This window comes from Moschus berezovskii, chromosome 27 (assembly GCF_049115385.1).
Source record: "Moschus berezovskii isolate FMDL1 chromosome 27, NW_MosBer_1.0, whole genome shotgun sequence".
In the NCBI taxonomy this organism is placed as follows: Eukaryota; Metazoa; Chordata; class Mammalia; order Artiodactyla; family Moschidae; genus Moschus; species Moschus berezovskii.
Window position 1 is genome coordinate 34,700,629 of NC_142486.1, and position 287,462 is coordinate 34,988,090.

Consider the following 287,462-nt stretch of genomic DNA (forward strand, 5'->3'; position numbering starts at 1 on the left):
GGCAGTCCACCCCTACCCCATCATAAACAGGCACATTTAACTCAGTACCCAAATCAGATCTGATGGGCTTAGCGCTTGCAGGGCGCCAGCCTGGGACAAGTTGCCCCAATAACTAGGAGCTTGCCCTTGGCTGCTTTAAGAATTCAGGACTCATGAGTCCTAAATGGAAAGCCACAGGGTCCTGTGAAACAGGGGCAGAATCCCAAATTTTATGGCCTTGCTTTGATTGTGCAGCATTCATTCAACTGTAAATTCTTGCCTGATGAGGGTTAATCAGGCAGGACCAATACCATCTGGCCGTGTCTGTACCAACCCTAGAGACAAAGCATCCATTTTACCGGTTAACTGTTACCCTGGGATCTGGTGGGACTTATCTCCTTGTTGGGAAGTAGATTTTATACTTAGAGCTATGTGTGAACTCCATGCTTGGAGATCAAGTGGCCAAAGGAACCAGCATGTATTCAGCACCTATTACGTGTCAGGCGATGAGTGAGTGCTTTTCTTGAATGCCCCCAGCAACGGCTGGAGTTGGAGAGCCGGAAGTTGCACAAGTATGGAAAGCACCATGTTTGGAAGCAAGACTTATAGCTGGTTGGAACCCCAGCCCTGTCACTCCTGGGCTGTGAGTTTGGGCCAGTCATAATCACTTTCTGTGCCTTGGTTTCTTCCTTTGTGAATTGATGACACTAAAAGCACCCACCGAACGTGGTTGAAGGGACTGGCTTCCTACAGGAAAAGCACTCAAAATAGCGCTTGGTCCAGGAAAGCCCTGAATAAGTGTCAGCTGCATCACCATGATCAGTCTCACTGCCGGTGATGCTCAGAGTAGTGAAGGGACTTGCTCAAGGTCGCCCGGCTAGAAAGCAGCTGATCATTCTCCTGCTTTGTCCTGCCTGCTCCTGGGGGCATGCGGGAAGGACAGAAAAATGGAAACAGTAACTTTTTAACAGAAGTCCTGGCACCTTCCACCTACCTGCCTTAGGGATACACATTCAGGAGCTTACACTCATGCTGGCCAGTTCAAGTCCACTTCCTTAGGCCAGTGGCCAGAATGGCAGAAGTGTCCTGAGTGGTCGCTTCTCAAGCAACCCCATGCTGATGGAGTGTGTGCACACACACCTCCCCCCGTGTCTCAAACCCCTGCTTCCAGGCTGTATGATGCCGGGCAGGGTCTCCAACCTCTCTCGAGCACCAGGCTTCTCCTTTTACAAACAGGTCGCCACATGTATAGGCATGTTGTGACAATCACAAAGCCCCAGCAGAATATGGGCTTCCCTGGTAGCTCAGATGGTACCTCAGAATCTGCCTGCCATGCAGGAGACCTGGGTTCCATCCCTGGGTAGGGAAGATCGCCTGGAGAAGGGAATGGCAACCCACTCCAGTATTCTTGCCTGGAGAATCCCATAGACAGAGGAGCCTGGAGGTCTATAGCCCATGGGGTCGCAAAGAGTCGGAAATAACTTCTTGACTCACACTTTCCCTTTCACCAGAATATGCTTACGTGTAGCAGATGCTCAAACAAATGATAAATATTATCATTACCTGTGATTATTCTTAAAAGCACATTTAATGGTAGATATTACTTTCCAAGTGCAATTATTTCATAGATGTGTTGGGTGTCCCAGCCAGAAGGAACATTGGAAATCCTGTGATCCAAACCATACATTTTCCACGTGAGAAAAATAAGGACTGTGTAGGGGTACGGGGACAGCTGGGCACAGAAGCGAGTCAGGAGCCCACAACCCCTGCCTGGTTCCAGGTCAGGACACCAGGAGGACCGAAGAGGCGGACTGGTTTTTTTTTTCCTCCCCACAGGTGCTGACTCAGCGTCTCTTCCCTACTTTCCCATGCTGCACCTGCCCGCGGGCTGATTCCAGCTGGTCCTCAGCTCACCACCTCAAGCGGTGGCAGAAAGAATGCGGTTGGATTGGTTTGGGGTGGGGTACAAGTATTAGGAGTTTTAGAGCTCTTTAGGGCAACTCCAAAATGCATCCAGTGTTGGGATTTCCCAGTGGCTAAGACTCCACACTCCCAAGGCAGGGGGCCTGGGTTCGATCCCTGGTCAGGGAAATAGATCCCATACGGCACAACTGAAAAAAAAAAAGATCTCATGTGCTGCAACTGAGACCTGGTGCAGCCAAATAAATTAAAAAATAGTAAAAAACGAAGCAACACAAGGTGTCTAGTGTGGACTGTCAGCGTCCTGGACTCTGTGGGTTCTGTGCACGTCCTCTCCCCATCCAGCCCTTCACTGCTGTCCTGGTCGGGCCGCCCGGTCATCTCGAGGTCACAGATTCCTACCTGGTGGTCCAGGCTCTATGTTGTTCACAGTGGACACTCAGGACATTCTTTTGAGAATGTATGTTGATTACCCCCTTCCCCCAGACCTTCGGTGGCTCCACCACTGTGTGGAAGGCCCAGCCTGGCTCGGAAGGCCCTCTGGATCCACGGCCTGGCTTTTTCTTTGGCCTGGTGTCCAGGCTCTTCCTGTCTCCCTGTCTTTGTGATATAGTCGTGCTAAATTCCACAGACCTGCCGGCCTCACCCAGCCTTCAGCTAGCTGTTCTCTTGGTCTGGAATGCCTTTTACCCCTCCTCTGAGTCACTGGAGCAGTTCTCAACCGTGAAGTTGAAATTCAGCAGCCTAGCTTCCACCCTGCCTTGGGCCTGTCCTTTGTTCACAAACAGCGTCCTCCTGTATCCTGGTCCTGAACACGGGCCCATGGCAGGTGAGCCGAGGACCATGCCTTGTCCACCCCCAACACGTGGTATACCGTGGATGAACTCTGATGAACTGAATGGCCTCAGCAGGCTTCCTGAGCCCAAGGCAGACTTAATGCAGGCACAGAATTCCCCCAAGACATCCGAAGAGTTATGATTGAGCACTTATCATACGTGCTTAATAAGAACCCATCAAATGTGTCCTTACCAAAACCATTTCTAACCAAAAGGACCACTTACATGCAGATGTTTCCATTATAAACATTTTGCTTTTAATTTAAGAATACTGATTAACACAGGAAACAGACTGAATTCATGGAATTGGGCATAGGGTCATCCGTTACACTGTCACATGTTAATTTCTTTATCATTTATTGGCACTGTCAACAGAATACTGTAAACAAGATCACTTTGTATGCAGGTAAGTCGGCGAGGTTCCCTAGCTATGGTTTTCTACCATGAGCTGATAGATAGATAGATATAGACACGCATAGATATAGAGACAGATGAATGTGCACAACTCTGCATGATTACTGAGTGTCAGTAAAAATTATAAAAAAAACACCCATTTATAATAAAAGTGAGGATGTGCTAAGATTTGCTATTACTGGACCTCGTTTTTCTGTAAAAGAGATGAGATTTCCTAGCGACACGTACTAAACTCCATGGCACTAATGTGGGATGGATTCATTTCCAGACCATAGGTCACAAAAACTCTTCTGCACTACTGTGGGATGGATTCATTTCCGGACCATAGGTCACAAAAACTCTTCTGCACCTGTCTTCTGCTCTCCCTGTGTTCCACTAACCTCTGACAAGTTTCTTGAACACTGCTGAGAACCTTTACCTTGAAATTCTTCCAGCCTAGACACCCCCCACCCCCAAAAGAGGATGTCTCAGGAACTCAGTCAGCCCTGAGTCAATGAGAACTGGCTGATAAATGGCTTTAAAAGTTTCCTAAGAAGTAACTTCCCTTGGTAAGGAGTGAATAAATCTGGTCATGACTCTCCAGATTAAAGAAAAAAAAGATTTCATTTCTCTGTCTGTGCCCTCTGGGGAGAGAACAAAATATTGGAGCCACTCTCTCCACCAAAGAGAGCCATGTTTCTGGTTATACACTGGCTTAAAAACCTTCTGGACTCCAGGAATCTCACTGTATGTTTGGATCTGATGCTAAGGTTCTCCAGAGAAAGCATATGTGAAGTATGGTTTGGTTTGCATTTTGCTTGTTTGTTAAATAAGGCCTTGAATCTTGGGATATTGCCTGTGGAATCTGGATCCCCTGTGAAAAGTGTGAGGCTGTGAACAGACGTGTCTTTGCATATGCTGTTCCCTTTCTGCAACACTTCCTTGCCTTGTCTGCTAGGTGAACTCTTACGCATCCTGCAAAACCCTGCTCAAATGTCACTTTCTCCTTGGACCCTCCTCTGACCCTTAGGTGGCTCAGGTCACTCCCTCTGATTTCCTGATGTTCCCACACATACTGCTGTTATGGCACTTGCCATTCTGCATTGATTGTTGGTTAAGAGTCTGTTGTTCCCAATGGGAGGGTGAGTCCCTTGAGAGCAGGGACTAGGTTTTATTTCACCTTTGGATTTCTAGTGCTTAGCACTGGGCCTGGGACAGAGCAGGTATTTAATGCAAGTTTCATGAATGAATGACGGGATAAATAAATGAATCTACAAGTGAGTGAAAGTTGTAGAGAGAGGGAACTCCATTTAGCTGGCAGTGCACATGCCCTCAGACACAGCCAAGCTCCTTAAAAGCAACAGATGAGCACTAGAGTGCAGGATGTGGGGTGAACCAGCATTCATGGGTCTGTCCGTGTTCTTATTAAACATGTGAGTTTGCCTTTCACTCTCAGCAAAGATAGGTTGATGACCAAATCTGCTGAACAGTGGAAGCGGGAAGAAAGAACCAAAGCACTCTCAGATCTTTGGATGATTAGTTATTAAAAGAGAAAAGTACTGAATTGAGATTCTTGATCTGCCCAGCTCCGCAAAACAGTCAACCAAGGCGTGGGGAGACCCAAGTGACTTCCTTTTGGACAGACTTCCTTCATCTACCCACTAAACCAAACTTCTTTGATCTAGGATGAAGTCAAATCAGTTGCAAAATTGTCTCACCTCCAGGAGAGACCTCGTGAACCTTAGCCATCATCCAGTGAAGCCTCTAAGCATCACCTGCCTGGTCCCCTCACACTCACGCATGGCGGGAAAATCTCTGACTCAGAGCAATAACGACAAGGGAATTGCCGTGCCCTGACAGGCTGTGCTGCATTTTCCTGCCTGGAGCTCTGGGCGTTTAATGCGTGAGGCCTCCCACAAGAAGAAACCTGGTCCTGTAACCAATTCCCTCTGATGGAGTGGCAAAGCCTTTCCTGGGGCGCTGCTCACATGTGGAGCAGAGGTGGATGAGCAGAAGCTAGAGAAACGGTTCCCCCTGGACCAGGGGTCCAAAGTCAGACCCCAGATGCTGGGGGAACAGGAAGAGGGGAGTCTCTGCTGTCCCCAGCCTGGGCTGACAGTCCCGGGAGTGTGTCCCAGGGTGATGGGCTACAGCTTTCCTTCCTAGGAGGGAGGTCTGGGCTGATGCCTAACAGGAGGGAGGGGACTTGGGGGATGAGTGTGGTGACTAAGACCTGTTGGTGATGCTGCCCAGAGATTCTCCCAGGACGAGGCCCCATCAAGGAGAGAATTCACAGTTTGGAGAGAAATCCCCAGATGCATCGGGGGAGTGGCTATAAGACCCTCTTCCCACAGCCCGAAGCTCAGTCCCATGTCCCTGCCATCCTGCCTTCCTATGCTCTGTCCTGCCCATCACTGCACTGCCCACGGGACATGCTCAGAGCGGGGAGGAGGGGGACACGAGTCTGTTTGCATAGGATGGGGGAGGGAGAACCAACATCCTCTACTCTCTGAATGTGTCACTCGAGTGGAATGGAACCCAGGAGTCCCAGCCGCCAGCCCCAGCAGCAGGTGTCATTCTCTTGACTGGCTTCCAAAGGTATTGTGGGGGTCCCCAGAGGGCAGTTACGTGGCCAGAACCCCCGGGGACCATCCTAAGACTAAGTCCAGGGCTCAAGCAGAATCTCTGAGCTGAAAACCAATGCACGCCACCGGCTCCGCGGAGACCCCAACCAGCCCCTCCCTGCCCCCAAGCCACCAGAGACATCCCTCTTCACGAATAACCCTCCAGTTTATGCCTTCACCTCTGAAACTGAGTGAAAACATGAATTAGGCGAACTAATCAGTTGAACAACGGTTGAGGTCAGGCCGTCCTCAGAGTGTGGAGGAGAGGGCTTCTTTACTTGAAGTCAGCCAGGATGTCACTAAAGATGTTGAGGAACAGGTGGGCATGGTGGTCTCGGAAGACCAGAGTGGGACGGAAGCGGATGGACTTGTCGCCGCAGCCCCCCAGCATCAGGCCTGGAAGGAGAGGCAAGGGGTGGCTGGGTTAGGGGCTTGGGCTCAGAGTCACCTGCTGGGGGTTCCCCAGGGGGGCTGTCACACAGGGGTGCTACCATCCATCTGGACTGTTTCATCCTTCCCCTAGCCACCCATCCAGCCTTCCTTCTCATTCTCGCCCATCGCCCAGCTCACCCAGCCTTCTCTCTTCCCTCCCTCCCTTCCAACTGCGAATGTCAGCTCTGTTGCCCCAAACTAGCCCTGCTGATGGAGAAACCCTGAGACTGAGTCCCTGCCTTCCAGGAACTCGTGGTGCGGCAGGGAGAGAAAATAAGTAAAGAACTAAATTACAGCGCTTCCGTGGTGGTCCAGTGGTTAAGAATCGGCCTGCCAGTGCAGCGGACACGGGTTTGATCCCTGGTCCTGGAAGATCCCACGTGCCACGGAGCAGCTAAGCCTGTGTGCCACACGTGCTCTAGAGCCCGTGCTCTGCCACAAGAGAAGTCACCACAATGGGAAGTCTGAGCGCGTCTAGAGAGTAGCCCCTGCTCCCTGCAACTAGAGAAAGCCTGAGTGCAGCCAAAAGTAACTGAATAAATACAATTATGAAAAAAAGAAGTAAATTACAAAAGTGTGGGCAGGTCAGCAGCATGTCCAAGAGACGGAATCTGCTTATTATTATTATTTTTTAGCATATGGGATCTTAGTTCTCCAACCAGGGACAGAACCTGTGGTTCCAGCAGTGAAAGTGCTGAGTCTTAACCACTGGACCTCCAGGGAGTTCCTGGAATTTATTTTTTAAATCTATTTATTTATGGCCTGTGGGAATCTTAGCTCCCCGGACCAGGGTTTGAATTCGTGCCCCATTCAGTGGAAGCGCAGAGTCTTAACCACTGGACCACCAGGGAATTCCTGGAATATGCTTATTTTATTTAAAAAATCTATTTATTTATGGCCTGCGGGAATCTTAGTGTCCTGGACCAGGGACAGAACCTGTGCCCACTGCAGGGGAAGTGCAGAGTCTTAACCACTGGACCATCAGGGAGTCCCCAGACTGTGCTTATTTTAAAGGGGGACTTCACCTTTGACTAGATTGGATTCCTTGCCTGGGTCACACAGTGTCTCTGAGACTTGTATTTTTTTTTTTTTTTTCCATTCTCAAGAGGAGATGAATTACCCTGCACTTCAGGGTTGCTGCTGGGATCCTCTAAGATGCTCCACGTGAAAGACACCCAGCAGGCACTCTGATCTCCCCCACTTAAAACTTCCAGGGCCCCCATAGCTCTCAGGAGAAAGTCTGGAATCTTGAACCTTATCCACCTGAGCCTGATGCACCCGCCACTGCCTCTGTCCCTTGTCACACTCTAAGCCCCGACTCACCCGGCTAAAGGAACACCTTCCTCCCTCTGCCCAAAATGCTCCTTCTCACCTTCTTCACCTGGTCAACTGCTATTCATCCAGTAAAATGCCTCTTCCTCCAGGAAGCCTTCCCTAATTTCCTGGACATTTCCCCCAGCTATTTGCTCTCTAGCTCCTTTTCCTCCATCCTAGGACTTAAAACTGTAATAGATCATTTCTGAAATATTCTCTTTGATGTCACCCCTTCCTGCTAGACTGAAAACTCCTTGAAGGAAGGTTTCCTGATCCTTTCCAGCGTAGGCACCACTTGGGGAATATTGCCACATGAATCAACATACAAATAAAGCTCCCTGGTAACTTTCTCTTCTTTTAAAAAAGGAGATTCAGACTATTTTTAGTCCTGTGAAGGGTCACCTTCTGTGCCCCTACTGGACCCCCCACCAGAAACTGTGGTCACTCCCCCCACCCCCTGCCCCCCAGGTGCCTTACCTTTGTTTCTGGCTATTGAAATGAGTTTATTCCGCACGGATTCGTCTGGAGTGTCGAAGGAGCAGAAGGTGCCTCTCCCTCTGACTCTGCTGATGAGCTGGGGGAACCGGGCCTGCAGTTGGGAGACAAGGCTGGCATCCATGCAAAGGAAGGCAAGACTTCCCTGGTGTTCCAGGGGTTAAGAATCCGCCTGCCAGTGCAGGGGATGCGGGATCCATCCCTGGTCCGGGAAGATCCCACGTCATGCGGGGCAGCTGAGCCCCGTGCACCACAATGCCCGCATCCTAGAGCCCGTGCTCCGCAGCAAGAGAAGTCAGCGCAATAAGAAGCCTGCACTCCTCAACCAGAGGTTAGCCCCTGCTCGCTGCAACTAGAGAAAAGCCCACGCGGCAACGAAGACCCAGTGCAGTAAAAAAGAAAAAAGCCAAGGCAGCCATCGGCCCACGTGGACTTCATGGCCACTCGGCTCAGGGCAGGGACAGCCTCAGAACAACAGGATCCTTGCAGAGCCCGGCCGGCCCTGGCGTGTCCACGCTCCAGCACCGACAACTGCAATTGGGGCCCAGCTGTCCCCCCAGGGGACATAGAAGTGTCCGACATTTCCCCTGCCACCCTGGCAATGGGGGAAGGAACGGGCAGCAGGAGGGATGGTCCTTCTGCTTCCATCCTTCCCAGAGGCTTTTTCTAGCACCTGCTCCCACCCAGCCTCAGTCTAAATGCAAATCCAGTTCAAGAAAAAAGAAATCCCCCTTCGAGCTACATGCAGCACAGTTGGAGGGGCTCTCAGCTGTCTCAGCAGCCACACTTAACCCCTTCAGCGTCTGCCATCAGGCAGCCCTGGGTTTAAAACTCCCCACTGCCATCCAGAAAATGAGAATTATATTTTTCTAACTTCAACTTGTTCTGGCTTAGGGGTGCCAGAGAAAAATAGAGGACACCCAGATAAATTTCAGATAAGCAACGTCTTTTCTTTTTTAACTTTTCTTTATTTTTGGCTGTGCTGGGTCTTCCTTGCTATGCGAGCTCTTCTCTAGTTTCGGTGCGTGGAAGGCTATTCTCTACTCGTGGTGCACGGTTTCCTCATTGTGGTGGCCTCTCTTGCTGTGCAGTATTGTAGGGAACATGCTATGCACAGGCCTGTGCTATAATTGACAGAGCTTCTTCGAAAAATAAGAATGACTTTCTCATCACCCCCAGGAAAAGGGCTGGGAGCAGTAACAAGTACATCGTGGAAAAACATCTTGAAAGCAAGATGTTGAAGTACTGATGTGACTGATGGAAAACCATTAGTGACTGTTCCCAGAGCCTTGAGGGAGTTGCTGAGAAAGGGCGTCACTAGCTGAAGGGCTACACAGAGTCATGGAAGGCCTGAAGGTTTGACACTGAGGACTGTGCATTGTATATCTCTATCCCCGATCTGAGATTGTAAAGAACAGATATCTCCAGAGCACGTACCAGGAAGGGAAAAAGGAAAGTGAAGTTGCTCAGCTGTGTCTGACTCTTTGCACCCCAAGGACTTGTAGCCTACCAGGCTCCTCCGTCCATGGGATTTTCCAGGCAAGGGTACTAGAATGGGTTGCCATTTCCTTCATTGGAAGGACTGATGCTGAAGCTGAAACTCCAATACTTTGGCCACCTGATGCGAAGAACTGACTCATTGGAAAAGACCCTGATGCTGGGAAAGATTGAAGGCAGGAGGAGAAGGGGACGACAGAGGATGAGATGGTTGGATGGAATCACCGACTCGATGGACATGAGTTTGAGCAAGCTCCAGGAGATGGTGAAGGACTGGGAAACCTGGTGTGCTGCAGTCCATGGGGTCGCAAAGAGCTGGACATGACTGAACAACAAGAGCTTGCAATCTGTCCCCCTGGAGAGCAGTGCTATGGAGTGATCAGGGTGCAGAAGATGGTCCAGGGGAGGGAACAGGCGGCACACGGGTGGGAAGGAGAGAGGGGTGTTGGGGAGGTTTCTCAAAGGAGGGATGTGTGAACTCAGAGGAAGATGTTAGCGGAAAACTAGGAGCTCAGGAACCGGGAACAAAATTGGAAATGAGGGGTAGGAAGGCGCTCCCTACAGAAATGGTGCAGCCCATCCAGAATCTCTGGGGCAGTGGGTGCGATGCCACCCTGAAGGCCTCAGTTGTTGCCCCAGGGGCCGTGGGGAGCCATGGTTGGGGGTCTCGGAGGGTTGGAATGGGGCCGGGGTGGCGGGGTACCTGGAGGTCGAGCAGTCCCGTGAGCAGGACCTTCCCAGCATGGGCTGCGTTGTTCAGCAGGTCCTCTCGCTTGATGACGTTGATGACCTCGGCCAGCAGCAGGTTCTTGGACGGGTCTCCCAGCCACGTGTTGAAGATCCGGTAAGGCTGGAATCAGAATCAGATATCACGGGGTATCAGAAAGGTTCCAGACATACCCTCAGACACACTTCTCCCCATTTAAGAGGAGAGAGATCAACTCGGCGAGCAGCTGCTAAGGGCTGGGAAGATAACACATGGTCTCACCAAGTTCTCTGCATCACAGCAACTTTGTAGGTCTTACGTGTGTGTGCTAAAGTCGCTTCAGCAGTGTTCGACTCTTTGCGACCCTATGGACTGTAACCTTTCAGTCACCTCTGTCCACGGGATTCTCCAGGCTAGAATACTGGAGTGGGTTGCCATGCCCTCCTCCAGGGGATCTTCCCGACCCAGGGATTGAGCCTGCGTCTCCTGTACTGCAGGCGGATTCTTTACAGCCGAGCCACTGGGGAAGCCCTGTGGGTCTTATAGTTACTACTATTAGGGACACCAACTCATCCAGGTCCTGGAAAATCCCTCAGTCCTGGGGAAACTGAGACAGTTAGCTCCTCATCACCACAATTCTTATTTAATAAAGGATGAGCTGGGGTTCTGAAAGGTTAAGTGATGTGTCTGTGAAAATACAGCACTTTGGTGGAGTCAGGAGTGACTGACAGCAGTCTGACCCTTAAAGACCACTTGCTTTACTCCTCTTTCAGGTATCAGGGCAGCCCAACTGAAACACACCATCCAGCCTCTCTTGCAATTAAGAGTGGCCATGTGGACAGATCTTAGGCAAAAGTGGTAGAAACGCTGTGGGTTTTCTGGGAAGGCTGCTAAAGATGCGAAGTGGGCCACTTTGTCCTTGCCTCCTTTTTCCTTCCTACTGCCTTGAATTGAAATTTGAGGGCTGGAGCCCAAGTAGCCATTTTGGATCATGAGGTGACCTTGAGGGTAGAAGCTATATATGAAGGAGGATGATGGAAGGAGGGACCCTGTGCCCTTAATGACTCTGTGTGTGTGAGAGAGAGAGAGAGAAAGAGAGAATCTGTATGGACATATGGCAGTCCAGTAAAGTGGTTAAGAGCATGAGCTCTGGGTTTATATCTTGACTTTGTCACTTAACCGGCTGTGGGACCTTAAGCAACTTACTTAATGTCTCTGTGCCTGATTCCTCATTAGCAAAATGGGAGAGAAAAATAACATTTGCTTGGTTAGATGCAAATGTAAGGATTAAAAGTACAAGCAGAGTATTTAGAACTGGGTCAGAGACAAAGGCACTGTTCATGGCAGCAGCTGGTGACATATTTTTGCTTGTGCACAGAGAGAAAAATTAGAAGCCTGAAGACAGACTGCTACAAAGTCAACCCTGCAGAGAGAGCTGGGGTGATTGTAACCATTGCCTTTCAATTAGGTTGATAAGAAATAAGGCTTTGGAAACTTCTGTGAGACATTCAGGTTTTTTACTGAGTGCCTTGTTGGTGAGAAAGAAGCAGTTAAGAGAAAGCAACGCCCCTGCCCTGGAAAGCAGAGGTGGGGGGGCAGGCAGGCGGGGTCCCCACTCACAGCATTGGGCCGCAACTCCTCCTTGTGGAAGAAGCCCCCAGTCATCATCTTCTTGCTGAAGGTCATCACGTCCGCCGGGTCATCCAAGCCCCAGTGCTCGTGGGCCCAGAACTTGCCGGTGCAGCCTCCTCCAGTCTGGACCTCGTCCACCAAGAAGGCACAGCCGTGCTGGCGGAGGCGGGGTGAGGGAGAGATGAACACCGCGCACACCTCGCCCACCTTGGACCCGCCCACCTCAGACCTCGAATCCCCGAATCCAGACCAAAGCCACTGCTTTCTGATCCTCACACCCAGCCTGTGTTCTCAGGCTGTGCAAAAACCAAACGAAGGCTTAGGAGGGCAGTTCCTGTCTGTGCATGGCCTCCCACTGCCCAACTGGAACAAAATCGGAACATCAAAGGCTCCTTGAACCACTGGCTTTGGTCCCTGAGCAGGCCAATGTGCTCAGAAGAAAGTGTGCCCTGATGGTAAGGTGGCCCCATTTCCCAAACTTCAGGTGTTGTGTTTGCCAGCTCTGCTCAGCACCCAGACTATTATTATTATTATTGGTTTTAATTTTTTTGGTTTTTAAATTTTGGCCACACCGTGCTGTAGGCAGGATCTTAGTTCCCAGAGCAGGGATTGAACCCCTGCCCCTTCTCCTTCAGTGGTATCACAGAGTCCTAACCGGTAGACCACAAGGGAAGTCTGCCCGGACTATTATTTACTTAGCATCTGTGTTTAAATCAATTTATATCACCTTTATCTGTGAACTGACTGCTTGGATGGGCCAGCTATACATGCAAGACACATTAAAACAGATATGCAGGCATGCTAAATGCTTCAGTAGTGTCTGACTCTTTGAAACCCTGTGAACTGTATCCCGCCAGAATCCTCTGTTCATGGGATTCTCCAGGCACGAAGGGGGTTGTCATTCCCTTCTCCAAGGGATCTTCCCGACCTAGGGATCGAACACACATCTCTTATGTCTCCTGCATTGGCAGGCGGGTTCTTTACCACTAGAGTCATCTGAAAGTGAAAGTGAAATTCGCTTAGTCGTGTACGACTCTTTGAGACCCCATGGACTATACAGTCCATGGAATTCTCCAGGCCAGAATACTGGAGTGGGTAGCCTTTCCCTTCTCCAGGGGATCCTCCCAACCCAGGGATCGAACCCAGGTCTCCCGCATTGCAGGTGGATTCTTTACCAGCTGAGCCACAAGGGAAGCCCACAGGGTCATCTGGGAAGCCCAAAATAGACATGATATTAAAATAAAGTTTGTTCATTTGGTTTCTGTGGAGAGTGAACCACAGTGGGCTGAAAGATGAGGTGGGATCCCTTCAAAGAAAAGGGACGAGGGGGCTGAGGCTTTCCCTGGGATGTTCTCTTGTTTGAGAATGTTCCGAAGATGGAACCTGCCTGCAAAGCGGGAGACCCGGGTTTGACCTCTGGGTTGGGAAGATCCCCTGGAGGAAGAAATGGCAACCCACTCCTATTCATGCCTGGAGAATCCCATGGACAGAGGAGCTTGGCAGGCTATAGTCCATGGGATCGCAAGGAGTTGGACACGACTTAGCGACTAAACCACCACCACCACCTAAGACGGCAGGTTGGAGGCTAACTTTGGAAGAAGATTTTAGGGAAGAAACCCCTCTCCTGCCGTCAGCCCCAAGTTTTCTATCCACGAGGCCCACAGGTAGCCTCTGAAACATCTGGACGTTTACAAGGAGTCCAGGCTCACCCTTTGCTCTGGAAAACCAACTAAATGGCCCTGGGCACTGACCTTCCTGGAGATGTCTCGCAGCTTCCGGAAGAAGTCGTCCGACGCGTGGTTGTCTCCGCCCTCAGACTGGATGGGTTCCACAATGATGCCGGCCACCGTCCTCTTCTTCTTCCGGTATTTCACGATCAGGTCCTCCACCTAGATTCCAAAGGGGGATGGGACAAGGGCTCGTGGGGGCTCTTGGGTAGCCCCCGAGGAGGATGGGCATGGGGGGTGCTGTGGACTCCTGGAAGTTATGTTGGTGATGTCATGGTGTCTTATCATTAGAATATACAGTGGAGAAAAGACAGTTTTTCTTTAGCAAGTGGTGCTGGGAAACCTGGACAGCTGCATGGCAGTCAATGAAGTTGGAACACACCCTCATGCCATACACAAAGTAAACTCAAAATGGCTTAAAGGCTTAGATGTAGACACGACACCACAAAACTCCTAGGACAGAACATAGGCAGAACATTTACCAACATTTTCTTAGGTCAGTCTCCCAGGCAATAGAAATAAAAGCGAAAATAAATAAATGGAACCTAATCAAACCTCATGTGAAGAGTTGACTCACTGGAAAAAACTGATGCTGGGAGGGATTGGGGGCGGGAGGAGAAGGGGACGACAGAGAATGAGATGGCTGGATGGCATCACCGACTCGATGGACGTGAGTTTGAGTGAACTCTGGGAGTTGGTGATGGACAGGGAGGCCTGGCATGCTGTGATTCGTGGGGTCGCAAAAAGTCGGACACGACTGAGCGACTGAACTGAACTGAACCAAATCTATAAGCTTTTGCATAGTGAAAGAAACCATAGGCAAAACAAAAAGACAACCAATGAACTGGGAGAAAATACTTGCAAATGATGTGACAGACAAGGGCTTAATTTCTAAAATATACAAACAGCTCATATAACTCAGTAACAAAAAACCAAATGACCCAATCAAAAAATGGTCAGGAGGCCTAAATAGACATTTCTCCAAAGGCATACAGGTGGCCCACAGGCACATAAACAGATTCTCCACATCACTCATTACTAGAGAAATGCAAATCAAAAGTACAGTAAGTTACAACCTCACACCAGTCAGAATGGCCACCATCAAAAGTGTACAAATAATAAATGCTGGAGAGGATGTGGAGAAATGGGCACCCTTCTACATTAAAATCATTAAAAAAACGTTGAAGGATAGTTAATTTACAGTGTTGTGTTAGTTGCTGTGTAAAGCAAACTAAGTTACACACACACACATACACACACACACACTCTCTTTTTCAGATTCTCCTTCCCTATAAGTCATTACAAGAAAAAAAAGTCTTTAACTGTTAACAAAAGTCTTTAACTGTGGAGTAGTAAGAAAAACATCTGATTTTCCTCAAGTGGTTATATTTCTTGGAGTCTTGTTCTAAAACAGGCATCATCTTATAAATAATTAAGGAATAGTGATACTTCATTAATAATTTAATAATTATACTTCATTAAAAAACACCCAAACCACATACCCAGATAGAGTAACAAGTGCAATCTTTCTCTGTCATGCAGAATTAAAGAAAAGTCATCTATGTGAATGATGTAATTTTGGACTCTGCCTCGCCAATAGCCCCAAGGAAGCTGTCAGGCGCTTTTTTTTTGCTTTGAGTGTCATTTGCAATTTGTCATTGCATGGCTATTTTTTCATTTATTTGTCCAGCGCTGTGTTTCTGACTAGTCTGCACTTTCTGATAGGATGCAGAAGAGACACATGTCTATCCAGCACTTGAAATGCAGCTGGTCCAAACTGAAATGTGCTTTATGTCTAAAATACACCCAGCAGTTCGAAGGTTTAACACAAAAAAAGCATATAAAAATATCTCATCAATAATTTAAAAATATTAATGACATGTTGGCACAGTAATATTTTGGGATACACTGAGTTCAATAAAATGTTATTAAAATTATTCAGCCGGGTCTTTTTACTTTTTAAAAATATGATGACTATAAAAGCTGTGGTGACATGTGGCTGGCCTTATTTTGCCTGGTCTCCATCATCTTGCTTCTTTTATGTACCACTAACTAGTCAGGTGGGGCTTCCCTGGTGGCTCAGAGGTTAAAGCGTCTGCCTCCAATGCGGGAGACCCGGGTTCGATCCCTGGGTCGGGAAGATCCCCTGGAGAAGGAAACGGTAACCCACTCCAGTATTCTTGCCTGGAGAATCCCATGGACGGAGAAGCCTGGTAGGCTACAGTCCATGGGGTCGCAAAGAGTCGGACACGACTGAGCGACGGAACGGAACGGAACTAGTCAGGTGGCTCAGCGGTAAGGAATTTGCCTACAATGCAGAAGATGTGGGTTCGACCCCTGGATTGGGAAGATCTCCTGAGGCAGGAAATGACAACCCACTCCGACATTCTTGCCTGGGAAATCCCACAGACAGAGGAGCCAGGCAGGCTACAGTCCACAGGGTCGCAAAAGAGTCGGATACAACTTAGTGACTAAACCAGGACAACAACGAAATACCTAGCACCTAGGTTCACACCTAGTAGGTGAAACCTATTAATTCAAAAGAAACACGTGGGTAAGAGGCAAACCAGACTTATTTGGGCCCAAATCCAAATCTGAAGAGTGATAGCCACTCCCCACCTGCCCCCTCAAACAACAGAATCCTTTCAACGTCTTACATGGAACCCTAATATCTGGGACAGATCAAGGCGGGGCTGCTGGTTGAAGTGAAGGCGTGGTGACCAGGGTTGCCCATCCTCAGTCCCTCCCCGACTCCCTGCAACCTCCAGGGCTCCCCCAAAAGCCCCAGGATTCTGGAGAAGACTGACACACAGTGGACCAGAGGATCCCCTGGGATCAGTCTGCCTATGAGCTGTCCCATATTCTTTCCATCAGTTCATTTTCTCTTATTCTGGAGTCAGTGAAGCTTGTCCCCAAAGAAACTTAAATGATACAGAAGTTGGTACCAGAAGCTGGGTGATGGAGGCTGGGTGGCAAAATCAGTGACTCGTTACCTTTCTGAACATGGAACATCGGGACACGTGGCTCCCTGTCCCTGAGTCCCACCCAGGGAGTGCCACATGGATCCTCAGACACTCTGCGTGTATTCCTCTTCTCTGGACTAATTCTCAGGGTGCTGAGGGTCGGGACGGGGTGTTGAGGGGAGGGCCAGGAGGGCCGGGTGTTACCTCTTCTAGACAGCGGGCCTCTTCTTGTAGGTTCTCTGTCACAAACTCTTCCAGAGGGTATTTCAGCCGTGGGAACGGTGCAATGGGCCAGTCGAAGGATGGGATGTCAATCTTGTGAATGGCTTTGGAGTGCGTGGTTGCTAAGCAACCTAAGCCCAGCAGAACAGAAGAGCAGAGGTTGGCTCGGGGAAGGAAGGTGGACCATTTTTTTTTTTTAGAATTTCAAAGTTTGTGAATTTATTAAATTTTATGTTTTGGATCACAGAAAATGGAGATTGGATTTCTCATAAACAGAATTAACACCTCTATCCATTACATAATTACATCATCAACTCATTACATCATTATATGACTGACTCAATGGACATGAATTTGAGCAAACTCTGGGAGGTAGTGAAGCCTGGTGTGCGGAAGTCCATGGGGTTGCAAAGAGTTGGACATTACTTAGTGACTGAACAGCAACAACAACAACAAATCCATTACATGGTCTCTCTAAATTTTCATGAATGGTTTTAATCACAGTAGTTATAAAAACTTTCCGGCAGGTCAAGATATACTCTTAATTCCCAAAGTCTTTATCTAATTATTAGATTTTTTTTGAAGGCAAAGATTGTACTTTTTTCATTTCAGAACTACTGTGCGTTCAGTGAATGGTACCTTCAATAAAATAGGACCATAGCAAACATTTTTATTTATTTTTAAATTTACTTTTTAGTTGGAGTAAAATTGCTTTACAATATTGTGTTGGTTTCTGCCAGACTGTTTTTGAGAATGATATGTGGCAGCCTGGGGAGACCCGGCGCCTGCAGAACCCCAGTTCTGGGAACATCTGGAGGCTGAAGGGGCACGCTTGTGTCTTTGTGTGTGTGTACATGTCGTTGCTTTCTGAGTTATCACAGACTAACTCTCTGAAGATGAACCTCCAATACTTTGGCCACCTCATGTGACGAGTTGACTCACTGGAAAAGAGTCTGATGCTAGGAGCAATTGGGGGTAGGAGGAGACGGGGACGGCAGAGAATGAGATGGCTGGATGGCATCACCGACTCGATGGACATGAGTTTGAGTGAACTCCGGGAGCTGGTGATGGACAGGGAGGCCTGGCGAGCTGTGGTTCATGGGGTCGCAAAGAGTTGGACACGACTGAGCGACTGAACTGAACTGAACTCTTTGAAAGCAGAGAGGCCAGGGTTTAAATCCTAGCTCTGCCACTGAATGGCCTTGAATGTTCCTTCCCTTGCTGAGCCTCAGTTTCCACATCTGCAAAGTGGGAACAGCCACCCCTAGTCTGTAGGGAGTGGTGTGCAATCAAGGAGACCGTAAGTGGAAGCTGCTATGCCCGATCAGAGGCAGCGATCACTCTGTTGTTATTGTCACTCTACCTGCCACCTCCGGATCCCACGGCCCTCCTTACCCATGGTCCTCCCGTGGAAAGCACCCATGAAGGAGAGGATGCTGTAGTCGGGGCACCCGGGGGCCTGGAACCAGGAAACAACCATCGGTCAGGATTGTGAACTAGGGACCTAGATGGCTGCCCGCATGAACCTCGAGGAGTGTGAAGTCTCAGAAGAACCAGGGGTCCCTTCACAGGTAGAAGGTACAAACTGGACACCAGAGGTCAATATTCAGCCTGTGGGTTTGTTTTTTGTTTTTTTTAAATCAAGAGGTTTCATGAGATACATTTCTGAACCTCTGTCTTCTCACAAGTTCTGCATCACAGGCGCCCATCTTTCCGCCTGAAGGTGGGTGGACATGCTGGCCCGGGGCCCCCGCCACCCCTTTTCTCCTTTCCATCACCACCCTGGCCGACGATGGGCTCTTCAAACTCCTCCCAGCTCCCCTTCCCTTCCCTGCTTCGGTTGCTCTGGCTCCCACAGCCCGCAGGTGGGCCAGGTATGGGATAGTATCTGCCTCCCATGACCTGATGCTGAGCTGGTCCCCTCACAGGACACGCCCAGGCTTTGGACCAGCAGGAGGGGAGGAACACCAGCTTTTCCTGGCCCTCCAGGGCTGCCCCTGGGTGCAGGAGGAATTCACGAACCCCCAGACCTCTCCTGGCCCTAAGTGAACGGCACAGCAGCACTGCCTTCTGACCCTCCACCAGGCAAGGAAATCAGACCTGCCTCCAGGCGACTCAGGAAGAACTGCTGGGGACATTGCAGAGGCCACCCTGGGGGCCCCTGAGTCTCTGGGAGGTTGACCTGGCTCAACTCCATTGAATCCCTGAGACTCCCAAGAAAAACTCCAGCACCTTCTCCCACAAACTCCAGAATACCCTCTGGTCATTTTCCTTTGTTCATCTCCAAATGTGATACGAGATGCAGCTTGTTTTATTGCACTTCACAGATGTTTTTTTTCTTTTTACAAACTGAGACACCCTCCAACTTGAGGAGGACAGGACCCCACGCACCCCAGGCCCCAGGACCTGGGCGGAGGGGGTGCTGGGCTCACCTGGTTGACCATGCACGTCTCCAGCTCCTCTTTGGAGAAACTCGACTGGCCCCTTTCCTTGCTCTGACAAAATGAAACATAAAAGATTCTCAGAAATGCTCTAGGGCAGGGAGAGCTGCTGCTTTGGACCCACATCTAGGCAATGAGGGGGTGCTTTCTCAAGAGCTGCTCACACATGTCAATGTTACATGTATGGACGGAGGCACGAGACCGTTCATAATGCTTGCGATGAAATAGATGGACGGATAAGGCTCATCCCTGTTCTACTGGTGACAGTGAAGATCTGTGAGATGGTACGTTATTCCAGGTAAAATAGCCCACCACACGGGGGAGGTTTTGTACCATTCTCTGCTGGGATATTTAGAAAGGCTTGACTAGCCAGTGGCCCTCCCTGGATTTTGGACATGGTCACTGATGTCCAATATTTCGGCCAACCAGGGTGAATAATTGGACAAGGGCCGAGTGTGCGGTTGGGGGCTGAGGAGCCTCTGTGTCTGTGTGTGTGTGTGTGTGCACACGCATGCATGCCCCAAACCTCACCCGGTACCACATGAAGATGGTCTTGAAGGCGTTCTCATTGGAGCAGGAGCCGCAGGCCATCGTGATGAGCTGGGACATCCCTTTGGGAGCCACCTGTGGGGAGGGAAACAGTCGTGGACTCCCCACTCCCTCCTCCCTCCAGCTGGGCCACTACATGCGGGCAGGGAAGCAGGTATGGAGTCCTGGATGCAGTCAGACTGGGAGGGTGAGCGAGAAGCCCAGAAAGGCCTGGGGGCTGGAGACCAGAGAGGAGAAAAGGTGAATAAAGCCCATAATGGCCCTCCCCACCACCGCCTATACATTTTACAGGTGGGAAGTCAGGATTCCGAAGGACACTGATCGTTGTGGCCACTGAAACCCAAAGTCGGGGAGGAATGAGGGACACAGGCAAAGCTCCAGTTGTGGGATCCGTGCTAATTTAAATTCCCCTGGATTCCCTTTCCCCCTACCTCACCCCCCAGCACACGAGGGATCCCAGCTTTTCTTGCAAGGAAAAATTTAAAAAGACTAATCCTGAAAGAAACAGCAGGAAGAGTGAGACTAACGTAGAAGCACTCCATCCTTAATTGCTGCGGAGTCAACCCTTTCCTCCTCAGCTACTCCGGCTTCCTGGAGATCAGAGCCAAGGGCCAGCGGTGGGGCGGGCGGAGGTGGGACCTCATGCTGCAGTCTGTCCCCAGGGAGTCACTCACCGAGAGCAGGGACTCCCGGAGCTTCTCCACAAAGTTTTCCGGAGGAAGGATTCCAAGGGCAGGTCTGTTGATGAACGTGCTCTGCAAAAAAAGTCAGGATGCCAGCAATGATTTCTTGCCTGATCCAGGTCCCACCCACCGGCAATGCTTTTCAGAGTGGATGAGTTTCAGACTTCCAGGAATGACAGATTTTCCTGCACTTTTAGAGAAATCTACTAGGATGGCTCTGGGTTGAAAACTAAGTGTCAGTTTCTTGGCTGGGGTATTGCACTATCACTATAAAGAAAGAATTGATGCTGAAGGATTGATACTTTTGAACTGTGGTGCTGGAGAAGACTCTTAAGAATCCCACGGACAGCAAAGAAATCAAACCAGTCAATCCTAAACAAAATCAACCCTGAATATTCACTGGAAGGACTGATGCTGCAGCTGAAGCTTCAATACTTTGGCCACCTGATGAGAAGAGCCAACTCACTGGAAAAGACCCTGATGCTGGGAAAGACTGAAGGCGGGAGGAGAAGGGGGCAGCAGAGGATGAGATGGTTGGATGGCATCACTGACTCAATGGACATGAATTTGAGCAAACTCTGGGAGATAGTGAAGGACGGGGAAGCCTGGCATACTAGTCCATGGGGTCGCTAAGAGTAGGACACGACTTGGCGACTGAACAACACCAAAATGTTTTATTTAAGAAGGACGCCTTGGGAAGTGCGCTCGGCGGCCCCGTGGATCTGTCTCTTGCTTCAACAGTGCTTGGACGGAACAGACTCAGGGACGCCCCTTGCTCCAGCCTCCGACCACCCTCCAAACTTTTTTCCAGTCGCAACCTCCGGAATCAGCCATTCAGCTGTCCGCGATCACCGGGACCAGCCACCATTTTTTTAACTCCTTATTACCGACCAATCATGAGCTCCCAGATTCGTTAGAATTAGTTTACCGAGGTGGAGGCCGCCGCCAACCATCTGGTTAACATACAACTCAGGGCCTCCTACACCTACCTCTCTCTGGGCTTCTATTTCAACCGCGATGATGTGGCCCTGGAGGGTATGGGTCACTTTTTTCGCGAATTGGCCAAGGAGAAGCGCGAGGGCGCGGAGCGTCTCTTGAAACTGAAAAACCAGCGTGGCGGCCGCGCCCTCTTCCTGGACGTGCCGAAGCCATCTCAAGATGAGTGGGGTAAAACCCAGGACTCCATGGAAGCCGCCCTTCTCGTAGAGAAGAACCTGAATCAAGCCCTGTTGGATCTGCATGGCCTGGCTTCTGCCCGCGGAGACCCCCACATCTGTGACTTCCTGGAGAACCACTTTCGAGATGAGGAAGTGAAGCTCATCAAGAAGATCCTGACCACCCTCCGCAGGCTGGTTGGTCCCCAGGCTGGGTTGGGTGAGTATCTCTTGGAAAGGCTCACTGTCAAGCATGACTAGGAGCTTCTGGAGACCAGTGGCCTTTGAAGAACCCACCTAAGGTCAGGGCTGCCTGAAGCCCTTCTCTGAAGCCACTAGGCAGCTTTTTAACACCCTGGAGCCCTCTCTGGAACCTTGGACCAAATGGAAACAATAAAGCTTTTTGCAGCAAAAAAAAAAAAAAAAAAAGAAGGACGCCTTGAAGGCAGTTTTACATTGACAAACTGCCTGCCTGCTTTTCCAAAGATTCCCAGCACACCTTAGAGCCTGTGCTCTGCAACAGAAGCTACGATAATGAGAAGCCTGTACACTGCAACGACAGAGTTGCCCCTGCTCCCTGCAACCAGAGAAAAGCCTGAACAGCAATGGAGACCCAGCACAGCAAAAACATAAATAAATAAATAAAATTATTTTAAAAATTATCAAATAAATTTGAAAAAAAAAATTAAGTTTTGTTTATTTTTTTGGCCCCGCTAGGTGGCTTGTAGGATCTTAGTTCCTTGACCAGGGATCAAACCCATGCCCCTGCCATGGAACCATGCTGGACCACCAGGGAATTCCCAGTTTATGCGTTTGCTGAAACCCAGAGAATTGTATATGGTAAAGGATGGATCTGACCTCATGTGAATTATACTTTTAAAAAAAATGGGGAAAGAGGTCTCAGTAACTGTAAGTTTTAAAGAGAGTGAGGCGTAGGAGAGCAATCTGATGAAGAAGCTGGCTAATGAAAGAGCTGCCTATGAAGAGAAGTAGTGTTAGAAAACTTCCTTTTTTTGATAGATGTAGGTCTAGAGATGCTGAAGCTGAAACTCCAATACTTTGGCTACCTCATGTGAAGAGTTGACTCACTGGAAAAGACTCTGATGCTGGGAAAGGTTGGGGGCTGGAGGAGAAGGGGACGACAGAGAATGAGATGGCTGGATGGCATCACCGACTCGATGGACGTGAGTTTGAGTGAACTCCGGGAGTTGGTGATTGACAGGGAGGCCTGGCATGCTGTGATTCATGGGGTTGCAAAGAGCGACTGAACTGCACTGAACTGAGGTCTAGAGGATTCCCTCTGGAAGGAAATCAACAGTGCACACCTGACGCTACACAGACACGCGCTTCTGAAACCCAGGAAACGAGGAAGCGTCACTTATAACAAAAAGGAGAACCACTCTAAATGCCAAAATTAGGTTAAGCAAACGGAGGTACGTTAACTGATGATAATGGTATATTGCTGGTAAAATGGCATGCGCAAAGGTCACAGTTGTATGTTAGGGCTCACTGAGTGGTGTACCTTCTGTGGATGTTGATAAATGTATCAACATGTGTCCACCGTTATGGAAAAGATGCAAGTGGAAATGCAAATGGGGATAAGAACAGAGCTGATCTGTCTCTCCAGGTTCAGCCAGTGCCCCCTGAAGGGCCAGTAAGAGTCTGAGTGGGGTCTGCATAGCAGATAAGCAATGAGGTCATCAAGAAGAGGATTGGAGGATTTTCCCTGACGGTCCAGTGGTTAAGACTCCATGGTTTCAAAGCAAGTGAAAGTGTTAATTGCTCAGTCATGTCTGACTGTTTGCAAACCCATGGGCTATAGTCCACTAGGCTCCTCTGTCCATGGAATTCTGCAGGCAAGAATACTGGAGAGGGTTGCCATTCCCTCCTTCAGGGGATCTTCCTGACCCAGGGATCGAACCCACATCTCCTGCATTGCAAGCAGATTATCTGTCATCTGAGCTACCAGGGAAGCCCTTCAATGCAAGGGGCCCAGGTTCAACACTTGGTCCAGGAACTAAGATCCTAGAGTCAAGTTAAAAAGTAAGGAAGAATTGACTGAGCCTGGAAATTCTCAGGCACCTCACTCTCTCAGACTCAGCTGTGTAAATAAACTCAGTGCAAATCCAAACAGGAGGAAACTCAAGGACAGGCGGGCCCCAGCACCCATCCTCCCATGGTATTGCGATTCGGTGTGGCCCGCTAGACTTCGTGGTATCCTCGTGTCTCTCTTGCTTTTTCTTCTTTGTGACTAGCTGGCTAGGTCTAATAAGCAATGGGGGCAGTTAACCCTTTTCATTGTAGAGCCGGGTAAATAGAGGATCAGAGAGGTCAAGCAACCTGCCTCAAGTCACACAGACAGAAAGAGGCAGAACCATGAGTCAAACCCAGGTTGGCTGAGTTCCGATCCCAGTCTCTGCCGGCACTGCAGGCAGCCTCCACCTGAAACTACAGATGCTTGGCAGAGACGGGAGACCTTGGGTGGCCTGTGGGAGCCACTGACCAGTCTTTTGTTTTGGCTTCAAGACATTCATTGTGTCCCCTGGGGAAGGAAATGGCAACCCACTCCAGTATTCTTGCCTGGAGGATCCCATGGACAGAGGAGCCTGGCTGTAGGGTCGCAAAGAGTCAGACACGATTGAGCAACTAAGCACACACGCACACAGTCAATGTGCCTCTGAGGAAATCAAACACATCATGAGCTCAGGGTGGAGCTGAATTTCCAGCACAGGTAGTAGGGAAGCGGCTCACAGAGAAGATGGCCAGGATGACTGCCTCTCTGGGCCCAGGCAAGATGTGGGGGTGGTGTTCTTGTTCGGCAAAGCGTGACATTCATTAAGAACAGAAGGTATCTGGGACTCTGGGTGGCAGAATCAATTGAGGACAGGTTTCTAGAATCCTCGCCATCAGACCCAGCAGCTGTAAAGTGCAGAAGGAGGAGAATGGGCTTTGGTTTAAATGGCTGTGCAACCTGGTGCAAGTCACTTAACCTCTCTGGTCCTTATTTGAGAAAATGAGGATTCCTTCCCAGGTGCTTGTCAGGAGCCAGTGAGAGGACACAGCCTACGGATGAGGTAGGAGCTGGTCCTGAAGGACAGAATCACGCAGGTGGAAAGGCCTGGAGGTCACACTGATGTCTTAGCTGACACGGTCAGCTGCCCTATGGCCAGCCCAGCCAAGGTACCACGGATGTCAGTGGGCACTCATCATTCATTGCAGTGACCAGGCATATGTGATGACCAGTAATTATTGGATAACCCGTGAGCAGTGTGATGAGGCTGCCCCGGGGACATAAGAAGTTCTAACTGCAACCGGTTAGATCCAGGTGACCCGGCACATGAATTATAGATGATGTGGCTGGGGTATGAAAGGGTTGATAAGCACCATCTCAGGACTTCAATGACTTGGCAGTAGCCAGCTCAGGACAGGGAGAACATCATGACCACCACCTGAGTGCATCTCTCGCTAAGAGTTTGGAAGACGTCAATCAAGGTCGTCCTGTCTGATGCCTCAGATGTACTCTGCTGAGCTTGCAGCGGTCAATGGTCACTTCTCTAAGGCTTTGCCAGTCTCCCTGCCCCACACCCAGCCCTGTGCAAGAATGACATCAGCTCAGACTGTGATCTAGACCTTGATCCAGACTATGGTCTAGGTGGCAATCTAGGCAGATCTGATCCGTGGTCCAGACACTGGTCCAGACTATTTTGGACTGTAACCTAGTGATTGGGTCACCAAGGTCAGGACCAAGGACAGTGCCCAGCACACAGTAGGTATTCCATCCATCATTAAGTGAACAGATGTTAAGAAGTGAGGCTGGGACTTCCCTGGTGGTACAATAGATGGGAATCCGCCTGCCAATGCAGGGGACACAGATTCAATTGCTGCTCCGGGAAGATTCCACATGACAGGACCAACTAAGTCCACGCGCCACAACTACAGAAGCCTTTGTGCCTACAGCCTGTGCTCTGCAACAAGAGAAGCCACCGCAGTGAGAAGCCTGCGCATCACAAGGAAAAGTGGCCCCCGATCGCTGCAACTAGAGAAGGTCTGCTTGCGGCAATGAAGACCCAGTGCAACAACAAAAAAATAAAAATAAATTAATTAAAAAAAAAAGAAAGACATGAGGCTGAAGAAGCAGGAGCCAGATCACAAAGGGCTTTGCACATGAAGAGGAGGAGCTGGGAGGCATCCTGAAGGCAGTGGGTACCAGGAGAGGGTTCCAGGCACAGAGCAGTTTGGAGGATGGTTTGGAGGAGGTGAGAATGGACGTGGAGGTGGGAGGGAGCGATGGAGAGGGGCTGATGGGAAACTCCAAGTGGAAGAAGGGGAGCTAGGACTGGTCCCCGCCTGTGTGGGGGAAGGGAGGATGAGGGGTGGTGTCCAGGTTCTTGGCAGGGATAGGTGGACGCAGGGCATTCCCCACCCCCCTGCCCCCACAAATCAGAATCCCTGGGCCTGGAAATCACGTGCTGTTGGGGCCACTCTGCCTCCGGAGGCAGCTGACACGGCAAATGTGTCTGGCATGTTTGTTGACACAGTTTTTTAGCACCAACTGCTGAGGCATCTGGGATCTGCAGAACGTTTCGAAACAAAGCTGAGCTCTGAATGTAAACACACGCTCGGAGACACCGACAGGCCTCGCCAGACACCCTGGGTTTTGGGGTGGGGGACGAGGCTTCTGCCAGAGCAGCCCCTGAACTTATCAACCCATCGGAGGTGAGAAGCATCCCCAGGTCCCTCCCAGGCAGGTACACCGGCCCACAGGTAAAGAGGAGCTGGGTTCTTTCTTGTTATCTTCTGCTGCTTCTTTATGGCTGGAAAGGGGACCTCCCTGCTGGTCCAGTGGTTAAGAATCCTCCTTGCAGTGCAGGGACATGGGTTCGATTCCTCGCTGGATAGCTAAGATCCCACATGACACGGAGCTTTGCCCCCGCCACCGAGCCTGCGCACTGAACTAGAGTGTGCGCGCATGCTCAGTCGCTTCAGTCGCGTCCGCCCCTTTGTGACCCCACGGACTGGATGGAGTCCGCTAGGCTCCTCTGTCCGTGGGATTCTCCTGGCAAGATCGCTGGGGTGGGTTGCCATGCCCTCCTCCAGGGGATCTTCCCATCCCAGGGATCAAACCCGCAACTCCTGTGACTCCTGCATTGGCAGGTGGATTCTTTACCCACTGAGCCACGGGGGCGGGGAGGAAGCCCAGGGAGTCCGTGCACTGCGACCAAAGATCCTGCATGACACACACAAAGATCCACGTGCTGCAACCGAGACCCAAGGCAGTCAAATATACAAATACTATACAAAAATAAGAGCTGGTTCGTGCCGGGGTCAGGCTTTCAGTTCTCCTGTCTTTCTTTGATTTCTTTTTGGGAATCACACCCCTTATGTGTGGACATGATGTCACACTCTGAGAAAAATGGAAGCCCTAATGACACGTGGCGCCCAGAGTGGGGGAGGGGTGGGTTGGGGAGTGGCCAGAGGGAAACCTGTCCGGGGATCTGGGGATCTGCTGAGGCTGACCATGTGTGCACACTGCTGCAGAGATGGACTGGCTGTGTCTACACCTTGTATCGTGGGACGCATGACTGTGTCACCAACAGACACACTGGAAGGTCCACAGCAGTGGCCTTTGTGGGAAGCGACTCAGATGCTCATCCGAGGTAGGAAGGATGCTAATTACAGTGCGTTCACACAATGGAACAATTAAAGCCGGGAGGATGGATGCCCTTTGGCTACCAAGGACACACATCCAGATGGATTATCAGTGAGATAAGCCAGACGGGATAGAGAGCACACATAGCACGAGTCTGTCCATGCTCTGTTAGAAGTAAGGGGAAGCTTCCATGGTGGCTCAGCAGTAAAGAATCTGCTGCAATGCAGGAGATGCAGGCTCCATCCCGGGGTCAGGAAGATCCCCTGGAGAGGGAAATGGCAAGCCACTTCAGTATTCTTGCCTGGAGAATTCCATGGACAGTGGAGCCTGTCGGGCTACAGTCCATGGGGTCGCAAAGAGTCAGACACAACTGAGTGACTAATGCTTCACACTTCTTCATAGGTATATGCATACCATGTATCATAGGTGTGTTGTGGGCACCACTGTGGCTTCCAAGAAGATACCCTACTCTTATCCCATCCCCACAACTGTGAATATGTTACACAGCAGAGGGGGCTGGGCAGATGTTATTAAGCTTCTTATTCAGCTCAGAAAGGAGACAGTCCTGGATTTTCTGGGTGGGTTAACTGCAACCACACGAGCCCTTTGCTCAGGGCAGAGGTGGAGAAGGGATACAAACAGGGCTGGATCATACATTGCTGGCTTGATGGTGGAGGGACCATGTGAAACGAACTCTGCTAACAACCCAAATGAGCCCCAAAGCAGATCCTCCCCCGGAGCCTCTAGCTAAGAGCTGACCTCAGCTTTGTGATCTGCTAGGCAGAGCATTCAGCTTGGCTCACCGGATTCTAGACCCACAAGATCTGTGAGACCATAAACGGCTGTTGTCTTAAATCCCTAGGCTGGTGGTAGTTTGTGATGCCAGTAACAGGAAACTGAAACAGGGTGGTATTAAAGTTTCATGGTTGGGGAGGACAATTAAGAAAAATAATGTCTAAAAAGCCTCTTGAGAGACTTTCCTGGTGGTCCAGTGATTTAGACTCTGCACTTCTACTACAGGGGGTGTGGGTTCAATTCCTGGTTGGGGAACTAAGATCCCACATGCAGAATGGTGCGGCCAAAAAACAAGGCCCCTTAAGCGAGTGACAATGGGAAGAAAAAGTTGAGAAACACTGGGTTTCAGTGGAAAATTCATTCGGTAGTACGCTTCCCTGGTGGTTCAGATGGTAAAGAATTTGTCTGCAAACTCAGGGAGACCCAGGTTCCATCCCTGGGTCGGGAAGATCCCCTGGAAGAGGGCATGGCAACCCACTCCTGGAGAATCCTGTGGACAGAGGAGCACATCTCCATGTGTGTTACAGCCAGTGTCATCAATCAACGGCCCCGCCACCGAGAAGAATCCAGCCCCAGATGGTCGCAACGCGGTGGATGAGAAATTGCCCCCGGCTCCTGCCTGCCACCCCAGTCACACTTGGACCCTTCCTGGCTCTTCTGATCTGGCTGCCCTGCCCTCTTTTGCTCCTGAAGCTCCTTGTACCTCTCCCTCCCACCCTCCACTCCCTACAGGGACCACTCTTCCCCAACCCCCAGCCCGTCCATCCCTAAAAAGCCCAGCTCCCTTGGGCTTTTTATTTCCAGCACCTCTTCTGGATGTGTGACTTTGGACAAATACCTAACCTCTCTGTGCTCAGTTCCCTCATCTGTAAAGCAGGGATAACAACAGTAGCCACCTCAGAGACTTGGCAATATTCAATCCGTGCCAGCCACAGTGTTTATACATATTATGCTCTTAATTATTGTTCGTTATTATCATGATCATTGTCTTGTGCCCACACAGAACTGACTGCCTCGCTCGGTAGCGCTTCATATGGCTGCGATTCTCTGCTTATGTGTGTGGTTAACTGGCTGCCTCCGTGGGAGCAAGGCATTCCAAGGGCTTAGCATATAGTATGGACTCAACAAATATTTCAGGGAGGACTCAATGGATGGACCATTTCCAAAGACTGCCCCAGTCACCCTCTGAATCTCCATGAACCAACCCCGGGGACTCACCATATTTTGAGGCTGTTGGACGAGTTTCATGAGAGCAGGATGGTTGTAACCTGGGGAGAAGAAGATATAGTTAGAGACCAGTGTCGCATCCGGGGGTCCGCTGCCCCTCACCCCATTGTCTGCCCCCTCGCTTCCCTTCCAACCCTGCAGCCCTTTTCACACACAAAAGCCCATTCCTGGGGCCCTGCCTAGGAAAAGCCCTGTGGCTTCACTCTGTTGGATGCAGGGGGTGTGGACTGGGGCAGTGGTGTGAGGACCGGGGGAGAGCGTGATTAACACTCTTCCTTCATCTCTCCACCGCCCACCCCACGCCCAGGGGTGCCGGGACCAAACCTGGGAATTGCTTGTTCCCCAAGGAAAGAACACCATGGGGGGTTTTCCAACTGACCTGTGGCCAGAGGTCTTTCGGCTCTGACTCTTACCACGCTACCTGGATGTTGATGACTTTTCTGCCTCAGTAGATAAAGGCAGTGTCAGAGAATCACATTAAGCCACAGATGTAGCTTTTCTTACTGGCTTCAGAAAGAAAGATGAAAGCAGAGCTAGCCCCTCTGATCAGGAAATCCTATGCCTGGACTTTTTTTTTTTTTACCCACACTGAGCAGCACGTGGAATCTTAGTTCTGGACCAGGGACTGAACCTGTGCCCCCTGCAATGGAAGCGCAGAGTCTTAACCACTGGACCCTCAGGGAAGTCCCTGAACACCTGGGTCTTTGATGTCGTGGGCACCCCTACACTGCAGGGCAGGGGCAGCTGTCTGGAGGCTGCTGTTATAGAAGTAAGCTTAGGAGGCAGAGTCATTGATACAAAACTTCAGCCTCCTTGGATGGCTGGGGGAACCCTGAAACGCCTTGAAACCTGACTCCCTGTTGATGAGCCTGAGATGATATTAAAAGATCTGACATTATAGGATGGTTGTAGGGATTAAAGAAGAGAACACGGAAGACATTATGCCTGTGGGCTAGGTCACTTCAGCAGGCTCTTTGCGACCCCATAGACTATAGCCTCCCAGGCTCCTCTGTCCATGGGAGTCTCCAGGCACACATACTGGAGGGGGCTGCCATTCCCCTCTCCAGGGGATATTCTCGACCCAGGGATCCAACCCGAGTCTCTTACATCTCCTGCACAGGCAGACAGGTTCTTTGCCACTAGGGCCACTTGGGAAGCCCTTGGAAGACACTATGCCAGACACAGGAAACAGGAAATTTCCAATAATTGTTAGTTAAAAAAATTATTTCAGTGATTACAGATGTAGGAATAAAGGTGGGCAGAGACAGAATTTTTAGAACTTCTGGCCTTTAAAAAATGTATTTATTTACTTATTTCTTTTGGGTTGCTCTGGGTTTTCGTGGCTGTGTGGGCTTTTCTCTAGTTTTGGAGAGCTGGGGCTACTCTCCAGTTGTGATGTGCGGGCTTCTCATTGCGGTGGCTTCCCTTGTCGCGGAGCACAGGCTCTAGAGCTCGGGTTCACAAGTTGGGGCACACGGGCTTAGTTGCTCCATGGCGTGTGGGATCTTCCTGGATCAGGGTTCAAACCCATGTTTCCTGTATTGGCAGGCAGATTCTTCACCACTGAGCCCCCGGGGAAGCCCTAGAACTTCTGGTCTTTTAACAACTTCTGCCAGTCTGATCAGCCCAATTCCCCCAGCCCCACAGAGATGCCAGCTGGCTGGGGATTTGAGCTGAAGGAGCCCTGGGTGGTGGTGGGGAGGATGTAGGGGTTAGCCAGGAGGAGACAGGCTCACGGTTCCAGGATAATGTGAGATCTTACCCCTTTCACTCTGGCGGGACGTCGAGAGAGAAATTTGTAAATCTCAGACTCCAAGTCGCCTTCAGAGGCCAAGGCATCTCTGAATGGTGAACTTACCAGAAACAATGAGTCATCTATCTGCCTGCTGTTGGATCTTATCTTCATGGGAAATAAATAGGTTTGAGGAACCCAACTTGGCGAAAGCAGAGGAGGTCTGGAAACCTAATGGAGGGGCGGATCTCTGTGGTAAGATGCTAAGTGGGTGAGTGGAGGGGGCTGGAGCGGGGTGGGGAGCTGTGAATGCTCCAGGATTATCCACGAAAGGACAGGCTTCACAGACACTCAGCCTGCAGACCGGTGGATGCTGTGAGGCCTCCATCGACCAAAGAAACATGGACCAACCAAGCTACAAACAGCGTGTGCCCATCAGCCCTGCCTCTCCCTCCTGCAGTAGGACAGTCTTGCTCTGGATGGCCGGGAGGTGAGCCTGCTGAGAGAGATGCTTTCTTGGGCCAGCCACCCCTCTCCCAGCTGCTCTGTGTGCATGTATACCGGGGGAGGGGGACACTGACAGTAGCTCTAGCCGCCTCCTCTGGCAAATTGCCCTGATGAATGGAAGTCTCATTGCCCGAAAGATGACACATCTGGCAGCAAATGTGCAATGACCCCACTGGCCCAGGGGGACCAAAAGATCCGACTCTTCGCATTGGTCTGGGATTGACTCTGGGGTGCAGTTCACATTGCAGAGCCCCCACCCCCTCCGCCCGGTGGAATCAGGCTGCGGCTGGCCTCTGGCCGAGACCTCATCCTTCTTAACCTCCCCTCTGCTCTCTGCTGTTTCGCTCCCTCTCCTTTCCCCCCTCCCCGCCCCCAGCTCTCCCTTAATTAACCACTGTCACTGAACCCCACCTCTGATCTTCTGCCAGGAGTCCTAAGACTGCTGACGCTGGGCATGGGTTCACATCCTCCCTGTGCTTCCTCTCCAAGCTCTGCTTATCTACCTACAAAACGGGTATATTGACCCAGATCCATACTCGTCGGGTTTTGGGGGAGGGGTAAATGAGAAAAGACATGTAAAGTTCCTTTTCTAATATACCCTCTGCGAATGACTTGTTCTTTTCTTCTGCCCTTGAGGGAAGTGTCTGGCCACACACACAAGGATGTGTCTCTTGGAAGGAGCGACTGAAGTCCGGATAACCATAATTAACACACAGAGAGAAGCCCCATCCATTATTTTCCAGCTCTTACCTATAGGGACAGAGGAGATCTGGGAATAAAGATCCAACATCCTGTTGCCGTCCACATCCACCAGGTAGTTGCCTCGACTCTCTTCGTAATTGCAGAAAAAGTGCACAGCCTCTGCATTCTTGGGGAAAGAAGAGACTGGATCAGGCTCACTGAAATTCCCTAGACCCTCAGTCTTTCAGGACTAAGCTTGAACTGCTGAAGTAAAGCGCCTCCCTGATGGCTCAGACAGTAAAGAATCTGCCTGCAATGCAGGGGTATGCATGCTAAGATGCTTCAGTTGTGTCCGACTCTTTGTGACCCCATGGACTGTAGCCCACCAGGCTCCTCTGTCCATGGAATTTTCCAGGCAAGAATAATGGAGTGGGTTATCATACCCTTCTCCAGAGGATCTTCCTGACCCAGGGATCAAACCCATGTCTCTTATGTCTCCCTCATTGGCAGGCGGGTTCTTTACCAATAGCGTCACCTGGGAAGCCCCTGCAGTGCAGGAGACCTGGGTTCAAACCACGTCCTGACCATTGAAAGATATGTGGGTGGTGTCTGTGGTTGTTGACCATGTAGGGTTTTTCGCTCTGCGGGTAATTATCAATTCATAGGTGATTTGTTTTATAATCGTTTATGATGCTGTGGATTTGTATGTGATGATTTTTTTTTTTTCTGTATGTGTGTTACTTATCCCAACAAAAAAGATTGAAAAATAAATCTGAAGAAAATTCTGGAAAGTTAAGATGTATATGGTAAGTCTTAAGGCCTAAGAAAACTAAAAAACTATAGTGATTATATATTGATAATATTTATATTATATAGTGAAAGAAATGAAAATGGTACACTAGAAGATTTTCACATTATGTACCAAAAAATCAAGGTGAGGAACAAAAAAGAAAAAAAATAAAACTGGGGACTTCCCTGGTGGTTCAGTGGCTGACTCCTTGCTCCCCCTGCAAGGGGCCTGGGCTCAATCCCTGGTCAGGGAACTAGATCCCACATGCCACTGACCCAGTGCAGCCAAATAAACGAATGTATAAATTAAAAAAACCAGAAAGTAAAACTGAACCTGTAAATACATCAATAGTAACATTAGCTGTGCATGGATTAAGCAAGTCAATAAAAAAAAATCAGAAACGATCTGACTGGATTAAAAGATTCAGTGATATGCCATCTACATGAGATATATTTTAGATTCTAGAATACAAATTAGGTTGAGAGTAAAAAATAGGAAAAGATACATCACTCTCATAGTAATCATAAGGAAGCTGAATATTTTATATTAATATCAGATAAAACTGTTAAACAAACAAAATGTTCCTGGAGGTAAAGAGAGGCATTTTATGATGACAGAAGGGTCCATCCACAAAGAAGACCATAAACATGTAAGCAGCTGATGTTGTTTAGTTGCTCAGTCATGACTGACTCTTTTGTGACCCCATGGACTGCAGCCCACCAGGCTCCTCTGTCCATGGGATTCTCCAGGCAAGAAGACTGGAGTGGGTTGCTATGCCCTCCTCCAGGAGTCTTCCTGACCCAGGGATCGAACCTATGTCTCTGGCATTGCAGGCGGATTCTTTACCACTGAGCCACCTGGGAAACCTGATATACAGCCCCAAATACATGAAGCAAAACCTGACAGAACGGAAGGGAAACAATAATTCCATAAGACTAGTTGGACACTTCAGTTCCTGGCTTTCAATTATGGATAGGACAACTAGGCAGAGGATTAATGAGGAAAGAGATGTGAACAACACTCAAAATCAGTAGATCTCACAAACACGTGTGGAACACCCCACCCAACAACAGCAGGGTATACGTCCCTCTCAAGTGCATACAGAACATTTTCTAGAATAGACCACATGCTAGGCCATAAAAAAGGGTCAATAAATTTCCAAGGATTGAAATCATTCAAAATAAGTTTTCCAACCCCAGTTGAAGGAGACTAGAAATCTCAGAAGTTTGGGAAGTCCACCGAAATGTGGGAATTACACGATATAAATAACCGGAGGGACACCCCTCATTGGTGGTCCAGTGGCTGACTCCGTGTTCCCAATGCAGGGGGGTCAGATTCAATCCCTAGTCAGGGAACTAGATCCCACATGCCACAACTAAAGATCCCACATGCTGCAAAGATCCAAGATCCTGTGTACTGAAACTAAGACCCAGCTTAGCAAAATAAATAACTTAATAAATATTAAAAAAAAATACCCAATGAGTCAAAGAAGAAATAACAGATGAAATTAGGGGAAAAAAAAGGTTTAGAACAAAAGCATGTTTTATAAAAAGAATCAGCAAGATTAAGTTGTAACCAAGAAGCAAAGATAGGATGGCTATTTCATCCTCACTCACCTGAATTATATTCAGCTGTTTCATTAGCTCCTGTAGGAGAGAAGAAAAAGAGCATCATAGCAAGGACACATACTTGCTTAAAATCCTTCATCTTTTCCCAAGTCTTGGGGCTTTTTCCCCTTCACGTCAATAACTTAATAGTTAGTCAACAATATTATACATACTTTTTCAAATCCTTAAGAGAAATAGTTGGTGGGAAATGATTCTTGCCAGTTCAACTACCAGTACAACAGACAGGTTGGAGGGTCGGACACTTCAAAGATAACAATCAAGTAAACTAAAATATTTAACCGAGAAAAAATTGAGCTGAAGATATTTATCTAACGTCCAGAAGAGCATGGGTTCTTTTTTCACTTAGGGAAAAAAAAAAACAACTCTAACACACCATTAGGAAAATAGAAATCTGCACCATTTATAATTATAATCTGAACATTCCATAAACCACTTGTACAATTATACATAGCAACTGGGAATTATAAACTAGGGGTTTTACTATTACAAGGATTTCATCTCTGAAAAGAAGTCACAGAAAGTAAACTTTAGCAATTAGTGTCATAAAATCATATATTTCCATGTAAAAATACAAAATAATATTCATGATAAGAATATGAAATTTATTCCAGCTATTTTACTATTATTAAATTAAAATTCACCCTTCACCAATAGAAATATGCATGAAAAAAAGTCTTCTTTTGTTAGCAAGGGACCATGCAAAATAGTTACAATCATTTACATCAGCACAAAGATTTCTGGCTTATTAAATAGTTTCAGTGTCAAAAGAAACATCTTTTGACTTTCAAAAAACAAAGACAGTGTGTGGATAAAACCTGCAAAATATGCAGAGAAAAAATAAATTTGTATTACAAAGGTTTACACTGTTATTTTTTAGATGCAAACATTAGAAACAGTATTGTACATCACAACACAGAATCAAGGCTAACCAGACTTGCAAAGCGTGGTGTATGCAGATTTTGTAGCTTCTCTGGGGAGAAGCCGCAACACCCCTCGCCACATTTATCTGTGTCTCTAACATCTATTCCAGGGATTCTGAGCTGCCCCAAATCTCTCGCACACCATGCACTGTCACCCTGCAGGCTTGTCACCATTCCCTTACCTAGAACAGAATGCACTCCTGCCAGTTCCTCCTTGTGGCCCTTCAAGATCAAGCTCAGGGAGGCATCTGTCATACACGCCCTGTGCCACATCACACAGTCAGGTTCTTTCACTGTTGGTGGGATGCTCTGCCCCAGCCCCTGACTCTGGACTCAGAAACAAGCCATGTAACTTGCTTTGGCCAACAGAATGAGCTGGAAGTAATGGTGAGTCAGTGGGGAGCCTGGCTCAAGAGACATATAGCAAGCACTCCTTTCCATCACCATGAGAACAAGCCCAGGCTGGCTGGCTGGAACATGAGAGACCCATGAAGAGAGTCACATTACCACAGGGACCAAGACAAGCCTAACGTAGATCAGCTGGTGGCCAGTCATCCCTCAGGGACATAGATGAGCCCAACACAGCTGCCTATCCAACTGCCAGTTAACCATGGATGCATGAGCAACTTGTATGCTGTTGAGGTTTTGGGACTGTTTGTTATGCAGCACTATTACAGCAATTGATAACTGATACATATCCTCTAAGAAGACTTCTTTGATGTCTTATGGAAGGATGGCCTGGTTTAAAGTTCTGGATCTCTAACGGTGAACTCTCTGAAAGCAGCTAAGGATACAGGGCCCTCAGCATGGCTGTGTTCTTGCCCCATCGGCCCTTTTTGCTCTTTCCTGAAACACACCATTCACGTGTGCTCAACTCACCTGAGATCTAGGCCCTGGGACTTCTGTCTTCATCAAAGGTCCATCGTAGTCAAATTCAACGTCGACTTTGGCTGCAGCCTGACTGATGTGTCTGGATCCTGCAGTAAACAGAGGTGGTGAGAAAGCCCTGAGCATAGAGGATACGAGAATCCTGCCCTTACAACACTGGGAGTCCCCAACAGAGGCAGTGCCAGGGCCTGAGAACCATGCCAGCCTGACGATCCCAGAACTCTGAGTGTGGTCAGGCACGGGTACCACAGGCACGCTGAGGATTTCAAGAAATGGGAAAGCCTGGTGCCAGTGATGCTGCAGGCAAGCAGGAATGCTCACATCCCACTGTCGTGAGGCTAAGGTGATGCTGACTTCCTAGTCTTTTCGACTGAGCAATTTCAGTTTTCAGGATTCATCTGGAAAATAATTGGACCAGTGCAAAAAGATGTAGATTAAAAATATTCATCATAGCATTGTTTCTAACAACAACAGAGAGGAAACAACCTAAATGTCCAACAAAGGAGGATCACTAAATAGAATGTGCCATGTCCGACCATTTTCATGGACAGCAGAATATTGGGAATATTATGTATCCATAATAAAAATTATCCAAATTTTGTAAAAACAATTAATCTATATCCATATGTATTGTGTGTGCATGCTCAGTCATGTCTGACTCTTGTGACACGATGGACTGTAGCCTGCCAGGCTCCTCTGTCCATGGAATTTTCCAGGCAAGAATACTGGAGTGAGTTGCTGTTTCCTTTTCCAGGGGATCTTCCCAACCCAGGGATCAAACCCGTGTCTCCTCCATATGTATATATAGACTCAAATTTCTCAGCCCTGGAACTGCTGACATTGTGGGCTTGATGGTTCTTTGCTGTGGGAGGTTGCCCTGGGTGCTATAGGATGTTTAGCTGCATCCCTGGCCTCCAGCCACTAGAGGTCAGGGGCATCTCCTTGAGTTGTGTCCCAAGTTGTGTCGATTAAAAATCATCCAAGAGATGAGAATTCCCTGGCAGTCCAGTGGTTAGGATTTTGATGATTTCCCTGCGCTGGCCAGGGTTCAATCCCTGGTTGGGGAGCTAAGATCCTGAAAGTGGTGTGGCATGTCTACCTGTATTCTTGCCTGGAGAATCCCATGGACAGAGGAGGCTACAGTCCATAGGGTCAGAAAGAGTCGGACATGACTTAGTGACTAAACAATAAGATGTTTCATATAAATCATGTTTGTGACCTTCACCCGTCAGAATGGCTGCCATTAAAAAGTCTACAAACAATAAATGCTGGAGAGGGTGTGGAGAAAAGGGAACCATCTTACACTGTTGGTGGGAATGCAAACTAGTACAGCCACTATGGAGAACAGTGAGGAGACTCCTTACAAAACTGGAAATAGAACTGCCATATGACCCAGCAATCCCACTGCTGGGCATACACACCAAGGAAACCAGAATTGAAAGAGACACGTGTAGCCCAGTGTTCATCACAGCACTGTTTATAACAGTCGGGACATGGAAGCAACAAAGATATCCATCAGCAGACGAATGGGTAAGAAAGCTATGGTACATATACACAATGGAATATCACTGAGCTATAAAAAAGAATGCATTTGAGTCAGTTTTAATGAGGTGGGTGAAACTGGAGCCTATTATATAGAGTGAACTAAGTCAGAAAGAGAAACACCAATACAGTATATTAATGCATATAAATGGAATTTAGAAAGATGGTAACGATGACCCTATATGCTAGACAGCAAAAGAGACACAGATGTAAAGAATAGACTTTTGGACTCTGTGGGAGAAGGCGAGGGTGGGATGACCTGAGAGAATAGCATTGAAATATGTATATTTCACATATGTGAAATAGATGACCAGTGCAAGTTCAATGCATGAAGCAGGGCACTCAAAGCTGGTGCTCTGGGACAACCCAGAAGGATGGGGTGGGGAGGGAGGTGGGAGGTGGGTTCAGGATGGACAGACACATGTACACCGTGGCTGATTCATGTTGATGTATGGCAAAAACCACCACAATATTGTAATTAGCCTCTAATTAAAATAAATAAATTAATTTTTTTAAAAAAAGAAAAACAAATCAAGTATGTGATCTGATTTCATCTTTCCACAACCCTGAGGGGTAGTTGTTATTTACTGCATTACACAGGAGAGGACACAAATACTAAAATATGCTAGTGTCTCTCTGTCACACACACACAACCTGCCAGACTATAAAAAGCCATGATATTAGAAAACATAAATCCTTAATTTTCTGCAATTGCTTAGAATATCAAAGAAGGTTTCTGAATTAATCATGCAATAAAGTGGAGCCCTTTGAACATGAAATCCAGCTAAACTCCAATACCACCCTTATTTTCAGGCATGAAGATACCAGCTTTTATTATCTTTTATTTGATCTTACAATGAAAAAGGAATTCCTAAAGCTCTTATTCCAACAGCAGAGAGTTAAAACTCATGGACCATACTGATGACTACAAACGAACAAACAATGCACACACACTCAACTGTTTCTCTCTTCCTTGGCCTGAATTCAGCATTACTGGTCAAGACTGATTCCAACAAGACCTGCATTCAACAGGTCTATCTGGATAAATAGGGCTCTTAGCATGTTGTTCGTCCCTTGTTTCCAGAAAAGGAGGGAAGTGAAAAATCTATAAGCAGGAAGTTGCCCTCTCTTCCTTTCTCCAGAAAGTGTCTTGACATCCCATTGCAGCAGTCAGATTTCTTGGGGCTTGGAAAGCAGGAATACCAGGGGTGGAGGCAGTTGGCAGTGGGACCTGCAGCTGAAAGGACCTCGAGGCGGAGCGTGTGAGGTCCTGGGGAGCTGTGGTTACGAGGATGCTGGGACCAGGAGTAAACAGGGCTGGGAGACGGGTCCAGGGTAGGACCTGGGAGACACAGCGGAGATGGATGGGGCATGAGATGGGGATGACAAGGCCAGGTACGAGGTAGGTGCATCTGGGTCAGGAACTGCACTAGTCCCTACCGTGTTCCAAGGCTTTCTGGGTGTGGATGGGAGAGGGACAGAAATGCTGGGCAGAAATCCTGGAAATCAGAATCTGCTGAGTTGTTTTTTTTTTTTGCAAATGTGCTATCGGAAAAAGGAAGATGGAGAAGCTCACATATATTCAGGCAAATGCTCACCTATTATTTTATTCATTTTTTTTTTATGTGGACCACTTTTAAAGTTTTTATTGAGTTTGTTACAATATTGCTTCTGTTTTATGTTTTGGTGTTTCTGGCCCCTAGGCCTGTGGGATCTTAGCTAGCTCCCTGACCAAGAATCGAACTGGTACCCCCCTTGCATTGGAAGTAACCGCTGGAACGCCAGGGAAGCCCCTCACCTATTGTTTTAATTAATCCACAACCTTCTTGTGAGAAGATATTGTCCCCACTTCACAGATGTGGGTCAGAGAGGTTAAGCAAGTTTCCTGAGGTCATACAGCTAGTGAGTTTGCAAGGCCAGAATTTCAGTCCAGAAAACTTGTGCTTTTCCTACTATATCTCAATTTTGACTTTTTGTAGAGGAAAATGACCCAATGCCAATACAACACTTAATGATGACATGTAATGCCACAAACCACAAGAAAAAAGAACAAGATTTGAATGATCAAGAGAGCCTTTTCCAGGATCTCTTCTGTCAAGCTGTGTGAGCAGATGTCCGTTTATTGAGCATTCACGGTGAACATGTTGGACATTACTCTGAGTTATTTCCATGGATTACCTCGCATAATCCTCACAACCCCATCGGAGGTAAATGTTATTATGAGTCTTATGTTAAAGGAGACACTACGCTCAGAAAGGTCAGTTACTTTGCCCGGAGTCACACAGATGGAAAGTGGTGAAGCTGGCAGTCTGTCCACTGGACCTCTCCTTTCCCAGATGCTGTGAGCATCATGCATGTATAGTCCATCGCATCTAGTGTGGGTTTTTGAAATGAAACATTCGCAGCAAAACAACTCACTTCCACCAAAGGCAAATTACTACCAAAAGGAGGAAGAAGTTTGAATCAACACTGAATGATCCAACATCTTCATTCATGAATCCCATAGCACACCCAGAGGGCAGGGGTGTGCCCTGACAGGCAAGACCAGGCAGGGTGGGTAAATTCAACCCAATCCTCTGGGTCTGATAATGATGCTCACTACCCTCTGTGACTGTGGCAATCCACAGAGTCAGTTTTTAACTCCAAACTGTAAAAGCTGCCATCCGATGTTTTTAATGTCCAGCAGCAGATCTTCCCAAACAGCAAGGGTTCTCTATGTGAGCCTAGCTAAAGTCAAGATCAAGTTCAACTGGAGTTATTTGCTCTGCTTTTAAAACAAAACACCTGGGACTCCTCTGCTGGCCCGGTGGTTAAGAATCTGCCATCCATAGTGGGGAATGCAGGTTCAGTCCCTGGTCAGGGGAACTAAGATCCCACAAGCCGTGGAGCAACTAAGCCTGTGCTAGGTAGGTAGTGCATGAGCTGTAGCTAAGACCTGATGAATCTTCCGTGCTAATGACTCCCTTCCACTTGGAACACAACAGACCTGCATCTTTGGGGTTTATTTGTTACATAATTAGGGGTAAGCATTAATATGCTTATCTTCTAATTAAATGAAACAAACCCTCAAAACCCACTAATAACTTCTCAAGGCTATCAAGGTTAAAAAAAAAAAAAAGGAAAAACTGAGAAACTCATAGACCAAAGGAGACAATGAAACTGGATTGGACCCTGGAGCAGAAAGAGGACCTGAGAAAAAGCTGCTGAAATTCACACACTTGTCTAGAGTTTGGTTCAGGTCAAAGTACTAAGGTCAGTTCCTCAGCAATGACAAATGCATCCTGGTGATGTAAGATGATAAGACTGGGGAAAACTGGGTGAAGAGCATGTGGGATCTCTTTGTCTTGGCAATTTCTCTGCACATCTAAAATATTCCAAGATAAATGTTTATTTGAAAATAAAGCCTGTGGGAGAGGAGAGAACACTTGTACTTTTAATCACAGTCAAGATAGAAACGCCTGCAACATTCAACAAGGAGACCAAGGGCTCCACTGACAATTTGTCTTCAGAAGGCAGATGGGACACACAATAAGAAGGAGACATCGTGATGACAAGCATCGAGCTCTGAGAACTGGGGGCAACCTGGAGGGTCAGGCATCCGAAGCAGGCTACCACAAGCTTCCTTCTCCCAGAGCTGCTGGAGGCAAGCTGCATGCATGCTCAGTCGCTAAGTCATGTCCAACTCTGCAACCTCATGGACTGCAGCCCGCCAAGCTCCATAGGAGTCTCCAGGCAAGAATACTGGAGTGGGTTGCCATTTCCTTCTCCAGGGGATCTTTCCCACCCAGGGATCAAACACACATCTCCTGCATTTGCAGGCAGGTTCTTTACCACGGAGCCACCAGAGAAGCCCAGGAAGCACATTGAGGGGATGGATAATAATCCAGTGGTTGGAGCTGGAGTGACGTAAGAAAAACTTAAAGTGGTCCATTTTTAAGGACAACTAGCCTAGAGGGACAGCTTGCTGATGTAATAGCCGTTAGGATACTTGCGTGGGAAAATCCAGACAAAGGGGGAGTAACAAATCCAGGTGACTTTCTCCGGAAGGTTGTTAAGCCCATAGTCCACAACCAATGAGGGACTGGGGGAGGGACCTGGGTGCCGAGAGGATAAAAACCCCACTGTAACTTGCCCACCAGACGCCTGATCTTGCAACATCGTCATCAAAGCCTTGCTTCTCGCTGCACCTTGTGTCTCCAAGCCCATTCCTTGGGTTTGGGTCGGTGGGCTCTATTTCCCACATCTGATTTGCGTTCAAGGGGCTGTGTGACTTGGCTTTTCTGAGCCTCAGTTTTCTCATCTGTAAACTGGGATTCACCCTTTCCTTCCTTGTGGGACCTATGGAGGGAGGTCTCCTGAGATCATACAGGCAGGGTGCTCACTGGGCTATGCTGCCTGAACTCAGTGAGGCAGAGAGAAATGGAAGCATCTGAGAGGGACTGCATATAAAAACAGGGACAATACTTTACTGACAAAGGTCCGTCTAGTCAAGGTCCAGTAGTCAGGTATGGATGTGAGAGTTGGACCATAAAGAAAGTTGAGCACCGAAGAATTGATGCTTTTGAACTGTGGTGTTGGAGAAGACTCTTGAGAGTCCCTTGGACTACAAGGAGATCAAACCAGTCAATCCTAAAAGAAATCAGTCCTGAATACTCATTGGAAGGACTGATGCTGAAATTCCAATACTTTGGCCACCTGATGCAAGAATCGTTTCCTGATTCATTGGAAAAGACCCTGATGCTTGGAAAGATTGAAGGTAGGAGGAGAAGGGGACGACAGAGGATGAGATGGTTGGATGGCATTACCGACTCGATGGACATGAGTTTGAGCAAACTCCGGGAGATGGTGATGGACAGGGAAGCCTGGTGTGCTGTAGTCCATGGGGTTGCAAAGAGCTGGACACGACTGAGCAACTGAACTGAACTGAGAGGGGCTGCGGTAACAGCATGAGCTATTGGCCATTTGGGTGCGGGGTGAGTGGAGGTAAGGGAGAGCAGGGGGCAGGGCAGCCATTCCTTGGATAGGGCCCACTCTCTAGTGTCCTTGAAGCTTTTAGGTGAATTACAAGGGTTTTTGTAGTTTCCTTGTTTCTTGGCAGCAAACCTAGCTCTGTGTTTCCCCCAGTGGTCCCCGTGGGGATGGCTTGGGCCCTTCTGGCCTCGATGGCAAGCAGAGCAGCTCCAGGGCAGATCAGCTCCCTGCCCATTGCTGAGCTGTCCTCCCGGGCACAGGAACACATGCCGGAGATGGGAGGGGCGGCCAAGGGGACAGTTTCATGGGAATGGGTGGGACAGCAGGTCCCTTTGTCCCCAAGAACTCTTCCGGACCCCTAAGTCTCTAGTCTGGATTGCATCTTCCATTAGGACCAGTCTTGCCAAGATCCCTCAGGGCTTACCTGGCACCAACAGGCGGTAGTTGTGCTGGAAGCTGCAGACCAGCCGCTGGGTGAGCAACATGGAGGCCATGGTCCCCTCCGCTGGGAACAGAGACCCCAGTCACACGCTCTGGCCCTGAAAGAAACCAGAAACTCAGAGTCAGGCCAACAGAGGCCACGCCCTTGCTGGCCAAGTATCCCACTCCCCACCACTTCCCCATATGGTGGAGAAGGTTCTGCTAATATCAGATCCTTTGCTTTCATGCAGAAGGTACAGTCTATTTTTTATGATTTTAAAAAAATCATAATTTATTTTTTGAGCTTTGCTGGATCTTCCCTGCTGTGCAACTAAAGGGCTTTCTCTAGTGGCGGCCATCGGGGCTACTTTCCAGTTGCGGTGGGCAGGCTTCTCACTGCAGCGGCTTCCCTTGTTGAAGAGCACAGGCTTGAGGAGTTGTGGCACTCGGGCCCAGTCGCTCCCCAGCACGTGGGATCTTCCCAGACCAGGGATCGAACCAGTATCCCTTGCATTGGCAGGCAGATTCTTAACCACTGGACCATCAGTCCTACACTTTATTAAAAAAAAAATTTTTGACTGAGTGGTTTGGTGATCTTAGTTCCCCAACCAGGGATTGAACCCAGGCCATGGCAGTGAATGCGCAGAATTCTAACCACTGGATCGCCAGGGAGGTCCCCAGAGTATATACACTTTAAATCAAAGCCTGTTCACCTTATGTTTGTTTGTTTTTATTATTTTCTTAGTTTATTTGGCTGCACTATTAGTTGCAGCATGCGGGATCTTTAGTTGCAGTGTGCGAACTTAGCTGTGACATGTGGGATCTAGTTCCCTGACTAGGGATCCAACCTGAGCCCCCTGCATTGGGAGCTGGAGTCTTAGCCATTGGATCACTAGGGAAGTACCCCATGTTGTGTTTTTCTTGACCTTGCATCTAGGTAGGATTATTACACCCACTTTCCAAATGGAAAAACAAAGAGAGAGGACAGAGTTGACTAGAAGACAGAGTTGGCTGGAGGACCCTCTGTGGGCAAGCTGGCGAGAGGGTCTCGTCCACCTGGATAAGCAAAGCAGCCTGCGTCCTACATGATAGAAAAACTCAGATGGAGGAAACTCTAGAGCAGACATCCTGGTGCCCGCTTAGTGGGGGAGGCCAGGAGGCCCCCCACCCTTTGCACACACAGAATGTTGGTGGCTGGGTCGCTGGGAACCCTGCAGATCCAGAGCAGTACCCGGAGGCCACTTTGAGGGGTGGACTTCTCCAGCACAACCAACCATCCTGAGTGTGTTCTGGACCAAGAGGGTTGGTTCCAGAATGTGGAATTTTCAGGTTTTGCTTTTTTTTTTTTAATAGAATTTTTACTCACAAAAATAGCAATCACATGAACAAGGGATGCCTTCATTTATTTTATTATTTTTCTGATTCTCATTGTATATGTATTCATTTATTCATTTTTATTGGAGTATAGTTGTTTTACAATGTTGCGTTGGTTTCTGCTGTGGTGTGGCATGTATGTGATTAGTCGTGTCTGACTCTTTGTGGCCCCATTGACTGTAGTCCACCAGGCTCCTCTGTGCATGGGATTTTCCAGGCAAGAATACTGGAGAGGGTAGCCATTCCCTTCTCCAGGGGATCTTCCCGACCCAGGGATTGAACCTGGGGCTTCTGCACGGTAGATGGATTCTTTACTGTCTGAGCCACCAGAATCATCCAGGATGGAAGTGACTGTTCTTTTTTTTTTTTTAATGTTGTAACAGAAGGCTTTTATGAAAAAATATATCTTGCATGCGGACAAAGATTAGAAGGGAACACATAGACACACAGTGGAAACCACTATTATCTGGAAGCTTAGAATAGGAGTGATTTTGAAATTTTCCATCTTTTGCTGAAATGTTATTATTTCCCTTTGCCACCAAAAAAAAAAAGTCAAAAGTGATAGGGTGGGAAATATTAGCAGCTCTAGGTGTGGTAAAGAAATGACTGAGACCAGAGAAGCCCCAGGGCAGCGCTTCTCAAACCAATTGATCATCAGTTCAGTCTTCAGTTCAGTTCAGCTCAGTCGCTCAGTCGTGTCCGACTCTCCGCGACCCCATGAATCATACATGCCAGGCCTCCCTGTCCATCACCAACTCCCGGAGTTCACGCAAACTCATGTCCATCGAGTCGGTGATGCCATCCAGCCATCTCATTCTCTGTCGTTCCTTTCTCCTCCCGCCCCCAGTCCCTCCAGCATCAGAGTCTTTTCCAGTGAGTCAACTCTTTGCATGAGGTGGCCAAAGTATTGGAGTTTCAGTTTTAGCATCGCTCTCTAAAAACATATTGATGTGTTTAATTAATGTATGTGCATGCTCAGTCACATCCGACTCTTTGAGACTCCCATGGACTGTAGCCTGCGAGCTTCCTCTGTCCATGGGATTCTCCAGGCAAGAATACTGGAGTGGGTTGCCATTTCCTCCTCCAAGAAGTGACTGTTTTGAAGGGTATTTGATCCCCCTCAATCTGCTCAACCATCCAGGGAGTAGGGTATCTCCCCATTTTTGATATGAGGAGACAGAAGTTCAGAGAGATCATGGTATTTGGCCTTGATCATAGGATTGCTTGGGACTGCCTAACCCCAAACCCTTGCTCATTCAGTGACTAACAAAACACCTAACTATAGAAGCAAGGGGCTTGATGAATACAAATGATCCTGTTAAGAGAGGAAATGTTGCTGCTTTTCACCTGAGAAAATATTATTGAGGAAAGCACGGTCTTGGAAAGTGTGACCATAAATTAACTGAGAAACCAGACTCTTTCTGTGATAACTCAATGGATTTTTTGATCTATTCCAGAACAGCCAACTCAATGCTATTAATTTAGCAGCCTGGTAACTAGGTAGTGTTAGTGGTAAAGGACTGCCTGCTAACGCAGGAGATGCAAGACACTCAGGTTCAATCCCTGAGTTGGGAAGATTCCCTGGAGAAGGAAATGGCAACCCACTCCAGTATTCTTGCCTGGAGAATCCCATGGAGCCTGGCAGGCTGCAGGCCATGGGGTTGCAGATAGTCAGACACGACTGAGCGACTAAGCCCAACAACACAGCAAGTAGGCAGAAAGAGCGATTGCTATCTCTCTTTGAAGACTATTCGCCTCAAATGGGAGCACTAAGGACTCCACACAATTCAATTTCCATTAGATGTGTGTTTGAAAATGAGAGAATGTCGGAGAACTCGAATATTAACACTTGAATGCTCTGCAAAAGTGAAAGTCACACCCGTACACTTTCAATTACAAAATGTCACATTGGGAAATATATCTCAGTGACATTTCAGTGGCCCGCAGTTGAAACTGACCTTATAACGAAACCTGATCTCTATCAGACGTTAGTTCTCAGCACAATATATTTCCAACAATCAGAAGAGTTGATGTCATTCATTCACTTTCTCTGGCCCCCTAATCCAATCAACAAAATTAATAAGGTACCCGTTTCACGAAAGGCACTGCATTATCTAGATACAGGAGAAAACGAAGATGAATAAAATGCTGCTCTCTTTCTAAAGCTCATAATTTAGTGTCAGAGGAATGAGGGGGAGAAAACAGGAGAATTTAATGTAGTAACTGCTTTACCCATCATGTCAATAAATCCTTAAAACAACCTGGCAGGATATGTAGATGAAGATATGCCCAGTTCACTGTCAACAGCTAATTCTGCATAAGACAGAATGGAATCTTTACCTTTGCTGGTATAAACAAGCTGCCAGGAGAATAGAGAAATTAATTCTAGCTGTGTGTGTGTGGGTGCTGCCCCTTGAAAAGCTGCAAGGTTTCGGAAGCCATAGAAAGAAAGGGGAAGTAATGAATGCTAAATTGCTTCCGTCGTGTCCGGCTCTTTGTGATTCTGTGGACCGTATCGTACCAGGTTCCTCTGTCCATGGGATTCTCCAGGCAAGAATACTGGAGTGAGTTGCCATGCCCTCCTCCAGGGGATCTTCCTGACCCAGAGGTCGAACCTGCATCGCTTATGTCTCCTGCATTGGCAGGCGGGTTCTTTACCACTAGGGCCACCTGGGAAGCTGAGCTAATGCTCAAAGGCATGAAAAGATGTGGAATGCCCATGGACTTGTTAGGGGAAGCACACTGATTGAAACTGCCCACCCCGGCCAGGCACCATAGTAACCATTTGCATGAGTTGTTTTATGACAGGAGATTCTGATAAGGAATACAGGACTAATAAGCCACCACCAACTGGAAGAGTTTGGGAAAGGTCGAAAGGAGACACCGGGTGTCCGTCCACTTCCCAGAATCCCTCTCACTAGCATCCATCTTGGCTGAGCGATGTGGGCGCCACCAGGAAAGACTCTGTATTAGAATGATTGGCCAAAGACCACCTGGAAACTAATCCCATCACCATAAAACACGAGACTGCCAGCCACGCGGCAGAGCTGTTCTCCTGGGTTCCCTCACCCTCCTGTTCTCCACCCGTGTGCCCTTCCCAATAAAATCTCTTGCTTTGTCAGCACGGGTGTCTCCTCCGACAATTCCTTTCCGAGTGTTAGACAAGGGCCCAGTTTCGGGCCCTGGAAGGGGTCCCCTTTCCTGCAACAGACTCAAGCATGATATCTCAGAACGGTGAAATGGAAGATGCACAGAATTAGTGTAAGGTCGGACCTCAGTGGCCATTGTTGGACTTCTCCTCCCCCTCTTCCCTTTCCCTCCTGCGGACTATTGTGCTCTATTCTCTCATTCCCTTCCCCACTGCTGGAGTGTCCTTGAGGTGTCGGTTCATGGTAGAGATCAACCCTCTCCTAACCTCCCCCTCCTAACCTCCTGTCCAGAAACAGCAAGAACTGTTCCGCTGTGTCAGCACAACCTTGAGCACACCCAGGCAACCAACCCAGTCTTGCCCCCCCCGCCCCCCCCCCCACCGGCTAACTGACCTATGAGAGACCACCACTCCAAATCTTGCCTAAAGTTAGTAAGTTGCCTCTTGCCTTTGTTCCTCGCGGACTTCCCTGACCTCGCTCTGTTAGGTCCGGGAATCCCGCCCAGGGGCGCCTAGCCATTGAAGCCTGTTACATTATCTATTTGGAATCTGGGTTCTTTTATTTAACATCATTGGGCCGTTTAGACCTTACAATTAGGTCACGGGGACTTCCCCAGTGGTGAAGTGCATGAAGTGACTCCATGCTCACAATGTAGGGGGCCCGGGTTCCATCCCTGGTCAGGGAACTAGCCCTGGAAGTGGCAACTATAACATCCCACATGCTTCAACAGAGATTAAAGATTCCGCATGCTACAACAGACCCAGCGCAGCCAAGTAGACAAATATTAAAAAAAAAAATCTTCTAATTGCCAGATGGAACCCACTAGAGAACCTCTGAAGGAAGGAAGGTGCCAGTTGCTCTTGTCTTATCCAGAAGGAACCTCTTCAGCCAAGTCCCAGAGGGCAAGGAGGGACTAGGTACTCGGTATGTTAATGAGAGGCTGGGGTCACCGATGAGCTGGGGAGGGGGACTTGCTGGGATGAGCTGAGTGGAGAACATCAAGTGGGGTGGGAGTTGATGGCGAGGAAGAAGCCAGGGACCAGCTCCTAAACCCCCAGCCTTAGAGCTGGCGGTTTGAGAATTACGGGTCCCTCAAAATGTTAAGCACAGAATTACCATATGGTCCAGCAATTCCACTTCTAAATATACACCCCAAAGAACTGAAGATAGCAACTTGAGGGAAAACATGAACACGCGTGTTCACGGTAGCTACACCATTCACAACCACCAATAGGGGGAAACAACCCCGTGTGTGGCGATGGACGAGCAGAGGAACACCATGTGGTTTGTCTATGCCATGGACTGTTATTCACCTTAAAAAGGAAAGAAAGAAGCACTGATACAGCATGGATGCGCCTTAAAGACACTATAAGTGCAGGAATCCAGACATAAAGGGCCACCTACTGTCATATTCTCTTTATGTCTGACACTTCGAGAATAGGTAAATCCAGGGATGTCCCTGGTGGTCCAATAGTTTAAGAACCTCTTGCCAATGCTGGGGACACGAGTTCGATCCCCGATCCGGGAAGATCCTACAGAGCAACTGAGGAGCAACTAAGCCCTCGAGCCACAACTACTGAACCCATGCTCCGCAACAAGAGAAGTTGCTGAAATGAGAAGCCTCCGCACGGCAACTAGAGAGTAGTCCCCACACTCCGCGACTAGAGAAAAAGCTGGTGCAATGAAGGCCCTGCTCAGCCAAAAACAAAAATAATAATCAAAAAAATAAATAAAATTAGTGAGCAGGTCTGAAATTCGTGTTAAAATGGCAATTTAATAATAGTACTCCCCTCCCCCAACTCTAAGAGCTTCCCGGGTGGCTCAGATGGTAAAGCGTCTGCCTCCAATGCGGGAGACCCGGGTTCGATCCCTGGCTTGGGAGGATCTCCTGGAGAAGGAAACGGCAACCCACTCCAGTACTCTTGCCTGGAGAATCCCACGGACGGAGGAGCCTGGTAGGCTACAGTCCGTGGGGTCGCAAAGAGTCGGACACGACTGAGCGACTTCACTATTCCCCCAACTCTGAAGTCACTGAGTCACTGCCTGTCTACCACAGCCCTTGCTTGTTTGGCTCTGGAATCGAAGACACATCCCACTTCTGGCCTTGGTTTCCTTGTGTGTAAAATGTAGGTGTTGGATAATGTTGTTTCTAAGGCCCCTTCTGACTCCTAGAAGCATCTGGGGCGCAGTTTACGGAGAATTCCTTGCAGCACTGCTCCCAGCCCCCACTCCTACCCCAGGAGTGGTACCAACCTCCCCTCCACCGGGGCCCCCCGTCTGCAATCTGCTGCACATCTGGAAAAGGGATGGGGTGGACTGAGGGATCCTGGGCTGGAGGGGGAGCTTTCTGAGCACCAGCCCACCCTGAGGCTTGGGACCAAGGCGGGACTGGAGAAATCCTGACTCTGAATGGAAAACAGGCTGCTTGCCAGGCACCCCTGGTCCCTGAAATCCTTGTCTTTTTGGCCCCACCATGTGGCATGTGGGATCTCAGCTTCCTGACCAGGGATTGAACCCGTGCTCTGTGAAGTGGAAACACAGAGTCTTAACCTCTTGGCTGCCAGGGAAGTCTCCACTTAATGTACTTCTTGAGGTCAACTTGTTTTTTAAACTTTCCTATTTAAAATTACTTTCCTACAGCTGGTGGTGGAGAAGACTCTCGAGAGTCTCTTGGACTGCAAGGAGATCAAACATTCAATCCTAAAGGAAATCAACCCTGAATATTCATTGGAAGGATTGATGCTGAAGCTCCAATAGTTTGGCTGTCTATGCCAAGAGCTGACTCATTGGAAAAGACCCTGATGCTGGGAAAGATAAAGGTCAGGAGAAGAGGGTGACAGAGGATGGGATGGCTGGATGGCATCACCGACTCAATAGACATGAGTCTGAGCAAACTCTGGGAGACAATGAAGGACCGGGAAGCCTGGCAAGCTGCAGTCCATGGGGTCGCAGAGAGTCGGACAGAACTGAATGACTGATCATTAGCCCCTACTAATCACTCCCCAGCATCCTTCCTTCAAAGTTTCATTTGCTGCAAATAAAAGAGATCAGGGAAAGAATGTAATAAAATCAAGGCAGGTTGTCAAATTAAAAGCTGGATATGGTTGACTGCCCAAGGTTTCCAGCCTCTGCTGGGCCCCATCTTCTGCAGAGGGTCCCATCTTTTTGCTAGGATGGAGACAAGCAGCTCTCAGACAGGTGTTAAAAGCAGGCTAGCATCAGACAGGAACTTTTCTCCTTGCCATGATGAGAACCAAAAGAGAAATTTCAATCAGTCAACAAACTAAAGAGAATAGGAACCACCAGAGCACACGGTAGGTGGGGGGTGACCTTTGTTTCAGACACGTGGAGCCCCTACAAAGAACCTGTTTCTCAGTGTGCATTTCAGTCAAAACAAGTGGAAACCCTGGTCTCACCAGATACTGGAGTCCTTGGGTTTCCACCCACTGCTCCCTATCCCTGGTTTCTTTAATTAAAATGCTAATTAGTTCTCTCTGCTGCCTCTTATCTTCCTGGTGCATTTGGAGGGTGGGCTGGGCAGAAGCAATGTTTAAATCAATAAGGCGAGAGGAATTCAGGTGAAAGAGCAAAAAAAAAAAATCTGATTTTTTTCTATGAATAAAAAGTCATAGAGAATAAAAAGAGACACAGATGCTGGGAAAGATTGAGGGCAGGAGGAGAAGGTGGGGGGGAGGGGGACAGAGGATGAGATGGGTGGATGGCATCATCGAGTCCACGGACGTGAGTTTGAGCCAACTCCGGGAGATAGTGAAGGTCAGGGAAGACAGGTATGCTGCATGGGGTTGCAGAGTTCGACTTAGCAGCCGAACAACAACAATCACAGTATTGCTTGCTGCTTATGGCTCACCTATTGTTGTGTGCTCTGTACCTTCTGTGTGACATTTTGTGTCCGCCTCGGGTGACAGGCTCAGAGGTAAATGACTCCCCACGGTCTTGGAGGTCAAAAGCCAGTGATTCTTGCCCTTGCTGCTAATCAGGGGACCTCTCCGTCTGTGACGCCCCTCCCTCCGGGGACACCCATGAGTGAGACCTGGGATTGGCGACGCTCCCGAGGCAGGGTTACATCCACCTTCCTAAGGGATAGATGGTGGGCCCTGCACTTGACCCAGGTCTGCACTGCCCCCAAGACCTTGGAAATGGCTTTGAAAGTTAAACATTCCAAAGATGAAAAAGAAGAGAAAAAAATGAAGACCAAGGTGGCCCTCTGGGGAGCTGGAGTGCTTGATGTGAAACCAGCCTCTTTGGCCTGCTGTGTGACCTTGAGCACCTTAAGTAACCTCTCTGGGTTTCAGCTTCCTCCTCTGTAAAATGGGGACAATTCCAATTGCACCTAACTCACGGACCAGCTGAGGGTGAACTGAGACCTGGGTCCCTGCTATCCCCAGCCCCAGTGCCGCGCTGCAAACAGTCACTGAAAACATGCTAAACGCTCCAAAACCATCCGATGAAGACGGACTCATCTCTCTACCATTTGCATGTGTCACTGGCTGGAGATGGAACCCCTGGACTTCTCTGAGGCCCCCAGATACTCTTTTTCATTCTTCTATCTGCTCTTGGAACAGAGACAGAAACGCTGGCAGAGGCTGGGGACATTCCTTTCCCTGTCTGCAGCCCCAACTGTCGGCTTTTCTGCAGACTCAGTAGGACACAATGACGGGCTCAAGCTAAGTGGGCCTCCATTGTCAAGGCCAGGGGTAGCCATGGCAACCAATAAAGCCAGAGGCCTGGCCTTTGCAGATGGCTAACAGGGCCCCATTCAAGGGCCTGTGATGATGGCCTTGGGACAGAAGGTTTAATCTCGGACCTGGCTTCCCTCCTCCAGCCCCCTCTCCACCCCAGCTTCCTCTGCAAAACTGATCCGGCCCTTCCTCCCTGCGTTCACGAATTCATGATTCCCTATAACCTGCTGGTGGAACACCATACAATCATCACTGACTTGTATAAGGGGAGAAGAATACTAGTCTTAGAAACGGGCAAGTGTTGACTCCTAAGAGAGACTGAGGGTGCTGTTGAGAAAGTAACGAAAGAAAGAAACAGCCCAAATGTACCATCTAGGAGCTCGATGACAGGGCAAGTTGCTCAGGTCAGTAATTCCTCAGTGGTCCAGCACTCTCCCTGCCGAGGGCCCAGGTGAGGGCCCAGATTCAATCCCTGCTTGGGGAACTTAAGATTCCACAAGCTGTATGGCATGGCCAAAAAAAAAAAAAAAAAAAGGTGCTCAGATCACCAGGGCCTCAGTTTCCTCATCTGTGAAATGGGAAGAATTAAACCTACCCATGCGGTCACGAGGCACAGGATTTGGCCAACTGAAGACTGCACACAGGATGTACAAGAGACTGCTCCTCGCAGGCCATGTTCTCAGTTTCCAAAGAAACCTCCACCTTGTAGGGAAGGCATTTCTTGTACAGTCTATGTCCTGGGAGGGACCATTTGTGCATGCAAATCTCTGGCTCTGCTCGAGCCTGAAGATCTAGCTTCCATGAGACAGAAGCTGGTCTGCCCCAATCTCTCCATCCTTAGGTTTCTGTCTCCCAGTTCACCTGCCTACACTGCCCCAGCCCCCTAGGCTCTATCAGGAAGGATGTGTGCGTGCGTGCTCAGTCACAAAGTCTTGTCCAGTTCTTTGCGACCACACAGACTGTAGCCCGCTAGGCTCCTCTGTCCATGGAATTTTCTGGGTAAGCATACTGGAGTGGGTTGCCATGCCCTCCAGGGGATCTTCCCAATCCAGGGATCGAACCTGTGTCTTCTGCACTGGCAGGCAGATTCTTCACCATGGAGCTTCCTGGGAAGCCCCGTCAGGAAGAATAGGTGAACTTAAATCCCGCACGCAGGCAGCATGGACATGGCGTCTCTAGAATAGAGTGAAGGGAGAACAGAACAGACAAGGCTTCGAGTTCAAGTCTTGAATGGGAGAGGCTGAGGCTTCCTTCTGGAGGCAGGTCATAAGCGGAAAGACATGCCCTGGAAGTGCTGGGTGAGTTTCGGATTTCTGACCCCACAAGGGATCGGGAGTGAGAGAATCTGGGCTGGGAAAGATGCTGTGCCAACGCTGAACAAGCTGACCTGGGCCAGCGGACTAGAGTCTGTTTGCTCAGTTTCATGAATGTTTACCAGGTGACGGTCCAGTGAGCACATGCTCTGCTCTGCCCTGGGGACCCAGCGTTCCTGCGAGAGCTGGGGGTGCTGGGAGGGGCAGGAAAAAACAGCAGATAAGGTCCGCGTGATGAGAGGAAACACGTTTCCTATTCAGAGAAACTAAATCATTTTAAGGACTCCAGGAACTGCTGAGGGTGCAAATACCACAGCTTGTTACAAACGAGTCATTGATTTTCTCCCTAGTCTGCACAGAGGGCGACTTGGAAACACTCTTTTGGTGATCGGAGTTACCACCTATGCCTGACAGTACTCCTACAATCCCTTGGAAATGCCTTAGCTTCAGAAATTCAAAGGATCTGATGGAGGGTCTGCTACGATTCAGCGAACAAATGCCTGTTGTGCCAAGCGTGACCCACACCATCTCATCTACTCCCCAAATGCAAATTCTACTCTTCCTATTTTTCAGGTGAGGGGACAGGCTCAGAGAGGTTCAGACACTTGCAGAGGGACACACAGCCAGAGATCGTGGAGCTGGGTTGGAACCAGGGCCCTCTGGACTTGAAGACCAAGATCCGGCAATATTACCGGTTTGGTGGTTGTGATCCTTATCCAGAAACCTCATCAGCCAACTGAGACCAACAAACACTTCCTTTACGGGACAAAAAAACCTTAACAGCTGTCACTGTTTGTACTCTTCCTGAAGATCTTCATCTTTTTTTGTTTGTTTGCAGCGTGTGGACATTTAGTTCCCTGACCAGGGATCGAATGTCCCTGGCATTGGAAGCGTGGAGTCTTAACCACTGTACTGAAAGGGAAGTCCCAAGAAAGTCTTCATCTTTTGGCCTCGCGCTCATTTCCAAACTCAGCCCACACTTGGCACTTCCCCTACATCCCAATTCTTATCCCATCTTCCCTTTCAGGGTGTTCAGTTCAGTTCAGTTCAGTTCAGTCGCTCAGTCGTGTCCGACTCTCCGCGACCCCATGAATCACAGCACGCCAGGCCTCCCTGTCCATCACCAACTCCCGGAGTACACTCAAACTCATGTCCACAGAGTCGGTGATGCCATCCAGCCATCTCATTCTCTGTCGTCCCCTTCTCCTCCCGCCCCCAACCTTTCCCAGCATCAGAGTCTTTTCCAGTGAGTCAACTCGTCTCATGAGGTGGCCAAAGTATTGGAGTTTCAGCTTTAGCATCAGTCCCTCCAATGAACATCCAGGATTGATCTCCTTTAGAATGGACTGGTTGGATCTCCTTGCAGTATAAGGGACTCTCAAGAGTCTTCTCCAACACCACAGTTCAAAAGCATCGATTCTTCGGCGATCAGCTTTCTTCACAGTCCAACTCTCACATCCATACGTGACCACGGGAAAAACCATTGCCTTGACTAGACGGACCTTGGTCGGCAAAGTAATGTCTCTGCTTTTTAATATACTATCAAGGTTGGTCATAACTTTCCTTCCAAGGAGCAAGCGTCTTTTAATTTCATGGCTGCAATCAGCATCTGCAGTGATTTTGGAGCCCAAAAAAACAAAGTCTGACACTGTTTCCACTGTTTTTCCATCTATTTCCCATGAAGTGATGGGACCAGATGCCATGATCTTTGTTTTCTGAATGTTGAGCTTCAAGCCAACCTTTTCACTCTCCTCTTTCACTTTCATCAAGAGGCTTTTGAGTTCCTCTTCACTTTCTGCCATAAGGGTAGTGTCATCTGCATATCTGAGGTTATTGATATTTCTCCCAGCAATCTTGATTCCAGCTTGTGCTTCTTCCAGCCCAGCGTTCCTCATGATGCACTCTGCATATAAGTTAAATAAGCAAGGTGACAATATACAACCTTGACGCACTCCTTTTCCTATTTGGAACCAGTCTGTTGTTCCATGACCGGTTCTAACTGTTGCTTCCTGACCTGCATACAGGTTTCTCAAGAGGCAGGTCAGGTGGTCTGGGATTCCCATCTCTTTCAGAATTTTCCACAGTTTATTGTGATCCACACAGTCAAAGGCTTTGGCATAGTCAATGAAGCAGAAATAGATGTTTTTCTGAAACTCTCTTGCTTTCTCCATGATCCAGCGGATGTTGGCAATTTGATTTCTGGTGCCTCTGCCTTTTCTAAAACCTGCTTGAACATCTGGGAGTTCACGGTTTACATACTGCTGAAGCCTGGCTTGGAGAATTTTGAGCATGACTTTACTAGCTAGCTGATCTAATCACATGGACCACAGCCGAATGTGGTCCCCTGGAGAAGGGAATGGCAAACCACTTCAGTATACTTGCCTTGAGAACCCCGTGAACAGTAACAAAGGGCAAAATGATAGGATACTGAATGAGGAATTCCCCAGGTCGGTAGGTGCCCAGTATGCTACTGGAGCTCAGTGGAGAAATAACTATAGAAGGAATAAAGGGATGGAGCAAAAGCAAAACCAATACCCAGTTGTGGATGTGACCAATGATAGAAACAAGGTCTGGTGCTGTAAAGAGCAATATTGCATAGGAACCTGGAATGTTAGGTCCATGAATCAAGGCAAATTGGAAGTGGTCAAACAGGAGATGGCAAGAGTGAATGTCGACATTCTAGGAATCAGTGAACTAAAATGGACTGGAATGGGTGAATTTAGCTCGGATGACCATTATATCTACTACTGTGGGCAGGAATCCCTTAGAAGAAATGGAGTAGCCATCATGGTCAACAAAAGAGTCCGAAATGCAGTACTTGGATGCAATCTTAAAAATGACAGGATGATTTCTGTTCGTTTCCAAGGCAAACCATTCAATATTACAGTAATCCAGGCCTATGCCCCAACCAGTAATGCTGAAGAAGCCGAAGTTAATCGGTTCTATGAAGACCTACAAGACCTTTTAGAACTAACACCCAAAAAAGATGTCCTCTTCATTATAGGGGACTGGAATGCAAAAGTAGGAAGTCAAGAAACACCTGGAGTAACTGGCAAATTTGGCCTTGGAGCACGGAATGAAGCAGGGCAAAGGTTAATAGAGTTTTGTCAAGAGAATGCACTGGTCATAGCAAACACCCTCTTCCAACAACACAAGAGAAGACTCTACACATGGACATCACCAGATGGTCAACACCGAAATCAGATTGATTATATTCTTTGCAACCAAAGATGGAGAAGCTGTATACAGTTAGCGAAAACAAGACCAGGAGCTGACTGTGGCTCAGATCATGAACTCCTTATTGCGAAGTTCAGACTTAAATTGAAGAAAGTAGGGAAAACCACTAGACCATTCAGATATGACCTCAATCAAATCCCTTATGATTATGCAGTGGAAGTGAGAAATAGATTTAAGGGACTAGATCTGATTGATAGAGTGCCTGATGAACTCTGGACGGAGGTTCGTGACATTGTACAGGAGACAGGGACCAAGACCATCCCCATGGAAAAGAAATGCAAAAGAGCGAAATGGCTGTCTGAGGAGGCCTTACAAATAGCTGTAAAAAGAAGAGAGGCGAAAAGCAAAGGAGAAAAGGAAAGATATAAGCATCTGAATGCAGAGTTCCAAAGAATAGCAAGGAGAGATAAGAAAGCCTTCCTCAGTGATCAATGCAAAGAAATAGAGGAAAACAACAGAATAGGAAAAACAAGAGACCTCTTCAAGAAAATTAGAGATTCCAAGGGAACTTTTCATGCAAAGATGGGCTCGATAAAGGACAGAAATGGTATGGACCTAACAGAAGCAGAAGATATTAAGAAGAGGTGGCAGGAATACACAGAAGAACTCTACAAAAAAGATCTTCACGACCAAGATAGTCACGATAACGTGATCACTGACCTAGAGCCAGACATCTTGGAATGTGAAGTCAAGTGGGCCTTAGAAAGCATTACTACGAACAAAGCTAGTGGTGGTGATGGAATTCCAGTTGAGCTATTTCAAGTCTTGAAAGATGATGCTGTGAAAGTGCTGCACTCAATATGCCAGCAGATTTGGAAAACTCAGCAGTGGCCACAGGACTGGAAGAGGTCAGTCTTCATTCCAATCCCAAAGAAAGGCAATGCCAAAGAATGCTCAAACTACCGCACAATTGCACTCATCTCACACGCTAGTAAAGTCATGCTTTCAGGGTGTAGAGGTCTGAATTCCACGAGGCACTTGATCCTACCCTAAGGCACGTAAGGTCCTTGGTGTGCAAGAAGCAACATCTCTGTGACTCTACAGCACTCAGGACAGCTCCAGGTAACAGAGAATGCTGCCTGCACATTTCAAACATCAGTCTATGAGGGATTTCCCTGGTGGTCCAATGGTTAAGACTTCGCATTGCCAATGCAGGGGGCGTGGGTTCGATCCCTGGTCTGGGGACTAAGATCCCATATACCATGTGGAATGGTCAAAAGATAAAATTAAAAAAAAAATCAATATATGACCAAGAGTTTGCCTACCTTTACTTGCTTCCTAATTCTTCTAGCCTATGCTTTCAAAATTTTGGTGCAGGAGAAACAGCGAAGAGGAGGGGAGATCCAGGACAGAGTCATGAAAAAGCCTCTGATGCATCGTCTTCTGAACCAATCAAGCTGTTGACTGGCACAATGGCCATCAATCACGTGACCCTGGCCAAAACCTGGGGCCTTCTGGATGACACATGTCAACAGATTTCCAAGATCCTCATGCCAGTCTTATCCACCTCCCCCCACGCCCCCTGCTGTCTGGCAGCATCTGAGACATCAAATGTAGCCGGTCTGTTTAGGGAGGCTTCCCAAGGTACCAGAGGGCAGATGGCTGAAGCTCTTAACCCTACAGCTTGCAATGCCTTGTTTAGGTTGTTTATTGAAAGGAGGGGGGCCCAGAGGACAAAATAGAAAGAAGAAAGGGCTGGGACCTGAACCTGAGGAGGAAGGCTGATCCCAGCTGCTGGTGATTATCAGTGTGCAAACTAGAGTGTCAAGCAAGTGCAAAACATCAATCGCCTCTCCTGTTTTTTGTCCACGTAGAGCCAGATGTTCAGAGTAAATAAAACTGGGATGGGGACTTCCTTAGCGGTCCATTGGTTAAGACTGTGAGCGTCCACTGCAGGGGGCCTGGGTTCTATCCCTGGCTGGGGAACTAAGATACCGTATGCTGCATGCGTGCATGCTCAGTCGTGTCTGACTCTGTGACCCCAGGGACTGTAGCCCACCAGGCTCTTCTGTCCATGGAATTCTCTAAGCAAAAATACTGGAGTGGGTTGCCATGCCCTCCTCTAGGGGACCTTTCTGACCCAGGGATTGAACCCGAGTCTCCTACAACTCCTGCCTTGCAGGTGGATTCTTTACTGCTGAGCCACCGAGGTAGCCTTGTATACCTTGTGGCACAGCTCCCCCCAACCCTCAACCAAAACAACAACAACAACAACAACAAAAAACCTGGGATGGAATTTATCCTGGTTGGCATGCTCCCTGGAAGAGAAACCCACCCAGGTGTCCAAACCTCCTTTGGTTTCTGTCATCAGCAGTCATTCTCTACCTCAATTCTACCTTACCTCCCGTTGAGAAAAATGCCTCCATTTTATGCCTTTAGACAATTTTAGGAAAACAAACTTGCTACGTGAAAAAGCGCGTCTCTAAAATGGTACTCCTTGCTTCTGTTCGGTCACTCGGTCGTGTCCCACTCTTTCGCCATCCCATGGAGAGCCTGCCAGGCTCCTCTGTCCTGGGGTTCTCTTTTCAGCAAGAATACTGGAGTGGGGTGCCATTTCCTCCTCCTCCAGGGGATCTTCCCAACCCAGGGATCGAACCCAAGTCTCTGGCATCTTCTGAATTGGCAGGTGGGTTCTTTACTACTGAACTACTGGGGAAGGATACTCTTTGAGACATGTACAAAACCCCCAGCCATCCTCCAGGCAAAAAGGTAAGGGTTGTAGGAAGGAATTAGAAGCTTTCTATTGAAACTATCTTAGTTTACACGGGTGCCCCAACATTCCTTGGCTCCCTGCTACCCCCAGGATGAAGCCCAGCTGCTTATCTGGGTACCCCCGCCACCAGCCTGCAACCTGTATGTCCCGCCCCTCCCCCGTCCTCTGGGCGCTGACTCATACATGCTGCCCTTTGCTGCTTCTGGGTCATCTCTCACGGGATCCTGTCTGCTGGATCGTCCTCTGTGCCCCTCCCGCTGTGGGTATTCCCTGAATCTTGGGTGCTTTTTCAGAGTGGCCACTTCTGGCCGCCAGCTCCAAGAAGCCTTCCTGACACTCAGCTCAGGGTTAGACACCACTCACCTGTATTTCTCTAGCAATCATGCTTTTTTTTGGCCGCACTTTGAGGCATGTGGAATTTTGTTCCTCAGTTGGTGATGGAACCCATGCCCCCTGCTTCCCACTGGAGCACCAGGAAAATCTCAGCAATCATTCTTTTCTTTTTTTTAATAAAAAATTTCAGGGGAATTCCCTGGAGGTCTAGTGGTTAGGACTCTGAGCTTCCACGGGAGGGGGCCTAGGTTCAATCCCTGGTTGGGGAACAAAGATTCTGCAAGCTGAATGGTGTGGGGCTCCCCGTGCAAGAAAAAAAGCAAACACAGAAGACGAACTTAGCTCTACCTATCACTGTGGTCCAACTGTCAATATGTGTAATGATTAGATTAGCCACAGATTTATACACATATTCTTAGGCATGTTCGCCTGTACTGTGACAGTCTGTTCACAACCCCTGTCTCTGCCTTCAGCCCGTGAAATGCATGTATTCACTCAATCATTCACTCACAGGTCTGCCATCGGGCTCTGCTATTTCCTGACCGCCTGTCACCTAAAGACACAACAGTGAATCCCGAGGACCCAGGTGGGAGTGGTGGGGTCAGACAGCAGAGTCCTTGCCCTCTGTTCCAGCCAAAGAGACAGACAATAAATAAAGAAGATAATTTCCCACTGTGATGACAGTCATCGGCACCCCTTGACAGAGAGCGGCCCGTTCATTCGTCCCATCACCTCCAGCACCGAGCAGCGCGTTATGTGCTGGACGCTCCGAGCACAGGGTCCCGCCGAGGCAGCCTGGGTTCTCTGGTCACTATGGTAACAGTCCTTTCTTTTCCCACCCCTCGAAAGGGGGACGTGGAGGGGGACCAGGGTGACTGAGGATCCACTCCAGCTGCTCAGGACTGAGACACGATCCCCCACCCACCCCCAGCCCCCACAGTCCACTCCTAGGATGACTTTTCAAGTGTGCGAACATCTGCTCACAAAACTGAAAGGCCACGAGGGAACAGATAAACACTCCCGATCGAGATTCTTTCTCAATCACCCTGAGGAGTTGCCCCTGAAACGTCAAGCGGTAAAAGCGACACCAACAGATAAAACACAGGCGCCTGCTTCCAGCCTTTGGGGATGGACTTTGAAGGCTCTGGTGGACTCATGGGCTTGCGAGCTCTGACTAAACTGGTGTGTACTTCCCTGGAGGTCTTTACAGCATGCCTGAGAAACTGGTTTGCAGGTGAGTTGTGGAGGGCAGTTCTGCTGGGAAGAGGGGGGATAAGATGGCCTCTTACCACACCCCCTCACCCCAGCCTCAAATCTCTGCAGAGACTGCCAGGGTCTAGAAAGCAAGCCAGGCCTGGGTGTGGAAGAGAAAGACCCCTCTAGGATGATCCATCACTGGCTGAGGCAAGGACGCTGGCTTTACAAGAGTAATAGGAATAGCAACAACAATATTTAGTGATCACTTGTGTGTGTGTGTGTGTGTGAGTGTGTTAGTTGCTCAGTCGTGTCTGACTCTTTGTGACCCCATGGAAAGTAATGGCCAGGCCCCTCTGTCCATGGGACTCTCCAGGCAAGAATACTGGAGTGGGTTGCTATTCTATTCTCCTGGGGATCTTCTTGACCCAGGGATCAAACTTGGATCTCCTGCACTGCAGGCAGATTCTTTACCATCTGAGCCACCAGGGATCACTTGCTTTGGGTTAAATCCTCTTTCAAGCTTTTACATATACTAGGGCTTTTAATTTTTAGAATGGGCCTCTGAAGCAGTCACAGTTATCATCCTTTCTTACCAAAAAAGAAATGGAAGTACAGAGAGGTTAAGTGACTTGCCCCCAAACACAGAAACACTAAGTAGATGAGCCAGGCTACAAGCCCAGGCGGCTCTTGATCCAGTGCTCTTAACCTCTACACCAGAGTGAAGATGTGAAGTCACTCAGATTCAGACTGGAAGTGGGCAAGACTGTTACCCTTTGTAATTTCCCTTGAAGGGAGGCGGGAGAGCAGTGGCATTGCGTGGATTTTGGTTGGGGCTGGAATCTGGCTCTGCCTCTGTTTTCTCAACTGGAAAATGGGTATGACAGAGCTCCCCCATCCCGAGGCTGCTCTGAGCATTACATAAGGCAGTCCACGGACAGAGCTAGGCAGACTGTCCAGCACATGGTGGGGCTTCAAGCCGTCTCAAACCTACAGAAAAGTTGCAAGTCGCTCAACAACCGCCTGTAATCGCAGAATCACCAGCCGCTGACACTGAGTCACATATGTACCTATCCCATCTATCAATCAATGTACTGATTATCTCTCTTCTGAATTCTTTGAGAGGTACTTGCAGACTCTGTGATATTTCATCCCTAAATCCTCCAGCTTGTACATTCTGAAAATGAGACTTTGTCTTATAGAACTTCAGTACAAATGATCTAAGATACAAGATATGTCACCTTCAGGAAATTCACCATTGACATAATTTCTTGCTGTTTAGTTGCTAAGTTGTGTCCGATTCTTTTGCAACCCCATGGACTGCAGTCCACCAGGCTCCTCTGTCCATGGGATTTCCCAGGCAAGAATACTGGAGCGGGTTGTCATTTCCTTCTCCAGGGGACCTTCCCCATCCAGGGATAGAACCTGTGTCTCCTGAACTGGCAGGCGGATTCTTTACATAACAGTATCAAATATTTCCTGTATTCAAATTTCCCCATTTGTCCCCAAAGCCTCTCTGGTGGCCCTTTCTGGTTTTCAAACTTCCCCTGGGAATCACTCATCACTGCACTCGTGGGCAAGGCTCTTTCCTCTCTCTCTCTCTCTCATTTTTTTCTTTCTTTTCATCTCTTTTTAACCCGGGACCATTTCTCAGCCATTTTGCCTTTCATGCCACTGATATTTTAAGAGTCAAGGCTGGCCACTTTGAATGTCTTCATATTTTTCTGACTCCTTGTAAAATTAACTGTAGCTCATGGGTAAATGCAGAAAGCGGTCTACAGGGGGATGCCAGAGGTGCAGGGGACTTGGGGGCCTGCAGAGGAGGACGTGAGGGCATCAGGCCTACCTGGGTCTAAGAGGTTCCCAGAAGCAGTGACGGAGAATGTTTAAAGGTGATCAAAGCTTTGGCAGGTGGGCCAGGGTGGCGGGGCCTCTGCAGACAGAGGCTGTGGTGTAGGGGAATGAGGGCAGTGATTTAGAATCACAAATAGTAGCGAGGTCTCGAGGGCAAGGTGCTGAATAAGCAGGGTCCGTGCCTACGTGAACTGGAACCTTCCTGAGGCTGGTCCTTGTCTTCGGATCTGTTCTTTCCTTCAAGATGCCAAGGGCACAGCTCAGCCCACCAGCAGCATTCACCCACAGATAACTGGCCGTCAAGCCTCCCAAACATTCAGGAACGGAGAAGCACAAAGAATTCCCTTCCAAGGGGTACGTGGCCGCCTGTCCTCAAGCACCAACCACTCAATCTTAAACAGCAAGTTGCCAGGGTTCCCACATCTTGCCCTGCAAATCAAATCTCCGTTTCTCAACCTGCTTGCCTCTTGAGGCCTGGGCTGCTTCGGTCAAAAAATACAAAAGGAACTTCTAATCGACCGCAGAAATAAACACTGTAAGCATTTTGCCAGCCAAAGTTTCCTACATCTCCTCGTCATAGGCCCCCGTCCGTCAAGCAAATCCCTCTGTCTTGTGGAGGGAGAAAGCGAAATGTGCCCTGAAGGGGCCCCTGAGCCTTCGAGGTTCAAAGAGGAAGTTGTGTGTGTGTACGTGCGCGCGCGCGCGCGTGTGTGCTGTTTTAGCCCTTATGACAAAAGGCAAGGATCTCTTTGGGGGGGCTTGAGCAAAAATGCCCTTTCAAGGTGACCCTCACTTCTTTTCCTAGGGCCAGAAGGCAGATGCATTCAGAAGTGGTTCTGCCAACCTACTGATGCAAATTCAATTCCTTACTTAGCATTTTAACATCCATCTTTGTTTATCTTGTTAGCATTTGAAAGGGGCTCATACATCAAAAAAAAAAAAAAGTCAACTATACTTCAATAAAAAATTAAAATAGGAGGGCTCATCCTGCCATGTTCTCGTCACAAAATATCCTTGAAAAATCTGTCATGCAGGTTTGTGTGTCCTTCAGATAGAAAGTCACACACAGGCAGGCACACTTGCACACGTGCTGGGTACACACTCACACACCCGCTATCACAGATAACAGTGACACACCTCCGTATGTCAGCAGATGCATGCAATACATGCAAATACATGCGCACGCACACACACACAGACACGCGTCTGCACTCACAGTGCCCGGTTGTCAGGGTCCTGCAGCAAGCCCAGCTCTTGCCGGTTTACAATGCCTCCTCTATGCCATCCTGCAGAGTTTCAGGGACACGGCCAGCTGGTTCATCCTAAGAGGCGCCTCCAGGTACCTGTTCCCCCCTTGGGAGGATGCTCTAGACTCCCAGGCTGTCCCCAGAACATTGGCTCAGGTACTGGAGGGAGAACAGGGCTCCTCCGAAGCAAAGCAGATTTGGAAAAGGATGCGCTCGGCTGGCTCCTAGCAAGCACTCAGAGGAGAGGGATGGGGAGAAGGTGAGGAGGAGGGAAGCGAGAGAGCGCGAGAGGTGGAAAGATGGATTCAGAGAGAGAGAGACAGAAAAATATTCCCGGACAGAAGCAGAAAGAAAAAGATCCACACAAACCACCTACTCTGGGACTTTCTGAAATAGGCTGTTTTTGTCCCCTTGATCCCTTCCAGGAGCCTCTCTCTTGATTTTTCTCTAGCCAGCTCAGGAATTCCTGAAGCTACAAAGCACAGACCCAAGGCTGCGGAAGACTAAATGGCTTCCCCTGTACGGTGGTGGCAGAACCAGCCTGTGTCACAGCCCTGAGGCTCTGAGGGGCGCAGGTCATCTCCAAGACCTCTGGGGCCAGGGGGAGGGGCGGCTGCCCTGGTCCTTACAGTCCATCTGACCCCCTTCTCTGGGGGGGGGTCTGGGGGATTACTCTAGCCTCCCCATTACAGCCCAAGCTGGGGTCAGTGCCTGTCCATACGGGGGCCCAGAAGAGGGCGTGGCAATGCTCACAAGATGGGGAGGTTGAGTGGGGGGAGACCAGAGCTTTCCATCACATGCTGCTTAATCAGTTGCCATGACGACGGCAAGGAGGTGGGGTCGCCCAGACCGGAGGCTGCAAGAGAGACGGGTTGGTTCTAAATCACCGTGACAGCGCTTCAGTTGAGCTATTACGCCGTTGCCGTGGCAACCAATGCGATCAAATCGCAGAGGAAATCTATAATTATTACAAGCCAGATACCGGCGAACTTGGGGCGGTAATCAGCACGTTGGGGCAATTCAACTTGAACTTTGGGGGTGGCGTGGGGGACAATGACCTCCACAGCCCCCAATTCTGGGAAGAATAAGGCCAGAGGAGTCTCAGCAAGGCAGATCTGTTGATGACACAGAAAGGAAACCCGGAAGGATCTTTTGGCGAAATGAGGAGTAAACACTCGGTGAAACCACACGAAAATGTCAACATTAGACCATTGGAAAACATTTCCCCTGAATTTATTATGGAAATTCCCAACATACACCAAAGATGAATTTGACGTTGAATACCTGTCCACCCACAGCCTGGCTTCTGCTGTTAACGTTTTTACCACAATCACTTCATCACAGCATCTACCCCTGTCTCCATCCATTAACCCTCCTGATTTGTTGATGCATTTCAGAGTAAATTGAAGACATCAGTACCCTTCCCCCTCAAGTGCTTCAGCCTGCAAAAAATTAAATATTTGATCATTTTTAACAACCAAAACAGCAATTCCACCTGATTCAATCTAAATAGAATAAAATCTAGATTTCTGTCTGTCATCTAGCTGTCCATCCATCCATCCACCTACCTATCTTTTCTTCCAGCCATCCACCCACCCAGTCTCCCACTCATCCTTCTATCCATCCATCCACTCATTTACCCATCCATCCTCCCATCCATCCACCCATCTATTCACCTATATATCTGTTCATCCATCCATCCAGCATCTAACTCATCCATCCATCCATCCATCCACTCGGTCTCCCACTCATCCTTCTATCCATCCACTCACTTATCCATCCATCCATCCATCCTCCCACCCATCCATCCATCTATTCACCCATCTATCTTTTTAAAAAAGGTTTCACAGTTTTATTGAGAAATAACTGACATGTATCACTAAGTTTAAGGTATACAGCATGATGGTTTGATTTACATATATTGTAAAAAAATCACTGTAGTAAGTTTAGTTATCATCTATCTTCTCAAGCGACTGAACTGAACTGATCTTCTCACATAGATAACAATAAAAATTTTCCTTAGGATGAGAACTCTTGGGGTCTGCTATCTGAACAACTTTCCTGTATATTATACAACAGTGTAAACTATCATCATCCTTATACATTTCATCCCTAGTATTTATTTATCTTATAACTGGAAGTTTATAACTTTCAGCTGCCTTCTTTCAATTTTCCCTTCCTGTAGCCCATACCTCTAGCAACCAAAAGTCTGACCTTTTTTCCTATGAGCTTGGTGGGTACTTTTGTTTTAGATTCCACATATAAGTGAGATCATACAGTATTTGTGTTTCTCTCTCTATTTGACTTATTTGCTTAGCAACATGCCTTTGAGGTCCATCTAGAAGAAAAATGTTTGTATAATACATAATTAATAAGTTTCACATGAAAAGGAAATAGAAAGACAATGTTCAGATTTGGATATATATGAGCCTCAACTCAAAACTAGTATCAGAGTATTGATATTGAAAAAAAAATTCCAATTATATCAGAAATTTTCAAAGACCATTACAGAAATCAGCTTTCCTATAATTCCAGTTGCCTTCACCCATCTACCTTTTCTTCATCCATCCACCCACTCAGTCTCCCACTCGTCCACCCATCCATCCATCCATCCATGCATCCCTGGGAGTGTTCATGTGCCCTCATGATTTCCACACATGATTCCCAATCCCCGAATCTTCCTCCTTGTTCCAACCGGAGTCCTGCACATTAAGCTCGATACATTTCCAGTCAAACACCATCATTTTTTCCCCTTCACCGCTTCTATTCCATTCCCTGTGTTCAGCGTCTCCCCAAGTAGAACCACTGTCTACCCAGTAATTCAAGCTGGAAACCCGAGACACCGCCTTGATCTTTCCCTAACTCCCTTCACTCAGTACTGCGCCCTCCACACCAGCTCCAGCCTCCGCCCTCTCCTCTTCCTCCTGCCCCAGCTGTGGTCCCCATCGTGTCTTAGGCGGACGGCTGCCCCAGCCTCCTGACTGGCCTCCCGGCTGCCATCTCCCTCTCCCTCTGCTTTCTCCACGCTGATTGATCATCATGAACTACCTGATCATGCTGGAGGGGGCACACATTTCTACAAATGCCTGGCAGAGCAACTGATCAAAATCTAAGCCAAAGAAGTTGCAAAGGAGCAGTATAGGACAATGTCCCCTGAGTCCCCAGCAGCTCTTAGACTTGGGTATCATATTGGTTTGAGACTTAAATGGACCAGTGGGTCTGGGGAACATGGCTTTATGAGCAGTCACAAGTGTCAACACTAGCTCTTCATGAGAAATGCCTCCCTGCTTTGTGAGCCTCCGCAGAAAACACATAGGACCCCCACTGCACCCTCAGGGAAGGTCAGCTCTGCAGGGGCTGGTTGGTACTAGATGATGGTCTTCTTCCCTGTTTCAGGATGATAGCAGAGTGTGTGTTAGTTGCTCAGTTGTGCCCGACCCTTTGTGACCCCATGGACTGTAGCCCACCAGGCTCCTCTGTCCATAGGATTCTCCAGGCAAGACTACTGGAGTGGGTTGTCATTTCTTTATCTCTTGAGTCTCCTGCATTGACAGGCGGGTTCTTTCACCACTAGCGCCATACATAACCAGAGGGTGAAGCAAAAACTGGAACACACTTTGGAGGTGTGGCAAGTTTCAAGGGAGCACAATGGGATTTACAGGAAGACACCTGGCCTGAGATCACGTTCTGACCTGGCAGGGCTCCTGTGCCTTAGTCGCCCCAGCTCTGCAAGGGGCTGACTATACCTTGCAGGGTGTTTCTCAAGATCAAAGGTGGTGATGGAGGTGAAAACAGCATGCTGAAGCCCTCTTGCTACAGCCAGGGAGTTACGTTCAGATCTACTCTGCTCACTTCTATTATTTTTAGTTGTTTTAAAATTATTTATTTACTTTTGGTTGTGTTGGGTCTTTGTTGCTGCATGGGCTTTTCTCTAGTTGTGGCGTTTGGGGGGCTACTCTCTAGTTGCAGTGTGTGGGTTTCTCATTGCAGTGGCTTCTTTTTTTCGAAGCATGGGCTCTAGGGTGTGTGGGCTTCAGTAGCTGTGGCTCCCGGGCTCTAGAGCAACGGCTCAGTAACTGTGGTGCCGGGACTTAGCTGCCTTGCAGCATGTGGGATCTTCCCAAACCAGGGATGGAACCCCTGTCTCCTGCATTGGCAGGTGGATTCTTTACCACTGAGCCACCAGGGAAGCCCCAGCCCACTTCTTTTTCAATTATAATTGATTTACAACGTTGTGTTAATTTCTGCCGAAGAGTAAAGTGATTCAATTACACCTATATGCGGGTGTATATGTATATTCTTTTAAAATATTCTTTTCCATTATAGTTTATCACAGGATACTGAATATAGTCCCCTGTGCTGTACAGTAGGAGCTTATTGTTTATTCATCCTATAAATAACAGTACATCTGCTGATCCTAAACTCCCAGTCCTTGCCTCCTCCACGTTCCTCCTCCCTGGCAACCCCAAGTCTGTTCTCTATGTGTGTGAGTCTCTTTCTGTATCACAGATACATTTCTTTGGGTTGCATTTTAGATTCCACATGTAAGGGGTATTATACGGTATTTGTCTTTCTCTTTCTGACTTACTTTGCTTAGCATGATAATTTCTAGCTCCATGCATGTTGTTACAAATGGCATTATTTCATTCTTCCTCATGGCTGAGTAGTATTCCATTGTGTCCATGTACCACATCTTGATCCATTTACCTGTTGATGGACATTCAGGCTGTTTCCCTGTCTTGGCTATTGTAAACAGTGCGGCTGCGAACAATGGGATGCATAGGAGTGGGACTGCTGGATCACGTGGTAACTCTAGTTTTAGGGGTTTTTTGTTCAGTTCAGTTGCTCAGTCATGTCCGACTCTTTGTGACCCCATGGATTGCAGCCAGGCCTCCCTGTCCATCACCAACTCCCAGAGTCTACTCAAACTCTTGTCAGTTGAGTCGGTGATGGCATCCAACCATCTCATCCTCTGTCATCCCCTTCCCCTCCTGCCTTCAATCTTTCCCAGTATCAGGGTCTTTTCAAATGAGGCAGTTCTTCACATCAGGTGGCCAAAGTATTGGAGTTTCAGCTTCAGCCTCAGTCCTTCCAATGAATATTCGGGACTGATTCCCTTTAGGATGGACTGGTTGGATCTCCTTGCAGTCCAAGGGACTCTCAAGAGTCTTTTCCAAAACCACATTTCAAAAGAATCAATTATTTGGCACTCAGCTTTCTTTATAGTCCAAGTCTCACATCCATACATGACTACTGGAAAAACGATAGCTTTGACTAGATGGACCTTTGTTGGCAAAGTAATGTCTCTGGTTTGTAATATGCTGTCTAGGTTGGTCACAGCTTTTCTTCCAAGGAGCAAGCATCTTTTAATTTCATGGCTGCAGTCACCATCTGCAGTGATTTTGGAGCCCCCCAAAAATAACGTCTCTCACTGTTTCCATTGTTTCCCCATCTATTTGCCATGAGTGATGGGACTGGATGCTGTGATCTTAGTTTTCTGAATGGTAAGTTTTTTTTAAGGAACCTTCATACTGTTCTCCACAGTGTGCTCAGCCCACTTTTGAATGCCAAACACCCCTAAGCACCTGGAAGAAAAGCTGTACCTGTTGCTTTTGTCTGAGCAACTATTTTGTGTCTAGGACTGAGGTAAGCACTTTTCCTATATAATCTCTTTTAAGCCTCAAAACAACTCCTTTCTGTTAGGAATTTTTCCTTCTATTTTGCAGACGTGAAAGAGGCACAGAGAGGTAAACAATCTTCCCTGATAACATACAGAGGGGTGCTACCCGGGTACCCCCGAATCCTTCTGGCTGCCGAGTCCACAATTTTCTCATTCTTTAATCATTCCTGCTTCTTAAATCAGAGCTTTGTGTGTGTGTATGCTCAGTCACTTAGTCATGTCTGACTCTTTGCTACCCCAGGGACTGTAGCCCACCAAACTCTTCTGTCCATGGGATTCTCCAGGCACGAATACTGGAGCAGGTTGTCATTTCCTCCTCCAGAGGATCTTCCCGACCCAGGGATCGAACCTGCATCTCTTGCGTCTTCTGTATTGAAGGTGGACTCTCTACCACTGTGCTACCTGGGGGGCTCCCTTTAGATCAGTGCAGTTAAAAATGTACACCTGACCCTCGAACAACAGAGGGGTCATGGTCACCGACCCCCACAGTCCAAAATCTGCGTAGCACTCTCTCTGCCTCAAAAACAAAAGAACTGATAAATGACTCAGCCAAGGGCAGGAAGCTGACTTATGTGGATAGAATCAGGATTCAAACCCTAGATTTTTGTATTCCACATACTGTGAGCTCTAATCCTGCACAAACTCTCCACCACGCTTAGTTAATTCAAAGACCTGTAAAGTGAAAATATAGGTACTGTATTTTTTAAAAGATATTTTTGATGTGCATCATAAAGTCATTGTTGAATTTGTTACAATATTGCTTCTGTTTTATATTTTGATTTTTTGGCTGCAAGGCATGTGGGATCTTAACTCCCCCACAAGGGATTGAATCACATCCCCTGCACTGGAAGGCAAAGTCTTTAAGCACTGTACTGCCAGGGAAGTCTCTAGGTTCTATATTTATTGAAAACAATCTGTGCAGTTCAATCTGTGTCAGTCAAGGGTCAATTCTAAATGTGAGTCAGGTATGTAATTGAAAATTTTCTATTAAATCAACTTTAATTTAATAAAGTTTTGAAAATAAATAAAATGGATATAAATCATTGGAAAATTCATAGATCACCTAACATCTAAAATAGGACACGACAAAGACCAGAGCTGATATATGTATAACTGATTAACGTAGCTATTGTAAATCAACTGTTCAGTTCAGTTCAGTTCAGTTCAGTCGCTCAGTCGTGTCCGACTCTTTGCGACCCCATGAATCACAGCACGCCAGGCCTCCCTGTCCATCACCAACTCCTGGAGTTCACTCAAACTCATGTCCATCGAGTCGGTGATGCCATCCAGCCATCTCATTCTCTGTCGTCCCCATATCCTCCCGCCCCCAATCCCTCCCAGCATCAGAGTCTTTTCCAGTGAGTCAACTCGTCGCATGAGGTGGCCAAAGTATTGGAGTTTCAGCTTTAGCACCAGTCCTTCCAATGAACACCCAGGATTGATCTCCTTTAGAATGGACTGATTGGATCTCCTTGCAGTCCAAGGGACTCTCAAGAGTCTTCTCCAGCACCACAGTTCAAAAGCATCAATTCTTCGGCGATCAGCTTTCTTCCCAGTCCAACTCTCACATCCATACATGACCACGGGAAAAACCATAGCCTTGACTAGACGGACCTTTGTTGGCAAAGTAATATCTCTGCTTTTTAATATGCTATCTAGGTTGGTGATAACTTTCCTTCCAAGGAGTAAGCGTCTTTTAATTTCCTGGCTGCAATCAGCATCTGCAGTGATTTTGGAGCCCCCCAAAATAAAGTCTGACACTGTTTCCACTGTTTCCCCATCTATTTCCCATGAAGTGATGGGACCAGATGCCATGATCTTCGTTTTCTGAATGTTGAGCTTCAAGCCAAACTTTTCTCTCTCCTCTTTCACTTTCATCAAGAGGCCTTTGAGTTCCTCTTCACTTTCTGCCATGAGGGTGGTGTCGTCTGCATATCTGAGGTTATTGATATTTCTTTCGGCAATCTTGATTCCAGCTTGTGCTTCTTCCAGCCCAGTGTTCCTCATGATGTACTCTGCATATAAATTAAATAAGCAGGGTGACAATATACAACCTTGACGTACTCCTTTTCCTATTTGGAACCAGTCTGTTGTTCCATGTACAGTTCTAACTGTTGCTTCCTGACCTGCATACAGGTTTCTCAAGAGGCAGGTCAGGTGGTCTGGGATTCCCATCTCTTTCAGAATGTTCCACAGTTTATTGTGATCCACACAGTCACAGGCTTTGGCATAGTCAATGAAGCAGAAATAGATGTTTTTCTGGAACTCTCTTGCTTTCTCCATGATCCAGCGGATGTTGGCAATTTGATTTCTGGTGCCTCTGCCTTTTCTAAAACCTGCTTGAACATCTGGAAGTTCACGGTTCACATATTGCTGAAGCCTGGCTTGGAGAATTTTGAACATGACTTTACTAGCATGTGAGATGAGTGCAATTGTGCGGCAGTTTGAGCATTCTTTGGCATTGCCTTTCTTTGGGATTGGAATGAAGAGTGACCTTTTCCAGTCCTGTGACCACTGCTGAGTTTTCCAAATTTGCTGGCATATTGAGTGCAGCACTTTCACAGCATCATCTTTCAGGATTTGAAATAGCTCAACTGGAACTCCATCACCTCCACTAGCTTTGTTCATAGTGATGCTCTCTAAGGCCCACTTGACTTCACATTCCAAGATGTCTGGTTCCAGGTGAGTGATCACGCCATAGTGATTATCTTCGTCATGAAGATCTTTTTTGTACAGTTCTTCTGTGTATTCTTGCCACCTCTTCTTAATATCTTCTGCTTCTGTTAGGTCCATACCATTTCTGTCCTTTATCGAGCCCATCTTTGCATGAAATGTTCCCTTGATATCTCTAATTTTCTTGAAAAGATCTCTTATATTTCCTATTCTGTTGTTTTGCTCTATTTCTTTGCATTGATTGCTGAGGAAGGCTTTCTTATCTCTGTTAATATCCCTGTTAAAACGTTTTTTTTCCTACTGAACATGTTACCAAAAAAGGGAAAGAGATGAAATTTTAAAGTTAGTTGTATGTCTTATTTGGGGCTTCCCTGGTGGCTCAGACTGTAAAGAATCTGTCAGCAATTCAGGGGACACAGGTTCCATCCCTGGGTTAGGAAGATCCTCTGTAGAAGGAAATGGCAACCCACTCAGTATTCTTTTTTTTTTGGTTTCCTCTTTCATAGTCTTTAATGACAATGAGGTACACCCAGTTGCTTTTAGGGGAATTTCAGTATGGAAGGATATATATGAAAAGTGGTATGATGACAGCATCATGTTCTTTAGAGAGTTTATACAATGATTCCAATTTTTTTAAGGTTATATATAAAGTTGCTTTTGTTTAGTTGCTAAGTTGAGTCTGACCCTTTTGCAACCCCGTGGACTACAGCCCACCAGGCTCCTCTGTCCATAGGGTTATCCCAGACAAGAATACTGGAGTGGGTTGCCATTTCCTTCTCTACAACTCCAGTATTCTGGCCTGGGATAACCCTATGGACAGAGGAGACTGGTGGGCTGTAGTCCAAGGGGTCGCAAATAGTTGGACACATTTGAGCTCTCTCTCACACACACACACAAACACACAGGTCTCCAACATCAGATGTTATCTCCTCAGAGAAGCTTGCTTCTTTTTTAAACCTCATGGAAATATGCTTATACTGCTGGAATTTCTCATAGCTCCCTGTGTTATTATTCCTTCACATTTATCACAGATTATTCACGTTTATCACAATCATCTACATTTATTTGTGTATCTTCCTTTTTAAAAAATTTTATTGTTTATGTGTTTTGGGCTGTGCTGGATCTTTGCTGCTGTGCACGGGCTTCCCATTGTGGTGGCCTCTCTTGTTGTGGAACGTGGGCTCTGGAGAGCGTGGGCTTCAGCAATTGTGCTGAATGGGTTTAGTTGCCGTGTGGCATTTGGAATCGTCCCAGATCAGGGATCGAACCAGTGTCCCCTGCACTGGCAGCTGGAATCTTAACCACTAGACCATTGGGGAAGCCCTGTGTATTTTCTCCATCTGTGTCTTCCAGGCCATTCCCCATTCCCCAGAGAAGGGGTGGGTCCCCAGCCCAGTGCACGGCACATGATTCAGTGGATTCTTACTATTCCCATTTTATAGGTGAGAGCTCAGGACTTGGAAGAAAACAAACTTCTCCAAAATGACACAACTATATTATAAAATGATTGATATCCATCATATGATATCACTTACATATGTACCTAAAAAAAATGATACTAACAAACTTTACAAAACAGAAAGAGGCCCACAGACATAGAACACAAATTTATGGTTACGAAAGTGCAAAAGGAGGCAGGGAGGGATAAATGAGGAGTTTGCAATTAGCAGATACAAACTACTTTATATAAAATAGATAAACAACAAGGTCTTACTGTATAGCACAGGGAACTATATTCAACATCTTATAGTCAACTAAAAGGGAAAGGGAAAAAAAAATGAATGACATCCTCTTGTGTGCAAAGTCCTAACCCAAAGGGTCTAGAAGTTCTAGAAGTGTGGCCAATTTGCTAGCACACAGTTAAACTCAAGAAATAACACCTGTGAAATTAAGGGTGCGTGTTAACTATGGAGTCAATTCCCTCTCTTTGAAATGAGACCCAGAAGGTAGGACCAAGCAAGCAAGCAAGCACCTGGGAGTTACGTTACTTGCATTTCCTATCTGAGAGTCAGAACATCATGCCTGTTCTCTCTCCAAACAGATTGTGATGTACAGTATCTGGGTTCAACACTTTTATAAAACAATGGGGCCCCAAAGAGTCAAGAGATATTAAATATTTGAATCCCAAATAATTTCACCCCAGAAACGTAGCTAATGCAATCAATCTTAAATAAAGTAATAGTTCTGAGCTCTGTTGTTCAGAACAGTGTATTTTAGAAGAGTGGACCACTAAAAACAATGTAAACAAGCAACAGCAAAGGACTGCTCAAATAAGTTGTGATAGGACAATTGTTTACTGAAAACCATGTAAAAAGGCAGGGGAATGATTTTTGAAGTGATGTAAATGAGAGCGAAAAGACCATAAAATTTTATATGCAGTCTGGCTAGAATTTCATACAGACGCAAAAACAAGCCCATAAACCAATATACAAAAAAGGAAGGCTGGAAAGAAATGAAATTGCTGTTCAACACCGTTTTGCCTTGGATATGGGGCTATGGAGAAGCCTACTTTTTTCCACCTCTTGGTATTTTCTGAACCATCGCTAATGACCTGAAAGCAGCCTCTCTTTCTCTAATAATACACAGAAAGAAACTATAACACAGACCTAGGGCAGCCTCAGTTGATGGCAGCCGAATGTGTCTAGACATTTAATCACAGGAAAATAAGTACTGGATAACCTGACATTATTGGCATTCACAGAGAGCCTCACAGGCACTGGGACATTGATCTGTGTTCAGTTTGGTTTCCGAAGGTGTGGGAAGAGATGAGCTCTCAGATGGACTCCAAAGAGGACACTTTGTTCTCTGGCACTGAACCAGGTCCAACTGGATTCTGATCCCTGGTGTAAAATACTTGAAAGCTGAAAGTAGGTCAGCAGGGTCAGGGAGCCCTGGGCACATCTTGTCACCACCACTCGAAACTTCTAGACTCATCCCAAGACACAGAAGGAAAGGGGAGCTTGGGAAAAGAAACCTGGGATTCCTGGAAGGGCAGGCAAGAGCACGTGCTGAGGCCTGGTGGCCCGGGGATTCAAACTCTAGGCTATGAGTCTGCACACTGTGGATTTTTGCAAATGAAAACTCATCTCTGCTTGTTCGTTTCTGTGGCTGAGACAGAAAGCACATAGCCGCACTGCGGAAAACACTGGCCATCTGGCCCTTCCAGAAAAAGTTAGCCGACACTGATCTAAGCTTTCCAAGCTTTGAAACCACAGATCAATCCTATTTTCCTTAGGACACAGCGGTGGCGCACGCGTATCCAGGTTCACAGTTCAGGCTGTAGAGAAAGCGCGCATGCGCGGGTTTGGCGGGCCATCAGCTGCAGCACACATGGGCTCTTTTTCCTGCTAACACACCAGCAGCCCTGGAGGTGTGTGTTTCTCCGGAGCCAGCATTTGCTGTCTGCCCCATTTTTCTGTCCTTACCAACATTTACAAGACTCCCCCATACCCACCTTAACATGATCTTGCTTTTTTTGTTTCCCTAGTTTTTGGCTGCTCCGCGTGGCCTGTGGGATCTTGGTTCCCTGATCAGGGACCTAACCGGAGTCCCCTGCAATGGAAGTGTGACGTCTTAACCGCTGGACCGCCAAGGATATCCCTATCTTGCTTTTTAAAAAAGAATTGTTTATTTTTGGCTGTGCTGGGTCTTCATTGCCGTGCAGGCTTTTTCTCTAGTTGCGGCAAGGTGGGCCTGCTCTCAAGTTGTGCTGAGAGGGCTTCTCATGGCGGTGGCTTCTCTTGTTACTGAGCCTAGGCTCTAGGGTCCTCAGGCGTCCACAGCTGTAGCTCACAGGCTCTGGAGCACAGGTTCAGTAGTTGTGGCGCATCGGCTTAGCTGCTCCGTGGCTTGTGGGATCTTCCTGGACCAGGGATCGAACCCATGTCTCCTGCATTGGCAGGTGGATTCCTTACCACTGAGCCACCAGGGAAGCCCCCCATCTTGCTTTTTGACCAGAAAAAATTTTAAGTGAGAACCTGTACATCACTCCTGTGTCTGGAAAGTGGTATCATTTGCTGTAAACACTGTAGGTCACTGTAGAGCAGCGGTTCCCAACCTCTCCGGCACCAGGGGCCAGTTTTGTAGTGAGGGCTGAAACCAGACAGACTGCTTTAAAGTGAAGCAGATCATGTCACTCCCTGGTTAATAACCTACAAACGGTGTCTGATTGCAAAGAGGATAAAACCCAACCTTCTCACTATAACCTCCAAGTCCTTGGACTGGGTCCTGTGTGCACCTGCTGTGCAGAGCCTAGCCCCCAACCTGGGAACATGCTTCCCCGCCTCTGAACGACTGGCACCTTTCACAGCTCAGAAACCACCCCATCAGAGAGGCCTTTCTTTCTTTCTTCAGTTGCTCAGTCATGTCTGACTCTTTGCCACCCCATGGACTGCAGGACGCCAGGCTTCCCTGTCCTTCACTATCTCCCGGAGTTTGCTCAAACTCATGGCCATTGAGCCAGGGATGCGATCCAGTCGTCTCATCCTCTGTCACCCCCTTCTCCTCTTGCGCTCAGTCTTTCCCAGAATCAGGGTCTTTTCCAGTGAGTTGGCAGGGTTGAGTCGCATCAGGTGGCCAAAGTATTGGAGCTTCAACTTCAGCATCAATCCTTCCAATGAGTATGCAGGTTGATTTCCTTTAGGATTGACAGGTTTGAGTTCCTTATTGTCCAAGGGACTCTCAAGAGTCTTCTCTAGCGCAGCACTTTGAAAGGATCCGTTCTTTGGTGCTCAGCCTTCTTTATGGTCCAACTCTCACATGGCCTTGCTGACATGACTCCCACTAATTCAAGTCACGGAATTTGATTTTCACTGAGGCCCTTCGCCATTTCCCATTTGTTCACGGATACATCTGTCTCCCTGCCCCAGAATGCAAGCTCCCCTTCACCTCTCTCTTATTGTCGATGCGAAATATAATTTATGTGTTGAGTGTTGCTCAGTCCTTGGGATGTGGACACGTCTGGGGCTGGGGCAGCATGCTCAGTGGTTAAGAATCCGCCTGCCAATGCAGGGGACATGGGTTCCATCCCTGGTCTGGGAAGGCCCCATATGCTTCAGGGCAACTAAGCCCGAGTGCCAAAACTACTGAGCCCTAGAGCCTGTGCTCTGCGACAAGAGAAGCCACCGCAATGAGAGGCACATGCACCGCAGCTAGAGTAGCCCCCGCTGGCCACAACTAGAGAAAGCCAGTGCACAGCAACGAGGACCCAGCACAGAAAACAAAATGCTCCACAACAAGGAAGACTTCTTCCCATTGAGTAGATGAGAAAGCCAAGGCAAAGAAAGCTGAAGTGCCCCTTGGTGGGTCAGACTTTATCTGCATTCTCTGACCACGGATGTCCATAAACATCCTGTGAGGCAAAGGCAGAGCTTTTCTGCAGATGGGGACACTGAGACCCACAGGAGGTTAAGTAAGTCTCAACCCCCACTCCTTGTATGGAATAAGTGACAATCGGGCCAGCTTTTCTGCAGAATCACGAGCACGGTGCTATGGAGTGACTCTGTACTCGTGGAGAAACATAATCTCTACCATCATTTGGCTCCTGCAGAAAATGAGAAGTACAGCAAGTCACTGGCCTCTTATCACAGCCACTAGGAACCATCCGCTTCTCATTCCTGTCTTTCCACAGAAGTCTCCGAGGAGTTCTCTCTCCCAACGCCAGCTCAAGTGTGGCGATGCCTTGCAGACTCAGCAACTTTCCCCGATCACCATGTGGCATTGGCATGCCACTTCTTTCCAAAGGGTGTCCCCAAGCAAACCTGGGACTCTTCATTTCACAGAGTTGAAGAGATGTGGGGGAAACGTTCTCCTGGATATGAACTTGGGGTAGACACAGGTGGATGCCAGCATTCCCAGTACAGCTCAGTGGCTCCCAGAGCACAGTCTGAGGAGGGAGGCGGGCAGGAGGTCGGGGATGTGTGCTGTGTGGGTGGAGAATGGGGCACAGAACTGTGTGAACTCACCCCCTGAGGGCCCCCAGTTGGAGCTCAGGGGTTAGGATGCGGTGGCCTCCAGAGTTTCTTTCTCCTTCTCTGTCCGTGAGCACCAGCCCGGATGTGGCCCAAGGCCCGCTTGCTTTCTTAATTAATTTTTACTGGAGTCTAGTTGCTATATTTCTCTTTGAGATGACCTTGCCTGGTGGCTCAGTAGTAAAGAATCTGCCTGCAATGAGGGAGATGTGGGTTTGATCCCTGGGTCAGGAAGATCCCCTGGCGAAGGGAACTCCAGTGTCCTTGCCTGGAGAATCCCATGGACAGAGGAGCCTGGTGGGCTGCAGTCCACGGGGTCGCAAAGAGTAGGACATGACTTAGCGATTAAACGACAACCATAAGGAGAGGGTAACTGCAGCACCCAGCACACTGCCGTGCAGAGTAGGTGCTAAGAAAACAGAAGTGGGAGCCAGTATGGGAAGCACGGTTTGCAAATGGAGGGACTAATGGAAATCTGTAGTCTGGCAGGGTAGTCATCTCCACCCACCACGCATCCAACTGCGGAGGGGGAAGTGGTTCCTTATTCCAAAACTACACCATCTCTCCAGACTCTAAAGTTCCAGCTTCTTTGTCCTCTCGCCAGCAAATTCCTGCAATAAGAACCCAAACGGAACACAGCAGATGCCCAGTTGCATGAAAACATCATCAATCTTGTGAGCTCTGTCTGGATTTCCCATCCCCAAACAGTGCGTATTACGTCACTTCAGTCATGTCTGACTCTCTGCAACCCTGTGGACTGTAGCCCACCAGGCTCCTCTGTCCATGGGATTCTCCAAGCAAGAGTGCTGGAGTGGGTTGCCATTTCCTCCTCCAGGGGATCTTCCCGACCCAGGGATCAAACTCAAGTCTCTTACACCTCCTACGCTGTTCTTTACCACTAGTGCCACCAGGGAAGCCCTCCCCAAACAGGGATGGATCCATTTAATGAGATTTTAAGTGCTGGCATAGATAGAGCTCTCTCCCCCCTCCTCCAGTTCTGTAAAAAAACCCAGCAGACATGTATCTTGACACACTAAAATCTTCTTAATTATTCTACGCAGTGCAGACAGAAACAAGACGCCATGCTGGGTACAAAATTGAAAAAGCAGTGCCAAGGGCAGAATGAGGGGTCTTAGGCAGAGATTTGGGGATATTTTAGAATCCAGACTCAAAACAAAGTTGGAACTCTTCAGGTGAAATTCCCGAAGAAGCGGGTCCACCATTTGGAAGAGGAAAAAAAATTAAAAAGTACTATTCAAATTTAGAAACTAAAATTTGTAGCGAGCTGAAAACTGTCATGGACTTCGCTGGTGGCACAGTGGATCGGAATCTGCGTTCCAATGCAGGGGACTCGGGTTCGATCCCTGGTCCAGGAGGATCCCACATGCCACGGAGCAGCTAAGCTCGAGCACCACAGCTATGGAGTCTGTGATCTAGAGCCGCAGCTACTGAAGCCCGCGAGCCTAGAGACTGTGCTCCGCAGCAGGAGAAGCCACCGCAGTGACGAGCCCGCACGGCTCAGCTAGAGAGTAGCCCCACGCACCACAGCTAAAGAAATCCTGTGCAAAGCAGCAAAGACCCAGCATGACCAAAAATAAAATAGGAAATAAATAAAATTTTAAAAAAGAAAGAAACCCGTCACGTTTGCCCCTTGGAAGCTGTGTGGTCTTAGGCCAGTGGCTTGAGCGCTCTGGGCTGCTGTCTGCTCATCTGTGGGGTGATGGGCAGAGATGATGATGGATGAAGAACACTGGCTCAAGTCTGTGGCGCAGGGCCAGCATAAGGCACGCCCCGCAAATGCCCAGCAGGTGGGACGTGCTCGCTGGCAGGGACAGAAGGGTTCCAGACCTGATGCTGAGCCTGGCAGATGCTATCGCCAGCAGAACCCGGGCTGCCTGCGAGGAAAAACTGTCGCTTCCACTGCCAGCAAAACCAAGACACTCAGAGCCAGAAACTGTGGGATGAGGCCAGAGGACCCATGTGTTACTACAGAGGTAACAGATTCCCCAGCATAGAAACAACCCTAGGACTTCCCTGGTGGCCCAGGGGATAAGAATCCACCTGCCCATGAAGGGGACATGGGTTCAATCCCTGGGCTGGGAAGATCCCATGTGCCTCAGAGCAACTAAGCCCGTTCACCGCAACTACTGAGCCTGCACCTTAGAGTTTGTGTTCTGTAGCGAGAGAAGCCACCGAAATGAAGAGTAGAGAAAACCTGTGAACATCCGCGAAGACCCAGCACAGCCAAAGATAAATAATTAATTAAAGAGTCCGTGATATTGGCTCAGTGGGATTATTCATATGGAAAGAAAAATTTGTCATGATCTTACCTCATTCAATACTTAAAAGTCAACCCCAGGCAGAGGATAGAGATAAATATGAAAAACTAAATGTGAAAGCTTCTAGAAAATAGAGGGGCAACATGAATGACTTTAAATTTCTGAGCTAGCACACAAAACCACACAAAAAGATGAATATGAGCTATGTAAAAATTAAAGTCCCAATAACTCAAAGTCACCATTGAAAAGTAAGTTCATGCCACAGAGTAGAAGACCCATAACACATAACTGGCAGAGGGATCTTTATCCAGAAAGATTAAGAAAACTCTGACAAATCTATAAGAAAAAGAAAAATAGACAAATGCAAAGAAAAATGGACAAGCAATCTTAAAAGGACTTCATAAAACAGGAATTCCAGGTAGTCAACATACATAATATAGAAAAGGTGATGAATTCAGTTAGTAGAGAAATGGTTAAAAAAAATACACAACCCCTGGAATGGCTGAAATATAATAGCAAGCTGAGGTGCTGGAGCTGGAGAGGGTATGGAGGACGGGGAATCCTCATACACACAATTGGCAGAGTCTAAATGGGGCAACCGATTTGTTCTAGAATGTTCATGACAACACTATAATAGTCTAGCTATGGACCGAATTATGCTTCATGTGTCCAGTTTCTGACCCTTCTTGCCTCTGTGACCTTGGCCAAGAAACTTAAAATTCTCTGATTCTGTTTCCATGTCCACAAAGAAGGTCATTCCCACCTGGATTATTGAAAGCTTTAAATGAGATACTCCAAATACTCCCAGTGCCTGGGAGGTAGAAAGCGTCCGACCACTCACTCTTATCATCTAATCTGTGTGTGTGTGTGCGCTCAGTCGCTCAGTTTGTTTGACTCTTTTGGGATCCCATAAACTATAGCCTGCCAAGCTCCTCTGTCCATGGGATTATCCAGGCAAGAATACTGGAGTGGGTTGCCATTTCTTTCTCCAAGGGATCTTCCCAGACCAGGAATTGAACCCGAGTTTCCTACATTGGCAGGCAAATTCTTTACCACTGAGCCACCAGTGAAGCCCTAGTAGCCACCAATATGCTATTTCAAAAGGCAGTATTGCTGCCATTTTACAGAGGAGGAAACTGAGACCCAGAAGTCACAACCTCCAAGGAGCTCAGGAGGCCAGCTACACAGCTGCTTTCCAAACATAGGACTTCTTCCTTGTCCCCAAAGGGACATCTAAGCAACAGACTCCAACCAAAGTCCAGAGCAGGATGTCAAGGGGCTGGCACAGGGTTGAATCTGATCAATTACTGCAAATGATCCGAGTTGTTGGCTGCCTCTGGAAGTGCTTTGAACTTTGAACCCACTCACCACTAGCTTTATTCAGCATTTTGGACTTTCAAACACTGCTTTCTCATTTGCCAACGCAGCTGGTCTTCGCAAATTCTGTTGTGATCATCAAAGGATAAGACAAGATTATTTCCATTGATGGGTGAGTAAACTGAGGCCAGAGAGAGCAGCGGCATCCATGTGGCTTAGTATTAGCAGAGGTCCAGGTCTGTAAGCCTAGGTTTCTCTCTACACTTGATGTTTTTACTATGAGAGCCTGAAGTCAATCATCTATTCTGAGCCTGTATTTCCCACCTCTGAAACCTGATCAGTCTTTCCTCTTTAGGTTGTTATGAGCAATGAGATGAGCAAATACACATGAAACCCTCAGAACAGCCCTAGCACCCGCTGAATACTCAGCAAATATGAGCTGCCAGTGTTTATGGGCCATTGCAATAGGATGGACAGAGCCTAAGTTGAAAGTCTGTCCAGGGTCCTCTGAATGTTTCCTCTTGTCCCTGAAGCTTATCATTACCCTGGCAGCCCAGCCCTGGCAGCCCAGCCCTGGATCCATCTGGGACACTGACCCTAGGTCGTGACATCCATGCTCTTCTGTGGTGGCTCTTCTTTGAGTCCCGTTTTCAGCCCCTGGGAGGACTATGCACTTAGGGCTGGGGCAGAATGCCAGCCATGCAAATCTGCAAGCAGGCAGCAATTTGCACAAATGCTCCTCGGTGTGCTCATTTCCAGCCGGTCCCCAGAACGGCGCTCGGCTTGCAAAGCCAGCAGAGAGCTATTTACAGCTCTGGGCAAGGAGAAGGCAGGCAGGCTCTGATCTCGCATGGGAATGGCCCTGCTGAGGTGGTGGTGGCTTGCTCTTTTGGCTGCTTTAAGAGGCTGTTCAGCCAGTCTTGCCGTGAAGGAGCTTCGAGGTCCTGAAAGCTTTTGCAGAAAGGCCAGGGATCTGCCCCCGGGATTGTCTGATTCCCTCAGGGAACCCACATGCAAAGTCAGGGGACTTGTGTCCCTGGGCTCCCACTAATAGCTGCTGAGCCATCAGGGAAGCCTGACCAATAGCTGCCGGTAGATTCTAAACATCTAGAGAAAGGGATACAGGAGGCCTGTCAAGACCATGGACAGCTCTCACTGCTCTAGGTCAAGGATTGACAGACTGGTTGGGAGGTGGGAGACATCCGCCCCCCCCAGCCTGTTTGTGTACATAAAGTTTTATTAGCATACAAACACATCCATTCATTTACATTTCTCAGTACAGTCCAGTGGTTGCGCCTATAGCTGCGTGGCCCACAAAGCCTCAAATATTTACTATCTGCCCTTTAAAAAAAAATCTGCTGAGCCCTGCTCTACGTGAAGCCCCCACCATCTCATCTTCTAACAAACAGACTCCTCCTACAGTCAGTCCACTCTCCTTGAAGCTTCCCGAAGAGTATTTCTCAAGTGCTAATCAAATCAGGTCACCTCCTTACTTAAAACCCTTCCAGGTTCCCCAGGGGTCTCTGGGTCAAGTCTAAACTCAGCATCAAGGGTCACCAGGCTGTTTATGCTCTGGCCTTCTCATAGCTTCCCTTTTCTTAGCCATCCACCCTGGGGAGCCTCTGCCAAACACCTCCCCCATCCTCTGCACATTGGTTTTGTATTAAAAAAGGCATCTCAATGGAAAACTATGCATTGTTTACATACCACACAAACTTCTAAGATATCTGATTCTGGCCTTGTTCATTACATTATCTTCAGCTATTTTTTTTTTCAACTCTTTCTAAGTTGTAAGAATCTGATGTGTGTGTGCCTGTTCAGACGTGTCCAACTCTTTGCGACCCCATGGACTGTAGCCTGCCAGCCTCTTCTGTCCATGGGATTTTCCAGGCAAGAATATTGGAATGGGTTGCCATTTCCTCCTCCAGGGGAATCTTCCCAACCCAGGGGTCGAACCCATGTCTCTTGCATTGGCAGGCAGATTCTTTACCAGTGAGTCACCTGGGAAGCCCAGGAATCTCATAGAGGAGCCAATTCTATTTTGTCCAGTCATTTTTTTTGCCTCCATTTGCAATGCATTTCACCATTCCCTTACTCCATAGACAACTGTGCTTTGACTTTTCCTTTGAACCTCTTCCAACATCTGCTTGGTTCTTTCATTGGATGAGCTTTACAGAATCATTAAGTGTTCATCTTTGCATCTGTAAGGGAGTCATGGTTTTATTACCCCTCCCCCTTTATTTTTTCCTGAAGATTTTCTTTTAAGAGTTTTCCATGAAGTCTATGAGCCCTGATCATGTCCTATTTGTTGAGAATATCTTTCCTGTCTTTTCTGCCTTTTCCTCCAGAAATTTCTTTCCCAGCATGCCCAGGTACAGAGACAGAGAACCTCTTCCGTCTCTGAGCTCCTCTCTCTATGTACTCCCGACCTGCCTGGTACTCTTCTCTCTGACTGGTTGTTTATGGGCCTATTCCCTGACAGCTGGGCTTCCCAGGTGGCACTTGTGGGAAAGAACCAGTCTGCCAATGCAGGAGACATAAGAGGCTCTGGTTCAATCCCTGGGTTGGGAAGATCCCCTGAAGAAGGGAATGGCAACCTACTCCAGTATTCTTGCCTGGAGAATCCCATGGACAGAGGGGCCTGGCGGCCTATGGTCCATAGCGTCGCAAAGAGTCGGACACGACTGAAGCAACTTAGTGCACACAGCACATCCTGACAGCAGCCTAGAAGATCCTCTGGTGTGGAAGCTGGGTGTTTGTCGCTTCGTACCTTGCACACACACACCCCCACTACCATTAGTGTATAAGACAAGTGGGAGTTGTACAACAAACAGGCACACTCACTCAGGAATGAATGAATGCAAATTGCTAGACTGCCCACCTAGACAGAGCCACTAAGAGGGAGACCTTGTTTTCCTTAATACCATACACGGGATGCCAATGCCTGACATCTACAAAGTCCTCAACAAACTCTGGCTGCATAAGTGAAAAAAAATATCATTTCAGGACTTCCCTGGTGGTCCAGTGGTTAAGAACCTGTCTGCCAATGCAGGGGACATGGGTTAGATCCCTGGTCCAGTAGGACTCCGCATGCCACAGGGCAACTAAGCCCGTGAGCCACAGCCCCTGAGCCTGTGAGCCCAGTCTCAGAGCCACAAGTCCTGAGCCCACATGCTCCCTGGAGCCTGTGCTCTGCAACAAGAGAAGCCACCGCAGAAACGCCCGCGCAGCGCAGCTAGAGGGAACCCGCACAGCAACGTAGACCCAGCACAGCCAAAAACAAAAGAATTAATAAAAATACCATCTCAGCTCCTGTTCTTGGCCCACTTTTAAGTCACCTCCCAGCTCTCCACATGTGAAGAGCACCCAGTGGCCTCCGATTGCTACCCTCCCACCCTGTATTTTCATGTGTCGCCACCGTGGCGTTTCAACTGCTCCCTTCTAGGGAGCGGATGGCCATCTCTCTGTTCTGTTTATGGTCATCGCGTGACCTTGAGCAAGACGCTGCCCCTCTGGCTTTCCAATGGGTGAAGCAAGGTCAGTTCAGGCATTCCAAGAGATAAAATACATCAGGCAGAGATACGGATGGCCAGTAACACCCTAATGATGTTCCGGCTCAGGCACCATTTACAGTATAACAGATGCTGTCAAGAGAACACATCAGCGAAGCGACAGGGGTTAGCTCTGAGTTGTGAGGTTACAGAAATGGCCAAGGACAGGCTTCCCAAACTATCTGAAGGTACACATGACCCCCCTCGTCCCACCAGGATAGTGTTAAATCGCAGACTGAATTTTGTAGGAGGCTGGGCGGGGCCCAAGCGCCTGCAATCTCCCCCCAGTTGCCCAGCGATGTCATGCCACTGGGCACTGAACCACACTTCAAGTAACAAGATGCCAGGACACAGTGGGTCCCAGTTTTGCAGGAATTCTCCGAGCAGTGGCTGAAAGACAGATAACCAGTACATGGCTGATGTGTGCTCAGTCACTTCAGTCGTGTCCGACTCTTTGTGACTCCACGGACCGTACCCTGCCAGGCTCCTTTATCCATGGGGTTTTCCCTGCAAGATTACTGGCATGGGTTGCCATTCTCTCCTGCAGGGAATCTTCCTGACCCAGAGATCGAACCCACGTCTCCTGTATCTCGTGCATTGCAGGCAGATTCTTTACCTCTGAGCCACTGGGGAAGCCCTGGTTGCTGATCGTTCAAAGCAATAAATGTTAGTGCCCAGGTGGGAGAGGCTGACAGTTAAGACTATGAGACTCCGAGGATGGACAGGTTGGCGAGCAGGGGTAGTTGGGTGCAGGGTTCCCAAGGGACATGGAAACAAGGTTGGGAGCATTCTGCCAGGCCAGTGACTCAACAAAGTGATAATTCTGATGGTGGCACCTGTTGATCTCTGTTTTAACACATCCTCCAGGGGATTCTGATGTGCAAGTCTGAGAACCACTGTGCTGGGCAGAAAGGGGTAGAATATTCCAGTTGCAAGAACAGTGTTTTGTTTCACATAGTCGGTTTCAGGTACGTGTCCAGACCCTGTAAATTGCATTCATTATTTCATCTATCTATCCATCCACCCACCCATCCAACATCCACCAGAGAAGTTGTGAATACCCACTAGGCATCTTGTTAGGCACAAGAAGTTGTAGACAGACATGCCTGTCTAAGCTTCTAAACCAGTGATTCTCAGCCAGGGGATATCTAGCAATGTCTGGGGACATTATCGCTTGTCACAACTTGGAGGTAAGTGTGCAACCCAGAAATGCTGCTGAAGATCCCATAGTACACAGGGCACCCCGCCCCAGCCGTGGCAATAGTGCTGTAAAAAAACTTTGTTCTGGGAATTCCCTGGTGGTTGAGTTGTTAGGACTTGGTGTTTTCAATGCTGGAACCTGGGTTCAACTTCTGGTTGGGGAACTAAGATTCTGAAAGTTGCAAAGTGTGGCAAAAAAAAAAAGAAAAAGAAACTTTGCTCTAAACTAGGAACCCCTTGAGGGCAGGAACTGTACTGTAGTCACTTTGACATCCCAAAGTCACAAGACAGGGCCTGACCCCCAGGAGCTACGCAAATGTTTAAATGCAAGAGGAAATAGCAAGACCAAGATATACTAAGGTATATAAAGAATTCTTACAAGAACAACAAAAAGACAAATATCCTAATTCAAAAATGGGCAAAGGACTTAAATGGACCTTTCCCCAAAGAAGATACAAAAAAGGTCAATTAGCACATGAAAAGATGTTCAACATCACTGATCATTCAGTTCAGTTCAGTCACTCGCTCAGTTGTGTCCAACTCTTTGTGACCCCATGAATCACAGCACGCCAGGCCTCCCTGTCCATCACCAACTCCCGGAGTTCACTCAAACTCATGTCCATCGAGTCGGTGATGCCATCCAGCCATCTCATCCTCTGTCGTCCCCTTCTCCTGCCGCCCCCAATCCTTCCTAGCATCAGAGTCTTTTCCAGTGAGTCAGCTCATCTCATGAGGTGGCCAAAGTATTGGAGCTTCAGCTTTAGCATCAGTCCTTCCAATGAACACCCAGGATTGATCTCCCTTAGAATGGACTGGTTGGATCTCCTTGCAGTCCAAGGGACTCTCAAGAGTCTTCTCCAGCACCACAGTTCAAAAGCATCAATTCTTCGGCGATCAGCTTTCTTCACAGTCCAACTCTCACATCCATACATGACCACTGGAAAAACCATAGCCTTGACTAGACAGACCTTTGTTGGCAAAGTAATGTCTCTGCTTTTTAATATACTATCATTAGCTTAGCTTAGCTTAGCTTAAGTTGCTCAGTCGTGTCCGACTCTTTGCGACCCCATGGACTGTAGCCTACCAGGCTCCTCCGTCCGTGGGATTCTCCAGGCAAGAGTACTGGAGTGGGTTGCCATTTCCTTCTCCAGGAGATCTTCCCAACCCAGGGATCGAACCCGGGTCTCCCGCATTGTAGACAGACGCTTTACTATCTGAGCCACCAGGGAAACGTAAATCAAAACCACAGTGAGAAAAAGAAAAAAAGATTAACACCCCCCCACAGTCAGATACTGCTTCATATCCACTAGAATAAGGTAATATATTTTAATACTAGTAATCGGAAAATAACAAGTGGAAAAAATTGGAACCCTCACACATTGTTGGTGGGCTTGTAAATTGGTGGAGTCAGGCATGGTGGTTCCTCAAAAGGTTAAGCAAAGAGCTACCATGGGACCCAGCAGTGTCTACTCCCCAAAGAATGGAAAGCAGATCTTCAAGCTGCAATTTGTACATACATGTCCACAGCTGCATCATTCACAGCTGTCGGAAACCCAAATGTCCCTCAACTGACAGATGGATAAACCAACTGGCGTATAAGTCATGTGATAGAATATTATTTAGCCATGAAAAGGAGCAAAGTACTGATACATGCTACCGCAGAGAAGTCAGACCAATACACCACATGTTGGATGATGCCATTTATATGAAATAGTCAGACCAGGCAAATCTATCGAATCAGAAAGCAGATGAATGGTTGGCAGGGGCTGGGGGAAGGGAGGGTGACTGCTTCATGGGGACAAGGTTTCCTTTCGGTATGATAAAAGAGTTCTGGAAGTAGAGAGAGGTGACGGTCACGACATTGTGAAAGTACTTAATGTCACTGAATTGTACCTTTTAAAATTATTAAATGGTTAAGATTCTCCATTCCTAATTCAGGAGACATGCGTTTGATCCCTGGTTAGGGAACTAAGATCCCATATGCATTTTTTTAATCACCTGGGGCTTCCCAGGTGGCGCAGTGATAAAGAATTTACCTGCCAATGGGGGAGATGCAAGAGACGCTGGCTTAAACCCTGGGTCGGGAAGGCCCCCTGGAGAAGGAAATGGCAACCCACTCCAGTATTCTTGCCTGGAGAATCCCATGGACAGGGGAGCCTGGTGGGCTACAGTCCCTGGGGGTGCAAAGAGCTGGACACGAAGAAAATAAGCACACAAGCACTCTCTTGCACACACTGTGCAGTAAATGCTCATCCAGTCTCTACTGTGTGCCAGAAACGGTGCTCTGCATTCAGGATGGAAGTGAAAGAGGCTCGAAGGTATGTCAACTCCCCAGGGATACAGATGGGGAGGAAACCCAGCCAACAGTCACAGACCCAAGGAAGCCTCGGAGGTTTAAGCGCTCCGTTCTGAGGATAAACGGATCCTCGCTGGGGGGAGGCAGGAGGCGGGAAAGGTCAGAGAGACAGTTTTTGAAGGCAGAGGGCAATTTGCCCTTGGGAAGTCGACCCCAACACAGACAGAATGTGTGATTAGAGGCTGTATCAGGCGATGCCATTCCTGGGATGGCTAAGACAGTTTAAAATGCCTGGTGCCGCTAGGAAAGCGGGGCTTGTCAGACATGGGGGAGACAAAGGAGGACACACCCGGCTCAGAACCACCTCCTGGACCTTCTGCAGGGATGCAGTGGGGAGCGGGTGGTGATTCAGCCAGCCGGGCGTTCTGGAAGGCCTCAGGCTCCCCAGCTGTCACCCATAATGGTTTTGTCCCCAGCTTCCTGGCAAGGAGGGCAGGCAAGGAGAGAGACAGGGAGAGCAGGGCTCACACTACTGGAGAGGGAGCACCAGGGGTTTGGGCAAGGGCTCCAGCCAGTCCTCACAGTAGCCCAGAGCTGCGTTCTGCCATGCACCTCCGTCTATCTTTCCCCCCTCTTTCTCCCTTTCTTCCTTTTTCTTTCGTTTCTTTATTCCTTCCTTCTTTCCTTTCTTTCAACTACCATTGCCTTTCTAAAGATGGGAAAAATGTGACGCTAACAAACAAAATGGCCGTGGCCTAGGCGGTCATGCTGCGAGGAAAAAAGTGAAGTGAAAGTGTTAGTGGCTCAGTCGTGTCTGACTCCTTATGATCCTATAGAGTGTAGCCCGCCAGGCTCCTCTGTCCCTGGAATTCTCCAGGCAAGAATACTGGAGTGGGTAACCACTCCCTTCTCCGGGGGATCTTCCCCACCCAGGGACTGAACCCAGGTCTCTCACATTGCAGGCGGATTCTTTACCATCTGAGCCACCAGGGAAGCCCCCCTCATGCTGGTAGAAGCCTAGTTCAGCTCTGATCAGTGTGACCTCAGGCCCCACCAGGATGCTGGTGACAAGAATCCCCTGTGGGCAGGGAGGAGGCTCAGCCTGTGGACATTAGGCCTCAGATCTCTGTCTCCTGGCCCCAGAACTCTTAGGAAGCTCAAAGGCCTGAGTTTCAGTCACTGGCAGCTTCTGGCATGACCACTTCCCAGGAAAGAGGGACTGGGTGTGCAGGAATGTCCAGTCCTCAGACCCTGCCTGCCTCTATTTCCTGGGGGCCAGGCAGCTGAAAGAGCCCCAGCCCGGTGTGCAGAACTCAGGATGCAGTCATCCCTTGCCATCTTTGTGGCTAAAGGACTCTGAGCAAGTCTCAACCTCTGGGGGCTGTGCCTGGCTTGCCTTTAATGCACAGTAAGCTGGCTAAAGGATCCTGTTTCCTCTTCCTCCCCCACGGATAGACACACACACACACACACACAGAGGCCCCTTTTATGTTTCTTGCTTCCCTATATGTATGTACATATACTTACTAAAATACCTACATATCGATCCTGTGACTTTATCATTTTCACTAAATGATGTCTTCGAGATCTCTCCAGGTCAGGAACATAGTTCCACCCAACTCTCCTAAAAAGACGGCTCATTTTCCCACATGATAGAACCCCTTCCCATCTTGGATTGCCAAGCCCTTGGGTGAACATTCCTGCATTGGCCTACCATTTCTACAGGAGATTCTTTCTTGGCCATGGGATGGCTGGGCCCCAGAGCATGCAGTTAAAATTCTGAGGTTGCTAAAGGAACTGAGAAGCCTCCAGAACTAGGTTATTTCTAAAACGGTCTTTGACTTCCAGCAGGGACAGTTGCTTTGACTTCTAGCAGGGATGGGGGTAAAGCAGAGTCCTTTAACTTCCGTGGGCCTCAGTTTGCTCACCTCTAAAATGGAAAACCTACACTAACACAAATGGAGGTGCTTTGGATTTTCATGTTGAAATGTGAGGGGTTAATACTACCCTCAACATTGGGAGGTTCAGCAGTTGACATACCACCTCTATGATGCACAAAGCAGAACGAGGAGCCTGGGTAAGAAGGATGCTCTCCTAACGTCAATCATTCACTATGAGTGGAGAATCTACATTAGACCAGCAGTTCTCAATGTGGGGAGGGGGATTTTGCCCCTCAGAGGACATGCTTGGAGATGGTTTTAGTTATCATCACTAGAAGCAGTTGCGACTGGCTTTAATGGGTAGAGGGTAAGGATGCCGCTCCACACCCTACAATGCACGGGGCAGCCCCCCACCCTCGCAACACAGAATGATCCGGCCCCAAATGGCAACACTGTTGATTAAAAAAAAGCAAAACCTGCTCTACACCTATCTCTTATCTGATGCCTAGCCCCTCCCCCCACCAACACGCCCAATTCAGGCGAGGAAACTGAGGCTCAGAGAGGCGGATGACCTGCCCAAGGTTGCCCAGCCAGCGGTAACGGAAATAGATCCCTGGCTCCATCTGACTCTAGGGTCTGGGGTGCATTCCACATTCCTGTACAATCTCTCTGGGAAGACACCATCCTAGTCTCCAAGCAAGAGCTGACTGTTTGCTGCCTGACAGATGATCTACATTGTGAGTCATAAGTCTTACCTAAAAGTATAAGCTCCCTACCCAGGTTTGGAAGTTTTATGACTTGTCATAATCACTGCTTTCCCTCACTTGCCATATGCTATGTACTTTACCAAGACGAACTCATTTTATTTTACCCTAAAAAGGACACTAAGGGAATTAGTTGCAGAGAGGTTAATTCCACCAAGACACATACTAAGTAGCAAATCTGGGCTCTGACCCTGAATAGAGGGGCCAGAGATGGATCCTTCAACCCCCATTGCACTTCGCTTCTCCCTCATACTGTGAACTTTCACCTTGGCACCTTGAACTTGGATCCCTGCTTCAACTTGGAGCACTGTAAAGCCCTCAGCTGGAGGCAGGGGGGAGTCCCCACCTCAAGACTCTCCCATCTGTAGGGACCCGATTGCTGCTGCTCCGTGAGGGTTCAATGCCTCAGGAAAAGAAGCAGGCTCTGAGCTAGGATGGGAGATGGCAGCAGAGAACTTGGGGTCATAGGGAAAAGGCAGGGATGGAGAGGGAGGGGGCCCTGGAGGGAGAGGCTGTGATTTCCATTGCAGGGGTGGGAGTGGGGGTGGGGGTGTGCTGTCCAAAGAGCCTGGAGCAAGCCTCGCCTGCAACAGATACTCTGGCAGCAGCATCGGCTCCAGACTAATACAACTGATCTCATTTGCCGTCCTGAGTCCATCTGGATTCTGGCAAGCCTAGATTTGGCAGTTGGCTCAATAAAAAGATGCCACGGGCTGAGCAGGGAAGTGCAGGGGCCCGGGAATGGATTCTATACAGTGGCCTGCTGGGGGACGGCACTGAGTTCCAGCTGTGTCCCCTCCTAGCTGCGTGACATTGGCAGAGCCTCTGCACCACCTCTGACAAGTGGGGAGCCTGGTGCCCAACCACCTAGGTTCTAAATGTGAGGATGGGCAGTAGTATTCCGGACCCTGCCGGCCACGAGTCCCAGAGGGGCTGTGACCAGCTTTGTCACCCACTGGCTGGGTGACCTTGAGCAAGTCTCTTCCCGTCTTGGTGCCTCTGCTTGCTCAACTGTCAAATAAAGGAGCAAGATCTTTGGTCTTGAGTCCCTGGGAGATATAAGGGCTCCAAGGAGCACCATTTCTCTCTTTTGGGGCTGACCTCTTTGGGTGTCTGGGACACATACTTCTCCTTTCTCTACCGCACAGCTGCAGCTCCAAAGCAAAGCTCCTTGCTTTTTCTCCTCTGTCGCCACCCCATACTCTGACCAGCTGGATCAAAGCGGTTCCCTGCCCCGGTCAGGTCACCACCAACCTGTCCCTCAGTCCAGCTTCATCGAAGCCAGTCCGATGGATGTTTCCTGCAGCATCTCTCTTGGCTAAGGGCCTAGGGAATTCCACTGGGCAATGCCCACAGGAGGTAGGAAGGGGGAGCCCCAGGAGGCAAATGGGGGCCCTTCTCTCTGCATGGACACCCTCTTCTCCAGGAGAGGGGTTGGTCTGTCTCAGGGGAGGATACTTGGAACACAGTCCTTTGTGTGTGTGTGTGTGTGTGTGTGGGGTCCTCACTGGTCCTGCTGCTTCAGAGGCCATCTCTGCTGGCAATTTGAAGGCTCCAGGAATGATATCTAGGCTGAGGAGCTCAGCTCTATGGGTTTCAGTCTTCTAAACCTTCTTACTAAACCTCAACCTCTGCTCTTATCTCTGGCAATAAGAGGAGAGAGGAAAGGAGAGGATGGGATTAGGTGGAGTAGAGAGGTGGGAGGGATGGAACAGGGTACGGGGGTGGTTAATGGGATGGGATTTGTGCAAAAGGGTTAGAGGGGTGGGGTGAGGTGTGTGGCTTGGTCCAGACGGGTGACCGGACCCTTGCCCTGTTTCTGCATGCGAAAACCCCTCCTCTTACATCTTGAGAAAGAGGAGTAATCTCCCAAATGCCTTAAGTGTAAAGGTGTTCCAGGCAATCAACCTCTCTCTGATGGATGAAAGGGGGTTGGGTGGGGGGAGACAGGGAATTGAGTCCAGTTTCTGAGTTGGGGGGGTTACAAGGAGGTCTGTATTGCACTTGAGGGTTACATGCAGAGTCTCTGGACAGCGATATCCTTCTTTTAGGGAGGGGCTTTTTTCCCTCCTGGAGGAAGCACCCCGTTACCTCCGAGCTGAGAAGGGAGGGTGGGGAGAAGAATCCAAACTTAGTTTTTTAGGGACGGGGGAGAGGCATGCGTCTCCGAAGAAATGATGGGCCCTAGAAACCGGGGGCGGCTGGAACCCACTTTGGGGGCGGAGGGAAGCACGTTCCATTCCAAGGGGGAATGTGGGGAGAGCAATCTTATTTCTAGAGCCGGGGGGCCAGGAAGGAAAGGCCCATTTCCGAAGGAAAAAGGAAACTATTTTGCTCTCTGGACGGTGGACGGCTCTCTCTTTTCGGGGGAGAGGGACCTGCGTCTCGGAAAGATGAGGGCTCGGTCTCTCAAGAGAAGATGCCCCGTTTTTGCTCCCTGGGGGGCAGGGCCGAAGGATTCCATCTCAGCTAGCGCGCAAGGGCTCGCCTCACGCGACCCGGCGCCAGGTCCTTACCTCCAGGCCTCTGCTCCAACGTGGGGACTCCGATTCGCCGGGCTATGACTTGAGCGATCTGCGCCCTGCGCTCTGGCGGCGCCGGGTGTCTGCCCGGCTTCCCCCAGCGACTCGCCGGGCTCCTGGGCTCCGCCGAGCCGCGCTGGCCAATCAGCGCTGCGGGTCCCGGTCCTCGCGCTCGCCACCGCCAATGAGCGCGCCCGTCACGGGCCACCGCCCCCGGGTGGGCGGGGGAAGGCGGGCCGGGGGCAGAGTCCGGCCTCCCGAGGGCGGAGGAGGCGGGGGCCCGGAGGAGGGACCGCGAGGGCCGGGATGCAGGAGCGGGGTTGTGACCGCGGCGGCGAGAAGCCCCAGCTGGAGCCCGTCTCTGACATGGGGGGTGGGGGGGGGGTGTGCGAGGGGGAAGCTGTATAGGCTGGTTTAACCTAGACCTTAATTGCCCCCTGCCCCTTTTCTGGATACTAGGGGCTGCGGGCGTGTGTAGCTGCCCCCTCTGCACCATGGGCCTTGGATCTCGGGCTCTGGGAAAGCTAGACTCAGAGTTAGACAAGGTTCCGTAAGAAAGGGAGGGCGAAAGAACACAGGGTCCCCCTCCATCCACCGCCCCCCGCCCCGCCCACGCACACCCTCCCTCCGTGCAAGTGCTGAGGGCCTTCTCGCACTCAGCTCTCTGAGCTGCCATTCATTTAACACCTCCCAGCTAGTGCATCCTTGGGACAGTGCAAAGATCACTGGACTAGGAGTCCATGGCTCCTGCTGCATGTTCTCGGACAGGTCACTCTGCCTCTCTGATCCTCAACAGTAAGTGGAGACAGCAGTGATAACACCTCCTTCATGAGTACAAGTGAGAGGGTAGATGTGATGAAGCTGCCTTTACAAAAATTAAAGTGCTGTATGAAGACTAGCTAATACTAAAGTGTGAATGACTGCCAGCCCAGTAGCTCTCTAAAGGTATCTGGAAAGAGGATGCATTCGTTCAATGGTAAAATCAAAGACACAGGAAACTACCCATCAGAACAACAAGAGCTCACCAAGTGCTCATGATGAATAGCTGTTCCAGAATTCAAAATGCCAGGAAAGAATACAGCTTGGGTTTCCCCACTCAGCCTGATCAGGTAACTATTTCCTTTGTTTGCATCTTGCAAAACCCTGAGGTCCTTCCTTCTTGCCTTCCATGAATCCAGGCTGCCCTATCTCCCAATAGGTGAGCAGGACTACAGTCCTGGGAATTAAGATAAATATAAAGCAAAAAAAAATAGTGTGTGCGTGGGTTCCCAGGTGGCTCAGTGGGTAAAGAATTCTCCTGTAATGTAGGAGACACAGAAGACTCAGGTTTGATCCTTGGGTTGGGGAGATCCTCTGGAAAGAGGGCATGCAACCCACTCCAGTATTCTTGCCTGGATAATCCCATGGACGAAAGAGCCTGGCGGGCTACAGTCCATGGGGTGGTAGAGTTGGACTCAACTAAAGCAACTGAACGCGCCAAAGTGAATGACTACATTCTAAAACTGCCGAACAAACCACCTGCCCTCCAGTGTGGTCTGTGACTACAGGGACCAAAAGAAACAATAAATAAGAATAGTACAAAGGAGGCCTTCCCTGGTGGTCCAGTGGTTAAGAATCTGCCTGCCAGTGCAGGGGACATGGCTTTAATCCCTGTTCTGGGAAGATTTCACATGCCAAGAGGCGACCAATACCGTGGGCTACCAACTACTGAAGCCTGTGAGATCCAGGGCCTGTGCTCCAGAATTAGAGAAGCTGCTGCAATGAGAAGCCGGTGCACCACTGCTAGAGAGTAGCCCCACTCACTGCAGCTAGAGAAAACCTGAGTGCAGCAACGAAGACCCAGTGCAGCCAAAAAGAAGAAGAATACAAAGGAATAGATAGAAAATATCACTGAACCACAGTTCTGCTAAAACTGAGAGCTTTGCCAGTCTCTTTGGTATGTTCATGCTGTCACCTTGCAGAACTTTATGAGGCCTGGGTTATAAATTTTTCCTTAAAACTCAAGCCATGCAGATAATCCCTTTTACTGTCCAAAGAAATAAAATGGTCAGTAAATATGGAAGGAAGGAAGGTTTGCCAAAGAAAGACAAGTTAAAGAGATGGAAAATTTCATCTACCAAAATGGCCTCGTTTTTCTTATTATAATTAGCATTATTTGTGGAGGTTTCAAGGAAGTGGACAATTTCATAAATTGCTGTAGGGAATATTAATGTTCAAAGCTTTTCTGGGAAGAAACTGAGTATTCCTATTCAAAAAATCTGAGAAATAAGCTTACCCTTTGACCTAGCAGTTAAACCTCTATGAATTTATCCTAAAACAGTGAAAGATGCTAAAGTTTAGTGATAAAGTGGTTTACTGTCATTTTGTTTCTTGTAGCAAAAATCTAGAAACAACTTATAAGTACTTATAAGTTGAGTACAACAGGGACTCAGAAAGGACATCTGTTGCATTAAATTAGATGCCTCCAATAAAGCATAGATGTTGAATATTGAATGGTATGGAATTAAATAAAGCATAGGTATTGAATATTGAATGGTTTACTCAAAATATTAAGTGAGTAAAAGATAATGCCAAAAAAGGTTTATTTGGCGTTCTATTTTTGGTAAATCTAGATAAACATATCGATAAATCAATGCTGTCTAATAGGACTTTCCATGATGGTGGAAATGTGCTGTTCAATATGGTAGCCACCAGCCACAGGTAGGTATGGAACACTTGACATGTCATTAGTTGATTGTGAAATGGAATTTTAAAATATTATCTAACTTTTGTTTTAAGTTAAATAGTCACACATTGGTGGTGGTGGTGATTTAGTCCTTAAATTGTGTCCAACTCTCATGACCCCATGGACGTAGCCCACCAGGCTCCTCTGTCCATGGGATTTCCCAGGCAAGAATACTGGAGTGGGTTGCCATTTCCTCCTCCAGGGGATCTTCCCTACCCAGGGATCGAGCCCATGTTTCCCTCTTTGCAGGTGGATTCTTTTACCGCTGAGCCACCAGGGAAGCTCCTGTCTATCATACTGGAGATCACCAATATAGATGATACATAGATCGATAGACTGAAAAAAATAAATGCCCACGAGGAGAAGTAGTTATCTCTGAATGTTAAAATCATGGATGACTGTAATTTTATCTGCATGTTGCTAATGTCTAATTATATATATATAGATACACACACACACATTGCTTTTGTGCTAAGAACAGATAGTTAACATGAAAAACAAAAAGCAAAATTGTAAGTCAAATGCAACCCACCATCAGTTTACATGACCTGCAATCTGGCCTATAAAATGGGGTTTACGCTGTAAATGGGAGAAAAAAAAATCAAAAGAAAAATATTTTGTATCGCAAGAAAATCGCATAAAATTCACATTTCATTGTGCGCAAAGTTCTACTGGAACATAGCCGCACCACCCACTTCTGGATGTCTGTGGCTGTCTTTGTGCTACCCCGGCAGAGCCAAGGAGCAGTTGCGACAGAGACCATACAGCCTGCAAAGCCAAAGCTATCTACCATCTGGCGTTTTCAGGAGAAGTTTGCCAAGCCCTGGTCTAAGGCAACTGGGGGAGACAGAGTGGGCGGCGGCGTGTTCATTCATGGGTTCATTCATTCATCTACTGTGGGGCATCACTGCGGGTTAGGGCCTGGCCGGGACATTCAGGAGGCGCTGCATTGTTTCTGCTTCGGGGAGCCTGTGAGAAGGATTTTTAGAGCCAGGTGCTTCACAAGCTGGTTCTCAAATAGCTTCATTGTGACACTTGTGAAGAAAACTGTTGGCAAGTGGAGAAAGCCCTGCTCCCCTTAGCTTTGCTTGCATTTCCCAGAGCCCCACCATTTTCCCGTGGGGCCTCTTGGGGCTCCAGGCGTCTTCCAGAGGCTGACTGAGACCCAGGATTTGTTGTTCAGTCACCAAGTCATGCCCAACTCTTTGCGACCCCATGGGCTGCAGCACACCAGGCTTCCCTGTCCATCACCAACTCCCGGAGTGTGCTCAAACTCATGTCCATTGAATCGGTGATGCCATCCAACCATCTCATCCTCTGTCACCCCCTTCCCCTCCCTTCAATCTTTCCCAGCATCTTTTCCAATAAGTCAGCTCTTCCCTTCAGGTGGCCAAAGTATTGAAGCTTCAGCTTTAGCATCAGTCCTTCCAGTGAATATTCAGGGTTGATTTCCTTTAGGATGGACTGGTTTGATCTCCTTACCGTCCAAGGGACTCTCAAGAGTCTTCGCCAACACCACAGTTTCAAAGAATCAATTCTTCGGTGCTCAGACATCTTTATAATCCAACTGTCACATCTGTACATGGCGAATGGAAAAACCATAGCTTTGACTAGATGGACCTTTGTCAACAAAGTGATGACTCTGCTTTTTAATACATTGTCTACGTTGTCACAGCTATTCTTCCAAGGAGCAGGTGTCTTTTGAGACCCAGGATGGGAACTCCTTAATACCTATTTTTTTCTTCAAGATATGTATTTATTTGGCTGCACTGGGTCTCTGGGTTGTGGCAGGAGGGATCTTCGATCTTTGTTGCAGCATGTAACGTTGAAATATCCTCCACTCTCCTCTGCAGCCACGGGCAGGTGACAGCACACCCCCCCCACGCTATGGTCCTATGTGTCACCAAGGGCCCGACGTCTACCACGCTGGGTCCTGAGCGGAATGCCTGTGACCCTCGCCTGCCTCAGCCCATCCTCCAATCTGTGATACTGCATAGCAAGTGGAGCTGGGTGGTTCCATGTGAACCAATGTGAGCTTTGAGGTCTGGAGCCCTTAGAGGCTACAGTGGAGACCACTCACTGGGTGCCCACCCAGCCCTGCCACTCACAGGCCCAGGGCCTCCCAGGAGCTGTTCCTCCTCTCTGACTCTCAGTTTTGCTGTTGTTTTTGTTTGGTTGCTCAGTCATGTCTGACTCTTTGTGACCCCATGGACTGTATAGCCTGCCAGGCTCCTCTGTCCATGGAATTCTCCAGGCAAGAGTACTGGAGTGGGTTGCCATTTCCTTCTCAAGGGGATCCTCCCAACCCAGGGATCGAACCCATGTCTCCGGCATTGGCAGGCGGATTCCTTCCTGCCGAGACACCTGGGAAACCCTGACCTTCCGTTTCCTTGCCCATAAGAAGAAGCAAGAAGAGTGTAAGATGTGTCTGCCCAGCAAGGAGGTTAGATGGTTGAGTTTCCCCTTGATTTTCCATGTCTGTCTGCTGGCTCAGGCACTGGGCTCACCCCCAGTTCCCAGGATCCTCACTGTTAAAAGACTTCAAAGTCACATGATCGCATGGGATCCCAGGAGGCAGGTCCTCTGACAGAGCTTTACCGATGGAGTGTGCCCTACACATGCACGGAAAGACTATTAACCTAGCCCAGGGTCAGCAACTGGGATGCCTGGCTCTGTCTGGAGCTGGTTTGGATTGTCATGAGCAGGGGAGGAGGGAGATGCTGCTGGAACCTGGTGCAAAGAGGCCTGAGATGCTGCTCAGTATCCCTAGTGCCCAGGATGGGCCGCAACAAAGAGCTATCTGGCCCCAAACGGCAAGTCTTTCGTGTGTGCGTGTGTTTTCTTTTTTGGCTGTGCTGGGTCTTCGTTGCTATGAGGGTCTTCGTTGCTATGAGGGCATTTCTCTAGTGGTGGTGAGCAGGGGCTGCTCTCTCGTTACAGGGCTTGGGCTTCTCACCGCAGTGGCTTCTCTGGAGGAACACAGGCTCTGGGTACTCGGGCTTCAGTCGTTGCAGCTTCTGGGCTCTAGAGCACAGGCTCAGTTGGGTTTAGTTGTTCTGTGGCACGTGGGATCTTCCTGAATCAGGGATAAACTTATGTCTCCCGCATCGGCAGGGGGATTCTTCACCATCGAGCTACCAGGGAAACACTATTTATTTATTTATATATATTTATATATTTTGCCACACACATCTTAATTCCCAAACCACGGATCGAACTGTGTCCCTTGCAGTGGAATCTCGGAGTCCTAACGGCCAGACCACCAGGAAAGCACCCACTGGGCAAGTTTTAATCTCTCTGAGTTGCAGTTTCTTCATCTGGAAAAATGTAATAGTGCTTAGTGCTAAAGGTCCTGATGAGTTGTAAAAGAGAGAATCTGTGAAAAGCGTCCTGCTGTACAAACGCAGCCAGAAAAACAGGCGGAGTAGGGGGGACCCCTCCCCAGCTCTTGATTTTCGCTCTCGCTCTTCCCCGATGTGGCTGCCTTCCCCCTGGAACATCCAGGGGTGCGTTGTCGTGGAAACCTTTCAGGGATGGTGCACTCAAGAGCTCAAATGATTTTTTTTTCCTCCCCAAAATAACCCATCCTGTCAGTCAAACAACACTTAGGCAAAATGGTTTGACAAGTGAGACGGTTTTACATCATTAGCTGCTTGGGGGAGTTTCCCACCCCCACTGAGACGGGCAGTTAATAGAAATGCGACAGTGGACGCTTGATAAGAGTGATGATGGTGATGGTGATGGCAGCGGTGCTGAAGGTGAAATTGATGACTGCCGGCTCTGCGCCTCTCCTGAATCAGGTGGTGTGCCACATGCTTTACACGCATTATCAAGTGCCGTCTTTAAGAGACACAAGTATCGAGGCTCAGAGAAACGAGTGTTGGGCTGCCTTGAGTCCAGTTCAGACGCCAGGCGCCATGCTCTAGCCACCAATCTTTATTGCCTTTCAGGAGCCGCCAGCGGAGGGCAGGGGGAGGAAGGCTCAGTTCCTTTTGTCCCTGACCCCTGCATCCAAACCATCAGCCCCAGGCTCTCTATGTGGTAAGTTGGAAGCTGGAAACGCCTCGATCTGCCCACAGGACCCATTTCTGAGCTTGATTCCTTGGTCCAGACACTCTGGCCCCAGAGGAATGGTCCTGTGTGGCTCCCATGTCTACTGCTTCCTAAGGCCTGAGGCAGAATCATGTCTCAGTCCTGGCCTATCAGACCCTTGGCTCTATCCCAGCACAACGTCATAACATAGTCTCTGATCCACAGGATTCCTGCTTGCCTTCAGACAAACAGTCCCCATCTTGGGCAAGAGGGTAGTTGGAAGAATACTGGCTATAGAGCCAGGCAGACCTGGGCTTAGATCGCACTCCTATTACTTCAGAGTCGTGTGACCTCAGCCTGTGTGTGCTCTTTGAGCCTCAGCTTACCTACCTCTAAAATGGGTTCAGTGTTGGTGGGCTGATAAATGAGAGCCCTGGTGTGTTAGTCGTTCAGTTGTGTCTGAGTCTTTGCGACCCCAAAGACTGTAGCTTGTCAGGCTCATCTGTCCATGGGATTTTGCAGGCAAGAAGACGAGGGGTAGTCATTCCTTTCTCCAGAGGGGATCTTCCTGACTCGGGGATCGAACCTGGGTCTCCCACATTGTAAGTGAATTCTTTATCATCTGAGCCACCAGGAAGCCAGGCTTGCTCTGAATTAGGGTATGGGCTTAGCTGGGTTCTGGCCGCTCTCGGAACTAATGCGTCATCGGATAATGTAGCGTGGGTTGGGTAGAGAGTCTCCCTGTGACACTTGGGGTCCGCTTGGGAGAGGCTGCCAGTGGCCAAGGGGACAGACGACTGTGTCCTGGATTCCTAACCGCAGTTCCTGCTGTCGACTCATAAGGCTGGGGCGCCACCTCGCGGCGAAAGGCCTTCAGGGGCCAGCTTGGAGGCGAGGTGGGAGGAGAAAAGGAGCTTTCAGAACTCCTTTGTCACCCCAGGATGGGGCTGAGCAGGGAGGCCCTGGAGCCCTGGTTCCCAAGCGGTTCATTCATTCATCCGAATCTTCCAGAGGAGCAGTCTACTCAGGTCTTTTTTTTTTTTTTTAATATTGGAGCATAGTTTATTAACAATATGTGTTGTTGTTGGTCAGTCGCTCAGTTGCATCTGACTGTTTGCAACCCCGTGAACTGCAGCACACCAGGCTTCCCCTTCACTATCTCCCGGGGTTTGCTCAAACTCAGGTCTGTGGAATCGATGGTGCCATCCAACCATCTCATCTTCTTAACAATATGTGTTAATGACTTTTAAAAGTTTATTAAAAAAACAATGTTGTATTGGTTTCAGGTGTGCAGCAAAGTGATTCAGTTACACATATATGTACATCTATTATTTTTCAAATTCTTTTTCCCATTTAGGTTGTTACAGAATATTGAGCAGCTTTCTCTGTGCTATATAGTAGGTCCTTGTCATCTATTATAAATACAACAGTGTGTACATGTCCATCCTAAACTCCTGATCTATCTAAAGCATGTTTTTTTTAAAAACAATCTTAACTTTTTTTTTAACTTAAAGGGTTCTCTTTATTTATTTTGGCTGCACCTTGCAGCATGTGGGATCTTAATTCCCCTACCAGGGCTTGAACCCGTGCCCCCTGCATTGGAAGGGGGAGTCTTCACCACTGGACCACCAGGGAAGTCCTGTCTCAGGCTTTCTCATGCTCTGAGGTCACCATCTTTTTAGGTGGCTCCTCACTGCCCAGATGTTTAGGGACTTATGCGCTATGATCTTTTTTCAAGTCCCCATATTATGCTTAACTCCCAGTGGCTTGAGCCTTGGAAGTGATGGGGAAGCAAGTTTAGTGGGTTGAGTTCTGATTAATTAAGGTTTTACAACATGGGGCAGGCTTCCCTGGTGGCTCAGATTGTAAAGAATCTGCCTGCAATGTGGGAGACCTGGGTTCCATCTCTGGGTCGGGAAGATCCCCTGGAGAAGGGAATGGCAACCCACTCCAGTATTCTTGCTGGGAGAATTTCCTGGACAGAGGAGCCTGGTGGGCTACAGTCCATGGGGGTCTCGAAGAGTCAGACAAGACTGAGTGACCAACACACACGCACACACATAATACAGAGAGCAGCTTAAGAATAAAGTCGGATTTTAATCATTGTAACTCTGCTGTTTAAAATCAGCAAGCTTTCCCTACGGGAAACAAACTCAAGACCTATGTGGAGCAGGCATCTATCAACCAGTAGAGCCTGATTTTTTCCCATTCATTCATTTGTCCGCTGCACGTCATGGTTTATTCCTATGGGTATCATCATCAATGGTGGGATTGTTTCTTTCTCTGATTCCTATGCTCTTTCCAATCATCCGTCAACATTTTCTGATCAGCACAGAAGTCACGGTCACCGGGTGCCAGACTGCTTTGATGAGAAGAGTGCTGGTGCGGGGACAGAGGCCTGAGCATTTAGGGCTTCTCCCGTCACCCAAGCACACGGGTCTCTTTTTGGTCTGAGGGGCTGAACTTGCCCTGTGTGGTATATTTTATTTGGCTGTGCTGGGTCTTTTTTGCAGCATGCTAGATCTTTAGTTATGGCATGCAGACCCTTAGTTGCGGCATGTGGGATCTAGCTCCCTGACCAGGGATTAAACCTGACCCCCCATCCCACTCCCCCGGCATTGGGAGTTCAAAGTCTTAGCCACTGGGCCACCAGGGAAATCTGTGGTTTTAACAGAGGGTTAAAATGCACAAAGCCATCAGGTTGATTTCTCAGTCTGCTGGTAGAGAGACCTTGTGTGTATGCATGCTTAGTTGTTCAGTTGTGTCTGACTCTTTGCAGCCCTTTGGACTGTATGTAGCCCACCAGGCTCCTCTGTCCATGGGATTCTCCAGGCCAGAAGTCTGGAGTGGGTTGCTATGCCCTCTTCCAGGTGATCTTCCCGACCCAGGAATTGAACCTGTGTCTCCTGCATTGCAGGTGGATTCTTTACTGCTGAGCCACCAGGGAAGCCAGAGAGAGAGACGGAGACCACAACATCATTTCAAAGTTCGCAGATTTCAAAACCATCCAGTGTTTGGGGGCAGAATCACTAATCAAGGTCAGATCCGCAAGTCCTGACAGATACTGCCTTTCGGGCACTGTACCACTATGCCAGATGGGAAATGGCTCTGAATGAGGGGTCTCTCCCAGGTTCTTGCTGGGACCAGGGGTGAACTGCTGCCTTCTTCCCTCATCCGTGGGGTGACCGCCTGCTCAGCACCTGAGCCCGTGCGCTGGTCTAGTGGCTGAGGTGGTTTTGACCCTGTAGTCACACTCCTGAGATCTAATACCACCCTTGTGTAGCTTTCTAGAGGGCTGTGGGGCAGGGAACACAGCATGCGCAGCGCCGTCATCCCCTCGGGAGACCAGTGCCGGGGTGCCCCGGACAGCTGCTGCAGTTGAGCGCCCAGATGCCTAAGGGTCACCTTGACATAGAGACCAGCGAGCTGGGGCTCCTGTAAGGAGCTTTATGCCAGAGTCACAGAGGGCCAGGATCGGCTTGCCAGTGCATGGTCAGCCCCACACACGAGGGTCTCACCACAGCTGGGCAGACACGACATCCCACTTCAGCTCCACAATGTATGACAGGGGTCCCCGACCTCCGGGATCTAATGCCTGATGATCTCAGGGGGAGCTGATGTAATCATAACAGAAATATAAAGTGCACAACAAATGTCATGTACTTGATTCACCCCCAAACCATCTAAGCCCCCACCCCTTGCCCACTGCCTGTCTGTGGAAAAATTTTGTTCCATGGAACCTGTCCCTGGTGCCAAAAAGGCTGGGGGCCACTGCTGCTATATGAGATACCTGGACCCCAAGGTCGTTTCCCCAGGAAGCGGGTTCCCCTACCAGTGGGGTCGAGGGTGACTTGCCTGTCCCTCCTCTAAAGGCCACCCAAGTCCTCCAAAGTGACTTTGGTGGATAACATGGAGCCTGGGATTTTAGGCAGGTCTATATAATGTGACTCTTCAGACTTGCTCTCTGTCCAGCTATTGTGTCTGGATTTTTTTTTTTCTTCTGGCCGCACAGTTCGTTTTTCAGGATCTTAGTTCTCCCACCAGGGACCGAACCCGGGTCACGGCAGTGAAAGCACGGAGTCTTAGCCACTGGGATGGCAGGGAATTCCCAGGACCCCTTTTACTGACACAGATAGGAAGAGACGGCTCTTGGTGATTCCATCCAGCAGGAGAGGATGACAATCAGACTAAATCATGCAGGCCACAGTGTACAAACTGAAAATGCTCCCACCCCAACAAGTCTGCATTGGGCCAATACCTGCCATCTAGTGAAAACTTCTCCGGTTCATCTTTTTTAAAAAATTAAAAATATATATATTTAATTATTTATTCAAGTGTGTCAGGTCTCAGTTTTGGCATGTGGAATTGTATCATATGGGAACAACTCTAGCTGTGGCGCTCAGGCTCAGCAGTTGTGGCATTTGGGCTTAGTTGGTCCAGGACATGCGGGATCTTAGTTTCCTGATCAGGGATCGAATGTGTGTCCCCTGCACTGCAAGGCGAATTCTCAGCCACTGGACCACCGGGGAAGTCTTCTGGTGCATCTTCCTCGGCTTACCTAATAGCACCTTTGCAGTAACTCCATGAAGACGGGGAGTCTTACCATTTTACAGATGAGGAAGCTGAGGCTCAGAGAGACGAGGTCGTTTGTCCAAGGTCACCTGGCTGGTCCATGGCAGAGCTAGGACTGAACCCAGTTCCAGGGATGATCTGTGGTCCCTTGACCAGAAGCACCAGCATCACCTGAGGGCCTGTTAAATTGCAGCATGGAGCCCCACTCCGGACTGAGAAGCTGTGTCTGTTAAAACCCTGGTTGATTTGCATACATAGAATTTGAGAAGTGCTGGGCCCATATCATTCCTGTTTGTTGATTTTACCAAATATTTCCCAGGCAGGCTTGAACCATCAAGTCCCCTCCCTGGGCTGTATATCTTCTGAAAATTTTAGAATATGTGAAAAAAAATTGAGTCCAATGGCCTGGATTAATTCCCTACCCTAGACAACATCTCGATGGTCTGATGACTCTGAAATATCACTGCCAAATAGGCACTTCCAGAAGCTCAAGCAAAGCTGTAAAACATGGTGATAAGGGTGCATTTTGACTCTGAGGAGTGAAAATCTGATGATGCTTTGAATTATAGTGAATCAAGATTAATTCCAGGCTCTACTTAGAGGAAGCTTTCAGGCCGAGTGGTTGCACATAAAAGCATGTCCCCTGATGCAGCAGGTGAAAGGCATGACAACTCTATCGCTTGGTGTCAATTACCTTGATAGGTTTGTCCCCAGGAGTACTGGGAAAGTCACCGGTGGGACTCTGTTTTGAACACTTATTATTAATAAATCCTGTCTTTCTTTTCCCTTTTTTAAATGATGAAAATCATTGTTCTGTCGCCAAGTTGTGTCCAACTCTTTGCGACCCCATGGACTGCAGCACGTCGGGCCTCCTGATCCCTCACCATCTCCCCAGGTTTGCCAAAGTTAATGTCTATTGAATCAGTGATGCCATCCAACCATCTCATCCTCTGTCGTCCCCTTCTTCTCCCACCTTCAATCTTTCCCAGCAGCAGGGTCTTTTCCAGTGAAATCAGCTCTTCACATCAGGTGGCCAAAGGATTGGAGCTTCAGCCTCAGCAATGGTCCTTCCAATGAATAGTCAGGGTTGATTTCCTTTAGGATTGACTGGTTGGATCTCTTTGCAGTCCAAGGGACTTTCAAGAGTCTTCTCCAACACCACAATTCAAAAGCATCAATTCTTTGGTGCTCTGCCTTCTTTGTGGTCCAACTGTCACATCCATACATGACTACCGTAAAGACCATAGTTTTGACTAGATGGACTTTTGTCAGCAAAGTGATGTCTTTGCTTTTTAGGTTTGCCATAGCTTTCCTTTCAAGAAGCAGTCGTCTTCGGATTTCATGGCTGCAGTCACCATCCACAGTGATTTTAGAGCCTATGAAGAGGAAGTCTGTTACTGCTTCCACCTTTTCCCCTTCTATTCGCCATGAAGTGATAGGACTGGATGCCATGATCTTAGTTTTTTAAAGACTGAGTTTTAAGCTGGCCTTTTCACTCTCCTCTTTCACTTTCATCAAGAGGTTATTTCCCCTTCAAGTTACATATAGCTCCACTATATATTACAATTATTTAAGCAGATAAATTACAGAGAAGGCAATGGCAAGCCACTCCAGTACTCTTGCCTAGAAAATCCCATGGATGGAGGAGCCTGGTAGGCTGCAGTCCATGGGGTCGCTAAGGGTTGGACACGACTGAGCGACTTCACTTTCACTTTTCACTTTCACACATTGGAGAAGGAAATGGCAGCCCACTCCAGTGTTATTGCCTGGAGAATCCCAGGGACGGGGGAGCCTGGTGGGCTTCCGTCTGTGGGGTCACACAGAGTCGGACACGACTGAAGTGACTTAGCAGCAGCAGTAGCAAGCAGATAAATTAAGATTTTTAGTTGGAGTTTCAGTATCAAACTCTCAAAAATTATTAGAATAGACAGAAAAGTAGGATACAGTAGACCTGAAAATCACCGTGAACCAATTCAACATAATCAACATTTATACAATTTTCACACAACAGTAAGATACAAATTCTATTCAAGTTCCCATAGACTGTAAACCAGGAGACACTGGAACATATCCAGGGACATAAAACAAGGTGCAAAAACTTCATGGTCTAAAGGTATTGAAATTATACAGAGTCTGTTCTCTTATCACTGTGGAATTACATCAGAAATCCATATCAAAATATAAATGAATCCTGTCTTGACCTGCTGTTCTGCTTGATTATGGCAAGTCAATCAGGGAAGTTGTTGGCTTTTTTTTTTTTTACAATTTTAATTTTTTTAATACTCAAAAAGCATTTTATATTGGGGTATAACCGATTAACAATCAGGGAAGTTTTTTTGTATATAGGAACCTTGGAAAAGGGGAAGATCTCAAAGGCTAGGCTTCTCAAACCCCTGTGTTCATACATCACCCGGGGTCTTGTCAGAATGCAGGGCTGACTTGGGTCTGGGCTGGGCTTGCTGCTCCATGTCTAACAGGCTCCCAGGAGATGGCACTGCCAGGGCTGCTGGTCTGGGGACCACACTGGGGATGAGGGGCGAGCACAGGCCTGGGCTGGGAGCAGGACTCTGCCACACGGTAGCTGTGTGGTGGTGGGCACGTCGCTTAACCTCTCTGAACTTCAGATTTCTCACATTTAAAATAGGGATCCTTCTGTCTCTCAAGGTCTTTGTAAGATTTAAAGATGGTGTGTGTACATCTCCTTCCACTCCCCATGGGAAGGGCTGAGACTCATTCTTCCGCATCACCTTCATGGCAGGTTCAACCGAGGCCCATTTTTCTTTCCTAAAGTAGCTGATCCTCTTCTTCCAGGTCACGGTTTCTCCGCCTCGGCACCACTACCATTTTTGGGCTAGATTGCTCTTTGCTGTGGGGGCTGTCCTGTGGTATGGGATGTTTAGCAGCCTCCTTGGCCGGGGGCACCCATCTCCCCAAGATGTGACAACCCAAAATGTTTCCAAACTTAGCCAAATGCCCCTAGAAGCAGGAGCACCCACGATTGAAAAACACCATTCTAAGCAATAATTCCTCTGAACAATTAATTCCATAAAAGGTACTGAGCCCCTGCTCTGGGCCAGGGTCAGACGGCAGGAATGTATTGGTGAGTAAGACAAACAGGTCTCTGACTTCACAAAGACTTTTCCCCTTCAACAGCCTTAGTCTTCTTAACCATTAAATGGGTTGGTCTAACCAGGCTGCTGACTTAACTAGAGTGGTTGGGAAAATGAAATGAATCCAGACCTGAGAAGCCTGGCCCACCGCGTCAGGATAGAAATGGGACCTGTGCTTGGGGGGCAGTGACGTGGGCAGGGGTGGCTGGGCTGGAGCTGGAGGGGCATCAGGGGCCGGGCCGTGCTCACCCAGGGAGGGTGGTGGTAAGTGTGCAGTAGCATCAAGGGGGTGGGGAGAGAGGACCACAGGGAGGAAAGGTGGGACTCAAACTGGAAAGCAGGAGAGAGAAGGAGGGAGAGAGGTGGTGGGAGGAGCGGAGATGACAAGGTGGGGGGGAGATGCAGCAGAGGCCCAGGGAAGCAGGTTAAAGCCCAGACAGACAGACACCTGTGCAGCTGCCGCACAGTGGAGAGAAGAGGGGAGGGGGTCCAGCCCAGGCTGAGGAAGGGAAACGCCCAGGAGGCAGATGGCTATGGGGCCCGGACCCTGGGCAGCCAGGGGGCGGCTTTTACGTCTGCTCAGAACACCCCTGATTTTGGTTATGAAGAGTTAAAACAGTGTTGGGTCATAGAAGATCCATTTACCATATTTTTTAAATGATAAAAAAATCAATGATAAAATTCTCAAGCACAAGACTTTGTGAGTTTTCAATTTTATTAGAAATGTCACGAGAATGGTTGAGAAGCTGTGTCTACAGACATGATGGGGTCCGTTACTGGTTCCACAAAGATCTTCCAGAGTTCCTGCAGCAAATGGAGGGACAGATTCCCAGGTGAGCAAACGAGACTTTAGTTTCACAAAGGGATGTAAACTGGCAAAAGAGAAGCCCCAACAAGAGGCGAACACTGGGCAGGGTGGAAGCTACTGGGAGAGCAGGCGCCCCCTCTGGTGGCTCTGGGATCTTCCGTGGAGGAGCTGCGTGCTGAGTCCTGGCTCAGCTCTGAGGCTGAGGCTGCCCCGTGCTCTAAGGGCCAGGACGGCAGCAGGTCTCACAGCTCCTGCTTCTGGGAGCAGCGCGCCCAGCGGTGTGCTTGCTGGCGGGGACAGACCGAGGGGGAGCCGGGCAGGACCCTCCTCCTGGGAGCTAGGCCTGGTCTTCGCAGGCCCAGAGAAAGGGCGGCTGCAGACAAGGGGCCAAGGGAACGAAAGCCCTTGGGACTTCTATGAATTCAGCTCCTGGGCATTTTAAGGGATTTTTAAGGGGATTTTAGACTTTCCAAATTTTTCCCCAGTGCTGGTTTTAAAACTGTCCTAAGAAGCAATGTGTCTGTAGGGTTAACCCTGGCTTCCCTGGTAAAGAATCTGCCTGCAATGCGGGAGACCTGGGTTCGATCGCTGGGTCAGGATCTGAAGGAGAAGGGAAAGGCTACCATCTGCAGTACTCTTACCTGAAGAATCCCAAGGTCAGAGGAGCCTGGTGGGCTACAGTTCATGGGGTCACACAGAGGCAGACACGACTAAGGGACTGAGCACACACAGCTGCCATTTCCCGAGGGAACTCACCTTGCCTGGGCCGGGGGCAGCCAGCACCTGGCGCCTGTCATCAGGGTGACTGCTCAGAAGCCCATGTGAGGACCCTGCCTGCCACAGTTAAACGGGCCCTGGGCCGTCAGACCCATCCCCCTAGCCAGCGAGGCCACATACTTTCACAGTGAAGACGTTGCCAACCAAGTGCCCCCTCCTCCGCCTGCTGGCTTCCCCTGGAGTCTGCCCACGGGGAAAGGACGTGCCCTAACGCTGGGTGACCATTCCCAGCGGGCCCTGCAGACCTGGAGGGCCCAGCGCAGCGATCAGTGGGGAGAGCTCACGCTGGGCCCAACCCGGACGCTGGCTCATCACCTCCTGCGCCCCCGGCCCGTGGCCTTGCCCAGACCCGGAGCTGCCACATGCACCTACCAGCTGCTGGATGCGCTCGTACACCAGGAGCTGCGGGAACGAGGCGTCCACGGGCTCCACCGCGAAGCGCAGGCGCCCACCCGCCAGCCCCTCCAGCCGCCGCAGCCACCCACGGAAGTGGTCATAGGCCTCGCACGTGACATCCAGGTGCCTCAGCGTGAAGTTCAGCCTGTGCACAAGCAGAGCACGCTGCTGTCACCCCCAGCGCTTTCGGTCCCTCCCATCCCACAGGATTTTAAGCGAGTGCCTCGGCGTGCTGAGCAGGAAGCCCGGGAGGAGGGTCAATGGCCACCTCCACTTACCCCTGCAGGACGGGGCTCAGAGGGGAGGGGCAGGTGTTAAGTTCAAATCAAGTGATCGGGTCCATGAGGTGCCACAGGTCACGGGGACCAAGCAAGCAGGCGTTTTGGGCCTCGTGTAAAAGCTGCTGGAGCAGCCGTGCCTGACTGGATGGCTCTGCGTCTGGCTGTGATCACTGACACAGGGCCAGTTCTAGAAGCTGAACTGCTGGGTCAGTCAGTCTGCTCGGTTTTGATTTTTGCTATTGATTCTAAACTGTCTTCAGGAGAGCTGTAGGCTAGCTTATGAATTAGAGGAAAATGTGTGTAGAGGGACCCGCGCTGCCTCCACCCTGAGGGTCACTCCCGCAATGGGAGCTCTAGCATGTCAGGACGCCCTGGGGGAAATGCCCTAGAGGGGCTGTGAATGCAGCCGGTGAAGACGGGGGCCCGGGGGCACAGACGGGCAGCACCGTGGCGAGCGCAGTGGCCACACATCCGGGCTCTGGGACGCCCACTGCCCGGTGGGGTCTGGACGGGTCCCCAGAGCTCTCAGCCTCCTCCCTGTGGCTGTGTGATGGGGGCGGCGCCTGCAACGCTGCTGAGTGGGGGTCACATGGGGCTGCGTGTGTCAGGGACACCAGGTGCTGGATGAGGAAGGGACGCGGACGACACGGACAGATGCATCTAGGAGGCGAGGGTGGCCTGGCCCGTGCGGAGCTCACCTCTTCTCCACCGAAAGGATGGCGGTGCAGGCATTCTTGAGCTTGTGGGCCAGTCGGGAGAGGGTTTTAAACACAGCATCAGTTAGGTCGTCGTCGTAAAACACTGAGGGGAAGAAAACAGGCAAATGTCAGGGAGAAGGATCCCTTAGCGGATCCCAAGGCCCCCTGGACGGAATCTGTATGGACCTAACAGTCGCAGCTCAGAAGGGAAGCGGCAGGAGCCGTGGTGGGAGGCCACCCCTGAGGACCACCCCCCGAGGACCACGTGCGGTGAGGCGGAGGCGCCCTCACCTTCAGCCGCCAGCAGGATGGTGGTGTGGCCGTACAGGTGGGAGATGTCCTCCTCGGACCAGCTGAAGGGGACCTCGGGGTCTGTGAAAGTGGAAGGACACCGTGGGCTCAGCCCTTGCTCTGTGGGCCGCCAGTTCTCACCGAGATGGACTGCAGTAAGCTTTAGGAGAAGAAACCGGGGTGGGTGAGGCTGGGTGCAGTGGGCACCGCCCCGAATCCCAGCAGGAGGTTCTGCCGGACCTGCCTCAGCCACCAGGGGCTGGACCTGCTGCCTCGGCCAGCAGCCTGAACAGAACAGGGGCTGCCCCTCCGTCCACGGCACTCTTGGCCCCGCGGACTCGCTGTGTGAGGTGCTTCACCGCTCTGGTCTGCAGTGTGCACGCTAGGATGGGCCTGACAAGGCTTCCCTCACAGGACCATCAGGGAGACCGAGGGACCTCAAATGCACTGGGTGCACTCAACAACAACGGTTTTCCTCACCCCACGTCTGGCAGGAAAAGTTCTTGTACAAAGAAAAAGAGCAAGGGCGTGAGTGTGAATTAGTCTGTACAAGAAACTTAAAAAGCAAAATTTAGCAATCTCCCCCGCCCAGCGGACCCTGAACCTCCACAAGCTGACTCCTGCAGGCAAATGGTCTCAGCCTTGGAGTCCCACAGACTTGGGTTCACACCCTGCCCGGCCGGTCCCTGTGACCCCGGGCAGGCACCGAACCTGAGCACCCGTCTTCCCCTGTGACCCAGGGACTACAGGACAGACGGGACGGTGATGCTGTGAGTCCGAATGACAGAACAAGTGTGGGGCGCCTGACATGCGGCAGCAAGGTGGACAGCTGTCACTCATCGGCCAGTGGACACAGGACCCTGCTGGTCAGTCAAGGCCACAGGGCAGATGGCCTCGAGTTGGCACGAGGAGAAACGAGCGAACGGGGACCCGAGTGAGGCGGCCACACACCCGTGCAGAGGTCGTCTCTCAGCCAGTCCAGTTCCTTGACCTTAACCACACCGCCTGCAAAACAAAACGCAAGTGGAATCCCCCAAACTCTGAGCACAGTTAGGGAAGATGAACCTCACACTTCACCTCACGACCCACCCGTCCCACATTTTTTTGGTCACGCTGTGTGGCTTGCGGGATTTTGGTTTCCTGACTGAGGACTGAACTTGGGGCCCCAGCAGTGGAAGTGTGTAGTAGTAACCACTGGACCATCAGGGAAGTCCCCCATCCTGTGCTTTTCATGTTAAGCGTCAGGCCTGGTGCCGGCCCAGGGAGCAGTCTCATGAGGCACGTCCCTGTCCCAGGAGACTGGCAGGTGGCAGACACTGATATGAAAAGGACGTGCCAGGCGCATGGGAGGAGGGGCTCTCGTGTGCATGGGGTGTCAGGGAGGGCTTCCAGAAGGAGGTGTTTTATACATGCTCCTCCCTTCCGGGCCTGCTCTGCCCTGGGCGCTCAACAAACATGACACAGAGGGTCCACCACAGATGGGGCCCTCAGGACTGCGTGCTCTAGTGGAACGGCAGATGCCTATCAACTAGTCACACGAACAGATGTCCAAACACAATGGCTCAGGGTGAAAAGGGGAGTCTGGAGGGGACTGTGACCTTGCCTGGAGGCCTGAGCCCGATTAGGAACTGAGGCAGAGGGAAGGGAAACAGACAGGAGGAAAGAGCCAAACAAAGGCCGTGAGGGCACCAAGTCTCTAGCCAGGCCAGGATGTCTGGAGTGGAGGTAGGGTAGGGACTGCCAATGGGCAGGGACCAGACCCCACAGGATCCAGATGAGCGAAGGAGCTGGGTCTCTGCTCCAAGAGCAACGGGAGATCTCTGAAGGGTCTGAACCCTGTGGGACTGGCTGACCCTGTCCGAGTCTGGAAATCCCCCCGGCTGTGTGAGGAAGGGGTGTGTATAGGCGGCACTTCCTCTTTCGGGTGGTCAGGCCGATGGGGCAAGAGGGCACCCCGGGCAACAGGAAGGGCATGTGGGGTGAGTCTGTGGCTTACTGGCCGCAGGGCTGGATGGTGCGGCTGTCAGGAGAGGGGGCAGGAGCTGGTTGGGCCAGAGCAGGGGGTCTGGAGCCAGAGGAGCTCAGACTTTGCCCCTGGAAGATGCTCAGCAGGAAGGGAAGCTGTCAGACAAGGAGCTGGGGAGACTCGGTGGGGGCCCCGTAGCCTGCGGGGAGGAGAGGGCAGAGGTGGACCTCAGCAGAGGCGTGGGCAGACAGGAGGAGGACAGAGCCATTGCGCACCTGCAGGGACACGAGGCCAGGGCACCCGCTCCCTCCACTGTCTGGGGCGTCCACGGGTGCAGGCAGGACCCCGCCTCATGGTGCTCTGGTTCTGGGTATCTGTCCCACCTGCCAGACAGAGAAGGCCCCCTCCCGGGCGGGGACCCACCAGGCCTCACCTCCAGAGGCGAGCAGGTGGCTGTTGAGCGTGATGTTTCGCTGGCACATGGCCAAGAGGTCTGCACCGACATCTGGGGAGACAGAGGGCAGCCATGAAGCGCCGGCCATGACGGCCCTTCACCTCCGTGCTCCTGCCTGCAGAGAGCTCCTGTCCACGGCCCGGCGACAGAGACATGCAAAATGGAAACCAATGTTCCTCCTGTGTTTTATGCCAAAATGAAGTATGTTCACCTTAAGGCTCCTTCTCATGATCTCTTCCTTAGAGAAGAAGATTGTCCTCGTGGGGCAGACTCTGCATTCCAGAGAGGAGGGATGAGAGCTCCCAGCATCTTCAGAGCTCATGAAACATGCACACCCTTCCCGAGTCCACCCTTGACCTTTCTAATGACCCTGAGCTGGCATCACGGTCCCGTCACAGACCAAGTGGCCGGGGCAGAGTCATATGGTTGGGTGGAGCCGGGGCTGGGAGTAGAACCCAGTACCTCTAGAGCACGGGCTCAGCAGCTGTGGTGCCTGGGGCTTAGCTGCTCTGCAGCACGTAGGATCTTCCCAGACCAGGGATCGAACCCATGTCCCCTGCACTGGCAGGATCCTTAGCGGATCCTTAGACCATCAGAAAGTCTGCACCCAAGCGTCTCTGACTCCAAATCGAGGCTCGCTCTTTGATGCCCCAGAAGATGGATGAGCCAGGAAGGCGTCTGGATGTGACTGGTGGGGACAGAGCAGCATCAGGCAGGCTGACGGCCACGCCCCAGGGCCCAACTCACTGTCGCCACCATCGCGTTTCCTCACCTGCCTGCTGCTCTGACCAGGCAGGGGTTCCTGCCACTTGAGCAGAACTGAGTTGTAGCTCAGTGAGCCCTGGAGGGGGGCCAGGAAAGTGCTTTGCCAAAATTAACTTTCAATCAGGAGAGCAAGCATGTGGAGGGCACAGGAAGCCTGGTGACTGTTTTTCCTTGGCTCCCTGAAGCCATGGAGTACCCGCTGCCGTCCCCCACCCCAGACCTCCCTGGGACTGGACCACTATCTCTACCCAGGGACCATGCAGAGCGCGAGGTGATGGGGGTGGGGGTCACGGAAAGCCCTGTCCCTCCTCCTGGGGCTCTGGGAACAGAGAACACTGAGGGATGTGCCTGGCAGTACAGGACCGGGTCAGCAGTTTTTAAGCCTTTATGGTACTTTTGTCAAAACATCTCATGTGGGATTCTAACGTGCCAAGCAGATTCGAGAGCAGTGCTGACTGAATGGGGGTGGCAGACCCAGAGCCCTGGGGCTGCCTCCACCCTCCACCCCTTGGTTGGCCCTGAGGGGGCTCCCCGGGTGACCGTGGGCCAGCCACCTGACCTCAGCCCCTCCCGTGTGGAAAGAGGGGATGGTGACAGGCCGCCTGGGGTCGCTGTGAGCTTGCAGGTGCTGGCGCTCACAAAGAGGCCTTACTGACTGTAATACGTTGCCTGTATGCATGCCCTCTCAAGGGGAAGATAATCACTAAGGGATGGGATGCTGCTATCAGGCTCCAGGCATGAGCACAGCCCTCGGGTGCTGCCTGGTGGCTTGACTGTGAAGTTCACTGGCCATTTACACCTAACTAGCCACAGAGTGGCCTCGCTGCAGACTCCTGACCAGTGGCTGACGCAGGGTATCTGAGCAGGACGCCTGCCTCCCAGGCTTCCCCTTCCTCAGCCCGGACGCAAAAGATGGGGGCCACGGGAGCATAAACTAAGAATCTGATGAAACACAACGCGTGTCAGCAGACACCACTTTCTGCCTAGCGGCTATTAAAGATTTAAAAAATAATAACATTAACAATAATCGCCTGCTGAGATCTTACTTTCTTACAAACTGGTAGACTGTCCCTGAGAAAGCACCCTGGCCAAGTCTGGAGCGTAGCTGGTAGTAGTGCCCTGGGTCAGTTTGTGGGTGTGATCCCTGATGTTATCATGGTGGGAGCTGGGCGGAGGGTGCATGGCACTTTCTGTGCTGTTCTAGCAACTTTTGTGTGAATCTAGTATTATTTCAAAATAGAACTTTTAAAAAGCAATCATTAAGTACATTAACAGTAAGTACAGGCTTCCCTGGTGGCTCAGACGGTAAAGAATCTGCCTGCAATGCAGGAGACCAGGTTTGATCCCTGGGTTGGGAAGATCCCCTGGAAGAGGGCATGGCAACCCACTCCAGTATTCTTGTCTGGAGAATCCCATGGACAGAGGAGCCTGGAATAGGAGCCTATAGTCCATGGGGTGGCAGAGTCAGATATGACTGAGTGACTAACACACTTACATCAAAAGCTTAAGAAAGGTCCCACTCACTGTCAGGAATCTGGTTTAAGGATTATCAACCGAAGATGCACAAAGGTACTGGTTGCAGTGCAAAAGAAAAGCAAAAAAAAAAAAACAAACCAAAAAACCATACCAAATGAAAACAGCCAAAATGTCCAGCAATAGGAGAATGGTTAAAAAAAAAAAGAGAGAAAAGGGATGAAATATTGCTTGATCATTAAAAGTTAATTTTTAGAAATTAATTTATTTTAATTGGAGGCTAATTTCTTTACAATATTGTAGTGGTTTTGGCCATACATTGACATGAGTCAGCCATTAAAAGTTATTTATAAGTAACTTTTAATGACAATGGGAAATATGCTTTCTACTTTCTGACATTTTTGACAGGATAAGGCACTGAATATATATAGTGTGATCTAAGTTTTCGGAGCATGTACACACAAAGGAAAAGATTGTAAAAAATAATTTACACGGTTAAAAAATAAGACTCCGAAGCTTCCTGCACACAGTGATTGCTCTGCTCATTCACCAAGGTCTCCCATGTCTGGTGTGCAGTGGCCTGCACGCTGACGACACTATCTGGGGACTGTGAAATTAGGAGGAAATTTATTTGCTGTTCTACAAATTTTCCAAAGAGAGCAGGCAAGATTTCCATAATCAGGAAAAAAAATAATCAACTGTCTTTAAGCCTGTGGTGTTGCAGGAGACTCTTGAGAGTCCGCTGGACTGCAAGGAGATCCAACCAGTCCATCTTAAAGGAGATCAGTCCTGAGTGTTCACTGGAAGGACTGATGCTAAAGCTGAAACTCCAATACTTCGGCCACTTGATGCGAAGAGCTGACTCATTTGAAAAGACCCTGATGCTGGGAAAGATTGAGGGTGGGAGAAGGGGATGACAGAGGATGAACTGGTTGGATGGCATCACCGACTCAATGGACATGAGTTTGGGTAAGCTCCAGCAGTTGGTGATGGACAGGGAGGCCTGGTATGCTGCGGTTCATGGGGTCACAAAGAATCGGACACAACTGAGCGACTGAACTGAACTGAAGTCTTGCACTGTCACTTCAGTCATATTCAACTCTGCACCTGTAGCCCACCAGACTCCTCTGTCCATGGGGATTCTCTAGGCAAGAATACTGGAGTGGGTTGCCGGTCTCTCCTCCAGGGGATCTTCCTGACCCAGGGATTGAACCTGTCTTTCTCATGTCTCCTGCGTTGGCAGGTGGGTTCTTTACCACTAGTGCCACCTAGGAAGCCCATCTTTAAGCCTTAGTAGAGGCACATTGTTCCTGATTTCTGAGATGTTTACTCTCTTGAGGAGGTGTGAACTGAGGTACCAGCCAAGCTGCTGGTCCTGAACCTGCTGGAGTTGCTGGGAAAACAACGGAGAGTGGAGAAAACCAGCCTGGGAGAAGGGCAGAATCAAGAGCTGTCAAGGTTGGATTCCCAGTCTCCTTCCCTCCGTTTTTTTAATCCAGTCAGCATACCCTTTGTGAAGAGAACGCTCCCCCCAGCCTGGGATGGCGGGGCATTACCTGTACAATACACGGTCTGCGCCATGGTGGCCGCGATGATGCTGGCCAGTCCGGTGCCCGCCCCAAGCTCCAGCACTGTGCGACCCTGGAAGAGGTCTCGCTGGAACAGGATGTAGTCTGCCAGGAGCAGGGCACCCCGCCACACCTGGAGGGGAGAGGGGGCAGGGACGGCGGGTGACCGGAGAAAATCAAGAGACCCTGCAGGGCCACGGGGAGTGGACGGGACCTACCCACCTGCTTGCCAACATCCTCCAGGGGGGTGGCCATGGTGTGCTCTGGAGGGGCCGGAAACCAAGAGAGAAAGGGCCACCGTGAAAACAGGGATGGACAGAACACAGACGGGGTGCGGGGAGGTGACCGACATGGTGGGACGGGGGCTGGAGGTGGGCGTTGTAAACAGCAGCAGAAACACAGGCCACGCAGTCATCCGCTAGCCTCCAGGGCGGGATGAGCATTCCTCTCCTTCAGATCACTGAAGCCTGGACACACCAGTCACAAGAGGACTTGGCCCAACTTAACCACAAAAACATACCCCACACTCTACTTGAAGTATTCTCAAACACAGAACACAATCTAGTACCAGTTACTGGGGTTGGGATGGAGCACAGAACTATGAGATCAAGAAGAGTGACAGCAAACATTTTTCCTGTTAGAGAAGAACTGGCTCTTGCATCTTGAAGCGAGACGGTGACGGCCAGCAAATCAAATACCAGAACACATGCACAGCAGGGCAGCTTGACTCACATCAAACCAGGAACAGGGAGCAGGGTGGGAGCAGACACAGCAAGGCTGCAGGGGTGAGTGTGTGTTTGAGTGAGTGTATGTGAGAAGAGGCCTTCCCGGGGGGCTCTCTTCTCCAGCTGCCTTGGACCTTCAGTCCAAAGACCCCACCCCACCTCCTCCCCAGTCTCTGCAGCCCCTGCACTGTCCCTGGCCCACTGTCCCTGCCATGACTCAGGTCCCCCCGCAGAGGGGTCTCATCCCATCTTTCTTAGCCTCCTTCCAGTCTGCCTGGCCAATCCAGGCGCACCCTCCCACGGGGATCTCGGTAGTCTGAGCCTGGTCTTTTCTCCCAGAGGTCCCGTGGACTTAAGTTTTGCCTCCGGCTGCATTTAAGGAGTGCTTGGCTTCCCTTCAGCAGCAACGTGGACTGAGCTCACAGACCCAAGGGTGACCCAGGCTCGGTCACGGATCTGGCTGGTGGTATGAGCCATCGACCTTCTCAGCACCAGAGCCGTGGTTTGCTCCTTCACAAGATGCAGAAATAACATCACCTCATTTGTGGGCTCAAAGGCCTCCCTAACCAGGGTCAAGGGTGGGGACCTCCTGCTTCATGGGAAAGCCAGTTTATACTTAAACAATCCCAGTGGCCTCATAAGAGCATAAAAGCCTAGCCTGAGAACCTTTCATGCGTGCTCAGTCGCTCAGTTGTACCCAAATCTTTGTGACCCCATGGACTGTTGCCCGCCAGGCTCCTCTGTCCATGGGATTTTCCAGGCAAGAATACTGAAATGGGTTGCCATTTCCTCCTCCAGGGCATCTTCCTGATCCAGGGATCGAACCTGAGTCTCCTGCATTGGCAGGCAGATTCTTTACCACTGAGCCACCTGGGAAGCCCCAGGAGAAACCCCAGGGTTAGCAAAGGGGGTGAGGCAAATAGTCTCAGTGTCTGAGGGGTACCCGGCCCGTCAGGACGGTCTCCAGACCTGTGGGAACCCAGACTCTCCTCCTCAGCCATCTCCCTTCTCCGCACTCAGCTTGGTCCCCAGGAATGAAAACCAATGGCAGCTCATGTTTATTGAGCGCCTACTATGAGCCAGGCACTGTGCTAAGAGCTCTATGTGGGCCAGCTCCCTCTGTTCCTTACAACCAGGGGAGATTACACCCATTTCACAGAAGAAGAAACTGAGCTCTGAGGTTAAAGTACTTGCCTGAGTCACAGGACAATGGAAAAGGCAAGTGACTCGAGATCCGACAGTCCATGTTCCAGCCCTGCCTCTTCTACGTTCTCTTTGGGTTCCAGTTCTTTATCTATAAAATGGGGGAAATGCTCATAATTTACTTGGAACCTTGTGTCTGTGAATTCCTAGCTGGTCCACAAATAAATGTTGGATTTTTGACAACAGAACTTTCCAATGTTCCGATCACACGACGTGGGTAGGGAACATGGGTGGTGGTGTCGGACACACCCAGTGCGAGTCAAGGTTCACACTGACGAGGTTCCTCAACCTCTCTGAGCCTCAGTTCCCTCCTCTGTAAAATGGGATTACTCATCCCTGGGAAGGCCATAGGGACTAGAGACAAGCCACAGAAAACAGAGAAGGGTCCCCACCAGGTGATCTAGAACCAGCCGGCCGGGAACCTGCAGGCATTCGGTCACTGTCTGCTGGACCGCTGACCGGGCTGCTATCAATCAGAGTGGCTGTTCTATTAGGGTTTTTGAGAGAGTCCAGTGGACCCCACGCCCCTGACCTGGGCCAGTATCGAGGGAGGCCTTCACCTGGGACCTCAGGTACCATCTGGACTCTGGATCTCAATGAACAGATTCAAATCAGAGCTCCTCCCTGCAGACGAGCAGGGCTGGGGTGGCCGGAGCCCTGGCCGTGGAGATGGCCCACATGGGTTCAGAACCTCCCTTACTGGCCCCAAACTGCACGGCCTTGAACCTGTCACTTCCTCATCTGAAACACGTCCTAGAGGGGCTGTGAAGACCACATGAGGTGATGAAGGTGGACATCAAAACACAACAGGTGCCTCATCACTACTGGCTTACTCCCTGTCCTGCCACTTTCCACTCCTGGCATTTCCAGAGATCAAAATCCCTGCTCCGCCATTGCCCTCTGCCCTGACCCGGGGCAGGTGTGGATGCTCTGGGCCCTGCCTGAGGGCCCGCTGAGACCCCCTTCTGTCCCACCTCTCCTGCTGTTGCATCCGCACTGCCCCCCAGCTTCTAGCTCTTACCCCCGGGGCCATCTGATCGGCCACCCGCTCCCCCAGGTTGACTATGGACCTACTTTCCTCTTTGTCTTCCTCTGCCCTGATCTAGCTCTGGAATCTGCCAGGGCTCCCTGCTTCCCAAGTCATCCACTGACAACCCTGACCCACAGCCGGGCAGCTGCGTGGGCTCAGAATGCTGGTGCAGGTGGCAGCAGGCTTCTGGAGCAACTGACTGCCGAGCTGGGACTCGGGCTACGACAACCGGGAGCGTGTCGGCCAGGGGAGCAGGGGCGGGGCAGGCCCTCAGGGATGGCGGTGAGGAAGCGCGAGGAAGGTGAGAGGGTGGGCGGTGGTGGGAACTGAGGCCGGGGAGGTGGGCAGAGCTAAGCTGAGCACACAGACTGTGTCTGGAGGGCAATGGGAGCCACTGAGGAGCCTGGAGCAGGAGGGGGATCAGACCACGTTTTGGCACGTTCCCTGGCGGGCTCCAGTGTCCGTGCTCGGGTCCCGCTGCCCTGGCCCGCCCTGCGATGCCTGGACTGGTGCACGCTCAGGGGGTCGTGTGCCCTGACCCACTGTGGCGCTGCCCTGGCGGCAGGTGAACGGTCCTTTATTTACCTATTTTGATGACGCTGTAGGGGCTGCTCTCTGGGGCTTCGTCTCCCAGGACGTCGTCCTCCTCCTGCGTTAGAATCGTGGGATGTACCTTGTCTCTCAGAGGCCCCGGGGGCTCGGAGGCGGAGGCAGCCCTAGGTCTTCTCACAACATCCAAGTCCCCGTCCTCGTCCAGCTGGGCTGCCAACCCCTCTGGGGTGGTGGTGCCGGGCCCCGCCTGGAGGGAGGCCCCCACGTGGCTGCAGACGGCGCCGGCGAGAGGGGTCCCCTCTGTGTGATCGCCACCCTCGGCCCCTGAGTCAGTCTGAGGGTCTCGGTCCCACAGAAGCTTGAACTGGGACAGGAAGACTGAAAGCGAAACAAAGTAGAGTATTTCTACACTGTCTCCTTCTGTATTTCCTTTCCTCAGTTTCCACCTGGAAAGAGTTTCAAAGGCTGGGTGGGTGGGGGAGACAAACGACAAGGTCCTACCACACACTGCATGGCAGAGGGAACTACGTTCACGGTCACATAATAAACCACGGTGGAAAAGAAAAGGGCCAGCTGGATGCCGGGTCCCTCTCCACCTGGGGCCCAGAGAATCACCGGGACAGCTATCAGTAAGAGTATGGTGTCAGGCTGGAGATAGGGGGTGCCAGGACTTGAGTGGGCAGTCCTGGGCCAGAGTCCTCCCCGCCCCTGCTGTCTGACCCCCAGGGCAAGTAGCTCATCTGTCCTGAGCCAGTTTCATGAATCCTAGAATCCAAACCGGGACACGAGGGAAAGGGAGAGTGACTAATTGTGACAGAGCAATAAACAAATACAGGGTGACAGGAGCTGGGGAGGGTGGCCAGAGAGGTCTTGGGAGGGGAGAATGTTCTGGGCAGAGTGAAGAGCAGGTGCAAAGGGACTCAGAGAGGAAGGTGTGTGCCTGGTATGAGGGACAGAAAGGACCTGGAAGTGGCTGCTGGGCATTGATGGTGGGAGAGAGGCGGGAGAGAGAGGTGTGGACACTTGGGCTGGGGCCCGGCCGGGCCTCAAAGGTGAAGGTGAGGACTCTGGTTTCATTCTGAGAGCATGCGAAGCCACCGGAGGGTCTGAATCTGGGCGATGGTGTGATCTGTATTTTTCAAAAGATCCCCTGGGGCACTTCCTTCGTGATCCAGCGGCTAAGATTCTGCACTCTGAGTGCAGAGGGTCCCGGTTCGATCCCTGGTCAGGGAACTAGGTCCCTCATGTGGCAAAGAAGAGCAAAGATCCTGTGTGCTACAACTTAGACTTGGCATAGCCAAATAATTAAATAAAAGTAAATATTAAAAAGAAAGAAAGAAAAGATCCCTTGGGCTAGAGGAGTGGGGGAGGGTGTGTGGGAAGAAAAGCAGGGAGCCCTGGTGGGAGAAGTCAGCCTGGTAGAGGGCCACGTCTCCCCAACTGGTCCGTGGGCTCCCGAGGGCAGAGTTTAGCCCATTCCTTCCACTTTCCCAGCATTGCATCAGGCCTGGCACACGGCAGGTGCTTGGGAAAGCTGGGGGGCTTGCTCTGTGAGACAGGGGCTCCTAAAAAGTGGTGCGAGGGTAAGTCAGACAAGCCAGTCCTCCCCGTCCTTTCTGTGAGGACGCAGAAAACACAGTGGGCTCGGGGGCCGTGGGCACCTTACCTGGCTGCCCCATGCCGTTCAGCCGCACCATGAGGTGCCGCTGGTTCGGGGTGTACAGGTGGACGTCTGACAGCACGGTGTCGCTTCTGAAGGTGATCTCGTCCATGGCGGGTGCGGGAGCCGGTGACCATGGCCCGGGCTCCACAGTGACCATGGACGGCAGCACCTGAGGGGTGAGAGCAAGTCCTCAGACAGCAGCTCCCAGGGGGGAGCGGTGTGAACGACCCAACCAGGGGGCAGAGCGCTCCCGGCCACCCTGGGAGAAAGACTTCTTTTTTCAATCCTCTCGTAATCCTGCAGGAGAGTCTCAGAGCCCTGGCAAGATAATAAACAGAACTGTTACTCTGTTTTGCACTGTGTTGACTTTCATAGTAACCTTTTATTTATGGCAAGGGATCCAAATTTCCATTTATACTGAAAACAGTTTTCCTACCCGTTTTATTTTTTCCAACCTTTTCATTATGAAGAATTTAAAATACTAGCAAGTTGAGGGCACAGTGTAATAAACAGCCATATATCCACTGCTTAGATTCAATGATCATTCACACTGTCATGTGTGATCAATCAATCTAGGTGTTTTTTTTCTCCCCTGAACTTAGCACCTTCCAGACATCATGACATTCTTCAGCATGTCTGTCTCGTAAGAACATGCTCCTACATAACCAAAAGACCATTAGCAGACCTAAGATAACTAAGAATTCCTTTATATCATTTAAAACCCAGTTCACGGTCAGTTTTCTCCATTAGTCACCCAATCGTCTCTGGCAGCTAGTTTTCCCTAAAGCAGTATTTAATCACAATTTACACGTCTGACATAGCAGTTTTTTTCCCTATAATTCCTAGAAATTGACTCCAGCTGCCCATGTATCATTTGTTTTAAAATCTTCTTTTTAAACTTTAAAAATCTTAGTGGATTTAAAGCAAAATCAACTAAAGGAATCATTGTACAGGTGATATATAGGTTTTGAAAAATTATCAAGGTGACCCAGCAATAACTGAAATTTGGAAAATCATGCTGGAGGCAAAGTGGTTAAAAACAAGAAGGCTTGGACTATGGAAGACAGTTTGGAGATTCCTTAAAAAACTAGAAATAAAACCACACGACCCAGCAATCCCATTCCTAGGCATATACCCTGAGGAAACCAAAACTGAAAAAGACACATGTACCCCGATGTTCACTGCAGCGCTATTTACAATAGCTAGAACATGGAAGCAATCTAGATGGCCAGTGACAGATGAGTGGATAAAGAAGTTGTGGTACATATAGCCAATGGAATACTACTCAGCCATAAAAATAAACACATTTGAGTCAGTTCTAAGGAGGTGGATGAACCTAGAGCCTATTATATAGTGAAGTCAGAAAAAAAAATCATATACTAATGCATATGCATGGAATCTAGAAAGACGGTGCTGATGAAATTATTTGCAGGGCAGCAGTGGAGACAAAGACAGAGAGCACAGACTTACGGACACGGCAGGGCGGTGGGGGGAGTGTCGGGGGGAGGAGGGAAAGGGTGACACTGCCATATGTAAAACAGATAGCTGATGGGCATTGCTGTATGACTCAGGGAACTCAAACTGGGGCTCTGTAACAACCTAGAGGGGTGGGATGAGGCGGGAGGTGGAGGGAGCTTCAAGAGGGAGGGGACATAAGTATACCGATGGCTTATCCATGTTGATGTTTGGCAGAAACCAACATACACACACACAAATAAACTTTTCTAAAATGTGGGAAAAACAAAACAAAACAGGAAGGCTTGGGACTTCTCTGGCAGTCCAGAGGTAAGACTCTGCACTTCTAATGCAGGGGGTGAGTTTGATTCCTGGTCAGGGAACTAAGATCCCACATGCCATTAGGCGTGGCCAAAAAAAAAGAAACAAAAAGAGGAAGGCTCTTCCTCCACCCAAATGTTCCACCTCATCAAAGAGTGTCAAACAGCAGCAACACGTGGACAGAGCCTAGGGCTGTGATGCTGGGCGGAGCAGGTGCTAAATCTGGTTTCCAACCTCCTCACTGTGTGACCCTGAGAAAATTACTTCACCTCTCTGGACCAGTTTCTTCAGCTATATTCTCAGCTCGCAGGGCTGGGTGGCAGCAGGATGTGGAGGGTGTGTGTCAAGCACTTGGTGCACAGCAATTGTTAATAAACCCCCCAATTTTCTTGTCATGAGGTTGGTTTCAGGTGTTTGACACAAACCTGCCACAATCCCTGACCCCCTACAGGAACCACTCCTACCTGGGTATATGTGTCCACTAGCGGTGTGCCCCACAAATGTCATGAAACCTCTTGAGCCTCCATTCCTTCAATTGAAAAATGGGATCGTCATAAGCCACAGTCTATAATCTGAGTCCACATAACTGGAGTTCCTACATTTAAGCACTTGCCACAGGGAAGCAAAAGTACCAACACAAACGTTTTCTATAAAAGAGTCACTCCACGCTGGCTTTTCTATCTGATACGATAAGCCAGCACAAAGTAAGTGGGTTGTGAGGTGAAGCTGTGAATCTGATAAATGGATGCAAGATTTCATGGTGTCAATGAAAGTGATAGGGGAGAAATGCTGGGGGGTGGGTGGGTAGGGAGGGTTGTTGCCTCACAGGCAAAAGCCCTCAAACAATGAGGACTGGAAAAATTAGGATGGATCCACGAAGAGGATCCAGTCTAAACACAGTGTAGGCCAACCATGACCAATTGTTTTAAAGGCAGATTTCGTTCCCTGAGGACTGAAAGATATAACACTGCAGTTATACACCAATACTTTTAAATATACACAAAAAAATGTTTGTATTCTTAAAACTGCAGTTGAAATTTCTCCCATCCAAGTGCTAACCAGGCCCGACCCTGCTTAGCTTCAGGTGGTATGAGCGTAGACTCATTGAAATTTCTAGTTTGAAATCCAGCCTGCCCCGGCCTTCCAGGAAACACTCTGCAATGGAGTACTAGGTAAAGGGAATTCCCTTTAAGGGGCTTTTCCTAGAACCAGATCTCTGGGAATTACAGGGCCACCTTGGACTCGTGACTGGGTCTATGTGAGCATTAAATGAGACAACGATCACTTTCAGGGTTCAATATATAGTAAGTGCCCAACTTCCCCGGTGCCTCAGCTGGTGAAGAACCTGCCTGCTGTGCAGGAGAGAGAAGAGACCAGGGTTTGATCCCTGGGTCGGGAAGATCCCCTGAAGGGAGTGGCTACCCACTGCAGTATTCTTCCCTGGAGAAATCTATGGACAGAGGAACCCATGGGGTTGCAGAGTCAGACACGACTGAGTGACTCACACTTTCACTTTCATCATTATAGCATTGATAAGAGTAATTATTAAAGGATGTGCTGGAAGATGGGAAAAGGCAATAACCAGTTTCTCTACTTAGGAACAGCTGACTCACAGTCGGTCTGGGAATTTTGGGGCTGGATAGGCTTCAGTCCCTTCTCCTGACTGGGGAGGAGGGAAAGGACACCCCAACTGCAGATGGGACCTCCGCTCCCTCCTTCGTGCTGCAGATTCATCTCACAGGAGTTGTTGACAAGTGTTCTTGGTTCTCCTAGGCTACGGGGGCCAGATGCCGAGGCTGTCATCCTAACCCTATCAGGGCTGCCCGGTAAAAGCAGTTTGCCGGGATCTGCGGGGTTTGAACCACCCGCCTGCCTCCCAGGCTCTCTCTCTCTCTGCCAGGTGTGACAGGGGCATCAATGACCGGGAACTGGGCGTGATTCCGGAGCCGAGGCCCAGGGCTGGGGGCCTGAGACTTGGCGCCGGCCACGGCGCGGGGCAGAGTCGGGGGCTCCAGGGTCCTCGGTCCTTGGGGCTCTTGGCTCCCTCTGTCATGCCGTCTCTGAGGGCTCCAGTCGACGGGCTAACCATGTCCTCTCAATCAGCAGTCACAGCTCCAGCATCGTCGTCCCTTCCTAATCCGAAACCCAGGGGGCTGCTTGGACCCCAGACGGGAACCCACAAGCAGGCATGGACTCCTCCCCTCAACATCCTGGCTTAGGGAAACTGAGGCTGACTGGGGACCCAGGCTTCAAGTCCGTGGGGGAACCCACGCTTCAAGGCCAGGTTCGGTGCCAAGAGGTCCCCTGCATCCTTTCCCGTGTCGCCGCTCCTCCAAAGGGCTTACCCGCCGCCAGCCGCAGCCCGAAGTTACACCCGCGCCTCTCACCACGGCGCTCAGGAGGCCGCCATGGCGGGGCGGTCTGCGCAGGCGCGGCCCCACCCCCCGCGCGCCCGTCGTCCTCGCGTCGCGGCCACGCCCACCTGCCGAATCGCGCGTGCGCGCCAGCGTTGCCGTCAGGAGCAGTCCGGAAGAAGGTCGTTTCTCACCTGCGCAGGTTTGCTCTCACCTGCCCGGGTTTGGCGGGACGGTGGCTGGCCTGGGTGGGATGGACCTGCGAGTGCGGGAGCCGTTACATAACTCGCTCAAGGTCTCCCAGCTAAGTGGAGAGGCTTGGATTCGAACTGGCTAATACGGATCTCAAGAGGCAGATCAGGTGGTCTGGTATTCCCATCTCTTTCAGAATTTTCCACAGTTTATTGTGATCCATACAGTCAAAGGCTCTGATGCTGGGAGGGATTGTGGGCGGGAGGAGAAGGGGACGACAGAGAATGAGATGGCTGGATGGCATCACCGACTCGATGGACATGAGTTTGAGTGAACTCCGGGAGTTGGTGATGGACAGGGAGGCCTGGCGTGCTGTGATTCATGGGGTCACAAAGAGTCGGACACGACTGAGCGACTGAACTGAACTGAACTGAATACGGCTCTAGAGCCTGCGCTGTGCTAGGTATTTGTTAATTATTGTTATCCTTGCAGTTCAGTTCAGTTCAGTCGCACAGTCGTGTCCGACTCTTTGCGACCCCATGGACTGCAGCACGCCAGGTCTCCCTATCTATCACCAACTCCCGGAGTTTACTCAAACTCATGTCTGTTGAGTCGGTGATGCCATCCAACCATCTCATCCTCTGTCATCCCCCCTTCTCCTCCCGCCTTCGATCTTTGCCAGCATCAGGGTCTTTTCCAATGAGTCAGTTCTTTACATCAGGTGGCCAAAGTACTGGAGCTTCAGCTTCAGCATCAGTCCTTCCAATGAACACCCAGGACTGATCTCCTTTAGGATGGACTGGTTAGATATCCTTGCAGTCCAAGGGACTCTCAAGAGTTTTCTCCAGCACTGCAGTTCAAAAACATCAATTCTTCAGCGCTCAGCTTTCTTTATAGTCCAACTCTCACATCCATACATGACCACTGGAAAAACCATAGCCTTGACTAGACAGGCCTTTGTTGGCAAAGTAATGTCTCTACTTTTTAATATGCTTTGGTCATAACTTTTCTTCCAAGGAGCAAGCGTCTTTTAGTTTCATGGCTGCAGTCATCATCTGCAGTGATTTTGGAGCCCCCCAAAATTGCTTGTCACTGTTTCCCTATCTATTTTCCATGAAGTGATGGAACCGGATGCCATGATCTTAGTTTTCTGAATGTTGAGTTTTAAGCCAACTTTTTCACTCTCCTCTTTCACTTTCATCAAGAGGCTCTTTAGTTCTTCTTCACTTTCTGCTGTAAGTGTGGTGTCATCTTGCTCTTAGTACTCATTAATAAAATAGCTGGTACTCGTTTCATTCATTCATCCACTCATCAAGTCTCCAACATCAGGTGAATGAAGAACCTCTGTGTTAATTGGCATCTAGTAGGAAGTGAAACGGAGAAGGCAATGGCAAACCACACCAGTACTCTTGCCTAGAAAATCCCATGGACGGAGGAGCCTGGTAGGCTGCAGTCCATGGGGTCGCTATGAGTCAGACATGACTGAGCGACTTCACTTTCACTTTTCACTTTCACACATTGGAGAAGGAAATGGCAACCCACTCCAGTGATCTTGCCTGGAGAATCCCAGGGACGGGGGAGCCTGGTGGGCTGCCGTCTATGGGGTCACACAGAGTCGGACACGACTGAAGTGACTTAGCAGCAGCAGGAAATGAAATCTGATACAGCTGTTGCACATTGAGTAAATTTCCAAGCACATAGGACCACAGATGTAAAGAGTGCACGCGTGTGTAATTCTTGGGCTTCCCCTGTGTCTCAGATGGTAAAGAATCTGCCTGCAATGCAGGAGACCCGGGTTCCATCCCTGAGTGGGGAAGATCTCCTGAAAAAGGGCATGGCAACCCACCCCAGTATTCTTGCTTGGGAAATCCCATGAAGAGAGGAGTCTGGTGGGCTACAGTCCATGGGGTTGCAAAGAGTCGGACACGACTGAGTGACTCACTTTTACTTCACTTATGGAGCATTAACATAAGTTTTATGGATAAAACTGGCACGGCAGTAATAGGGTGACCAAGCAACATAAATATTCTCAAAGGAAGCAGATTGTTTCCTGAACTCCCTGGGACAGTACACGGACAGTTGTCTGTGCATCTTGAGACCCCGTTCTAGTCTTGATTGGGTTGTTCTCAGGGAACGTCTGGGTGGAAGGCACTCAGGCGCTCCTGACACATTGCTGCTGCTGCTGCTGCTGCTAAGTCACTTCAGTCGTGTCTGACTCTGTGTGACCCCACAGACGGCAGCCCACCAGGCTCCCCCATCCCTGGGATTCTCCAGGCAAGGACACTGGAGTGGGTTGCCATTTCCTTCTCCAATGTGTGAAAGTGAAAGTGAAGTTGCTCAGTCATGTCTGACTCTTCACGACCCCATGGACTGTAGCCTACCAGGCTCCTCCGTCCATGGGATTTTCTAGGCAAGAGTACTGGAGTGGCTTGCCGTTGCCTTCTCTGTCCTGGCACATTGGAGCTGCTCAAAAAATTCAATTTGCTGAATTAAAGAGGGAAGGTCACTGAGGAAGATGGCATAGACACCTCTGGAGTTGTTGTTTTGTTTAAAAACTTGGGAGAATAGAGCATGCAGAAAGTGGATGTGTTAGCCACTCAGTCGTGTTCCACTCTGTGTGACCCATAGAATGTGTAGCCCACCCGACTCCTCTGTCCATGGGGATTCTCCAGGCAAGAAACCTGGAGTGGGTTGCTATTCTCTTCTTCAGGGGATCTTCCCGACCGAGGGATCAAACCCGGGTCTCCCTCATTATAGGTGGATTCTTTACTGCCTGAGTCACCGGGAAGCCCCCAAAGCAGGCAGCGTCAACTTCTAAAAACAAAAGTCAGGTCACATCTGTCCTCTGTTTAAACCCCTGGAGGCCCCTACCTTGGGCAGAAAGGGAGGCCAGGATTCTCGAAGTCATCCATTTCCCATCTCACACCCAACTCTGCTCCCTTCCAGCCACCCTGATCAGTTGTGTTCCCCTTCCCCTTTGCACTGACTGTTCTGCTCTCTGAGGGTATATCTCCCCAGGACACCCATCTACCCTGCCCCATTCCCTCACCTCCTTTGGGCTTGTGATCAGGCATCCTCTTTTCAGCGAGATCTTCCCTGACCGTCCTATTTAAAATAACCATCTCTCCCCACCCAGGCACTCCTGACACATTGCAACTGCTCAGAAAGTTCAATTTGTTGAATGAAAGAGGGAAAGAAAAAGGGATGGGAAGTGTTAGGGAGCTGGAGAGCCGCTGGGGGTCTGGGTCCCTCACTGTGATGTTGAAGGAATTCCCGTCATTGCAGGATTCCTAACGATCCTCAGGGTCAAGTTCAAACTCTTCTATCTGTACCCTGTTAACCTTTGTGCCCCGAGGCATGGACAGTATCCATTCTCATCTTTTCCCATAGTTGTATAATATTTTGCTGGGCACATGCCTCTCCCTCAGTTTTTTTTTTTTTTGTTATTTTTTTCTTCTCATCCAATTTTTTTTTGCCACTCCAGGCCGTATGTGGGACCTTAGTCCCTCAACCAGGGATTGAACCTGTGCCCCCTGCAGTGGAAGCATGGAGTCTTAACCACTAGCACCACTAGGAAAGTCCTCTAAATTAAAAACTATTTCCCAGCCTCCCTTGCAGTAGAGTGAAATCATGGGGTTAAACCAATGGGATTAAGGCAGTGGAATGTAAGGGGAAGTGCTTTAGAGCAGTTTCTGAGACCCTTTCTTAAGCAGGAAGCTGGGGAGTCCTTGGTCCCTGATACTTTGTCCCTTCCTCATTCATGAAGCCCCAAACAGATCTGCCCTGAGGGTCCTCCCTGCACTAAGTTATGGCAGAGTGGCAACCCTGCTTGCGGGTCACCTCTTTCTGGCAGCCTTCCCTGATTCTTCCTCTGCCAGTTCATGTTGATGAGTCTGTGGGCCTGCCCAGTCCTCTCCGCTCTCCCCATCAGAGCACTTGTGACTCCCCCACCAGGTTGTGAGTGCCTTGGAGGCGGGAGCAGCTGCTAGTTTTCATCAGCAACTCATAACAAATTTGTCCATGTCTGCAAGGGAAAAATTGGATGATGCTTGTAAAGCAGTTAGCATCGTCCTTGGCACACTGTGGACTTCCCTGGTGGCTCAGACGGTAAAGCGTCTGTCTACAATGCAGGAGACCGAGGTTGATCCCTGGGTGGGGAATATCTCCTGGAGAAGGAAATGGCAACCCACTCCAGTATTCTTGCCTGGAAAATCCCATGGATGGAGGAGCCTGGTAGGTTACAGTCCATGGGGTTGCAAAGAGTCGGACACAGCTGAGCTTTCACTTTCTTTTTTCTTTTTGGCATGCTGTGAGCACTCAAGATATAGCCACAGTACTTTTAGACTGTTACAGTTGATCCTTGAACAACATGGGTTTGAAGTGTGCATCATATGTCAACTTATAGAAGCATTTTTTTTTCACTAAATAAGTACTGTGGTATGACACAATCCATGGTTGTTTGAATCTGCAGACTGTAAAGTTATATTTGAATTTTTGATTGTGCAGAGGATCGGTGACCCCCAACCCCTGCATTGTTCGAAGATCTACTATATTATTTCTTATATTATATGTAGTTCATTCTGCCTAACACCAGACACGTTAGTGGGGCGGGTGAGACCCTTTGGTGAATAGGTTCAGCTTGATTGATTGTTCACCATCCGGCCAGGCCCTGAAGATGGAAATGTATTAATATTTATGGCAGCTGTAACAAATTTTCACAAATTTCATGGCTTAAAACAAAATGCATTTATTTTCTCACAGTCCTGGGGGCCAGAAGTGCAAAATCAAGGTGTCAGTAGGGCTGAGTTCTCCCTGAAGGCTTTTGGGAAGAGTCCTCCTGTATTAGCTTGAACTGCCATAACAAAATAGCATAGACTGAGTGGCTTAAACAACAGAAATCTGTTTTCTAACAGCTCTGGAGGCCAGAAGTCCAAGATGAAGGTGCCAGCATGGCTGGGTTCTGGTGAGGAATCTCCCCTTGGGTTGCAGACAGCCACCTGTTTACTGTGTCCTCATGTGACTTCTCTTGAGTGTGTGAGGAGAGAGAAAGGGAGAATGCTCTCTGGTGTCTCTCTTCTTCTGTTTTTTTTTTTTTTTTTTGATGTGGACCATTTTTATCTGTGTTATGTTTGGGGTTTTGGGCTGCAGGGCACGTGTCATCTTAGCTACCCAACCGAGGATCGAACCCACAACCCCCTGTATTGGAAGGTGACATCTTCACCACTGGACCACCGGGGAAGTCCTGCTGTCCCTTCTTATAAGGACACTAATCCTATGAAATGAGGGCCCATCCTTATGACCTCATTTAACCTTAATTACCTCCTGAGAGGCCCCATCTCCAAATACAGCCACATTGGGGGTTAGGGCTTCCACATATGAATTTGGGGGGGCACATTCAGTCCATAATGCCTTTCTTGCCTCTCTCCCAGCTTCTGGTGACTCCTGGTGACCCCTGACTTGTAGATGGCAATGACACAGTTTCTTCTTTCTTCACATGGCCGTATTCCCCATCTGTCTATTCCACATCTCTTCTCTGAGGACACCAGTTGTTGGATCAGGGCCTCCTCATTCATTACGAGGCTTCCCTGGTGGCTCAGTGGCAAAGAACCTGCCTGTCAATGCAGGAGGCATGGGTTCAGTCTCTGGGTTGGAATGATCCCCTGGAGAAGGAAATGGCAACCCACTCCAGTATTCTTGCCTGGAGAATCCCATGGATAGAGGAGCCTGACGGGCTACCATCCATAGAGTCACAAAGAGTCAGACAGGACTGAGCAACTAAACAACGACAAAATTAAGTATGACCTCATAATTACTTGCTCACCCTTCAAAGACCCTATTAACAAATAAGGTCACATTCACAGGTTTGGGGTTAGGACTTGAACATATCTTTGGGGACATAATTTGACTCCCAGTGGGAAATGTCTTGGAAAGGATGCTTGAAGACCTTGTTTTTCAGCTCCCAGCTGTGAGTCACCTCAGCTATCGGGATCCTCTTGCTAGACATTGTGGGGCAGAGAAAAGCCAACCCCGTGTTGCTCTGTCCGAATCCTGACTCACAGAATCCATAAACATAACAGAAATGTTCTCATGGTTTGTGTGGTCCTCAACCTTTTTGGCACCAGGGACTGGTTTCATGGAAGACAATTTTTCCACAGACTAGGAGGATGGTTTTGGGATGATTCAAGCACATTATATTTATTATGCACTTATGTCTATTATTTTTACATCAACTCCATCTCAGAGTGTCAGGGATTAGATCCCAGAGGTTGGGGACCCCTCGTGGCATCATGCCACTATATCTGGGGGTAGTTTGCAACACAGCGCTTCCCTGGTGGCTCAGACAGTAAAGAATCTGCCAGTAATGCAGGAGACTGGGGTTCAATCCCTGGGTTGGGAAGATCCCCTGGGGAAGGGAATGGCAACCCATTCCAGTATTCTTGCCTGGAGAATCCCATGGACAGAGGAGCCTGGCAGGCTACAGTCCATAGGATCGTAAAGACTCAGACATCACTGAGCGACTCACACTTTTACTTTCACTTGTAACACAGCTGCAGATGCTCAGAATAGTGGGGAAGGAAATGCTGCCCTTCTTTGCAGAGCTTTGCAGGTTAGGGAGCAGTGGCCCCCCAGGCACCCGAGTCTCACACACACAACCACTCTTGAAGCTTGGACACGTGAGGTGCCTTGCTCAAAGTTCCAGTCACCGAGTGGCAGAGCTGGGGTGCAGACTCAGGTCTCCGAAACATCCCTGTGAGTCTGTTGGATGGAGCCTTAGAGTGAAAAGCCCTTTCTGGCATCCCAGGCACGTCTTTTCCTTTGAGAGGCTCCCCTAGGCTTGGTGATGCAAGGGTTATTGTGCTAACTCCCATATCCTGGAGTGCACATAGCCTGCGCCGCCTGGGCTAATGACAGATCATGTATGCAATGGAGGAAGGCAGACGGACTGCCAGATGTGCGGAAGAAACCAGCTTGCAGGAAATTGCTATTAGGTGATCACTATTAGCCTGGGTATTCAGAGTCGCCACGTTTCCAAAGGTCGTGCGTTTGCCAAACGCTTGATGCATTTTCCCCATCGGCCCTAGATTTTGTCCTCCTGGAGAGACAGCTCTTCCCCTGGATCTGCTGAGAGCAGGTGATTGTAATTCTGTCCCCAGCCCCCAGCCCACCTCTCACCAGCTTCTGGCAGCAGCTGCTCCACAGGCACAGTGAACGCCTCTCTGGTTCCTGGCTCTGTGTAGAGAGGCACCTAACTGACCTTGGTGTGCAATGAGCTGGGTTCAAATCCCAGCCGGGCCACTGAGTAATCATAGACACTCACTTGATGCCTGATGGTGCAGAGCTTTTCACATGCTAGGCACTCGGGCAGGTTACTTCTTTGAAACTTGAGTTTCTAAGTTCTCAAATACTGATGATCACACCACCTACCTTGAAGCACTGCTGTGAGAAGGAGTGAAATAGAACGTGGAAACAGACACGACTGAGCGACGGCGCAGGAGCCTCTGCGAATATATGTTGGCAAGAACAAAACATGACACACTGAATAAAAGCAGTCCATGTAAACTCAAGCGAATGTGTCCCAGTCTGTTGAAACTGTGTAACAGCGTACCATACACTGGGTGGTTTGTAAACACTGGCCGTTCTGGAGGCTGGCAGTCTGAGATCAGGGTGCCAGCATTATTGTGGTGAAGGCCCTCCTGGCGTGACACAAACATCCTGGCCAATGCTTGTACACGAGTGTTGGTAAGTCGCTATTCATAGTAGCAAAAAGAAACAACCTACACGTCCATCGACTGAAGAATGGAAAAACAAAATGTGATCTCTCCATATAGTGGGAAATTATCCAGCCCTAAAATGGAAGTGTTGATGCGTGTTAACGATGTGGATGGACGGTGACCCTCAGTGAACTGTGGCAGACACAAAAGACCGCACACACACTGTATGATTCCACGTGTAGTGAAACATCCAGAAAAGGCAAATCCACAGAGACAATAGACAGACTAATGGCCACCAGGGACAGGGGAGAGGGAAAAAGTGGAGAGAGACTGCTTGGTGGGTCACTCCTTTGGGAGTGATGAAAATGGCTTGAAACCAGATGGAGTCAGTGACTGTACAGCATTGTAGGTGTACTGAATGCCACTGAACTGTACACTTTATTTTTAAAAAATTTATTTGGCTGCATCAGGTCTTGGTTGTGGCACGTGGGGTCTTTTGTTGTGGCCACAGACTCTGTAGTTGTAGCGTGCGGTCTCAGGAGTTGTGGCTCTCCGGCGTAGTTGCTCCAAGGCCCATGAGATGTTAGTTCCTGGACCAGGGATCGAACTTTCGTCCCCTGCATTGCAAAGTGGATTCTTAAATCACTGGGCCAGGGTTCAGCTAAGTCCCTAAACTGTACACTTTAGAATGATGTATTTTATATGAGTTTTACTTTAGTAAAAAAAAAAAAAAAATCCATGAATGAACTTCCCTAGTGGTCCAGTGGCTAAGGCTCCTTGATCCCAGTGCAGGGGGCTCAGGTTTGATCCCTGGTCAGGGAACTAGTTTCCACATCGCAACTAAGAGTTTGTATGCTGAAACTGAAAAAAAAAGAAAAAAGATCCCCTGTGCTGCAACTAAAGATCCTGCATACCACAATTAGGACCCAGCACAGCCAACATAAATATTTTTAAAACCCATGAATTCATAATGAAACTAGAAGACTTTATTTTTAAAAAATTTTTTATTATTTTTAAAAACTGGATACTATACAACGAATAGCTAAAGTGAAGTCGCTCAGTCATGTCTGACTCTTTCTGAGTCCGTGGACTGTAGCCCACCAGGCTTCTCCATCCATGGGGTTTTCCAGGCAAGAATACTGGTGGGTTGCCATTTCCTTCTCTAGGGGATATTCCTCACCCAGGGATTGAACCCAGGTCTCCCACATTGAAGGCAGATGCTTTACCCTCTGAGCCACCAGGGAAGTCCTCAAAGACTTTTTAAAATGGAAGGATGGATGGAAAGCTTCAGTGAGAAACTGTGGATGGAAGGATGAATAGTAATATTAAATCACTCTTAAAAAGTCACCTTAATAATGACCGATCCAGATGCGAATGATCAATGGATGTTAAAACCCTTGGGGAAAACACAGTTGAGAGATAAGAGAGACACAGTCCACACTGACCTGACCAGACTGGCAGGTTGATCTCAGACTTCCAGCTTCCAGAGCAGTGAGGAGGAAATTCCTGTTATTTATAAGCTGCCCAGGTTGAGGTGTGCTGTGATAGCAGCTAGCATGAACCAGGATATAACAGGCTGCTGCTTCTGCTGTTTAGTTGCTCAGTCGTGTCCTACTCTGCGACCCCGTGGACCATAGCCCACCAGGCTCCTCTGTCCATCGATTCTCCAGGCAAGAATATTGGAGTGGGTTGCCATCTCCTCCTCCAGGGAATCTTCCCCATCTGGGGATTGAACCCGTGTCTCCTGCTTGGTTGGCAGGCGGATTCTTTACCACTGAGCCACCTGGGAAGCCCAAGATATAACTTACATACCATCAAAGTCACTATTTTAAAGTGTAAAAATGGGTGGATTTTGTGTATTCGCAACATTGCACAGCCAGCACCACTGTCTAATTCCAGAATGGGATCATCACCCTCCAACAAACCCTGTGCCCATCAGCGCCCTCCTGTAACCAGAAGTGGGGGTCTGGCTGCTCGCCACTCAACAGCTAATAAAGAGGCCAGGTTGGTGGAAAGGAAAGTTTGCTTTATTTTGGATACTGTATTTAGGATATTTGGGAGGAGGGCAGACATCTGTCCAAAGGCTGACTACCGCCCCCCGACCCCACAACACCCCTAAAACCAGTGGGAAAGAGATTTTATAGACGGAGGGGGTACTTGTAGAAACAGCACAGTGAGCTCTGACAGTCATCTTGAAATTGGTTCTGTGATGGCCTGACCAGCATCATCTTGATCATTTTAAGTACAATTAACCTTCAGTTCCGTATTCCCAGGTGGCTCAGTAGTAAAGAAGCCACCTGCCGATGCAGGAGACTCAGGAGATGTGGGTTCAATCGCTGGGTCGGGAAGATCCTCTGGAGGAGGAAATGGCAACCACTCCAGTATTTTTGCCTGGGAAATCCCATGGACAGAGACCAGCCATGGGGTCCTCTGACAGCCCTGGCGGGCTACAGTCCATGGGGTCGCAAAGAGTTGGACTCAACTAAGCCGCTAAACAACACCAACCATCCACTCGAGTATCTCTGTTGCACACCTGTTTTGTTTTCTTCCTAAGCCTGAGGCACTTAGAATGACCCGGTATTTAATTTCTCCTTGTTTATCATCTGTCTCTTGCACTAGAGTGTAAGATGCGAGACAGCAGGGCCTGGCCTGCCTGTCTCATTGTTGTCCTGGGCAGCTGGGGTGCGATAAGGGGCTCTATGCAGGATGAACGAGAGGCTGGAGACCTTCGGAGCACCTCTGGAGGCTCTGTTGCCCCCGCGTGTCATGGGGAGGATGTAGCTTCAGATAAGCTGCCCTCTGACACCGCACCGACTCCCTGTGTGTGGCAGGGAAAAGAAAATCCCGGTCTGAGTGGATCAAAATGTTCTCTTTTTGAGACCAACTTAAGCAGTCACCCTGTTCTCTTCCTGTGTCTGGCTTTGGGAGTGTAATGAATATTTCCAAGTGTCACTCGCCTGCTCTATTTCCTTTTTTCCCCAGATTACCCCAGGACCCAGGATGCTGGGGGAAGACCCTGAATGACATCTTCTCTTCCCTGCTAGGCTCCCTCCCTCTTCTGATTATGGCCGTCTTCTCACGAGGTATCTGATCTCTGTGTCTTGGCCCTTATTGTAGGTAGCAAAGCAGTGGAATCAGTGGGGTCTAGTTAGTGGGGTACATCCTCTGAATAGCGGGGGTAATATTGGGGGATGGGGGGGAAACTAATGTACCATCCCCCCTACCCAGGGAAGGATTAGCTTCTTTCTTTCCTTTCTTCCTTCCTCCCTTTAAAAAATATCTTGTAGCTATTTTTCTTTTTCTTATAATTTTAACATTTTATTTCCTTTTTTTCGTCTGCACTGGGTCGTCATTGCTGCACGTGGGCTTTCTCAAGTTGCAGCGCATGGGGGCTACTCTCTTGTTCTGGTAAACGGGCTTTTCATTGCAGTAGCTTCTCTTGTTTTAGAGCACAGGCTCTTGGAGTTCAGGCTCAGTAGTTATGGCGCACAGGCTTAGTTGCTGCGCGGCTTGTAGGATCTTCCCGGGCTAGGGATCAAACCTGTGTCCCCTGCATTGGGAGGTGGATTCTTAACCACTGGACCACCAGGGAAACCCTAGAGCTGCTTTTCAACTGTCTCTGCCCCAACAGCCTCTTTTGGTGGGTCTCTTCTCCGGTTCCTATTTCATCTTATTTAACATATATCTGTTTCCTTCAAGTTTGGGCAGGAATTGATCTTTGCGAGCTGTGTCAGGGGCAGCAAATCTGGAACTCGAAGCCATGTCCTGGTTAGTAATTCCTGAACCAACGGAGGCTGTGCCAGGTATCTCACTTTTTTTTTTTTTAATCTCTTTTAATTCTCACAACAGCTCTATGAGAGAAGTATTGTTCCCATTTTACAAAGCGGTCAGAGGGGTTAAGTCATGGGCCTAGCATCCATTCCTTTCCTTTCCTTTCCATCCTTCTTTTCTTAAAACATGAGGAATATTAATAAATGTTATTTTTTTTTTTTTTGGAGCAGTTCACAGAGAAATTGAATGGAAAGTTACAGGGATTTAGATTCAATACGTCCCCTGCAAACTGCTCCCCCTACCCCCAGTCTATAGCCCGCAGCTCCATCTGGGCTGCAGTTCCTTCTTCTCCCAGTGCCTTGAAATCTGACGCACAGGTGGGCAGTCACGGTCTCGACATTCAGGTGACTTTGATGGATGCCCTTGACTCCTCTCATAGAGAGGCTCTCTTCTTTGTTATTTTTAAGATTTTTTTTTTTAAATGTGGACCATTTTAAAGTCTCTATTGAATCTGTAGCAATATTACTTCTGTGTTTCGTTTTGGTTTTTTGGCCCCGAGGCATGTGAGTTCTTAGATTCCTAACCTGGTATTGAACAAACCCCTCCTGCATTGGAAGCCGAAGTCTTACTCACTGGACCACCAGGGAAATCTCTCTTGTCCGAGAGTCCTCTGGGGGTTGTGGCTGTATTGAGTAAGGACTTCCTAGAACGTGTTGTGGTTTGAAATGCGGGACTTGGCGGATAGGGAATAGGCTGGGGGAGGAGGAAAAACATGGAATTGGGGTCAGCAGGGGTCTCAGGCAGCTTAAGAGAGGCAGGCGTTGAGATTCTAGGCTCTGGACTCCAGTTGACTTCGGCCCCCACCTTTGAGACTTTGGGTGACCATGCTGAGGATTGGCTTCCTTCTGGGTGGACCAGAACAGGCTGATTTAATGCCTTCTCCCTTGCAGTGCTCCCCCCTGCCACCCTCAAGTAGGCACCCCTGCCCCCAGAACAGGAGTGGAGAATTGTTGGAGAGTCAGGTTGCAGATGGACCCCTTTGATTCTGTTCCCAGCCTTTGTCATCGTTTCTTCCCCTCTTTTTCCAACTTGAAATTTCTCTTTTTTAGCTGATGACACTCTGTGAGCCTTTAGATCTCACAGAGCCGCTTTGATCATATGGCTCACCATCATCAGATCCTTTTATCTTGGGAACATTTGGCGAACCAAATCTAATCAATACAGAGTGGCAAAGGGTTCATGGAAGGTCCATGTCTTCCAGGGCCTCCTTTAAGAGCCCTGTCTTGGATGAGGGTGCCCTTGCCTGGGAACTCGCACTCAGCCGGATGCACCCACGCTGGACCCACGAAGTGGTGTAGAACACAGCACCCTGGTTCGGAGGCTTGCTGCTTGCTTACATGTGTCATTGCCTCTTCTCCAAGCTGCCTTAAGAGGGAGACACCCAGACTGGCCCCATTTTGCAGACCAGCAAACTGAGGCTCAGAGATGCACAGTCACTCAGTTCCTGGGGGGCTGGCCGAGATGGGTCTTATTGTCGAAAAGTGTGTGGAGTCTGGCTACTTACCGTTCAAAAGCCAATGAACAGGCCAGGTTTGTGGAAAGGCTTTATTTGAGATGTTGGCCACTGGTTGGGGGCGCAGAGGGTGGTGGACATCTGTCCAAAGGCTGACTTTCCCTCCCCTGGCAACCAGTGGGGCATGAGCTTTTCTAGACAGAAGTCAGGGCTGGGGGATTACATGCAGAATCTGACAGTCAGCTTCAGATTGGTCATCGGTGATCTGACCGGCATCCTCTTGGTTGTTTTAGGTACAGTTAATCTTCAGTTCCAGAGTCCATTTGTTCCCATTTCTTTGCGGTTAATTCTCAGAATTGTGGCAGCTCATGTCCTGGGTACAGCCTGGTCACCATGTAGGTAACTTCTCCACCTGGTGTTTCAGTATCTATAAGACAACTCGCAGGATGTGGCTCAGAATATTATCAGTAACCCTTGAGAAAGAACTAAAGGTCCTTGACTATGTTTAATGACTACATCATTATTATTTAGCTTCCTTCTTTATTTTGATTGTCTTCCTTTTTCCTGCATTTCTCGCTTCTCTGATTAAACTTATTCTTTGATTAAAGTTTTTCCACAGACAGAAGGCAGGCAGAGGACGTGGTATGGGGGGGTAGTGGGGCAAGGACCATAGGGTCCTGTTCCGTTTCAGTCCGACCCTGAAACATGGTTTGGAAAAGTCAAGGGACTCTTCTAGGATGTGCTTCCAACTTTCTGGAGTCAGGCAACCTCAGCGCCAGTCTTGTCCTTGCCCCTCCTCCCCCTCTGAGATCAGTTTCTCCTAGAAGCAGCCCCAGAGATGAGAATTCACGGGCAAGTGATTTATCAAGAAAGTGTTGCCGGGAGAAACTGGAAAGGGAGTGAGGGAGATAGGACAGGGAAGGCGGGAGTACCAGCGGGAGGGAGAGGTCAGGCGGAATGTCAGCCTCGGCCCGATCCCACAGGGAACCCTGGAGCAGAAGTCATATCACAGTCTCTCTCACCTTGAGGCAAGTGCAGGAGTTTCCTAGGGTCGTTGTAAGAAAGGACCACAAACTAGGTGGCTTAGAACAACAGAAGGAGTTTCTCTCATGATTGGGCTTCCCCAGTGGGTCAGCAGTAAAGAACTCGCCTGTCAATGAAGGAGACCTGGGTTCGATCCCTGGGTCAGGAAGATTCCCTGGAGGAGGAAATGTCAACCCACTCCAGTATTCTTGCCTGGGAAATCCCACGGACAGAGGAGCCTGGTGGGCTACAGTCCATAGGGTTGCAAGAGTCGTACATGACTTACTGAGTAAACACGCACACACACACACACACACACACACACACACACACTCACACACATACTCACGCTCTCTCTCTCTCTCTCAGTTCCAGAGGCTAGAAGTCCAGAAGCAAGGTGTGGGCAGGGCCAGGTTCCTGCTGAAGGCTCCTGGGAAAGGTCTACCCCATGCTTGTCTTCCAGCCGACAGCCCTGGGCGTTCCTTGCCTTGTAGACTCCAGTCCCTGCCTCCCATCTCTGTGTGGTCTTCTCTGCTGTGTCTATATACTCGCTTCTTCTTACAAGAACCTTTGGATCTAGGGCCCTAAGAGATAATCCAAGATGATCTTCTGATGACAGACTTGCTCCTCCAGTGTCTAATCCACTCTGCTGCTTTCCTGGAGCATCTGACCTTGCATAGCCTGGCGTGTGTGTGCACCTGCTTGGTCATGTCCGACTCTTTGCAGCCCCGTGGACTCTAGCCCACCAGGCTCTTTTGTCCATGGGATTTCTCAGGCAAGAATACTGGAGTGGGTTGCCGTTTCCTTCCCCAAGGGATCTTCCCAACCCAGGCATCAAACCCGCATCTCCTGCCTTGGCAGGTGGATTGTTTACCACTGAGCCACTTGGGAAGCCCATATTCTTGTACCTCTTCTTTTTTATTTTTAAAATTTTGGGCTGCGCCACGCAGAATGGGAAACCCCAATTCCCTGACCAAGGATCACACCCATACCCCGCCCCAACCCCCGTGCATTATAAGCATGGAGTCTTAACCTCTGGACTGCCAGGGAAGTCCCAGCTCTATACCTCTTTTAATGGCTTGATTGGAAGCCCTGGAAACCAGCAATGGCAAAAATACACTAAAAAGTGTGACCTTGTGTTTGGGGATTCTAGCATCAAACAAATGGAAAAGCTGGGAAAGCCAGCCCTTCAGAGGGACAGGATTCAGAGAGCTCGGGAAATTTAGAACTGAAGCAAAGGGTCCTGGCTCAAGGCGGTACCTTAGAAATGGAGTAATTGTAGCCTCAAGCACTTTCCTCCATTGAGTTCTCTATTCACAGTGCAGATTTTGGAAAGAGGAGCATCTAATTGGTCTACCTTGAGTGAACAGGGCACCTTGATTGACAGTCCCCTAAGACTGCATAATGGAGCAGTTAGTTCCCCTAAGAAAAACGAGGGTACCATTGCCTGAAGGAGAAGGGTGCTGGGCAGCCTCAAACCCCAGATGCCCACCGAAAGGCCCTTCCCACTCCGGTGTGTCAGGCGTATCAGGGTATTGGTGGTTTTGCAAAGACCATGCTCTCACTCTGGGTACCCAGAACGCCCTCCCTTGCACCTTGGCCGTTAATGGGTACCTCCTCATCCTTGGAGCTCCCCATCCCTCCCCATCCCCTCACTGGGCTGAGTTAAGGGGACTCTGTGCTCCCACAGGGGGCCCTGGGCTTCCTCTGTCAGCTCCTAGAGGTGGCTGCGCTGTGGTCTGCCCCTCCTCTCTCCAGCCAGCTTCTGGCCGTGGTGCCAGCTCAATAAGTATTGACGTTTGGTGTGACCGTGGCTATTCTTACTGTTCTGTGGGGGAATTTTAGCCATGGTTGAAAAGGGCAGCTTCTGTGCAAAAACAAAAATTTCGATTTCTTCATTCCCAGTTGGGAAAATGTGTTGCAGTTCAGGGCAGCACTGAGCTCAGCGGAGAAGGAAAGAACAAGAGAGTTGGGGAGGCGGGGGCGGTTCCAGGAAGGTGGGCTGGCAGGAAGGCAAGCAGGAGGTGCTTCACGTCTGGGATTAAGTTGGATCCAGAGGCTGGGACACTGTGGGGAGGGGGGCACCCACAAAGGACCTGGAACTGGGTATGGGAACTGTTACCCAAACTTGGCCTCTGTTCCCAGTGCCAAATAGAAACTCAGAGACAGGGACTTTCCTGGTGGCTCAGTGGTAAAGAATTCACCTGCCAGTGCAGGAGACGTGGGTTCGATCCCTGGTCCGGGAAGATTCCACATACTTTGGGGCAGCTGAGCGCCTAAGCCACAACTGGAGAGCCCTTGATATAAATCCTAAGAGCCTCAGCTACTGAAGTCCGCATGACCCAGAGCCTGTGCTCCACAAGGGAAGTCACCGCAGTGAGAAGCCTGTGTGCTGCAACGAAAAGTAGCCCTCACTCACTGAAACTAGAGAAAGCCCATACATAGCAGTGAAGACCCAGCACAGCCAAAAATAAATAATAGTTAAAAAAAATAAACATGGAGACTAGAATTTTGGGTATAGTAGAAAGAGTAGCTTTCATTGCTTTGGCTGGCAAATGCCCTGAAGACCGTGTGACCTACCCTGGAGTGGGGAGAGAGGAGTTTTGTAGCATTCAAGGAGCAGGGCATGATCAGTTTGTGGACATTTCTCAGATTGGTTGGCATCAAGGTGAAGCTTCAAGCATCATCAGCCTTCTGGTTGCAACCAGTCTAGGGTCTGTGTTCTTGTGGTCAGCAGTTTCCATCTGGACGGGGTCAGCTTCCTGCAAAAGCAACTCAGGAATGTGTGTCAGGCCTTTATCTGTAGCTTTCAGGGAACTGGGAGTTCTGTGATTAGGCTAAGGGGCAGAAATATAGTCTAAATTGTTACCAGTTCCCCAGCCCCAACAGCTAGTCTTTATTTCTTACCTCTTCATGTTTCCCAGTCATTAACTCTCAAGTCAGCATTTTACTTCAAAAGACAAGGACACAAGAGCTTGTACATGATTTCAGAATCAACAGCCAACCCCAGGGGAGGCAGTGCCACGCGGGCCCCAAGGCCCAGGATTTGAAGTCTTGGATTCAAGTCCTCTTTTGCTAACAAGTATGTGAATGTGGGCAAGTTATGTCTCAGAGCCTCAGTTTCTTCCATCTGTAAAATGGGGATAAGTAGCGCCCCTACATGACAGAGTGGTTCCAGGGATTAAAGGGAACAGCCCAGTTTGGTCCATGGTTTATAGCATTTGCTCAATAAATAGACTCGTTTCTCTTCAGTCCCTGAACAGTTCATGTAGAACTCTGGTCTCAGGCCAAATCCAGCCTGGCTTCTGTGAATAATGTTTTATTGGCAAACAGCCAGGCCCACTCCTTTACCTTTGCGGCTTCTCACATGATACATGATACAGCAGGGTTTGCTGCCAGAATCTTGGCTCGCTGTGCACTCATGCCCGAAAGCAAAAGGGAGGCAGAGGTTCAGGGGAACGAGCGAAGAGTAGCTTTATTCTTTGCCAGGCAAAGAGGGACTAGAGCAGGCTAGTGCCTCAAGAACTCTGCCCCTCTCGGCGGGAAGGAGGGAGAGGTTCTATATCCAGGGCTTCTGGGAATGAAGGTCTTGCATTTCTGGTCTTCTGCAAATTTACTGCCAAAGCTGGCATCAGGTGGCTGAGCAGCTGGGTCTAGTGTCCCTGGAGTTATCGGCCCTTGACCTCCTTTTTGAAATGCAGAATGCTTCCAGAGAGTGTAGGAGGGGAACAATGCCAGGTGCAGAGTATAGTTCACATGCTGTCTGAGAGTACTTAGCTTTGTTTAGCTTTGTGAAGGACAAGTCTAGCTGCAAGCGTTTGTTAGTAGTGATAGCTAAAGACTAGCCAACAGTGTTTAACTCCTGCAGGCCTGTTTGGCTGGTATATGCCAAAGGCTGTTCACTGATTTCTGTTTTTTGTCTGCAACATTCTCACCCAGATCTCCACCAAGGAACTCTCATCACGGCCCCAGAAGCCCTTCTGCCTCTTGAAGCGTCTTAGCGAGTAGAGAGTAGGGTGCCTTTGAGCTTAGTGCAGATTTTGTTGTTGTTCAGTTGTTCAGTCATGTCCGACTCTTAGCGACCCCATGGATGACAGCATGCAAGGCTTCCCTGTCCTTTACTGTCTCCCAGAGTTTGCTCAAACTCATGTCCATTGATTCGGTGATGCCATCCAATCATCCCATTCTCTGTTACCCCCTTCTCCTCCTGCCCTCAATCTTTTCCACTGTCAGGATATTTTTCATTGAATCATCTCTCCAGATCAGGTGGCCAAAGTATTGGAGCTTCAGCATCAGCATCAGTCCTTCTGGTGAATATTCAGAGTTGATTTCCTTCAGGATTGACTGGTTGGATCTCCTTGCAGTCCAAGGGACTCTCAAGAGTCTTCTCCAACACCACAGTTCGAAAGCATCAGTTCTTTGGTGCTCAGCCTTCTTTATGGTCCAACTCTCACATCCATACTACTAGAAAAACCATAGCTTTGACTATGCAGGCTTTTGTCGGCAAAGTGATGTTTCTGCTTTTTAATCCACTGTCTTGGTTTGTCATAGCTTTTCCTTCAAGGAGCAAGCATCCCATTCAACATCTTCCTTACCTACAATCATGTGTTAGGACATAATGTCCAGGGTCAGACAGGGAACACCCTCCCCCCCGGTCCCCTGTCATGAGTCAGAAAGGAGCATAATTGGTAATGGCTATGAAAATATTCCTGACTTAAAGTAGAGCTTTCTGGGGGACATGGCGGTCTTTCTAGTGGGCTCTGAACACCTCACTTCTCTTTGCAGCAGGATTGCAGGGTTAAGAGTGTTGATTCTGGGCAAATTACATCGCTTCCTCTGTGTGCCTCAGTTTCTGTATCTGTAAAGTGGGAATAATGCTAGCATGTTCCTCATAGAGTTTTTGCAAGGATGGAGTCAATGTGGGTACAGTATTTCTAACAGGACCTGGGACACAGCAAGCACTCAGTAAATGTTTGCCGATTTGTGATAGTTTCATTAATCATCTGGGTAAGGACATGGAAAGGGCTTCTCTGGTGGCTCAGCAGTCAAGAATCTATCTGCCAATGCAGGAGACCCAAAAGACTCGAGTTCGATCCCTGGGTCTGGAAGATTCCCCTGGAGAAGGAAATGGCGACCCACTCCAGTATTCTTCCCTGGAGAATCCCAGGGACAGAGGAGCCTGTGGCGCTGCAGTCCCTGGGGTCGCAAAGAGTCGGACAGGACTGAGTGACTAAACAACAACAGCAGGGACACGGAGAAGACCCTCAGCCTTCTAGAGACCCTCTCCCGAGCTCGCTGACAATGCTGGTAGCCCTGGAGCCCCGATGTGCAAGGACCAGCAGGCAAGTCCACCCCACCTGCTCTGACCTTTGCGTCCAGTCAGCTTCCCTTCACCAAGGCTCTTTTACGAGCTGCTTCTTCGCTACACACTGTCAGGCAGAGGAGGTGTTTTTCAGGCCAGCTGACAGTGTGAAGTGTGAAAAGGTTAACGTGGGGAGGTGGGAGATGAGGCGTACATGATGGAAAGGACGGGAGGTCCAAAGCAGGGTGGTGGTGTTCTGGCCCGTCTTCCCTCAGTATCCATGCTGGAGTCATAACTGTTAAATGGAGGTAGCTGTGCTCACTCCGTCCCCAACACTCCTTCCTTAATCACCCTGTGGACCTGGGTTCTGGGTGGGAACTGTTCATCATGACACTCCTGTCCCTGGAAGATGGTCATGTGACCCCGGGTGGCCAGTCAGAGAGCGCCAACCTCCTGGTGATGTAATTCTAGCAAGGGGCATCAGGCCAATCAGATTCTCCTTTCAGATTAGCCTGTGGATTTGGGGAGATGGATGCTTTTGTTCTCCTAGGGTTGTTAGGCCTGGAGGAGGCAGGTGAATAGAGCCTGAAAAGCAGAAGCAAGCAGCGCTCATAGGTTGGTAAAGACAGAGTCCTGCTGATAGAGATCCTTCCAGCTCCTGGATACAGCCATGCCTGGAGCCAACCACCTGGACCTCCCCAATTCTATGAGCTCTTTTGAGCTTATTTTTAAAAATATTTTTAAATATTTATTTTAATTAATTAATTTGGCTCGGCCAGGTCTTATTTGTGGCAAATGGGATCTTGTTCCCCAACCAGGGGTTAAACCCAGGTCCCCTGCGTTGGGAGCTTGGAGTCTTAGCCACTGGACCACCAGGAAAGTCCGAGATTAGACTCCTTTGAGTTAGGTTTTTGAAACTTGAAGCTGAATAAGGATAAACAGCATGAGATTTATTGAGCGCTTACCCTTTGGCCAGACACAGTGCTAAGAATTTGATGAATATTATCTGATTCATTTCTGGTGAGTCACTTCGTCTCTTGGAGACCTCATTTGCTAGTATGTAAAGTAGATGTGTTCTGACTTGACAGCTCAGATAGTAAAGAATCTACCTGCAATGCAGGCGACCCAGGTTTGATCTTTGGGTTAGGATGGTCCCCTGGAGAAGGGAATGGCTACCCACTCCAGTATTCTTGCCTGGAGAATTCCGTGGATAGAGGAGCCTGGCGAGCTACAGTCCATGGGTCACAAAGAGTCGGACACAACTGAGTGACTAACACTTTCACTTTCAAAGTAGGTGTCATGTTGTAAGAATAAGATTGTTGGGAGACTTAAGTAAGTAAAGCATGCAGATCACCTGGCATATTGTAGTAGTGTTACAGAGAACACAGATCCATGTTGGATCTGTCTCTTTTACTTTAACCTTTGCTTCTGTCCACTAAAAGTATACTGTCCATACATAACAGCCTGGCTCAGGGAAGCCTGCCCCTCTGCCTGAAGGTTAAATCAAAATGCCTTTGTCTGGGACCCTGTCTACCTGTGGATGGCTATAGGAAGGAAGAAATCAACACATTCCCTCCCTGAGACTGGCCATCCTAGGAGACATTTGCAAGATTAATGGCATCCAGACCCCCTAAGATGGTTATTTTGAGATATTAGTCTTCCATCTTCTCGGTGAGCAGGCTTTCTGAATAAAGTCATTTTCCTTGCCTCCTCTCCTGGTTAATTGGGCTGTCATGTGGCAAGCAGAGTGAGCCTGGACTCTGTAACAGCAGGTCCTCATGAAACATCAGATACTTTTCTCAGACTGGGGAACTCTGTGATGAGCATCTTTGAATGTACCTTTTGGAGCAATTGCTCCTCTATTTCTCAAAGTGGAATTTCAGGATCAAGAGTATGCCCTTGTTAAGGTCCTCAACATGCAGCCCCTGACTGCGCTTCAGAAACCTGCCAGTTGTATTAGTTATCTGTTGCCATGTAACAAATCACCACCAATTTAGTGGCTTAAAAGAGCACACCTCTATTATCTCACCATTTCTGTGGATCAGGAGCCCAGGCAGAGTTAGGTTAGGGCCTCTGCTTTAGTCTTTTTTTTTTTTTTTTTAAATATCTTTTTATTTATTTCAGTTGTTCTAGGTCTTTGTTGCTGTAGTTGGGCTTTCTCTAGTTGCAGTGAGTGAGGGCTACTCTCTAGTTACAGGGCGTAGGCTTCTTATTGCAATGGCTCCTCTTGTTTCAGGGCACGGGCTCTAGGGCACATGGGCTCTAGAGCTCGGGCTCAGTAAATGTCACGCATGGATTTAGTTGCCCTGCGGCATGTGGCATCTTCCCAGGCCAGGGGTCAAACCCATGTCCCCTGCATTGACAGGCAGATTCTCAACCACTGGGCCACCAGGGACGTCCTGCTTCAGTCTTTCGTAAGCCTACAATCAAGCTGTTGGCTGGGGCTGGGGTCTCATTTGAAAGCTCGACTGAGATAGGGTCTGATTCCAAGCTCACTCGGGTTGTTGGCAGGACTAAATTCCTCCAGAGGTGTTTGCTAAGGGTCTCATTTCCTCACTAGTGTCAGCTTGAGGGCCATGGATAGCTGCTGGCCATGCGGGCCTTTGCAACATGAAGGGTGCAGGCTGAGAAGGCAAACGGAGAAAGAATGCCAGCAAGATCATCCCAATCTTATAAAGATAACCACAGAAGTGACATCCTGCCACCTTTGCTGCATTCTGCTGGTTAGACACGAGTCCCACGTCTCACCCACAGTCACAAAGAGGGGGATTACATGAAGGTGGGCTCACTGGGGACCACCACTTCTTTCTTTTGTGAATTGTGTTCTTTGTGTTTGCCTAGGAAATCTTGCTGACCTCAAGGCCACAAGGATTTCCTCCTATGTCCTCCTCTAGGTTTTTTTTTTAATATTTATTTATTTTTGGCTGTGTTGGGGCTCAGTTGCAGTACTCAAGACCCTCGTTGCAGGGTTTAGTAGTTGCCCTGTGGCCTGTGAGATCTTAGTTCCCCAACCAGGGGTCAAATCCACATCCCCCGCATTGGAATGTGGATTCTCAACCATTGGACCACCAGGGAAGTCCCTATGTAGTTTTATAGCTTTGGTTTTTGCACTTAGGCCTATGAGCCCTTTGGAATTAATTTTTCTATCTAGTGCAAGGTGCAGATTGAGGTTTATATTTTTGCAAATGATGTCCAACTGAATGATGTAATGACAGTTGAAGAGAAAACTCTGCATGTAGCATGATTAAAATTCTAATAATTAGGTCTTACATATCATGAGTGCTTACTATGGGTAAGGCTCCAGCTAAATGTTTTTACCTGTGTTATTTCAGGAAGAACTAGTTAAATATCTTCTCAGAGCTATGCATGTGATAAGTCAGAACCCACCCTCAACTGACGTATGACTTGTGAGATAACTGGTTAAATGACTGCCAGTTTGTGCAAAATGAAATGGCGTGCAGAGACACACACATGTAAACATGTGTCCAAAACCATATTTGCTTGCACAGTACATCTCTGGGAACATACAAAGAAATTGCTAAGTGTGGTTCCCTCCGGGGAAGGGAACCTGGTGATTGGAATGAGGAGAGGGAAGGAGATTTTTCGGATATGGCATTCTATAACATTTGAATTAAAAGCTGCCCCAGGTCTTACTGTGGCCCTCGAATCGTTGATCTTCGTTGCAGCATGTGGGATCTTTAGTTGCAGCATGCAAACTCTCAGGTGAGGCTTATGGGCGCTAGGGGAAGCCCAGGTGGCTCGGTGGTAAAGAATCTGCCTGCCAGCACAGGGTTTGATCCCTGGGTGGGGAAGATCCTCTGGTGAAGGAAATGGCAACCCACTTCAGTGTCCTTGCCTGGAAAATCCCACGGACAGGGGAGCCTCGCAGGCTACAGTCGATAGGGTTGCAAACAGTCTGACACAATTTAGGGACTGACCATGCATGCATGTGGGATCTAGTTCTCTGACCAGGGATCGAACCCAAGCCCCCGGCATTGTGAGTGTGGAGTCTTAGCCACTGGATTGCCAGGGAAGTCCCTATACCTTTTGCATTTTAAAAACCTGTGTATTTCACAACTTGTGTCAATATTACCTGCACAAAGAATACAAAAAGTTAGGAAAAAAGAAAAGAACTCCTGGTGGTCTGCCCTCAAAGCTCATGCTTTGTGTCCACCCTCCTGGCTCTGTTTATCATTTTATTGCTTCACCTCTCTTTGTCTGGATTCTCCTGCCTGTTAACTGTGGATGGTACAGCACCTACCTCATAGAACTGCCGTGACAACTGGGGCAAAGTGTGTAGAACTCTTCTAGCAGGGCCCTGCCCCCGGAGAAAGCTTAATCAATGCTATTATCATGATTTTATTCATAGAAAAAAAATTAGAAACGCACATGGCAGGTTCATAGAGGTTTCTCCAGCTCTTGGATAATATCAGTTCAGTTCAGTTCAGTTCAGTCACTCAGTCGTGTCCGACTCTTTGCAACCCCATGAATCACAGCACGCCAGGCCTCCCTGTCCGTCACCAACTCCCAGAGTTGACTCAAACTCATGTCCATCGAGTCGGTGATGCCATCCAGCCATCTCATTCTCGGTCGTCCCCTTCTCCTCCCGCCCCCAATCACTCCCAGCATCAGAATCTTTTCCAGTGAGACAACTCTTCGCATGAGGTGGACAAAGTATTGGAGTTTCAGCATCAGTCCTTCCAATGAACACCCAGGACTGATCTCCCTTAGAATGGACTGGTTGGATCTCCTTGCAGTCCAAGGGACTCTCAAGAGTCTTTTCCAACACCACAGTTCAAAAGCATCAGTTTTTCGGTGATCAGCTTTCTTCACAGTCCAACTATAAAACTTTAATTTTCCCCCTTTTCCCCAAGAAGAAAAAAAATTTACACACAGTTTTTATATTGAACATTTCCACACCTTCTTGGTCCAGCCCATCCCAGGAGTCCCTGTCTACACATTCTCTGGGGGATTCTATTCAGACTTTAAGTCGTGGCCGAGCTTGGGTAAGGCCAGGCTTGTCTGGTCTGTCTAGACACCTCATTTCCCCTGGTTGTTGTAGAAAAGAGAGATTTCTGAACATTGGAAAGGTGTTTCTGAACAAAACCCCCGGGCCAGGGTGAAGAATGGAAGGAGGGAGGGAGAAAAGAGAATTGTGCTTACCTAAAAAAACCAATTAATTAATTTTGTTTGCGCCAGGTCTGCGTTCCTGTGCGTGGACTCGCTTCAGCTGCGGTGAGCAAGGGGGCCACTCTTCCTTGTGCACGGGCTTCTCATTGCAGCAGCTCTGCCTGTTGCAGGCCACAGTCTCTCGGCCCGTGGGCTTCAGCAGTTGGCAGCACGTGTTCCCTGTAGTTGTGGCTGGTGGGCTGGCTACAGCGCAGGCTCAGTAGTTGTGGCCCATGGACTTTGTTGCTCGGTGGCATGTGAGATCTTCCCGAACGAGGGCTCGGACCCGTGTCCACAGCATTGCAAGGCGGATTCTTATCCACTCTACCACCCGGGAAAGTGAAAGTTGCTCAGTATACAGTCCATGGAATTCTCCAGGCTAGAACACTGGAGTGGGTAGCCTTTCCCTTCTCCAGGGGATCTTCCCAACCCAGGGATTGAACCCAGATCTCCTGCATTGCAGGTGGATTCTTTACCAGCTGAGCCACAAGGAAAGCCCAAGAATACTAGAGTGGGTAGCCTATCCTTTCTTCAGCGGATCTTCCTGGCCCAGGAATCAAACTGGGGTCTCCTGCATTGCAAGTGGATTCTTTACCAGCTGAACTACCACCAGGGAAGTCTCCTGCTTGCTTTTTTTTTTTTTTTTTGACATATTTATTTATTAGGTTGCACTGGTCTTAGTTGAGTCACATGGGATCTTTGGTCTTCGTCGCAGCATGTAAGGTCTAGTCACCTGAACAGGGATGTAACCCTGTATGTAACCCTTAGCTGATGGACCACCAGGGAAGTCCCTGAATGTGCTCACTTTATTTTTTTTAAGATTTTTTTTTGTGTGTGTGGATCATTGTCTTTATTGAATAGGTGGATTCTTTACCAGATGAGTTACCACCAGGGAAGTCCTCTGCTTACTTTCTTTTTGGAAATATTTATTTATTAGGTTGCACTAGGTCTCAGTTGAGCCACACAGTATCTTCAGTTAAGTCTTTATTGAATTTGTTACAATATTGCTTCTGTTTTATGGTTTGGGTTTTTTTGGCCACAAGGCTTATGGGAATCTTAGCTTCTGGACCAGGGAATCGGACCTGCACCCCCTGCGTTGGAAGCCGAAGTCTTGGACTGCCAGGGAAGGCCCGTCAGCTGAACTGTTGAAGCTTCTCGCTAACCTACTCTTTCTGTCTCAATGATGAGGAACTGCAGGGGCGCGTGGCCCGGCGTGCCTGTGGACATCAGGAACCCAGTTTCTTCCCCCCACGTTTCATGTGTAGGTGTTGGTCTGGGGAACAGGGTAGAAAGCATAGACAGGTATCCTGCAGTTCAGCCTTAGAATGCCTAAAATGTATTATTTCTTGGAAAATTCCTTTTGTTCAAGCCTGGGCAAGTCTGGCCTAGGCTTTTATAAATTTGTATATCTACTTGTGGTTTAGTGGCTAAGTCATGCCCAACTCTTTGCAACCCCATGGATTAAAACCTGCCAGGCTCCTCTGTCCACGGGATTTCCCAGCAAGAATACTGGAGAAGGTTGCTTATATACATGGGCTTCCCAGGTAGCACAGTGGTAAATAATCCACCTGTCAATGCAGAAGATGCAAGGGACTTGGGTTCGATCCCCAGGTCAGGAAGATCCCCTGGAGAAGGAAATGTTAACCCACTCAAGTATTCTTGCCTGGGAAATCCCATGGACAGAGGAGCCTGATGGGCTACAGTCCATGGGGTTGCAGAGTCAGACACGACTGAACGAGCACGCAAGCACGCATGCATGCATGGTGATGCCTTCCACATTGTAGTGATGCAGCATGTAAGCTGTTGCAGGGATAGACTCCCAGAAGAGCACGTGTGCTAGCCCCTTTTACAGATGAGGAAACTGAGGCTCAGAGAGGGGAAGCAGCCAGTCCAGATCTCTCAGCAGCCTCGTTTTGGTGCTGGAATCCAGGTGCACTGGCTCATGGTTCTAGCTCTTTCCCTACCACGTTGCTCCCAGAAGCGGTTTCTCTATGGCTGAGAGATTTTTATTCCCATTTGGGAAGAGATTCCCTGAAACGGAAAAAGGGCTGCTTAGCCTTCACCTCTGGAGAAGGCAATGGCAAGCCACTCCAGTACTCTTGCCTAGAAAATCCCATGGGCGGAGGAGCCTGGTAGGCTGCAGTCCATGGGGTCGCTACGAGTCAGACATAACTGAGCGACTTCACTTTCCCTTTTCACTTTCACACATTGGAGAAGGAAATGGCAACCCACTCCAGTGTTCTTGCCTGGAGAATCCCAGGGACGGGGGAGCCTGATGGGCTGCCGTCCATGGGGTCACACAGAGTTGGACACGACTGAAGTGACTTAGCAGCAGTAGCAGCAGCAGCAGCCTTCACCTCTTGGTATCATGCCAGACATGTGATGGGAAAATCAAACCAGTGCATTACTGATCCCTTTTCATTTAAAGTTAATTACATCATATAGGATTTGAAGAGTGGCGGCCAGCCCTTCTAGAAGTTTCTAGTGGACAGATGGAGGCTTTACACTTAAACGGTTATGCACAGGTCAGGTCCATGGCATCAAATGACTCCTAACAACATCATGACCCCATGAGACTTAATAGACAGAGGCCATTTCCTTCTAGTGTGGTGATCTTAATAACTGTACCAATATCTTGGCTATATGTCTATAACTCCGAGTTGGTTCCTTATGAGTTTGCCACACAAAATAAGCTCTGTGCTTGCAAGAAGAGACTTTTGGGAAGACTTTTCATTTATTGAATCAACAAATCTTTATTACACATGTACTGTGTATCATGCACTAACCTTAAAGCCAGTGATGTACTTGGGATAGGACCAACATAATCTGTGTCTGCAGAGATTCACAAGGAATTCATCTGCAAACACAGACAATCCTGAGAGGGTGGCTTAAACAAATGGGGGCTTAGTTTTACCTTCTAATAAGAATTCCTGAGGTAGGCAATTCAAGGATAGGGCAGCTGTTCAGTGATGCTATTAGAGCCTCAGACTCTGTATCTTTTGTTTTCACCACTCACTAGGCGGTTTAGCCTCATGGTTGCAAGATGGCTGTTGTGCTTCCAGACATTACATCTTTATCCCAAGTGGATCAAAAGCCTTCTCCTCCCAGGGCCTGGTCTTTTTTTGTTTCCAAACAGACTCTGCTTCTAAGTCAATGGTTAGGATTATGTCTGTCACGTGGCCATCACTGGCTACAAGGTACCTACAAAAGTGAAGGGGGAGATGGGTCAGATTGGTGTTGGATGAGCCGTCCTATAGTATCTGCCATCCTGCCTGAATCTCCAAAGGAGCAGACGGTAGAAAACAGCTTCATTGCTCAAAACCCATTAATTACTATGGGGACAGTGTTGTTGCCAAGATATCATGTGTTTTAGTGTGGGTTTCTTTTGAAGTAGACTCTGAGATAAGGATTTAAGACTAGCGATTTTATTGGGGCGGGTGATCCTAGGACACACTGGTACAAGAGTAGGGAATTAAGATGAAGAAGGAAGGCTATCAATTGAAGAGTTCGCTGCCGTGGGTGGCTGGGGTTCACTCCCACTGGGAAACTCTGGGAGATGGAGTAGAACAGGCCTCAGAGCTTTTCCCTCCCTGAAGGCGGGAGACAGCTGAGGCTGTTCATCCTCCAACTTCTTTCATGCTTGGTGTTCTGGGGGGTCTTCGCCCTCCATCAATTCCAGCCTTCTCACCTGGGGAGAGAAGTCCATATGTGGAAAGACACAGGTGTGTGTAGTGGATGCTGTGGAAATGCACTAAGTGGTTGAGAGCCTAAAGAGCTATGATGGGCATTAACGCTGCCTGAGTCATCATAAGTCATCATATCCGGAGAGCTTTTAACCTAAGTTGCGGGTTAGGTAAGCCCTTTCCAAAGAGGAGTTCTCCCCGGTGGCTCAGACAGTAAAGAATCTGCCTGCAATGCAGGAGACTTGGGTTCAGTCCCTGGGTCGGGAAGATCCCCTGGAGAAGGGAACGGCAGCCCTCTCCAGTATTTTTGCCTGGAGATTTCCATGGAGAGAGAAGCCTGGCGAGCTACAATCCATGGGGTGGCAAAGAGTTGGACACAGCTGAGCGACTAACACTTTCACTTCCAAAGAGGTAATTTTTAAGTTGAGATATTTTTTAAAAAGTGGGGATAAGAGTATATCAGTTAAAGGGAACAGCATGTGCGAAGTCTCAGAGGCAGCAACGAACTTCATGTGTTCAAGGTCCAGGTGTGTGAGGCTGGCGAGGCTGGCAGGGCCTCAGGGCTACACACTTGCACAAATCCAGAGCTCACTGATTAAAAAAAATATCGGCTTTCCCATGACACTCAACGCTTCATAATGAAAGGAAACCCTTCTTTCCAGCATTCTGACTTCCTCCCTCCTTCCCTTCTGCCCTTCTCTTTCTTTTAAATATTTGTTCTTTGCATGTCTGAAATGCACTCCTCCCCGCTTCTCAAAGTGTCTCTCATATCTTCTAATAATAATATTGGTATGACTCTGCCTAAGTCACAAAGTACTTTAAAAAAAAAAAAACAGATGTTCTTTCTCTCGTTATTCATTTTTGGCTACACGGGGTTTTTGTTGCTTCGTGGGCTTTCTCTAGTTGTGGTGACAGGGGCTACCCTCTGGCTGCGGTGCGCACGTTTTTGCTTGCAGTGGCTTCTCTCATTGTGGAGCATGGGCTCCAGGGTGCACGGGCTTTAGTAGTTGTGTTAGTTGCCCCGAGGCAGGTGAGATCTTCCCAGACCAGGGATTGAACCTGTGTCCCCTGAGTTGGCAGGCGGATTCTTAACTGGAAACCTGGTCACAAAGTACTTGTACACCCACCATCCTGACACCCTTGTAGTGCCCTCCTGGGACTGGTGTGTACGATTACCCGCTTTTCACAGCTGGGGGGAAAAAAACCAAACTGAAGCTCAGAGAGGCAACATCTCGGGGCTCACACAGATGCTGATTTAAGACTCAAGACCAGCCTCCTGAACCCCTGTGCAAAGCCATTCTCTGCCAGCTCGGGGTTCAGTGTGTGGCTTTTATCTTAACGGTGGTGCTTTGTTTGGTTTCTGCCTCGGAAGCCTTCCGGTTTTATCCTGCCTCTTCAGTTGACTGGCTGAGTAGTCATAGAATCCGTTGTTTGATGTGCCCCCCCAACCCTGCCCCAGATTCATTGAAAAACATTACTTTCTGATCATTTTACAGTGACTGAGCATGATTCAGGTAGATTCTATCAAAATCCTCAGGAAAAAAGAGAATGATCAAAGCCTACAAGGTTGTCTTTGCAATGGGGCATTGAAGGTCTCCTTATGGAGATGAGGGATGTGGGACCCAGTGAAGGAAAGTGCCCGTACTGGGTAGAGGGGGTATCATCCACCCTGCCACCGCCCCTTCTCCTGGCTGTGGTCATAGCGCCTTGGTTGTCCTTTGCGGACACTCCAGTATTCTGGCTTGGAGAATTCCATGGACTGTGTAGTCCATGGGGTCGCAAAGAGTTGGACACAACTGAGTGACTTTCACTGTCCTTTGAGGAGCCAGCTACGTTTGCCAGAGAAAAGACAGGATGCTCAGTTAAGTTTGAACTTCAGATTACACAGCAACAACAGTTTTATTTTCTTTTTAAAATAATTGATTAATGGCTTCGCTGAGTCTTCGCTGCTGCGCACGGACTTTCTCTGATTGTGGTGGATGCGGCTACCCTCCAGTTGCAGGGCATGGGCTTTTCACAGCGGTGCTTTCTCTTGTGAAGCACAGACTCCAGGGCATGCAGGCTTCAGCAGTCGTGGCCCTCAGGCTTAGTTGCCCCATGGCACGTGGGATCTCCCTGGACCAGGGATCGAACCTGTGTCCCCTGCATTGGCAGGTGGATTCTTTACCACTGGACCCCCAGGGAAGTCCAACAACAATTTTAAAATATAAGTGTCTCCCACATACTGCATGGAGCATATTTATACTGAATTTTATTATTCATCTGAAATTCAAATGTAACTCTGTGTGTGTGTGTATGTGCTCAGTCATGTCCGACTCTTTGTGGCCCCATGGACTGCAACCTGCCAGGCTCCTCTGTCTGTGGGATTCTCCAGGCAAGAATACTACAGAGTGGGTTGTCATTTCCTCCTCCAGGGCATCTTCCTGACTCAGGCATCGAACCCGCATCTCTTAAGTCTCCTGCACTGGCAGGTGGATTCTTTACCTCTGGTGCCCCTGGGAAGGCCTCGGATGTAACTAACTGGGCACCTCTGTTTTTATTTGCTACGTCTGGCAGCCAGGACGCCTCTTAACTCAAATGGTGAGGATGGGACCGATTCACCCTCCCTTGGTTTCAGAAGCAGGCGGGTGACTGATCCAGGCTTGGCCAGGCGGTGCCTTCCGCTCCTGTCGTTCCTAGAGATTGGGTCAGAGATGGGAATCCTGGAAATCTGACTTGCACCACTGAGAAAGACATTTGTTCTTTTTGTTGGGATTGCTAAGTGATGGAAAAAGTAACTCCTGGGGTTCCAACCAATGAGAATCTGAATAAGAACGAAGCCAGGAGAGGACAGACAGCTGAGAGACGTAGAGGAATGGAGAGAGAAGAGATTAAACCGTAAAGACGGACTATTAGGGGGTCCTGGGACCCACCTCATTGAACTGTGCCTCCAGTTAGGCTCCCAAATGTTGGTGGAACAGTCGAGCACTGTTTGGATGATGGTGCAATTGAAGATAGCGACAGTAGCATGATAGGGTGGAGGGCGAAATCTTCAGTGCGGATGGTTGACTGCGCGCATTCGTGCTCAGTCATGTCCGACTCCGCGACCCCATGGACTGTAGCCCACTGGGCTCCTCTGTCCATGGAATTCTCCAAGCAAGAATACTGGAGCGGATTGCCACTTCCTTCTCCAGGGATGCTCCCGACCCAGGGATCGAACCCGCATCTCATGCCTCTCCTTCATGGGCAGGGGGAGTCCTTGCCACTGTGCCACCTGGGATAACTAAGGGGATGGTTACGGGAGGTATCAGTCTTACTCAGATGGTGGTTGAAGGGGTCCTGGAGCAGCATGGTGTGGTGCAATCAAGGGGAGCCTGTGTTCTTGCTGGTGATGGCTCTGTTCAGGGTGCTGCTGCTGCTCATGGAGATGAGGACGCTAGTGATGAAGAGGAGGATGGGGTTGGTTAGAGAGGATTAAACAAGGAAAAGAGTTGTTGTCAGCCTTAGTCTATCACTACATCCTATCAAGCCAACCCCTCTCAATTAAAAAGATAATCTGTTCACTTCTCCACCTACTCCCGGCTGCCACAACCATGGCCTGAACATCTCTTGTGCTTCTACTGTTAAGTTGCTCCTAACTGGCTTCCTTGGTTCCTGTGCTGTCTCCCTACAGTCTCTGCTCCACAATAAAATCGGTAGGGAGATTGAGATTTTAAAAAATGTAAATTACAACATTTCACTTACTCTTTTCAAAACTGACCAGGAGCCTAGACTAGAAACCAGACTCTCTTTTATTGACGGATAGTTGATTTACAATGTGGTCTTTTAAAATCTTTGTTTATTTTTGATCGGATCCTAGTCACTTTACAATATTGCATTGGTTTCTACCATACATCAACATGAATGAACCACAGGGATACATATGTGCCCTCCCTCATGAACCTTGCTCCCATCTCCCACCCCATCCCACCCCTCTAGGTTGTCACAGAGCACAGGATTTGAGCACCCTGCATCACAAAGCAAATTTCCACTGGCTTTCTCATTTTGCACTTGGACTATGCCAAAGCCTTTGACTGTGTGGATCACAATAAGCTGTGGAAAATTCTGAAAGAGATGGGAATACCAGACCACCTGACCTGCCTTTTGAGAAACCTGTAAGCAGGTCAGGAAGCAACAGTTAGAACTGCACATGGAACAACAGACTGGTTCCAAATAGGAAAAGGAGTACGTCAAGGTTGTATATTGTCTCCCTGCTTATTTAAATTATATGCAGAGTACATCATGAGGAATGCTGGGCTGGAAGAAGCACAGGCTGGAATCAAGATTGCCAGGAGAAGTATCAATAACCTCAGATATGCAGATGACACCACTCTTATGGCAGAAAGTGAAGAGGAACTCAAAAGCCTCTTGATGAAAGTGAAAGAGGAGAGTGAAAAAGTTGGCTTGAAGTTCAACATTCAGAAAACTACGATCATGGCATCTGGTCCCATCACTTCATGGGAAATGATGGGGAAACAGTGGAAACAGTCTCAGACTTTATTTTTTTGGGCTCCAAAATCACTGCTGATTGCAGCCATGAAATTAAAAGACGCTTACTCCTTGGAAGGAAAGTTATGACCCACCTAGACAGCATATTAAAAAACAGAGACATTACTTTGCCAACAAAGGTCCATCTAGTCAAGGCTATGGTTTTTCCCGTGGTCATGTATGGATGTGAGAGTTGGACTGTGAAGAAAGCTGATCGCCGAAGAATTGATGCTTTTGAACTGTGGTGCTGGAGAAGACTCTTGCGAGTCCCTTGGACTGCAAGGAGATCCAACCAGTCCATTCTGAAGGAGATCAGTCCTGGGTGTTCATTGGAAGGACTGATGCTAAAGCTGAAACTCCAATACTCTGGCCACCTCATGCGACAAGTTGACTCACTGGAAAAGACTCTGATGCTGGGAGGGATTGGGGGCGGGAGGAGACGGGGACGACGGAGAATGAGATAGCTGGATGGCATCACCGACTCGATGGACATGAGTTTGAGTGAACTCTGGGAGTTGGTGATGGACAGGGAGGCCTGGCGTGCTGTGATTCATGGGGTCGCAAAGAGTCGGACACGACTGAGCGACTGAACTGACTGAACTGAATGTATTAACATGTGTCTCCACGCTGCTCTCTCAATTCGTCCCACCCTCTCCGTCCCCCATTGTGTCCAAGTCTGGTCTCTGTGTCTGTGTCTCCACTAAGTGTTAGTCACTCTGTTGTGTCCAGCTCTCTGCCACCCCCATGGACATTGCTGCTTTGCAAATAGGTTCATCAGTACCATCTTTCTAGATTCCATATATATGCATTAATATATGATATTTGTTTTTCTCCCTGACTTACTTCACTCTGTATAATAGGCTCTAGGTTCATCCACCTCATCAGAACTGACTCAAATGCATTCCTTTTCATGACCGAGTAATATTCCATTATATATATATATATATATATATATATATATATATATATATACAGCCCGAACTTCTTTATTCATTCATCTGTTGCTTCCAAGTACAATGTTAATTTCTGCTCTTCAGCAAAATGATTCAGTTACACACACACATACACACACATTCTTCTTTAAATGTTCTTTTTCATTATGGTTTATCATAGGATACTGAATATAGTTCCCTATGTACTATGCTGTTGGACCTCCTTGGTTATCCATTAAAGAATTTTTATATAAAAAAACTGATCTGTCTTTTTTCTCTGTAGCCAGCCTAGAAAAATCAACTGAAGAGGGAGATTTTGGAGAAGGGTGGTTGAAGTTGGGGGGAGAGGCTATTGAGAATGACCTGCAAACAGGACAGGTGCTAGCTGTTCTTCCTACTCCCCCCGCCCCTACCCCCATCCCCTCATCCCCTTTGTGGGAAGCCCGCCCTCCGCCCCCGCACCACCCTGCCCTTTTCTCTGTGCTGGGCGCCTGGGCGCTGTGCACAGAGGAGCAGCCCGCATCCACTGAGCCCAGAGCTGTGGGAAGGGCGTCGAAGGGCAGACTCCCTGAGCTGGGGGGTGGGCGGTGGGGTTCGGGAGAGGGCTGGGAGGAACGGCAGAGGCCCGGCAGAGCGGGGAACAGCTGGGATGCGTGGGGAGTGCGGGAGCGGATAGGTGGGAGGAGGGTCTGCGAGCAACCGAGGAGCGGGAGCGAAAGGGTGCGCTGGGCTGCGAGCGTTGATCGAGGTGGGGCTTTAGACCGGGATGGGGTCTGAGCCGGGAGGCGGTGCCGGTCCCGGCCTGCAGGTGAGGGACTGAGGGGCGGAGCCAGGGGCGGAGGGAGGGATCGAGGTCCCGAGGACCCAGTTCTGGCTCCCAGAACCGGGGCGCGCGAGCTGCGGGCTGCGGGCGGGGGCGCGGCTCGGCGATGCGGTTGCACTTGGGCGCGCTGGCCGGCGCGGCGGCGCTGGCCGGGGCGCTCAGCTTCGTGCTCCTGGCGGCGGCCATCGGCACCGACTTCTGGTACATCATCGACACCGAGCGCCTGGAGCGGGGCGGCCCGGGGGTGCGGGGCCCGGCGGGGGCCGCCAACCGCAGCCAGCTCGAACCTCTGAGCTCGCACTCCGGCCTCTGGCGGACCTGCCGGGGTAAGGGGGCACCCGGGGAGCCCGGGCGGTGGCCGGACCTGTTGCTCTCAAGCCCCGGAGCCCGCGAAATGCGAGATCCGGGGCCGGACGGGAAGTGGCCCGGGGTCCCGGGGCTGCCATCGCCCCTCTAAAGAGGTGCCCCGCTCAGCCCACAGCTGCTCCGCGCCCCCACACTCCCGGGTGGGGCATCCAGGAGGGAGGTGGGGGCGAAGGCGCGGGCCGGGTCTGAACCTCGGGGACCCCCGGTCCACCGATTCCTCTGCCCACCCAGTCCAGAGTCCGTGCGCGCCGCTGATGAACCCCTTCTGGCAGGAGAACGTGACCGTCAGCGATTCGAGCCGACAACTTCTCAGTGAGTCCGGGGAGGGTGGGAAGTGGGGGGGAACCCGGGGCTGGACGCCAGTTTGGGAGTTTTTATCCAAACAGCGGGCGGGGGCCCTGCGGAGGAGAGGGCGCCCGAGGTGGCCTCTGACACTGGGCAGGAGCTGGGGAAGGGGTTTAGGAGGAGGAGGCGGCACCCTCTGGCTCCACGCGTGAAGTTGTGTGGTTGGGGATTCTTTCTACAAACGCTGGCTGCAGGCTTTCGGTGCGCCGGGCAGCGGGGTGCTGCACTCCAAGCCCCAGGCCGAGCGCTCAGGGGGCGCAGAGGCTAGCTGGCGAGACCGAGGGGGAAGTGCGCAGTTCCATTTCAGAGTGGCAAGCAGCACAGGGGAGGGTGACTCGGAGGCCGAGGAGACACCTTAACCAGCCTGGGGAGCTGCCTGGCACACCCCATGGTCAGCCGTCGCTGCATCCTCGCTGTTGAGGACGAGCGCTTGGCAGCACCAAAGATGCAGTAAAAATATTGGCTGAACGATCCGAGAGAGGAAAACCAGGAGGCAAAGAACAGCTCCCCACCCCCAGGGGCCTTGTGTCTGTTGTTCCCGGCTGACTTCCCAGTGCCTGGCACGGTGCTCCGAAGTCAGAAAAGCCGGCAGGATTTGAGGACAGAATTCAGGAAAGCAAAGGGGCTGAATAAACACTGGAGGGCGGAGGGAAAATCGGAGTCGTAGTTCAGCTCACCGGCGGCCAGACCTGGAGCTGAACGCTTTCCATTGCAGCCTTCCTACAGCCTTCCTACAAAGTTCTTGTCATCTCCATCTTAATCTTTACTTTTCCAAAGAGGAAACACGCCTAGAGAAAGAGGTACCATACAAAGAAAACGATGAGGAAATGAGAACTGAGTTCCATAGGCCTTGAAAAGTATGGGCAGCTTTTGATAGACTTACTGAGGGTTGCGGATGGGACTCTTAGAATAAAGACAAGTCCCTAGCATGGCCCACCAGGGCTGCCAGGGCCCCTCTTCAGCTCCACTCTTCCCTTTGCTCTTTCCTCTCCGGCTGCGTTGGTCATGAACCAGTTCCTGGAAGGTGCCACATTTCCTTCTGCCACAGGGACTTTGCACATGCCATTGCTTCCACTTGGAGTCTCCCTGCTCCCATCCTGCCAGCTTGCCTTAGTTCCTACTCACAGTAAAGGTTATGTGACATTTTTAGAGTTAAAAGCTGACCCCCTCACTAATCAAGCTCCATGCCAGCAGGGACCAGTGTCTCTCTTGCCACAGCCGGAATTTAGCACAGAATATTTAGTATTTAGCACAGAGCCTGGGCTTCCCAGGTGGCACGAGCGGTAAAGAACCTGCTTGCCAATGCAGGAGATGTGGGTTTGATCCCTGGGTGGGGAAGATTCCCCTGGAGGAGGGTATGGCAACCCACTCCAGTACTCTTGGCTGGAGAATGTCATGGACAGAGGAGCTGGGCAGGCTACAGTCCATAGGGTCTCAGAGTCGGACAGGACTGAAGTGACTTAGCACACACAGCATTGGCACAGAGTAGCCCATGAGCCAAGGTTGGCTGAGCAGGTGTGAGAGTGAATGCAAACTATCTTTTAGAGGTGGAACTCAGTCCATGTTTGTTGAGTGAATAAATGAGTACATGAGTGAACCAGACTGCTTCTCTGAAGTCTACTGGTGTGCTGGAAAATTCTTAACAATTGGCTCTCTGGGGGAGGGGAGCATCTTGATTTGTGGCATTTGCCAACCTCTGTGGAGTAAATATTCCCACTGCAGTCAATTTCAAGCTGTCAACATGACATCAGCTGGTTCCGCATGTTCCTAAAAACTTAACAACTGATTCAATGGACGTGAATTGGAGCAAACTCTGGGAGACGGTGGAGGACAGAGGAGCCTGGTGTGCTCCAGTCCCTGGGGTCACAAAGAGTAGGACAGGACTTAGCGATAGAACAACTCTGATATAATCCAGCTCCAGCACACCATGGACTGCCCTTGTAGCTCAGTTGGTGAAGAATGTGCCTGTAATGAGGGAGACCCGGGTTCGATTCCTGGGTCGGGAAGATCCCCTGGAGAAGGAAACGGCAACCCACTCCAGTATTCTTGCCTGGAGAATTCCATGGACAGAGGAGCCTGGCAGGCTACAGTCCATGGAGTCGCAAGAGTCAGACACGACTTAGTGACTAAACCATCACCTGCACACCACTGGGTGAAGTCCCACTGAAGGAAATATCCGCTAGATGCTTGGAATGTGAGGGGGGTGGGCGTGCAGGAAAGGAAGGGATCTCACGAACTCTGTCCTCAGCTCCAAGTTGCACAGGAAGACCTCTGGGTGTTCTCAGAGCATTTCAAGCATCATCAGGAATTCCCGTTCAAAAACTCCTATTATGTGTTAGCTAGAAGGCTTCTGCATATAAGTTGCATATAAGCTAACACATAATAGGAGTTTTTGAATGGGAATTCCTGATGATGCTTGAAATGCTCTGAGAACACCCAGAGGTCTTCCTGGTGCAACTTGGAGCTGAGGACAGAGTTCGTGAGATCCCTTCCTTTCCTGCACGCCCACCCCCCTCACATTCCAAGCATCTAGCGGATATTTCCTTCAGAGGGACTTCACCCAGTGGTGTGCAGGTGGTGGTTTAGTCACTAAGTCGTGTCTGACTCTTGCGACTCCATGGACTGTAGCCTGCCAGGCTCCTCTGTCCATGGAATTCTCCAGGCAAGAATACTGGAGTGAGAGTACATCATGAGGAACGCTGGGCTGGAAGAAGCACAAGCTGGAATCAAGATTGCTGGGAGAAATATCAATAACCTCAGATATGCAGATGACACCACCCTTATGGCAGAAAGTGAAGAGGAACTCAAAAGCCTCTTGATGAAAGTGAAAGAGGAGAGTGAAAGGTTGGCTTGAAGCTCAACATTCAGAAAACAAAGATCATGGCATCTGGTCCCATCACTTCATGGGAAATAGATGGAAAAACAGTGGAAACAGTGTCAGACTTTATTTTTTTGGGCTCCAAAATCACTGCAGATGCTGATTGCAGCCATGAAATTAAAAGATGCTTGCTCCTTGGAAGGAAAGTTATGACCAACCTTGATAGTATATTAAAAAGCAGAGACATTACTTTGCCAACCAAGGTCCGTCTAGTCAAGGCTATGGTTTTTCCCGTGGTCATGTATGGATGTGAGAGTTGGACTGTGAAGAAGGCTGATCGCCGAAGAATCGATGCTTTTGAACTGTGGTGTTGGAGAAGACTCTTGAGAGTCCCTTATACTGCAAGGAGATCCAACCAGTCCATTCTGAAGGAGATCAATCCTGGATGTTCATTGGAGGGACTGATGCTAAAGCTGAAACTGCAATACTTTGGCCACCTCATGCGACGAGTTGACTCACTGGAAAAGACTCTGATGCTGGGAAAGGTTGGGGGCGGGAGGAGAAGGGGACGACCGAGAATGAGATGGCTGGATGGCATCACCGACTCTGTGGGCATGAGTTTGAGTGTATTCCGGGGGTTGGTGATGGACAGGGAGGCCTGGCGTGCTGTGATTCATGGGGTCGCGGAGAGTCGGACACGACTGAGCGACTGAACTGAACTGAACTGAACTGAACTGAGCAGGCTTCTGAATGGATCGCTCTGGTCCACAGAGAAGGCTGGAGAATGTAACCAGGAGATGCTGTATCAGTTACTACAGCCTTAAAACAAAGTTGGGTGTCCCTTTGCACCTGAAAATTGTGCCTATGCAGCTTATTTATTTATTTAAAACTTAAAAATGTATTTATTTGGCCGCGCTTCGTCTTAGTCACAACACACGGGATCTTGGGTCTTTGTTGTGGCAAGAGGGATCTTTTTAGTTGTAGCATGCAGGATCTAATTCCCAGACCAGGCATCGAACCCTGACCCCCTGCATCGGGAGTGCAGAGTCTTAGCTGTTGGACCAGCAGGGAAGCCCCAGCTTATTTTTGTTTATTCATTTAATCAAGTAAACAAGAGGGTTTTCCCATTGTGGGGCGGGAAGAATAATCAAGAATTTTTGCCCATAAACTGAGGGCTGGAAGTCAAAGCCCAGCTTAGGCCTTTACCAGGACCCCTCTGTGATCCCGGGGTTGGTATCTTAACCTTTCTGAGCCTCAGCTTCCATATTTATCCAAATGAGATAACAAAACCCTAAAGGGGTGTGGGGTCAGGATTCCACGAACTAACTGGATGAAAAAATTGGAGCTTTACCCGGCTTAGTGCCTGGTTGTTGTGTGATCTCCCTGTTGCATCAAAGAATGATTTGATGTAAATATGCTAGACACATACTTAGTGATCAGTTAACACTACTCCTCTGTACCCGTCCTTCCAGCCTCTTTTAGATGCAGCCACATCTGTGGCCCTTTGCTGGGCTGGATGCTGGCCTTCAGCCTACTTATCACATCAATGGGTACACTGGATGGCTAACCAGTCAGCACTGGTCTGGCCTCTTCGTGAAACTTGATAATGCAGCAGCCCTTTGTGGTCCAGGGTTTTGAGAAACAGGCAAAACCCACGTCCACAGTCTGTGCATCTGTTCAGCCTCTGCCCCAGGTCTAAGCCCTGGCCTCACCACCAACTAGGCGTGTTGTTGTTGTTTAGTCGTTCAGTCGTGTTGACTCTTTGTGACCCCATGGCCTGCACCACGCCAGCCTTCCCTGTCCCTCAGTATCTCCCAGAGTGTGCTCAAACTTATGTCCGATGACTCGGGGATGCCATCTAACCATCTCATGCTCTGTCACCCCTTCTCCTCCTGCCCTCAATCTCTCCTAGCATCAGGGTCTTTTCCAGTGAGTCGGCTCTTCACATCAGGTGGTCAGAGTAGTGGAGCTTCAGCTTCAGCATCAGTCCTTCCAATGAATAATCAGGGTTGATTTCCTTTAGAATCGACTGGTTTCATCTCCTTGCTGTCCAAGGGGCTCTCAGGAGTCCTCTCCAGCACCACAATTTGAAAGCATCGATTCTTCGGTGCTCAGGCTTCTTTGTGGTCCAACTCTCACATCCGTACATGATGGCTTTGGGCAAATTCCTCTACCTCTCTGAGCCTCAGTTCCCTCATGGGCAAATTGAAGATAACTCTTATTGCTCCTTATAAGAACGGTCAAGGATGAAATGAGAGAGTGTATTTAAAGAGCCTCATGCAGTGTCTGGCCCTGTAAGTGTACCCTGAGTGTTAGCTGCTCTTACTACCATTGTATCATCAGAGAGGAGGCTGGCCCTTCAGACCTCGTGCTCACTGAAAATCACCCCCAGAGACAGTTTTTTCTCAGAATCTCTTTATCTCCAGAAAGAGTTTTGAATGTTGGCCAAGTTCTTTTATTACACGAAGAGGTTGTGTTCCTTTTTGGACCTGCAGAAGAGTCATAGAGGACAGAGGCCAAGTGACAAGCAGCATGTTCTGTGAGTCAGCCTTCTAGACAGCCCCAGGGTGTATGGGAAGAACCATTGATTTTTCCTGCAAGAAAACCCATGTGGGCAGCTTACTTCTGTACCCAGTAAAAATCCACCTTGCTTGGATATTTTATCTTCTTGATTAGCTCTGGGGATGTCAAGGGTTTGTTTTCCTGGCTAGGGACTGGGATTCTTTTTGGCAGAGAGAGGCAATCTTCTAATTCAGCACAGTTTATTATTATTACTTTTATATTTTAAAAATATTTTCTTGGCCCTGCTGCATGGCATGTGGGATATAAGTTCCCTGACCAGGGATTGAACCTTTGCCCGTTGCGTTGGAAGCTCAGCGTCTTAACCACTGGACTGCTAGGGAAGTCCCAGCAGTTTAGATAAAAGAGCCACAGTTTTGAGCCACCCAGCCTAGCTGTATCAGCCTTTTGAAAGTAAGTGATGGAAACTCAAATCATACTGTGCGTGCATGCTTAGTCGCTTCAGTTGTGTCCGACTCTTTGTGATCCTGTGGACTGTAGCCCACCAGGCTCCTCCGTCCATGGGATTCTCCAGGCAAGAATACTGGAGGGGGTTGCCATGCCCCTCCTGCAGGGACCTTCCCAACTCAGGGGTCGAACCCGCATCTCCTGCGGCTTCTACGTTGCAGGCAGATTCTTTACCGCTGAGCCACCGGGGAAGCCCCCAAATTATACTAATTGAAACAAAACACGGAATTCCTGGTCCATGGAACTGAAAAGCTCAAGCCCCCAGGATCTAAAGAGTTAAACACAATTTCTTTCTTTTTCTCTCTGGGCTTTGCCTCTGGATTCTCTCTTCAGCTAAATCCTCTCCAGTCTCAGCAACCAAAATAGGAGACTGTTACCCAGTCATTCTGCAACTCCCGGTAGGTCTCTCATTGGATCAGATCGGATCACATGCCCAGGACTGAGCCAATCAGTGTGGCTGAGGGCAGGGAGTGTGCTGATTGGCCAGGCTGAGTCATGTGCTTCTCTCAACACTATGAGGTGGGGTCAACTTAATCAGATAAGGTCTCCCTTGCTAGTTGTGTGACTTCTGGCCAGTTGTCTGCTTCCATAAATGGGCTGTTTTATTAACAACAAAGTCCTGCTGTATAGCACAGGGAACTATATTCAATATCCTGTGATAAACTATAACGGAAAAGAATATGAAAAAGAATGTAGATATATGTATAACTGAGTTACTTTGCTGTACAACAGTAATTAACGTAACATTGTAATTCAACTCTACTTCAGTGAAAAATAAAAAAAAAATGGGCTGCTTTGAGATGAAATGAGATCATATAAGCAAAGCGTCCAGCATAGTTGTTTTAGTAGCTCAGAGATGGTAAAGAATCCAGCTTTAGTTACCTAAAACAGACGGGGAGTTGTTGTCTCCTTCTAAGTCATGTTACCTCCCTGAGCCTCAGGCTTCTCATCTGTAAAATGGGGCTTTGTTGTTGTTATTCAGTGGCAAAGTCGTGTCCAACTCTTTGGGACCCCATGGACTGCAACAATCCAGGCTTCCTTGTCCTTCACTGTCTCTCAGAGTTTGCTCAGACTCATGTCCATTGAGTCCATGATGCCATCCAACCATCTTGTCCTCTGGCTAATCATTGCAAACTCCTTTTTTTTTTTACTTAATGTTGGAGATAAAACATGGTGAGTCTGGTGGGATGCTTGCCACATACAGCTTAGTGTCTAGTGCAGGAGGCAGATAATAAACACCTGGTGACCCGTGAATAAATAAACATAAAATGGCTTCAAATAGTAGTAGGTGTAACAAAGGACATGAAAGCGGGGCATGGAATAAAGGGAGGTGTGGACCCCTTTCTGTGGAGTGGTTGAAGAGCAGTAAAAATAACAGTCAGTGCTTACAGAGCAGGTGCTGTGTGCCAGACCCTGTCATGAGGTCTTCACGTGTTTCCATCCATTTAATTTCCAGAACAGTCCCATGAGGCAGGTACTGTGATTTATCCTCCTCACTTTTCAAATGAGGAAACCAAGGCATGGAGAGGTTGGGTAAGGGACCAAAGTTTGCACAGTAACTGGTTGATCTGGGATTTGAATACAGGCCGTTTCTACTCTCTTAGAATGATGCTACACCGAGGGTAATTTCAGTATAATGTGAGGGTGCTGAGACCGGAAGAAAAATTCCTAACCTGTTTCTTGGGGTCGGAGTCCCGCTCTTCTCCACTGCCTACAATAAGAGCTCAACACTTGAGAACTAAGATTACTATGTAGAATTAATAATACTAATAACATTGACAGGTCATTTTTTTCATCAAGAGCAAATAGGTACCCAGGTGCAAGAGATTTTTCTGATTCAGAAATGCTTTGTTGCAAAGGAAAAGCAAACCCAGAGAAAAGCCAAGATGTTCATGCCAAGAATAACTGCGTGAATGATCCATTATCGCACTGTTCAAAGAATAGCTTGATGGGCAGAGAAGGCTTCCGGAATGCTTGCGAGGTCAGAAAGCCCCAGGGTAGTTAACGAAGTAATAGTCTTTCTGTTATAGAGAGCAGAGAGGTGCGTGTGTGCTCAGTCATGTCTGACTCTTTGTGACCTATGGACTGTAGCCCATCAGGCTCCTCTGTCCATGGGATTCTCCAGGCAAGAATACTGGAGTGGGTTGCCATGCCCTTCTCCAGGGAATTTTCCCAACCCAAGGTTCTAGCCTGAGTCTCCTGCATTGCAGGCAGATTTTTTTTTTTTAAACCACTGAGCCATCGGAGAAGCTAAAAGAGCAGAGAGGTGTCATTCTCCAACAACATCCGAAGTGCTAGCAAAAGAAGAAAGTCTCAGGAAACATTTCCCAGAAGGGAAAACGTCACTATCCTTAGTTTCAAACCTTGTCAGTGTGACTTGGAGTTGCCATGAGATCCTCAGAGACATTCAATCCTATTATACCTGGTAAGGAAGTGGATTTTTATATTTTTTTGTGAATTTTCGAATCTGTTGTCACCAGAACGTGGCTCCTTGGAGGACTGGGACTGCACCTTCGTCATCTTTCTGATCTCCAACACGATTATTAGTATTATTTTAAATAACTTTATTTATTTATGGCTCTTCTGGGTCTTCAGTGCTGCGCAGGGCTTTGCTCTAGTTTCGGCGCGAGGGCTTCTCATTGTGGTGGCTTCTTTTGTGGAGCATGGGCCCTAGGGTGCTCGGGCTTCAGTAGTTGAGGCTCCCAGGCTGTAGCTGCATGTGGGATCTTCCTGGACCAGGGATCAGGTCCATGTCTCCTGCATTGGCAGGTAGACTCTTTATCACTGAGTCACCAGGGAAGCCCATGATTAATTCTAAATGGTAATCTTAGCTCTTCTGGGTTGTGCTCCTACTGTAAACACTGTTGTGGATTGGGTTAATTGATTCTTTTGTTTTTGCCACATAGCACGTGGAATCTTATTTCCTAGACTGGGGATCAAACTCAGGCTCCTGCATTGGAAGTGCGGGGTCTTAGCCACTGGACCACAGGCGAAGTCCCAACGCTGTAGTGGATTGAAGGGTATCATCCTCCAGAAAAATGTGACCGTGTCCTCACAGATCCTAGTACCCGGAAATGGGACCTCATTTGGAAAAAGTATCTTTGCCGATATAGTTAAGGCTCTCAAGATCATTGTGGACTAACCTACATCCTATGACAAGTGTCCTCGTAAGACAAGGAGAATTGCAGAGGAGAGAAAAGAAGGTCATAGGAAGATGGAGGTGGACATAAGAAGGATGCTGCCACCAGCCAAGGAATGCCGAGCCTTGCCAGCAACCACCAGAAGTGGGAATAGGCAGGAAGGAGTCTTCCCCGGAGCTTCTGGAGGACCAAGTTCCTGCTGACACCTTGATTTTGGACTTAGAGCCTCCAGCACTATGAGAGAATAAATTCCACCTGCTTTTAAGACATCTGCTGTTGTTGCTTAGTTGCTAAGTCAAGTCTGACTCTTTTTGACCCCATGGACTGCAGCACACCAGGCTCCTCTGTCCTTCACTATCTCCCAGAGTTTGCTCAAACTCTATCCAGTGAGTCGGTGATGCTATCTAACCATCTCATCCCCTGCCGCCCCCTTCTCCTTTTGCCTTCAATCTTTCCCAGCATCAGGGTCTGTTCCAACGCGTCAGCTCTTCACATCAGGTGGTCAAAGGATTGGAGCTTCAGCTTCAGTCCTTCCAATGAATATTCAGGGTTGATTTCCTTTAGGATTGACTGGTTGGATCTCCTTGCTGTTCAAGGGACTCTCAAGAGTTTTCTCCAGTACCCCAGTTTGAAAGCATCAATTCTTCAGTGCTCAGCTTCCTTTATGGTCCAACTCTCATATCCATACATGACACCTAGTTTGCAGTAATTTATGATGTCAGCTCTAGGAAATTAAAATAGCCATCTCAGCTATAGAAGTGGCCACCTCATTTTTTCCCATATCATCACGCTCCTGTCCTTTGTGACACTTGGTCTGTAATCATCTCCTTTATTTTCCTGAGAGTCTGTCTCCTTCCTGGACTGTGATCTCCGTGAGGCCAGAGACCTTGTCCCCTGCTGATGCCCAGGCTCCATGGGGCCCTTAGACATTCATTTCTGAATGAGATGTACCTGGAGATGGGGACCTTTCCAAGTAGAACAGAACTCAGAATCAATATTTATGTCCCCAGACAGCAGTCCTGAAAATCAAAAACTAACAAAAGACCAAGGCACATAAAAAAAAAAAAGTACTAAACCAAATTGCAGCAGGAAATGTTACAACTCTCCCAGGGGGAGCCCTGTTCTCGTCCAGATATTTAATTGAACATGTACAGGAACTCAACTGGCAGCGTGTCTGGGGAGCTCACACGTGGGGCTGCAGGGATGAACCAACTCCGGGAAACCTCATTAATTTCTAAATGAGAAATGATTTCATTTCTCAGCCAGCATCTGGAGGCAGTGCCGTGCAGCAGACAGGTCTTAACAGAACCTGGTTTTCACACCAGCTGTTGTGCTTCTTTGCCCAAGATCTTTCCTTGAGAAAGGAAGGAAAAGAGGGAAGGAGGGAAGGAGGAAAGACCCCAGGGGCCCCCGTCCCCTGGAATCACGTTTTGTCACGTGACAGCCCCAGGAAGGAGAGGAGTCTTGTCTTCTTGACTCGCCAAGGCTGCTGGCATTTAGGGGCTTGCAGACCGAGGGGCGTGATCACAGGGGAAGGCAGCCCAGATGATTACCTTCATCATCTTTATGGTTGGTGGGGTCACGGTTGATTTAACCCGGGCTCTATCGGCCTCTACATTTCCTCCACGCACGCTGTCCTTTTGGTAACACATCGAACCGCAACTCATGACCTCCAGGTCAGAGATGTGAAAAGGGAGCTTCTGAGGGATGAAGCGACTCACAAAAGACATGCAGTCTGGGGACAGAGAAGGGGGAGCAGATGGATGCTGGTGGCACTTTTCTGAGTGGTTCTTTCTCTGGCTTCCCCCTCCGCTCTCCTGCTCAAATCCCCCGCCCCCCGCACCTGTCACTCTTCAGCCTCCAGTGGCTGGGAAGGGAGTGGGGGGCATGGCTGGGGCTGACCCTTCCGGATGTGAACTCCTGCATCTTCTCTGGCGGTGTTCCCTGCTGGTCCACCTCTCACATCCAAACGTGACTACTGGGAAAACCATAGCCTTAACTAGATGGGCCTTTGTCAGCAAAGTGATGTGTCTGCTTTTTAAGACGCTGTCTAGGTTGGTCATAGCTTTTCTTCCAAGGAGCAAGTGTCTTAAGTTCACGGCCGCAGTCACCGTCTGCAGTGATTTTGGAGCCCAGGAAAATGAAGTTTGGACGTGAACTTGGGAGCCTTCTTTCAACCCTCTACACCCCTCTGCTGGCTACTCTCAATATAGCGACCAGAGCGACCTGTAGAAACTGAAGTTAAAGTCCATGTCTTTTATGCCTCAAGACTGGTGGGCTCCATCTCATTCAGGGCTGTGCTTAGTCGATCAGTCCTGTCCGGCTCTTTGTGACCCCATGGACTGCAGGCGGCCAGGCTCCTCTGTCCTTAGGGGTTTTCCAGGCAAGAATACTGGAGTGGGGCCATGCCCTCCTCCAGGGAATCTTCCAAACCCAGGGATGGAACCCAGGTCTCCTGCATCGCAGGCGGATTCTTTACCGTCTGAGCCACCAGGGAAGCCCTCTCATTTGGAGAGAAATTAAAAATCTTCCCGATGGCTTCGGAGCCCCACGCGAGCTGCTCTGAACAATCTCCCCTCCCCACAGCCTCACTCTCCTCCCCCCAGCCACCCTCGCTGGCTGGCTCTCCTGGAGGAAGCCCCACCAGGCACACCCCCTCCCGTCTCTGACTCCCCCCTGCTCCATCCTCCCCTGTCGCCCCTCAGTTCTTGCCCCTCCTGCACGGCTGCCTCCCTCTCCTCCTTCAGGTCTTTGCTCTGCTGTCGCTTCCTCAGTAGAGCCACTGCCCTTTCTGCTTCTCAGCGTTGTTCATGCCCTTCCCCGTGCATTTGGCACCATTTCTCAACTTTGTCACTTACTGGTTCACTGCTGACCCCACACGGCAGGAGTCTTGGTGAATTTGCCTATGCATTTGCCAATCTAGGTTCAGAGCCTGGCACCCAGCACATACTCGATACACGCGTGTTGAGTGAATAAGTGAACGAACAAGGACGATACTTACTTATAGGGCGCATGGGGTTTAAATGAGATGCTACTTACGCAGCACAAAGCCTGGCGTAACTGAGCTTCGACAACCGTGGCTATTAATCATTTGAATGGCTTCCCAGGTGGCGCTAGTGGTAAAGAACCTGCCTGTCAGTGCAGGAGACATAAGAGACACAGCTTCGATCCTTGGGTCAGGAGAGGCCCTGGAGGAGGGCACGGCAACCCACTCCAGTATTCTTGCCTGGAGAATCCCATGGACAGAGGAGCCTGACGGGCTACAGTTCATAGGGTCAGACACGACTGAAGTGACTTAGCACAGCACATTAATCATATCATTATCATGACTATTTTTAAAAATAATTTTGTTTATTTATTTAGGATGTGCCAAGGTTCGTTGCTGCTCGGACTTTTCTCTAGTTGTGGTTCCAGGGCTCCTCTTGTTTGAGCACGGGCTTCAGTGCTTGAGGCTTCTGGGCTCCAGAGGACAGGCTCAATAGTTGTAGCACATGGGCTTAGTTGTTCGGCGGCATGTGGGATCCTCCCAGATAGGGATCAAACCTGTGTTTCCCACATGAGCAGGCAGATTCTTTACCCCTGAGCCACAAGGAAGCCCGGATCATCATCATTATTGGCAGTAGTGGCGATTTCCCCGCCTCCCCCCAGCATTTGGGTGCTGGTCACAGGAAGTGCTCAGTAGGTGTTTGTTGATTGACTGAAGGACATTAGTAACTGCCTCCTTCTGTCACCCCTAAGCCATGCATGGGACGTTCGTGATTCTGCTGCCGCTCAGCCTGATCCTCATGGTTTTTGGGGGCATGACGGGCTTTCTGAGCTTCCTCCTGCGAGCCTCCTGCCTCCTCCTGCTCACAGGGACCCTCTTCCTCTTTGGAGGTAGGTGCCTGCCTGGCATGGGGCCCTGGGTGTTGGGAGGGACTGCGCACGATCCCCCAGAAGGAAGGAAGGTGGGGGAGACTGCATCACCTCTGGGGCTCAGTTTGCCCTGCTGTGATCTCCTAGCTGGAAAGGGTGAACGGGTTTCCTGCCCAGGGTCCCTGGGTCTGTGGTCCCAGGAGAGAAGCCTGGGGGTGAGAGCAGGTTCTGAGAATCATTTTCACTGCTTCATAAAAGTAGCCGAGTCCCGAGAGCTTCAGGGTCAGGGTCACGGGCTGGCCGGAGACCCTTGCTGTCTCATGAACACCTGCCATCCTGGCACAACTTTGCTTTGATTGATTAAAATCAGGTAAGTCAGGCAATGGCTGGGTTTCAAAGATGGGATCAAGCACTTGCTGCTGCTAAGTCACTTCAGTCATGTCCGACTCTGTGCGATCCCATAGATGGCAGCCTACCAGGCTCCCCCATCCCTGGGATTCTCCAGGCAAGAACACTGGAGTGGGTTGCCATTTCCTTCTCCAATGTGTGAAAGTGAAAATTGCAAGTGAAGTTGCTCAGTCGAGTCCGACTCTTAGTGACCCCATGGACTGCAGCCCACCAGGCTCCTCCGCCCATGGGATTCTCCAGGCAAGAGTACTGGAATGGGGTGCCATTGCCTTCTCTGGTAGTTTTATAGCCTCCTGCTTATTTACTTATTTACTAGCCGCGCTGCATGGCTTGTGGGGTCTTAGTTCCCTGACTAAGGATTGAATCTGAGCCGTTGGCAGTGAAAGTGTGGAGTCCTAACCACTGGGCTACTAGGGAATTTTCCTGGGTCATTTGAAATGGTCCTTAAAAAAGAACAAGAACAGGGACTTCCCTGGTGGTCCAGCGGCTAAGACTTCATGCTCTCTATGCAGAGGACCTGCCTTCTGTCCCTGCTCAGGGAACTAGACTCCACATGCTGCAACCAAACCCCCTGCACAGTCTCATAAACAGCACAAAACACAAAACAAGAACAGGGATGATACACACACTCGAAATCCATGGAGGGAACAGCCAAAGCAGAGCCTGGAGGTGAGAATACCATAAGGCTCCCTTCCATCCATGGTAATATCATTAAGAATATCAGCATTAATAGTTTGCCCAGTGATGAATTCTCCAAATGGCACCTCCCCAGGAGAAGTCTCCGTCTCTGATTTGCCACGGAACCAGGCAATGAGCACTTGATGCGTGACAGGTGCCAGCGTGGAGCTGAGATGTAGGTTGAGGTTAATGTGTTTAAATAGCCACCCAGGATCGTCAACTACGAGACTGGACAGCGGGCCTTAATAACATAGGGATGGGGACCGGCCATGTGCAGGGTGCTGGGGAATCCAGGGCGGACCCCCTGGGACTCACACTGGGGCAGATGGACAGGAGCTGGTTCACAAACAGATGCAAAATTCCAGTTCTGACCTGGGCAGTGACGGAGTGCTGTGAGGCGCTGTGAAACCGTGGGAGGGGGTGGTTTGGTCAGCTCTGGGGTGGGGGTGTGGAGGGCATCCAGGAATTGACACGAGCTGAGGTGGATGGGGGCTTCCCAGGGGGCTCAGTGGTAAAGAATCCACCTGCCAATTTGGGGGAGACACAGGTTCCATCCTTGGGTTGGGAAGATCCCCTGGAGAAGGACATGGAAACCCATTCCAGTATTCCTGCTTGGGAAATCCCCTGAACAGAGGAGACACACACACACACACACACACACACACACACACACACACACGCATGCACACACGTGCGCACGCGCGCGTAAGATGGATGGGGAGAACACACACACACACACACACACAGACATATGCACACACGTGCGCATGCGCGCGTAAGATGGATGGGGAGGAGTTACCAGTGGCAGGAGGGGAGGGACAGAGGACGGGCAGCAGAGGGAAGGAGGGGTGGTGCTGGGTGTGTGGGGGTCCATCAGCTCTCCTCTGTCCCCACTGCAGCCCTGGTGACCCTCGCCGGCATCAGCGTCTACATCGCCTACTCGGCCGCCGCCTTCCAGGAGGCGCTGTGTCTCCTGCAGGAGAAGACGCTGCTGGACCAGGTGGACATCCGCTTCGGCTGGTCCCTGGCCCTGGGCTGGGTCAGCTGCGTCGCCGAGCTGCTCACCGGGGCCACCTTCCTGGCGGCGGCCCGCATGCTCAGCCTGAGACGGCGGCAGGAGCAGGCCATCTGATCGCGGGAGGGCACCGGCTGGAGGGCGGAGGGAGCGGCTGGGACTGGAGGGGCCGGTGCTCAGGGACACCATCCTGGTGGGCTGCGGCTTCCTCCTGGTCCGAGGCCACCACCAGAGAGCCACTGTGGGCTGAGCTCCGGGCCTGGCGTGGGGGATGCTGTGTCCAGGCGCCTGTGTGTCTGTGGACTGGAGGAGCCCAAACCCGTGAGACCACAAAAGCGCCCCCTGCGTCACTGCAGCCTCCGTACACCTCCTCTGGCTTCACTGCATCCTCACACCTGCCCTTTGGATGAGTCTCTCTTCTCTGTTAAGGAAATGGAGGACCAGAGAGGTTGGGTAAGTGTTGGAAAAACACACAGCAAGCTGGAGGCATATTCTCCTACATCGCAGCTTTTCTGGGCAGTTCAGACTGACTGGCTGCGACCTGGATCCTGCGAGTGGAGGCTGCTGCACCTCAGACACTGGGCTTCAGGCCTCTCCGGGACCCGGGGCCAGGCAGGAGGCCTCACAGGGAACCGGGGGGAAGACTGCAGAGACGTGGGCTCCTCAACAGCCAGGTGGTGGGCGTGTCCTGCCTTATCTACCCCATCCAGGCTCATGCTCACGTGGTCCCATCCCGAGCCTTCAGCAGAACAGGCTTCGTTGGTATGATGATTTCCTGCCTGCAAGTTGGGAGACCTGGGTTCCACCCCTGAGTCAGGAAGATCCCCTGGAGGAGGGCATGGCAACCCACTCCAGTCTTCTTGCCTGGAGACGCCCATGGACAGAGGAGCCTGGTGGGCTACAGTCCATAGGGTGGCAAAGAGTCAGACACGCCTGAAATGACTCAGCATGCATGCACACATGAGCGCAGTGCACACACACACGCGGTCTCCTCTAAAGCAGTGGGGATTGTGGGTTGCTTCTGCAAGCATGGGAGGTCTGCTGTCACAGGCCAGGTCCTGGGGACATATGACAGCTCTTTTGTGAAATAATGACACCCCATAGCAGCTCTGTGACTGCAGGTGGAAGGTGTTTACGTAGCGTGGCCCCGGTGGGTCTGGCTGGGAGGCTGTGCCCACCTCCGTGGCCCCATTGGCACTGAAACACTCTTCAGAGAAGACTCGGCTCCTTTGGGGTGAAAATCACTGTAGTTTGGCTTTTTCTCGTGTGGCGGGGAGGTTCAGTCTAGAATAGGGAGATGAGAGGTCCCCGAGGAGTTGGTCAATGGCTAGGGCAATCTCTGGGGACTAATCATAACTCTTCCTCCCTCCTCTAGAAAATTCCATCCCTCTTTCCTCCTGATATTCTGGCCCATGGGGATGGGGGTCCCCAGAGTGGCTGTGTGTCTGAACTCCCCTGGAGCAGACCTGCTCACATGTCAGTGCACTGGGGGTCCAGACCCACTTGGCCGGGGTCTCTGAGTCGGTGGGTCTGGGTGGTGCTCATTTCTAAGCAGTTTCCAGGTGCTGCAGACACTCCTGAGCTGGGACCACCTTTTGTATCACACTGACCTGGGGAGTTTGTTAAGTGTCAGGGCTGGCTGTCGCCTTGCTGCCCATTACAATCACAAGGCCTGATGCCAGGGCTGAGCCTCTGCTCTGATGGTCTCCAGGGGGGCAGCCTGCTGCTGCTGCTGCTGCTAAGTCGCTTCAGTCGTGTCCGACTCTGTGTGACCCCATAGACGGCAGCCGACCAGGCTCCGCCGTCCCTGGGATTATCCAGGCAAGAACACTGGAGTGGGTTGCCATTTCCTTCTCCAATGTGTGAAAGTGAAAAGTGAAAGTGAGGTCTCTCAGTCGTGTCCGACTAGTAGCGACCCCATGGACTGCAGCCCACCAGGCTCCTCTGTCCATGCGATTTTCTAGGCAACAGTACTGGAGTGGCTTGCCATTGCCTTCTCGGAGGTGGGCAGCCTAGGCGTTGATAATTGTTAAGACCTCTTCTGATGACTCAACATCAGCTAAGGCTGAGCACCTGCTCCTGTAAGATTCTGAGTCATGGATGTGTGGAGGGCCGGGGAGCTTCAGGTTTAAGAAACTCCCCAGGAGGGACTTCCCTGGTGGTCCCGTGGTTAAGACTCTGTGCTTCCAGTGCAGGGGGTGCGGGTTCGATCCCTGGTCTCGGGACTAAGATCCCACCTGCTGCATGGCATGGCTAAAAAGAAAATAAAATACCTGTTAAAGAAACTCCTCAGGAAGGGCTGACGGTTCAGGTTTGGGGACCACTGGTGTGGACCATAAGATGAGAACATTAAAGATCAACTGCATAACATCATCATCCTCACCATGACAGCACTACTTTTGCCATATGTCACTGCCTTCACTGTGACGTCCTCCCCCTCACCATAGCATGGCCATCATCATGAAGTTATCATCCTTAGTAGGGCGTGGTCATCATCATGGCTGACACCCATTGAGTCATTGCTTACTATGCCCCTGCACTGTCCAGTGAGCCCATCAATCAGTCATTCAACAAACCTCTGAGGTTTATGCTAGGAACTAGGGGTACCGGGAGAAGGCAGTGGCACCCACTCCAGTGTTCTTGCCTGGGAAATCCCATGGACGGAAGAACCTGATAGGCTCCAGTCCATGGGGTCGCTGAGAGTCGGACATGACTTCACTTTCACTTTTCACTTTCATGCATTGGATAAGGCGATGGCACCCACTCCAGTCCTCTTGCCTGGGAAATCCCAGGGACGGAAGAACCTGGTAGGCTACAGTCCATGGGGTCACTAAGAGTCGGGCACGACTTCACTTTCATTTTTCACTTTCATGCACTGAAGAAGGCGATGGCACCCCACTCCAGTCCTCTTGCCTGGGAAATCCCTTGGACGGAAGAACCTGGTGGGCTGCAGTCCATGGGGTCCCTGAGAGTCGGACACGACTTCACTTTCATGCATCGGAGAAGGAAATGGCAACCCACTCTAGTGTTCTTGTCTGGAGAATCCCAGGGACAGGGGAGCCTGGTGGGCTGCCGTCTATGAGGTCACAGAGTCGGACACGACTGAAGCGACTTAGCAGCAGCAGCAGGGGCGTTGACCCCACCAGAGCGAGCCCTTGCTCCCTGAGTTGCCGCACGGTTGAGGACAGAGGCAGGTGAAATATATGGCTGTCAGTGATGACTACGGACATGTGCAAAGTGCGGACAGGTCAGAACTGAGGTACAGACGGACTAAGCTAGGAGAGAGTGAAGGTCACTCAGTCGTGTCCGACTCGTTGTGACCTCATGGACTATACAGTCCATGGAATTCTCCAGGCCAGAATACTGGAGGCGGTCACCTTTTCCTCTGCTGGGTGATCGTCCCGACCCTGGGATCGAACCCAGGTGTCCCTAGCCACCAGGGAAGCCCAAGAATACTAGAGTGGGTAGCCTATCCCTTCTCCAGTGGATCTTTCCAACCCAGGAATTGAACTGTGGTCTCCTGCATTGCAGGCGGATTCTTTGCCAGCTGAGCTACCAGGGAAGCCCAAGCTGAGGAGAGAAAGGGGGTACATTTGGGACTGAAATTCACATCTACCTGATTCCAGCGCACTTCTGGGGTCAAATCATTGCTGCTGCTCCCCTTTCTGTCTAGTCTGAAAAAGTGCAAATAAAGTGGATTGGGCACAAGACCTCGTGGCAGTGGGTGAGTGAATTTCCAAAAATCAGTTTCTAGTCTGGGGAGAAAGATGAAAAAATTTTCACAAAGCGGAGCAAACTGTGATAGTGAGAGGGCGGTCTTTGCTGCCACCTGCTGGTCATACTGGGGAACTGCATCAGAGGCTGGCCTTGATATTCAAATCAGACCGAAGACATTTGTTCTCAGCCTTTCAGTGGGTTAAACACTGCAGTGCGGGGGTTCTTAACTGGGGGGGGGATTCGCTGCTCCCTCTCCACTTGGGGCTTTTGGGGGTGTCTGGAGACATTTCTGGTTGTCATTACTGGGGACAGGTGCTACTGGCCTCCAGGGGGTGGAGGTCAGGGCTGCTGATCAACTTCCAAAGGGCATGGGACACCCCCCCCCTCCACCCCGCCCAAAAGAAAGATTTGGTCCCACCTGTCAAAGCACCGAGTGTGAGAATCCCGGCTATCGGAACAAAAAGGAATAATGACAGAGAGCACGTGTGTTCTCGAGGAACTGACTACACAGCTGTAAAGAATCTCATTCGTTCAATAAACAGTTACCAAATGCCTGTTATGTGCCGAAACTGTGCTGAGGTCTGAGAACACGTCTGTGGGGATGGATGACAAGATCCCTGCTGTTACATGGAAACCGATGGCACACGTGCGAACCAGCAGCACATATGAGAAACTCAGGCGGTGAAGAAAACAGGGTCATGAGATGGAAGGTGCTGGGAGGGGCTACTCTCGGAAGGACAGTCAGGAAGGGCCTCTGGGAGGAGATGGCATTTGCGCTGACACTCAGATGAGGAGCCCTCCATGTGGGGAAACAGCCGACCAGGCAGGTGTCAGTGCGTGCAAAGTCCCTGAGGTGGGAACAGGCTTAGGTGTTTGAGGGAGGGAAGGAAGGCGTGTTGGGGTATGGCTGTAGGAGGTGAAGTTAGAGAGGTGAGGAGGAGGCAGAGGAAGAGGGTCGGGGGTTCCCTCTGGTCCATGGTAAGGAGGTTCTTCACGCTTGAGCTGTGTTTGGGATTCTGTCCTATCGCATCCCATTCCATTTCATTCCATCCCTATTTTGAATATATTTTCAGTGTTTTGGCCACACGATGCAGCATGCAGAGTCTTAGTTCCCTGGCCAGGGATCAAACCTGTGCCCCTTGCAGGGGAAGTGCAGAGTCTTAACCGCTGGACCATCAGAGAAGTCCCTCCATTGCTGTCTGGGTGGCAGAGGTGCTTCTAACATAGCGGTTCTCACTACAGGCTTCATGTTAACATCATTCAGGGGCTTTAAAATAAAACCAAACTTCTAACAACTGAGTCCAAAGGAATCCAAACTTCCAAAGTGGGCCCAGGCACTGGTATTTAAAAAAAAAGTTCCCCAGGTGACTGTGCCATGCAGGAGGTGGGGTGAGAACCCCCGCAGAAGCTCCTTTGGTCTGGGGGGTGGAGAGCAGACGGAGGAGGGGCTTCTCCCGTCATCTGGGGTGATGAGGGTTTCGGACCAGGGGGAGGCGGGGCTTGGGAGGTGGGCTTTGGGGGTGGAGGGGAGGGGGCTTTTACTGTCAGAAAAGTAAATAGGACAAGAAGGGGAGGAAGTACTTGCCTCCCCTTCGCAGAGGGAGCTCTGCCTGGACCTGTGTCCTTTGGTCCAGACCTGGCCGGATCCCCTGGTGTGGACGGTCCATGGAACTGACCCACGCCCCATTCAGGACGGCTCCTCCTGGCGAGAAAGTTCATTCATTCACCCGTTCATTTGTTCACTCACTGTCCACCCCCCATCCACAGGTATGTTCATCATTTATCAGGATGTAGTGATTCACTCCAGACAAGAATCCCAGGGACGGGGGAGCCTGGTGGGCTGCCCGCTATGGGGTCGCACAGAGTCGGACTTGACTGAAGTGACTTAGCAGCAGCAGCAGCAGCAGTGATTCACTCATATCCTTCATTCCCTTCTTCACTCATGAAGAGAAAGTGAAAGTGCTAGTTGCTCAGTTGTGTCCAGCTCTGTAGCCCGGGCCATGGACTGTAGCCCACCAGGCTCCACTGTCTGTGGGATTCTCCAGGCAAGGGTACTGGGGCAGGTTGCCATGCCCTCCTCCAGGGGATCTTCCTGACGCAGGGATCAAACCTGCGTCTCTCACATCTCCTGCATTGGCAGGCGGGTTCTTTACCACTAGTGCCACCTGGGAAGCCTGTGCTTCCCAAATATTTACAACTGGGGACCCCCCCCAACCCCCGCCCCTGGAGCATCTGGAAGATAGGGGAAGGGAGAGGGAGAGAGGACAGAATGACAGATGGACACATACACACAGACACAGAGGCTCAGAGAAACATATCAACAGCCTCACAGAGATAAGACAGAGGCCGTGACAGAGAGGGGGCTTCCCAGGTGGTGCGGTGGCAAAGAACTTGCCCGCCAATGCAGGAGACGTGAGAGATGAAATGCAACTCACTCCAGTATTCTTGCCTGGGAAATCCCAAGGACAGAGGGGCCTGGCGGGCTACTCATGGGGTCGCACAGAGTCAGACACAGCAGCGTGCAGGCTTGGAGAGAGAGACAGAGGAGGGGACTGAAGGCAGAGGCAGACAGAGAAGGAAGGAGCCAAGTCCAGAGAGAGAGAAGAGAGAAAAACAGGAAGAGGCTGAGGGAGGTTCGGAAAAAGGCAGAAAGCCCAGCTGAGACTGGGCAGCTGTGAAATGTCAGGCCTGAGAAAGGCCAGGAACACCGATGCACCTCTTCCAGCTCAGGGGTGTGGTTTTGGGGAAGTCCCTGGCTCCCTCTGAGCCTCAGTTTTTTGTCTGTAAAATGGGCACACGGATCATCCTCCCCAAGCCCATTTCATCCAGTTCAATCCCACAGGTTTCTCCTGAGAACCGTTTCGTGTCAACTCTTCAGCCAGGCACTGGGGATGCACCAGTCAGCCAAACAGGTCTTCACGAGGTCCTGCGAAACCCTAGGTGTGGATGTGACTTTTGGGTCGAGGAAGTCCCAACTAGGGGAATGGTGTCCCCTATCCTACTGGCTCTCTGGTGGCTGTTACCCCGTCACCCTCTCTCATAAGCAGGGGTCCAGCCAGGGGACAAGAGACTCTGTAAGTGGGGCTGAGGCTGGCGGGGAGAAAGTGTGGTTCAGGGGGCGAGAGGCTGCGGGCTGTGCCTGGGCCAGTGCTCCTGGGAACGCGCTCTTTTGCTTCCCGGATGGGTGACTTGGGAAAGTCCCTTCTTGTGTTCGGGTCTCGATTTCTCACCTCCCCAGCGGGTCTGAGCTTTTCTCGGGAGTGCTGGCCGGTGGAGAGGGAGCACATCACCTCCCGGCTGCTCAGATGTCCCCGAAGGTCTGTAGGAGGCATCTCCCCTGGGCTCAATCACGGGTCATCTGCTCTGGCCTCTTCTGGAAGCTTTCTGGGAGCACCGTTGAGGGCGGGTCACCCAGCAGATGTGACTGACTTATACCTGGGTGCACTTGAGCGTTTCCTAAGCTCCTGGCTCCCATCTGACCCCCGCCGCTGTCCTGCAAGGGGCGGGGAGGGGGGTCATCCTCTGCGGTTCCCACCGTCAGATGCACACGTGCAGAGGCTCAGCGAGGCCAAGCACGCTCCAAGGTCATGGGCCAGGACCGAGACCCAAACCCGGTGCTCTGATCACTCAACGGAGCCACGGGCTTCTGCCTCCGCCTCCACCGTCCTTGGGGTCTGAGGCCCCCCACCCCGGGCACCTGATGCAGCTGTCCCTGGAGATCCTGCCCTTTCATCAGCAACCAGGTTAAGTCGCCTGTATTCCAACCACAGTTTGGGGAGCGGGCCTCTCCCCGTCAGGAGGACATGGGGATTTTCTCAGAACATTGGCATTTGTTCCGTGTTCTTTTATATTTCCTCAATTAGAAATGCTTAATTTAATGGAATACTCCGAGCCCCGGAGGAGGAACAAGCCTGGGATGAGTAATACAATATTTATGTGCTGGGAGAGCTGAGTTCCTCCGTCCCCTGCCTCCCTGCTCCTTCGTGGGGCTTGCTTCCTCCTGCGCCTCCCTGGGTAGTTGAGTCCTTGCCTGGAAGCAGCAGCCTGGGGGAGCCCGAGAGGCGAGCTGAGGCCTCACCTGTGATGCCTGGAGCCAGCTGTCAGTTTTCTTCCTCACCGAGGACTTGGTCCTGATTCGGCACCATGGAACCAGCTGGTGTCAGTCCTAGACGGTCTGATGTCCACACCTGAACTTCACCTTTCACCCGTGAGGCCCTGGTGGTCGCCTACCTGCAAAGGGACTGCTGTGGGTTCAAGGGCTTCCAAGTGGCTCGGAGGTAAAGAGCCTGCCCTCCAATGCAGGAGATGTGGGTTCAATCCCTGGGTCGGGAAGATCCCCTGGAGAAGATGGCAACCCACTCCCGTTTTCTTGCCTTGGCAATCCCATGGACTGAGGAGCCTGGTGGGCTACAGTCCATGACGTCGAGAAAGAGTGGGACGTGAACAGGCACGAGTGTGCATGCACACACGTGGGTTCAAGGCTATAGTTCAAAGCTTGTAACTCTCGTACCTGTGAACATGACCTTATTTGGAAAGAGTCTTTGCAGATGTAACTAGTTAAGACGAGGTCACACTGTATCAGGGTAAATCCAGTAACTGGTGTCTTTATAAGAAGCCACATGTGCGTGTGCTAAGTCACTTCAGTCACCTCCGACTCTATGAGACCTGATGGACTGTAGCCCACCAGGTCCATGGGATTCTCCAGGCAAGTATTCTGGAGTGGGTTGCCATTTCCTCCTCTAGCGGATCTTCCCAACCTGGGGATCAAGCCCAAGTCTGTTTTGTCTCCTGCTCTGGCAGGCACAAGAAGCCATAGGAAGCCACTGACACACAGAGAGGGGACCAGGTGAAGACAGAGTGATGCTGCCATCAGCCAAGGCACACCTGGCGCCTCCGGAGACCGGAAGGCAGGAAGGACCCCGCCCAGGAGTCATCCGACGGAGCATGGCCCTCCTGAGCCTTGATCTTGTTTCTATTTTTTCATAATTTTTTTTTTTTGGCCATGCCACTGAGCTTGCGGGACCTTAGTTCCCCGATCAGGGGCTGAAACTGGGCCCTGGCAGTGAAAGTTGGGCCGCCAGTAAGTTCCCTGGTGCCTTGGTCTCAGACTTCTGGCCTCTAGAACTGTGAGAGAATAAGTTTCTGTTGTTTTTAGGTGCTTAGTCTCGGGTCCTTTGTCACAGTGGTCCTGGGAAATGAAAACAGGCCCTATAACCAGGGTTGTTCTAAAAAATCAGAATAGGGACTTCCCTGGTAGTCCAGTGGCTAAGACTCTGCACTTCCAATGCAGGGTCCTGGGGTTCCATCTCGGGTTGGGGAACTAGATCCCACGTGCTGCAACTAGAGATTCACATGTTGCAGCTAAGGCCTGGTGAAGCCAAATCCGTACTTTTAAAGCACATCAGAATAGTAACCGCAGCTACCCTAGTAAGTGCTTGTCACGTGCTGAGCGTACTTTCTCTTCTTCTGTCTGAAGACAGCTGTGAGGCACGTGCTGTTTTTCTCTTTCATGATGAGCAGACTGAGGCTAAAGTGAAGTCGCTCAGTCGTGTCCGACTCTTTGTGACCCCATGGACTGAAGCCCACCAGGCTCCTTGGTCCATGGAATTCTCCAGGCAAGAATACTGGAGTGGGTAGCCATTTCCTTCTCCAGGGGATCTTTCCAACCCAGGGATCGGACAGGTCTTCCACATTACAGCAGATTCTTTACCACCTGAGTCATCAGGGAAGTTAGACTGAGGCTTCTGGAAGGGAAATGCTGGCCCAAGTGTGTGCCTCTGGCTAGAGGTGGGTGTGGGACACGGGTCGAGGCTGACTGACCGGCTGCCTGTTTCTTTGTTGTTTCATAACACGTCACCCCAAAAGCAGCATCTAAAACCAGCAGCCATCATTTTTTTTTTTTTAATCTCTGTGGTCTTTGAGCAGAGGCTACGCTCTAGTCTCGGGCTTCGTTGCCCTTTGGCATGTGGGATCTTCCTGGACCAAGGATCAAACCTGTGTCCCCTGTATCACCAGGTGAATTCTTAACTGCTGGGCTGCCAGGGAAGTTTCTGGTTTTTTTTTTTTTAATTAAAAAAATTTTCATTTATTTTATTATTATTTTTTGGCCACACTGCACCACTTGTGGAATCTTAGTTCCCCAACTGGGGATTGAACCTGGGTCCTCAGCAGTGGGAACATGAAGTGCTAACCACTGGACCACCAGGCAAGTCTAATTTGCTTTCTTAATCTCACTGCTTCACTGTTTCAGCTTTCAAGATCTCAGGCACCCCCACTCCTCACCCCCCGCGCCCTGCTCCAGTCCACAGCAAAGCCCAGTGACTGATCTGAGTCCTTAGCAAGAAAGACGGCTAGAGGGAAAGGCAGAGGCCAGACTGTGAAAGCCACAGAGAGGAGCCCAGAGGTCAAGGGGGCAGTTTTTAAGAAATTGTGGTTCAATATCTACAGAGTAAAGTTTAAACATTTTAAAACACACAATCCAGTGGCATTTAGCACCTTCACAATGTTAAACAAGCATCACCATCTTGTTCTAGAACAGTATCATCACTCCAAAAGGAAATGCTGTACTAAATGGGGATTTTTCTGAAGGAGGTGATACCTTTATTTTTATATTTCAGCTGAGTCATGGGGCATGTCACGGGGCATGGGAACTCTGTTCCCTCACCAGGGATTGAACCCGTGCTCCCTGCATTGGAAATATAGAGTCATCACCCCTGAACCTCCAGGGAAGTCCCAGCGGCAAACCTTCCAGTCTCGAGAAGGATCTCTCTGCTCATTGCATGGGTGATGGGCCGGAGTGGGTGGTGGTGAAGCTGCAGGGATCGAGGCCAGCAGAGAGGCTGGTCGGTGCAGGGAGTGTGGGGGCTCAGGTGGGGCGGAGGTGATGGGAAGGCAAGACGAATTCAGAGCTGGCGATTAGGTGATGGGGTTACTGAAGTGGGTGGGTGCCCGATCTGCCCAGGTGATAACAGTTCCCCTAGATGGGATAGTAATGTGAGTGGAACTGGAGTTTCCAGAACTGGAATATGCTGGAAGGCCAGCTGACTGATGATGCTGGAGGAGGGGTGCAAACTATGACTTCGCTCTGGAGGACACTGAGACCCCGGGGGACATCCAAGTGGACCCACCCAGAAGGCAGTTGGGAATCCTTATTTTTAAAAATATGCCTTGCTTTGAAAGGGCTTCCCAGGTTGTGCATTAGTAAGGAATCCACCCGCCAGGACTCCCAGGCTGGTGCAGTAGCTAAGACACTGAGCTCCCAATGCTAGGGCCCCGGGTTCAACCCCTGGTCAGGAAGCTAGATCCCACATACCACAAGTAAGAGTTTGCATGACACAGCTAAAGAGCCTGTGTGCCGCAAGGAAGACCTGGAGCAGCCAAATAATAAATATTTTTTTTTTTAAAAAAGAGCCCACCTGTCAATGCAGGAGATGCAAGAGATGCAGATTCAATCCCTGGGTCAGGAAGATCCCCTGGTAACCCACTCCAGCATTCTTGCCTAGAGAATCCCATGGACAGAGAAGCCTGGTGGGCTACAGTCCATGGGGTCGCGAAGAGTCGGACAGAACAGCACACACACGTGCACATTGCTTTCCAGATTATTATTATTATTGGCTGTGTTGTGCTGCCTGTAGACTCTTAGTTCCCTGACCAGGGACTACCATGCCCCTTGCACTGGGAGTGTAGAGTCCCAACCACTGGATTGCCAGGGAATTCCTGGGAATACTTCTCAGCACAGAGGGTCAGATTGGCTGGGACTTCCCAGCCTCAGCCCGAGTGATGTCTGAGGTCAGGTCACTGTGTGTTGTGGGGGCCGCCCTGTGCATTGATGGAGTGCCCAATCTCTGGACTCTATCCAGTTCAGTTCAGTTCAGTCGCTCAGTCGTGTCTGACTCTTTGTGACCCATGGACTGCAGCACAAAAGTCTTCCCTGTCCATTACCAACTCCCGGAGTTTACTCAAACTCATGTCCATTGAGTAGGTGATGCCACCCAACCATCTCATTCTCTGTCGTCCCCTTCTCCTCCTGCCCTCAATCTTGCCCAGCATCAGGGTCTTTTCAAAAAGTTCTTCGCATCAGGTACCCAAAGTATTGGAGTTTCAGCTTCAACATCAGTCCTTCCAACGAATATTCAGGACTGATTTCCTTTAGGATGGACTGGTTGGACCTCCTTGCAGTCCAAGGGACTCTCAAGAGTCTTCTCCAACACCGCAGTTCAAAAGCATCAATTCTTTAGCACTCAGCTTTCTTTATAATCCAACTCTCACATCCATACAATACTACTCGAAAAACCATACCTTTGACTAGACGGAGTTTTGTTGGCAAAGTAATGTCTCTACTTTTTAATATGCTGTCTAGGACTCTACCCAGGAGATGTCAATTACACCCCTTTCTCAGGCGTGACGATCACAAATGTCTCCAGACATTGCCAGATGTCCCCTGGGGGTGGGAGGCATAGTTGCTTCGGGTGAGAACTACTCGGTCCAGTGCTTTGGAGAGTCTGAATCTAGAGGGAGGTGTAAACCTTTGGACTCCTTGAGATGCTCAGAGGGTCAGTGTGGTGTGAGAGCGGAGAGGCCCCCTGTGTCTGTGCCCCAGCTCCTATGGGGCACAACCAGCAGAGACCACCAGACTCATCAAGAAGGAGGGGCTGCAGGGAGGAAGGAGGGACAAGCTCAGAAGAAGGCAGATCGGGGTGTGGTTGGCTACCCCCACCACCCTCTGTTCACCTGCCGTGAGCATCCCCTTTCTGCTTGGACTCTGTGGCTGGGGAGGGACCGCAGAGTGTGATGGGCCAACGACTTAAGCCTCCCATGTCTCCACTTCCTCAACCCTAAGACAGGGCTCCCAGCGGTACCTGCCTTCGAGATAGTTGGGGCAATTACATGCATCTCCGCCGCATAGAGCTTTGGACCGGGCTTCTCATTTGAAAGTGTAAACCGGGGTTGCTGTTCTTAGTATTCTGCTCATTTCCAGACCTCGGACTTTGTCTTAGTTCACGGGTTTAATTAACTCCATGATTCATACATTCAGCAAATACGTCCAGGAGCCTTACTCCGCGCTCCCCCTGGGGGAGGAGCGTGAGCAGGAGGCAGGCAGACCCCGGCCTGCTGAAAGCCTGGGCTTGGGGCGAGTCGGGGAGACAGATGTTAATCAAATGTCACACACGTAATTACAGATGGAGACAAGTGCTGTGATGAAGGGCAAGAGGAGAAGCCAGGGTGCAGACGCCTTCTCGGTTCAGCTGCCTTCTCGGTACAGCTGCGGGCAGCTTCCGCAGGCAACTCGGCAACAGCTGTTTGCAGGGCCTGACCCTCCAATGACGGAGCAAGTCAAGGATGGAAACCCTCTCCAATGCATCTCTCATCGTCCTGGAGAAAGGATTCCTGTGAAGCAGTCTTAGGGCTTGCTATTTCTACGGAAGGGGGCTTCAGTCTCTTCAAGCTCAGCTTTGGATTGAAACACCAAGTTCTCAAAATATGGATGAGAATGTAGAGAAACAAGGGCAGCGTTAAAGCTCTTCCTTAAGCCTCCTGGCTTTCCTGGAGAAAACCCCTGCTTGTTTGGGTTGATTTTAGTATTGATGGTGGGGACAGGGGACACACACATACACACATCTTCTATAAAGCATCATCCTGGCAGGAGGGATACCACCTGGCATGATGGAAAATACTCTTGGTTAGAAGCTGGGAGGTTTGGACCCTGGTTCAGGTTTGACCTCCAAACCAGAAGGATGACCTGGAGTTCAGGCCATTCCCCTCCTGGACGCTAAACCTCCAATCACTTCTGCTCTAGAGTCCAGGTCTCAGGGTCGAGACCAGGGTGAGGAGAGTGGGGCTGGTGGAGGTGCTGAGTCAGATCTTGTCTTCATTTAAAGATGTTGCTATTCTGTTCACCATGGGTGTTTGGAGGCTTAAAAAAAGCAGTGCCTCCAATGTTCATTGCAGCACTGTTTTCTATAGCCAAGACATGGAAGCAACCTAAATGTCCATTGACAGAGGAAAGGGTAAAGAAGATATGGTACATATATACAATGGAATATCACTCAGCCATTAAAAAGAATGAAACAATGTCATTTGCAGCAACATGGATGGACCTAGATATTGTCACAGGAGTGAAGTAAGTCAGACAGAGAAGGAGAAATATCGTATGACATCCCTTATACATGGAATCTCAAAAGAAATGGTACAAATGAACTTACGAAACAGAAAGAGGCTCATTAACGGAGAACGAACTTAGGGGGAAGTTCAGATGGGGAAGGGGTAGTTAGGGAGTTGGGGATGGACATGTGCACACTGTTATATTTAAAATGGGTAACCAACAAGTACCTACTGTATAGTACAGGGAACTCTGCTCAATGTTCTGTGCCAGTCTGGATGGAAGGGAGTGTAGGGGAGAATGGATACATGTATATGTACGGCTGAGTCCCTTTGCTGTCCACCTGAAACTATCACAACATTGTGAACTGGCTATCAGTTCAGTTCAGTTCAGTCGCTCAGTCGTGTCCGACTCTTTGCGACCCCGTGAATCACAGCACGCCAGGCCTCCCTGTCCATCCCCAACTTCCGGAGTTCACCCAAACTCACGTGCATCGAGTCGGTGATGCCATCCAGCCATCTCATCCTGTCATCCCCTTCTCCTCCTGCCCCCAATCCCTCCCAGCATCAGGGTCTTTTTCAGTGAGTCAACTCTTCGCATCAAGTGGCCAAAGTATTGAAGTTTTAGCTTCAACATCTATCCAATACAAAATAAAAAGTTTAAGGTTTTTTTTTTTTTTTAAAAGCGGGATACAGCCGCATTATTTATCCAGATGAGCGAGTCATTGAGGTGGTCTTAGATTTTGCACCCCGGGCCTGTGGCTTGCTGCCTCACCCTAGTTCTGATCCTCGTGGGCTCCTGCTGGACCTACCCCTTATTTTGAGGGTATTTGGGTTGAAATGTTCTTCCTATTTGTAGAGCATCTAATGGCTTCCAAAGCTTTCTCACTTCTGAGATCTCTTGTGAGCCTTTGGGTGTCCCATAAAGCACCCAGGGTGGGGGTATTGTTCACCCATTCACAGATGAAGAAACTTTTCCAGGGAAAAGAAATAGTGTGTTCAGGGCCACAAACTAGGCTCTCAAACATGGCATCTAGGGTCAGAGCCAAGTTCAAGGGGATTTTTCTGCTCCATTCCCTGGACAGCTTGACAGGTACAGTCGAATGGGTCTCGGCAGATGACTTTAAGAATTTATTATTACTTTTTTCTTCACAACAATAGTATGTGTTCATTATAGAAAATTTGAAAAGTACACACAAGCAACAGAAAGTGAATAAAAGCCTCCTATAGTTCACCACGCAGTGATGACATCTATTAATATTTTGACGTATTTCTTTAAAAAAAATCTTTATTGAGTTTTTTTATAATATCGCTTCTGTCATTTATGTTCTATTTTTTTGGCCCCTTTGAATAAATAAATAAAAGATGCCCCCTCCAGGTAGGGGTGAATGGCTTAGCACATGGAACCAGAAAACACCCTTTTATGAACCAGCCCAGCAGCAGGGCACAGTCTGATGAGCAGGTGCAATTTGGATTTCTTCCCCACCTGGGTTCCTTGGGGAGGGGGGAGGTGTTTTTGTGCAGTGCTCAACCTGCCCCACTGTAAGTGTTGGCCCTGAGCACAAAAGCATTCTCGAACAACGTATGTATTTCTGAATTATTTCTGAAGAAATTAGCATTAATCAAAAATTCATTCACATTATAAAACTACTATTGAGATCAGTATGGCAATGAACCTAAACACTTTGACTCCAGAATTCTTTTTAAAATCTATTTTCCAAATGAATTGTCCATTTCTGTCACCTTGGTATCTAGCAAAATGCTTGACAGAGAGGAAATGCTCTGTGTTTGTAGAACTGAATGGAAGTATACAGTGTGGTGGCTCTAAAATATGTCTGCAGAGTCTCTGAAAGTGTGAAATCTAATTCCTTTTCTCTTAAAAAAAAAAAAAGTTTTGGCTGCTGTGCTGGGTCTTAATTGCAGTGGTTGGGCTTTCTCTAGCTGTGATGTGGGCTTAGTTGCTCTGCAGCAGGTGGGATCTTAGCTTCCAGACCAGGGATCAAACGTTGATCCCCAACATTGGAAGGTGGATGATTAACCACTGGCCCACCAGGGAGTCCCCCTCTTCTCTTAAATACGGGCTAGCCTCATGACTTGCCCCCAACCAACAGGCACCAGAAGTACTGTTGCACAACTTCTGAGGCTCGGTCATAAAAGACAGTGTGGTTTCTGCCTGATTTCCCCCTCTCCCGGCTTCTCTGTGCCCTTAAAACTGAGCTGCCATGTTGTGAGGAAGCCCAGACAGCCATACGAAGGGACCATCTGCAGTGTGCCAGCACTGGTTCCCGCTGTGGTCCTGGTGACAGCCAGCATCCACCCCTGGATGTGTGATGGAGTGACCGTTCAGAGGATTCCAAATCCCATCCTCCAAGCTGTACCACCAGCTGAGGCTGAGTGGAGCATGACTAGTTCTCTGCCTCGAGCCCTGCTGACTTGTAGATTCACCGGCAAAACAAACGCGGTCGTGGTGATAGGTCTTTCTGTTTGGGGGTGGTTTGTTAGGCAGCACTAGATACATAGAACTGTCGTGGTCCTGCTCAGTCACGCAGTGTCTGACTGTTTGCGACCCCATGGACTGTAGCCCCCCAGGCTCCTCTGTCCATGGGATTGTCCAGGCAAGAATACTGGAGTGGGTTGCCATTTCCTCCTCCAGGAGATCTTCCTGATCCAGGGGTCAAACCCACGTCTCCCTTGTCTCCTGCATTGCAGACGGATGTTTCACTGCTGAGCCACTGGGGAGGCCACACAGAACAGCACTCTGTGGAATATTGTGTTTTCAGCAGAGACCGTCAGTGCCCACTCGTCTCCTTTTGGCTGTCACCATTTCCTTCTGGACCGATGGTTTTCTGTATTTGGTATCCATGACCCTCTCTTTGTCCTCAGATGTCTGCTTGCCTAATACCTGGATTAGGCTGTAAACATAGGGGAATTAGGAACCCTGGGAGCATCTTGCAACCTACAACAGGGTGGAACTTGTAGATACTCTGGCTTCCTTGCCTTTAGACATCTTTGGTTTGTCTAATGACAGAAAGACATCGATGGAACTGGCAGTGAGGCAACAGTAAAAAAGTGTTCTCAGAAGAGAAAGAAGATGAAACCAGGGTACTAGCTTTTATTTTTTATTTTTAAAGAAATATTTATTTATTTGGCTGTGCCAGGTCTTACTTGCAGGACATGGCATCTTGGATCTTTCCTTGTGGCATGTGGGTTTTTAGTGGTAGCATGCGGGATCTAGTTCCCTGACCAGGGACTGAACCCAGGCCCCCCGAACTGGGAGCACAGAGTCTTAGCCACTGGACCACCAAGGAAGTTGCTAGAGTAGTAACTTATAAATTTGATTAGCAAAGTGCTGTCCTGTTTGCAGATCCCTTTCCTGCCTTTGTCTTATCAGCTGCTTGGAGCACATCCGTATGTCCAGAACAAGTTATTTCTGTCTCCAGGAGAGGGAACCACTTGTTGGCAAGTGGTGATGCGACTGTGTGAACCCCCACCTCCTGATTCTTTAAACTCAACAGCCTCTGTAGTGCTCCTGAATGAGTTCTCTGGCCGCAAGTACCCACAGAAAGGACCACCTGTTGCCGGATTTTCCCAGCACTCCAATTCCAAAGTATTATGAAACGATGCCCATTAAATCATAAGTCTTGGTTGGGAATGTGGAATCTGTGAACCAAAGCCCCGGGGTCAGCTTAGGGTTCCTCAGGCCGGAAGGAGGCCCCAACTGTGGTCAGTAGTCCCTCAGTCCCCTGGCATTTTGGGCATGGCCTCTCAGCCCAGCAAAGGGCCAGCAACAAAGGAGAAGGTGAGAAGATGGAGGAAAACCTGTGGGAGGCGGGAAGCTTGGCCGGATTAGTGAGTGACCAGAGCTAAGTCATCAAAGGGCCTGGATGAAACCATGGAGATCAGTCAGGGAGCGTGAAACACAGGCAGGGTGAAGTAACGAGAGACGGAGAGGGAGGGATCAAAGGCGCTTTGGACTCACAGCGCAGCTGGCTGAGAGCTGTGTCAGCCTTGACTCGGGGCTGCAGGAAGGGCAGGGGCTGGTGCCGACCCAGCGAGGATTCCCCTTCAAGTCTCAGAGTTGGAGAACTCCCCAGAAGCCTGATGCAGCAGCCATTGTCTTTTGCTGGAGCTTTTACTTTGTATTTTTAAATAATTAGAGATTAACAGGAAGTTGCAAAAATAGTGCACAGAGTCCTGTGAACCCCAGGGGTGACACCCTCTTGTGGGGGTGCAATGTTAAGCTTGGGAGGTTGACATTGGTGCAATGCAAGAGGGAGTACAGACTTCATTTCTGCGTGTGTGTGTGTGTGTGAAAGTGTTAGTCACACAGTCCTGTCCAACTCTTTGTGACTCTATGGACTATAGCCCACCAGGCTCCTCTGTCCATGGAATTCTCCAGGTAAGAATACCAGAGTAGGCTGCCATTCCCTTCTCTAGGGGATCTTTCTGATCCAGAGATTGAACCCGGGTCTCCTGCATTGGAGGCAGATTCTTTACTGTCTGAGCCACCAGGAAAGCTCCTGTGCAGTTTCCTCATCCATATAGATTCCTGCACCTCCACTAAAATTAAGATGCAGAACCTTCCCCCAGTCACAAACACCCTTGTGCTACAATTTTTGAGTTGCATATCCATCACTGCCCTGTGTTGGTCACATTTTCCATCACCAGAGTGTTGTCATTTAGGGACAATGACATGAGTGGAGTATGTCACTTCTTTTTTAAAAAGTATGTATTTATGTGGCTGTACGGGTCTTATTTGTGGCATACGGGATCTTCAGTTACAGCAGGTGGGATCTCGTTCCCAGATCAGGATGGAACCTGGGCCCCCTGCTTTGGGAGCTCGGAATCTTAACCACTGGACCATCAGGGGAGTCCCCATGCATTCTTAACATGAGCGAAAATTGACAATTTTTTAATTTTTAAATTTAGGCGGTGCTTTATTTAACACTGGTCCCTCTTCTATGTAAAAAGTAAATATTTTACATTGTTATATCCATTAATTAAAATAAAGTTACCATTATCCATACATGTTTGAATATGCTTTGCACACATATCAATACAGTGAATCTTAGCTAACTTCCCTCTGGCCGGGGGGAAGAGTCAAAAATGCATGTAAGATTTCATCTCTGCTGAGAAAAATTGCCTCTTAAAGGTGAAAAAATTCATGGCTTTTGACTCTCCAAAGAACTATAGTCCATAAATATACGGTGTATCTCTGCTATTAAAATTTCACGAGAGGGGTAGCAATTAAGAAAAGAAGTCTAAAAGGCTCTTTGGGGGAGGTGATGGTGAGTAAAAGGTCATGAAGAGCAGCTGTGGATCTTCTTGCGCCTGAGGGGCTGGCATTTGGGAATTGCTGACTTCAACTGCAGGATGCCACAAAGTGTCACCTGGAACTTGAGACATGTGTGTCGTAACTGTCATCAGCATCTGCTGTGGGCCAGGCCACCAAGTCCTTCAGATCCACCATCTGTCTCTGAGAGGCAGATGTTCACATTGCAACATCTTATAAATGAGGAAGTGGAGGGGTGGAGTGGTGAGGCGCTTGCACCTTCAGGATCTTACTGTTGCTGAGCGCCAAGGCTTGGATCAAACTTGGGGACATCTGAACTTACTGGGAGATCAGGGTTAAAATGGCAAGCGACCCCAGTATTGTTTCCTGGAGAAACCCATGGACAGAGGAACTTGGTGGGCCACAGTCCATGGGGTTGCAGAGTCGGACACGACTGATCACGCACGCAGGTGCAGTTATATACAGGGTTTTCTGGGGGGTCTTGCTTGCAGCATCTCTGAGAGTGTGAAGTGTGCATTTCCCATTCTCAAGAAATTTAAAGTCTCGCCAAATGTTCGGGCCGGAGTCTCATTCCTGGGATTCCAGTCACCAAGCCTGGAATCACTTCCATGGCCCCAGAAAGGCAGGATGTTGGAGGTCAAAAGAGCAAGCCTCACTCCCATCAAATGAATGACGGGCATCCCATACCCAGCAATTAAGAGGGGATTCTCAGCTGTAAATATGCCCCTGGCTTCCTGTTGAAAATCTACCCTGGACAGGACTGAATCGACTTAGTGGCAGCAGCAGCTAATTAACCATGACTATGGTCTGGGGCTCCATGTAGCTTCACTCAAGACCCTAAGAAGACAATGGGAAAGCCTGGGGAGACAATGACCCCACCCTTTCTGATCAGGAATGAAAGCTTGGCTCTCCAAGGACAGTGGGAATGTACTACAGGGCAAGGAAGGTGCCCTGGATACAGGATTCATCTAGAGTTCTAGTTCTGTTTCCTTCAAGGAACCCTGGTTCACTCAACCTATGCTTCCTTATCCTTCATCCTCCACACAGCTGCTAAGATGGTGCTTCTAACTCACTGATCATACATGTCTCAGCTCAAAAATTCCCAGAGGGCTTCCCCTTGCCCACAGTCATGGTTGCCATCCCTGAGGCCACATGACCCTTTAACAGAAATTACAAAAAGAGGGCCTGAGAACACATGTATACAGCCACCATTGTACATAGTCTGGAAAAATACCCTCATGGGTCTTACAAGTGTAACTCTTTTCATGAAATGCTTTCTAGAGACACCACCCCCCACACCCCTAAGGGCTTCCCTGGTGGCTCAGATGGTAAAGAATCTGCCTGCAATGCAGGAGACCCATGTTCCATCCCAGAGTTGGGAAGATTCCCTGCAGAAGAGAATGGCTTCCTGCTCCAGTGTTCTTGCCTGGAGAACTCCATGGACAGAGGAGCCTGGCAGGTTACAGTCCATGGGGTCGCAAAGAATCAGACATGTCTTAGCAACTAACACTTTCCCCCAGGATTCAGTTGGCCGTGGCTTTCCTTCAGCTCCTCCAGCTAACAGAGGAAATAAACAAAGACCAACCAGATGAGAACAAGAAAAGGCTATTTATTCAGAGCTTGATGAAACACAAGTGATGGTGGCTGACCCCCTTGTGTTTTGGCAGAGGCTCAAAGGCAGGAAGAGGAGTGGGAAAGCTTTGTAGGAGAAAAAGGGGGAGGTTTCAGATGTGTCCTGGTTGGAGGCTGTTGGCTGGGGAGGTTGGGGATGAGCCACTTAGAAGTGAGGCCCTGGGACTTCTCTGGTGGTCCAGTGGCTAAGACTCCAGGCTCCCAGTGCAGGGGGCCTGGGGTTCGATTGCTGTAGCCACGCATTCTGGGAAACAAACTCACTCAGAAGGACAATGCAGATAGTGGAGTGCAGTTTATGATACCTGTGGGCCCAAGGCAGAGTCTCCTCTTAGCCAAGGACCCCGACCAGTTTTTGTGCAAACCTTATATACCCTAAATGTATGAGCCCAAACCCACCTCCCCAAATTCCCTGAAACTAGTCTGAACAAAGAAAAAGAAAGATACAATTAAAGTTAACCTGTGATTCGTATGTCTTCCGCCTAGGTAGTTAACAGTGGACAATTATCAATAGCCCAATAAGCATAATAGAATGTATGATTCTATTCGGTTACACAGATAATTGGGATATTCTTTTAGGTGAAGGAGAGTCTAGGTACGAGCCCTGGGACTCTTCCATCTGGGAGGGTCTGGTTTTCCAGTTGGTACATCGTTTCTATAGATACTGGGTGTATAGCTCAAAGTCCACAGTCCTGCCCAAGATGGAGTCCTGCTTTCAAAACTGAGCCTGTTCTGTCTGTTTCCTCCTTTATGTTCCCTCGTCAGGGATCTAGATCCCACAAGCCTCAACTAAGATCCTGAGTTCTGCAGCTAAGATCTGGAGTGGCCAAATAAATAAATATTTTAAAAAATTCTTAAAAAGTGGGGCATCTTATGTGGATGGTTAGGGGTGTATCTAACTTTCTCTGGTTAGTCCCATGTTGCCAGAATGGACAACAATTAGGGAAGATGTCAGTTATTAATCAAGTCCTGATCATTTGATGCCAATTATTACAAAGTTTCGCCTTTCTGGACTGGTTGCTAGAGATAGTGGTCCAACTTCCTGCAGCCTGACCTACAGAATGTACGTACTTCTAGCGAGCAGGCTGGCTTCCTGGCCAGATTAGTGTAGATAATGGAATGGTTTCCAGGGCTGGTTGCTGTAGATTATGGGTCAGAACTCTACTTTATTTTTAAATTTTATTAAGGTTTTTTTTTTTTTGGCCTCATTGTTTGGCATGTGGGATCTTAGTACCCTCACCGGGGATTGAACCAGTGCCCCCTGCACTGGAAGCATGGAGTCTTAACCACTGGATCACCGGGGAAGTCCTGTTATTGGAGTATATTTGGTTTACAATATTGTATTAGTTTTCAGGTATGCAGCAAAGTGAATCAGTTATGCCTATACATATATCCGCTCTCTTTTTTAAAGATTCTTTTCCCGTATAGATCATCACAGAGTGCTGAGTAGAGTAGAATTATCTTTTAATTATGGTCTGGTCATTGTGTATTCATTTTCTCATAATGAATATATAAACAGAGTGATCAGAGGAAAAGTTTGGCTCTTGATATATATGTTTACATATACTGACCGGAGACAGAGGTAATACAATCAGAAGCATTTATTTACCTAGTTTGAAATGAGTTAAGGATTCCTACTGGAGAGGAAAAGTTAAAATTTCACATAACCCCCTGCTTGTTCTGCCTCTGTAACTCAGCTTGCTTCTTGCAAAGTCTGGATCACGTAGGTCATGTAGTCTCAGAAAGTGGGGACTTGCAATACTAGGAACTGCAGCTTATCTCACTCACCCTTGTCCTGCTCTTTGCAGTTGCCCAGCTCCTGCAAACCTGCTTAATCATGCCTGTCCGGGTAAAGCTCAGGCATCCCCCTCCCCATCTTGACCACTGTTCCCGCGAGTGAAACCCCTTAGTTTAAACCAGCCTATTAGCAGCTAGTGTTGCCCACTATAGTCTGTATAAAAACTCTGTAACACCTTTGTTTGGGGCTCAGAACTTGGAGTGCTAATTCCTCTGGGCCCACCAGTGTAATAAACCTGGGTTCTCCAACTCTCTGAGTGTGGTGCTTGGTTTCTTGGTTGCTCCTTTCTGTAGCACTATAATTCTTAGGGATGTGTACCATCCATCTAAAACATCAAGCAGATGTAAAACTCTTAAAAGGATTGTATGTACTGCCTGACATTTATTTTTTAACCTATTTCATATTTTTTGAGCGTTTCCTTAGGAAATCAAGAGTTTGAAAATTTTAAGAAGATAAAAATATGTAAGAAATCCATGAAAACATAGATAGGCTGAAAATAAAGTAGAAGAGAAATAATGTAAAAAATGGTCTCAGGACCAGTGGCATCGGTGTCACCTGGGAATTTGTTAGAAATGCTCATTTTCAGGCCCCAGTCCACTGAACTAGGAACTCTGGCGTGGGCCCAGCAATCCGTATTTCTAAAAATTAATTAATTAATTTTCTATATTAAATTAAAAGCAAACATTTAACTTTTTATTTTGTATTGGGGTGTAGCCGTTTGGGCTTCCCTGGTGGCTCAGTTGGTAAAAGAATCTGCCTCCAATGCAGGAGACCCGGGTTTGATCCCTGGGTTGTGAAGATCCCATAGAGAAGGGAGTGACAACCCACTCCAGTATTCTTGCCTGGAGAACCCCATGGACAGAGGAGGCTGGAGGGCTACAGTCTGTGGGGTCGCAAAGAGTTGGACTCAACTGAGCGACTAACACTTCATTTTCTCTCTCTTGTTGCAGAACGTGGGCTCTAGGCCTCAAGGGCTTAAGGTAGTTGTGGTGCAGGGGCTTAGTTGCCCCGAGTCTTATGGGATCTTCCTGGACCAGGGATTGAACCCGTGTCCCCTGCATTGGCAGGCAGATTCTTAACCACTGGACCACCAGGGAAGTTTGGGCTCTCTGTATTTTAACCAGCCCTCTGGTGATGCCGATGAGCAGGAAAGTTGGAGGACCACTGATTTAGATCAACACCTCAGAGTGCAATTTGACAACAGATTATCCAGAAAGAACATGAAAGAAGAGAAAAGGTGCAGAACGGGCCTAATTAAATAAAAGAGAGAAGCATCTTATAAAAGCGATCCACAAGTGGGTACCATGTAGAAAGACATAACGCAGAGATCGTAATACTTCAGTGCTGAGCCTCACCATGTAAGATGCTGGGGAGAAGGGGTACTGAGCAGAATAGACCCAGTCATATTTTATTTATAGCTACGAGGAGAATAGCGTATGTTTTGCTGGGTAAGGCTATTTTTCAAACGTCTGTAGATTTGATTGGGCTGATCAAAGTACAAATTAATTTAAATGCATCACTGAGCTTACCATAACTTTTGCTGTGATATGTTTTCCCAGACAATTTGCAATGAAACTACTGCCGTGAAATTTCTGAACATTGAAACAGGGTCCTGGTATGCAAAACAGTTATTATAGGCCAGTGGCCCGTAGGATAGAATCTAAACTCAGCAGCAGCGTCTGCCTCTGTGTGTTTCATGGTCTAGCCTTCCTTGTCTTAACAGGCTGGTCGTCTACTGAACCCTCTGTCCCGTGTATCCTCCTGTAATAGCGCTGCACTTTCTTGAAGCAAACTGGTGAACTCCTGTGTATTCATTAAGACCCTGCTCAACATCACCCCCTCCAGGAAGCCCCTCCCAACTTCCCCAGGAAGCCTCCTGTTTTGCTTTTTTACTCCCATGGTACCCAGGACATGCCTCCATCATGTCAGGTTCCTGCACTGTGCTGTAATCATGACTGCTTCCCAAGAGACAAAGAATTCCTTCAGTGAGGAGACCTGTGTGTTTTTCCTCTTTATATGCAGAAGAAGATGAAAGTGAAAGTGTTAGTCACTCAGTCCTGTCCTACGCTTTATGACACCATGGAATGTAGCCCGCCAGGCTCCTCTGTCCTTGGAATTCTCCAGGCAAGAATACTGGAGTGGGTTGCCATGCCCTTCTCCAGGGGATCTTCCCAACCCAGGAATCGAACCCAGGTCTCCTGCACTGCAGGTGGATTCTTCACCAGCATATGTTGTTGTTGTTGTTTAGTCGCTAAGTCATGTCAGACTGCAGCCCCATGAACTGTGGCTTCCCAGGCTTCTCTGTCCATGGAATCCTCCAGGCAAGAATACTGGAGTGGACTGACCCTTCTCCAGGGGATCTTCCCAATCCAGGGATCAAACCCATGTCTCCTGCTTTGGCAGGTGGAGTCTTTACCGCTGAGCCAACAGGGAAACCCTTAGTGGGATATTTCTCAGTCATAAAAAATGAAGTAATGCCACTTGCAGCAGCATGGACGGACCCAGAGATGGTCATATTAAGTGCAGAGCGTTAGACGGAGACATATACCACATGACATCACTCATGTGTGGAATCTACAGTACAACGCAAGTGAACGTTGAAACAGAAACAGACTCAAAGGCATAGAGAACAGACGTGTGATCGCCAAGTTGGAGGAGGGTGGGGAGGGGTCAACTAGGAGTTTGGAGTTGGCAGATGCAAGCTATCATATATAGGATGGATGAACAACAAGGTCCTAGTGTATAGCACAGGGAACTATATTCAATATCCTGTGATAAACCAGAATGGAAAATAATATGAAAAAGAATGTATATTTACTTATAACTGAATCCCTTTGCTATACAGCAGAAATTAACACAACATCACACAACATCACAAATCAACTATCCCTCAATGGAATAATTTAAAAAGATGCAGAAATGCAAGAGGACCCAACTTTGCTCTGTAGCTAGCCTCCGCCAGCCCTAAATTCCTTTGCTCCGAGGCCAAGTGCTTTGAAAATGCTGAAGCCTGAATTGACATCAATTATGCTGAAAGGGGAGAAAATTAATTAAAAGTTTTTGAAGGGCTCTATTCCGTCTTCTCTATTTTCATGTTATCAGCAACACTGCTTTTTCTTCTGCCTGGGAGTTATTACAGTATAACATTTTCATGTTGCTTGTAGGGTAATTATGTCAAATATATGGGAGATGATAAGCGGCAGTTTGTATTATTCTATGATTAATCTCCATACATTCTGGCATTTCAATCTGGCCTCGGAAGACGAGGTTTGCTCAACTCGGGCGTAGAAGGAGGATGTGGGGAAGAGTCGAGGAGGACTGGAGAGCTGGGACTGAGGTGGTTCTGCTGGGAAATATCCCAGTTTTCCCAAGCACCCACCCCCTGCCCACCCAGGTTTCAGACTTCATGCTCTGGCCAAGGCTTGTTCACCTTAGTTCTGAAAGCATGGTCTTCACATGACCTTCATTAGACCATGAATGATCTAATGGTCTAAGGCACACGCTTGTGCCTAAGGCACATGCCTGGTCCCCACTCCCCCAGCCCAGGGAATCGGCATTTATAAGACCCTGGCCCAGGAATCTGCGTTTTCAGCTGCCCCGCTTTCCCCAAGTCATTCTTGTATATTTAAAGCTTTCCAACAGCTAATTCGGGACACAGTGAATTGATTCCATTTGTTGCTTTATTTTTTTTAAATTGAATTTTTAAAAAATGTATTTATTATTTTATTTACTTTTGGCTGCTGTGAGTCTCGGTTGCTGCCAGTGGACTTATTCTAGTTGCGGTGAGTGGAGGCCGCTGTTCGTTGCATTGTGGCGGCTTCTTTTGTTGCAGCTCATGAACTCTAGCGGGCCGGCTCCATGGTTGTGGCATACAGACTTAATGGTCCATGGCCTGTGGTCACTTCCAGGACTAGGAATTGAACCTGTGTCCCCTGCATTGGCAGGCAGATTCTTAATCACAAAATAATACAAACTGCTGCTTATCATCTCCCATATATTTGACATAATTACCCTACAAGCAACATGAAAATGTTATAATGTAATAACTCCCATTGGTCCACCAGGGAAGTCCTTGACTCACTTCTTTGTAAACCCCAGATTAGATATGAAGGTTTTCCAAGACGGTGTTGAAGGCAGGAGCCAACTTTCGGATTAAAAGCTAGCTTGGATGGGGATGTCCCTGGTGGTCCAGTGGCTAGACCTTTGCGCTCTCAATGCAGGGGGTCCAAGTTCTATTCCTGGGGTCAGGGAATTAGATTCCACATGCCAGAGCTAAAGATACCAAATGCTGCAACTGAAGAAGTTGCCAAGTGTGTGTTAAGTTGCATCAGTCGTGTCCAACTCTGTGTGACTGTATGGACTGTAGCCTGCAAGGCTCCTTTGTTCATGGGATTCTCTAGGCAAGAATACAGGAGTGGGTTGTCATGCCCTCCTCCAGAGGATCTTCCTGACCCAGAGATTGAACACCTGTCTCCTGTGTCTCCTGCCTTACAGGTGGATTATTTACTGCTGAGCCGCCAGGGAAGCCCAAAGCATGTCTTCAGTTCAGTTCAGTTCAGTCGTTCAATCGTGTCCTACTTTTTGCGACCCCATGAATCACAGCACGCCAGGCCTCCCTGTCCATCACCAACTCCAGGAGTTCACTCAAACTCATGTCTGTCGAGTCAGTGATGCCATCCAGCCAGCTCATTCTCTGTCGTCCCCGTCTCCTCCCACCCCCAATCCCTCCTAGCATCAGACTCTTTTCCAGTGAGTCAACTCGTCGCATGAGGTGGCCAAAGTATTGGAGTTTCAGCTTTAGCATCAGCCCTTCCAATGAACACCCAGGATCAATCTCCTTTAGAATGGACTGGTTGGATCTCCTTGCAGTCCAAGGGACTCTCAAGAGTCTTCTCCAGCACCACAGTTCAAAAGCATCAATTCTTTGGCACTCAGCTTTCTTCACAGTCCAACTCTCACATCCATACAAGGGACTCTCAAGAGTCTTCTCCAGCACCACAGTTCAAAATCATCAATTCTTCGGCACTCAGCTTTCTTCACGGTCCAACTCTCACAACCATACATGACCACTGGAAAAACCATAGCCTTGACTAGACGGACCTTTGTTGGCAAAGTAATGTCTCTGCTTTTAAATATGCTATCTAGGTTGGTCATAACTTTCCTTCCAAGGAGTAAGCGTCTTTTAATATCATGGCTGCAATCAGCATCTGCAGTGATTTTGGAGCCCCCCAAAATAAAGTCTGACACTATTTCCACTGTTTCCCCATCTATTTCCCATGAAGTCTTATAAGACTTCAAAAAAGAGAAGACAAAATATTAGTAGAGGTTCTGGATGAAAAGTTTGGGAATGGGTCCTCAAGTTGGAGCAGAGTCTGGAGCAGGGGCATCGAGGTGCAGGGGGTGGGAGGGGGCCGGCTTCCCATCCTCCCGGGACAAGGGATTCCCAGTCCCCGAGTGGAATCTTCTGCCAGTTTAACATTAGTGAACTCCAGTAACCCCTACCCTGACAGGCAAGAAATACTGTGGCCTGTGTTGGGTTCTCTCCGATCTATGATTTATTGATGGAGAGTATGAAATTTTCATGAAAACAGACTGCTGTTTCTCTTTCATTTGTCACATTTTTAATTTATATTTTAAGACATTAATAAAACCGACACCATTTTTTTTTTAAATGTCAAGTATATTTCAGAGGTGGGAATCAGAGTAGAACAGGGTCTCCTGTTGTAGCAGAGGGAAGAATTGGTTCAAGAAACCATCTTCTGGTGACACTAAGTTTTCCCTCCCTGAACCCCATGCTCAGCTTAATAAGGTCTGGTGTCTCTTAAAGGACGGGAAGTTTACAAAGTCCCTTCATTTTCTTTACCTTGAGATATTTTCTAGTATGGCCTGGGACAGTTTTGGTTTATGTCTGTGTTCTTGGCATTACTGATAATGATCGCTGTTCCTATTAGGGTGACAAATTATATGGCCTTCTGGGTCCAAGGCTGCAAGGGCTTTTGCACTAGACATAACTGGTTCAAGTTCTTGGTACACCACAGCACTTTTTTTTCCCCGTGGAGTGTAAATTTTGTTTAAATTTTTTAAAAAATTCTTTTGAACATTTCATTTTATATTGGACTATAGGCAATGAACAATGTTTTGATAGTTTCAGGTGGACAGCAAAAGGACTCAGCCATTAATACATTATTACAGATATCCATTCTCCCCCCAAACTCACCTCTCATCTAAGCTGCCATGTAGCATTGAGCAGAGTTTCCTGTGCTACACAGTAGGACTTTATTGATTATCCGTTTTAAATATAGCAGTGTGTACATGTCCATCCCAAACTCCCTAACCATCCCTTCCTCCCATCCTTCCCCTCCAGCAACCGTAAGTTCATTCTCTATGTCCGTGAGTCTGTTTCTGTTTCATAGCTGGGTTCATTTGTGTCATCTTGTAGTTCCATGTGTGTGTGTGTGTGTGTGTGTGTGTGTACATGTAAGTGATATCATACGGCATTTGCCTTTCTCTGTCCGACTTACTTCTCTCAGTCTGATAATCTTTAAGTCCACCTGTGTTGCTGCAAATGGCATTATCTTGTTCTTTTTTATGGCTGAGTAGTATTCCATTATATATTTGTATCATATCTTTATCCATTCATCTGTTGGTGGACACTTTATGTTCTTTATTCCATGTCTTGGTTATTGTAAAGAGTGTGGCAACAAACACTGGAGCACAACACCTCTCTTTAGCCTGGTTCCTCACTGGAAGAGAGCAGATAATAGTAACACTACTTTTATGTTATGAGGAGTTTAGATGAGTGACATGGCTGGCACAGTGTTTGCCATACAGCAAGTGACTAATATATGATCACTGTCATCATAACTGTGGTCATTACTGTCATTAGACTCTGCAGAGGCCTGGTCCATACTTATCTCCTGGCCTCACCTCCCCACTGCACTCCCGTACGCAGCCTCTCTCCAGAAACTTGGGACTTCTTTTGATTCTTTGTGCCTGTCCAGTTGCCTCAGGCCACAGGGCCTTGCACTGGCTGCTTCCCTTTTCCACCCGAATAATTCTTAGTTATCCTTCAGATCTTGGTTCAAACATCACTCCCAGGGAAGCCTTCCCTGACTCCTTCTGTGAGATCAAATCCCCCATTATCGGCTCCCGCAGCATCGTACACCTCTCTCTCATAGAACTTGACACTGGGGCTCTTTTCCATTCAGTTTGCTGATCCTTTGGTTCATGCTCATCTCTCTCGCTAGACTGTCAGCACCAAGGGGGCAGGAACTGTGTCCCTTTTGCTTGTCACTGGTTCCCGGTACCCAGTGCAATGATGAGGCATCCCAAGTGGTCAATAAGAAGTGGGTGAATTTTATACAATGGAATATTACCCAGCCATCAAAAAGAATGAAACAATGCCATTTGCAGCAACATGAACGGACCTAGGGATTATCACACAAAATGAAGTAAGACAGCCAAAGAAAGACAAATATGTTATCACTTATACGTGGAATCTAAATAAAATGATGCAAATGAACTTTACACTCAAAACAGAAATGAAATGTCGTTACCAGAGGGGAAAGGGGAGAAGGATAAATTAGGAGTTTGGGATTAACATATCCACACTGCTGCTGCTGCTGCTAAGTCACTTCAGTCGTGTCCAACTCTGTGTGACCCCGTAGATGGAAGCCCACCAGGCTCCCCCGTCCCTGGGATTCTCCAGGCAAGAACACTGGAGTGGGATGCCATTTCCTTCTCCAATGTGTGAAAGTGAAAAGTGAAAGTGAAGTCGCTCAGTCGTGTCCGACCCTTAGCGACCCCACGGACTGCAGCCTACCAGGCTCCTCCATCCATGGGACTTTCCAGGCAAGAGTACTGGAGTGGCTTGCCATTGCCTTCTCCGGACTACATATCTATAAAAGAGAAAACCAGCAAGGTCCTGCTGTATACACCCCCAGCCTCACCCCATCCTCCTTCCAGCCAGGCCCCTGCCTCCCCTCCTCTCCTCCCCAAGCATCCCACAAGGGAGAAGACTGCTGATTTTCATGTCTTCCAGATACTGTCCTAGAACTCTGGACCGCCTGAGCAAAAATGGCTCAGGGATCTCAAATGTTTGCTCCCCCGCTATATTGTTCACAAAGATGATACTCAGATGGTGACGAAACCTCCAAGCTTACAGAGAATGGAAGTCACTGTGGAAAAAAATAACAACTCACAGATAAGGTATTTTAGTAATCAGTGTATTTATCTATCCAGGCATTAAATTATTCAATAAATATTTATTGAGCCCTTCATTATATTCTAGGCACTTGGTTGGTACAGTGACTGGGGATATATTTTTAAGTCACAAATACCTAAGGTATAAAAGGTATAATTTAAATAGAGCACAAATTTCTCTAGTATATATTGCTGCTTTTACACACTTATTTTGAATAATTACAGTCAACAACACCAGAATCATCTTTTGAAGATGGTAGAAGTTGATGAGAATTTTTAAAAAAGGAGAATAGGTAGAAATAGAAAAAAAATTTTTTTTCTTTTCCATTGTGGCTTATTAGAGGATATCGAATGTAGTGTCCCCCTGGAGAAGGAAATGGCAACCCATTCCAGGGTCCTTGCCTGGAGAATCCCATGGACAGGGGAGCCTGGCGGGCTATAGCCTAGCGGGGTCACAATGAGTAGGACACGACTGAGCGACTGAGCACAAGTGTGGCTCCCTGTGCTGTACACTCGGACCTTGTTGTTAGTCCATTCTATATACAATAGTTTGCATCTGCTAAACCCACACACCCAATCCATCCCTCCCCCCACCCTTGGCAACCATAAGTCTGTTCTCTATGCCTGTGAGTCTATTTCATATTAATAGATAAGCTCATTTGTGCCATCTAAAATGTTATATTTTTATACACTGAGCGGTCAGTAAGCACTGGGTGGATTTTAGGGGGGTTACAAACATCTAGTCTGTAGCATTCCGCTCCTTGCCCCACAAATTCATGTCTTTCTCATATGCAAAATACATTCACTACATCCTGCTGCTGCTGCTGCTGCTAAGTCACTTCAGTCGTGTCTGACTCTGTGTGACCCCACAGACGGAAGTCCACCAGGCTCCCCCGTCCCTGGGATTCTCCAGGCAAGAACACTGGAGTGGGCTGCCATTTCCTTCTCCAATGTGTGAAAGTGAAAAGTGAAAGTGAATTCGCCCAGTCGTGTCCGACCCTTAGCGACCCCACGGACTGCAGCCCACCAGGCTCCTCCATCAATGGGATTTTCCAGGCAAGAGTACTGGAGTGGCTTGCCATTGCCTTCTCCGTCATTACATCCTAACAGACCCCAAACCTTAGCCCATACACAGTGAAGTGTATAAGACATGAGAAACACAGCACACAGGTGTCTTTTCTAGATTAATACAATCATATGGCCCCAAATTCAGACGATAGAATCGTGTCTGTAACGAATGGTCTCTCTCCAGCCTCAGGTCCCTGCCCACTGGGGCTTCTCCCGGAAACCACCCAGCACCAGAGGCCCTCTAGTTTCTCCAGAGCAGGTACATTTATACTGTCTTCCTACTCCACCTTACTTTTTCTTTCTTTTTATTTTTACACAAATGGGAGCAAAGTAAACACTGTTCTAACCTCGCTTTTTACACTTAACAACCGATCTTAAAGATTGTTCCCTGTAAGTACACAAAAAAGCTTTCATGTTCTTTTTACTGCTACTTTTTGATAGCTGTGGGGATGTCAATGGTGAATTATTAATAGTAAACCAATACAATGGAAAACTTCTGCAGGGCTTTGCTGTCATAAAAAGAAGTTCCTGGCATAGAATAGAACTGGTGGAGAAAAAAAAACAGGTTATATTTGAGCACCTATATTCCCATGTTTATGTAAAACAGAGTGTATGATAGTTGCTTAGTCATGTCCAGTTCTTTGTGCAAGGACTGTAACCTGCTAGGCTCCTCTGTTCATGGAATTCTCCAGGCAAGAATGTTTTCCAGAGGATCTTCCCAACCCAGGGATCGAACCCAGGTCTTCTGTACTACAGGCAGATATATATACGAAAAAGTGAAAGTGTTAGTCACTCAGTGCTGTCCAACACTGTGACCCCATGGACCCTGCCAGGCTCTTCTGTCCATGGGATTTTCCAGGCAAGAATATTGGAGTGGGTTGCCATTTCCTTTTTCACAGGATTTTCCCGACCCAGGATTGAACCCAGGTCTCCTGCATTGCAGGCAGATTCTTTACCATCTGAACCACCAGCTGGGTATAAACAACAGAAATTTCTTTCTCACAGTTCTAGAGGCTGGAAGTTCAAGGTCAAGGTGCCAGCAGATTTGGGGTCTGATGGAGTTTGCTTCCTGGTTCATAGACAGTTGTCTTCTCTGAGTCCTCCCATGGCAGAAGGGACAAGGAGCTCTCTGGGGTCTTTTTTATCGAAGTACTAATTGCATTCATGAAGGCCACACCCTCATGACCTAATCACCTTCCAGAGGCCCCACCTCCACACACCGTCACCCTGGGAGTTAGAATTTCAGCATATGAATTTGTGGTACCCGTCAGGACTCAGTGAGTCTCCTGGGCACAAAGCCTTTCTGTGTCCCCTATTTTTTTGATTTACAGGAAGCAGTCTTCATTCAGCCTCCATGGCCTTCCTTGAGTTCCACTGGGCAGATTCAAGCCATTGTTAATTAGGGAAGGGAGGGGATGCGAGACCAGGGAGAAATGGGCAAGAGCAGCCTCGGGGCAAGGTCCTGTTTCCCCATCGACTGATACCCACAGCAATATCTTTGAGCTGTTGTGCAGATGCTGAACCCCCTCCAGGTGGGAGCAGTTAACGATTAATGATGGTATGGCCGCCCTCAAGCATGTTCATCCCGGACCAGCAGTTGGACCTGAAGGTTGATGGTGCTTACTCCTACTTACCTCACCACCAACTCATCAGAAGAATGTCCACGATATGATCATGCCCTCTTTGAATCATTACTATAGAACTTCTCACTATCTTCTCCAAGTTGGGAGACACAGTTTTGAGGGCATGAGCCCACCGCGTCCTGTTTTTCCTGGCAAAGTAATAAAGCTCCCCTTTTCTACTTCACCCAAAGCTGTCTCTGAGGTTCAATTCCACACTGGTGTACGGAGAAGCTGAGCTTTTGGTGTCATTTGGTGGTGGTGGTGGTGGGGCTATAAATATGTAGTCTATGGCATTCCATTCCTGATCCTCCTGATTCACGTCTTTCTCACCTGCAAAACATATTCATTACATCCCAACAGCTCCCAGATCTTAACTCTTCTCAATATCAACTTTCAAGTCTAAAATCCTAAATCTCATCTAAACATCATCTCAATCAGAGATGGGAGAGGCACCAGGTCTGAGTCATCCTGAGACAAATTGCTCTCTAGTGTGAACCACGTGAAATCCAACAAATGATGAGCTTCTAAAACACGATGATAGGTGAGTAATATTCCATTGTATATGTGTACCACATCTTCTTCAGGATATACTAATAACAACAGCAACAACAAAAACCTTAGAAATAGCTCGAGTGGCCATTAACAGAACGGTTAAATTATTTCTAGTATAATCATACCATGGAAAACTCTACAGCAATAAAAAGGAACACATTAGTGAGACATGACAGCATGACAAACCTGTATCATTTTATTTACATGAACTACGAGAAGGGGCAAAACTAACCCATGGTGCTAGAACTTGGCAATGCCAAAGTATGTTCAGACTACCGCACTTGCACTCATCTCACACGTTAGCAAAGTAATGATCAAAATTCTCAAAGCCAGGCTTCAGCAGTACATGAACCGAGAACTTCCAGATGTTCAAGCTGGATTTAGAAAAGGCTGAGGAGCCAGAGATCAAATTGTCAACATCTGCTGGATCATGGAAAAAGCAAGAGAATTCCAGAAAAACATCTATTTCTGCTTTATTGACAATGCCAAAACCTTTGACTGTGTGGATCACAACAAACTGGGAAATTCTTCAAGAGATGGGAATGCCAGACCACCTGACCTGCCTCCTGAGAAATCTGTATGCAGGTCAAGAAGCAACAGTTAGAATTGAACATGGAACAACAGACTGGTTCCAAATTGGGAAAGGAGTACGTTAAGGCTGTATATTGTCACCCTGCTTATTTAACTTAGGTGCAGAGCTCATCATGAGAAATGCTGGGACAAGTGTGGGACAGACATTTCTATTCTCAAAGGGAGAAATAGAAAATAAGAAAAAAAGCAAAAACAGATTCCAAGGGAGTCCAAACTATGAGACAAATTCCATGAAATCTTAAGGCTGGAGTATAATCCTCTTTGGCTCAAGGCTCTGTCCTTCAGGCCTACTGGGACTGTGATCCCGCCCTCCAGACCCACCGCACTGCCTTTTACTACAGGGGCTTCCCTGGTGGCTCAGAGATTAAAGCGTCTGCCTCCAATGCGGGGGACCTGGGTTCGATCCCTGGGTGGGGAAGATTCCCTGGAGAAGGAAACGGTAACCCACTCCAGTATTCTTTCTGGAGAATCCCATGGATGGAGAAGCCTGGTAGGCTACAGTCCACGGGGTCACAAAGAGTCGGACACGACTGAGCGACGGAACGGAACGGAGGATGGAAGACACAGAGCAGGAATGGTGGTGGTCCTCGGAGCCTCAGCTGTAAGCCGACCTCCTCCCTGAGTGCTGGGCATATCATAAGTACCTTAGACATGTAGCAGACAAAAGGAAAAGTGTCTGTACATAAAGAAGCAAGAATGGCTTTGTCAGAGGGATCTTCAAATCCACTCTCATTTGTTTTAGAGCCTCATTTGCAGACATCATCACTTCAGCTGATTGTCGTAATAAACTAGCTGTGACCTCCCCATAGTTAGCCATGGTTCTCCAGTGCTGAGATGCCTCTGCCCAAATCGACCTGCTCACTCGACAGATGAGGATGTATGTTCCCCCTACTGCTCCTGGAGCAGAAGACAAACCTTGGTGAACTGTCATTGTTCAGTTGCTAAGTCATGTCCAGCTCTTTGTTACTTCATGCACTGCAGCACGCCAGGCTTCCCTGTCCTTCACCATCTCCTGGATTTTGCTCAAACTCATGTCCATTGAGTCGGTGATGTCATCCAACCATCTCATCCTCTGTTGCCCCCTTCTCCTGCTCCCAATCTTTCCCAGCATCATAGTCTTTTCCAGTGAGTCAGCTCCTTGCCTCAGGTGTCCAAAGTAAAATTTGTGACTTGAGTCAAGTTCAAATTAGTATATGAAGAACTTTCAAAACAGGCAGTGCCTGGGTGGGGGTGGGATCTGTGTGTGAAAAATAATCAAATGGGTTCTTAGAGATGACAGAGTTGCGATCCAGGATCTTATTCCAAGCTTTCTGTGTCACTTTAAAATTTGTTATTTACTTACTTTTGACTACATTGGGTCCTCGTTGTGTGTGTGGGTTGCTCTCTAGTTGCTGTGTGTGGGCCTCTCCTTGTGTGTCCTTCTCTCCGGGTTGCAGAGCGTGGGCTCCAGGGTGCAAGCTAAGTAGTTTTGGTGCACTGGCTGAGTTGCCTCGAGGCCTGCAGGATCTTCCTAGACCAAGGACCGAACCCACATCCCTTGTGTGGGCAGGTAGATTCTTAACCACTGGATCAGCAGGGAAGTTCTAACCCCTTTATCTTATTTTTCTGTTTTTGCTTTCCACTGTATATGCTCTTTATCCACTTTTCCATGAAGACCTGTTTGGGGAAGGGACTTGCCCAAGATCAAAGAGCCACGGCTCTTCCTCGCTCAGGGACTTTCTATGGCGCCATAATCCACAACCGCCCCCCCCCCCCCACAAAGAAGCACATAAAAGATGGCAGGGCTGTCTACACAAGGAACCTTCTGGATCTTCACCTTGATTTGGCTTGATGAGAATTCTGCAGCAACCCAAATTTTCAGGTGATGTCTCCATGATGAAGGATTCGGTGCCCTGTCACATTCATCACAGAACTCATAAGAGCAGTGCCTACAGTTTGGAAATCCTTTTTCCTTGACAAATGATATATTTCATTTTTTCCCCGTGATCTTCTTGCATTATTTCAATATTATTAATACTCAGCAAATATATTAAAAAAGTAATAAACTGGCAATTATGATTGTGCTACCGACCCCAAACTGCAATTATTCATTACATTTCAATTATTAACTTCACTTCAAATGTCTTTCAGCAAAGATTGCCAAAAGAGAAAAAAAGTCCCCATGAAACTTGGTTCCCTGGATTTTGGAAACCAATGTTTCACTCTGACTTGATGTTGCTCTGATTTATCTGCTATCTCAGGGCTGGAAGAATCAAAATAATAGCAAAAAAAATCTTTTCTTTACTTAATAAATAATAATCATCCACACCTTATATTTATAGAAAGCTTTTTTTTTTAAAAAACTTTCTAGTGCCTTAGTGAGCTTTCCTGATGGCTCAGTGATAAAGAATCCGCCTGCCAATGCAGAAGACTTTGATCCCTGGGTCAGGAATATCCCCTGGAGAAGGAAATGGTAATACACTCCAGTATTCTTGCCTGGAGAATCCCATGAACAGAGGAACCTGGTGGGCTACAGTCCAGGGGGTCGTAAAGGGTTGGACACAACTTAGCAACTAAACAACAACAAAGTGCCTTAGTATCCATTCTCTCATTTCATTTGAAAACAGTGCTAACGAAAAGTGTGGGTCCAACATGATTGCTGACATACCGACTGGGGACACTGAGGTATGGAGAAGCATGGGGATTAGGGAGAGCAGACACCTGGATGTTGAGACTTCTGACTGCCTAGTTCCGCTCTGACAACCTCTGAGCACCAGCCTCAGTTCCAAGATGACTCCCGAATGAGGATGAAGTCAGTCTCTGAAGATGATGAAGATGCTGATAATGATGGGAACAGCTGGAGTTGTATTCGGTCTTAAGTATTGGCATATGTTGCCTTGTCTAATCTTCCCAAGAACTCCGCGGGGAAGAGACAATGGTAACCCCTTTTTATGGGAAGATTAGGAGATTTTCCCAAGGTCCCATAGCTGCTATCTAGGTAGTATGGCCATAATAATGGCGCCCCAAACAACTTTGGCGATGACGCCGGTTACATGGATCCAATGTAACCATGACGATGGTTACGTGGATCCAATGAGACCAGGTGCCAAGCACAGTACTCAGCCTGTTGCCTGTGCCATCCTGTTCGGTCCTCACCACAACCCCACAGAACAGATTTTCCTCTCACTTCATTTTGATAAATAAGGATCCTGAGACTTAGAGAAGACTAGAGCGTTTGCGCAAGGTCAGCAACAATCACCACCTTGCCCACCTTGCCCACCAGCGCCTCTTCCTCCAGCACCTCCACCAAGGACTGACACATTTTATTTCACCTCTCCCAGAGGAAAAGTAGTGATGGATGAACATCTACCAATGTGGATGCCTCTGGAGAGACCCTCTTTGAAGAATTTGGTTCAATATTTGCCCTCAGAGGTGTCCTACCATCTCTCACATTTTCCCTGCAGGATAAGTGATGGCCATAAAGGACATGAGGAATTTCATTTTCTCAAAATAAGCAAATTGTATTAAATTTTAATGGTGGTCATTATAGGCTGGTTTGTCTCTGGCACTTAAGTGAGTCCTTCAGTTCCCTTTGAAGAGCGTTCCATTTGTTCAGATTAATTGTCTGCAATTTTGTCCGGCACGTCCTCATCCTGGTCACTGGCACAGTGAAGCCTTGTCCCCTTCTGGGCAGAGCTCAGTGATGTAGCACTTCGGCCTTTAAAATGTGCCCAATAAATATTTTAGATTTGCTGACGAATGACTTGGTGTCAAGACAAGGCTGTAGGGTGTGCAGAGATGGGAGGAGGCGGATGTTGAGTGAATTTTGGAATGAGAGTCACTCCTGGCTTCACACTGAGGAGCTGGGTACCAGGTGGCTCAGTGGCTTTCCCGGCCAGATGCCAGGGTCACGATGGTCATGCTGGTTTCCCAAATGTTTGACTGCGTCCTTCTCAATGGTGGGCATCACACTCCCGGCACACAGAGGAGATATTTTGTACCCCCACTCATTCAACCATTCAATTTTCCATGAAGCATCCCAGTGGCGTCTTTAGAGCTAAGGACCAGATCATGACACTAACCTACTTAATACAGTCCAGAGTTTCTTGTCACACTTAGGATAAATTCCTAACTCCTGACCAGGGAGGGGCCTGGGAGGCTCTACATAACCCACTCCCAGTGCTACCCTGACCGCCTCACCTACTCATTATCCCTCAGTCACAATACTCCATCCCTTTGGGCCTTTGTTCATCTTTTATGGACACACAGAGCATGTTTCTGCCTCAGGACCTTTGCACTTGCTGTGCATTCTTTCCAATGCTTTGTCCCCACATCTTCCCATGGCTGCCCCTTATTGGTCCAGATCTCAGCTTAAATGTTCCCTCCACTGTCAGAGAGGATAAGCCTGAGCACTGAATCTAAATGGCTCATCCCTACCACTCTCCATCTCGTTACCTTATTTTATCAGCTTTTGTTGTTTAGTCACTCAGTCTTGACCGACTCTTTGAGACCCCATGGACTGTAACCTGCCAGGTCCTCTGTGCATGGGATTTTCCCACCAAGAACACTGGAGCAGGTTGCCATTTCCTCCTCCAGGGGATCTTCCTGACTCAGAGATCAAACTCGCATCTCCTGCGGGAGAACCCGAGTCTCCTGCATTGGCTCTTTAACACTGAGCCACCCAGGAAGCCCGTTTTATCAGCTCTTATCACCATTTGAGCGTGTTTGCTTGCATGCATCTATGTGAGCTTTGCTTGTTTGTCGCCTGTTTCTTCCACTCTAATGGAAGCCCCACAGAGGTAGGAACTTGATCTGTGTTGTTCTTCACTGCATCTTTGCTGCCTTGGAGGTAGCCCGTCACACCGTCTGTGTTCAGAGCACATCTGCTGAATGAATGGGGGTTATCTCTCAAGCATGCATGATGTGTAGGTTGGGTGCTGGGAACACAGCTTTGAATGACACTCATGTGGCTCCTTTTGGTTGTTATGGTGGTTGCTAAATTGTGTCCCACTTGCGACCCTCTGGACTGTAGCCCACTAGGCTCCTCTGTCCATGGGATTCTCCAGGCAAGAATACTGGAGTGGGCTGCCATGCCCTTCTCCAGGGGATCTCCCCAACCCAGGGATCGAACCTGCGTCTTCTGCATTGCAGGCAGATTCTTTACCATCTGAGCCGGGCAAGTCTCAGCTGGTGTTTCTTCAGTTGGGAAGTTGAAACAAGCACATGCTGAAGAGGCTCTTCTAGCTCTATTTTCTTCATGTGCAGACTCCTCCAGGGTCCACTCCTTAAGGAAAGCATGGCTGCCCCTGCTGATGATTCTCAGAGCCGTTCCCAACTTGGCCTTAAAAGGCAGTACTTGAGATCTTGGCTGAACCACTTCTTTTCCCAGGGTCCTAAAGAGGGAGTTGGAATGGGATAAGTTATGTGTTGTGGTTTTAGGCGTTAATGAATATGAGAAACTAAATTATTGGATTTTGCAATGCAAATTACATTTTGCACACAAATTCTTCATTTCTGAATGCTGAGGACTCATAAAGAATGTCAATGGTTTATGAATTAGACCATTAGCATGCAATTTGTGATTCAAACAGCATACCAGCACTGTGTAATAAGTAACTATATAAAGAGTCGTGTTGTCTACAGTTTCAAATGTTTTACTTGATGCCTTAGAAAGTTCTCAAAGGACTCCGGGGGTCCAGCCTTCCTTTCTCCCTTCCCTCTTCCTCTCCCTGTCCCCCTCCCTTCCCTCCTTCCCTTCTTCTTTCCTTCTTCCTCCCTCCTCCCATTTCCTGCTTCTCCCCCTCCCTCCCATCCTTCATCTCCTATTTGACTCTGCTCCCCTTCCTTCCTTCCTGCCTCCTTCCCTTCTTGTCTCCTTCCTTTCCCCCCACACCTACCCCCATCATTCTCCTTCTATCAGTCAGCTAGATCAGCCATTATTCCTACCTTTCCCAGATTGGATGGCAGGAACCAAAGATGAATCTAGATAAACCCGTCCTTGTTTTAAGGATGGAAACTCTGAAGCCCAGAGAGTGAATGGGTCACATCCAAGATCCTACATGAGTAGAACCAGCTGGCGCCAGGTCACTGACATGTAACACTCACCCCTCCATCAACTCTTTCATGCTAAGGTGCAGTTGACTCATCTCTGACGCTTTCCTTGAGAGTGTTTTCATAGAGGGAGAGAGATTAGGGCCCTGGCTTCCAGGTGGGATTAGAGGGTGGGAAAGAGGTGAGGGCCCTGAGAGAGGAAATGTAACAAGGAAAAGTGAATGCAATCTCATCCATTTCAGCAAATGTGAATTTCATCAGCTCTAAGTTTGTCCATTGGGATGACTGATATCAAGGTGGTTAGGACCAGCAAGTGGAATTGAGGTGAAGTTTCAGTTCAACTGGAGGTATAAGGTCTCACAATCAGATGATCAGTCAAGGAATGAACAGCCAGGTAAAGTGGGGAGCGTGCCATTACTTAGAGAAGTTCAAGTTGAATGCAGACACGAATTCATGGGAATCCAGGAGCCTAAACTTCCTCTGCTTCCATAGAGGTCAACCTTGGTTGCACCTCAGCTCGGGGGAGTTTTAAAGCTCTTCACATCCAAGCGACACAGCATCGATTAAATCAGGATTTCTGGAGGCTGGCATCTGGAGCATCAGTACTTTTCAAAACTTGCCCTTTACATATTCTAATGCCCAGACACAGTTCTTCAGAAGCCCTAGTGTTCTTCAGAAGCTCTGTAGCCCAGAAGTTCTAAAATTTTAGTGTGCATGAGAACCACTGCAGAAGTTGATGGTAAATGTTGGTTCCTGGGCTCGTCTTCCCAGATATTCTGATTCTGTTCCTCCATGGCCCGTTGTCCAGCCACCCCTTCTCTTCCAGTGACAGGGAGGAGCCAGATCCAAGGTGACGGATTGACGTCCATGTGACAGGGTGTTACCTGAAAACTGGGTTCACTTCTTTGTGGGTATCGCGTCAAAAGACACAACCAGCCAAAGACGGGAAAAAGAAAAGATGGATCACTTGCGGCAAGTAAGGAGAACACTGGGGATCTTTCCCAAAGCAGTATCTTCCTGAACGGCAAAATTGGGGAAGTTTTAAGCTAAAGGTGCCACCGTGGTAAAGAATCTCTTGCAAATGCGAGAGATGCAGGAGACTGAGGTTCGATCCTTGGGTCGGGAAGATCCCTTGGCTAAAGGAATGGCCACTCACTCCAGTATTCTTGCCTGTAAAAATCCCATGGACAGAGGTGCCTGCTGGGTTACCGTCCATGGGGTCACAAAGAGTTGAACATGACTGAAGCAACTGAGCACACACACATAAGCTAAGTGTACATGCATATTCATGAAGGGGCTTGGGCAGAGGAAAATTCAGCCTAGAATTAGGGCAAAGGTTGACAGAATCCAAGCTTTAGTTGATTCAAGTCACGAAAGTCAGAAAAGGTCAACACCATCAGCACTGAGGTTCTGATCAACCTGGGGTCTCAGCCTGCAGTTACCTCCACCTGGGTAGGGGCCTTAGTTCCTATGGAACCCAAAGATTTGTATTGGATTGTAATATATTTCCCTTGAGGAGGAAATAGGACTCTGTTTTATCTGGGAACTGTTGTTTCTTAATTGCTTTTTCTTTGTTCCTGAATCCTTTTGTTCCCTTAAGATCATTAATTACTGAGACCTGTTCAAGGGCAAGCATGGAGACCGGCTTAGATCACAAAATGGTTTAGGTCAAAAATGGCTTGTCTGGGGACTTCCCTGGTGGTCCAGTGGTTAGGACTTCCCACCGTCAGTGCCAAGGCCCCAGGTTCAATCCCTGGTTGGGGAACTAAGATCTCATAAGACACATGGCAAAAAAAAAAAAAAAAAAAAAAAAGGGGGTGGAGTTCTCTTATGTCAAGAAAGCCACACCCAGTTCTCTTTCTTCCTGAACCTCTCCCACCCCATCTGCCTATAAGAGCTCTCACTTGAGTCTCACGGACAAAGATGGCTTTGGGAGTCCTGCTCAGAATTGGTGTGGGACAACATTTAGCTTCACGGATATGCACGTGACTGTTGCCTTGACGAAGAAGTTAGTGATACAAGAAAACAAAACAACAGCTACTTCTTTCAAGTAGCATTTCTTCTCTTCCCAGTTTGAAGGAATCTTTGTCCTTGCTTCTCGCCTTGGTCATCTTCCAGGTCGCAAAGATGCTGGAGAGGTTGCTCTTTTTCTTACCTGTTCTCCAAAGCGCTCATCTAAGTGGCACCCCTGTCTGCCCTGCAGGTTCCCCTTAGCCTTCCAGACATTCTTGCCCGGGTAGTCCCTCAAAGTCAGCGATCTTTGGCTAGGTCCTAATGAGTGAAGCACCTTTAAGTCTGCTGGGGATGCCTGCAAGCAGCCATTTTCCAGAAAGATGGCAAGCCAAAGCATGATTCCAAGGACCAGAGGCGACATAAACTGCCCACATCCTCCCCCTGCTCAATTGATGGCGATGAACTTGATGAAGGAGGGTCTTCAGAAGCTCACACACTTCAAGCCCCTCTTGCTAGCTCCACGAGTGATGGCCACAAGGCAAACAGCTCACCTTGGGAGATAAAATATTTAGAAGCTACCATAGAATCCCCCCCCCAACCGCCCCCTCCCGGCCCATGCTTTATCAAGAAGAAGGTTCATGCATTTTTAAATTATTTTGTAAATCATGTTGAAGGCTGACAATGCAGATTTACCACTTGGGCTGCGATTTAAATACCAGGTTATCCCCTCATTATGTTAACAGAGCCAGGAGCAGCCAAGTCACTCCTCTCTGATCTGCAGAAGTCTGTCCTGCTCCCCTAGAAGTGTCATTCTTCTGCTTTGGCTTCCTTCTGAGACACTCCCCATGGTGCAAAATGTGGGGGAAGTGATGATTGGATGCTTTGGGAGTACTCGTTGGCTTTGGAGGAGAAGGTCAGAAAGGGGCAGCAGAGCCTATTAACTAGATCAGCATGGGGGCGTCTGCAGAGAAGGAGGGGACAGTGGGTGGAAGCCAGGTGCATCTGCCTTATTAGAAATTAAGGATTCCTCCAAGAGAGAAGGTCTTTCCAGGTAGCACTAGTGGTAAAAAAAAACAACCCTGCTGGCCAATGCGGGAAATGTAGTGAGACCCGGGTTTGATCCCTGGGTCGGGAAGATCCCCTGGAAGAGGGCATGGCAACCTGCTCCAGTATTCTTGCCTGGAGAATCCCATGGACAGAGGCGCCTGGCGGGTTGCAGCCCATAGGGTCAGAGAGAGTTGGACATGACTGAAGAGACTTAGCACACACGCAGTCAGCAAGAGAGGAAGTGAGAGTGTGTATATGTGCGTGCATTTTGGGCAAGTAAATTCATACCAGAATCTATCAGGAAACAAGCAGCTTGGCAGATCTCATGGAGGTGATGGGGAGGGGAAAATAATAACTTGCTAAAAATAAATAGCTCACAGAATGCTACCCCGCCACCCTTTATAGGGAAAAGGAAGGGTAATGGGGTGAATTTGGAGTCAGATCCTGCTTATTAGCTGTTTACTGCTGTGTGACTTTAGGGAAGTTCTTTAACCTCTCGGTATAGCTTCCTTTTCCTGCAAAGTGAGGCAAAAACAGTACCTCCCTTAAAGGTCTCATGTGAGGATTCAAAGACAACACAGGAGAGGGAATTAGTGCAGGCTCAGAGTAAAGAGCTCAGTGTGGATTGGCTAACGTCAGAAAAATCTCATGACCGAAAAAAAAGGTCTTATCACAGACCAGGCATCTTGTTTGGGATTTACATACATTTTCTCATTTTGTGCTAACAAGGAGATCATGGGGAAGTATCCATTGTGTTAGGGGAAGCACCCTGACTGAAACCACCCACCCTGGCCAGGCACCGTAGTAACCATTTGCGTGAGTTATTTTATGACAGGAGATCCCAGTAAGGAACATGGAACTAACAAGCCACCACCAACCGGAAGAGCTCGGGAAAGGTCAAAAGGAGACGCCACGTGTCCTACCACCTCCCAGAATCCTTCTTGCTGGCATCCATCTTGGCTGAGCAAGGAATGCACTATCAGGAGGGACCCTGAGTCAGAATGATTGGCCAAAGACAACCCAGAAACTAATCCCATCACCATAAAACCCGAGACTGCGAGCCACGTGGCAGAGAAGTTCTCTTGGTTTCCTTTACCCTCCTGCGCTCCACCCGGGCGCCCCTTCCCAATAAAGTCTCTTGCTTTGTCAGCAGGAGTGTCTCCTTGAATAGTTCATTTCCAAGTATTAAACAAGAGCCAGGCATGGGGCCCTGGAAAGGGTTCCCCCTTCCTGCAACAATTTCATGCCCATTTCACAGGTAAGGGAACTGAGGCTCAGATAAGAATTGAGCCCTGAATCACACAGGCACTGACAGGCAGAGTTGGGATTTGAATTTGGGTCTCCCTGACATCTAAACTTAGCAAGAACAGAGTAGCCAATGAAACAACCTCCTTATTAAGCCATTTGGTAAGAGGTCTCCACTGTATGCCAGGTGCCGAGCATATAGACCGAGAGAAGAACTTTGCTGCTTTTGGTTTCATGGGTTTGAAAGCTGCAAAAACCTTTGAGATGAACAGTGAGTGATGAATATTTATTAAATACCATTTGTGTAACTGCTATGAGTTAAACAGGGATTCCCTGGTAGCTCAGATGGTAGAGAGTCTGCCTGCGGTGCTGGAGACCCAGGTTCGATCACTGGGTCAGGAAGATCCCCTGGAGAAGGAAATGGCAACCCACTCCAGTATTCTTGCCTGGAAAATCCCATGGATAGAGGGACCTGACAGGCTACAGTCCTTGGGGGTCACAAAGAGTCGGACATGACTGAGTGAATTCACTTCACTTCACTTCACCTAAGAGTTAAACACAGTGCTGGCTTTTGCACTGTGCCATTTGTATCATGCAAGGTGAGCTGGTTCTGCCCCAGGGCTTTTGCACTTGCTAGAATGCTCTTCCCCATGATCTGGACACCCCAGCTCAGATCTCACCCTCTCATGTCACCTCCTCCGAGAAGCTACCCTAGTAAAAGCGTGCTCCTGTCTCTCTCCTTCCTTCCCCAAGTTGGCACAATCTGTAATCATTGTGTTCAGTGATTTATCTCCTGCTTCTTGTCTCTTTTCCTCTGGGAGAATGTAAACTACTCTGTCTTTTCCCTGCTGCAGCCACAGCCCTGGAGACATTGTCTGGCATGAGGCAGGTGCTCAATAAATATTGTTGAATGGATTGAATGGATGAGTGAAGGAATCGATAAAGCTCTTTCATCTTTTGGAGTCCTGGTTTCCTTCTCCATAGAATGGAGGTGGCGATACCTGCATCACAGGGTCGATCTGGGGACACGGAAGGCTGAAATGTAATGCATTCCCATGATATTGAAAGGAAAGGAAAACTGCACCCCAAGGTTGTGCATGGAGAGGCATCTGGGCTGGCGAGAGCTCAGTAAACACTGCCATCTTCTCCTGTTCCCACCTCCGACCCAGCTTTGCCTTAGGAGAGGGAGAGGACAGACATTCTGTGTTCCTGCTTCACCAGGGCCCCGCAAGCAGTCTGGAAAACACGAGCTGACGTTAGAGGCTAGGGTCCTTGCTGGAGGGCTGGGTTTTGACCATCTCATTCAAGCAGGAGCAGGAAGGTGACAGCTCTGACTGCAGTGTCTGGACTGGGACTGCCCTGATCTCTCTTGCGGGCACTAGACTGTTTCTCTGAACAAGCTTCTTCCCCAGACTTTCTCTATCCCTCAGAGAGAGCCCCAACCTCCTCCTCTCCCGCTTCCCAACTCATCTTCCCTCTTCTTTTCCTCTACCTCAATTCTCCTCACCCTTCAACTCAATGATTTCCTCCCTTTCTAAGGAAACCAACAAATATTTACTGAAGCCCTGAGTATGTGCCAAGTACTGTGCTAGGCACTTTACATGGATTATCTAGTTTTATCCTCCCAATAATCCCCAAATCATTTCTATACTTCCAGGGGAGGGAGGCTTAAGAAGGTGAAGTGACCTGCCCCAAATGCACAGCTGGTAAGCAAAGGAGTTGGGACTTGAACCCATGCAGCTGGACTTCAGAATTCACACTCTTAACCACCACCCAATACTTTGGCTACCTGATGCGAAGAGCTGACTCATTAGAAAAGACTCTGATGCTGGGAAAGATTGAAGGCGGGAGGAGAAGGGGATGACAGAGATAAGATGGTTGGATGGCATCACTGACTCAATGGACTTGAGTTTGAGCAAGCTCCAGGAGTTGGTGATGAACAGGGAAGCTTGGCATGCTGCAGTCCATGGGGTTTCAAAAAGTCGGACATGATTGAGTGACTGAACTGAACTGAACCACCACCCTTATCAACTCTGACTCTCCCTAAGAGTTAACTCCAACAGTTAACTCCCACTCCTAAGAGCCTAAGAAGCTTCCCTGGTGGCTCAGTGGTAAAGAATTCGCCTGCAATGGAGGAGACACAGGTTCGATCCCTGTGTCAGGAATATCCCCTGGAAAAGGAAATGGCAATCCACTCCAGTATTCTTGCCTGGGAAATCCCATGGACAGAGGAGTCTGCTAATATACTGTCCATGGGTTGCAAGACCACCACCACCCTAAGAGCCTAAGTCTAACCCTTTCTTTCCTCCATTTTTTTCTTCCTTCTTCTTTTCCATTTTCTACTATTTTACTAATTTTTAAAATTGGGATATAATTCAGATATCATAAAATTCACCCTGTTAAAGTGACTTCCCAACAGTCCAGTGGTTAAGACTGTGCTTTTGTTGCAGGGAGTGCGGATTCAATCTCTGGTCTGGGAACTAAGATCCCACAGGCTGCGTGTCACCACCACACACACAAAAAATTCACTCTTTTAAAGTACACACTTCCATGGTTTTTAGTACATTCACACAGTTGTCCAACCATCATCACTATCTAATTCCAGAACATTTTTATCACTCCAGAAAGAAGCTCATTCCCTCCTCCCTCCAGCCCTGGAAACCTCAATTCTATTTTCTGTGTCTACAGACATTTCATACAAATATGATCGTACAGCACTTGTTCTTTTGTATCTGGTTTCTTTCACATAATGTCTTCATGTCCCAAGATTAAAATATCAATGGGAGAATGTTCATGTGTTCTAACTTAACCCATATCCATTAAGTTTTCTTGCATACCAGGGAACTGGGAGTATTGCTTTTGTGTGGCTGAATTCCAGGGTATGGTGGAAGTTGGAGAGATGGGGAGGCTAGAAATGTAGGTTTCAGGTGGTCTTTGATGGCTCTGAATGTGTGTAGCGATTTAGTTTCATTACCTGAGCTCTTCTTTCTGCTTTTGGTTCCTGCTCGAAGGTGCCCAGATGTCTTTCTAAAGGGACACCTGGGTGGTTAGCTTTCTCAGCATGGATCATGCTATTCTCCGGAGGACTAACCTTTCTAAGAGGGGGCTTGTTAGGTACCATTTTCCTGTACCTTTAAGCAACAAATGGAATCACTTTGTTGTACACCAGGAACATTGTAAATCAACTATACTTCAGTTTAAAGATATCAGCCCCAAGAGGTTAGCAGTTTCATCCCCATTTTACAGATGAAGAAATCGAGGCACAGAGACATGAGGGAACAGACTCTAATATTCAGCCAACAGGCAGTCAAACTAGAATCAAACCTGGGTCTGATTTGAAAGCCCAGACTCTTTTCCACTCACCACATAAACAGCGTGGAAATCAATGGCCTTAGTCCATTTTGATTGTTTATACCTTCTCTGTATTTACTGTATTAAAGCTATTTGGTTCACAAGCAATGGAAATGAGCTGTAGCAAACAGTTAAAAAAGAGGGGCGCTATTGAGAAGGAACTAGGTGATAACATAAGGGACCCCAGAAAGTAGTGGATAACAAAGAATCAATAAAGGCAAGAACTGGGAATTCTCTGGTGGTCCAGAGTTTGGGACTTGGTGCTTTCACTGCTGGGGGCTCAGGTTCAATCCCTGATTCAGGAACTAAGCTCACACAAACCAACCATGTGTGCCCCACATGACCTAAGCTCAAGATTCCATGATGCTTCTCTTAGAGTGCCATGAGTGAGTGAAAGTCGCTCGGTTGTGTCCGACTGTTTGTGACCCCATGGAATTCTCCAGGCCAGAATACTGGAGTGAGTAGCCATTCCCTTCTCCAGGAGATCTTCCCAACCTAGGGATCAAACCCAGGTCTCCCACATTTCAGGCAGATTCTTTACCATTTGAGCCACCAGGGAAGCCCAAGAACACTGGAATGGGTAGACTATCCCTTCTTCAGCAGATTTTCCCAATCCAGGCATTGCCAAGATCTGAACTCAGCCCAGATCTGGTGCGTGTGTGAATGCTAAGTGGTTTCAGCCTTTTCTGACTCTGTGAGACCCCATGGACTGGAGCCCACCAGGCTCCTTTGTCCACGGAATTCTCCAGGCAAGAATAATGGAGTAGGGTGCCATTCCCTTCTCCAGGAGAGCTTCCCGACCCAGGGATCGAATCTAGGTCTCATGCATTGCAGGTAGATTCTCTACCAGCTGAGTTACCAGGGAAGCCCAGAGTGCCATGACTCAGTTTCAGAGATATACAGCCCCCACTTAGTCTTCCAAGTAGCGAAGTCCTAGAAGGGAAGCCAAAGTGCCTAGCTTTGCTCAGGTGCTCATGCCTGGTGTCTTTAAGTCATGGCTAAGTTGGCAGAAGGGGAGGTCACAGAGGGTACAAGGAAGACATCCCAAGAGGTCTCAGCAAGCTAGTGTTGGAATGTTGGAAGGTTTCAGCCTATGGCTGTTTTTCCTTCTCTGTTCCCAGCAAAGACCAACTAGCTTTGAATCAAATCAACACATAGATCAGGGGTTTTCCTGGTGGCTCCAGGGTAAAGAATCTGCCTACCACTGCAGGGGACATGGGTTCGATCCCTGATCCAGGAAGATCCCAAATATCGCGGATCAACAAAGCCTGTGTGCCACAACTGTCAAACCCGTGCCCTACTGCCCGAGAGCCACAAATACTGAGCCCATGAGCTGCAAGTACTGAAGCCAGCACGTCCTAGAGCCTGTGCTCTGCAAAAGAGAAGCCAGTGCCGTGAAAAGCCTGCACAGCAACAAAGACCCAACACAGCCAAAATAAATTAATTAAAAATAACTAAAATTATATATAAAAAAACATAAACCAAGAAACCAGGAGCTAGGAGAAAGGACTACATTGGGCTGACTTATCTTTTAGAGTACCTTAAATTTGGCCTTGGAGCACGGAATGAAGCAGGGCAAAGGCTAATAGAGTTTTGTCAAGAGAATGCACTGGTCATAGCAAACACCCTCTTCCAACAACACAAGAGAAGACTCTACACATGGACATCACCAGATGGTCAACACCGAAATCAGATTGATTATATTCTTTGCAACCAAAGATGGAGAAGCTGTATACAGTTAGCGAAAACAAGACCAGGAGCTGACTGTGGCTCAGATCATGAACTCCTTATTGCGAAGTTCAGACTTAAATTGAAGAAAGTAGGGAAAACCACTAGAACATTCAGATATGGCCTCAATCAAATCCCTTATGATTATACTGTGGAAGTGAGAAATAGATTTAAGGGACTAGATCTGATTGATAGAGTGCCTGATGAACTCTGGACGGAGGTTCGTGACATTGTACAGGAGACAGGAACCAAGACCATCCCCATGGAAAATAAATGCAAAAGAGCAAAATGGCTGTCTGAGGAGGCCTTACAAATAACTGTGAAAAGAAGAGAAGCGAAAAGCAAAGGAGAAAAGGAAAGATATAAGCATCTGAATGCAGAGTTCCAAAGAATAGCAAGGAGAGATAAGAAAGGCTTCCTCAGTGATCAATGCAAAGAAATAGAGGAAAACAACAGAATAGGAAAAACAAGAGATCTCTTCAAGAAAATTAGAGATTCCAAGGGAACATTTCATGCAAAGATGGGCTCGATAAAGGACAGAAATGATATGGACCTAACAGAAGCAGAAGATATTAAGAAGAGGTGGCAAGAATACACAGAAGAACTGTACAAAAAAGATCTTCACGACCAAGATAGTCCCGATAACGTGATCACTGACCTAGAGCCAGACATCTTGGAATGTGAAGTCAAGTGGGCCTTAGAAAGCATCACTACAAACAAAGCTAGTGGAGGTGATGGAATTCCAGTTGAGCTATTTCAAGTCTTGAAAGATGATGCTGTGAAAGTGCTGCACTCAATATGCCAGCAGATTTGGAAAACTCAGCAGTGGCCACAGGACTGGAAGAGGTCAGTCTTCATTCCAATCCCAAAGAAAGGCAATGCCAAAGAATGCTCAAACTACCGGACAATTGCCCTCATCTCACACGCTAGCAAAGTCATGCTCAAAATTCTCCAAGCCAGGCTTCAGCAATATGTAAACCGTGAACTCCCAGATGTTCAAGCTGGTTTTAGAAAAGGCAGAGGCACCAGAGATCAAATTGCCAACATCCGCTGGATCATGGAGAAAGCAAGAGAGTTTCAGAGAAACATCTATTTCTGCTTCATTGACTATGCCAAAGCCTTTGACTGTGTGGATCACAATAAACTGTGGAACATTCTGAAAGAGATGGGAATCCCAGACCACCTGACCTGCCTCTTGAGAAACCTGTATGCAGGTCAGGAAGCAACAGTCAGAACTGTTCATGGAACAACAGACTGGTTCCAAATAGGAAAAGGTGTACGTCAAGGTTGTATATTGTCACCTTGCTTATTTAACGTATATGCGGAGTACATCATGAGGAACGCTGGGCTGGAAGAAGCACAAGCTGGAATCAAGATTGCTGGGAGAAATATCAATAACCTCAGATATGCAGATGACATTACCCTTATGGCAGAAAGTGAAGAGGAACTCAAAAGCCTCTTGATGAAAGTGAAAGAGGAGAGTGAAAAGGTTGATTTGAAGCTCAACATTCAGAAAACAAAGATCATGGCATCTGGTCCCATCACTTCATGGGAAATAGAGGGAAAAACAGTGGAAACAGTGTCAGACTTTGGTTTTTTGGGCTCCAAAATCACTGCAGATGCTGATTGCAGCCATGAAATTAAAAGACGCTTACTCCTTGGAAGGAAAGTTATGACCAACCTTGATAGTATATTAAAAAGCAGAGACATTACTTTGCCAACCAAGGTCCGTCTAGTCAAGGCAATGGTTTTTCCCGTGGTCATGTATGGATGTGAGAGTTGGACTGTGAAGAAGGCTGATCGCCGAAGAATTGATGCTTTTGAACTGTGGTGTTGGAGAAGACTCTTGAGAGTCCCTTATACTGCAAGGAGATCCAACCAGTCCATTCTAAAGGAGATCAATCCTGGATGTTCATTGGAGGGACTGATGCTAAAGCTGAAACTGCAATACTTTGGCCACCTCATGCGACGAGTTGACTCACTGGAAAAGACTCTGATGCTGGGAAAGGTTGGGGGTGGGAGGAGAAGGGCATGATGGAGAATGAGATGGCTGGATGGCATCACCGACTCTGTGGACATGAGTTTGAGTGAACTCCAGGAGTTGGTGATGGACAGGGAGGCCTGGCGTGCTGTGGTTCATGGGGTCGCGGAGAGTCGGACACGACTGAGCGACTGAACTGAACTGAATCTTGCCTGCTGACAAAGTTGGCTCAGGAGCGGATCCATAAGATAAAAAGAGGGAAGAGAAGCAAAGAACAGGGTGTGAGGAGCAGGACAAAAAAGTTTAAATGATAGTCTGCTCTGAAAGTATGACCCACGGGGTGGAGGGAGGAGAAACCACGCTGAGCTCGTTTGGAATGACTCTATTCCCATCCTGACTGTCTCACAAAATGGGTATCGCACGTATCACCACCACGGCGCTCTCCTGTTTTCATCAGTCGCAGCATGGTAAGCTCAGCCCCCATGTCAGTTTGTTAGACGGCAGAATCTGTGATCAGTAAGGCGAAGCCCCATTAGCGGACAAGACAATTTCATCAAACAAAATGTCACAAATAATATATTGCTGTTTGTCATAGAGACACTTAATACAACAGGGGCTGCTCCCAAAGCTTCCATAATCAATTTCTGCTAATTTGCCCATTCTCTGACTATGTGAGGGTGCTGGTAATTTAATATTTTACCCACCCACGGAGGTTGCGGTAATGGATTCAATTCTGGAAAGTGCTGTAATGACTTTGAATGAACTTGAAAGGCTTTTGTATTTGTTTTCAGAGAGAGTGATTCAACCTCCGCCACATGGGCCTGATCTGTAAAGACTGGACGTGAAAACGGAGAACTAGCTTTTCTTAGAGACAGCTGTCTTCTCGTTATAACCTCGCTGCTCACGAGGCAGGCCGGGCTCTGCACTGAGACACTCGACTTCCTTTTTATCTGGATCTTGACGGTGGCGGAGATCACCTCTGAACATCTGCAGGAAAGAAAGGCAATTACTGAAAAATTCTCCTAGAATGACTTGGCTTTCCTAACTCTATTCTTTTTTGAAACAAACACCCCAAAAGTAAGTTGGCAGACATGAGATGTAGACATCTTCCTCTCGACTCTGGCACTGCTGCAACCATCTCGTATATTCAACTTTCTTTGGTTTCTGAGCTGCCTGTCTCCTTTAAGCTGGTCAGGCATGACCATGGAAGGCAACATGGGAAAAGAAGCCTTTAACTCTGTTGCAGTAGCCCCAGGAGCATGGCGTTTGTGATGCAATTATCAGAGAGGGTTTCCTGACTGCCTGACATTGACTGAGTGCTTTGGACAAGGAGAACATTTATTTTTTAAACTTTTTATTTTGTACTAGGGTATAGCCGATTAACAATGTTGTGATGGTTTCAGGTGGACTCAGCGAAGGGACTCAGCCATACATATAGATACATCCGTTCTGTCCTAAATTCTCCTCCCAGATACATCACTCTGAGTTACACACATAACTCTGCTCACATAACATTGAGCAGAGTTCCATGTGCTACACAGTAGGTCCTTTTTGGTTGTCCATTTTAAATGTAGCACTGTCTAATGTTGATCCCAAACTCCCTAACTGCCCCATCCCTGCATCCTTCCCCTCAGCAGTCGTGAGTTGATTCTCTAAGTCTGTGAGTCTCTTTCTGCTTTGTGGATAAGTTCATTTGGACCATCTCTTTTTTGATTCCACATATGTGGTATTTCTCCTTCTCTGTCTGATTTATTTCACTCTCTAGGTTCATCTTTGTTGCCACAAATGGCATGATTTCATTCTTTTTAATGGGTGAGTAATATTCCATTGTTTATATGTACCACATCTTTTTTTATCCATTTCTCTGTTGATGGACATTAAGAGTTCTTCCATGTCTCGTACAAGGAGAACATTTAATCTGATGAATTCCTTTAAGGTGACCCAATCCTTTTTACAGATTACAAAATCAAGGCTCAGTATTAAAAGACGCTTACTCCTTGGAAGGAAAGTTATGACCAACCTAGATAGTATATTAAAAAGCAGAGACATTACTTTGCCAACAAAGGTCCGTCGAGTCAAGGCTATGGTTTTTCCAATGGTCATGTATGGATGTGAGAGTTGGACTGTGAAAAAAGCTGATCGCTGAAGAATTGATGCTTTTGAGCTGTGGTGCTGGAGAAGACTCTTGAGAGTCCCTTGGACTGCAAGGAGATCCAACCAGTCCATTCTAAAGGAGATCAATCCTGGGTGTTCATTGGAAGGACTGATGCTGAAGCTGAAGCTGCAATACTTTGGCCACTTCATGTGACGAGTTGACTCACTGGAAAAGACTCTGATGCTGGGAAGAATTGGGGGCGGAGGAGACAGGAACAACAGAGAATGAGATGGCTGGATGGCATCACCGACTCGATGGACATGAGTTTGAGTGAACTCCGGGAGTTGGTGATGGACAGGGAGGTCTGGTGTGCTGCAATTCATGGGGTCACAGAGAGTCGGACACGACTGAGCGACTGAAGTGAACTGAACTGAAGGTTAAATAATACTCAGGTTTCCCAGTCTGTCTGGTTACAACCCCTGTGATCTTAACCACTCTGCCATGCTACCACTGGTGTGCTGGTAAACTTTAACAACCAGCTTCTGGCAAAAAACAAAACCAAAAACAAAGCAAAACTAATCAAAATTCTGATTTGTAGAGGTTGTCAATTACTCTGGTGTATATACTCCCACCATGGCTGATCTCAGGCTGCCAAGGTGAGGTCGTGGAGTAACACGGAGCCACACAGCGGGTGATGGGTACTGCTCCCCACGTAAACACCTCTTGGAGCTATTCATGTGACCCACCGTGGACTCTGGTTTCTGTTGTTTCCCCAGTAATCCAACTCAGACTGCTTTCGTTTGGAGCTCACTTTGATCTCAGATGAACTGGTGGATACATCACTTTGGTTCTGTCTTCTGATTTTCCCTATGATTCAGACTCACTTCCAGGGAAAACACTTCATTCATCTCTCGTTTGACACCCCTGCTGGGATGACCTTCCCACTGAAACTTGGGTGTGCATGGAACCCATTTTTTTTCTAAAATTCCTTAATGTCTCAGGCAGTTGCAGTGTGTGAGGATGGCGAGGTGTTCTCTCGCAAGAGTACGTGGGTGTTCTGGTTGAGAGATGGGCTGCAAACTCACTCAGACATGCCATGTTGGAGCCAGCATGAATGGGTTGACAAAGCACAATGGGCTCTTCAAGTGGGAGAGAGTTTGGAGGATCTGCCTCTTCTGGAGTGGACAAGGAGTCCTTCTCCAGACTCTACAGGAGCAGGGACTCTGGGAGAAATCTATGAGTTACTTGTCGCTGTTCAGTCGCTCAGTTTTGTCTGACTCTGCGACCCCATGGACTGCAGCACGCCAGGCTTCCCTGTCCATCACCATCTCCTGGAGTTTGTGCAAACTCATATCCATTGAGTCGGTGATACCGTCCAACCATCTCATCCTCTGTCATCCCCTTCTCCTCCTGCCCTCAATCTTTCCCAGCATCAGGGTCTTTTCCAATGACGAGTTACTTACCACTCCTCAGTAAGGAGCGAGCCATTGATCAGACTCCACGCTCGCTCCCCAGAGTGCAATTAGGCATTTTGACAATGTTCTCATCCTTAAACCAGAGGGGCCTCTGGGAATGCTCTCCGGTAGAGGGTGGCAGAGCTGGGTTTAATAAGAAAGAAGTGAACCAATGAGAAAGAAGGATCTCTGAATCTCAAAGGAGCCCTGTGAGTTTGGTGGGAGATGGATGGTGGCTGCAACTGGGATGTGGATGGTGCTTTGGGACACCCAGGGAGAATGTATAGGCTGCTGAGAGGAGAGAAAACACCAAGGAACAAACATGTCTGGCTTTCTGGAGGGTGATGGCAGATCTCCTGCACCCACTGCTGAAACGGGGGTGGGAATAGCTTTTGCCTCCTGGGGTAGCACCTGTGAAAGGCCCAACACAGTGCCTGGTGCCTTGTAAACACAGAGTGATGTTAGGTATTGTTCTAATAGGGCCTTGTTAGGGTCCTGGTGCATCACCTGTCAGGGGGCTTCAGTAGGAGCCGGGAGGCAATACGAAAGTTTGGCCGAGGACTGGTGGCAGGTGGCAGGGCTTGGGGCAGGGGAGAGAAATCTCACTGAGGGATCCAGGAAGAGCCTGGGGGTTCCTGTGGTTTGGGCTGGGTGCTGGGACAAAGAAGGCACCTTAAGAATGGCTCCATCAGGGGATTCCCTGGTGGTCCAGTGGCTAAGATTCCACGTTCCCAGTGCAGGGGTCAGGGTTTGATCCCTGGCCAGGGATCTAGGAGGCTCAGTGGTAAAGAGTCTGCCTGTCAATACAGGAGACGCAGGAAATATGGGTTCAATCCCTGGGCCAGGAAGATCCCCTGGAGTAGGAAATGACAACTGACTCCAGTATTCGTGCCTGGGGAATCCCATGGACAGAGAAGCCTGGCGGGCTATAGCCCATTGGGTTGCAAAGAGTTGGACACAACTGAGTGACTCCATGCACACGCGCAGGGAACTAGATTCCAGATGCGGCAACTATAGATCCTGTGTGCTGCGTCTGAGATCTGACACAACCAGATAAATAATAAACAAGTATAAATATTAAAAAAAGACTGGCTCCATTGAAAGTAGAGAGTGGAGGAAATAATATTTATGGGACAGCCCGGAGACTTTCTGGACACTTAAACATGCATCACTTCCCTTGTGCTGTTCAGTCGCTAAGTTCTGCCTGACTCTTCGACCCCACGGACTGCAGCACGCCAGGCTTCCCTGTCCTTCACCATCTCCCGGAGCTTGCTCAAACTCATGTCCATTGAGTTGGTGATGCCGTCCAACCATTTCATCCTCTGTCACCCCTTTCTCCTTTTGCCTTCAGTCTTTCCCAGCATTGGGGTTTTTTCCAATGAGATGGTTCTTTGCATCAGGTGGCCAAAGTATTAGAGCTTCAGCATCAGTCCTTCCAATGAATTTTCAGGGTTGATTTCCTTTAGGATTGACTGGTTTGATCTCCTTGCAATCCAGGGGACTCTCAAGAGTCTTCTCCAGCATCATAATTTGAAAGCATCAGTTCTTCAGCGCTCAGCCTTCTTTATGGGTCCAGCTCTCACATGCATACATGACTACTGGAAAAAGCATACCATTTTCCTTTAATCCTTGACCAAAACCAGTAACGCAGCATCCTCACCTCCAGTTTACAGGTGAGAAAACGAGGGCTCTGGGGAGTGAATTGGATTGAGCAGCAGGTGGGGAATCCCAGGTCTTTTAGGACTTCTGGGAACACAATGCTTTGTCGACTACACCCCTTAAGAGCCAACAGAGAAGTGGAACACGCCTGTCCAGAGAAGGGACCCGAGAGGATGCTGTAGCCCCCAGCAGGGCTGGTGGCTCAGTCCTCCCCCACCCCCACCCCCAGGGGACCCGAGGCAGCCCTGGGCCCCAGCAGCGTTTCTGATGACCAGAACACCCCCCACTTGGTTCATTCTGCCTCTCTGCACGCCCCAGCGCAGCAAGACGCCCGCGGCCTCAGCTAATGTTCCCAAACAGACCTTTCCCCGAGACCCAGACAACAGCCCAATTATCTTGAGCCAATCGCAGGCCTGCTCTCTGCTTGGGGCCCACATCCAGAGGTGATTTCTCTTTTTCAGGAGAGTCGCCCAGGGACCCGAGAGCTGCTGTGAAGGTAATTAGGAAAGTTTGGCCACTGGAAACTGGTCTCCCCCTCCTCCCCACGGAAGGGAAGGGAGGGGCTGAGTCAAGATGAGAAGGGAGAGGACAGAAAAGCAGGCGCCTGTGTGTTCAGGGAACTCTGGACCACAGAGGGACTTTGCATGTGTTTTCAGAACTGGCTGGAAGCTTTACTCTCCCCTGCCACTCCTCCAGCCACACTTCGCGCTTGACTCTTCCCAGCAGCTGATGATCAATAGCAATTAAGATACTAATTATGCTCCCTCTCCATTCGCCACACCCAGGAACCACTGTGCCTCCTGTCTTGCCCTTTTCTTTCCCTAAGTCCCATCCATGAGCAGGGTCTGTTGGCTCTGCCTCTAGTATGCACATGGGATCAAATAATTTCCCTCCATCTCTGCTGCCATTTTGATCCAAGTCACCCATCTCTTGCTCAAACCACCAGGACAGTCTCTTAACTCTGGATGATCCGTTAGAAATGCAGATCACCGTACAGGGCCCTACCCTGTTTCAACCCACTGGTGACTCTTCTTTGCTTTTAAAATAAAAGCCAAAGTCCTCTCTGTGAGCTGGCCTATGTCTGCCTCGCTGAGGCTGTGTCTTCACCTTTCCCCTGGGTTCACCTGCTTCCACCCACCCTGGCCTTCATCACGCTCCTTGAAAGTGCCCCTGACCCGACACCTGTCCTCCAGGACATTGCGTGGCTGACTCCTTCAGGTCTGAATATCATCTTTATTTTTTATTAAAAAATCCCACATTTGTTTATTTATTTGGCAGCGTTGAGTCTTAGTTGGGTCATGGGGGTCTTGGTTGCGGCAGCCTTCTCTTGAGCTGTGGCACGCAGGCTCAGTAGTTGCAGCACCCAGGCTTAGTTGCCCCAAGGCATGTGGGATCTTAGTTCCCCGACCAGGGATCGAACCCATGTCCTTCGCACTGGAAGGCGGATTCTTAACCACTGGACCACCAGGGAAGTCTCCTGTCTTTACTGAGGCTTTTCCTCCCCACCCTTTTAAAGTACCAGCTAGCCCCACTTCCCAGTGAACCCCACTCCCAGGCCCTCTTTGATTTTCTTCATAGCATATATCACTGGCTGAAAGTATTTTGTTTATTTATAGTTTGCTGTGTGATAAGCTGCATATTCCTGGAGAAGGAAATGGCAAGCCACTCCAGTATTCTTGCCTGGAGAAACCCATGGACAGAGGAGCCTGGCGGGCTACAGTCCATGGGATCACAAAGATTGGACAACAATAATAACAAAGCTGCATATTGCCACTTGAATGTGAGTTCTGTGGGACTGGGAATCTTTCCTGTTTGCCCGTCACAGTATCTGGGTCACCAAGAAAAGATGCTTGAAAAACTTCTGTGGAATGCGTGAATGAATGCCAGGAGTGAAGTCAAGTGATTTTTCTAAAAAAATTGAAGTAGCGTTGATTTACAACATTTCAGGTATAAACAAAGTGATTCAGTTGTACATACCTATCCATCTATCTATCCATTCTTTTCAGATTCCTTTCCATCATAGGTTATTAGAAGATAACATAGTTCCCTGTACTATACAGCAAGAGGCGTCCTTGGTGGCTCAGTGGTAAAGAATCCGCCTGCAATGCAGGAGACAATGCAAGAGATGCGGGTTTCATACCTGGGTTGGGAAGATCCTCTGGAAAAGGAAATGCAAGCTACTCCATTATTCTTGCCTGGAGAATCCCATGGACAGGCCTGGCAGACTACAGTCCATGGGGTCACAGAGTCGGACACGACTGAAGCGACTTAGCATGCCTGCACTATACTGCAGGTCTTTATCTGTTTATATATATGAACATGTATCTGTTAATCCCAAATTCCAAATTTATTCCTCTCCCTCATCCTCTTGCATAACCATAAGTTTGTTTTCTATATCTCAGAGTCTATTTCTGTTGTGAAGAAGCTCATTTTTATCATTTTTTTAGATTCCACATATAAGTGATATCATATGATATTTGTCTTTCTGTGACTTACTTCACTTAGTTTGATCATCTATAGGCCTATGTTGCTGCAAGTGGCATTATTTCATTCTTTTTTATGGCTGAGTAATATTGTATTGTATTAATTATATATAGACTACATCTTCTTTCTCCATTCATCTGTCGGTGGACATTTAGGTTGCTTCGATGTCTTGGTTATTGTAAAAAATGCTGCTATGAACATTGGGGTGCATGTACCTTTTTGAATTAGTGTTTTCATTTTTTTCCATATATATGCCCAGGAGTGGGATTGCTGGATCATATGGCAGTTCTGTTTAGTTTTTTAAGGAAACTCTGTGCTGTTCTGCATAATGGCTGCACCAATTTGCATTCCCACCAACAGTATACGGGGGTTCCCTTCGAGTCATTTTTAGATCATGTCTAATTGCTATTTCCCCTACCATCTTCCTAGTTGTTTAGTTGCTGAGTCATGTCTGACTCTTTGTGACCCCATTGACTGTAGCCCGCCGGGCTCCTCTGTCCATGGGATCTCCCAGGCAAGAATACTGGAGTGGGTTGCCATTTGCTTCTCCAGGGGATCTTCCCACCTAGGGACTGAACCGGAGTCTCCTGCCCTGGCAGGCGATTTCTTTACCACTGAGCCCCAAGGAAGCCCCCTACCATCTTCCCTCATCTTACCACGGAAACTGGAGACTGAGTAGACAAATGGAAACGACCAGACCACATACGGCAACAGAACGGGTTCTCGTGTGGGTGGTCTCTGTCGCTTCCTTGAAACTGAGGCAGCTTTGAGGCACTGGTGACTTCTTATGGTCACCCAGCTTAAGTTTCGGGTCTTGTGTGTTTGATTCCATAGGCCCCCTTTCCCCCACCAGGCCATACTTTATTTCAAAGAGATCTCTGCCTTTCTTTGCCCACCATCTAAGTAACCAGCGGTGTGGCCACCGAAGGAAGAGGCTGTGCAAAGAGGGACAGGCAGAAGGGTGAGATGCTGAGGGCAGTGGAGAGGAGGGTTCAGAGCAGAGGGTCCCCGGATGGCGACGTGCAGGTTGGCACAGGAAGCGCAAGTGTGGAAGTTCAACCTCATTGTCCTGTTTCTTGTTCATTTCGTAAAAGGAGTCTTAAATGTAGAGAGTCCATCATTTGTCCCTAGATTGTTATTTATCTAAAGACAAGTATGACTGTGGAGAGATTGGTGGGAAAGGAGCAATTAGTATTCCCATCCATCTCAGTGAAAGACAAAAATAATATTAATTAATAGCCAAACCAGGGAGTGGTGGAAAAATGTAAAGTCTACAAGCAAGAGATCTTTAGGGGCCATGTCTAAGTTCCTCTATGACAGGTGCCCGTTTGTTATGGGATCAAGCGGAGATTGCCTGTCTCTTCCACCACCAGTAGCTGGTTCCCATTTCTTCACCCTCTCATGCCAAGATGAAGTGGGCAGGCTTCAGGGACAGGATACAGAGCCCCAGAAAGCTGGCGGGCAAAGACGAGGGGTGGTGATGGGAGTTCCCAGATGGAGTCATGATCCCCAGGAGCAAGTTACCCAGTTGGCTTTGGGAATGGAGATAGTGCTGAAAGGGGGGCCTGGTGGGATTGGTGCAACCCTCACCTTTTTCTGATGACAGCAAGGCATTTTCCTTTGGGTAACTCCCCCTGCCTGGCTGCCAGCCTTTGTAGTTGGGATAGGACTGACCCAATACCCCCCTTTAAGCCTTTAAGTGTGATACAGGCAAGTACAAGGTGATAACTTGTTGGGGTTTTCATTCGCATCTCCCTGATGATCAGGGATGTTGAGCGTCTTTCCATACACCTATTGGCCATTTGTATGTCTTCTTTAGAAAAATGTCTGTTCACGTCCTTTACTCATTTTAAAACCAGGTTATGTGGCTTTTTTCTTTTGCTATTAAGTCGTATGAAAAGTGGGAGTGTTTGTTGCTCAGTTGAGCCTGACTCTTTGCAGCCCCATGCACTGTAGCCCACCAAGCTCTTCTGTTCTTCTGTTCATGGGATTTCCCAGGTAAGAATACTAGAGTGGGTAGCCATTCCAGTCTCCAGGGGAATCTTCCCAACCCAGGAACTGAGCCTGGGTCTCCTGCATACAGGTAGATTCTTTGCAATCCGAGCCATCAGGGTCACTGTGAAGTTGTATGGTTCCTTACACATTTTGGATATTAACCCCTTATCAGATACATGGTCTGCAAATATTTTCTCCCATTCCTTTAGGTATGCTATCAGTAACAAGTCAGAAGGTTGACAAGGATTGGCTAGGATGTGGAGAAAAGGAAACCCTTGTGCACTATTGCTGGAAATATAAATTGGGACAGTCACTACAGAGAACAGTATGGAGGTTCCTCAAAAAATTAAATATAGAACCACTATACAACCCAGCCGGAGAAGGCAATGGCAAGCCACTCCAGTACTCTTGCCTAGAAAATCCCATGGATGGAGGGGCCTGGTAGGCTGCAGTCCGTGGGGTCGCTAAGGGTCGGATACGACTGAGCGACTTCACTTTCACTTTTCACTTTCACACATTGGAGAAGGAAATGGCAACCCACTCCAGTGTTCTTGCCTGGAGAATCCCAGGGACAGGAGAGCCTGATGGGCTTCCGTCTATGGGGTCACACAGAGTCGGACACGACTGAAGTGACTTAGCAGCAGCAGCAGCAGCATACAACCCAGCAATCCCACTCTGGGTATACACTCAAAGGAAATGAATTAGAGAAATGAATTCAGCATTCCTGTGTCCTTTATAACATTATTCAAAACAGCCAAGCTATGAAAACAGTCTAAACTCTGTTGATGGATGAATGGATAAGGAAAATGTGGTATTATATATACAACGAAACATTATTCAGTCATAATAAAGAATTCTGTTCTTTGCAACAACATGGATAAACATGAAGGCCATTAGGTTAAGTGAAATAAGCCAGACAGGGGAGACAAATACCACTTGATCCAACGTATATGCGGAATCTGAAAAACTGAAACTCATAGAGAACTCAGAGTAGAACAGGGGTTACTAGAGGCTGCGGGATGGGAGAAAAAGGGGAATGTCAATCAAAGGGTACAGATTCTCAGTTATAAGATGAATACATACTGGAAACCTAGTGTACAGCATGGTGACTATAGTTAATAATGACATAGACTTGAAACTTTTAGAAAAACAAATGTGATCTACACCTGGCATATTTTACTCCCTTGGTTGCCACGATTGCTTCAAACACAAAAGCTTGAATTTTTTTGGACTAAGGGTTCTGGGGAGGCAGGCAATGAGAAATAAGAAAGACCATGGTTAATTAGTGGATTAGAGGCATTCTTCCTCTTGTCTGTCTCTCTGGACTGCTGCTTTATCAACCGCTGTTAGTTAAGCCTCTCAGATTACCAGTTTGGGTCTTCTAATTGATAGATTATTCAGTCTTCTATTTGTCTGGATTCCCAGGACACAATTACATGGCACAGTGCTGGGATGGCTCAAACTCAGTAGATATTGGTTGGATGAGTAAATGGAGGCTGGGTGTTGCCTCATATACACCGTGCCTACAAATTGGGTACTTCTCATTATTTGGAGGGGTCTTCCCAGGTGGCGCTAGTGGTAAAGAACCCATCTGCAAATGCAGGAGATGTAAGAGATTTGAGTTTGATCCCTGAGTTGGGAAGATACCCTGGAGGAGGGCACAGCAACCCAATCCAGCATTCTTGCCTGGAGAATCCCATGGACTGAAAAGCCTGGGTGGGCTGAAGTCCATAGGGTTGCACAGTCAGACAGGACTGGAGAGACTTAGCATGTGCTCACACATGCACGCATCATTTGGAGGGTGGTACCTTCTTGTGGTCTATCATCTCAGTGGTTAAAACAGCCCACTGTAACTAACGGAGTGGAAAGAGACACCATCTGGGGAAGTTTCTTAATTATGCTGCTTGTAGAAAGATAAGTTTCCAGAATGACAGGGTCTGGGACTTCCTTAGAGGTCCAGTGGCTAAGACGTTGCTCTCCCAATGCTGTGGGCCTGGGTTCAATCCCTGGTCAGGATAATAGATCCCACATGCCAAAACTAAGATCCAGAGAAGCCAAATAAATAAATAAACAAGCCAATAAAAATAAATATTAAAAAAGTCCGTTGTGAGTTCACAAACAAAAACTGATACAAAACGATAGTTGTTGTTCAGTTGCTAAGTCACGCCCAACTCTTTGCAACCCCATGGACTACAACACACCGGTCTGCTGTGTCCTCCACTGTCTCCCACAGTTGCTGAAACTCATGTCCATTGAGTCAGCGATGCAATCTAACCATCTCATCCTCTGCTGCCCCCTTCTCCTTTTGACTTTAACCTTTCCCAGCATCCAGGTCTTTTCAACGATTGAAGGCATGAGAGTACCTAGTGGTATCTAACAGTGATTGCACAAAACTAAGTAAGAAATCGATTGAAGGCAAAAGAAAGATGGAGGGAAATGTAGAGAAATAGTACATCTAGGTACATATCACAGCTTTCTCCTATGTTTCTCAAAGTGTGGCCCTTGGCCCATCTGTGTTAGAGAAACTGAATTTCTGGGGGTGATGGGGAAGGGGTCCAGATTCTGCTTTTAATACAAACTCTCGGGTGAGCTGATGCACAAGAATGTTGGAGAATAGATGTCCTGGCTTCACAGGCATGACAGGGACATGTTTCTCAAGGGTAATGCACCCCCGAACTCGGTGTGACTCTGCATGATTAAGTCGAAAAGGTGGAGGAGAAAGGCAGGGGTACCATAAGTCTGAGGTCTAGGGACACAGAGGGTGGCAAGGTATGAAACTTGCCTTGAAGACATCAAGAGAGTATGCATGAAGAAGGGCTTCCCAGGTGGAGCCAGTGGTGAAGAACCTAGCTGTCAATGCAGGAGACATAAAAGATGAGAGTTCGATCCCTGGGTCAGGAAGCTCCCACGGAGGAGGAAATGGCAATCCACTCCAGTATTCTTGCCTGGAGAATCCCATGGACAGAGGAGCCCGGTGGGCTACAGTCCATGGGGTCGCAAAGAGTGGGACACGACTGAAGCGACTTAGCATACACACACATGTGAAAGAAGGGTGGGTTTAGAATAAGACTAGCAGGATATTGAAGTCACATGGAGTGAAAGAGGGGCCCCAAAGGAAGTAAAAAGGGTGGGGGAATGGATGTATGTCTTGGGCAGAAAGAAATACAGCTATCACAGTCCACCCCACAGCCCGGGGAAATTGCTTGACTTAGGGATGGTGGTAAAAGCAAACACGCAGGACGTCTTGGGAAAGCAACCTGTGGTAGGAGCATTAAAAATATGAAAAATAGGGGAAATAAAGCTGGAATCATGGATGGAGACGGTGAAGAAGCTAAATATCACTCTGGTAATGCAAAGCCATTTGCTTTTTTAAATACGAAACATAAAATTTACTTTTTAAGCCATTTAAAGCATGCAGTTTGGTGGCATTTAAGTACATTCACTTTACTGCACCACCATCTCCAACATCCATCTAAAGATCTTTCTGTCTTCCCAAACTGAAACTCTGCACCCCTTAAACATTACCTCCCCATTCCCTCTCCCCCAAGCCCTGCTAACGGCCATTCTACTTTCTGTCTCATTGAATTTGACTATTCTATGAAATTCATATAACTAGTATCATATAATATCTGGCTTTTTGTATCTGGCTTATTTTGTTCAGCATAAATTTTTTTAAATGTATTTATTTATTTATTTTTTGGCTGTGTTGAGTCTTCGTTACTGTTTGGGCTTTTCTCCAGTTAGGGCTGCTGCTGCTGCTGCTGCTGCTAAGTTGCTTCAGTCGTGTCCGATTCTGTGCAACCCCATAGACAGCAGCCCACCAGGCTCCCCCGTCCCTGGGATTCTCCAGGCAAGAACACTGGAGTGGGTTGCCATTTCCTTCTCCAATGCATGAAAGTGAAAAGTGAAAGTGAAGCCACTCAGTCGTGTCCAACTCTAAGCGACCCCATGAACTGCAGCCTACCAGGCTCCTCCGTCCATGGGATTTTCCAGGCAAGAACACTGGAGTGGGTTGCCATTTCCTTCTCCAATGCGTGAAAGTGAAAAGTGAAAGTGAAGCCGCTCAGTTGTGTCCGACTCTAAGCGACCCCATGGACTGCAGCCTACCAGGCTCCTCCCATGGGATTTTCCAGGCAAGAGTACTGGAGTGGGTTGCCATTGCCTTCTCCAAGTGGGGCTAACTCTCTAGCTGTGACGTGCGGGCTTCTCATTGCAGTGGCTTCCCTTGTTGCAGAGCACAGGCTCTAGGGCACACGGGCTTCAGTAGTTTTGGCTCCCAGGCTCTAGAGCACAGACAGCCTCCATAGTTATGACACATGGCCTGAGTTGCTCCGCAGCATGTGGGATCTTCTCGGATCAAGGACTGAACCCATGTCTCCTGCACTGGCAGATGGATTCCTATCCACTGAGCCACCAGGGAAGCCCTTAGCATAAAATTTTTAATGTTCATCCATATTGTAGTGTGTATTGGAATTTCCTTCCTTTTTAAGGCTAAATAATGTAAATTCTCCAAGACAGGCTTCAGCAATATGTGAACCATGAACTTCCAGATGTTCAAGCAGGTTTTAGAAAAGGCAGAGAAACCAGAGATCAAATTGCCAACATCCGCTGGATCATGGAGAAAGCAACAGAGTTCCAGAAAAACATGTATTTCTGCTTCATTGACTATGCCAAAGCCTTTGACTGTGTGGATCACAATAAACTGTGGAAAATTCTTCAAGAGATGGGAATCCCAGACCACCTGACCTGCCTCTTGAGAAACCTGTATGCAGGTCAGGAAGCAACAGTTAGAACTGGTCATGGAACAACAGACTGGTTCCAAATAGGAAAAGGAGTTCGTCAAGGTTGTATATTGTTACCCTGCTTATTTAACTTATATGCAGAGTACATCATGAGGAACGCTGGGCTGGAAGAAGCACAGGCTGGAATCAAGATTGCCGGGAGAAATATCAATAACCTCAGATATGCAGATGACACCACCGTTATGGCAGAAAGTGAAGAGGAACTCAAAAGCCTCTTGATGAAAGTGAAAGAGGAGAGTGAAAAGGTTGGCTTGAAGCTCAACATTCAGAAAACTAAGATCATGGCATCTGGTCCCATCACTTCATGGGAAATAGATGGGGAAACAGTGGAAACAGTGTCAGACTTTATCTTTTTGGGCTCCAAAATCACTGCAGATGCTGATTGCAGCCATGAAATTAAAAGATGCTTACTCCTTGGAAGAAAAGTTATGACCAACCTTGATAGTATATTAAAAAGCAGAGACATTACTTTGCCAACAAAGGTCCATCTAGCCAAGGCTATGGTTTTTCCAGTGGTCATGTATGGATGGATGTGAGAGTTGGACTGTGAAGAAAGCTGATCACCAAAGAATTGATGCTTTTGAGCTGTGGTGCTGGAGAAGACTCTTGAGAGTCCCTTGGACTGCAAGGAGATCCAATCAGTCCATTCTAAAGGAGATCAATCCTGGGTGTTCGTTGGAAGGACTGATGCTAAAGCTGAAACTCCGATACTTTGGCCACCTCATGCGAAGAGTTGACTCAATGGAAAAACTCTGATGCTGGGAGGGATTGGGGGCGGGAGGAGATGGGGATGACAGAGAATGAGATGGCTGGATGGCATCACCGACTCGATGGACATGAGTTTGAGTGAACTCTGGGAGTTGGTGATGGACAGGGAGGCCTGGGGTGCTGTGATTCATGGGGTCGCAAAGAGTCTGACATGACTGAGCGACTGAACTGAACTGAATGTTCCATTATATGTATATACTAAATTGGGCTTATTGATCTGTCTCTTTTGTAAGAAAATATTTATTTACTTGGCTGCATCGGGTCTTAGTTTCCATACGTAGGATCCTCGTCATGGAGCACTGACTCTAGTTGTAACATGTGCCCTGAGTTACTCCGTGGGATCTTAGTTCCCTGACCAGGGATCCAAGCTGCATTCCCTGAATTGCAAGGTAGATTCTCAACCACTGGACCACCATGCAAGTCCCTCCATTTGTCTCTTGATGGACATTTGGTTTTTATTTAGTGCTTTTGAGCAAAAGACTGTTGTGTCTGGACATTCATGGAGAAAAATGTTTGGGGGGTTGAGGGGATGGGCAGGAGCTTAGAAGGGAGAGGCACTTTGTGGCCAGGCACTTTGTAGCACTCTGGCATCTGGCTAACCAGGAAAGATAAATAAATTTAATGCTACTATCAACTGGTGCTGAGTGCATGCCTGCTCTGTTGCTCAGGAGGTGAAGAACTCTGTGATAGATTGGCTATGTCTTCCATGTTCATTGTACGAGGGGAGGTGGTGGCCATGTATTTACATTCCCATCTAAATTGTTTGGCTAGTTTCATAGCCCCTCTGGGTAAGGCGCTAGCTCCTCCAGCTTTTAACCAGTACTGAGGGGCGGCTGGGCAGTGTCTGAAGGGTCATTTCCAGCTTCAGATGATAGCTCTGGTTTAAGAGGCCTGAGCAATTCAGCCTCTGCCCTTGGCAATATCTTGAACTCAAGGATCAATAGTGTTTTCTTTTGTTTTCTCTTTTCTCCGCTGATTCATCATCAGTGGTAAGAACCGGATAGCCCTAGAATTCTTGATCACAGGAATCTGTGATAGTCCATCTTCCAGAAAAAAGCATCTGCTCATTGATTCAAACTTGTATCAAAGTGAATTGTTGGTGACCTATTTCAAAAGGCAGGGAGTCTTCCATCTGTGCCCATTACCTCGTGCTTGATACCTATTTTGATTCATTCATATCTTTGTCTTGGGCGAGATCAACCCTGAATATTCACTGGAAGGACTGAGGCTGAAGCTGAAGCTCCAATGCTTTGGCCACCTGATGTGAAGAGCTGCCTCATTGGAAAAGACCCTGATGCTGGGAAAGATTGAAGGGAGGGGGAGAAAGGGGTGACAGAGGATGAGATGGTTGGATGGCATCACCGACTCGATGGACGTGAGTCTGAGCAAACTCGGGGAGAGACTGAAGGACAGGGAAGCCTGGCGTGCTGCAGTCTATGGGGTCTCAAGTAGTCGGACACGACTTAGCGACTGAACAGAAGCGACAACAATTCTTGGTTTTTGCCTGCACATAGTGAATTCCCTCTTCTTCAGGTAACAGTCCGTGGCTCTTCCTCAGAAGTGCCAGTGTTCCTTTCCCTGTGGCCTCAGGGGGCTTCCAGTTGAGTATGCCCCTTCCACCCCCAGCCACGGGGCAGGCCCGTGATGAAGGCTGGCCAGCGGAGCTTTCTCCCTCTCCAGCCACAGCAAGTGATGCAGGGAGAGGAACAGGACCAAGTGTGACCCTTGGGAGTTTAAACATGCACAGGACAAAGGTAGGGCTCTTCCTTCCAGATCACAGGGTGATGAGTGTTTTCTGTAAAGATCCAAGTGTTTAGGCTTATACCATTCCCGTTGCAGCCACTCAGGTTGCTCTTGTAGTGAAAAATACAATATAATACACTGACAATACAAAAATGGATGGGCATGGCTGTCTTTCCTTTAAACTTTGTTTACAAAAACAGGCAGGCTACCGGATTTGGCCTGTTGCCAGTTTCTGTTTTAAATTAAAACCACTGGAAAGCAGGAATGTAAGACCCACCTTGTGAAAAGAGCCATGTTAAAACCAACTCGGAAGGGAACTTCCCTGACTAACCAGTGGCAAAGACTCTGTGCTCCCAGTGCAGGGGGCCCTGGTTCGATCCCTGCTGAGGGAACTAGATCCCAAAGGCTGCAACTGAGAGTTCACATGCTGCAACTAAAGATCCCAAGTGCTTCAACTAAGAGCTGATGAAGCCAAATAAATATTTTAAAAAGGCAACTCAGAGGAAAACAGAACTATAAGTCAGAGAGAATGAACTCCAAGAGCCATTACTACCCCTAGATCTAGCCATGCCTGCAGGAGGCCATCCTTTGACTAGCCAGTTATGTAGTCCAGTAACACCCTTTACTGCTTAAGGCAATTTGATATGGGCTTTTGTCATGAAAGAAAATTGTGACTCCTATAAATCTGTCTCCAGGAGTCTGCTCTTGGAGCACTAAAGTTGTAAAATGCCTGAGCTGGAAAGATTTTAGAAGCAGGAGGAGGAAAGGATCTTTAAAAAAATCTTAACTTGGAGACCTCCATGGAGCCCTGTCAGCTGCCAGAAGCAGGGAGGCTGATCCCACCCACCCACAGCCCACCCAAGGCCCCAAGCACTGTTTCAACCATTGATTGATTGAGGAACTCAGTTTGGCTAGACTTGTACCCTGATCTAGAAGGGACAGGAGAATGGACATTGATTGTCTTGTAACTTATATATGCAGTGTGTGTACAATATATGTGCTGGGGACATGCAGATTTCATGCCATTCTTACAACAGACTAGACGTAGGATCATTATCCTTATTTTGCACTTAAGGAATCAGCAGTATACCTCATCAGGGTTAGGTGATTTGCTGAAAGTAACCAGACAGTACGTACAGGAGTAAGATCGTAATCCCAGCTCTGTGGGGTGGGGGGCTCCAAAGTCCAATATTTTCCCTCACTACCTTTGCCATCTTCCCTAACAAGAGACTGAGAGTGGGGCTTTGTCCCTGTCACAGAAGCAGCACGTTCATAATAAGCCCGCATATTACATGGATGAAGAATGGAACAAAGGAAAACCAGTGGCACCTGCCATCCGGTTCACCAGCAGCGTTATAAGCAAAACCTGGCCCATTAGCTGTAAATACCCACCCCAGCTCTTCTTTCAAGTAAATTGGTGGGGTTGTATTAGGAAATTTCTCTTTGCAAAATGCTAACAGTGCAGTGGTGCTTAAATTTTATGTGTGCGAGATTATGACTAGATACATAAAGCGGGAGGAAAGAGTCTGCAGCTGACAAGAGCTGGGTACACAATGATTCTTTTCTTCTTTTCTCCCAGCCTCGTTCCCAAACAGTCCTCGACTGGAAGAGTTTCTTTATGGAGAAAGTGCACAATAAAACTGCTGACTGTAAGCTGGTTTGTGGCACTTGGACGGGGACTTGGAGAAGCCTGGTGGTCTCTGCTCTTCTGGGGGAAGAACTGAAGAAACTGGGAACATAGTTGTTGCTGTTCAGTTGCTCAGTTGTATCCGACTCTCTGAGACCCCATGGACTGTGGCCCGCCAGGCTCTTCTGTGGGATTTCCTAGACAAGAATAACTGGAGTGGGTCGCCATCTCCTTCTCCAGGGGATCTTCCTGGCCCAGGGATCAAACTTGAGTCTCCTGCACTGGCAGGCAGGTTCTTTATCACTGAGCCATCTGGGAAGCCCCACTGGAGGCACTGCAACTTCCTTAAAATTAGCGACGGTCCTACCAAATCCATCAGCAGTTGGGGTGTGCTTCCCTTGAGCTTAGGGCTGACTCTTGGCGCCCGGAGTTCTGGCTGCAGGGTGTTGCGTGGCAGGGCTGCGACGTGAGCTCAGGTTCTGGGACTGATGGACAGAGAAGAAAGGGCAGCGGGAGAGAGTCAGGGCGCCCTCTCTTCGCGCTCGCTCTTCTTTGGCGGAGAGGGAGAGGAAGATCAAGATCAAAGACACACACAAAACAGAGGGAGACTGACGTGGAGTGACAGAAATGGGAGAAGCATCAAGGGGCGGAATCAGAAAAGAGAGGGGGATGAGAGGGTTCAGACCAGAGTCCTGAGGACAATTGAAAGAGGCACGGAAATGCCCGAAGAGAGAAACAGGTACTCAGACACGCGCGCGCACACGCACACACACGTACAGGGAGAGATGCGCGTGTGCGTGCATGCACACATACACTCAGAGGGGGAGAGAGAGGGAAAATGCAAAGAGAAACAAATCCGAAAGAAACAGGAGCCTTTCCTAGTGACTTTAATTGTGACTTCCAACCTGAGGAAAGAAAGCAAGCCATGCCCATTTTCGAGCCTTTTAAAGCTCGTTATGCGCCCCCCAGAACTTCAGTTGAATGGGAGAATGAACACTTACAGACTGCCTGCCCACAGCCTGAATAAGCTCTTCAAGGGGCAATGGTGTCCCACTGGCATCCTGTCTTCGGTCCAAGAATCTGGACCCGTTGCCCTGGCCCTGGCCGAACCCTTCCAACCGAGGCCCGAGAGCCCTAGACTCTGTTAGACAGACGCCCTGCTGACACAGCATGAGTTTGCACCAACCCACTCATGCAGCTGGGGTGTCCAGGAGCGCCCGCACGTCGGGATGGGTGGACACCCCACAGCTGCATCCTGGCATCCCTGTGCCTCACCGAAACCTCTGATGTGACTGTCACGTTTCCTTTGAACCAACATCCTGGAGGACCAACCATGGCTTCTGTTGGCTCTGTGACCACAGCTGGAGAGATCATCCTGACTTTGACAGAAAAGGGTGCAGGGTTTGTGTGTGCCTGAAAGTTTGCGTCATTCTTTTCCTACAAAGGGGATGCCATCCTGGAGATTTTTCCATATTTGTTCACGTGAATCGACATCATTGAATGACAAGGTTTAATGGGAAGATAAGGAAATCTTCTCACACCAAGCCCATTGCTGTGCCCGCTGAAGAGTCCTGGGTTCCTTGGTGAATGAAGCATTTAAAAAAAAAATTTATTCACTTCTCTTTGTTTTTTGGTGACACCTCAGGTGGCATGTGGGATCTTAGTTCCCCGACCAGGGATGAAACCTGTGCCCGCTGAATTGGAAGCAGGGAGTCTTAACCCTTGAACCGCCAGGGAAGTCTGAATGGAGTGTCTTTGTGTGAAAAGTTACCTTGGTCAGATTCTCATGTTCAAGGGCATCTCCACGTGTCCCATCCGCCAGGAACCTAGCGGGGAAGGAGCCCTCATGATACCAGTTTTCCCTTGACTGCTGCTGCTACTGCTGCTAAGTCGCTTCAGTCATGTCTGACTCTGTGCAACCCCACAGACGGCAGCCCACCAGGCTCCGCCGTCCCTGGGATTCTCCAGGCAAGAATACTGGAGTGGGTTGCCATTTCCTTCTCCAACGTGTGAAAGTGAAAAGTGAAAGTGAAGTCGCTTAGTCATGTCCGACTCATAGCGACCCCACGGACTGCAGCCTACCAGGCTCCTCCATCCATGGGATTTTCTAGGCAAGAGTACTGGAGTGGCTTGCTATTGCCTTCTCCGCACTATATCATCTCACCTTGCCCTTCTCTCTCCTTGTCTTCCTTCTGTTTCACACATCCAGACTCTCTTGCTTGCTCTCAAAACTAAAAGAGACTAGCAAATGCCTGGGCAGCCCTGACAAGCTCTGGCAGCATCAAACACTCCGGTCGGTCTGGGGCAGCTTCTGCCAGGGGCAGTCAGCCTAGGAAGTTCGGAACTGTTGTATAATAGGAAATTTCAGCCCTCACCCTCTGTAGTCTGCTGATAAGAATAACATTGGGTAGCATGTAGCATCTTTAGATTCATCACAAAGAGAAAACACAAAAAGATGTCTCTGTTTGTAGAAATAAAAAGAGATCAGTGAAGGGCAGTGAACTGATAAGATATCCGAGCAGGTTCAACAGGGAGATTTTGTCTTGAGTTAATTGAAGGTAGGGAATGAGTGTGTTAGCTCTGGTGTTGGGTGCAAATCTGGGCTCCATGACATTGAGACTCTTCCTTAAACACTGAAACTTGTCTTCCCCATCCGAGAGAGATGAGACATGAGATTCTCAGCCACTACCCCAAAATTTGCAGGTGAGCATTGATAGATGAGCATTGATAGACATGTTCCATGTCTGTCATTTTAAAGCTCTAGCTTTGGGATCTTGGACAAGTAACTCTAATATCTCTGTGTCTTGCTTTCAAAGAGCCCACCTGCCAATGCAGGAGATGAAAGGATGTAGGTTCAATCCCTGGGTCAAGAAGATCCCCTGGAAGAGGGCATGGCAACCTACTCCAGTATTCTTGCCTGGAGAATCCCATGGACAGAGGAGCCTGGCGGGATACAGTCCATAGGGTCACAGAGTCGGACATGACTGAAGTGACTCAGCATGCAATCTCCTTAAATGTAAAACGAGATGACTGTTGGTACCTACCTCATTAAGTTATTTGAATTTAGCAATCTTGAAGCACTTAGATTAGTACCCAGCATACAGTATGGATCCAGTAGATGTTAGCTATGGCACTGAGGCTGTCATCAGGATTCTTGACTAAACTTGTGGAGGGCAGAAGGTGGTGGTGGGTTATGGGCTTGAGGAGCCTAACTCTGGGTAGGATGGGAATACAGCCAGGTTTCTTTCTTTTTCCAGTTCTCAGCTTTTCCCTCTATGTCTGTCAACCTTTTTTTTTTTTTTTGCCTTTCTGAGAATGGTTCTCACTTGCCTCCCTGTGACGTTTTTGTAGCTTCTCCATCAGAGGGGGTAGAACTCTACCTCCAGCCCCAGGTAGAGATATCCTGGGGAAGAAGTATGATTAATTTGGCTTTCACTTTGTTCCCACCCCTTGGGTCGATCACTGTGGCTAGAGTGATGAGGTCCTGTGATTGGCTCAGCTATAATGACATGACTGTTTGAGATTCTGTGATTGGCTCAGCTTTAATCACATGACTGCTCTTGTGGACTGTATGTGTGGTTGAAATAAAAGCAGTTATTTTTCCAAAGAAGGAAGGTGCTTCAGAGAGAAGTAATAGACTTCTGTATAGTTTTTGTTTTTTAAAAGATCCCTGCATATTTTCTGGCATAGAAATAGGTCCTCAACCAACTGTCCTCTATGCATTGGCCTTAATCTCAAGGATCCTTATCTATAAAATGGGAATCTCATAATACCTGTAGTAAGGATTGAGTAATACATTTAGAACCTAACAGTGCAGGCACATAGTAGGTGCTTTATAAATGCCTTTGCTCTTCGGCTTCCCGTAGCCAGAGATGTGGGAAGACCACCAACTAAATAACACAAAGCTTTGTGAGCAAATCTTCAGGAGGGCTACCTTCCTCTAGGACCTCAGAAACTCTAAAGCAAATGTAACTGAAGAAACACTGCTCTTACCACTTAGTAATTAGGCCCTGATTGTTGTTTATCTGTGCGTTGTACTGTAACTCCCTCTGCCCGAGGCTGGTGCTAGAGCTGGGAAAATACAATTTCCTCCAAACTAATTTAGTTTTAAGAGGAAAATGAAAGTTTAAAGTAGTTTAATGTTTCGGCAAAACCATAATGTCTGGGGAAGATTGGACGATGTGAACCAATAAAGCACCCTAATTCTGATAATAACTCAAGGCTTAACTCTTGCCCACATCAAAACCCATCCCCGTGCCGACACTCCACACAGATCCAGCGGATGCTGAAACAATCACTCATCTTTATTTATTTTGAGTTATTTAAAAAATAAACAACTTCACTTTTGATTTTCGTGGAGCCCTAAGGACACAGCTGTTAAAGTCATTTATGTAGCCCTGTGGTTAGACCCTAGGAGATGCCCCCAGGATTTTTGCATTTTCATTCCAGTCACATGCTTTCCTCAGACCAATGATTCGATTCACAGGGTAAGAGTTCCATCCTCGGGTTGAAGGTACTTGTTGAAAAGGCCTGAGTTACAACATGGGCTCTAAAACGGGGAATCCTCTGGGAGCCTCGGTTTCTTATTTATAAAATAGACAGGCTGAGAAAGAATGGTAGGGTTGTTGTGAGAATTAAGTAGGATACTTTAAATGTACCTGGCCAATGAGAGAGTACCAAGAAAACCAGCATCCCTTCATTTGCTGAGTACACACTGTGTGGTTACTGTCCTTATGAGGTCTAAGGATTCATAAAGCCCTAAGGCATAGGAGGGCAGATTTTAGCACCCGTTGACTTTCTTTTTTTGGATGAGAGAGTTTTTGGGCTCCCCCTCCATGTTTTCCAAGGTTTTTTAAAAATATATTAATTGGCTGTACCAGGTCTTAGTTGTGGGAAGTGTGATCTAGTTCTCCGACCAGGGATCGAACCCAGGCCCTCTGCGTTGGGCGCATGGAGTCTTAGCCACCGGACCACCAGGGAAGTCCCCCAGGTTTGTTTGTCACTAGTTTATTCCTCTAGCTTCCCCATCGCTCCTACACATGCGTGGGTGCTCTCTCTCTGAGGGTTTTTGTTTTTGACTGTGTGTGTTTCAGCTGTTTAAAAAGACCTTAGGTTCTTTGCTGTTGCCAGGTGACCTTTGCAGCTATGCCTCCCGCTACCAGACCTGACATACTCTGTGTTTCGGTCAGCTAGCATTTTAATTTATTTTGTATGTTATTTATTTTATGATCTGGCTGCCAGATCTTAGTTGTGGCATGTGGGGTCTCGTGACCAGGGATCCAACCCCGGCTCCCCCTGTGCTGGGAGCACCAAGTCATAGCCACTGGAGCACCGGGGAAGTCCCAACATTTTTATTTTTAACCAAATTCCAGAAACCGTTTTTCTTTTATGCATGTTATTTTTTCTTGCTTAGCTATGTTGTCCCCCTTCATCCACCTGAAAACTCCTAATCTTCCTCCATGTTCAAACTCTTATTTGTCTACTCTCTTCCCTGATTGCCCAGACATAGTTCCTAATTTCCTTCACTGTCTTGCCACAGCGCTGTGTTTGTATCTCTATAAACCATATTTTAGTTTTACAACCTCTCCTCACATGTTTTGGGTTTCCCAGGCGGCTCAGTGGTAAAGAATACATCTGCCAATTCAGGAGATGCAAGAGATGTAGGTTTGATTCCTGGGTTGGGACAATCCTCTGGAGAAGGGAATGGCAGTCCTCTCTGGTATTCTTGCCTGGAGAATCCCCATGGACAGAGGAGCCTGGAGGGCTACAGTCCATAAGGTTATTAGAAAGAATCAGACACAACTGAGTGACTAAGCATGGATGCTCACATGTTTTCCTGCAGCATGAACTGGATATGTCTTCTTGGTGTTCAGGTGTTTGGTCCACGTCTGCTCAATGAAAGATTAGAGTGTGGATGGGAAATATGCATGCCACCACCTTCCGTTCCCTTCTCATGGCAGACATCACTAATCGATGGGTCCAGGCTCAGGGCTTGTCTCAATCTAGGGCTTCAGTGGACACTTTAAATCAATTATGTTAACATGTGTAACACTGAACTAGAAGGATGGATTTGGGAAAGAGGCTTACAAGAGTATTGGAGGATGTTCAACTCGGTACATTCCATTACTTGTCTGGCTCTATAAACACTGTTCGTCAGTGAAGAGATGGTCAGAAGCTTAGGGAACATTTCATTTTTCATTTTCTTCCTTCCTTTCTTCTTTCTTCTTGGCCATGCCGCTCGGCTTGTGGGATCTTAGTTTCCCACCAGAGATCAAAGCTAGGCCCATGGCAGTGAAAGCGCCAAGTCTTAACTTCTGGACCACCAGGGAAGTCCTGAGAACATTTCTTTAGAGCATTTTCAGACTCAGTGAGGAGTCTGGCTTTACCCCCAGCACTGGCTGATGTTGTTCAGTCGCTCAGTCGTGTCCAATTCTTTGTGGCCCCATGCACGGCAACATGCCAGGCTTCCCTGTCCCTCACCAGAACTGGAGAAAAGTGATTTTCTGCCTCCCAATGGAACAGAGCAGCACTCTGTCCCTCTCTTCCTGAACCCAGCAGGATTGCAAGCCACAGGGCCGCTGCAGAGAGGATTTTCAGCATGAACATTGACTTGTGGCTGCAAGCAAGTCTTCCCATATGGGTCTGTGGGCAGTGGGTGCAGATCACTGTCATCTGCAAAGGGAGAGGTGGAATAGCCATGTTGAGTTTGGTAAACTGCTGGTTTGTGGGCTCAGGTGGCACCACAAGAAATTCCTCACTAGAGATCACTTTAAGTGGAGTTCGTTTCCAACAATCAAGCTTGGGGGAGAACACCTACCATTGTGGGGGTGTGTTCAGTTGTGTCCAACTTTTTTTGAACCCAGGGACTGTAGCCTGCCAGGCTCCTCTGTCCATGAGATTTTCCAGGCAAGAATACTGGAGTGGTTTGCCATTTCCTACTCCAGGGGATCATCCCAACCTAGGGATCAATCCCTTGTCTCTTGCATCTCCTGCATTGGCAGGCAGATTCTTTACCACCTGGGAAGCTCTACGTACCATAACTTGAAGGAAATGTGTTTGCCATCAGGGAAAGGCAAATTGAAACCACGATGAGACACCTCTTCACACCCACTAGGATGGCTTTGATAAGAACAACAGACAATTAACAAGTATTGGTGAGGATGTGGAGAAATTGGAAACTTACTATGTTGCTGGTAGAAACAAGAACAGATCAGCTGCTTTGGGAAACAGTCTGGCAGTTCCTGTATATACGCATGTGTGCTCGGTTGTGTCCGACTCTTTGCAACCCCATGGACTGTAGCCTGCCAGGCTTCTCTTGTCCGTGGAATTTTCCAGGCAAGAATGTTGGAGTGGGTTGCCATTTCCTACTCCAGGGGATATTCCTGACCCAGGGATTGAATCCGTATCTCTTGAGTCTCCTGCATTGGCAAGTGGATTCTTTACCACTGGCAGTTCCTCTGTGACCACAGGATCCAGCCACTCCATGCCCATGAATACATCCAAGAACTGAAAATATATGGTCAAACACACACAAAAACTAGTATGTGAAAGTTCGTGGAAGCATTACTCACAGTAGCCCCCAAATGGGAACAACCCAAATGTCCAGTGATGAATGAAAAAACAAAATGGGGTCTATAAATAGGATGGAGCATTATTCAGCCACAAGAAGGCGTGAAGTACTGATACATGTCACAATATGGAGGAAGCCTGAGTGCATTATGCTAAAAGCAAGAAGTCACAAGAGGCCACATTTTTTATGATTCCATTTATATTAGTCAAATCCATAGACCTAGACAGTGTATTAGTGGCTGCCTGGGGTTGGGAGCAGGAGGGGTTGGAGAATGACTACCGAAGGGTCCAGGGTTTCTTTGGGGGCCATACAAAATGTTCTGGAATTATATAACAATCATGGAAGCACAACTTTGCAAATGTACTAAAAACCACTGAACTGTAGACCTTAAAAGGGTCAGTTTTATGGTATGTGAATTATATTTTTAAATAAAAAATTACAAAAAAGTAAATGAGATCTAATTTTGTGGTCCAAGAAGCTGAGGTCTGAGATGGCTCTGACATGGAAAGTCACCATTTCTAGGGGAATTCTTGACCTTCCCATGACAACCTGGCTGGAAGCATGGTCATACTCCAATAAATGTTCTTGGATCCCAGTGTTCTTTCTTGTGCGTCTTTCCTCCTGACTCATGGCTTCCTACTCAGATTCTTCTTGTCTATCAAGGAAGAGTGCAAACTACTTCTACTGGGGATTCAAATATTGTCTGCATCTTCTTCTGAACATATTATGTGTGTGTGTTAGTTGCTCAGTTGTGTCTGATTCTTTGCAACCCCATGAACTGTAGCCCACCAGGCTCTTCTGTCCATGGAATTCTCCAGGCAAGAATACTGAAGTGGATTGTCATTCCCTTCTCCAGAGGATCTTCCCGACCCAGGGATCAAACCCTGGTCTCCTGCATCTCAGGCAGATTCTTTACCATTCTATAGGGAACATATCATACATAAGTATGTATGATATGCTATATATGTTGTATATATACATGTATGTATATACATATGGGCTTCCCAGGTGGCGCAATGATAAAGAATCTGTCTACCAGTGCAGGAGATGCAAGAGACTCAGGTTCGACCCCTGGGTTGGGAAGATCACCTGGAGTAGGAAATGGCAACCTGTTCCAGTATTCTTGCCTGGAAAATCCCATGGACAGAGGAGCCTGGTAGGCGACAGTCCACGGGGTTGCAAAGAGACATGACTGAACATGCACATGCAAACACACACACACATGTTGTGTGTGACTGTATTTACTATGGCACTTGTGCAACATTTTGCATTATTAATAAATGACCATGTTGGACTGTGCGCTCCTCAAGGGCAGGGTATCTATGAAGACTCTGCAAGTGATACAATGCCAGTGTTTCACTCTCGTTAGGGGAAAAAAACAACCAAACAAAAAATTATCTAGAGGCTGAGGAACTTTCAGATGTGGCTCCACTGAGGACTCAGTTCTCTCTTTCCAGGTTTTGGCTCCATTTTCTCAGCCCTTCCTGCAGATTTATCCTCTGTCCTCTCAGGTTAGCTCCAGTGCTGAGTGAAAGCATGGTCTTCTCTCGTGTGAGGCCCAGCTTGAGTCCCAAGCTTAGTTCTGAAAACATCTTCATGAGCAAGAGGATGGGCGTGGCCTGAATTGCTGACCCTGGTGCTGAGGGGGATTCAGATGGACGCCAAGTTTTAGGAACAGAAAAATGGCTGGTTTTCCAAAGAAAATTGGGATAGTGTTGCCAAAAGAATGGGAGATCTGTATGGAACAATAGGAATTAACCAATGCCCACTGTGGTTCATTTCTTTCTCTCAAGTTTTTACAAAGATTTTTTTGATGTGGACCATTTTTAAGTCTTTAATGAGTTTGTTACAGGATTTCTTCTGTTTCATGTTTTGGTTTTCTTATCTGTGAGGCATGTGTGATCTTAGCACCCCGAACAGGGATCAAAACTGCGCCCCTTGCATTGGAAGGCAAAGACTTAACCACTGGGCCACCAGAGAAGTCCCTGTGGTTCATTTCTGTATCGCCAGAACTTAGAACAAGACAGGCATTGAGCAAAGGTCTATTAAATTAAAAAAAGAACCCTGGAAGAGTAGCTTCCATGTGATATTAAATCCTCAGGGTCTCTGGGGTTTATGTCTAAAAAGCTTAGGCTCTGATTGCCATTTGGGATATTTCTTTTAAACTATCAAAAGTGTTCTAGATACTCTGAAAGTCCAAATCAGTGGGTCCCAGTCTTTTAAAATTCAGTGGGAACTATAGACTCTTTGGGGCTTACCTGGTAGTCCAGTGATAAAGAATCCACCTGCAATGAAGGAGACTCAGGTTTGATCCCTGGGTTGGGAAGATCGCTTGGAGGAGAGCATGGCTACCCACTCCAGTGTTCTCGCCTGGAGAATCCCATGGACAGAGGAGCTTGGTGGTCTACAGTCCATGGGGTTGCAAAAAACCACGCGCTCACACACACACACACAAAGATGCTTTCCTTAGAAAATTTTGCATTAAACAATAATTCACCTGGGATTTTGGGAGTTCCTGGACCTCAAGGAGTCCGGGAATAATTACTGACATTGGAATTTGTATATTTCTTGATTCCCCATTGTTTTAAAAATCTTTCCTCTTGGAAGTACCCTGAATCAGGACTAGAGGGCATTGTGTACCTAGAAAACACACCGGGCACAGTGTGAAAGCTCCTTAGATTTTCACACAAAAAGGCATGTTCGCTGCTCAGTTAACAAGTAAGTCCTCCCCTGCTCCCAGGAGGGAATGCAGTCAGCCCCCTGTGAAGAAAGGGATGGGGAGACAGGGAGAAGCACTGCCTAAATGTTTCTCTCATTTGTATGTTGATGAAATGTCGGCAGTCTCCCCAGAGTTCAAGTGCCTGGTTTGGATTGATTTCCCAGCAAGGATCCTGGAGTGTTGGGAGGTGCAGCATATTGGAAGCTGACGAGGTTCAACGTCCCAGCCTTGCCCCTGGCTTCCCGTGGGACCTCCAGAAGGCCTGTCCCTTCTCTGTGCCTCTGCGTTCTCATTTGCAAAATGAGGGAATTGGATTAGCCACCCCCAGATAATTACAGGATGTGATGCCTCTCAGGTTCAGATGTTTCAGGAGTGGTGGAGAGATGGGAGGAGAGAGAAATGCAGCCAAGGAAGAGTGTGGCTAGACTCAGAAATGAACATATCAGGCGGTCCCCCGAGGATGGGGCAAAATGATAAATCCAGCGAGTGAGTTTGGAGAGCTAAAGGAGAGGACCTCGCTTCAATACTAAATGGTCAGCACATGAAAGCAATCTGTTTATTTAAAAGGACAGCACTGCAGTAGGCAGCCTCTGAGATAGTCCCAGTGTAATACTACTCACCCTAGTGATTTACTTCTAACCTACAGAGTAAGGAAAAAGTATAGGAGGCCACTTTGGAGATTAGGTCACAGGAAGATGGTAAATTCCATCTTGGATACTCTGTCTTTGCCTCTAACTTTCTGCTCTGTTTAAGCCAGCTGCCATGTTGAGAGCTGCCCCAGGGAGAGGACTCAATGGCAAGAAATGAAAAAAGACTTCCGGCCAACCATCAGTGAAAAGTCGAGTCCCACCAACACCCCCCTGCCCCCCACCGCCACCCAGCAGCTCACATGAAACTGAGGCCTGCCAATAACCACATGGATGAACTTGAACTTGGAAGTGTGTCCTCCTGCACAATTTGAGGCTTCAGCTCAGATTGCAGCCTTGACTCATAGCTTGATGACAGACTCCGAGAAACTTAAAGGCAGAGGCATCCAGCTGAGCTGTGCCTGGATTCCTGACCTACAGAGCTATGAAATAATACATGCTTGTCACTGCAGGATGCTGAGTTTTGGGATAATTTGCTATCTAGTGAGAGATATGGAGAAGGAAATGGCAACCCACTCCAGTATTCTTGCCTAGAGAATCCCGTGGACAGAGGAGCCTGGTGCGCTGACGTCTATGGGGTCGCACAGAGTCAGACACGACTGAAGAGACTTCGCATGCATGCATGCATTGGAGAAGGAAATGGCAACTCACTCCAGTGTTCTTGCCTCGAGAATCCCAGGGATGGTGGAGCCTTGTTGGGTTGACGTCTATGGGGTCACACAGAGTTGGACACGACTGCAGTGACTTAGCAGCAGCAGCAGCAGCAGTGAGAGATAACTAATGCAAGCATTAAAGTAGTGATTTTCAAAATGTTCTCCTTCCTAGCAGGGTGACTTGGCATCTTTTCACTACTCTAAACCTTGGTTTGTTCATCTGTAAATGGTACCCACATCAGAGGATTGCTGTGAGGTCTAAATGAGATCCCACATGAAAAGTGCTTGCCCAGAGTTGGGAGCATGGGCAATAAATGGCGGCTATCATCATCACCAACACCACCACCATCATCACCAAAGGAATTCAGTGGTAGAGGGGTGGAAGCTAGTAGCTATTTCCCATTCCTTTGCTAGTAACAGACAGTATCATTCCATGCAAGTGACTAGCCAATCAGAGGGCCCCATCTTTTGGCAAAAATGATTGGTCCAAAGGGTAGGGGTTGAACTGAAAGGACCAATGAGAGTCATTTCCCAAGATTTATACAAAATTACTGGGAGAGAGGGAGTCTGGGAGAAAGTTTCTGGCATGGGGCAGGATTTCTCGAGGCTCAATCCTTAAAGAGAAATTCTCTAACCTTTCTCCAAAACAAAAGCCATCAGTAATTTCCAGCAAAGCTCTTTGATATTTATTTTATTTCCATTAGAGTTAAATTCCAGTGATTAATGAGGTCTAAAAAAAAAAATCCCCGAAGAAATAAACACAACAGGAATGGAACCAGACGAATGCCCTCCTCTAAAGTATATCTGCAAATAATCTCTCATGGTTTAATTGGCCTTTTAGGTAAAACCTCTCACTGTTGCAACCGAAATTGGATCTTTTTGCTTTAGAGAGTGCTCAGGGCTGATTACCTCCGAGGAATGAGACCTGAGGGCAGATCATACGTGAGGCCTTTTATCTGTCCTGGTCCTGAAAGCAGGTTTCACTGGGGATGGGTGGGCAGGAAAATGCTCATCTCGAAGATACCCTGGGAGTCTCCTAGAGACCTTAGTGATACTCCCGATTGTCAGGCACTGATCTTTTCCTTCTGGGTGGCCCGGATGGGTAATGGCAGGCTGCCAAGAAACACATTGATTTATAGAATAATCCAAATATAAATTACCTCCTTGGAAATTAGAAAAAAAATAATTTATTTGTGAGCAGTGGTTTTTTGGAAGGGGTAAATCAGGAGTTTGAGTTTGGACATGTTCAACTTGAGATGCCTGAAAGACCTCCAAGTGATATTATCGAGAGGCAATTGACTGCGTGAGTCTAGTCTGCAGGTCAAGGGAGAATCTGGCCGGATGGACACATTTGGGAGTGACCCAAATGTGGAGGGAGCTTCCCAGGTGGCGCTAGTGGTAAAGAACTGGGCTGCCAATGCAGGAGACAGAAGAGATGCAGGTTTGATCCCTGGGTCAGGAAGATCCCTTGGAGGAGGACATGGCACACCCACTCCAGTATTCTTGCCTGGAGAAGCCCATGAACAGAGGAGCCTGGCGGATTACAGTCCATGGGGTCGCAAAGAGTCAGACACAACCGAAATAACCTTGCATGCACGCACCCAAGGGTGTGGAGGTCATAGGGAGCCATGGCCCTGGGTGAGATCATGGAGGGAAGGAAAATTCTGCTCCTCCTGACCTTGACGTTGAGAAGGTCATACTTGCCTTTGGTAGGTAAGCTGAGCAGATCCTAAGATACCCCATGGGCATCAGTTTCTTTTTTTTTTTTTTAGGTTACCTAGGAAACAACTCCAGTCTTCCAACCATCACTGTGCTTCTGACTCTTAGGAGGGAGTATATCCCAATGTTAGGAGATGAGGAAGGACCCATCACTAGCTGTGATGATCAATTTTATGTGTCATTGACTAGGCTAGGCTTGCAGACGGCTAGGCTGCAGTCCCTAGGGTCACAAAGAGTCAGACTCGGCTGAGTGACTAAAGAACAACAACAAGGCGACACCCAGAGATGGCAAAGCAGTGTTCCTGGGGGTGTCTGTCTGGGGGTGTCTGTCTGGGCGTCTCTGAGAGAGATTAGCTGTGGATTCGGGAGGCTGACTAAAGACTTTCCCTCACCAGTACAGGTAGGCATGGTCCAATCCATGAGGACCTGAGTGGAGCGAAAAGGGAGGGAAAAGTTGAATTATCTTCTCTCTTCTTGAAGTGGACTCTCATCTTTTCCTGCCCTTGGACACTGGAGCTTCTGCATCTTGGGCCTTCAGGCTCCTGGAATCACATTTGTCCCTGCCCCTTGTCCCCTGGTTCTGAGGATTTTGACTTTGGATTAAGTATGATACCCATGCTGGTTCTCAAGCCTTGAGACTTGGACTGAATTATACCATTGCCTTTTCTGGATCATCAGCTTGCAGGTAACTCCATAACTGTTTGTCTGTCTCTTTCTCTGTATATCCTATTGATTCTGTTTCTCTGGAGAACCCTGACTGATACAGGTTCTGGTGCTGACAATGATCCTAGAGCTTTCCCGGTGGCTCAGCAGTAAAGAATCTGTCTGCAATGCAGGAAATGTAGATTCCATCCCTGGGTGGGGAAGATCCTCTGGAGGAGGAAATGGCAACCCCCTCCAGTATGCTTGCCTGGAGAATCCCATGGACAGGGGAGCCTGGCAGGCTACAGTCCATGGTATTGCAAAGAGTCAGACACGACTGAGCGTACACACACACACGGTCCTAGAGGAACAGGATTTTAAGGGTGAGTGTTCTGAACTGGTTTGTGTTTTCTGGAATGGGCCCTCTAATCTGATTAGATTTAAAGATGCTACTATATTTTCTAAAATATATATTTATTTATTTATTTGGCTGTGCTGGGTTTTAGTTGCTGGGTTGATGGGTCTTAGTCTGGGTATGTGGGATCTTCTTCCTTGACCAGGGATCAAACCTGCATTGGGAGCAGAGAGCCTTAGCCACTGGACCACCAGGGAGTTCTCTAAAGATGCTAATGACTCTTTTTTTCCAGTAGTAAAGAGAACAAGGGTAGCCCATGGCATGAACTGCTTATATTGTTGTTGTTCGGTCTGCAAGCCATGTCTGACTCTTTGTGACCCCATGGACTGTAACCCGCCAGGTTCCTCCATCCATGGGGTTTTCCAAGCAAGAATACTGGAGCAGGCTGCCATTTGCCTCTCTAGATGATCTTCCCGACCCAGGGATCGAACCTATGCCTTCTGCATTAACAGGTGGATTCTCTACCACTGAGCCTCCTTGGGAAGCCCCATTCTTGCTTATAGAGACACAGGTATCTGCATTGGCTGCACCTAATCAACCACTTGTAAGAAGCAAGAAGCTCAGTACTTCTATGCACGACGCTTTCAAATCTGTCTAGAAAAATAAGCAATATAATGACGTTGGTTGGTTCCTCCTAATATTGCTGGACAAAGTGGTGAGAGAAAAGGATGAGCTCCGGGACTGCAATTCCCAGCTCAAGCCCACATGAATGATGGAGAGCTTCTAGGTGTGCCCTGAGGGAAAGACTTATCTCCTGTAGCTGCAGGGCTGAAATTGCTGAGAATCAAATACAGGACCTCATCCTGTAATTGGCGGAATTATAAAGCCAGTTGAATTCCCAGCCTCCCAGGGTGTCTACTGTTAAAGTGAGGGCCATTGATTGGAAAAGAAGGTGATCTAATAGGTTCGATGGGATTGTGGGAAGACCCAGATGAGACTGGCGACACTGAGCCTCAAATTCTGATGAAGTCCTTTTTTGCCATTGGAAGAGGTCATTTCACCCTCCATGGCAGTGGCTTCCCCACCAACAGGGGCATGAACCTTTCCATGCCCCTCATGGCTTCCCAGACTTGACCCTGCATTGCCTGGGAAAATGGTGGTGGCCTCCCCCGAGGCAGCTGGCATGAAAGATCGTGTTGATTCTCCTCCAGATCCCCTCCCCGACACCTCTAGGCTTCTAGATCTGTTGTTGTTCATTTGCTAAGTTGTGTCCGAATCTTTGCAAGCCATGACTGCAGCACTCCAGGCTTCCCTGTCCTTCACTGTCCCCCTGAATTTGCACAAATGCATGTCCATTGAGTTGATGATGCCATCCAACCATCACATCCTCTGTCATCCCCTTCTCCTGCCCTCAATCTTTCCCATCATCAGGGTCTTCTCCAATGAGTCAGTTCTTTGCATCATGTAGCCAAGGTATTGGAACTTCTAGAAAATCTGCCTGTGATGCAGGAGATGTGGGTTTGATCCCTGGGTCAGGAAGACCCCCCTGGAGGAAGAAATGGCAACCCATTCCAGTATTCTTGCCTGGAGAACCCCATGGACAGAGGAGCCTGGCGGGGGCTACAGTCCAAAGGGTTGCAAAGAGTCTAGACCTATAACTGGATGCAAATCCCAACAGGTTCCTAAACGTAAGGTTTGCAGTGTGACCTGTGGGGAGGTGTGTTATACTCCAAAGCAACAACCTGAGTTTTCTCATTTATAGGAGCAGAGACATGGGGAACATGTGCGGGGATGGGTATTAAGTGTGTGGTAGGATGACGGAGGGAAGATAAAGTTGGATCAGGTCGAATTGATTGATATGGGCCCAGGAAGTGGAGATTCTGCTGTGAATGCTGTAGCTCAGAGAGTAAGAAAAGATTCTGTTTGTTTATTTGGTTGAAATGTAGATCAAAAGATAAGTGGGTTGGAAATGCCCCATCTCTTTTGGATCCACAGACTTAGGGAGATGGGAATGTTAGAGGGGATTTATCAGTTAAGACTTACTCACCCACGCTGAAGACAGACCTGTTACCAATATTTTAAGAAATCAACTTGTGAGGGAAGCCAGAGCATCCTTGAAGAGCTTTGTAGTGACTCTGCTCTGTGGTCCAGAGTTTACAGAGGGAAACACAGCTACTCGGTTGGAAAACCTAAATGCAGTGGGAGTAGTTGGATGTTGGTGTCAGGGGCCAGATGGCAGCACTCAACTCTTAGGGGAAGCACTGACTGAAACAGCCCACCCTGGCTGGGCAAGATAGTGGCCACTTGCATGAGCTGTCTCACAGCAGGAGGTCCTGGTAAGGAACATGGAACTAACAAGCTACCACGAGTCAGGACTCAGGAAAGGTCAAAGGAGAGAGGACTTCCCAGAATCCTCCTGGCTGGGATCCATCTTGGCTGAGCGATGCACAAGCCACCAGGAAGGAGCCTGAGTCACAGTGATTGGCTAGAGACAACCCAGAAACTAATCCCATCAGCATAAAACCCAAGACTGCGAGCCACGGGGCAGAGAAGTTCTCCTGGGTTCCCTGACCCTCCTGCTCTGTGCCCGGGTGCCCCTTCCTAATAAAGTCTCTCGCTTTGTCAGCCTGTGTGTCTCCATGGAAAATTCATTTCCAAGTGTTAGACAAGAGCCCCCTCTCAGGCCCTGGAAGAGGGGGTCCCTCTTCCTGCCACACAACCACCAAAGACAAAGTGGGCATGGTTAACATGATGGGGAGCAGGATCAAAGCAGAAATCAAGATGCTCTGATTCACATACACCCGTGGTTCCGTTCAGTTCGGTTCAGTCGCTCAGTCGTGTCCAACTCTTTGCGACCCCATGAATCACAGCACGCCAGGCCTCCCTGTCCATCACCAACTTGGCTAGTTAATCACGGCATTTCTCTCACTTCACTGTTTACCTGAAACGATCACAACATTGTTAATCGGCTACACCCCAACACAAAACATTTCTGGTGTTTAAAAAAAACTACATCAAATTAAGAAAAAAATCATGGTGCTCCTGAAAGCGAAACAGGTAGGAAGCCTACTAATTCTTACCTGATCTGTATACGCAGAAAAGTTTTAGGTCAAGTAAACACAAGTGGAACTTGAACCATAAAATCAGAGAATAACATTCCCTCAATAATCAATGATCTAGCCTTGAGCAAGTTTACAGACCCAGAGCCCCTCAGATGAAGGGGAGGTCAGGTCTTCCCACGGGATGACCTGGCATGCTCAAAATTCATACTGTATATCTTTCTCCCAGCTTGACCCAAAAGATCTGTAGCCTTTTATCAGGGTTGCTGTGCAACCCTGGGGCAAAGGAAAGAGATCTTTGGGGGACTATCTTTTGGCTCTGAGATGCTTTTGATTCCAGGAGACCAAAATGTCACTGGGCTCTCCAGTTAGAGTCAGGGGACTATGGAGGTCACGTGATCAAGGTGTGTCAGCTCATGGCTGTTTCACAGTGGGTCCGTTACCACCAGTTCCAGGGCAGGTGTATTCAGCAGCGCGCAGAACCCTACACTGGTTCTCTGATCTGTGCAGTGGGGGCTATTATGGTAGAAAGACCCCCTGGGCTAAGACGAGTTGTCCTTGAACTTCAGCTTTCCCTCTATATGCTGGACCAAGCGATTCCCATGGACCCATTTCACTCTGCTGTGTGTTCTCTATCGATTCCGGCAGGTTAAAAACCTGCGTGTGCTTGAGCTACAGCCAAGTCCTAAAAAATTCTGGCAGATACCATCTGGCCTCAATCTTTAGTAATTCTACAGAGGTTTCTAGCGCCTCCTCCCCTCCCCCACCCCGATTTCACTCTGTACCCAGGAGGCAAAGGAGGTGCTGAATTCTGTCATCTCCACTCACCAATCTTTTATAGTGGATCATTAGGATGGATTTGTCATGAATAAGAGAGAGAAGGGGATGCGTTCAGACATTAACGGAATCCTGCATTAGCAGTCTTGTAAATTCCACTGGAACATTTCATGTCAGGCAATACAGTGTAACTCCAGGGTTTCTGTGTGTGGGGGTTTGTTGAAAAAAAGACTGATCCCTTTGAAGACTCCAAATTCAGCTTTTTACATAGCTGCCCTGGTCATGGAAGAAAAGGATGGCTTAGTTAAGAAATATTTAACGAACACTTATTATGACCCAGGTGGCACAGTGGTAAATAATCCACCTGTCAATGCAGGAGATGCAGGTTCAATCCCTGGGTTGGGAAGATCCCCTGGAGATGGAAATGGCAACCTGCTCCAGTATTCTTGCCTGGGAAATAGCATGGACAGAAGAAGCTACAGTTCACGAGGTTGCAAAGAGTTGGACATGACTGAGCACACCCCTTCCTCCCTCCTCCCCCCACCACACACACACTATGCCCCTTGCACTGTCTTCGCATGTAGGATCTTAGTTCCCTGACCGGGGGTCGAACCTGCACTCCCTGCATGGGAAGGCAAAGTCTTAGTCACCGGGCCACCAGGGACGTCCCTGCAGTAAAGTTCTTCAACTCGACAACCCGGTTTGCAGGTGTGTAAAGTCAGCACAACCGTATCATCTCATCTTTGAGTTATGATGAGGTCAAGAGAAGAAAGTGCTTGCCAAGTGGCTAGCCCCACTCTCAGTGCAGAGAAAGCTCTTCAGAACTGGCTGTTACTATCACTTATTACCACGTGCCAGGCAGACTGTTTCATGCTTTGTTTATGCTGCTGCATTATAGTTTTTTTTTTTTTTCTCATCATCTCACAGCCATTGAATCCAGCTCCAACGTTTGATACAAGAGAAAACAGTCATGCTTGCAACATGTGACAGTTGGTTGGAAAAAGCAATGTATGCCAAACTCAGGTGGGCCCCCGGGGCTGCCTAGAAATTCTTTATTTGCTGTGGTATAGATGATCACCTTTACTCTACATAGCAAAGTTAAGTGGTAGATGTTGCTATGACCTCTGGGGTACCCATCAAGAAACAGAGGCCTTACAAGACCACGTGGTCTTACCTTCATCTCCGTCATTCTGAATCCTCTCAACAGCCCCATCACAGGTGATATTTTCACCCTGCAGGAGAAGCTGAGACTTGGAGAGATTAAGCCAATCTCTCCAGGAGAGTAGAAGATAGAGATGGGATTCAAAGCCTACCTCTGATTCTCAAACCCATGGAGGAGAGTGATTATGATTTTCAGTTTTAGAAAAAGATGCCTCGCGTTCTAATCTATTAAAAATGACCAGTACTAAAGCTGGAGCATTCCTGGCTCCCCGACGCCTCCCTGCTTCCCATTCTCAGCTTTGTTTTTCTCCTAAACACTTATCACCTTCTTACAGGTTGCATATGGCATTGTTTATTTTGTTTATTGCCTTCATTCGCTCTACTTGAATATAATCTCTGTGAATACAGAATTTATTTTTTCTTCCTGTTTTATCCATCACTGTATCTCCACTGCTGGAAGATGCCTGGACCAAGGTAGGCATATTCATAATAATTCAGTCCATGGGTAATCTCAGCTTCTCCTCTCTGTCACTTAGTAGCTCCCAACTTGCTTCGATAAATTACTTACTCCCTCCTTACTTCAGTTTCTTCCATAGTAAAACTGAGAAAATGCTAATATCCACCTCACTCGTGGATGTGAGGATGAAAGCAGTTAATGCACATAAAAGGCTTTAAATAGGGGCAGGAACACAATAGGCGCTTGATAATTGCTCACTCTGACATAATCCGCTGCAGGCCCAGCACTGTAAGGATACCAAATGTCCCTCAATGACCTCTACCGTGTCAATGTTAATTTTATGTATATGATCAAATTGACTCCTTTAAATCACTGCTATCCTCGATTTACAGATGAGGAGATAGAGGGACTAAAAGATGATGCCTTTTGCCACCACGTCCTTAATCAGCCTCCAGAGAAGGCATCTTTATGGTACCTCCCAAAGTCAACCATTTCAGTTTTCCTTCTATGGTAGCTAGCTAGCTGCACCGCCATGCTGGCAGTTCAAGTTTCCATTCATTAAACTTAAAAGCTTTACGGAATCAGTGTTGGTTTGCGGAATGCCTCGGTGACATCCTCCCTTAATTAATGCCAGTCTTAATGAAAAACCGCATTAATAAGACCGTTGTATCATGAGGTCCTGGGTGATGCAATGCCCAGGACAATCTATTTATATCCAAAGCATTTAAAATAGTTTCTCCACTTCTCCCTCCCCTCCCCCCACCAAATCAATTTATACTAAATGCTGTTGCAAAATCAGATTTATCACCCAGGGGATTAAGAAAAACGAAGGGCCAATTTAATGACAGGATTTAGTTCATTATTTATCTTCTAGCATGTAAATTATAGATTGTCATAAAATTTTCATTCTTTGGGTGCCCACTACCTAATTTCACACACAGAAAATTAGAAGCCTGCATTACAAAGAGCAAGTGTCTCTTCTCTGGGCACAAGAGCCATCTCCTCTGCCTTCTGACAGACGATAATCTGTCAAAATGAAAAATTAATGGCCGCTCCCTTAATTCATCATTGCCTGCCTCTGTTCTATTAATGCTTTCCCCCTTCTTCCGTCCCTCCTTCCTCCCCCCGCCTTCCACTCTCACCCCCACCCACCCCCATGGCATGAGTCTGTTCACCAGCAGGGAACTGGAGGCTGAGAACTGGACAAGTTTTGGGGAAAAAGAAAAAACTGGAAAACTAAGTCCATTGACCTCTGGACCCACCGTACATCTGTTAAAGTGGGAAAGGAATGGTTCTTCTCCACTCATTAAACACAGCAGCACCCATGATGCGAATGCTGATACAGCTTGTGGGCACCACCCAGGGAGTCTTGGACATTCTACCCCACAACGCCCCACCCCCACTGACACGCACCCAAGACCTGTTGTAGGCACTGGGTGAGGCGATTATGTTGTGTGGAAATTCACCATGTTGATGGTGAATCTTGGAATTCGGTAGGGAAACTGAAAAGCCATTTGCTCCAACTCTCCTGTTTCACAGATCAAAAGACAGAGCTTCGGAAAGGAGATGGTTTTTGCTAAAGGTCATGCAAGTACTGAGATTGGCACTGCTGCAAATTATGGATGTCAAACCCAACTGGGCTATCAAGACGAGCTATCGATCTGTTCATTTGTTATAAATCATTTCTCTCCTAATTCCCTTAAAGGCTCTCCCAAATCTCATCCAACATCCCTAACTCTTTGTAGAGATCGCACCTCACCATAATAATCCAGTGGGCCCTTAACCAAATATTCCTGGCTCTTTCCTTTGTGGATAGATGTCAGGGTTGCACAGTTCTACTCAGCCTGAGGTTAGCTTTGCTCATGTGGCTCGCTTTAGGCCAGTGAAATGTGGGTAGCAGCTTTGAATCAGTTTTAGTGAGGTGTATGAACCTGTTATACAGAGTGAAGTAAGTCAGAAAGAGAAAAGCAAATATTGTATATTGGTGCATGTATGTGGAATCTAGAGAAATGGTACTGATGAACCTATTTGCAGGGAAGCTTGGAGGTGCAGACGTAGAGAATGGACTTGCGGACACAGTGGGGGAGGGAGAGAGAAGGACGAATAGAGGAAGTAGCATTGACATATACACATTACCGTGTATAAAAGAGATAGCTGTGAGAAGTTGCTGTGTAAAACAGGGAGCCCAATCTGGCGCTTTGTGATGACTGAGGGGGGTGGGATGCGAGCAAGAGAGGGAGGCTAAGACAGAAGTGATACGCATGTAATTATGGCTGAATTGTGTTGTATGGCAGAGACCAACACAACACTGTAAAGCAATTTTCCTCCAATTAAAGAATAAATAAATAAAAGAAAACAACAGCAAAAAAACAGGTGCAGAATTAACACATTCCCTTCTCACTGCTGTGTCAATCATTTAAGTGTCATAGAGTGCACAGTCCATCAGCCTGCATCCTCAAATGACCATGACGCGAATATACCTCTGCTGACCCAATCGCCATACGCGGTGTGAGTGAGTGATAAGTTCTGTTGTCTCAAGCTGTTGAGATACTGGGCTCATTTATTTTTCCTACAGGAATATTTAGGGCTTCCCTCGTAGCTCAGCTGGTAAAGACACTGCCCATAATTCAGGAGACCTGGGTTCAATCCCTGGGTTGGGAAGACCCCCTGGAGAAGGGAATGGCTACCCACTCCAGTATTCTGGCTTGGAGAATTCCATGGACTGTATGGCCCATGGGGTTGCAAAGAGTTGGACACGACTGAGTGACTTTCACTTTTCACTTTCATGGCAGTATTTAGTTTATTCTGACTCTGAGATTCATGGAAGAAATTGAGGTCACCAGGTTCTGCTTCTCCATCTTCCTGAAGATATATTTACCCATCACTCTGTTATTTCCTCCAGGCTGAGTAAATGAGGGAGCTCTTTTAAGACAGGTCATCTTTTCCCAGACTTTCAGTTTCTCCCTTCCTTTTGTTTCTGCCTTGTCAGAAACAATGTCTCCTTTCATGGGCTTCTCCTTGCATGGCTTCTTAGCCAGTCTCCTTTCCATTTCTCACCCAACATCTTTGAAAGTTGTCTCTTTTTCTCTCCCATTTCTCACCTCTATTTCCTTTTGAACCATGATGACTAGGCTTCTCCTCTCAGGGTTCCAGGGATGCTCTTGACAATGCTCAATGACATGCCTTAGGTCCAGTTAAGTTACCATGCTTGACCTTGTTGACTGGTTTGCTACTGTTGATTCTGTCTCCTACTTGAAATATTACTACCAGGACTCTTGGCTTCCATGCATCCAGTTCTTTTGGATCTTTGCATGTCTCTTGGCCAATTCCTTATTGAAGTATCGTTGACTTAAAATGTTTTTGTCAGTTTCAGGTGTTCAACAAAGTAATTCACTTCTATCTATCCTTTTTCACATAATTTTCCGTTTTAGGTTATTATAAGGTACTGAATAGAGTCCCTTGTGCTATACAGTAGGTCCTCGTTGGCCATCCAGTTTGAATATAACACTGTGTGCAGGTTCATTCCAAACTTCCTAACAATCCCTTCCCCCAATCCTTCTTCCTGGCAGCCATAAGTTCATTCTCTAAGTCTGTGAGTCTGTTTCTGCTTTGTAAATATGAATGAACATCCCTTATTTTAAATTAAAATTTCAACTTATTAATTAAATTTAAATTAGAAATCAATAACACCCTTTTCTCAGGATTTTCTAAGTATTAAGTAGAGTACAATGCACATTTTGGGTTGCATCTGTTTGTAGGTACCAAGAGAAATCACATTAAAATTAAACTTTGAGTTCTTGACTATGGCAAGAACCCTCTCCCAATAAATTCATGAATCCTCATGGTATCCACGGGGGTCCAAAAATCCGAGTTGTTTTTTCTCACTGCCCGTCCAGCTGAGCGTCACAATATGCTGCCACATTCTCCATGACAGTTTTCCAATGTCTGGGTTTCAGCAGAACGGCCCCCTGTCACTCCTCAAAGCTGAGGTAACCGGAAATGCCCTTTAGAAACCGGAAATGCCCCTTCTGAAGCCCGATGTCGAAGAACAGAGTCTTAATGCTTGCGAGGTGAGAAGGAGGATGCTCTTGTGCTGCAAAGATAGGTGGCCCCCACAGTTTGTGGCTCGAGCTCCAAGTGTCACAAAAATGTGAAAGTAAAGTCACTCAGTCGTGTCTGACTCTTTGCGACCCCATGGACTATACCAGGAGCCTGGTAGGCTCCTCCATCCGTGGGATTTTCCAGGCAAGAGTACATTTCCTTCTCCAGGGGATCTTCCTGACCCAGGGATCGAATCCAGGCCTCTTGCATTGCGATTACAGGCAGACGCTTTACCGTCTGAGCCACCAGGGAAGTCCAAGTGTCACCAGGTTTGGTAATAAAACTTTCGCACCCTTTCCCATGCCTCAGTGGACCAGGAATCCACATATGGTTTCTGGCCCAAGTGTTCCCTGAGGGACCGCACAGAGGCCGGGACTCTGTTCCTGTCACATCACTGGTGCTCAGGGGCAGCGACCCTAGAGTCTGGACACACTCAATGTTGCTGGATTGGAACTGCCAGCACGGAGACAGATGGTAACTCAGCACATGTGACGACTTCTTGGTTGGGATGTCACATGACTATATTGCTTGAGAGTCAAAGTATTACTGCACTGAGCAATGCCCACATTACAAGACCTTTTCTTGAAGCCTCAGGAAATGCACATCTTCTCCCCCTCAGTAGCTGGAATTTGCCTTCTTTTTCAACAAAATTCACTTTTTTTTTGCATTTATTTAATTTTTTGGCCATGAGGCACGTAGGATCTTAGTTCCTCAACCAGGGATCCACACTCCCTCCATTGGAAGCAGGGAGTCTTAACCACTGGACCACCAGGGAAGACCAAATTCTTCTTCTTTCTGATGCTTATGCCTTGCTGTTGAACCTGACTTGCAGTGCTGGATTCTGTCTTCTCAAGGCGTCTTCCCAGGAGTCCCTGTGTCCTTCCGCTAATCTGATCCCTGATACTGCACCCTCATTGATCAGATGTGCGATATTCCCTGATCCCTCTTACAAGGGGGAAGACTCTTACAACTTTCTCCTTAGCTTCTATGAAGTTGTGAATAGCTAGGACTGCCTTCCCCCCAGCACCCACCAGAAGCACTCTGAAGCCCAGCTTTTCCCACCTAAGACCCCTTCTATAAAGCTTACAGCACTGTGCAGGCACTCAGAGGTTAATTCTTTTTCCTCCTACCCCTGTTTATTATGACCTTGAAGACAGAACATCAGGACTTGTGAACATTACATTCTTCCTCCGTTCCATCCATCTCACCAGTAATTTCCCCCCTCTCACTTGAACAAAATAACATCAAAAAATAGATTGGCTTGATTTCCCGATAAATTGCCGTTGCATAAGTGTCTGTTGCTTTGCATGGTTGCAATATTCAGAGAGAGTAAATGATACCGTGCAGTGGCTACTATGAAGATTTATGTGTGGATCCAGGGAGATTTGCTTGCTTTCTTTCTATGTTTCCTCCCCTCTTCAAGTAATATTAAAGATTACAAAAGAGAAATAAGCAGGGCAAGTTCATTTGAAATGAATCTTTAATCAGGTTTCATCTGTTTCGAGCAAACGTCTCCTTTGTTTGAGCACCGCTGTGGAGGCGGGGCCCAGAGACACCATTTTGTAGATGTAGCTGCAAAGTCAAAGCCATTCTGACAGAAATCCAACGAGAAATAATTTCTCCCTGAAGGAATTCTGTTTCCGCTTAATGACGGCTGGAGTGTTCCTGTCGAAATGGCATAATGGGGATTTTTAATTACGATTCTTACTGTCCGGTTTAATGGCAAGAGTTTTACTTATTTGTTTTTTTTTTCCCCCCGAGCTCAGAAACTCATTTGTGAGTGTGTACTTGCCAAATGCAGAGTTTATCCCAAGGTGAAGAAATGAATGACCTACTAAAAGCTGACCTGTGCTGCCCAAATGTCCCCTTTATGGAGGAGGAGACTGACCTGGCCAGTGGGACTCCATAGGGTCATGTTGGAGCTGGAAATTTATTTCTCAAGACCATGGGAGAGATGCTCACTGAAGAAACAAAACTAGCCAATAGAGTAAGAGCCCCAAGACCAAGAATCCCTAAATCAACCTTAAACAGCCACCTGGACCATGGTTCAGGCCTGCACCTAACACTTAAGGATGGAATGGTGTCATGTAGTGGAAAAAGCCTTTGCCGTTCTATTGCTGGCATTGTGTTCCAGCTCTGTTGTGTTCCCACTGGGGTTATTTAACCTTGAACTTCAACCTCCAATGCCTCAGATGGAGACCTGAGAAACCTATCACAGCAAAAAGTGAGTTGAAATCCACTCCTTGCCTCTCGTCCATTTTCGGAGTTCCTTCCTTAAGCTTTCTGAGTGCCTATGGCAACATGGACATAGATGCAGAAGATATTGGGTTGGCCAAAAACTTTGTTCCGTTTTAAGTACAAATAAAAGACACATCTTTCATTTTTACCATGGACTGTGTTGAACAACCTACTCACTAACTGAACGAACTTATGGTCAACTTGATGTTACACATTGTGGAATGTTCTCATACTAAATTTGATGGAGCTCAAGCTCTTCAAACACAGTTCTGGTCCCCATTTACTGACAGAGAGAAAGCTGACATTGTCTTTAGATTCCTTGGCTTGGAGATTTCTCCTCTCTGGACCTCAGTCTCTCCATTTGTATTTACCAAGGGGCTGGAAGAGATATCCTGGTAGGGATATTCCTGCGTGCTTTTGTGGGCATGGTTCTACCCACTCTGCACATTTTAATATTTACTGCACTAGGCTGAATGCAGGGCTTCCCTGGTGGCTCAGACAGTAAAGAATCTGCCTGCAATGCAGGAGTCCCTGGTTCGATCCCTGGGTGGGGAAGATACCTTGGAGAAAGGAATGGCTACCCACTCCAGTATTCTTTCCTGGAGAATCCCATGAAGAGAAGTGTCTGGCCAGCTATAGTCCATAGGGTCACAAAGAGTTGGACACGACTGAGAGACTAACACACACACACACACACACAGAGGCTGAACTCACAAAGCACTTTGTAAGGAGGTCCTTCAAAAGTTGTGTGAACTCCACTCGGCTTCCAGAAAGCAGTCATAAAGTGAAATCAAGAAATAGTTCTGAGTCTTGGGGGACAGTCGTGCTGGAACAAAAAGATCTATTGTCTTGCTACTGCTGTGGCCAGCCAAAGACTAGATGACAACAGAGATGCAGAGTTCTGTGTGAGATGACAGGCCGGGTCTCCACTGTAATCAGCTAGGAGGAATCAGCCAGGGGGGTGGGTCTTGGGGTGCAAGGTGGGGAAGGGGTTAACCAGAGACTGGAGGCCTGCATGGAGGTTGTTTGAGCCAGGCTGGTGGACTCTGGGAGGTCCCTGAATTATTGCTGGGCCCCTTGTTGATATCAGCTTGCTTAGTTCTCCTAAGAGCCGTAGGAGTGTCAACTGGGAAAAAAAGAACAACCTAAAAGTTGAGAATTATGTTTTATTTGCAGACAAACTGAGGACTTAAGTCCAAAGACAGCCTCTCAGATTTCTCTGAGGGACTGCTCCGAAGAGATAAAGGAGGAGCCAAGATATATATGAGTTTTTGCAACAAAACCCTGGTAGTCGGGGCATCAAAACGTGACTATTAATGAAAGAAAACCAGATATCTCAAATTAATGAATTAAGTGCTTTTCTTTGTGTTGGAAGATGCAAGAGTCTGGGAGCATTGAAATCATTCCTTTGATATGCACCTCAGCTATTTAGGGTCAGTATCCTTGAATCACCCTGGGGTGCACAGTTGGGGGGCAGCTGCAGTTGCTGAGAGCTTGAGGGTCACAACAGCCTTTGTTTACTGATAAGGCAGGGGACATTTTTCATCCGCAGGAGGAAGGAGTTCTTTCTGGTAGATGAACACATTGAAAGGCATGGAGGCTAAAATATTTGCTGTTACTTGGGGTAGGTTAAGCCAGTATTACAAAGAGGTCCCCCACCCCAATTCAGAGGCTTAAAACAACAAAACGTTGAAAATTCTCTCTGCCGATTGACTCCAAGGGGAATGTTCCAGGCAGGTTAGGTGGCTTGGGTCACACGATCATTCGTGGTCTCAAATTCTTCGCACTTATTTGTGGCTGTGTCATCTCCCAGGGCCATATTGTCATTCCCGGTAATGAATCATAAATATAGAAAGGTCACACTCGCAAGAGGTAATGCAAGATTGAGAGTTATAAACACACACACACATGCATGCACATATCCACTTTTATTCTTTTAGTGAGAACTTCCACCTCTTTTCCCAAGGGCTATACAATGAAGTATATGAATCCCAGGGGCTTCCTAGGTGGCGCTAGTGGTAAAGAACCCACCTGCCAATGCAGGAGTCCTAACAGATGCTGATTCGATCCCTGGGTGGGGAAGATCCCCTGGAGAAGGACATGGCAACCCATTCCAGTATTCTTGCCTGGAGAATCCCATGGACAGAGGAGCCTGGCACGGTATAGTCTATGCGGTTGCAAAGAGTCAGACACGACTGAAGCGACTGAGCACGCGCGCAGCATGAGTCCCAGGCGGGGCAGTCGCGTCTCTGCTACGACTCTGTTACCGGGACAGAAGGTGTTGATGGCTGTTGGTGAACACCCAGGGCCCTCACACTTTTACATTACCTTTTGCCCAGTCTTTGAATGACTGGTCGTTTCCTATCGATCGGTCCCAGGTCACATGCCAGTTCACAGAGCTGGCCCCTCTCTCTAGGCACGACCTTTATCTGGAGTTATGTGTCTTCCATCTCAGCCAGGTAAGATTCATGCATTGGAACCAAGGGACATTCCGAGATGGTGTCCTGGTTTGACTTCCTCCCCAGGCTTGGGGAGGCTACAGAAAGGAGAGAAAGCATGCAACCAACCCTCCTGCTAATCTTACTGAAGAAGAGAAGGTTGAGCAAGAGGCCGCTGGTGGGAGCAGTGCTGCAGCCATCGATTGGGTAATTGGAAGCCCTCGGGTGTGAGTCCTCATTAAGGCCGAGGGGTATAGATCATTTTCTAATGACACCTCTTTGATCCCAGTAGCTCAGCGGGGCGACCTGCCTCCGCGGTTGGGCTGCATGTCAGGAGAGCTGGCGGGGTCTGCAGCCAGGCTGCCTGCCATATGCTGTTTCTTATAATTAGCAGGTGCTGGGTGTGTGGGCTGGGCGCCCAGAGGGCAAGGTGGCTGTGCATGCCAGGGAAGTGCTTGTGAGCCAGACCGGGAACTTGGGAAGAGAGAGAAGGTGGCTGGGCGTGGGGTGGTAGAGAGCCCCTGGGGCACTGCGATGTGGTGGTCAGGAGGGAGACCTCTGTGTCCAGATGGTTTTATTCCTGGATTTAGGACTTACTGCTGCAAATGGCAAGCCACTCCAGTACTCTTGCCTAGAAAATCCCATGGATGGAGGAGTCTGGTAGGCTGTAGTCCATGGGGTCGCTAAGGGTCGGACATGACTGAGCGACTTCACTTTCACACATTGGAGGGGGAAATGGCAACCCACTCCAGTGTTCTTGCCTGGAGAATCCCAGGGATGGGGGAGGCTGGTGGGCTTCCGTCTATGGGGTCACACAGAGTCGGACACGACTGAAGTGACTTAGCAGCAGCAGCAGCAGCTGCAAATGGATGAATTTTCATTTCTGAAACTGTAGTCATTCTGGGAGGTCATTGAGATATTTTTGGGACAGTTCTTTTGATGACTATTATCATACCATGGGAAGGCCTTCCCTTATGGCTCAGCAGGTAAAGAGTCCACCTGCAATGCAGGAGACACAGGAGTTGCAGGTTTGATCCCTGGATCAGGAAGATCCCCTGGAGGAGGAAATGGCAATGCAGTCTACTATTCTTGCCTGAAAAACTCCAGGGACAGAGGAGTCTGGCAGGCTACATCCATGGGGTCACAAAGTACCAGACACAACTAAGCGATTAAGCACACACGCATCATACTATGGAAAGAACCATAAACATATTAGCCCTCCTTTGAGTCGTCAGTCTTTAAGCTGGTCTAGTGGTTAAGACTCTGCGCTTGCAATGCTGGGGACGCAGGTTAAGTCCCTGGTCGGGGAACTAAGATTCCCCCATGCGGTGTGGCACAGCTAAAGAAAAAAAAAGAGGGTAAGTCTTTTGTACAGTAAAAACTAACACAACATTGTAAAGCAACTATACTCCAATAAAAATTAATAAAACCAGTATTTGTTATATTTTATTTTCCCTAACTTTTGGTTTGCAGATTTTTGTTTTGGTTCAAAATTTTCAAACAGTGAAATGCATGAATCTTAAAATGTGCATTAGGCGAACCTTGACAAATGTGTAAGTACCCCAAATCCTTATCTTAATATAGAATATTATCACCACCTCAGAGAGCTCCCTCAAGCCCCTTCCCAGTAGTTTCCCCTTTGCCTGCTGGAGGGAAATACTGTTCTGATTTCTCTATCATCAATTGTTCTTTTTGTACCAAGACTTCCCAGGATTGGGGTTACACACTATATACTGTTTTGTCTATGATTACTTCACACAGTGTAATACCTTTAAGAGCCATCCATGTTGCTGCATGTATCAACAGGTTTTTCCTTTTTCTTGCTGAGTAGTATTCTGTTATGTAGAGATACCACAGTTTGCCGATGCATTTTTCTATTGAGAGACATCTGGGATATTTTCAGTTACCAACTATTACATATAAAGCTATTATGGAATATTTTCTTTGGAACAAGTCCTTTTGTAAATGGATGTTTTCCTGACCCTGGGTAGATATTTGGGGATGGAATTGTTGGATCGTGGGGTCAGTATATACTTAGTTTTCTAAGAAACTGCTAGGCTTCCCCCCGCCGCTCCTTGCCACAGGAGTTGTATAAACAGTGTATCTGCAAAGTCACATTTAAGAGTTCCAATTGCTGCACGATATCATTAAGATGTGGTGGTGTCAGTTTTGTTTGTCGGTTTCGAATTTAGTCATTCTGGTGGGAGTGAATGGTGGTTCTGGTGGTACTTCATTTAGCTTTAATGTGTTTTCCCTGATGACTTTTGATGTTCAACACTTTTCCTGTGCTCACTGACCATTTGAATACATGGAGTCTTCTAAAAAAAAAAAAAATCATTGACCTGTTTTTTAAAAAAAATGGGTTGTTTGTTTTTTTATTCCGGATAAAACATGGACTCCATTCAGTGAGTGCTGTGTGCTCAGTCATGTCTGACTCTTTGCGACTCTGTAGCCTGCCAGGCTTCTCTGTCCATGGAATTTTCCAGGCAAGAATACTGCAGTGGGTAGCCATTTCTTCCTCCAGGGCATCTTCCTGACCGAGGGATCAAACCTGGGTCTCCTGCATTACAGGTGGATTCTTTACCACTAGTGCCACCTGGAAAGCCACGATTCAGTGAGATCAGAAGTCAATTCCTGCTCCTTCACTTTTCTGAATGGCCATGGTTAAGTCACTTTAACTCCCTGGCATACAATTTTCTCATCTGTTCAGTTCAGTTCAGTTCAGTCGCTCAGTTGTGTCCGACTCTCCGCGACCCCTCGAATCACAGCACACCAGGCCTCCCTGTCCATCACCAACTCCCAGAGTTCACTCAAACTCATGTCCACAGAGTCGGTGATGCCATCCAGCCATCTCATTCTCGGTCGTCCCCTTCTCCTCCCGCCCCCAACCTTTCCCAGCATCAGAGTCTTTTCCAGTGAGTCAACTCGTCACATGAGGTGGCCAAAGTATTGCAGTTTCAGCTTTAGCATCAGTCCTTCCAATGAACACCCAGGATTGATCTCCCTTAGAATGGACTTGTTGGATCTCCTTGCAGTCCAAGGGACTCTCAAGAGTCTTCTCCAGCACCACAGTTCAAAAGCATCAATTCTCAGTGATCAGCTTTCTTCACAGTCCAACTCTCACAACCATACATGACCATGGGAAAAACCTTGACTAGATGGACCTTTGTTGGCAAAGTAATGTCTCTGCTTTTTAATATACTATCAAGGTTGGTCATAACTTTCCTTCCAAGGAGTAAGCGTCTTTTAATTTCATGGCTGCAATCACCATCTGCAGTGATTTTGGAGCCCAAAAAAATAAAGTCTGACACTATTTCCACTGTTTTTCCATCTATTTCCCATGTAGAAGGGGATAAATACTTGAACATAGTTAATAAGGTTGTTTAGAGGATAAAGGACTTCCCAGCTGGTGCTAGTGGTAAAGAACCCGCCTGCCACTACAGGAGACTTAAGAGATGCAGCTTCAGTCTCTAGGTCAGGAATATCCCCTGGAGGTGGGCATGGCAACCCACTCCAGTATTCTTGCCTGGAGAATCCCACGGACAGAGGAGCCTGGCGGGCTGCAGTCCATAGACTGGCAGAGTCAGACACGACTGAGGCGACTGAGCACGCATACACAAGAATAAAGGGGACAATGTACTGAACGCATAAGGCACAGTGCCTGGAACACTTCAGGAGATCCACACAAGAGCTGCACTATTGCTCTTGTTCACATCAAGGCGGCAAAGCCAGAGCTTGGAACTTTGCAGGGGTCTACTCTATGTTTGCAAACTGAAACTACCTGCACTACTCCTAAAAGCCTTTGTGATGATGCAACAGGCGTGAAAAAAAAGATGTTGGAGGTGGTCCTTGAGAGGACGTGGCCATGGGTTGATCCACGAACTGGACCCAGGCCATTGGAGGATCCTCACCCACTCCCTCATCCATGGAATATACATTCCTCACATAGTTTCCGGAGTGGGAGCTGTTCCAAGGGTGCCGCCGTGAGAGAGCGAGGTGTTGAAGCCCCCTAGATGGGACAGTGACTGAGCCCCATAAAGGTGTCTCGATACACTGCTAAGATTCTGTGGTCAGGTGCTGAGCTCTACTCACTCTGCAGGCACCCGAGATAAGCCTTGGATGCATGTTCCCTTGTTTATTATCATCGACCAATCTGGCTTGAAACTCAGCATTCAAAAAACTAAGATCATGGCCTCTGGTCCCATCACTTCATGGCAAATAGAAGGGGAAAAAGTGGAAACAGTGACAGATTTTATTTTCTTGGGCTCAAAAGTCACTGCAGCCATGGAATTAAAAGACGCTTGCCCCCTGGAAGGAAAGTAATGACAAACCTAGACAGCATATTAAAAAACAGAGACATTACTTTGCTGACAAAGGTCTGTCTAGTCCAAGCTATGGTTTTCCTGTAGTCATGTATAGATGTTAAGAGCAGGACCATAGGAAGGCTGAGTGCCAAAGAATTGATGCTTTAGAATTTTGGTGTTGGAGAAGACTCTTGAGAGTCCCTTGAATTGCAAGGAGATCCAACCAGTCAATCCTAAAGGAAATCAAGCCTGAATACACATTGGAAGGACTGATGCTGAAGCTGAAGCTCCCATACTTTGGCCACCTGATGTGAAGAACCAACTCATTGGAAAAGACCCTGATGCTGGGAAAGATTGAGGGCAAGAAGAGAAGGGAGCAACAGAGGATGAGATGGTTGGATGGCATCATCAACTCAACGGACAGGAATCTGAGAAAACTCCGGGAGACAGTGAAGGATAGAGAGGCCTGGTGAGCTGCAGTCCATGGGGTCGCAAAGAGTCAGATACAACTTAGCAACTGAGCAACAACCACCAGTCTGGAGTGGTTTGCCTCTCTCTTTGGTCTTTCCTTGCCTTCTCTGTACAGGGGCAAGCTTGTGTTGCGAATGAACAGGCTTGAGACGTTTCAAGTACTCCTACAGATTTGATTCCACTTCATTCTTACCACCGTCCTTTTAGGTAGGTGTTGTCACCCATGGAATTTTCTAAATCCATTTATACTTAAAATATTGATCTGTGTCATTTATTGGCACCAACTCTGTGCCAAGTGTTAGTGGGTCAGTTGTGTCCAACTCTTTGTGACCCCATGGACTATATAGTCCATCAGGCTTCTCTGTCCATGGAATTCTCCAGGCAAGAATATCGGAATGGGTTGCTGTTCCCTTCTCCAGGGAGTTGGCTTAAATTACTTAAAAATATTAATCTGTATTATTTATTGGCACCAGCTCTGTGCCAAAGACCATGTCAAATCTTTGCCATATATTTCTAATCCTATAGCAATGCTCCAAAGAGGATTGTGCTGGTCCATTTTGCTAATTAGGAAGCTGAGACTCCAAGAGGTGAGATGGTACATTCAGTGTCACTGGATGGCGTAGAGGCTATATCAGGATCCATGTGTCCCTATTTTTACAGTCTACGTTTTCCCCACCTGTCCCTCGCTGCTTGCACCTTGGTGGGAGGTGGGAGGTGGCCCCCGTTAATCTACCCAAGTTAAATTTGCTTCAAATTGCTTCCTAATGAAAACTGTCCAGCCAGGATCTCAGCAAGATTCGTTACGGAGTAACTGACAGCCAGAGATTGCCAATGCAAAGTAATTAATATGGAGTAATGATGAGTGATAAGAGATGAAGATCTAAAGTGAACTATTAAATGACAATATCATTTTCTTGTCTTCTTCCTTTATGCACAGTGACAGGAAGAGAGTTGACATGGTAATTTTATGAAGCTCTCTGACACTTCCTGTTAACTCCCCGCCATTAGCGTAGTCTGATAATTGGCAGGAACAGACACGTGGGGAAGAGGAAGCAGACGCTCAGTAGATGGAGGGGCGCCTCACAAAGGGATGTGGTACCCTGCATCTCTCAGGGCTCAGGATCCCAAAGCAGAGCCGAATGGCGCATTCAAAATGAGGTGTATTTCGTTGGGCACACCTGTGAGTACAGAATGTGCTAGAATAGCACAGACAGAGGGAAAAGTGGACTTTCTGCCTCCAATCCTTTGCTCACATTCTGGCTCCATTTGGTACACATTTCCACCTCTATTCCCTTCGCCTCAATGTTACCCATCCTCAGAGCCCCCTGACTCTCCTGTAGCCAGACTTCTCCATCACATTCTTACTTCTCTTGACTTTGAATATACTCTTTGGGACAGGAGTAGACTTTAGAGTTTGTCTAAGGCTGTAGGTAATGTGTGAGCAGGAGTTTCCAATTCCTGGAGAACTTCTATAACCCAAATTCCTTTAGTTTTTTAAAAATTTGCTTTTAATTGGAGATATAATTGCTTTACAATGTTGTGTTGGTTCCTGCCATACAATAATATCAATACACACACATGCACACACACACATCCCCTCCTTCTTGGACCTCCTTCCCACCTCCCAGCCCATCTCATCCCTCGAGCAGCACCAGGCTGAGCTCCCTGTGTTATGCAGCGACTTCCCACCAGCTCTCTGTCTTACATATGCTAATGTATTTATTTCAATGCTACTCTCTCAATTGTCCCACCCTCTCCTTCCCCATGCTGTGTCTGGAGGCAATTCTCTACATCTGTGTTTCTATTCCTGCCCTGCAAATAGGTTCATCAGTCAGTCAGTTCAGTCGCTCAGTCGTGTCCGACTCTCCGCGACCCCATGAATCACAGCACGCCAGGCCTCCCTGTCCGTCACCAACTCCCAGAGTTGACTCAAACTCATGTCCATCGAGTCGGTGATGCCACCCAGCCATCTCATTCTCTGTCGTCCCCTTCTCCTCCTGTCCCCAATCCCTCCCAGCATCAGAGTCTTTTCCAGTGAGTCAACTCGTCGCATGAGGTGGCCAAAGTATTGGAGCTTCAGCTTTAGCATCAGTCCTTCCAGTGAACACCCAGGATTGATCTCCTTTAGAATGGACTGGTTGGATCTCCTTGCAGTCCAAGGGACTCTCGAGTCTTCTCCAACATCACAGTTCAAAAGGTTCATCAGTATCTTTTTCTAAATTCCATATATATGCATTAATATACAATATTTGTTTTTCTGACTTACTTCAGAAAGAGGAGGCTCTAGGTTCATCCACCTCAGTTCAACTGACTCAAATTCTTTCCTTCCAAACTCCTTAGTTTTATTTATTTTTTAAAAAATTTATTTTATTGCAATATAGTTGATTTACAATGTTGTGTTAATTTCAGCCATACAGCAAAGTGATTCTGTTATACACATATATATTTTTTAAAATATTTTTTTCCATTTGGACTGATCACAGGATTTTTTTTTTTTAAATAAAAAAATAATTTTTTGCTACACTGTGTGACTTGCAGGATCTCAGTTTCCTGACCAGGGATTGAACCTGGGCCCTGGCAGTGAAAGCATGGAATCCTAACCACTGGACTACCAGGGAATTCCCTGCATGCATGCTAAGTCACTTCAGTCATGTCTGACTCTTTGTGACCCTATGACTGTAGCCCACCAGGCTCCTCTGTCCATGGGATTCTCCAGGCAAGAATACTGAGAGAACTGCCATTCCCTTCTCCAGGGCATCTTCCCCACTCAGGGTTTGAACCTGGGTCTACGGCATCTCCTGCAGTGCAGGTAGATTCTTTACCACTGAGCCACCAGGGAAGCCCAGGGAATTCCCTACAGGATATTGAATGTAGTTCCCTATGCAGTACATAGAACTTTGTTATTTATCCATCCTATGCATACCAGTTTGAATCTGCTAATCCCTAACTCCCAATCCACCCCCCCGCCCAATTCCTTACTTTTATAGAGGGGAATCTGAGCCCAGAGAGGCTCCAGGGATCCCAATGAATGAAGCTAAATTTTGTTGAGTTATTGGAGTTGTTTCTTGATTCAAAATCTTTGCCTGAGATCGCCATATTGCCAATAGAAACAACAGAGTTATATGGAATGAATTGAATAGTGTTCTCCCTCCCTGCCCCCTGCCTCATTGATATCTTGAAGTCGTAACACCCTCAGTAACTCAGATGTGAGTACATGTGGAGTGGGGTCTTCACAGATGGATGGGCTCTCATCCAATCTGACTCATGTCCTTAGAAGGAAGGAAATGTAACTGAGCAGGACCCGATGGGGCCCTTCCTGGGGACAGGTCTTCCCCCGTGTCCTCTGCTTTAGTTCCTCTCTGAACTTCTTAGATGATAGTACTTGAGGCACACATACTGAATTGTTTTGCAGGTGTAAACTCCCACCCCCATCCCCACAACAAATGGAAGATGTTAGCTACTTGTTGACCCTGTGTACACAGCCCCCAGCCTCCAGGAGACTAAGGACTGAGAACCTTAACCCCTATGACCTCACCATCAGCGGGTTAGAGAATCCTGCACAAGCTGATCACAGTCCCTGTGACCACTGCCCCCCACCCCCCGTCCCCAACCTCGATTTGAAAAAGCTTTGCTGAAACTCTTCAGGCAGTTCAAGTTTTTTGGGTCTGAGCCATCCATCTCGTTACCTGACCCTGCAGTAAACCTTTCTCTGCTCCAAATGTCGACGTTTCGGTTTATGTGGCCTCACTGTGTTTCTGGCACGTGAACTTGCGTGAACAGGAATAAGAAATAAGAGGATATTTGGACAGAGACACAAATGGAGGGAAGACACAGTGAGAAGACGGTTCCCTACGAGCCAGGGGAGAGGTCTGGAACAAATCCCTCCTTTATGACCAGCCCTGCAGGCACCTTGATCTTGGACTTCCAGCTTTTGGAGAAAATAGGTATTTGTGGCTTAAGCCACGTAGTCTGTGGTACTGTGTTATAGCGGCCCTAGCAAACTAATACCTCTAGCCAAATAAACAGTAATATTATTTCAATAAATATGAATACTTCTGCTACTATTCATAGCATTCTCTTAACTATTTTTTTAGGAGTGGAGTTGATTTACTATATTGTGTTAGTTTCAGGTGTATAGCCAAGTGAATCAGTTTATATATATATATATATATATATATATATATATGTCTCCACTCTTTTTTTTTTCAAGTTCCTTTTCCCATATAGGCCATTACAGAGTATTGGGCACATTTCCTTTGTGCTATACAGCCAGTTGTTACTGGTGATCCATTTTTTTTTTAAACTTTATTTTTTTTCTCGCTACTTTATTTTTTAACTGGAGGATAATTGCTTTACAGAATTTTGTTATTTTCTGTCAAATGTAAACAAGAATCAGCCATAGGTACACCCATGTCCCCTCCCTCCCGAACCTCCCTACCATCTCCCTCCCCACCCACCCTTCTAGATTGTCACACAGTCCCTGTTTGAGTTCTGAGTCATACAGAGACTTCCCACTGGCTCTACTTTAAATATGGGAATGGAAGTTTCCCTGTTGCTCTCTCCACACATCCCACCCTCTCCCTCCTCCCCTCCCCGCCTCCCTCCCTGCTCCCCCTGCCTCACTCCCCCTGCCTCACTGTGCCCATGGGTCTGTTCTCTATGTCCGTTTCTCCTTTGCTGCCCTGCAAATAAATTCATCAGTACCATCCTTCTAGTTTTATTTTTTTAAGCTTTTTATTTTGTATTGGAGTACAGCCAATTAACAATGCTGTGATAGTTTCAGGTGGACAGCAAAGGGACTCAGCCATACATAAAAATGTATCCATTTTCCCCCAAACCCCTTTCCCATCTGCCACAAAACACTGAGCAGAGTTCCTTGTGCCATACAGTAGGGCCTTGTTGGTTATCCATTTTATTTGGTATATAGATAGCATCACCGACTCAGGGACATGAATTTGAGCAAATTCCAGGAGATAGTGGAGGATAGAGGAGCCTGGAGTGCTGCAGTCCATGGAGTCGAAAAGAGTTGGACACGATGAGCAACTAAGCACATGCACACAGCATCCTTATGACCTGGAAAAGGGAATGGCAACCCACTCTAGTATTCTTGCCTCAAGAATCTTATGGACAGAGGAACCTGGCGGGCTACAGTTCATGGAGTCACAAAGAGTTGGAAATGACTGAAGGGATTTAGCACAATGTCCTTATGGGCTTCCCTTGTGGCTCAGTGGTAAATCTGTCTGCAACGCAGGAGATATGGGTTTGACCTCTGGGTCAGGAAGATCCCCTGGAGAAGGAAATGACAACCTACTCCAGTATTCTTGCCTGGGAAGTCCCTTGGACAGAAGAGTCTGGAGGGCTAGAGTCCATGGGATTGCAAAAGAGTTGGACATGATTTAGAGACTAAACAACAACAAGCGCCTTTATAAGGAGAGAAGAAGAGACACAGAGACGGACACGCACAGAAACGAGGATGCCGTGTTACAATGGGGGCAGAGATAGGAGTTTTTGGCTTCAAGCCAAAGACTGCTGGCAACCACTCAAAGCTAGAAAGGTAGC

At 48.4% G+C, this 287,462-nt stretch overlaps 3 protein-coding genes and 1 long non-coding RNA gene across 9 annotated transcripts; 2 read left to right on the top strand and 2 right to left on the bottom strand.

Annotated features, from left to right (window-relative positions):
* Positions 1-2,978: 2,978 nt before the first annotated feature.
* ABAT (4-aminobutyrate aminotransferase) lies at positions 2,979-94,682 on the bottom strand. Its single transcript, XM_055409453.2, has 16 exons — positions 94,558-94,682; positions 43,323-43,437; positions 36,377-36,474; positions 34,566-34,595; positions 32,229-32,346; positions 29,231-29,280; positions 20,405-20,485; positions 19,713-19,805; positions 19,173-19,235; positions 18,136-18,199; positions 16,723-16,871; positions 13,580-13,717; positions 11,817-11,984; positions 10,194-10,340; positions 7,976-8,087; positions 2,979-6,148 (listed from the first exon to the last, which is right to left on the bottom strand). Exons 2-16 carry the CDS (start codon positions 43,390-43,392, stop codon positions 6,027-6,029), a joined length of 1,503 nt encoding a protein of 500 aa, XP_055265428.1. The 5' UTR covers positions 43,393-43,437; positions 94,558-94,682; the 3' UTR covers positions 2,979-6,026.
* A 14,915-nt stretch (positions 94,683-109,597) lies between these two features.
* METTL22 (methyltransferase 22, Kin17 lysine) lies at positions 109,598-127,901 on the bottom strand. 5 transcript variants are annotated; one of them, XM_055409447.2, is made up of 11 exons: positions 127,774-127,901; positions 123,656-123,821; positions 122,023-122,367; positions 118,702-118,742; positions 118,468-118,612; positions 114,653-114,724; positions 113,205-113,258; positions 112,254-112,334; positions 111,963-112,065; positions 110,956-111,128; positions 109,598-109,806 (listed from the first exon to the last, which is right to left on the bottom strand). In XM_055409447.2, the coding sequence occupies exons 2-11, from the start codon at positions 123,807-123,809 to the stop codon at positions 109,613-109,615; spliced, it is 1,362 nt and encodes a 453-aa protein (XP_055265422.2). In that variant the 5' UTR covers positions 123,810-123,821; positions 127,774-127,901; the 3' UTR covers positions 109,598-109,612. The 5 variants fall into 5 exon arrangements, with proteins under 5 accessions (XP_055265422.2, XP_055265423.2, XP_055265424.2 ...); XM_055409448.2 differs by having other exon boundaries at positions 123,656-123,970; positions 127,774-127,852; XM_055409450.2 differs by having other exon boundaries at positions 109,682-109,806; positions 110,960-111,128.
* A 4-nt stretch (positions 127,902-127,905) lies between these two features.
* Positions 127,906-161,800, top strand: LOC129545357 (uncharacterized). Its single transcript, XR_008683693.2, has 4 exons — positions 127,906-127,984; positions 138,669-138,769; positions 139,386-139,489; positions 160,105-161,800. It is a non-coding gene; the product is annotated as an uncharacterized LOC129545357 (long non-coding RNA).
* A 714-nt stretch (positions 161,801-162,514) lies between these two features.
* Positions 162,515-178,177, top strand: TMEM114 (transmembrane protein 114). Of its 2 annotated transcripts, XM_055408884.1 has the most exons (4): positions 162,515-162,734; positions 163,006-163,086; positions 175,843-175,980; positions 177,945-178,177. In XM_055408884.1, the coding sequence occupies exons 1-4, from the start codon at positions 162,515-162,517 to the stop codon at positions 178,175-178,177; spliced, it is 672 nt and encodes a 223-aa protein (XP_055264859.1). The 2 variants fall into 2 exon arrangements, with proteins under 2 accessions (XP_055264859.1, XP_088689306.1); XM_088833180.1 differs by lacking the exon at positions 175,843-175,980.
* The last annotated feature ends 109,285 nt before the right edge of the window (positions 178,178-287,462 follow it).

Excerpts from the sequence above, each read along its gene's own strand:
- ABAT (XM_055409453.2), bottom strand. The coding sequence starts at position 43,392 with ATGGCCTCCATGTTGCTCACCCAGCGGCTGGTCTGCAGCTTCCAGCAC. Across the intron at positions 34,596-36,376 it reads TCCCAGGGCCTAGATCTCAG|GAGCTAATGAAACAGCTGAA; the intron begins GTGAGTTGAGCA and ends TCTCTCCTACAG. Across the intron at positions 6,149-7,975 it reads TTCAATAGCCAGAAACAAAG|GCCTGATGCTGGGGGGCTGC; the intron begins GTAAGGCACCTG and ends CTCTCCTTCCAG.
- METTL22 (XM_055409447.2), bottom strand. The coding sequence starts at position 123,809 with ATGGTCACTGTGGAGCCCGGGCCATGGTCACCGGCTCCCGCACCCGCC. Across the intron at positions 118,613-118,701 it reads TGGAGGATGTTGGCAAGCAG|GTGTGGCGGGGTGCCCTGCT; the intron begins GTGGGTAGGTCC and ends TCTCCCCTCCAG. Across the intron at positions 113,259-114,652 it reads CCACCTGCTCGCCTCTGGAG|GCGGTGTGGTTAAGGTCAAG; the intron begins GTGAGGCCTGGT and ends TTTGTTTTGCAG.
- TMEM114 (XM_055408884.1), top strand. The coding sequence starts at position 162,515 with ATGCGGTTGCACTTGGGCGCGCTGGCCGGCGCGGCGGCGCTGGCCGGG. Across the intron at positions 162,735-163,005 it reads CCTCTGGCGGACCTGCCGGG|TCCAGAGTCCGTGCGCGCCG; the intron begins GTAAGGGGGCAC and ends CTGCCCACCCAG. Across the intron at positions 175,981-177,944 it reads GACCCTCTTCCTCTTTGGAG|CCCTGGTGACCCTCGCCGGC; the intron begins GTAGGTGCCTGC and ends TCCCCACTGCAG.